This window comes from Lithobates pipiens, unplaced genomic scaffold (assembly GCF_037356315.1).
Source record: "Lithobates pipiens isolate NorthernLeopardFrog02 unplaced genomic scaffold, aLitPip1_a1.2 Scaffold_22, whole genome shotgun sequence".
Classification (NCBI taxonomy): Eukaryota; Metazoa; Chordata; class Amphibia; order Anura; family Ranidae; genus Lithobates; species Lithobates pipiens.
The window spans coordinates 80939707-81213734 of record NW_027507784.1 but is presented as its reverse complement, the minus strand read 5'-3'; the positions used below and the strand labels follow the sequence as shown (position 1 = coordinate 81213734).

The following is a 274028-nucleotide window of genomic DNA, read 5'->3' as shown; positions in this document are numbered from 1 at the left end:
TTTTCTGTTTGAAAAATTGAGAACCCGCTCAATCTTTTGCTGGTTCAAAATTCAGATGGAGCATACACACGTAACATTTTCCAACAAAAAGCTCTCATCGGTCTTTTGCTGGCTGAAAATTCCGACCGTGTGTACACGGCATAACACTTATAACAGTCACAAAATGACACTAATGCAGTGATCAGTAAGAAAATGAAAACTGCTATTGGTGTCACTGTGACAGGGGGTGACAGGAGGTGCAGGGGGGTGATCGGGGGGTAATTTGTGTGCCTATGTGTTGTTGGTGTAACTCACTCTGATGTCTTCTCTCCCAAGTAGAGATTACATCAATTCCACTGCTTCTGTCACGTACCTGGATTGTGAGCCTGACGTGTAGAGGAGAGCCTCTCTTGCCGCACCGGCTTGTGGGCCGTTTGGGACAGTAGCCACAGAAGCACGGTGATGCAGAAGTGCCTGGGTTCAGTCCAGTATTGGTATGGCTGGGTGCGCGAGGCTGGAGATGCAGCACGCGGACTGGCAGAGCTGGGTAGACCAAGACTGTGGTGGACTGTAATGCAGTGGAAACAGGAACTGGAGCGACCCGGAGAAGTAGGCTGGAGAAGTAGATGCAGAGTCAGGCAGGCCAGGTCGGTAATGTTCTGGCGGATCAGGCAGAGCAGCAGGCAGAAGAGAAGTCCAAGAAGACAGCCAAGGTCAGGGTATTAAGCACACAAGGTTAGTAAGAGCAAGCCGGGTCAGAGATCAGAAGTCAGCACAGATAATGGTTTTCAGAAGCTGCAGACCGAACAGCAAGAAGTCTTGGGTGCATTCACTTTAAATAGCCCCTTTGGTGACAACATTAGTGACAGGCGGGCGTGCGCGCACTGGCACAAGTGTGTGCGCGCGTGTGCGTGTGCTTGCGGGCGCGCACCGACGTGCCGTTACTGTGTGCTTCTGCTGAGCAATTCCTGCTGCATGGCCATGCCTTTCCTGACAGCTTCTGTTTACAGTTTCAGAAGCAGAGGAAGCTTCTTATTTGTCAGGAGCGATCATGAGGGAGAGGCCATGAATCAGTGGCCTCCCCCTCAGGACGGATCGCTCCTGGAATAATGCCTACCACCTCGTGCCCTCCGCCCACGGATAGGTACGTTACTCTGCCTGCCAGTGCCATTGTGCTGACATATATCGCCAAGTGGTTAATATTTGTAGTTGGCCCATATACTGTAACTGAAGGTCTCCAGCCCTCTTATTCATTTTGTCGCCTTTCTCTGGACTCTTTCCAGCACAAGCACATTCTTCTTGAGGATTGGTGGCCAGAACTGGATGGCACACTCAAGATGTGCCCAAAACAGAGTTTTGTAAAGCGGTAGAATTAACGCTTTATTTCTCGAGTAGATATCCTTTGTAATGCATGATAGGCTTGCTTGCTGCAGCATTGCATGCTATTGTTGAGTTTGTCATCTACTAAGATCCCCAGATCCTTTTCCATCCTCAATTCTCCTAGAGGTTTTAGTCCTTTAGTGAGTAGCTTGGATTCATATTTTTAAATTCCAAGTGCATTACTTACTTATCGACATTGAACCAATCACCCTCCTTCTATTTTATCTAGGTCTTCTTGTAAAGTTTCTATATTCTGTTGTGAAGTTATTGCCCTGATTAGTTTTGTATCATGAGCAAACACTGGGATTGAGCTTTTCATTCCAACTTCTTTTTTTTATTTTTTTTATTCTTTATTTACATTTTTTTTTTCCCTTAAGGAAGAGTATAAAATACATTCTACCACAAACACCATCTTTTCTTAATAACTTTTACAACAAAATAAGCTTAACATTTAATATCCCTCCTCCAACCCTCCCCCTCCCCCCCCCCTTTCCAACTTCTATACCTTTTATGAACAAGTTAAACCGCGCAAAGGGGAACGCAAGCATCAGTGTTGTGTCGTATGTAAACAGCAATTGCACCATGCATATCACCACGAAACTCAGATTGAGGACAGCAATTCTAGCAGTAGACCTCCTCTGTAAATCTAAAGTGTTAACCTGTAAATGCTTTTAAAAGGTTTTTAAAATGTATGTAATTTGTCGCTGCTGCACGGGCGAGGGCAATTTTAAAGCATGTCATGTTTGGTATCTATGTACTCGGCATAAGATCATATTTTATATTATATATATATATATATATATATATATATATATATATATATATATATATATATATATATATATATATATATATATATATATATATATATTTATATTTTACTGTACCAAACATTTGGGCAATACATTGTGTTTTTGTAAATTGTTTCCCAAAAAATTGCGTTTGAAAAATCGCTGCGCAAATATTGTATATAAAAAAAAAAAATTGCAACACCCACAATTTTAATTTATAGGGACTTTGCTTTTAAAAAATATATAATGTTTGGGGGTTCAAAGTAATTTTCTAGCAAAAAATAATATTTTTTTCATGTAAACAAAATGTGTCAGAAAGGGCTTTGTCTTCAAGTGGTTAGAAGAGTGGGTGATGTGTGGCATAAGCTTCTAATGTTGGGCATAAAATGCCAGGACAGTTAACCCCCCCCCCCCCAATGACCCCTTTTTGTAAAGTATACACCCCAAGCTATTTGCTAAGAGGCATGAGGCATGTTGAGTCCATGGAATATTTTATATTTTGCCACAAGTTTCGGGAAAACTCTTATTTGCTAAGAGGCATGGTGAGTATGAAGATTCCATCACTCTTTGGAGGATCGCTTACGTTATTCTGGAATCTTTATGCACTGTTCATGTGACTGTTTATGGACTTTCATTCACTGATTTTCCATACACCTTCGTTTTTTGCAATTTATATGTATATATTTTTTGCATTTGGTTTATTCAGCGCTGCTGTTCACTTTCAGCTTTTCAAGTGATTTTTAATAAATATACACTTATAGACATGTATAGACATGTGGCTGAATATATTTTGGCCTAAATGTATGACAAGAGTTGAGTTTATTAGATTTTTTTATAACAAAAAGTAGAAAATATCATTTTTTTCTAAAATTTCGGTCTATATACTTTCGTTTATATCGCAAAAAAATAAAAATCCCAGGAGGTGATCAAATACCACGAGAAGGGAAAAAAAAGGACGCAAATTTCCTTTGGGTACAGCATTGTACGACCACGCAATTACCAGTTAAAACAGCACAGTACCAATTTGTAAAAAGTGCTCTGCTCATTAAGGGGGTAAAACCTTCTGGGGCTGAAGTGGTTAAAAAAAATATTTGTTTACTTCCGCCCTAGACCGGAAGTGACATCATGACGTCGCTCCAGTCCTCCTTGATCATAGAGGCAATCAGAGACAATCTGGTCTCAGTTCATCTCTATGGCCAGCTGGGCAAACCGTCAGATGGTTCCCTGGTCTCGCCTGTAAGAAGGGTAAGCCTGAGAAACACCAGGGAGCGGCAGGAAGAAGGAGACAACCCCACCCGCTGCTTCTAAAAGCAATCCAGTGCACTGTAAAAAATGTTGTGCTGGGTCTTCTCAATAAAATTAAGGCAACTATTTGCATCAGCTTTTTAAGTACTGTCCACTAAACTTATTTTTGTCTGACTCATTAGACTTTTCATGTTTTTAACTTTGTTGTTTTAAGTAAAGCCAACTCAATTTTTTCAGTTTATAGACCATAGTGTTTTAAGCTAGGAATATATACCTTAACTTCTCTGGAACTATAGTTTTAAGTAAAGCCAACTCAATTTTTCCAGTTTCTAGACCATAGGTTTAAGTAAAGCCTACTAAATTTTTCAGTTTATAGACCATAGTGTTTTAAGCTAGGAATACATACCTTAACTTGTCTGGAAACTATAGTTTTAAGTAAAGCCAACTCAATTTCTCCAGTTTCTAGACCATAGGTTTAAGTAAAGCCTACTCAATATATCCAGCTTATAGACCATAGGTTTACATAAAGCCTACTCAATTTTTTCAGTTTATAGACCATAGGCCTAAGTTAGGAATACATACATTAACTTGTGTCAATAACTATCCCTAAGGTGATACTGGCTACTGTTTTCATCAGTAACTTTCTAGATAACAAAAATATTCAGGATCAAGGTAGATAGGTCTTCTTGGATAGTGCATAAGTAGGTAAGGATCAAACAGCAGCGTGGTAAGAAAACAAGCCAAAAGGTCAGTAACGAGCAGCTGCAGTCAAGGAACAAGTCAAGGGTTCGATAACGAGTGCGTCACAAGAGCCACATACCTAATGTGGGACTGAAGTGCACCTTGAGTTCTTGAAGCCTCTGGAGATGAAGACAGAGACTTGGTGGACACCGAGTGGCACGGGTGCCAGGGGTGTGGATCACCTTGCAAGTCTTAGTCTGAGATCCGAGCCGAGGTCAAGTCCAGTTTGGCAATGAAGTATAAAAGAGTTAATCAGAGGAAGAATGGTTGAGCTCCAAGCCAGGGTCGCTTCCAATCTGGCAGCTGAGTACATAAGGGATAATAAGTAGAATGGTCAGGGTACAAATCTGAGGTCAAATGGCAAGCAGCAAACAAGAGTAGTCAAATAGGTTTCCAGGTCACAACAAGTCCAGATAGATCACACACTAGCACAGGAACAATGGGGGACTGAAGATAATCCAGCAATATGGCAGTGTCTGGGCTGGGCTTATATAGGGAAGTTTGAGGTCACTTCCTGTGCGCCTCCTGGGGATTTTCTCGCCTTTTTCCATCAGGCTGAGGTCACTTCTCGCCTTTTTCCATCAGGCTGAGGTCACTTCCTGTGCACCCCCTGGGAATATTCCCACCTTTTTCCATCAAGTTTGAGGTCACTTCCTGTGCGCTTTCCTGCCTTTTTCCATCATGTCTTCTGTGTAGGTGCTGGTTGGCGTACTGAAGCGTCTTTGGCGAATGCTCAATTGGCACAGATTTCCTCTTGCGGCAACGTGCCATTGGAGCATGCGTAGTAAGCCCTGGACTCTTACAGAGTGGTAGCAAAATGTGGACAGCAGCAGGGAAGACAAGAGCGAGTGACTGGCTAAAAGGCACAATAATCTGGAAGTTCATGGGAGGAACAAAGAGTTCAAAGTTCAGCAGAAGTCAAGGCACAAGTCACATCGGACACAGTGCTGTCCAGCATCTCAGTTTGCTCAGTGAGAAGAGTCATTGCCAGACCCAGCTAAGGTCCCAGGTTCAAGTCCAGGCCTTCACACTGCCATTGCATGGTTTTGTAGTGACTTGGAAAAATTCTTGACACTAGTAGTGCTCTTTTGCCCTGATGGGCCTCAAACGTATGGGAACTGCCTTGTGGAGGCTTTAAAATTTCCAACAGACATCAAACGCTTTAAAATGACAGCATCAAAAATCGTGCGGTTGCCCGTTTAGCAAACATACACCGATAAAAATGATTCAATTGGCTTGTAATTTTCAACAAATAAAGAAATGTTAATTCATTTACTTTGATATTTTAAAGAGGAGGTCCACCTAAAAAAAAAAAAAAAAAAATATTAAAAGCCAGCAGCTACAAATACTGCAGCTGCTGACCTTTAATAAATGGACACTTACATGTCCCAGGGTCCAGCGATGTCGGCAGCTGAAGCCGATCAATCGCTCTGCTCTCGGCACCATCCTCGGTGAGGGAATCAGGAAGTGAAGCATTGCGGCTTCACTTCCCGGTTCCCTACTGCGCATGCGCAAGCCGTGCTGCACGTCCTAACTGGTCCCCACTATCTTCTGGGACCTGTTTGTTTCCCAGGAGACAGCGTGGCCGAAGGGAAGGGGCAAATACAGGTATCTGCACCCCCCGCCCCCCCGAAAGGTGCCAAATGTGACACCGGAGGGGGGGGGTTCCGAAAAGGGGAGGTTCCATTTTTGTGTGAACCTCTGCTTTAAGTACCTAAATTCATTTTCATTCGTTCTTAAAACTCACATTTACAAAAATAATGTATAATATTGAGTAATCTAGACAAAACTTTTAAGGTATGTGCATTTCCATATTCAAATTGAGTTTCATTTACTTTCCTTTCATTTGATTGAAATTGTGGAAAGCGTATATGTCCCTGTACAGCAGCACTCAGACTAGGACAAGGTGTGGCAGCATTGGGTGCCAATCAGGTGTGCTGAAATATAATATGCTGATAGGGGGAGAAAGCATTATGAGTAGAGAGATGACCTGATCAGTCTCCTTCTGCTCTTTTACTGTACATCAACTAGACATATGCGATTAGTTTCATACGAAACGAAAATTCGTACGAATTTCCAGAAATTCATACAAATCCGAAATACCAATTTTTATGCATATGAATTCCATACAAAATACTAAATTTTGTTTATGAATTTCGGATCCAAATTCATAACGAAAATTCATAATTAATGAAAAGTTAACAAGCCTAAAAGTTAAAAACCCAGGAAGTCAGCACAGCACAGGGATGGTGGGAGCCCCTCATAATGATAAATTCATCATAACGAAATTTCGGAATTATTACGAAAAGTTAAAACCCCAGGAACTCAGCACAGGGATGGTGGGAACCCTATGGGAATTTCTATGCTTATGAATTTCATACGAAATTTCGTTAACGAATTTCGGATCCAAATTAACAGACACATAACTGGTGTTTTGTTCAACAATCAGAGGAAGTCAGCACAGCAAGGGAATCGTGGGAACCCCTCATAATGGGCACAGCGGGTGTACACTCAGACCCGGGAACTCAGCACAGGGATGGTGGGAACCCCTCATATTGGGCACAGTGGGTGTACACTCAGACCCGGGAACTCAGCAAAGGGATGGTGGGAACCTCTCATAATGGGCACAGCGGGTGTACACTCAGACCCGGGAACTCAGCACAGGGATGGTGGGAACCCCTCATAATGGGCACAGCAGGTGTACACTCAGACCCGGGAACTCAGCACAGGGATGGTGGGGACCCCTCATAATGGGCACAGCGGGTGTACACTAAGACCTGGGAACTCAGCACAGGGATGGTGGGGACCCCTCATAATGGGCACAGCGGGTGTACACTCAGACCCGGGAACTCAGCACAGGGATGGTGGGGACCCCTCATAATGGGCACAGCGGGTGTACACTCAGACCCGGGAACTCAGCACAGGGTTGGTGGGAACCCCTCATAATGGACACAACAGGTGTACACTCAGACCCGGGAACTTAGCACAGGGGTGGTGGGAACCCTCATAATGGGCACAGCGGGTGTACAGACCTGGGAACTCAGCACAGGGATGGTGGGAACCCCTCATAATGGGCACAGCAGGTGTACAGACCCGGGAACTCAGCACAGGGATGGTGGGAACCTTATGGGAATTTCTATGCTTACGGACTTCATACAAGTTCCAAATTAACAGAAACATGACTGGTGTTTTGTTCACCAATCAGAAGAAGTCAGCACAGCACAGGGATGGTGGGAACCCCTCATAATGATAAATTCATCATAACCAACTTACATTATTTTAACAAAAAGTTTACGAATCTAACGAAAATTCATATTTCGTACGAATCCGAATTGAATTTTGTACACAAATTCTGAAATACGTTTTTTTTTTCGTACGGAACGAAACAAAACAAATTTTTTGACGGCGCCCATGTCTACCATCAACAGGTTCGAGGTTGAGAGATGACAACACTGTATCCCTTCTACACCTGTAGCAGAGGAGGTGGTGTCATCAGAGCTTTGTAAACCTCTGCACTGGATGGACAGAAATAGAAATACTGTGGCAGGTAAAGCAATTCCCTTATTTGTATTTCATATGTGAATGTAATTGTTTGCCTGGAGTTCAGCTTTATCCTGCCAGCATGCTAATTGGTAAGGAAACCCACACTGATGTGGGAGAACATGTAAAGAGTGTCCCTGGTGGGAGCAGAGCCCAACATCCCTGTGCTGCAAATCCGAAGAGCTGAGCATACAGTTAAGCGCCCAATCACTAGAGGGGTTATAATACGAGTCTTCTGATGAGCTGGCCCCCTCCTATGGATACATCTACAATGCAGAAAATATTGCTTCTGTTATATTGACCACGCTGTACATTAGTCAGCAGAAAATAGGTCACAATTCCATAGTGGCATGGAGGATTGTACAGCGTGTGGATGTCAGCTCTGACATATGCTTGTTTAGTTTTAGTTTACTATGTGATTTCCTTGTGGTGATCCTTCCTGGAACAGCTGATCAGGACTCAAGTTTTGCTTTAGATAATGTTTGTGAATAAATGATACTGAGCACCCAAGGAGGATCCTATATTCTAATATATCCCACTGATCTGATCCCACCTATTATCTGGGCCACACAAGTGTTAGCGTATGATAATGGGATGAATTCCCCTCATATTGGTGGTCAGTGCCAAGCAGCGCAGCGCCTAGAGGCGATTCAGTTCGCATTGTGCGCTATATAAGTATTTCATTCATTCATTCATATCACTTATATTGGTGCTCAGTGGAAAGAAATACAGCCACCTTTGGTTATAAGTTGAATTCATGTTCACTTACGTTGGTGGTCACTCAGTGGGAAGAATGTTCTTTACTTTGGTGGTCAGTGGGAAGAATAGTCCTTCCATTGGTGGTCAGTGGGAAGAATGCTCCTTCCATTGGTGGTCAGTGAGAAGAATGTTCTTTACATTGGTAGTCAGTGGGAAGAATATTCCTTCCTGTCGGGGCTGGGCTCAGCTCTTCCTTCTCAGAGCTGGCTGCTCAGCTGTTGGCTACTTGCCAGCTCCTATCTCTCCACAGTTACTCAGCTGTTGATGATATCCTGCTTGTCAGTCCAGCCCAGTGGATCTCTGCCTTCGCTTTGGTCAACATCACAAGAGACTATCTCCTGCGCTCCTGTTTAAAGAATTGCTTTGCTGACATCCCTTCTGGCCCCAGATCCTGCTTGCTCTTCCACTACATTGATCCCTGACTTCTGGCTTAGCTGACTATCCGTTCCGGTTACTGAATTTTGGCTATGTTTTGACTACGCTTGTTCTTTTTACTTTTATTATTAAACAAGTGTGATTTAACTGTACTTCTGTCTCGGTCTGATTTCATGATTTCTGACACTTACATTGGTGGTCAGTTAGAAGAATGCTCCTTACATTGAAGGTTAGTGGGAAGGATGCTCCTTAAATTCGTGGTCAGTGGGAAGAATGCTCCTTACATTGGTGGTCAGTGCGAAGAATGCTCCTTACATTGGTGGTCAGTGGGAAGAATGCTCCTTAAATTCGTGGTCAGTGGGAAGAATGCTCCTTAAATTTGTAGTCAGTGGGAAGAATGCTCCTTACATTGGTGGTCAGTGGGAAGAATGCTCCTTACATTGCTTGTCAGTGGGAAGAAAGTGACTTTACATTAGTGGTTAGGGGGAAGAATGCCCCTTGCATTGATGGTCGGGGGGAAGTATACCACTTAGTGGAAAAATGTCCAAAATGTTGGTTTTTAGTAGGAATAATGTCACTTAATGTGTTGGTCAATGGGACTCATGTTCAGTAATGTTGGTGATTGGTGGAAGAATGTCCCCTTACATGGTCAGTGGGAAGAGGCGAGCAGAGAGACTTCAATGGGCCTCCACCAAGTGTAGTTGCCCCAAGCACCCTCTGCAGGACAGTGGCTGAAAGGGACCTCTCTAGGGTGAAGGTCTATGTCGCAGAGTCTGCCAACTCTCTGTTATAAATCTGTTGCAAAAACAAGTGCTAAATTTCCCCAGAGCGGCTTTACACAAGGTCGAGACGGTCAGGATTAGGATTTCCCATGGAAAAAAAAAACAGCAAATATTTCATAAACAGGTCCCAAACTTTACGAAATGGAGAAAAAACAGGTTTCCCTAATGATGGTGGTAGGAGGGTGAACTCAAATCTCTTCTTTGGCCTTCCATTATCGCTCCCCCAGGTTTCTCAACCCGCCTTAACCTCCCCCCATCAGCAATCCTGGTGGAGATATTTCAGGGGGATCAAGGAAAGGAAGATTGATTTTTAAGAGTGCCCAGGGAAGGTTTGGTTTCTCGGTAACACAATCCAGGAATTCGGCTCACGCAAACATCGAGAACAAAGGAATATTTTTAGAACTTAAAAGAAAGTTCTGTGGGATTTTTGTCTTTACGGGAGCTGTAAAATAAATGGATTTGTTACATAAAGTTGGGCTGATACTGTGACACCCGAATTGTCGCCCTCACCCATATCCCGAAGTGTATACTTCATTGTCCCCCTAGCAGGTATCGCCTTACAATGAGTCCATTGTCTGCAGACTGGAGGGAAACTTACACGCCGTGTTCCAATTTTAAGAGCTCGAACAACAGACATTTCCCTGTTATCATGGGCCAAAGACTATATGATACTCCTTGTTGAGACATTAAGTATCTCGGAGGTGAGGGATGGCGGGACAATGGTGCTTTTGTTTAGGCACGTCTCAGGTGTTTTATTTTTTTGCAATGTTGATTTGTAGTGAAATTGGTAACATAACTTTTCCTGATATATATACAAAGTTCTGAGTGTTGAGTCTCAGCCATACAAACAGAAACAATCTGGTACTGGCTGCAAGGGGCATTCCACTTGATAGGGAGGAGGGAGACAGTTCACTGAAAATGGTTTCGGCAAATATTAACACATTTTTTTTTAATGTTGTTAAAGTTAGCCTAAACAAATGTCCGCGCTGGTTGGTAAGTAAACTCGGATTTTGATATTTTTTTTTTTTTTACTATTTTTTGACATGTTTCACCCCTTCCATGTGCTCCTTGCTGCAAAGTCATAGGTTGGGGTGGTGTCAGGGCTGGGCTCAGTCCTTCCTTCTCTGAGCTGGACGCTCAGCTGTCGGCTAATTGCCAGTTCTTATCTCTCCACAGTTACTCAGCTGTTGATGATATCCTGCTCGTCAGTCCTGCCTACTTAAAGCGGGATTCTGCCCACCTATATATTTTTTTTTCCAGGTTCATTTATATACTTTATTAATGTAATGATAGTACTCACTTTTTGTGGTTTTAAGTTCCCTCGCTTGCCGATTTCGTCAACAACAATAACTTATAAAAATGTATCCTGGCCGTTGTCATTTTACTTGTGGGCATTTGAAGCCCAAAAGCATTTATTTCTGGGAGGCAGTGAATGCTGTGCTCCCAGCATTCACCGATCGATCCCACGCATGCTCAACGATAACAGCGAGCAGCGCCGTCAAAATCTGGGTTGCCATCGCAACGTGACCGGCGTCACTTGGTTCTGAGATCTTTTTAATGGGCATTTGAGCATCTATGGCTCTAACAGATTTCATTAAGATGAACTTGCAAATTTGAGTACAACACCGCTTTAAGCCGTCTAGTCCAGAGGAGCTCTGCCTTCGCCTTGGTCAACATCACAGAAACTATCTCCTGCGATCCTGTTCAAGACTTGCTTTGCTGACATCCCTTCTGGCTCCAGATCCTGCTTGCTGTTCCACTACATTGATCCCTGACTTCTGGCTTGGCTGACTATCTTTCCAATTACTGAACTTTGTCTATGTTTTGACCACGTTTGTTCTTTTTACTTTTATTATTAAACAAGTGTGATTTACCCGTTCTTCTGATTTCATGGTTTCTGACAGGTGGTCCGTCAGAGAAAGCACTGGATACTTTCATTGCCATTGTGCTATTGCTGGGTGTCCAGTGTGTTCCTATACCTGTAAGGAGGGGATGGGCTTCCTCCAAGCACACCTGCCCTCAATATATCCATTATTATATATGTGCTCCAACTTTGGAGGCTCTCGAAATTTATAGAGTTTGGAGTGCAGATAATACTGGGCTGCCGTAATGTGGCCACTGCAGCTTACACATGTATTTGTAAATGTGTGCAAACTAAACCCCTTAGACCCAGTCTGTCTGGACAGTATGGTCACCTACTGACTTGACACCATCCATAGGCAGCTTAACTCTGACACAGAAGTTGAATCCAACGCAGTTTGACTTTGATTGTTTGCTGTACAGAAGATGTTTTCCCAGTCTTTCGAAGAAGGCAATGGGTGTTAATTTACTAAAACTGGAGAGTGCAAAATCTGGTGCAACTCTGCATAGAAACCAATCAACTTCCAGGTTTTCTTTTTGTCAAAGCTTAAAGAGGAGTTTCCATAAAAAATTAAAGTAAAAGTCAGCAGCTACAAATACTGCAGCTGCTGACTTTTAATAATCGGATACTTACCTGTTCCAGGGTCCAGCGATATGGGGGGATCGAAGCCCCGCTCGCCCCCCCCCCTCCGCTCGGCAGTGCCGGCATTGCAACTGTGGGCACCCGGCTGTGGCTTCACAGCTGGGCACCCACTGCGCATGCGCGATCGGTGCCGTGCGCCATGATTGGCCATGCAGTCATCTGGCACCTGTCACATGTCCCAGATGACTGACAGGAGGGAGGGGGCAGAGCTGAGCCCTTCCTGTGCTGAGGGGAAGTGATGTCACCAGCCCAGGCACTGAAGGAGGCAGACTACGAGGGACCCCCTAGCAACAGGCATTTAGAGGTGAGTTAAAAAAAAATTCCAAATGTTTTTTTTTTTTTCCTTTTTTTTTTTTTTTAGGAATTTTAATTGATTTTTTTTTCTGTGGAACACCACTTTAATTGAACAAGCTAAAGTTAGAAGCTGATTGGCTACCATGCACAGCTGCACCAGATTTTGCACGCTCCAGTTTGAGTAAGAGTCAGTTCACACCACATGCTGTCCAGTGTGTTTTTTTTTCTGCATCAAAAACGCATGGAAAGTAGGTTATATTTTTTTCCAATGGCAAAGTTCACACCAGTGCAATCTGTCCCAGGGCGTTCCAGAAAAAAAGTAGAACATGCTACATTTTTAGTGCACTTGACTGTACTGGAATGCAGTAAAACGCATACAAAAATACACCTGAACGCATAAAAAAATGCATAAAAATGCACAGGAATGCGCCAAAAACACATTAAAAATGTGTATGCAGAAAGACACCCAGAACAGATCTGGAGTGTGTTTTTGTGGTGTGAACCAGCCCTTAGGAAAGCTGGAAGAAATGGGGAAGGTCTAGCTAGTACTAACCTAACTATCACTATACAGGAGGGGAGGATAAAGTGAGACACCAAATCAAATAACTAAACAATTTGTAGTGGCCCAAAACCTCCACTAGATGTCAGAATACTACTGAACAAGAATAGCTTGATGCAGTTCTATACAACCCACAAAATTGATGTACCTTGGATGGTACATCAGTACTGACAGGGTTATCAATGGCTTTGTTAATAAACAAGGCCATGACACTGAGAGCTGTCAATGTGTTTCTTTGGAGGTGTATGTCAAGTCTTAACTCGCCTAATGTAGATTTAAATCCTAATTGAAGACCTGCTATAGCGCTGTGCATCATTTGCCTTTATTTATTTTTTTCATAAAAAACAGTTTTTACATTTGATGCTGATCTCCTGATGCCATTTTACAGCCACTTTCTGTCTGCATGCACCCCAGCAATGGCTGCATGACATTTCTCAGGGTGGATTTTTTGATCTCTGTGACAACAGTGGACCATGCCTGTATAATGTGTCTTGAAACGGCCAGTCTCCCTAGGAAGCCCGTGTGACACCAGAGCACAGTTGGGAGATTGGGACAGAGTATTGTAACAGAAAATGCATGAACAAGGACCAATGAGGATGGAAGAACGGTTTCCATCTTGCTGACTAGCTGCACTGGATCCAGGGACTCCACACTCCCACATTTCAGATTGACCTCACAAGGGCCAGACAAGGACAGCAAAGGGCTGGCTGTGGCCCTGGAGGGCCCATAAAATGTCCTGTTCTGGCTTGGTTCATAGTCATGTCATGAGGTTGCATATGTATGTATGTCTGTTTGATAACCTACATAATTGCAACTTAGGAGAACATGCTCTCTGATTTTTTTTTTTTTTTTACATCTGTTTTTCATTCCTTATTTCTTTTTTAGAAGCAGGGGGAAAAAAAAAAAACAGCAGCAACCTGTTCTTTTTTTTTTTTTTGGCAGATGCCCAAATCATCACTAGAATTGCAACATTCCCTTGCTTTTTTATTATTGCGTTAGAACTGTAACATTTTTCAGCTTTAACCCAGCTGTTAATTTCTATTCCACCATGACTAAGCCCCATGGGTGGGGCGAAACATGTTGGGTGGGGTGGCCTGGATGGAGTTAGGCTGAGGCTGCTATTACCTATTACACGCTGGACTTGTATGGTTTGCAGTGGCTGAGATTTTCTTTACACCTTTTATTAGTTTGAAATCCTATTAACAGTTCTATAGTAAGTAGTAAAAAAAAAAAAGTTAACTTGGTGCTGATTCCATAATTTTTTGTACACACCATCATACCTGTTCTGTTTCAAATGCTACTTTATGCATTGACATATCTTCTTAGACCCAGTCTGTACAAACAGTAAGATCACTTGCTGACCTGGTACCAACCACAGGCAGAACTGTAACATTTTTCAGCTTTAACCCAGCTGTTAAGATGAGTGGATCACACGGGTGAATTTCTATTCCACCATGACTAAGCCCCATGGGTGGGGCGAAACATGTTGGGTGGTGTGACCTGGATGGAGTTAGGCTGAGGCTGCTATTACCTATTACATGCTGGACTTGTATGGTGTGCGGGGGCTGAGATTTTTCTTTACACCTTTTATTAGTTTGAAGTCCTATTAACAGTTCTATAGTAAGCAGTAAAAAAAAAAGTAAACTTAGTGCCGATTCCATAATTTTTTGCACACACCATCGTACCTGTTCTGTTTCAAATGCTGCTTTATGCATTGTCATATCTTCTTTCTTCTTAGACCCAGTCTGTACAAACATTAAGATCACTTGCTGACCTGGTACCATCCACAGGCAGCTCAACTCTTCAATAAGTCACAGAAGTTGAATCCAACACAATTTTACTTCTGCTAATTTCAGTACAAAGGATGTTTTCTACACTTTTTTGAAGTGTGAGACAATTATGTTTTCCTGAGCTCTGTCCCTGTTTAGAACTAAGGCTGCTAGGACAACTTAAGATGAAACAAACTAGTACAAAACAGGAGGGGAGGACAGAGGAAGATCAAAATCACATTAGTAAACACATTGTTGTGGCCAAAAACCACCACTAGATGTCAGCATACTACAAAAAAATATATAAACGAATGCAGTTCAACACAGGACATAAAAATAAACATGAAAGTGGGGAAGAACAGGACCACCTCCTCAGAAAAACATCAGTGTTTGCAAACCCCTACTATTGATGGCAACGAACATACAGACTTTGCATCCATATAATTTTCTTTTTTGTAATCTTATTGGCTCGGTTGTCCAACGGGAGAAGATTAGGGATACAGTGTAGCGCCGGGCTCCTGAAGAGCACGCGCTATGTTTTGTACATTTAGATTTTTCCTAAGACCATATTTGGGTTTTGGGGTTGATTTCAGTAAATTATGGTTTTGGAATCGGTTTGGCTGGACTGTACTATGTTCTGCCTGGTCATAGGTGTAGGTGTCACCTTTGACAGGCATTGGAACGCAGTCTGGTTGGATGCATTGGGTACCAATCTCTCTCTGAGCCAATCAGTGGGTGCGTTGTCTCGCTGTGTATTCCAGGAGAGGGTACTTAAGGTGCTGAGATCACATGGGTCTGGGTTTCCGGTCCAGAAGTATGTTCTGACTCCCTGGTCCTGGTCCTCCCGACCAGCCCCCAAAGGCCCTCATGGCCTGGGATGCGGATACATCCATTTCCGAGTTTTGGGGCTGGCTAGTCCGAGGAACAGTAACTGGAAGGACGGTTCCGAGGTGGTCCGGTGGCGTTTCGGGTTTGGAGAGGCCCAGTAACTGGAAACGCAACCAGGGGAGGACTCTTCAGAAGAGGGCCACGCACGAGGCTGGCTGCTCGGTAAGAGCCTGGAAGCTAAGCTGAAAGGACACCAAGTGAATCCGCATTCTTACGGTATCGCCGGACCGGCTGCAAGATACTGGTACTGTAAGAGAGTTCCTAATTTCATCCTTCAGTTACAACTAAGTTATGTGAGAGACTTTCTGATCTGCTTTAAAGTTCTACAACCAAGTCTGTGGCAGAGACTTTGCTAGACTTAAATCACCTGCCGGCTGCTAAATTCACTAAAACGGGATTTATCCGATAGATGTAACATCCAGTTGCGAGTGGCTATTCCCTGGATCGCCTAGAGAGAGACATTTCAAGTGTCAGCAGTTCCAAGAGTACCTGAGCTTTCCTACCCATACCCTCTATTCCCTACTGAGAGACTGAGTTCTGCTTAAAGGTTTTTGCAAATAAAAATTCCTAAAGGGATTGAAGTGTCGCTCTCTACAGTTTATTGGGCCATCAACCTCGAGTATACCCCTAGACGAGCACCGAGGTGGAGAAGGCAGCGGTAAGCCCAACAAAACCAGCCGCTCTGACAAGGGCCAGACAAGGACAGCAAAGGGCTGGCTGTGGCCCCGTAGGGCCCATAAAATGTCCAGGTCTGGCTTTGTTCATGGTCATGTCATGAGGTTGCATGTTGTATGTTTGATAAACCTACATAATTGTAACTCTCTCTCTTTAACATGTTTTTTTATTACATCTGTTTTTCATTCTTTATTTCGTTTTTAGTAGCAGGAAAGAAAAAAAAAACAGCACCAACCTGTTCTTTTTTTTTTTTTTTTTTTTATTGGCAGATGCCCAAATCATCACTAGAATTGCATCATTCCCTTGCTTTTTTATTATTGCGTTAGAACTGTAACATTTTTCAGCTTTAACCCAGCTGTTAAGATGAGTGGATCACATGGGTGAATTTCTATTCCACCATGACTAAGCCCCATGGGTGGGGCGAAACATGTTGAGTTGCATGGTCTGCATGGAGTTAGGCTGAGCCTGCTATTACCTATTACATGCTGGACTTGTATGGTGTGCGGGGGCTGAGATTTTTCTTTACACCTTTTATTAGTTTGAAATCCTATTAACAGTTCTATTGTAAGTAGTAAAAAAAAAAAGTAAACTTTGCGCTGATTCCATAATTTTTTGTACACACCATCGTACCTGTTCTGTTTCAAATGCTGCTTTATGCATTGTCATATCTTCTTTCTTCTTAGACCCAGTCTGTACAAACATTAAGATCACTTGCTGACCTGGTACCATCCACAGGCAGAACTGTAACATTTTTCAGCTTTAACCCAACTGTTAAGATGAGTGGATCACACAGGTGAATTTCTATTCCACCATGACTAAGCCCCATGGGTGGGGCGAAACATGTTGGGCGGCGTGACCTGGATGGAGTTAGGCTGAGGCTGCTATTACCCATTACATGCTGGACTTGTATGGTGTGCGGTAGCTGAGATTTTTCTTTACACCTTTTATTAGTTTGAAATCCTATTAACAGTTCTATAGTAAGTAGTAAAAAAAAAAAAGTAAACTTGGCGCTGATTCCATAATTTTTTGTACACACCATCGTACCTGTTCTGTTTCAAATGCTGCTTTATGCATTGACATATCTTCTAAGACCCAGTCTGTACAAACAGTACTATCACTTGCTGACCTGGTACCATCCACAGGCAGCTCAACTCTTCAATAAGTCACAGAAGTTGAATCCAACACAATTTTACTTCTGCTAATTTCAGGACAAAGGATGTTTTCTACTCTTTTTTTGAAGTGTGAGACAATGACGTTTTCCTGAGCTCTGTCCCTGTGAAGAACTAAGACTGCTAGAACAACTTAAGATGAAACAAACTAGTACAAAACAGGAGGGGAGGACAGAGGAAGATCAAAATCACATTAGTAAACACATTGTTGTGGCCAAAAACTACCACTAGATGTCAGCATACTACAAAAAAATATATAAACGAATGCCATTCAACACAGGACATAAAAAGATACATGGAAGTGGGGCAGAACAGGACCACCTCCTCAGAAAAACATCAGTGTTTGCAAACCCCTACTATTGATGGCAACGAACATGCAGAATTTGCATCCATTAATTTTCTTTTTTGTGATCTTATTGGCTCGGTTGTCCAACGGGAGAAGATTAGGGATACAGAATAGCCAAAAACAGCAGAGAAAGAATTCGCTCTGCTCTGCAGTATCTTTTAACCTCAACAGGGCAGGTGGGAACTTTTTATGTCTCTGCTACAAGCCAATGTAAATTCTGTAGGCCCAAATGGGTGGCTACTGTATCTTGGGCCTTGAACTGAACCCCTCATAGCTATACCCTCCCCAGACAGCCGGCCTGGGAGGCAAGGGCCTGGAGACTCCCCATCCTTAGCAGGCATGGGGGGGGGGGCACCTTCCTTCTTCTACATCCTCCCCAGGCATACGGGGAGGGAAAAGGACCTTTCTAGAAGGTGCCAGGATGTAATACATATTTCTAACCCAATACATTGTATCTGCTTGATCTTTGTACTGGACAACATTCAACAGTAGCAGGCAGAAGCAAACAATGACCTTGGGCTTAGGGGAAACCCAACGAATACAGATAATGTAGAAAAAAACAAAGCTCAAGCTGGCTACAGCCTAGCTGCAAACACCAAATTTGGACTGGGGACATTCCAGCTTATGCAAGACCCCTACACTATGTTATGTATATGTATATCCTGAGGACCAAACATGTTGTTGTCCTAGCTTGAAAAACGCTAGTCTAAAGAAGACCAGCCCTAGGACACTTTCCGGACTATCAGATGCCTGGCCCCCCCTCTGCACTCTATGGTTTGTTCTGCCTGCCCCCCCCCCCCCCCGCACTCTATGGTTTGTTCTGCCATCTCATAGGCCACTATAGTATACAGTAGTGAGTTAGGGGAAGGGAAGGAACTATAGTGTGCAGCAGGAGGGGTAGGGAGGTAAATGAGGTCAGGCATCAGAAACACCCAGAAGACTGACAAATAAACCTACCCTGTAAGGCCCCTTTCACACATGCGGATGGTATGTCCGTATTTCATCCATCCGTTTGCGGATGAAATACAGGCATACATTCATCCCTATGGGATAGCTAGATATCGTCCGCCTCCGCTACTGTCCGATTCTGCAGACGGAGGAAAATCCTATTTTTCTATCCGTCTGCAGAGCGGATCGGATGAACACGGACAGACGGTCCGTGCTCATCCGATCCCCATAGAGGAGAGCGGAGAGCTGACAGGGCGGTCCCTGCACAGTGTGCGGAGACCGCCCTGTCCGCCGCCGGCTCAGCGGGGACAACGGAGCGATCCCCGCTGAGCGAGCGGATCATCACGGGGCGGATCATTACTGATCCGCCCCGTGTGAAAGAGGCCTTAGGTGGGTTGTTCAGCATGTCATATCTTTCCCCTGTTCCAGTGGATGCTTGTGTGTCCCCTAATGAGGTATCATCCTCATTAGGAGATATATATATATATATATATATATATATATATATAAATAGCTCAGTCCCATAGTGACATAGGGGTTGGAAGAAGCAACCATGGTGGGGGACACATGCATCTGTCTGTCGGATGCTGAAAAATCTGATGGAGGCTTCAGTGCAGGTATTGAGCAGATATAGAAGAAGCAGCCACTGGAGAGGTAAGTATAATTTATCTTCTAATATAGGAAGCTTTTAGCTTGATGTTTTTCATTACTTGGTAGGGTTACTTTGAATTAGATGCCAAATTTGTGCACAGAAGCGCAGGGACCAGTACAGCTAGAACAGCCCTTTTCAGCAACCAAATATGTTTAAAAATCTTTTTTTTTTTTTTAAATCTGCCTCCAAACATTTTTGTAATTGCTTTTGTTGTGGCAATCACTTCACCATCAATACCATAATCGGCCTTCATCCTCTTTGGGGTAGTGGGTGGGGTCTACTAACAGAGGAAGATGTAAGCACTAATACCGTGAAGGTATCTATCTCCAGGCCAACTATGCCTCTAGAGTGGCGAATGCTCTTCTCCATGGCCAACAATGCCTCTAGAGTGGCGAATGCCCATTTCCAGACCAACAATGCCTCTAGAGTGGTGAATGCCCATCTCCAGGCCAACAAAACCTCTAGAGTGGCGAATTGCTATCTCCAGGCCAACAATACCTCTAGAGTGGCGATTGCCTATCTCCAGACCAACAACGCCTCTAGGGCCAACTACCTCTCTGGGGGGGTGAGAACTTATCTTTGGGCCAACTAATTCTCTAGGGGGGTGAAAAACCTATCTTCATGGCAACAACACCTCTGGGGGGGGGGGGGGGGGGGGGAGTGCCTATCTCCAGACCAAAAATAACTCTAGGGTGGTGAATGCCTAATTGCAGGCCAACAACGCCTCTAGGGTGCTAAATGCTGATCTCCAGGACAACTAATCCTCTAGGGTGGTGAATACCTATCTTCGGGCCAACTACTCCTGTAGGGGGGTGAATATCTGTCTTCAGGCCAACAACGCCTTGGGGGAGGGGGGGGGGAATGCCTATCTCTAGGTCAACAACACCTCTAGAGTGCTGAAAGCTGATCTCCAGGCCAACTACCCCTCTAGGGGGGTGACTTTCTATCTTCTGGCCAACAATGCCTCCAGGAGGGGAGAATGCCTATCTTCAGACTGACAATACCTCTAGGGTGGAGAATGCCAACAACACCTTTAGGGTGCTAAATGACGATCTCCAGGCCAACTACCCCTCTAGGATGGTGAATACCTATCTTTGGGCCAACTACTCCTCTTAGGGGGTGAATACCTATCTCCAGGCCAACAACATCTCTAGGGTGGAGAATGCCTCTCTCCAGGCCAACAGTGCCTCTAGGATGGAGAATGCGAGTGAGATGACCTCAACACCTACGGTGCTGACAGTGCTACTGCAAATTCTTATTGTGAACAGCCCACCATAAGAAATAAAGAATTCACACCTGCACTGGCAGGATCAATGGGTACAGTATATATTCCAAACTCAAGGGGAACTTTAACAATTTATAATCAATTGTAATAAGCAGTTTACTTGAAAAAAAATTGTAACCATAGGTAAAGTTCCATTTTAAGCAGGCTGAGGTTTTTCAAGACAGAGAAGTTTAGGTAAATGGAGGGCATATTATTTTTTTTCTTCCCATGTAAATCTTGTTAAATTAATTTTTATCTACTAACATAATCACATAAAAAAAATGCTTATTAAACGATTGCTGGAGCTAATGCTCTTTAGATTAATGTTCACAATCTTCAGACCAATCATGCTCCCATGTTTGAAACCAAAAAAGAAAAAACAAAAACCCCTTGATGTGACAGTTATCTAATCATCACCAAGTTTGACTTCTTCTCCTCTTACGGGAAGTCAAGGTTTAGACATTGATTAGACTCTGATTAGAATTCTAGTTATCAACTGCAACATGTTTCCTATTTGTCATCAGCCCGTAACCCAAAACCCAAGTCACCGATCAAATGTTATCACCCACTGACCTTCCTTCTATAACAAGAATCTGATACCTAATCCCTTTTAGCCTCCTCCCAACCACACAAGCACACAGGCATTTAACCCAATCACTAAAATATCATATGAGCTTTAAAATGTTAACGTCATTATAAAGGCTGCCTTTATTTATTTATTTTTAATAAAAAAACATGTTATTCTTACCTGCTCTTCACAATGGTGGTATTGCACAGAGCGCCCCGATCCTTCACCATTAATAGTATATAAAAAAAAAAAAATATATATATATATATATATTTTTTTTTTTATACTATTAATGGTGAAAGATCGGAGCGCTCTGTGCAATACCATTGTGAAGAGCAGGTAAGAATAACATGTTTTTTATTAAAAAAAAAAAAAAAAAAAAAAAAAAAAAGGTTATTCTTACCTGCTCTTCACAATGGTATTGCACAGAGCGGCCCCGATCCTTCACCATTAATAGTATAAAAAAAAATATATATATATTTTTTTGTATATATTCCAACAACTTTCAAGCATACCAATCAATATACACGTATCTAGATTTTTTTTTTTTTTTGCAAAAACAGAATACATTTTACCCCAAAATTATGAAGACATTTCATTTTTTTTAAAACATTTTATTGGACAATTTATAGCAGAAAGTAAAATATATTGTTGTTTTTTTTCCCCCTCTAAAGTCCTTTTTTTTCCCTGTTTAAAGTGCAAAAAAAAAAAAAATATATATATATATATATATATATATATATATATATATTTTTTTTTTTTTTTTTTCATACTATTAATGGTGAAAGATCGGGGCGCTCTGTGCAATACCATTGTGAAGAGCAGGTAAGAATAACAGAAAATTGTATCATACTTACCGTAATTTTCTTTTCCTGGTGCCTATCCATGGCAGCATACCTGTGACAAGCTCCGCCTTGGCTCCTCCCTCAGGACTAGTGAATATTATAAAAGAAAAGGTTAGTACAGCCCCCGCATTCTCGTTAATATAGAATACCGAGGGTGGGAATGTATGCTGCCATGGATAGGCACCAGGAAAAGAAAATTACGGTAAGTATGATACAATTTTCTGTTTTCCTGGTGCCTCCATGGCAGCATACCTGTGACAAATAACTAGCTGAGACGGGTGGGATAATGCTTAGAGGTTTATTTAAAGAATTTATTATTTAGAAGAGGCGAAGGCCGAAGTGATTGCCTGTCTGCCAAACTCCACTGAGGAGAGAGCTCCTGGGTCCACCCTGTAATGTTTCAGGAATGTGTGTTGGGATGACCAGGTTGCTGCCCGACAAATAGTTTCGATCGACACATTCGCTCTTGCCGTCCAAGAGGCAGAAACCGCTCTTGTGGAGTGCGCCCTGACCGCTGAAGGGGTCTCTAGTCCCTTTGTCCTGTACACCTTGTGGATGAGTTTGACGATCCATGAAGCGATCGTTCTGGCTGATGCCTCCTTTCCTTTATGTTTTCCCCAGGGAATTATGAACAGTCTGATGGAAGCCCGGAATGGAGCTGTGGCTTGGAGATAGCATTTCAGAGTGGAGGCGATGTCTAATTCATGAAGAGTGACAGAGTCCTGTTCAGAAAATGTTGGGAGTGCCCAGGGTTCTGACATGCTCAAGGATGAAGCGACCTTGGGAATGAACCCTCGTATTGTTCTAAGTTCCACTCTATCTGGGTAAAAAATAATGTGATCCTGATCTGCTCCCAAAGCTTGAAGCTCTGACACCCGCCTGCCGGAGGTTATGGCTATCAGAAAGGCTAATTTTAAAGTTAGGTTCCAGAGTGATATTGAGTCCGAAGGGGCAAAGGGTGGATTGGCTAAGGACTCCAGGATGACCGTAAGGTCCCAAGTGGGAAAAGATTGTTTAGACGGTGGTCTGATCTTCCTGACGGCCTTAAAAAAAATTGGATTAACAATGGATCCTCCGCCCATCTTCTACTGGTTGCTGCTGAGATCGCTGACACCTGTACCTTCAAAGTACTCAATGCAAGACCCAGGCCCAGGCCTGCCTGCAGGAACTCAAGAATTTGAGATGACGAAGGGGAACCTGGATCACAGTTTCTATCAAGCATGAAGGTCTTGAAGTTGTTCCATACTTTATCATATATGTTGTTTGTGGATGGTTTTCTTGCCTTGAGCAGGGTTGCGATCACCTTGTCGGAGCACCCTAGGGATTGGAACCTTTCCCTTTCAGTTGCCAGATGTGAAGGTCCAGCCTGCGGGGATCTGGGTGGGTGTGACATCCTTGCGACAGGAGGAGGGGTACTATTGGAACTTTGACTGGAGGACTGGTGCTCAGATCCATTGCCGTAGGGAACCAAGGCCTTCTTGGCCAGTATGGCAGAACCGCTATCACCGTCGATGTCTCCCTCACGAGTCTTGACAGGAACCTCGGTATGAGGGGCCGTGGGGGAAAAGCGTAGGCCCGATCGCATGCCCACGGGGCTGATAGGGCATCTGTTGCCTCCGCCTGGGGGTGCGGAAATCTCGAGATAAACCTTGGAAGTTTGGTGTTGGATGCTGTCGCAAAGAGATCTAGCTCGAGGGGCCCCCACTGGATCATTATCCAGTTGAAGATTTCCGGGTGTAAGGACCACTCGTTGGTGTCTGCGAACCTGCGGGAAAGGCTGTCTGCCCTTGAGTTGAGATGGCCGGGCAGATAGACTGCCCTCAGGTCCTTCAGATTCCTTTCGGCCCAGAGGAATATGGGCTCCACCTCGTTCAGGAGGGATCTGCTGCGCGTTCCCCCTTGACGGTGCACATAGGATACCGCGGCCCTGTTGTCCATCCTGAGGAGAACTGGTTTGCCCGAAATCTCGAACTCCAGGGCTAGCAGTGCAAGATAGGCCGCTCTGAGCTCCAGGACATTGGACACCACGCCTGCTGCATTGAAGGACCATCTCCCTTGTACTGAGGTCTTGTTGGAATGTGCTCCCCAACCAGCTGCGCTGGCATCGGTAGTAATTATGATCCAGTCGACATGCCCTAGCGGGCGAGACTTCAGAAGCGACTGTCTCTTCATCCACCAATGTAGACTCCTGAGCATCCGAGTCGTCAGGTGTATGGGTTGGGATAGATATCGTTTGTTCCACATTCTTAAGAACTCCAGCTGAAAATGTCTCAAATGCCAGTGGGCCCAGGGGACCATAGGGATGCATGATGACATCCGACCTATCAGGCTCAAACAATTTGAGGCTGTCAGGTAGGATCTCAAGCTCACCTTCTTCATCTGTTGGATAATGGAAGATACCTTCTGAGGAGGGAGAGACACTGATCCTTTTATTGTATTGAACAGGGCTCCCAGATAGACCATCTCTTGGGTCGGAGAGAGAAGACTTTTCTCGTAGTTTATCTTCCAACCGAAATCCACTAGTGTTGTTAACAGGATATCCCTGTGTTCTAATAACTGGGTTGGGTTCTTCGCCAGGAGTAGAAGGTCGTCCAGATAGTGATACACCCGGAGCCCCAATTCTCTCAGAGGTGCTATGATGGCAATCAGGGTTTTTGTAAAGACTCTGGGTGACGTGCAGAGGCCAAACGGAAGGCTCCGAAATTGGAGATGTACTTGCCCCACCGCAAATCTCAGGTATTTCTGGAACGTAGGGAGTATAGGTATGTGTAAGTAGGCGTCTTGCAGGTCTATTGACAACATCCAATCCCCTGGTTGGACTACGCGAATGATCGTCTGAAGAGACTCCATCTTGAACTTTTCCAGAAAAATGTAGCGATTTAGCCTCTTTAGGTCTATCACAGGTCTCCACCCTCCGTTTCTTTTGGGGACTAGAAACAGGGTGGAATAGAAACCTGAAAATCTCTCGGATGGAGGCACTGGAACTACTGCCCGTTGTTCCTGTAGGGAAAGAAGAAATCGCTTCAGAGCTTCCGCCTTTTGAGGAGATCTTGACACCCTTGTCGGAGAAAAATAGTCCTTGGGGGGTTGGTTTAGGAAGGACCAGGAATGACCGTGTTTGACTGTTGCAACTACCCAGGGATCCCTGCATTTTTGTTCCCAAATCTTTGAGAACTATTTCAACCTGGCCCCCACAGGGATCACTTGGGCTGGCCTGGCGTCAAAAAGATTTTGATGGCTCCTGTGGGGTAGGTACCGGCCTCTGCCTCCTGGACTTGAGAAACGTCGACTGTGTGCTCTTCCAGTTGTGCCTGAAGCCTTTCCCTTGTCTTGATTGTCGGTAGTCCCTATTTTTGGAATATTGGAACCTTGGTGCAGAGGATCTGAAACGCCTAGATCGCCTGTCTTGAGGAAGTAGGCCTGACTTTCCGCCGGTGACCCGAGAGATGGCTTTGTCGAGTTTTTCCCCGAACAAGGCTTTACCGTCAAAAGGTATCTTGCACCAATTTTGCTTCGAGGCAACGTCCGCTGCCCATGGTTTTAGCCACAGTGCCCTTTTGGCCATTACTGTGTGAAGCATTGCCCTTGCGGAGCAACGAATGGAATCGATGGCGGCTTCTCCAATGAAGTCGGCTGAGAGCTTCAGCTCATCCAATGCCCTTATTATCTCTTCTTTAGGGATATCCTGTTGGATTGCCGACTCTATATTATCTGTCCAGACACGTAGTGCGTTGGACACTGATGTCAGAGCTATTGCAGGTTTACAGGCATATCCTGCCATCTGATAGGCCTTCTTAAGGTCAAGGTCCATCCTTCTATCCAGAGGGTCCTTGAAGGAGGTTAAATCATCTAGGGGTAAAGTGACGTTCTTGGCCAGCCTTACCACTGCGGCATCTACCACCGGCGGGCCGTCCAGCATTTTGGAATCTGCCTCGGAGAGAGGGTATAATTTTCCCAATCGATTGGTGGAAAGTCTTTTGTCTGTCCTCCCCCATTCTTCCTCGATCACCTCCCTGATTTCCTCCATAAGAGGGAAGAAGGAGATCTGGCGCTTAAGGAAGGGGAAGTATGATTTGGACTTCCTGACCTCCACGTTGGAATCCTCCCAACCGATTGCTTGTTTAACGGCCTGCACATAGGGCTGGACCATGGCAAAGGCAAAGCCAGAGGCATCTGTGTCATCTGAGGAATCCTCTGAAATGGCCATTTCGTCCTGATGCTTAGAGGAGGAGGGAGGGAACAGACGACCACTTCCACTGGTGGATGGACCAGGAATGGAGGCCTCAGCCATCAGCTCCTGAGGAGGAGATGCCGGTTGTTGTGTCGGCCTTGTAGCGACCAATTCCGTAAGGGAGTCTTTTACTGCCTTTTTAAGGAGATCTGCCACCTGTAGGCTCTCAGACTCCCTGTCTGCTGCATAGTCTCTAAGGCAGTCTCGACAAATTAGTTTGTCCGGAAGTGGGGAGCCTCCGCAGGCCTGACATCTGGTAGGTCTAGGTCTCGGGGAGCGCGAATGACGGCGCCTCTTAGCTGAAGCTTTCCTGCCGCTTCTGTAATGCCCATGTCTGGGTGACCTGTCTCTGCTGTGACAGGAATCATCATCGTCATCTCCATATCGCCTTGAGGTCTTCTTAGACGTCTTCTGGCGTACAGGACTGAAATACAAAAGTATCGTCCTTAGTGCACTCTTTTTTTTTTTTTTTTAAAACTTACCTGGGCGTAGGTCCTTACCTTGGGAGTAGAGTAGGATCTTGAGCGGGCGGCGAAAGGCTCATGTTAGGCGGCTTAGCAGAGGTAACGGCTAGGAAAGAGTCAGAGGAAAAAGGCGTCAACCAGTCGTGCGCTGATTCACGGAAAAGAAGGGAATTTGCCTACAAAAGTGACGATTCCCACCCCCCGTTACTGTGTGTTGTGTTTTTGTGTTTTTTTTTTTTTTTTAAATCCATTTTTTATATATATTTTTTTTTTTTTTTTTTTTGGAGGCTCCGATTTAAATAATTTAATATATTAATAAATTAATTATTTTTAAGTGAAAAGAGACATTCCATCAGAGCTATACCAATATATTCGGATGATCACATGTACAAAAACAAATGCATTAAAACATGCCTTACCTTAACAGGGGTGGGAATAGCCTGGAACTCTAGAGTGTAATTCTCTTGTTGACCACCGGCATTTCACTTGTGCTGCTGGGGAAATAAATAGGAGGAGGGGAAGTGATGTCGTGCTAAAGCTCCTCCTCTGACACTCTGAGGGCAAAAAGAACCATTCGCCCTCAAAAAAGATGGCCGCCGAAGCTTCCGACGCTACCGCGCACGCGCCGAACGTCAAAACTGACCGTCGAAACATACGACCCGCCGGCGCATGCGCAGACGACGGCGGGAACGCTAGACTATTATAAAATGACACAGACTCGCCGCGCGCGGCCCCTAGTGAGTCTGGGAGTGACAAACACACATGGGAAAGGAAAGGGGGGCCTGCTAGGACTATGGGGACCGCGGAAACAGAGCGCAGGAGAGAGGAAGGACAGATGAGACTGGAGGGAAAAAAAACAAACCTCAGGGACAGAGCAAAGCTGCTACCTCTGCTGCCATAGACTGGAGCCTGAACGCCCATACTGCAGGTAAAGCTCTTACTTAAGAGACAAACTGCTTGTCCCAAAAGATCCTACAGAAGGGACTTCCAACCTTATAAGCGCGTTTAGCTGCCCAAGAGAAGGAACTGCGTCCGGGAGAGGCTTGAACCCGGACGGACGCTGCCGAATGCAGAAGGTAAGGACGCCGACCAGGATTCACTGCCATGAGGTATGAGGAAAAAAAGGAGAATGCGGGGGCTGTACTAACCTTTTCTTTTATAATATTCACTAGTCCTGAGGGAGGAGCCAAGGCGGAGCTTGTCACAGGTATGCTGCCATGGAGGCACCAGGAAAACATGTTTTTTATTTTAAAAAAAATAAAATAAAAATATTGGTATTGCACAGAGCGGCCCTGATCCTTCACCATTAATAGTTAAAATAGTTAAAAAAAAAAATATATATATATATATATTTTTTTTTTCACTTTAAACGGGGAAAAAAAAGGACTTTTTGTTTTTGCAAAAACATGTAGCAGAATACATTTTACCCCAAAATTATGAAAACATTTGATTTTTTAAAACATTTTATTGGACAATTTATAGCAGAAAGTAAAATATATTGTTGTTTTTTTCCCCTCAAAAGTCAATTTTTTCCCCCGTTTAAAGTGCAAAAAAATAAAACACCCAGCGGTGATCAAAAACCACCAAAAGAAATCTCCATTTGTGTGAAAAAAAATGATCTCAATTTTGTTTGGGTACAGCATTACATGACCAGCGCAATTACCAGTTAACCACTTCAGCCCCGGAAGGATTTACCCCCTTCCTTACCAGAGCACTTTTACGATTCGGCACTGCAACGCTTTAACTGACAATTGCAGGGTCTTGCGAGGTTGCACCCAAACAAAATTGATTTTTTCCCCCAGAAATAGAGCTTTCTTTTGGTGGTATTTGATTGCCTCTGCGGTTTTTATTTTTTGTGCTATAAACCAAAAAAAACGTCAATTTTGAGAAAAAAAGCAATATTTTTTAATTTTTTGCTATAATAAATATCCCCCAAAAATATAAAAAAACAACACATTTCTTTTTTCTTTATGTTAAAAAAAATCGCAATAAGCGTATATTGATTGGTTTGTGCAAAAGTTATAGTGTCTACAAATTAGGAGATAGATTTATGGCATTTTTATTATTCATTTATTATTAATTATTGTTTATTGTTGTATTCTTCCGCTCCGTGACACAATCGTGGGCACCCAGCTGACATCGAGTCCATGGGACCTATGGTCACAGAGCATGCGGTGGGTGTGTGCCCACAATGCCGCATCTTAATGGGGACGTTCCTGTACGCCCATTTGCCCAGCTGTGCCATTATGCTGACGTATATTGATGTGCGCTGGTTGGTATGTGGTTAAAGTAGCGCAGTGCTAATTAGCAAAAAAAAAAAAAAAAACATGGTCATGAAGGGGGGTGAAATCTTCCGAAGCTGAAGTAGGTTAAAACAAAGCTCAAATGGTCTTAATGGGGACGTTCCTGTACGCCCATTTGCCCAGCTGTGCCATTATGCTGACGTATGTCGATGTGCGCTGGTTGGTATGTGGTTAATGTAGCGCAGTGCCGAATAGCAAAAAAAAAAAAGCCTGGTCATGAAGGGGGTGAAATCTTCCGAAGCTGAAGTGGTTAAAACAAAGCTCAAATGGTCTTAATGGGGACGACGTACCTGTACACCCATTTGCCCAGCTGTGCCATTATGCTGACGTATATATCAATGTTCGCTGGTTGGCATGTGGTTAAAGTAGCACAGTGGTTAAAGTAGCGCAGTGCCGAGTAGCAAAAAAAAAATGCCTGGTCATGAAGGGGGTGAAATCTTCTGAAGCTGAAGTGGTTAAAAAAAAGGGCAAATGGTCTTAATGGGGACGTAACTGTACACCCATTTGCCCAGCTGTGCCATTATGCTGACGTATATTGATGTGCGCTGGTTGGCATGTGGTTAAAGTAGCACAGTGCCGAATAGCAAAAAAAAATGCCCGGCCATGAAGGGGGGTGAAATCTTCCGAAGCTGAAGTGGTTAAAAAAAAAGCGCAATGGTTAATAACACATAGTACTTTATCAAATTTACTGTAAATATCCGTCAGTTGGGGATTTGTATCAACTTTATAAATTCAGCACTAAATAGGATTTTTAATAAGGAGTTGAAATGCTAAAATGAAATAAAAACACCGGGAATATATTGAAGCAAAGCCTAAAATAGTTTGCAGTGTATAGTAGGCCTGCAGATGTCCTCCCCATTAATGATTGTTGATGTTTCATCTCCAAAATTGTAGAAGTAATGAGCGCACTGTTTACTGGTCCGGACCACCCGTCGGGGGTAATGGAAGCTGGATGTCCATTTGGTGAGGATCATTAATAGCCGTCACTGATCTGTAAACAATTTTCTTTTCAAAGACAGGAAACTGAGTTTTGTTTCACATGATTAAAGTACTAGTATATATACAGTATATATATATATATATATATATATATATATATATATATATATATACACAAACACACAGTGGGTACAGAAAAGAATCAACCACCTTCAAAATAATCAAATTTTGTTGCTTTGCAGCCTGGCATGAAGACAGACACAGTTTTTGTTTTATCCAGCTGTATTTACTCAGTGCAACCTATAACATCCAAGTGAAAGATATAATACCAACATGTCAAGATTTTTTTATTTTTTTATTATTATTTTGTTGAACCACCTTTTGCTTTAACAGCAGCCTTTAGTGGAATTTGTCTCTACTAACTTTGCACATCTAGACTTTGCAATATTTGCGCGCTCTTCTTTGCAGAACTGCCCAAGATCAGTTAAATTTGATGCTGGATAAAACAAAAACTGTGTCTGCCTTCAATTTCAGGCTGCAAAGCAGCAAAATGTGATTATTTTAAAAGGGTGGAGTGATTCTTTTCTATACCCACTGTAAATACCATATATAAACACATACACACATAGGGGGTTATTTACGAAAGGCAAATCCACTTTGCACTGCAAGCACACTTGGAAGTTCAGTCGCTGTAGATCTTAAATGCGGGGAAGCTCTGCTGATTTTATCATCCAATCATGTGCAAGCTAAAATGCAGTTTTTTTTCCTTGCATGTCCCCCTCGGATCTACAGCGACTTTACTTCCAAGTGTACTTTCAGTGCAAAGTGGATTTTCCTTTAGTAAATAACCCCCATAGTACTTTGCAAAAGTTTTAGGCAGGTGTGAAAAAATGCTGTAAATAAAGAATTCTTTCAGAACTAGAAGTGTTAACGACTTAAGGACCCCGAAGATTCCCCTCCACCCCCCCCCCCTAATGATCAGGCCACTTTTTGCGATACGGCACTGCGTCACTTTAACTGACAATTGCGCGGTCGTGCGACAGTGTACCCAAACAAAACTGATGTCCTTTTTTTCCCCCCACAAATAGAGCTTTCTTTTGGTGGTATTTGATCACCTCTGCGGGGTTTTTTTTTGCGCTATAAACAAAAAAAGAGTGACAATTTTGAAAAAAAATATATATATTTTTTACTTTTTGCTATAATTAATATCCCCAAAAAAAGTCTTCATCAGTTTAGGCCAATATGTATTCTGCTACATATTTTTGGTAAAAAAAAATAAAAAATAGATTGGTTTGCGCAAAAGTTATAGCATCTACAAAATAGGGAATATATTTATGGCATTTTTATTATTATAATTTTACTAGTAATGGCAGCAGATCGGACACTTTTTTGGGACCATTGACATTTATCCAGCGATCAGTGCTATAAAAATGCATGGATAACTGTATAAATGACACTGGCAGGGAAGGGGTTAACACTAGGGGGTGATCAAGGCATTAAGCGTTCCCTGGGAGGTGTTTCTAACTGTGGGGGGGGGGGGGATGCGTCTGACTGGAGGAGGAGAAAGATCGCTTTTCCTGATCACTAGGAAGAGACAATCTCACTCGACTCCCCTGACAGAACAGGGATCTGTTTGTTTACATTGACAGATCCCCGTTCCGCCTCTCTATGGAGTGATCGCACATGGCCCGCGGACATCGTGGCCGCATGCCACGAGCATCAGTTTCCCCAACGTGCAGAGGGCACGCCTGCTATAGCTGTTTAAAGGGCCCACGTACTGCTACGGCGATTCGCGGGAACGAGCCAACCTGCCGCAGTATGACGGCGGCTGGTTGGCAAGTGGTAATAGTTTATTTTTATCAATTGACAAAATGGAAAATAAATTAACAGAAGAGAAATCCAAATCCAATCAATATTTGCTGTGACCACCATTTGCCTTCAAGCCAGCATCAGTTCTTCTAGGTACACTTGTACACAGTCTTTGAAGGAACTCGGCAGGTAGGTTGTTCCAAACATCTTGGAGAACTAAGCACAGGTCTCCTGTGGATGTAGACTGCCCAAAGCCCTTCTGCCTCTCCTTGTAATCCCAGACAGGCCAGATAATGTTGAGATCAGGGCTCTGTGGAGGCCAAACCCTCATTCCAGGACTCCTTGTTCTTCTTTACGCTGAAGATATTTCTTAATGACATACTTTCTGTATGTTTGGGGTCGTTGTCCTGCTGCAGAATAAATTTGGGGCATATCACGCACCTCCCTGATGGTGTGGCCTGATGGATAAATATCTGCCTGTATTTCTCAGCATTGAGGACACCATGGATCCTGACCAAATCTCCAACTTTGCAGAAATGCAACCCCAAACTTGCAAGGAACCTCCAGCATGCTTCAAGTAGTGGGTTGAACAAAAAAAAACAAAAACAAAAAAAAAACGGATTCGATTCCCCAATCCACGCATTCGATGTGGGTGGTGGAATCCCTCCCACTGTGGTATTATATTATAACCACGGGGAGCCTTTCTCACCATCAAAATATAATGATCAATGCCAATGATTAACTACATTACAAATTACATTTATTTTCCCCATGCTTCCACTTTAACACCTTCCTGCCCGGCCTATAGCAGTCTGACGACGGGGCGGGTGTTCCATTGTTCTGACTTAACGCCATAGTTCACTCAGAGAGAGCGCTCCCCAGACGGGGGGGGGGGGGGCTGCACTGATAATCAATGCATTGATTATCAGTGCAGCCTCATTAGCAATGTCTGCCAGTGCCCACCAGTGATGCCCACCTGTGCCCAGCAGCTATGCTAATCAGTGCTGCCTTTCAATACCTATCAGTGCCATCTATCAGTGCTGCCTATTAGTGCCCATCAGTTTCAGTGCCATCATTGGTTACATTGGGAGGTATTGTGCCCCAGCTTTGTTGTCATTGGGAAGTATTGTGCCCCATCATTGGTTACATTGGGAGGTATTGTGTCCCCTCTTTGTTGTCATTGGGAAGTATTGTGTCCCATCATTGTTGTCATTGGGAGGTATTGTGCCCCGTCTTTGGGTTACATTGTGAGGTATTGTGCCCCATCTTTGTTGTCATTGGGAAGTATTGTGCCCCATCATTGTTGTCATTGGGAGGTATTGTGCCCCGTCAGTTACATTGGGAGGTATTGTGCCCCATCTTTATTGTAATTGGGAAGTATTGTGCCCCATCATTGTTGTCATTGGGAGGTATTGAGCCCCATCTTTGTTGTCATTGGGAGGTATTGTGCCCCGTCGTTGGGTTACATTGGGAGGTATGGTGCCCTATCTTTGTTGTCGTTGGGAGGTATTTTGCCCTATCATTGGTTACATTGGGAGGTATTGTGCCCCATCTTTGTTGTCATTGGGAGGTATTGTGCCCCATCTTTGTTGTCATTGGGAGGTATTGTGCCCCGTCGTTGGGTTACATTGGGAGGTATGGTGTCCCATCTTTGTTGTCATTGGGAGGTATTGTGCCCCATCATTAGTTACATTGGGAGGTATTGTGCCCAATCATTGATTACATTGGGAGGTATTGTGTCCCATCTTTGGTGTCATTGGGAAGTATTGTGCCACACTGTTGGTTAAATTTGGAGCATTTGTGCCCCTTTATTAGTGTCAGTGAGAATTATGTCCCATTTTTGGTATCAAAATAGTTTCCCAAGGGCTGGAAAAGGGAGCAAAGGGCTGCACCTGGCCCCCGGGGCCACAGTTTGGAGAGCCCTGGTCTATGGAATATCTCGAGATGACATTACAGGAGATTGAAGGCACAGAGGAGCCCAGGAACAGGTTAACCCGCTCAGGAAATTGCTTCTTTCAGAAGAGCACACAGAGGCGGCTCCCTGGATAAAGAAAACATCCTGGACACGCCACACGTGAAGGAAGCGTGTGTCCCTTCCAACGCCGCTTATTGTTTTAGGCAGTGCAGCACAAATGATCAAGGAGGACCTGTCTTTAAAACACCACGTAGGCACTTTGTGTCTTCAATACATTCGAATCCGATCGCTCATATCAGCAGAAACAAACTTCCCTTTATTCGCCCGCATTCCACCCGCTAACACTAAACTTGTAGTTCCTAAATGACTTTTGAGGTGTTTGGGACATTGGAGTTCTCAGTAACTTTACAAGTCTGAATGAGTCAACCCGACATGTCATAAAATTTACAACAGGACATACTTTTATCAGTAAAAAGCCGTCCTCGTGTTGCAGTCAGTGACTCTGCCTAGGCTAAAAGGAGGTCATCAGTCTGCTGCAGGCAGGAGGAAGCATTTCCTCAGTCTCTTCTTCCCCAGCGATCCGACGAGAACGTTGTAACATTTGTGAGCACAGCTAAGAACTGCACAGGCACCAGGAGCTCCCCCAAGCTTCCCTTCCTCATGTCCAGTGGCAAAATCAGTGGCAGGATCACGTGTATATGTATGTATGTATATATATATATATATATATATATATATATATATATATATATGTGTGATTCTGCACTTCCGGGTGGTGGGGGGGGGGGGGGGCACAAACGCATGCCGCCATCAGCTCGCTCCCACTGTGATTATACACAGCAGGAGCCGATCGGCTGGTACAGCAGATTCGATGTCTGCCTGCATCCACCGATCCATCCTGCAGAGAGGTAGAACGGCGGTCTGTCTATGTAAACAAGGCAGATCACTGTTCTGACAGGAGGGAACGCATGGATCCTGTGTTCCTGCAAAACAGGGACAAGGATCCATGCCTTCTAGTAAAAGCACCTCCCCCACAGTACATAAAAGCACAGGCTAGGCACACAGTTAACCCCTTTCCAGTCATTGTCATTAGTACAGTGACAGTGCATATTTTTAGCACTGACTGTATTAGTGTCGCTGGTTCCCAAAAAGTGTCAGTTAAGCCTCGTACACACGATCAGATTTTCCACAGGCAAAACCTTTGATTTTTGTCTAAAGGCCGTTGGCCAGGAACTTGTCTTGCATACAAACGTAGTGATGTGCTACGTGATTTTTCAGCTCTTTAGCGCCACCCTTTGGGCTCCTTCTGCTAATTTAGTGTTAGTAGAAGTTTGGCGAGGGTTGATTTGCGCTTTTCAGTTTGTTTCTGAACAGCCGCCAACCAGCCATGTTGTGGAATCGGAGGAGATAACGTGTTATTTATTATTGGCCTTGGAGTTATTGCTTTCACCCAAGTCCAGTCCAGGAACAGGAGGAGGAGGATTTCTTGGACCAAAAATTGGTTGCTTTATTAAACATGACCAATTATGTCATATGCCTTTGCTGCGGGAGCTCCAGGAGAATAATCCGGATGATTTTCAGAATTATCTCCGGATGACAGACCCCTGCTTTCACCACCTCCTGGCATTGGTGACCCCCTATATTAAAGGAGCAGGACACGTGCATGAGGCTTTTATTTTATTTTTTAGTTGAATAATAATGATATGATTTTGTATATTTTCTATTTTTGGATGCATAGAATGCACTTTTTGGTTAAGTTCTATTGGCAGATAGCACGTCTAATATTATTTGTTTTCTTTTTTTAATGCACAATAAAAAAAAAAAAGTGTAGAATAATACTTGGCTATGTGTTTTACTTCAAATGACAGTTTGGGAGTAGGCCTTAATTTTACTGTATTTTTTTAAAATGTAACAAGGGACACCAACATAGTTCTATCTTTGATGTTAAAAACTACAGGATAATGGTGCTGTGGTAACTGCCCAAATAAAAAATAAAAAAGCATAATTATATTATTTTTGATATCACTGGGAAAAAAAAAAAGCCTTTGAAAATTAGTTTGCAATAACTCCATCAGTGTCACCAGCAAAGCAGCTTCATTATTATCCCATTAAAGAAGAAGAGAATTGTGCGCTGCATTTCGAGATTTCATAATTTGCTGAGTCACGAATGTTAATTCTCCATTACGAGCGCTAGTTTACAAGACCGACCGTTTCCGGCTCGTCCTTGCTTCTGAGCATGCGTGTTTATACTTTGGACTTTTATCCAATGGACTTGTGTACACACGCTTGGAAAATCCGACAACAGACATTTGTCCGCAGAAAATTTTAAAACCTGTCATCCAACATTTGTCAGCGGAAAATCCAACAATAATTGTCCTGTGGAGCGTACAAACGGTCGGATTTTCCGCCAACAGTCTGTGATCACACATATCCCATCAGAAAATCCGATCGTGTGTACGAGGCTTTAATGTCTGAACGTCCACCGTGATATCGCAGTCCCGCTATAAGTTGCTGATCGCCGGTGTTCTGTCAGATCAGGTAACAGAAGTGATATTCCGTCAGCTGACTGACCAAAAATAGTCACTGCGCATGCCTTCTACTGCTAATAGGTTTCCAAATCTGACAGAACAGGAAGGAAGCAGCGGACATCTTGTTACACCCAGTGAAGTCTTGAACTTCACACGTATTTTAGCAGTAAACTGAGCTTATATACTGAAATAGAGTATTTAGAAATCTGTGAAACATTCTTGATGTTGAATTTTAGAACCAGCAGGCAAGGCTGCAGTCAGATCGCGAGCGCCATCTTGGTACACCCCAGCACTGCACAAAACTTATAGTCATAAGGCACTGACAAGACATTTTTGGACACGCTCACTCGGTCACGGTGAATTACTGCATTTCAGTATATAAGCTCAGTATACTGCTAAAATAAGTGTGAAATTCAAGACTTTGCTGGGTGTAACAAGATGTCCGCTGCCTCCTTCCTGTTCTGTCAGATTAGGAAGCGGTAGAACGCGTGCGCAGTAAGTATTTTTGGTCAGTCAGCTGACGAAAACGTCACTTCAATTACCTAATCTGATGGGTTTCCCAATGTGACAGAACACCGCCATTACTAGTAAAAAAATAAAATAAAAAATCACATAAAAATATCCCATAGTTTTTAGATGCTATAACCTTTGCACAAACCAATCAATATACGCTTATTGACATTTGAAAATATGTAGCAGAATACATATTGGGCTAAATTTTAAAAAAAATTAGATTTTTAAAATTTTTTTTTTTGGATATGTTTTATAGCAGAAAGTAAAAAAAAAAAAAAAAAAAAAAATTATATATATATATATTTATTTTTATTTTTTCAAAATTGTTGTTTTTTTTGTTTATAGTGCAAGAAATAGAAAAACGCAGAGGTGATTAAATACCACCAAAAGAAAGCTCCATTTGTGGGTAAAAAAGGACATACATTTTTTTCCATACAGTGTCGCACGACCGCGCAATAGTCAGTTAAAGAAACAAAGGGCCGTATTGCAAAGAATAGCCTGGTCATGAAGGGGGGTAAATCTTCCAGGAGGTCAAGTGGTTAAAGTGGGCACTGGTCTGCAGCATATACATGACATCTTAGTACACAGCAGTGGAGTTTTCGCTTGAAGTGCACGACAAGCCCTTACACCAAATATTTTAAAGAAACCTGACAGTAGAACAAACCGGGAGGGCTGCCATTGATGAACATTCTTTCTGCATTCCTTTGGAAGTACCAGGGTCTCACACTCCTCCATGCCAGCGCTGGGTATTTCCTGCAACCCCAGCAGCTTAATAGACAGCAGGAGACTGAAAAGAAGAAAATGCCTTCAACTTGCTGACAGGAGGAGAGAGTAAAGTGACAAGAAGGAGCTGTTTGTTGTACTTCCCCTTTCACTGTCTAATCACAGGGTGGGGGGCAGGTCCGGGGCAACCCGGGCTCAGAGGAAGTGGGTTGAATGAGGCTTGTCATCAGGCCGAGGACATCTAGCAGCATGAAATGTACTGCAGGGAAAATCTCTGCATTGAATATTGCAGCAAAAGCTGCTTTTTGTCATTTACAGTAGAACTATAGGCAAAACATATTTTTTTACATTTTGGATAGAGTAAAGGAGGGTATAACCCCAGTCAGTTTATTTTTTACCATCTATGTCCCATTGGGGAGATTTTCCTTCACTTCCTTTCCCATAGCCAAATATGAAGTGAGGAAACCCCTGTAAATTAAGAAAATCCCTTTTTGATTGAATCTATGGCCTTGGAGGACTGGAGCAACGTTAAAATAAATAAATAAATAAAAAAGGAGAAAAAAAAAAATGAAGGGAAAAGAAAAAAATAAAGAAATTAAAGCTTTTAAAAAGGTAAAAAGATTTGGGGTCTTTCTGACCGCAGATCTCTCCATAAAGAGGGCGTGTCATGCTTATTTCTATATTAAGGAAATAAAAGTGGCAGCCGATAATTTTGTATTTTTTTTTTAAACGGACAGTGTAAAAATGAAAAAGTAAAATAGATAATTAAAATAAATATATATTTTTTTAAAGTGCTCCATCCCTCTGCGGTCGCGCACAGAAGCAGACGCACACTTAAGGCGCGTACGTTTATGTGAACGGCGTTCAAAGCACCCATGTGAGGTATTGCCGCAGACGTTTGAGCGAGAGCAATAATTCTAGCACTAGACCTCCCCTCTGTAACTCTAAAGTTAAAGGCGTATAAAGCCTTCACCTATGGAGATTTTTAAGTACTGTAGTGTGTCGTCACTTCACTTTTTTTTTTTATTCAGCCCCAGAGAATTGGCTGCTGAATGACCAGGCCATTTATTGTGATTCAGTGTCACTTTTACTAACAATTGCATGGTCATGCGACGTTGCACCCAAACAAAAATTACGTCCTTTTTCCCTGACAAATATAGCTTTCTTTTGGTGGTATTTGATCACCTCTGTGTTTTTTTTGCTCTATTGACAAAAAATTTAAAAAAATAAAGAGCGTCAATTTTGAAAAACAAAAACAAAACAAAAAAAAAAACCGCACAATTTTGTACTTTTTGCTATAATAAATATCCCCAAAAATAGAGGATAGATTTATAGCATTTGTATTATTTTTTACTAGTAATGGCAGTGATCTGCAATTTTTATCGGGACTGCAACATTATGGCGGACACATCATACACTTTTGACTATTTTGGGACCATTGTCATTTATACAGAAATCAGTGCTATAAAAATGCACTGATTACTGTAATGTAAAAAAATGTTACTGGCAGGGAAGGGGTAAACACTAGGGGGCGATCAAGGGGTTAACTGTGTTCCCCCTCTGTGCTCTAACTGAAGGGGGAGGGGACAGGTTGCTGTTCATACTCTGCATGAACAAAGATCAGTCTCTTCTCCCCTCATAGAACTGGAAACTGTTTACACACACAGATCTTGGTTCTCGGTGTGTCACCAGTGATTGCGAGAGTCTGGCGGTGATCGTGACCGCTGGGCACTCGCATCAGCTCCAGGGGAGAGCAGCAGCCCTAGTGGCCACAGGGCAAAACAACATTATATAACGTCATTTCGCCCAGCCGTGTCATTCTGTGGCAGTAAGACTGCGGCTGCTGTTGGCAAGTGGTTAAAGGATGTATTTTTTCCCAAAAAATTGCGTTTGGAAAACCTCTGCGTAAATACCATGTGACATAAAAAATTGCAACAATAGCCATTTTATTCCCTAGGGCCTCTGCTAAAAAATGTATATACATTATGTATGTATATATATATATATATATATATGTTTGGGGGTTAAGTAATTTTCTAGCAAAAAATACCAATTTAAACGTGAAAACAAAAAGTGTCAGAAAAAGCCTGGTCTTCAAGTAGTGAATCTTTTAATGTGTTGTTTAATTTTTAGCTTGTTGGAGCTCTACTTTAAATTTACTTTTTTTTTTTTTATGCAAGCAGTGGAAGTAACATGAGGCGAAAAGGAAGTTCTGGACAGCCGTACTCCAGAATATAGCCTTTATTTGTAAAAAGTCCAACAGATACAAGCCACAGCAAAAAATGGGACAAACGAGCTGACGCGTTTCACACTTAACAGTGATTTGTTGCGCTGTGGCTTGTATCTGTTGGACTTTTTACAAATAAAGGCTATATTCCGGAGTGCGGCTGTCCGGAACTTCCTTTTCGCCTCATGTTGCTATATGCTTAGCCGGCACCTGGTGTTCCAGTTCCGAGGAGAGTTCTATATCCACATTTCCACCTGGAGAGGTGATCCCCTTCCCTTCCCCAAGCAGTGGAAGTACCCGAATTTGACTTGGTATTGGCCTCTTGCAATCCCTGAACAGCAGAGCTCTGATTGGGAGAGGGAGAAGCAGCATAAGAAATCAGCTTTGTGCCAACATGGGACTTGCTGATAGGAAAAGAGAGCAGAGTGACGAGCTCATCAGTCTGCTGATTCTCCTTTCACTGTCCAGTCACAGTGTGGTGGACGAAACCTGAAGGTGCTGCTCATCTGCTGCAGAGAAAACCAGGCGCTCCTACCATTCCAGACAGGGCTGTGCGGCAGAGTTTTGCAAATATCAGGACTGGATGGACAGAAATACAAAGAGAAACTTGGTGCAGAGATAAAGAGTCCAGAAGGAATCCTGTAAAATGGGGTAGAAACTTTATTACAATACAACATTAAAATGGGAAATTCTGAAATTTCAGAAATTAGAAAAAAACAAAAAAAAAAACACAACAATAGTGCAAAGTCTGCCGTATCTCCATCAACGCTCTCCTAGCACAGTTTGGATGGGGTCAGCGTGCAGATCAGCACTCCCCTCTCTCACAGGGTAACCCGATAGGAGTCGGGACCCCCAGCCTGCCCCTGAACACCCCATACTGGACACAATCCTGCTGTGACTCAGTAATCCTGGAAGGAACACTCCTCTATAGTGCGGTGCACATCAGTCCAGGGTCTCATGGATAACCGGATTGAAGTGTATGTGATATTCGGCCTCCCAGGGAACTCGCAGCCACTCTGCTATCTCCTTGGGAAGATCCGGGTTCTCCGTCCACAAAAGCCAAGAACTTTCCTTCTGCTGCGTCTGCAAACAGAAAACAAAGAACGTCATTGGATGGTCACAAAGACAGATCGCAAAGAGCTGCTCTAAAAAGGATAATTGACAATTTTTATTAGGTTTTAGTATTTTCAATACAAAAAAAGTGTAAAAAACACAGCTGTGGGAGGAAAGAAAGAGACGTGGCAATAACAAAACTCCGGAGAGGGCATAGGCAGCCTTCATATATCAGGATTGACACAAAGGAAATAACCCCCTATGATTTCAAGTAAAAAAATTTTTTTTTTTTTGCTAGAAAATTACTTAGAACCCCCAAGCATTTATATTTATATATATATATATATATATATATATATATATATATATATATATACATATACATACATATACACACATACACACATATATATATATATATATATATATATATACACATACATACATATACATATACATATACACACACTTTTTACTTGAGACACTGGAGAATAAAATGGTGGTTGTTGCAATATTTTATGTCACACTGTATTTGCACAGCAGTCGTTCAAATGCATTTTTTTTTTGGGGGGGGGGGGGGGGGAATACACTTTAACGAATTAAAAAAAAAAATAAAAAATAACTAACTAGTTAGCCTAAGTTTTTTTTTGTATAAATGTGGAAGATTTTGCGCCGTGAGAATTGTGATCTTTTTATTATAAGCAAAAAAATCGTGATTCTCACTTTGACCATGGATAACCCTCCACCTTCAGGATTCTGGCATCAGATAATTGTCGGGGGGTTTTGTGGTTTCCATTGACAGGCTACTAGACATCTAGCCGCTGTTAATATATGTAGAAAAAAAGAAAGGAAGGCGTGTGGTCTGATGCATGAATAATAGTAAAGAGTTTATTCCAATAAACAAATGAGTTAATACAGGGGTGGATACTACGTATTCAAAATAGTAATACTATATAACGACTATGTTGTCACTAGATGGACTGACATAAAATAATACCCATACAAAGGGTTAAAATTAGATGACTACGTGGCCAACGTGTTTCGAGGGTTTTCCTCTTCATCAGAGCCTTGGTCTGCGTGTTATAACAGAGAGACAACTGGATGGGTGGTATAACTCTAGTTGAGTTGGTGCAACCATATGAGAGAAATATCCTTCACTTTTGGGATTTATCCTTCCACATCACAGTGTTTTATATTAAACAGACACCAAATAGACATAGGTAGAAAATTGCAGACGATAATACAAATATTAGAATCGTAATATATATTTCTATGGAGAACAGTATAAGATCTACATTGGGTTGTTTTAGACAAAGTCCACTTACTGTGTGATGTAATACCCATAGGTCTTCCTGGCCAATAAAAACAAACTACAGACAACTGTATTTGAGTTTATTCCCCCAGACTCGCCTCTAACCCCTTCTGCATTATTTTCATACTGCCTCATCATGAAAGTTTATACGGAGTCAGCTGTGTTGATAAGTGATATTTTGTTTCTCCTGCCTGCATTAATATCAGTGACTTTGCGTCACCACCACTTCATGTAGACAGTCAGGATCACATGGTTTCCAACACCATCATTTCCAGTATCACTGCTCAACTCTCCCACACGCCCATTCTCATTCATCAAGAATTCTTTAAATAGTGCTAAATAGTCACAAAACAAAAGCTGCAATCACCCACATCCCTAAAATTGGATAAATAAAGCAACACATTTCCTCTAAATGAGACTTTGAAAGGGCAGTGAGCAACTATGAGGTCACAAGGGAGTAAAAAAATATAAAGTTTTAATGGATCAAGGTTAAAATAGGCGATTACATGTACACTATATAAAATGTATACTGGAGGCAGATACAAATATATGCAATTTGATAAAAACAGTTGACGACCACCATTGATCTGTTGAAAAAATGATGAAGACAACTGACATGCCCAACGCATTTTGAGTCTAAGCCCTTGTACACATGGTCGGAGATTGCGACAACCAAATCCGTCGGATTTTGTCCGAAACTGTTGCATACACACGGTCGGACAAAGTTGTCGGAAAATCCGACGTGATGACGTTATTTCGTTACGACTACGTTCAGGCTAGTAGCCAATAGCTTTGGTCTAGGAATTTGATCTGAGCATGCGTGGCACTTTGGCCGATCGGAATTCTCTACACATGATCGGAGTATGTCCGATCGAACCAGTTGGTCGGAAAATATTTCCAACAAGTTGGAAAATTGGGTCCGACGGAATCAGTCCGATGCATACCACACACAGTCGGATTATCCGACAACACGGTCCGATAGGACACATTCCGACGGATTCTCCTACCGTGTGTACAAGGGCTTAGTGTTAAAGTCAGATTTGCTGACTTTGCTTACTTTGACTGCATCCAGAGAATAGCCATTCACAGATGATCGGAGTATGTCTGAGCATTTTGTCTGAAAATTTTACCAACAAGTTGGAAAACTTGGTCCGTCGGATATTCCGACGGAAACAGTCCGATGGAGACCACACACAGTCGGAATATCCAACAAAACGGTCCGATCGGACACATTCCATCGGAATCTCCGACTGTGTGTACAAGGGCTAAGATATTGGTTCTCTTCTTCAGGGGTAGGATGTTACAACGGGACGTGAATACGTCTATAATTGGTAGAGGAGAATGTGTAAAGGGTATATATGCATGGCAACATCATGTTAACAAGCATAGAACTTACATTTCACAATTGTATGTATACTAACCATATACATTGCATATATATTCAGAATATCTTGCATCCGATTTAAAAACGCTAACAACAAACTACGGCCAGAAGTCCACCCAAATTGCAGTCCACAAAGATAGGGCTGCAACTCAAGGCGCATCAATGCCCAAAAGGGGGGGTCACCCTCTAGTTTTCCCTTAGTATGCATTGAAGTGACATTAATCGCTGTAGGGACAAGGGAGAAAGGCAAATAGTCCAATACATAAGCCAAATTAATGGAGAAATCTACCCAACGTTAGGCTGTATCTAGATTTCCATATATGTACATACAGATCTGGCTTCTATTCAAACAACCTTTTGTTTGTGCTATACCCCTATAGGGGATACCTAAGATCTTTATAGGAGGTGATTTGACTTTTCAACTCCTATCTTTTCAAAGAAAACAAATGGAGAGGCGCCTCTGGGTGCAATAGTTTTATACAACAAGTTTAATAAGCATCAAGATGTGCACTCGCATGTAAACGTAGGTAAACATGCATGGTATGTAAGTCTCGAGTGACGTTTTCCCCAAAAACGTCTATTCAGTCCATCTATCCAGGCTTTTAATCCATATGCTTCCGTATGATGGTAACGCCGGTTTCGGAAGACGGCCTCAGAACGAGGCTTGGAGCACAGGATACAGGTGGCTCAAGGGGATGTTGTCATCGGTAATGGACGCGTTTCGTGAGCATGCGCACTTGGATCTTCTCTCAAATCACACTCCTTTCTCAGCAGTATAACCTCCTATCTTTTGTATATACCCCCTTTCTATTTCATTTTAGGTTCTCTGCTCCCTGGCAATATCTAGGAACTTTCCTGGATTTTGTTTCTAACCTGGAATGGGTTCCTAATAGTTTCCAGTATCCATGTGAATGGCTGGGCAGGTATATATTCCATGTTTTACTCCATGTGTGCTTTTATACATACAGATATATACATATATATCTGTATGTACTGTACATATATGGAAATCTAGATACAGCCTAACGTTGGGTAGATTTCTCCATTCATTTGGCTTATGTATTGGACTATTTGCCTTTCTCTCTTGTCCCCACAGCGATTACCATCACTTCAATACATACCGAGGGAAAACTAGAGGGTTCCCCCAGGACGCCCTTTGTGAGTGACCCCCCTTTTGGGCATTGATGCGCCTTAAGTTGCAGCCCTATCTTTGTGGACTGGAATTTGGGTGGACTTCTGGCCGTAGTTTGTTCTTAGCGTTTTTAAATCGGATGCAAGATATTCTGAATGTTTATGTAATGTATATGGTTAGTAAACATACAATTGTGAAATGTAAGTTCTATGCTTGTTAACATGATGTTGTCATGCATATATACCTTTTACACGTCCTGCTCTACTAATTATAGACGTATTCACGTCCTTTTGTAATCTCCTACCCCTGAAGAAGAGAACCAATATCTTAGACTCGAAACGCGTTGGTTATCTCTGTTCTCTTCGTAATTTTTTCAACAGATGAATGGTGGTTGTCAACTGTTATCAAATTTGGGTGTATACACATGTGTATGTACACACACATACATATATATATATATACACATTGACAAACACTTTTTTTTTTACACTCTGGATTGGTTTTTATACTGTTCTCCATTATATATATATATATATATATATATATATATATATATATATATATATATATATATATATATATATATATATATATATATATATACACACATACACACACATACACACACACACATATAATCCTGATTTTTTTTAAAATATATATTACAATTCTAATATTTATATTATCGTCTGCAATTCTGTACATATGTCTATTTAATATAGAACACTGCGATGTGGAAGAATAAATCCCAAAAGTAAAGAATAGTTCACTCATATGGTTACACCAACTCAACTAGAGTTATACCACCCATCCAGTTGTCTCTCTATTATAACATGCAGACCAAGGCTCTGATGAAAAGGAAAACCTTCGAAACACGTTAGCCAAGTATACATCTCATTTTAACCCTTGTATAGGTATTATTTTATGTCCATCCATCTAGTGACAACATTGTCGTTAGATAGTACTATTTTAATTTATAAATACGTAGTATCCAGCCCTGTATTAACTCATGTTTGTTGGAATTGAAACTCTTTACTATGATTCATGCATCAGACCACCCGCCTTTCTTTCTTTTTTCTACATAGCATTTCGGACTTCTCCTAGTCGGCCTAGGCAGCGGGGTATGCATGATCACTTCACTACCAGGAAATACTACCATTTGTACTAAGGCACTCCGTACTAGCGCAGGAGAATCTCTTTTCTACTTATACCTTCATCGTTAATATATGTGTGGACAATTTTTTGGCTAAACTGAGTAATTTAGCAGGGGGAAGACCCAGTTAAAAAAAAAAAAAAAATTTAAAAAAGGGAGAGAGAGGGATATCCACCTCAAACAGCCAGTGGAGCAGTCCCTGGCCCGAAGCCAGTAAGACTGGAGAGATGGACAATTCCAGTAGATGTGGAATAACATGCCCCGGTCCTGGAGACATCCGGCATCCGAGGCCGATGTATACATAGCGTGTAGGCAAGACTGTGTCTGGTACCAGTAGGAGAGCCCCTTGTATGCGTTCTCTTTATAGGAGCGTGCACATAGCGCTCTTGGCCACCCAAGACCAAGACCATATAGCGGCCCATTGTTCAAGGGATAATTCCTCTCCGAGATGTGCCTCCCATTTGCACATTTGTATCTATGTTTCCCCTGAAAGACCATATCCTAGGACAGTAATGGCTCACCTTGGCACTCCAGATGTTTTGGAACTACATTTCCCATGATGCTCACCTACACTGCAGAGTGCATGAGCATCATGGGAAATGTAGTTCCAAAACATCTGGGGTTCCAAGGTTCACCATCACTGTCCTAGGAGTTTAAGAGTTTATACATGTCTGAAGTCAGTCCTTTCTGTGTGGGGCCTGATTAAGCATTCGAATGGGGATGGCTTAGCGAATTGGAGGGTTGGGGTGATGGTAAGTGCGAATTTGGAGGTAGCCAAAGAAGGTGCTACGGGGGGAGCTCATGCTTTGTTCTGAGTTTGTCCAAAGGTAATAGGACCCTAGACATTGGATTCACCAAGTGTCCATAGTGAAAGAGCTTCCTCTGCAACCATGGAGATATCATCTGGGAGGTTAAGCTGTTGGGTAGTTTAGGGTTGTAGAGGAGGCCGTAACTAAGGAGGCCGTAGGGCCTGGGGAGCCGAGGTATGGGTATGTTCCCGGAGTTTATGTGCCAATAAAGTGTGGTCTTTGTTGCCTTTATCATAGTATAGCCGACGTAGTCTCTGTAGGGCTAAAGTCTAAATTCTAAGTCCCATAGCTGTGCTGTCTGCGGTCTCGGTAGCCTGGTATTTTTCTATACATTGTCCGCGTATCGCTGTCTTGTGTGCCTCCCGGACAGTTCCCACAGAAATCTCTGGGGCATTATTCTCTACAAAGTAAAAGTTTTAATTTTTTTTTTCTTACTGCGTCCTGCTTGCGAGATCCTTCAAGAGGAAGTCATTAAGCCGCCAGTGGCCCCGTTTGACCTTGGAAGGCTCTAGCTTGAGTCTCAGAAGGATCGGAGCGTGCTCTGACCAGGATGTCTACTTTAAAGAGGGTTGTAGGTAAATCCGAGCACAGAAAGGAAGTACAGATAGGCTTGAAAGAGAACTGCTGCTCCTACAAATACACTATCACCTGAATAGAGTATACTTGAATTAATTGGGAGAGAATGTAGGTGGGGCGCTATTCTGTAGGTAAGTTTAGGCCTGTTATAGTGATGCTTCTGTGTTGCACCCTCTGCAGGGTGCAAACGATAGCAAGAAAGAAAAAAGAAAGGATTGACAAAAATTGAATATATACTGGCTAAATGGGCCGATAATCAGTATGTACACCCTCCACAAGGTGTAATACCTTATAATTTTGTGCCGTTATTCAGATGTGTTATAGCCTCTGCTAATTGCAACAAAGCAGGGCAGAAGTGTTCGGAAGGGTGATTGATCATTTCACTTGATGGAGTAAGTTAAGGTGATGGAAGCCAAGATAAGAGAATGCAGCACCTATGATATGCTAATTGTGCTACACCCCCTGCACAAAAGGCAGTGCCCCCCGATAGTAAAACCCCACGGTTTGCTGGCGATATCAAAACGGGAAGCGTAAACCAACCTTGATATCAACTAGTGTTAATGTTGTACCCTCAGACAATTTGGGGTACACCGTGAAAATAAAAAAATTATCCCAATAGTGCTATCAACTATGGCTCTTTCAGAATAAAAAAAAAAAAGATATAAAGTGAAATAAAATGCTAAAGTGAACTGAATATATGCTGGTTCAAAAAAATATATAAAATTAAAAATTGTTATTTCATGTGTTACACCCTCTGGCAGGTGCTCTCACATTATTGATGTTTGCAGCTGAAAAAATATATTTGACCCAGAGGAGTTAAATACTTGTGATGTAGTGATTAGCATAAATACCATTAAAGTAAATAAATTCCGTGTGACAATAACTCAATATAAAACAATGTGAAAATATAGAAAAAAAAGTGACCAGTGCCAACTTCTCCCTACACGTTTCGCCAGACGTCAACAGGAGCACCCCCGTTGGCCCTCTGAATGACGAAACGCGTAGGGAAGTCACGAACGTCTTTGCGTCACTTCCAGTCAGCCAAGATGAGGATTGTGACGGCATGCATCTTTTTTTTCCCTCCCATGCATTGTGTAGCTGAACTGCCCAAGACACGGGATGCTGCACCTCTTCCTCCCATGCATGCTGTAGCTGAACTGCCCAAGACATTGGACATTTCGTCAGGGCACTCGCAAGTTTGCCGTTTGATGTATGGGCATGCAAATCACATAACAGAGCATCAATACTCCCACCCATTACGCACACACACGTGGCTAGACTGCTTTTTCACAAACACCCCCTCCCTGCGGGTACTTGCTAAAGTAGACATCATGAATTAATTGGGAGAGAATGTAGGTGTGGCGCTGTTCTGATTGAAAGGTAAGTTTAGGCCTGTTTATAGTGATGCTTCTGTGTTGCACCCTCTGCAGGGTGCAAACGATAGAAAGAAAAAAGAAAGAAAGGTTTACAAAAATGTAATATATACTGGCTAAATGTGCCGATAATCAGTGGAGCCTTAATCTGAACTCTGAGAATTAGACAAAATCTACCTGCTGAACCCGTGGCAATGAAAGACGGGGTCTCCCAGACAGGCAGGGCTATGCCATGTGGCAGAGCTGTATAAATATCAGGATAGAGTGGACAGGAAAAAATCCTCTGCCAGGTAAAATAACACTTATCACTTTCAGTCCTGTTACAATAATCATCAGGAACACAAAAGTTCATATCAAGTGTGCTGCAATGCAAGTATCATGCGGATAGGAGGAGAAAGCAGAGAGATGAGCTCATCAGTGGGCGGGTAGGAGACTTGTAAGAGAAAGTGAAACTGCAGCAGATAAAAAAGGCCAGGTATCCACACTTTCCAGACAGGACTGTGCTATGGGGCAGAGCTGGATAAATCTCAGGAGAGGGTGGACAAAAAAAAAATTCTTTGGCAGGTAATACAGCTCCCCTATGTGTATTTAATGGTTCGGCTTCAATGCAGACAATGAACATTTAGGTATGGGTCCGCTTAAATTAGCAGCTGTGCGATTTTAGAAATACAGCTCTATTCAGGTGTCGGGTTCCTGCTAATGTTTTCCACTGCCAGGAATGTGTTAGTTCAACATCCAAGACTTCCCACTAACCCTGTGCTAATCACCAATCACAACATCCTTCATCCCCCTGAATCCTCTACTCCAGCTTATCTCTACATCCAAATTTCTCAGACTGGTCACTCAGACAGAGACTTGCCCTGGAATTTAAAGCTGTGGAAAATCTGTCTTCACAGCTTTCTGAATGTCAAAATATTCTCCATGTGTTTTTTATGTCTACAGATAAGATGAGGCATTGCTGAATTACTCAGAAATAAAAACTTCTATCATACACCACGATCGGTAACCAGCAGAAATCCAATACGCAGAACCTAAAGTAATTGTAAACACTTTTTTTTTTTTTTTTTTTTTTAATAAAAACTTGTCCTACTTACCTGCTCTGTCAAATGGTTTTGCATAGAGCAGCCCTGATCCTCCTCTTCTGGGGTCCCCTGTCAATGCTCCTGGCTTCTCGAAGTGCCCACCATAGCGAGTTGCTTGCTATGGGGGCACTCGTGCGGGTTCACTTCCATGCTAGCACTGTGTCCATACACACACACAAATACATAAGGTTAAAGGGGGGGGGGGCACACAGCAGCAGGAATGGGTGCAATTACTGGAACCAATCCCCCCTTGGGCCCTCCCTGTGTTTCAGTTTGAGAACGAAAGGAAGCCTCTGCATAGAGAGGAAAAGATTGAGGAAATTGTGTCCTCAATCTCTTTCTCTGTCTCAAAAAGTGAGATGTTGGGTGTCCATTTAGACAACTGATATTTCACCAACCCTCACAGGGCTGTTAAAAAGCTAAAATTGTAAAAAAAAAAAAATATATTATATATATATATATATATATATATAGGGGCGGGGCTTGAGTGACATCACTATATTCATGCGGACCAGGAAGTAACTGTGCTGAAGGTATGCCAGAGGTAGATCAGTGCTGTATCGAGATGCTTTATTCTTTTGTGCACAGTTCTGTTTGTAGAGCACAAGACACAGGGAGAAGTGTTTACTTATGAAGATCTTGAGAAAAACAATTTACTGTATATCCAAAAGAGTCCATCTATGTGGGGTGATACACTGAAAGGGGACATAGTGTTTTATTGAACGTTGGATATCGTCAATGACATATTGTATATGTGGATATACTTGTTTATAGGAATTGGCACTTTGACCAGCGCTGCCCATTTTTTTTGTACAAGAGTGTGAGCACATGTTATAATTATTATAAATATTTAGGTGGAGGTAAGGACATAGCGGTACAAGGGTTTAATCTGGGTGTTGGGTTGTGTCCCCATTAGAAAGATTCCCCTATTTGTCCTGTTTACCATTATCACGAAGAGTGAAAATTCAAAATTTTGGGTTGTCTCAGGAATTGAGGGGAAATCCTCCAATGGGGACCTCAATTCTGATGACAAAAGGGGAACTCCCCCACTCTGAAGCAGCCATTCTCAGCTGGGGTTGCATGGAATCCTAGGGTTCCTCCAAAGGTTGTTAGAGGTTCCCTGAGCTGTGGCCAATTGACCTCCCATTTGATTGTGCCTGCATAGTTCCAAGGCCATCGCCATTAAGTAACTTCAGCGGCAGGACACCAACAATCTTTTTTACCCAGAGTCAGAGCCTTCTGACTACAATGTAAGGGGGCATTATTTCCACTAACCCCCAAGGAAATGGTTTCAGCAGGGGTCCCCAAGACCTGAAAATTATCTCAAGGGTACCTCTAAGGCAGGGGTCTTCAAACTTTCCATACAATGGGCCAGTTTACGGTCCTTCGGGACTATAGGAGGGCTGGACTGTGGCCAGTGGGGTGTGTCCCAGGCCGGCATCAATAAGAGTAAACAATGTCCCAGGTGTGGCATTCAGTAGCATCGTGCCTGTGGTCAGTAGGGGGAGGCATAGTGCCCCATTGTTGGCGTCAGGGGGAGGCATAGTGCCCCATCGTTGGTGTCGGGCGTATCAGGCGTCATATCATTGGGATGTCTCTTCTGGGTCCCCAATGATGCCCTACCAATGCTGGCATCCAGCTGCTTATGTACCAGGGATATCCTAGGAGTAGGGATGAGCTTCGTGTTCGAGTCGAACAAGACTGCTGATGCTGAGTGCCAGCCTACAGCTAACCTACGCTGCATGGCCTCCCTGATCCTGCAAAGCCTGCGGAAGGATCCTCGTATTCTTCGGATCAAGGAGAGGGACCATTACTGGCTGGCCACTCTCCTTGATCCACGGTACAAGGGTAAGGTTGCCGACCTTATCTTGCCATCGCAGAGGGAGCAGAGGATGAGACATCTCCGGGAGGCCTTGCAGAAAGGTCTGTGCAACGCGTTCCCAGAGACTGGGAGGTTACAAACTCCTGGTCCTGGACAACGTGTTGCTGAGGCATCGGTCAGAAGGAGCGGTGGAGAAGGTGGCCGTCTGACTGATGCTTTCAGACAATTTTTTAGTCCGCAGCCCCAAGGTATGATCGGTTCCAGCACCCATCGCCAGCGTCTGATTTACATGGTGCAGGAATACCTAGGGGCAAGGTCAGATTTGGACACCTTTCCCACCGAAAATCCTCTGGCTTACTGGGTCTTGAGGATGGATCACTGGCCAGAGCTTGCACAGTATGCAATTGAGCTACTGGCCTGTCCTGCATCCAGCATTCTTTCGGAACGCACCTTCAGTGCTGCTGGTGGCTTTGTTACCGATCACAGGGTGCGCCTGTCCACCGAATCAGTTGATCGACTGACCTTCATCAAGATGAATCAGTCTTGGATCACCCACAGCTACCAAGCACCTGAAGCTGATGTAACCGAATATTTTTTTTTTTAAATACCACATCCCTTCAAGACTGCCTATGCTGATGCTGAGTGACTGTCCTGTTATGTTGACTGTCTATCCTCTTCCTCCTCCGCTGATATGTTGGAAGAACATTTCTGGTTCTGGTTGATGCCATCAGCCCAATTTTTCTGCCCCTGTTTAACAGGGGCGTTTAAGTACAATTTTTGATGCAATGCTTTGCAGCAGGGCTAATTCCTGCAATCAAACAAGAGTATATGGGAGAGGTTGCAGTGTGGTGGCACCAGCAGCAGTGCCTAAGGCCCAATTTTTCTGCCCCTGTTTAACAGGGGCGTTTAATTACAATTTTTGATGCAATGCTTTACAGCAGGGCTAATTCCTGCATTAAAACTAGAGTATATGGCAGAGGTTGCAGTGTCGTGGCACCAGCACCAGTGCCTAAGGCCCAATTTTTCTGCCCCTGTTTAACAGGGACATGTAATTACAATTCTTGATATAATATTTCACAGGAGGGCCCCTTCCTGTGCCCACCCAGAGTAACGGTGAGGACTTATAGTGTTGTGGCACCAGCACCACAACCACCAAAGGTCAATTTTTCTACCACTGTTCAACAATGGCATGTAATTACAATTCTTGATATAATCGTTCACAGCAGGACGCTCCAGCGCCCACCAAGAGTCACTTTCAGGGCTTACAATGTTGTGGCAAAACCAACACCTTGTTCCGCCATTTCTGCAGAGCATATAGGGCAGGCCCCTACTTTCAAACATCCAATTTACAAACATCTCCTACTTGCAAACGGAAGGAGACAACAGCAAGTGAGATGAAAAAAGATGGACGAGAAAAATTATACAGGGGTGATAACCCTTCCCTATGTTTTCCAAAAAGCTTAAAAATAGTTTTTTTGACTGGAGCTACACTTTAAAAATGTACCAGTTGAAAATGACAAACAGATTCAACTTAACACAACAAACCTACACAGTCCCTGTCTTGTTTGCACCACCTGTATACTGCTGTTCTGAGTATATAGGGCCTGGGGGCCACACGCATTTCCTTTTTTTAATATGGGTACGGGGTTCCCCTTAATATGCGTACAAGACCCAAATAGGCTGGTAATGGGCAGGGAGGGCTACCCATGCCATTTTTATCAATGATTTTCAACCATATTGCAGGAACCAGATATAACATTAAAACCGCAAGCAGTTTTAAATGGTGTTATTTCCGTTTAATGTCATTTTGTGCAGAGACTGTTTTAAACACGGGAAACACGTGGCACTTCACAGGCATACTACAGACACCCCCCAGGCACCATATTTAAAGGAATATTTCACTTTTTTTTTTCACTTTAATCGTCATTAAAATCAGTGCTCCCGCCAAAACGGCCGTTTTTAAAAACATTTTAGGCATTGACCCATGTCCCCTGGGGCAGGAGCCAGGTCCCCAAACCCTTTTTAGGACAGTATCTTGCATATTAGCCGTTAAAATTAGCACTTTTCATTTCGAACGTTCGAGTCCCATAGACTTCAATGGGGTTCTAACGTTCGTTCGAATTTGGGGTCCATTCGAAAGTTCTGGTGCGAACCGAACCGGGGGGTGTTCGGCTCATCCCTACCTAGGAGGCTGTTCAAGCAAGTATACATCATTCTCACCTAGGCAAGAATGGAGGCATGTGCAAGGGGGGCCAACTGGAGTATTTATAAAAAAAATAAAAAACAGAAGGAGGCGAGGTTGCAAGTCTATCTTGGGAGTGAAGTCCCCTTTAAACACTCCGGACACCAGACCCCTCAGCTAGCTGTAAATTCTGTCAGCATATCATACAGCGATGCTCATTCCAATCCACTTCTTATCAAATGCCTCGCACATGGAAACCACGGTCTAATGGCATAAATTAGGCAAACAATTTACCAATGTGACAAAAAGTCATCACCCCCCTGAGGACTTGTAAATCAAAGTGTTCAATCCACAAAGCTCATTATTAATAATTTATTTAAAGTGCAAAAACAGGCAAGCAGCGGAAAGGTAAAGTGCATAATCCTCCATAAAAAATTACAACCTTTCAAGACGCTAATCAGGCGTGGAGTACGAAGAACGTGGCGATTTAATACGGAGGATTACGCACTTTAACTTTCTGCTGCTTGCCCGCTTTGTACCTTAATAAAAAGCTTTGTAACTTTTGTCAGCTTGCTCAGGAATATCCTAGAGAGCATGCCGGATTACATCAAGACCCTCTGGATTACAGTTAACCTTTATTATAAAATACAGTTGCATTACTTGGAAATACTGGGGCTAGGCCGTTGTGTTCACCCAGCCGCTGTGCCCCAACTGACATCAATGAGACTGTCTGCATGGGGATTGCACAGAAAAAACTGTTCATCCCTGTGTGGGTAAACACAAGCTCCCATGGGCATACACTTTAGTACGCCCCGTATGAACGGGGACTATGACCCAAAGTGAAAATGCCAAAATCGCCCATCATCACATGAGTTTTCAACTATGTCCGCAGTATAAATTGCTGGCCCTGCCCTTTTTGGTCACCCCCCACTGCTTAACCACTTCAATACCAGACACTCCCCCTTCCTGCCCAGGCCAATTTTCAGCCTTCAGTGCTGTCACTTTTTAAATGACAATTGCGTGGTCATGCTACACTGTACCCAAACAAAATTTCCTTTTTGTGGTATTTGATCACCTGTTTCCATTATAACATTTAAACAAGTGAGTTTTCTCCTTCACTGATGGGCGCTGATAAGGCTGCACTGATGGGCATTGATAGGCGCCACTGATGGGCACATATGGGTGGCACCAATGAACACTGATGGGTGGCACTCATATGCATCACTGATTGGCATCTGTCTGGGCACTGACTGGTGGTCCAGGGTGGCATATCTGGTGGCCATCCCTGGTGGTCCCATGTGGGCATCCTCAGGGGGTGGGGTGATCCCCGATCAGGAGAGCTCCCGATCAGCTCTCCTCTATTCGCGTATGTCAGACGCGAGTGAGGAAAAGCAGATAAACGGTGATTGGACCCAGCTGATCGTGTGATAAAGAGCCTCCATCAGATATCGGTGTTGCAGTGTGTCAGACTGATCACATTGGAGATATATAATAAATTTTGCATTTTTTCACGAATTCATGGACTTTTTTTTAATATTTATTCACCATTTTCTGTGGATTAATTTTGTGCATTTTGTTTGCAGTATCACATCTTATACTATAATCTTATGCATCTTTTCTGCATTTTCTACATCTATATTATTACATACAAGAGATTTTATTTTTATTTTTCACAAGCTATATCTCTATATCACTATTTAATCTATTTAAATAAGCACACCTACCTCTATTTTTTTCTCATCTTTCTATCCCACTTAGGTGGGAGTAATCAGTAGGGGCAGCAGTTCTTTATATATATGTATTTGATTTCACACATTTATTTAAATTTTTTTTTTTTTTGCAGGTACTTAATAAATCTTCCACTGTGTGGAATCAAACAATTATCATTCAGACTGGCATGCCGCACCACCGATCACTGCATTTCCCCACAGCTACGCGCCAGTTTTTATCCTGAAAGACGTCATATGATAACTGAACCACCGCCGGCCGTCATTCTGCTATAGGCCAGGCAGGAAGTGTTAAGGACCCAAGGCAGTTGCCTTTTCTGCCTACCCCTCAGCCTGGCCCTGTTCCCTAAATCTGAATGCTTGTTTAAGAGAGAAGTATGGGTTTGGGTTTTTTTCCTTCATCATACTTGCCTAGGTGGATGCAGCATGGGTCTGATGCTGCATCTGTCCCCCGGCGCCTCTAACACTGAGAACCGATCGATCAAACACCGCCAATGGCTCGATTCTCACAGCTCCCCGAACAGAGAGCTGCTGACTGTCAATCAGCAGTTCTCTGCTCTCTCCTCGCTCACTGGGGCGCTGAGCTGTGGAGGGGCGGGGAGCTGCCATCTCAGCCTCTCGGTGGCTTGCTGAGAGCCTGAGATAGGTATCAGACCAGGCACCTGGCGGATCCAGACTCCCATTGTCGGGATGAGGCGGTGTCTGGACTGAATTCAGTGACGTCAGCAGAGAGCGGACTTCAACAAACAGGTCACAGGAGTGCAAAACGAATTGCACGCCTGTGACCCTTAGGAGAAGCCCAGACTAACGAGGTCAGGCTGAACTTCTCCTTTAATGATCATTCACAATGAAAGGGTTTCTGTAGATGCAGTCTTTAAAATAAGTGTCTCTGATGTTCCATTGTAACATTGTCAAGATGGAAATGGTTGCCAACTAAAGTTTTTGGCCATTATCTACAACCTGTTCGTCAAATCTCTTGTAATGTGTAAGGCCATATACAAGGATGGAATTAAACAATTGTCTCAGGGGACATGTCCCCTCCTGCCTTACCCTTCATAGATGAAAGTTTGTTCAGGAAGAGACAGCCTTCCCACTGATGATGCACAATGGAGTACCCCAAATCTTCCAAGGATACATGCCACAAGTGTCCCAGGAGCGGCAGGTACATCATCCTTGCCTAGGTGAAAACCCCAGAAGTACAAGGAGGGTTCCCCAAAAAAACATAATTAAATGAAAAATGGTAAGAGAAGGGGGCGGGGGGGATTAAGAGTGGAATGCAGGGAAGGGATGAGAAGATGAAGGTCTGCTTTAAGAACTGAAAGGACCTTCTCCACAACTGCTACCATAAGGCTTGAAGAGAAAAGATAGTTTTGTAACAAAAGTGGCTCTAAAGCCAAAAGTTTTTTTACCCTTATGCATTCTCTGTAAAAAAAATAAAAAAAATAAAGCCTCACTACTGGTCCTACCCATCCCCCTCCCTAATCACTTACCTGACACCTGTCACCGCTGCAGCACCACTCCTCTCACATTCTGCCTTCTTAGGAGAAACTCAGGGCAGCAAAGCCAGATGCTCCTGCTGCTGTCAGCCAAACTCCTGCTAGGATGGAGTGGGGGCATGTTTTACTGGTGCCTTGCGTGTCTATGGACGCACAAAGCCCGACATGGGAGCACATGTGCATGGATACCTCTTGAGCCCTTTGCTTGCTAAAGAGGTGCCCAGAGGAGGCAGAAGCTGAGAGCCCTCGTGGGGAGCTCCAGAAGAAAAGGTAAGGGACCTTTCTGTACAATATTGTACAGACCAGGTAAGTATAACATCTTCTATTTAAAGTGGTTGTAAACCCTTACAACACACTTTGACCTACAGGTAAGCCTAGATTAAGGCTTACCTGTAGGTCCAAGAAATATCTCCTAAACCTACACGGTTTAGGAGATATTTGCCGAAAGACAAGCACCGCTGTCTACGGCGCATGCACCGTAGAGAGCGGCGCGCAGGCGCACTGAGAACGGCACCCGTCAACGGTGATATGCCGCGCGTGGCGGCTCCCGTGCGCATGCGCGGGAATTACATCATCACGGCTTCGCCGTATGACAGCGGCGGAGCAGCGAGGCCCACCAAGAAGATGGATGCGCCGGACTACAAGGGACAGCGGTGACATAGTAGTCCATTATGCGTTACCTTTGCAGGGAATGAAAGAGGAAGTAAACCCATCAGGGTTTACTTCCTCTTTAATGGACCAAAAAAAAAAAACATTCAGCATTTAGTACTACTTTAACAGTACCGTTCGCTTGAAAACAATTGAACTGGACTTTTGGTCATCTAAAAGGCATATTAATAAAGCAAACGTAACTTTCACTGCTGGTGAATTATGGTCCTTTCACACGGGGCTGTCCGTTTTCACAGACTCCGCTTGCTCAGCAGGGATTGATCCACTCATCCTCGCTGAGCAGGCGGGTGACAGGTCCGTCTCTGCTCACTGTGCAGAGACGAGACCTATCAGAGCCCCACTCTCCTCTACGGGGAGATTGAAAACGGATGGGTAGATCCATTTTCATCCATTCTATTGACGGATGGAAAAATGGGGTTTCCAGCCATCTGGATTTAGCAGAGAAAATCGGATGTCAGTGGATATGTCACCACTGACATCTGTCTCTCCATAGAGGTACATGGAGGAGCGTTTGTTCAGGTCCACCTGAAAAAATGACAGGCGGACCTCAATGGTCCACATGTGTGAAAGAGCCCTTACTCATTCTCATTTAAAAACACATGCACCTGGAAGATTTGCTTGCACTGAATGTTTAGGGAACGTCAGATGGACTACTTTAGACATTACATGTATGTGTGTGTGTGCGTGTGTACGTACGTACGTACACACACACACACACACACACACAACTGTCTATATTTTTATACCATAACAAAGACAGATGCCAGTGCTAAGGTAATCGTACCTTTGTGCATTACTGATAAAGGATCTTTGTGCATACTGATGATATTTTTTTTTTTAACAGAGATGTTCCGCTTATTAAGTTTAATGGCTACAGAAGCTCCTCATGGCTCAAAATAATTGGGAATTCTTCACTCCTCCTCCACCTTATAACAGCACTTGTAATCAAGCACAGTTCTCCTCCGCTCTGTTGTGCTGCCCTTATCTCCCCTTAATGAGGAGCTGAGCTGTGAGCTGCACTTATCAGTAGGGAGGTGACCCTCTCCACTAACCTATAACTGGAGGTCCAGCTGTGAAGATAAAATATATATAATCGACTAGATAAAGACTCTTATGTTATTCAGAGAGGAGCTGAGGATCAGAAGGAGGACAGAAAGCAGAGAGGGAGGGAAAGTGACAGAGAACATAGAAAAGGAGAGCAGGAGTGCATACAAGAGTCTGGAGTGCTAAAAGTCCTTTAAATCTGGACTCTGGCCTTCCTATCACTCTTGCTCTCTTGTAGAGGTTCCTCTCCTGAACTGAAATTCCTTAAAGTGGAGGTCCGCCAAAAAAAAATTAAAAAATTAAAAGCCAGCAGCTACACATACTGCAGCTGCTGGCTTTTAACAATAGGACACATACCTGTCCTGGAGTCCCGCGATGTCAGCACCGCAGCTGATGTTTCCACCAGCTGTCGGGTGCTGCTGCTGCCGCCATTGCGGGTAAGGGTACCCAGCAGTGTAGCCCCCGACGGCTTCACGCCGGGAACCCTATTGCACATGCTCGAGGCCCCACTACTTTCTCCTATTCGCCCGTCGACAGGGAGAGGAGGAGGGAGCCCCACGGTGGAATCACAAGCCGCAGCCCGGACTCCCAGAACTGGGAACAGGATACCCGCCTGTCCCTCCTCCCCCCGAAAGGTGTCAATTGTGGCACCGGAGGGAGAGATGAGAAAAATGAGCAGAGGTTCCACTTTTGGGTGGAACTCTGCTTTAAGCCTGGTACACACTAGGAGTCTTTTTCTGTGCAACCTAGCAAGCTGAACGAGAAAAAACAAAAAACAAAACAGTTGGCTCCGGTCAGAGCCACTGTACTAACAATCCGATGTTAGTACAGCGATTTCCCCTGCTGAGCTATTGTGTTCTGACAGGGGGGCGGCCTCCCCGACAGAACACTGCAATCAGCACTCTTAGCCATTGGCTGAAAGCGTTGATCGGGAGCCGGTTGGCTGCTGGTTTCCCAGCATGCTCGGCTGGCTTCTGTCGGACAGACTGCCATACACAAAAGCCAAACATAGCATGGCATTTGGCCCGTGTGTATGGGGCTTTACTCGGAGCTCCTCACAAGGTCAGCAGCAACACCTACCATAATTTCAGCACAGGTTTCCTTTAGAACTATGTGATAGAATGAGGACATACGAATGTTTTTTTTGTTTTCAGGAGCAAATGCTGAGCTCTCCAGATCTCAATTAGTGTCTGTAGGCCCCATACCTCATTATAAAGCTTGATCCGTAGATGCAGTGTTGCGGAGCTGTACAGGTGCACAGAGCTGATGCTGCTAATAGGCTGCTTCTCCTTAACCTGCACTTTGTCCGCAGGCTCCTGACCGCTGTCTTCTCCAGCAGGCGAAGGACTGTGAAGCCATTGATGGGTCTCCTCCAGGATGTACATATGAGTATGGGTGAGCAGCAAAGTGACTGCTGTGGCATTAGCAGCGCCTTGGGCCAGTGCTGCAGGGGATGCCGTGTTCTGCGGAACTACGGTGTCATTCGCACACAAATTTTCTGGTTTATCAGCTGAAACATCTGAAAGAGAGAGCGCAGCTGGTTAGATATAAAAGATGATTTCATAGTGCGAAAAGCAATGTGCAAAGTGTTAACAATGCAATATTTTTTACTGTTATGTTCCTAACTAATGAACAGGGAAATCTGATTGGTTCAAACTGGGCAGTGCAGTATGCATATCACCATTGTGTCTTGTGCATCAGCACAAAATAAGGAAAACAAAATAAGCTACCATGAATAGGATCTATTACAAAAATGACCAATTTTTTAAAATTATGTTAAATTTAGCATCTAAAAGCTACGTCTCTGTGGTGTGAACTCCAGGTGCGCTTTATCTGTGTTGCAGTCAGGGGCAGACTGACCATTGGGCCACTCGGGCACTGCCCGAGGGCCCTGAGCCACTAGGGGGCACCATCAGGGTTGCCAGCCTCAATAAAACCAGGGACAGTATGTAAAAATCTGTGGGTTTTTTTTTTTACATCTGTCTCAGAACTGTCCCTTACCGACATCCTTTTGGTCTAAAAATCCTGAGATTATAGCTGCCCCACCTCTCCAGTACCTTCTCAGTCAATATAAATATGTCTGTTTATACTGCGTGTACCTGTATGTGTATACTGTGTGATTGTATACTGTGTGGCCCCATAATCTCGGATTGCCTGGGGGCCCCATAATATCGGATTGCCTGGGGGCCCCATGAGTTGTCAGTCCACCCCTGGTTGCAGTGCATCTTCCTGATGCCACTATCCCCAGATATGTGGGACGCCATATTCTTGCTTAAAGAAGAATTTCTGTTTTTTTGTTTTTTTTTACTGTAGCTGCTGACTTTTAAAAACCAGTGCCTGGGGTCCAGCGCTGTCGTCCCTCAACTGGTTCTTCTTACTATAAATACTCACGCTATGTTGTGAATGTGAAAAACGTGTGATAAAGGACCTACAGCTGCTGTCCACAAGGTGCTAAAACCCCAAAAACAAATCAATACAGTGCTTACAGTTGTGATATATTAGTGATAAACAGCAATAAAAAAATAATATCAATATGTAACACAGGGGGTTATTTACTAAAGGCAAATCCACTTTGCACTACTAGTGCAAAGTGCACTTGAAATTGCACTGAAAGTGCACTTGGAAGTAAAGTCGCTGTAGATCCAAGGGGGACATGCAAGGAAAATAAAAAACAGCATTTTAGCTTGCACATGATTGGATAATAAAATCAACAGAGCTTCCCCTCATTTGAGATCTACCCCTCAGATTTACAGCGACTGCACTTCCAGTGCAATTTCAAGTGCACTTTTACTTGTAGTGCAAAGTGGATTTGCCTTACGTAAATAGCCCCAACAGTCACTTGCAATGAGCCAATGTGCTCCAAATAAGTAGAAAGTGCTTCATGTGAAATTGTTGTGCCATGTACCACCCTCCCATCTTGTGTCCCCACTCAACCAGAAACAATGGACCCTCAGCTTTGCAGTCTGGGGGGTCAAACACGCTGTGACCTGGTGTTGGTACAGTGGAACTCTAGGACTCCTCAGCAGGATCTCCAAACAGAGGGTCTTAGGGGTGACCAAAAAGCCCACCGGGCTCAATAAGAAATAGAGACTGATAGTGAAGTACTGTTAAAAATCAGGATTTATTGCACAATCATAAGTATTATTCATGAGATTGATGGCAATAACAGGCGTAGGACAGAACAAGCTCATCCAGGTTCGCCATGGATCACTGTGCGTTCCGTGGAGGGCAGAAGTGGTGCCAGTGGTTAGAAAACCGGAAATGTGTCAACATGTTTCGCCCCTCCTCCAGGGCGTCATCAAGGATGATGCCCTGAAAGAGGGGCAAAACACGTTGATGCATTTACAGTTTTGTAATCACTGACACCACATCCGCCCTCCATGAAATGCGCAGCAAACCCAGATGAGCTCATTCTCTGTCCTCTGCCTGTTATTACCAGCAATCTCATGAGTAATACTTATGATTGCGCAATAAATCTGATTTCTATTTAGCCTGGTGGACTTTTTGGTAACCCTTAAGACCCTCTGTTTGATGATATGGCTGAGTAGTCCTAGAGTTCCACCCTACCAACAGAAGATCACAGCGTGTTTGACCCCCCAGACTGCAAAGCTGAGGGTCCATTGTTTCTGGTGAGTGGGGACACAAGATGGGAGGGTGGTACATGGCACAACAATTTCACACAAAGCACTTTCTACTTATTTGGAGCACCTTAGAAAGTTGCAAGGACTGTTACAAATGAATACTTTTTTGTTGTTATTTATCACTATAATATCACAACTGTAAGCGCTGTATTAATTATTGTTTGACAGTTCTGCTTACTGCTGTGGGTTCCTAGTACCGCAATTTTGGATACGAGAGTCAGCTGTGGCTTCCTAAAGAACCACAGTCGGCTATTGCACATGCACGAGCTTGCGTAGCTCTTTAAGAATGGTCCTGCAACCTCCTGGGATATGTGATGCATCCCTGGAGACTTTGAGATGGAAGAGGGGGCAAGGAATACCATCCTCACCTAGGCGAGAACTGTGGACGTGGAAGCGTGTACTGACAAGGATTGAAACTCAAACTCACAGTACCTTTTTGGCCGATTATCAAGCTATGTTGGCAGCCGACACTTGAATCGGTTGCTAGGATCACGTGTTCATGCCAAATCTAGGAACCATGGTGCTCCATGACCCTTCTCCCCACCCTCCTCCTTAGTGCTACCCATCCCCCCACTCAACCCTAGATTTTTTTTTTCCTCTTCCCTTTTACTTTATCTCTGCATATATCCCATCTTCTTGGATCGTTTAGAATTCCTCTCCTGCAAGAGGAAGATACAATGCATCATTCTCTTCATTCAGAAGAGGAAGCAAACCCAGGGGCGGGGCTCACAGCGACTGATCACCTGATCATTGTGATAGCCAATCAGAGGCCATCACAGCGATCAGTTGACCCAGAAACCGACAGTCCCGTATACCTGGTTTCTGCGCTGGATGGCACGCCCCCAACACAAAGGGAGGTATGCATATCTGCGCCCCCGCAGGAAAAAAATCCCACTTCTGTGAAGCCGCATATATGTGTGCAGTTGGCGTTAAGGGGTTAATTTTACACTTTACACTCGGCTTTAAACTAAAAATTGTTTTAAAGAGGGAAACGAGTTTTAACAGCCAAAGCTTATTATTACAAAACAGAAAGCTTTATTTGTAGAAGTGACCATGAAGATGTTATGGATGGAACCTCACAGGTGTAGAGACCTTGAATGATAAAATTCTTACCTTGCATAAAATACGCCAGAACATAGCGATATTCACCCGGGCTGTGGTCGCCTTCTTCAAGGTTATCATGTAGGAGATGCCTGCAGCAGAGACAAGATACGAGGAAAGGGCTGTAAGGCAGGTGCAATTCAGATAACAAATAGAGGGGACAATACAAGGAGCCAACTCCGCTATCACACCAATCCACAGTTAAAGGCCAACTATAGTCCTATTCATTAACCACTTGCTTACTGGGCACTTAAACCCCCCTCAGTCCCAGACCAATTTTCAGCTTTCAGCGCTGATGCACTTTGAATGACAATTGCGCGGGCATACAACACTGTACCCAAATTAAATTTTTATAATTTTTTTCCCACAAATAGAGCTTTCTTTTGGTGGTATTTAGTTACAGCTTGGAGTTTATTTTTTGCTAAACAAACAAAAAAAGATGCAAAAAAAAAAAAAATCATGTTTTAATAGTTTGTTCTAAAATTTTGCAAACGGGTCATTTTTCTCCTTCATTGAAGTGCGCTGATTAGGCGGCACTGATGGGCTGCATTGGTGGGCACTGATGGGCTGCATTGGTGGGCACTGATGGGCTGCATTGGTGGGCACTGATGGGCTGCACTGGTGGGCACTGATAGGCATAGTTAAGGCGGCACTAATAGGCACAGATAAGGCGGCACCGATGGGCACAGATAAGGCGGCACAGATAAGATGGCCACGGATGGGTGGCACGGATGGGTGGCACTGCTGGGCACTGATGGGCGGCACTGGGGTGCAGCACCTTTGAGGCAGATTGTGGGCACTGTGGGTGGCACTGCTGGGTGGCACTGTGGGCACTGCTGGGTGGCACTGACGGGGGGCACCAACTTTTATTAAATTGGCACTGCAGGGGCAGGTGGGCACTGGCAGGGGGCAGGTGAGCGCTTACATTACTGGCCGTGATCGGGACTGATGTCCCGATCACGGCCGCCGGTGATCAGCTTTTTTTTTTCTCCTCCCGCTGTCAGCGCGAGGAGGAATAATAGCCGATTACCGGCTCCGTTCTATCACATGATCAGCTGTCATTGGCTGACAGCTGATCAGGTGATAAGGGGTCGGGATTGACCCCTTGCACGGATCGGTGATCAGGCGAGTCTCATGGACTCGCCGATCACAGAGCGCGCCGCGCGCGCCCCTCAGGGGGCGCGCAGGCCGCTCGTACACGGGACGACGTCAATAGACGTAGTCCCGGAAATGTAGGTCCGCGCTAATGCCGTCATTTGGCAATAGCGCGGTACCGAAGTGGTTAAAAGGGGTTGTAAAGATTCGTGTTTTTTCACCTTATCCTATGCATTAAGGTGAAAAAGCACCTGGCATTGACCGGCCCACCCAGCACCCCCGTTTTACTTACCTGACCTATCGAACTTGACTCATGGGGACGCGCTGCCTTTCTGCTCGGGGTTCTCGGCTGTTGATTGGATGGACTGATAGCAGTGCAGCCATTGGCTCCTGCTGCTGTCAATCAAATCCAATGATGCAAGCGGCGGGTGCCGAGCCCTGCATTCGGCCTCAATATATTCTCCACTGTATTATATATAGTACAATGACTGCACTATATATTCTCCACTGTATTATATATAGTACAATGACTGAACTATATACTCTGAAATGTATTATATATACTATACTGACTGCACTGTACACTATCTGCCTAATCTCTTTTCATTCACTATATATGGCCGCCCTTGTAAGCAGCAGCCTTATATAGTGTGGGCGTGGACTTAAGCCCCTGAGCCCTGATTGGCCAAAGGCACCCTGCCTTTGGCCAATCATGGCTCTCGCAGCACAGGTCATATGCATGCTTCAGCCAATCAGCAACCGTCAATGCATTGCAATCTCACAGTGCATTATGGGGCGCTCCGTGGTGGGTGAGCTTGCTGTGAGCCCCCCCACATATGTTCATTTGTTCTACGAACAAACAGCTGATGTTCCAGCCCATCCCTACTGGTGAGGCGCAATATAGCATTTTTTTTTTGTTTTTTGGGCTAGGATATCCTTCAAAAAATACGTGTGGTTGTCTATAGACAATAGAAGTTTAGAAAATATAAAAAGTTTACTTACCAAAGATGATGACCCGGTGTGACTTCCTCCTCGACGCTGTAGTCCAGAGCGTTGCGATAACGTGGGGGAAGCTCACACATAGAATCTGCAATTCAGAAACCAATTCATATTTCTGGTGTTTAGAAGGAATGTTTAGTCATTTGTGTGTGTATTTTAGACATGCATATAAAAAGAGATCTAGTTGATAACCTTGTCAATGTGGTAGTATTTACTGAAAACTGGAGAGTGCAAAATCTGGTGCAGCTCTGCATAGAAACCAATCAGCTTCCAGCTTTTATTGTCAAAGCTTAACTGAACAAGCTGAAGTTAGAAGCTGATTGGCTACCATGCACAGCTGCACCAGATTTTGCACTCTCAAGTTTTAGTACATCAACCGTGGGTATTAGAGAGACCCTGTCACCAACTTAAAACATTGCAGATAAAAGCACATAAAAATCAAGTATTTTACATGCTTACTCTCAGCGTTTTTCCTCTCCATAAATTATTTTTATGCACTTACGTATCTCTGAGGTTACTAGAGAATTTAACTAGTCCAGAAAGAGTCAATTCCCAGCACAGCCCCCCCCACTTGCATTTTATAGCCCCCTTCCTCCTCTGGGAGTCTCCAATTAATTCCAATTAATGTCTGTGCTGGCCCAGCTCCTCCACCTCTATAGGTAACCCTTTATGTTGCGTGGGGGTGCAGGAGAAAAAAGGAATACTAGAGTGTCACTTGAGTGACAAGTCTGAGTTTGCTGGCATCACATCAAAGATGATGGCACCCAAAAGCAGTCCCAGACTTTTGAATGTCTACACATGTGAGGCTTTTACAAGTAAATAACATGGATAAAATACATGAAATATTTTTACCTTTAATAAGAAGAAGTATGGCCAAAGCTCTTTTGACCATACTTCTATGGATGACAGAAGTGCACTTAGATTTGCACTCATTTGAAATAAATTCAGCAAACAGCGAGCTAAAGCCCGCTGTCAGCTGACGTCACATCCACCCAGATGACTAATGCCCCGTACACACGAGAGGACTTATGTCCGACAGACTTCCAAAGGAGTTCCGCCGGAGTTCCGACGGAGTTCTGACAGACTTTTCGGCCGAACGGACTTGGCCACACACGATCACACTAAACTCCGACGGATTCGAACGTGATGACGTACGACCTGACTCGAATAAGGAAGTTCATAGCCAGTAGCCAATAGCTGCCCTAGCGTCGGTTTTAGTCCGTCGGAGTAGCATACACACGAGCGGAGTTTTCGAAGGGGACCGGGTCCGGCGGAGTTCCTTCGGGAAAATTTGAAGCATGCTTCATTTCTAAAGTCCGTCAGACTTTGGCGAATCAAAAGGCCGTTGCAGCCCACACACGATCGGATAGTCTGACGGACTCGGTCCTTCGGACTTTGGATGTTGAAAAGTCCGCTCGTGTGTACGGGGCATTAAGGCTACTTTCACACTGGGGGGGGCGGTTGGGCATCAGTGGTAAAGCACCGCAAATTTTAGCAGCGCTGTACTGCTGTAATTGCGGTTAAAAGTGTCCCGCTAGCGGCCCAATAAAGGGTTAAAAGCACTCGCAAAGAGCCACTGCCAAGGCAGCGGTGCCCATTGATTCCAATGGCAGGGGTGGTGGAGGAGCAGCGTATACAGAGCTCCCACACTGCCCAAAAGATGCTGCTTGCAGGACCTTTTCTAACGTCCTGCAAGTGCACCACCCCAGTGAAGGCACTCGGGCTCTCACACTGGGGCTGCAGGGGAATCGTTTTTCAAGTGCTTTACAGGCGCTATTTTTAGCCCAAAAGCGCCTGAAAAACGCCTCCAGTGTGAAAGGGGTCTAACTGGCAGTTGGTTTAGGCTCCTAGCAGCAACCTGAGAGACTGAACCAGCTGCTGGTCGGGCATCTGGGCGGATCCCAACATTATTGGAATATGTGCAGAACCTGGACCGTATCTGTGAGGTCAGTTGCTCCTGCCCTCCCCCCCCCATCCACAGCCCAGCACTCCAGTGAGCACTGGAGGGGAACAGCAGAGAGCAGGTGACCAACAGTCACTGGGTCACTGCACACTGAAGACCAAGAACTGAGCAATCTTTGATCGCTCAGTTCTTGGTGTAAAGTCTCTGGGGGACAGATTCGGCATCCACTAAGTATGAATGTCTTTTTTTTGGAATCCTGCACTTCTCTTTTAATAGGGACTCTGTTGTCAGAAGATTATTTGCAACTAAAAATCCTCCCACAAGAATGTACACTGAGCTACGCATGTGCAGCTTGGTGCAGGGATGGATGAACTTCTGCGCATGCATGGAAGGGATGTCATCCTACACTCGCGCTGTCAGCGCGAGGAGAAAAAATAGCCGATTACCGGCTGTGTTCACATCACATGATCAGCTGTCATTGGCTGACAGCTGATCACATGGTAAGGGGTCGGGATTGACCTCTTACTCCAATCTGTGATCCAGCGAGTCTCAGACTCGCTGATAACAGAACGCGGGGGCGCGCAGGCCACTCGTGTACGCGGCAACGTCAATAGACATAGTCCCGGCAATGCAGGTCCGCGCTGTAGCCGTCATTCGGCTATAGCGCGGATCTCTAGTGGTTAAAGCAGAAGTAGTATTTGTAAACTTCAGTTTCGCTTTAATACCAGTTCACACTGTCACATCGTATGTGATCCGCACAGGAATTGCGCTGCATTCCTGTGCAAATCACATGCGATTCTGTGCGGCTCATTTTGTATGGCTCCAATTGCACCGTATCAACACAAAAAAAGTGCAGGCACGGGAATCGGATCACATGGGTGTTCATACCCATGCAACCCGACTCAAAACGCACTGCATTCTGCCACCTATTTTTGGGCTGTTGCTAACTTTTAATGGACACCTGCAGTGGATTGCATGAACACAGTGCGATTGCTATGCGGAGAACGCATCGATTTCTGTACGTTTCCCACATCGAATCAGTGTGAACCAAGCCGCCAGCATCTTATTTTTTTTTGCTGCACTGGAGACGGATCGCATGGGTGTTCATACCCATGCGATCCGATTCAGACCAACACACTGAGTTCTGCAACCTACTTTTGGGGTGTGAACTGAAACCTGCAGCGGATCGCAAGTGTGATGGTTATTGTTGGGCACACAAAGAGAAATAGTTCCTTTTCTCCTTTGGATCCTCACTTGGGCCTAAGTCTCATGGCTATGGCCCTCTATTGGTCATCTGAGCCCAGCTGAAAGAAACAAGTCTCACGGAGAGCCTTGTGATAAGTATCTTGTATTCTGATGTGATGTATTTTGTTGGTATATGTTTGTAATATCCATTTAGTATTTTGTGTTAGCGTAGTCCTATTTTCTTGGGAAATTAATAAGGCTTTGTTATTAAGCCGTGTGCTTAGTTTCATAGCTAACTTTGTATTATTGCGATATCTATAATAACATGCTTTCAGAGTTTTAATTGACTAGCCAACTAGGGGAATAGACAAATGAATTAATCAATAAATATTATTGTACCAATTACTTCAGTTATGCAGTGTGATGCGGGAAGCACAGTGATTCCTGTGCATTTCCTGCATCGCATCAGTGTGAACAGTTACTGGCATTCCAAAAACAGATCGCAGAACGTATTGCGTTTGCCTGAATTGGATTGCATTGGGTATGAAGGCCCATGCGACCTGATTCCAGTGCGGCAAAAAAAAAGAGAAAAAAGGCGCCTGCAACTTTTTTGTGCAGATTCGATGCGACTCGAGCCACAGAAAATGCTGCTCTCAGATTGCACCACACAATTGCATTCGGTGCGACAGTGTGAATAGGGGCTTAACCGCAGCAGATTCCATGAACACAGTTAGATTGCTATGTGGTGCGATGTGGGCAACCCATCAATGTCTTTCCTGCATTGCATCAGTGTGAACTGGGGATCCTTTCTGGCCAGTGCAAGGTCTGTTTTAATAAGGGTGCCGCTAAATTTGCTCTGTGCGTCTCGGCCTCCATTATCATCACTTTTTTTAAAGGATTTAAGCTAAATACATAAAAACAAAAATGATTTCCTGGCTATTCTTACCTAGAATGTTCTGTGCGAATGCTGTGCTGAAATGGCAGTTCCTGGTCAGCAGGGTGTAAGCTGCCTCCGGGGTGCCAAATCCTAGATGTAAGGTCTGTTTCTGCAGTCCGATGTGCAGGTGGGTGAAAGAAGTCAGGCTCTGTTCCTCTGCGGGACGCAGCCAATCACAGGGAGGGCCGCTGTTGCAATACACAGAAATGTCAACCCATTAGATGATCGGCACCATAAATAGGGGCAATATCCCACCATGACGACTCGGTAAGGTACCTGGTTTCTCCAGTTATCTCCAGAAAGTATATTTTTCGGTTGGAAACCACTACAAGAGCCCAAAACGCCCCCTCTTTCCCAAAACGAACAACAGGTACCTAAGCCAGACAGGAAGATTAATGATGATGGGTTAAATGAAAAAAAGAGAAAAACCACAACTGATCACCCAGTAGTATAAAGAGAAAATTTGATTAAAACGGGTATGATCAGAAGAATGTCGATTGGCCAGATTATACATAAAACATGTACACCTAGCTTATTCCCAGCGTACATGTTCAAGCAAAGAGATAGTGAAGAGAAATTGAAGAGAAGTGCAGTCAGACAACTCCAAATGCCAACTTAAAGTGTTACTAAACCCACAACTGTAAAACTAGTCTGTATATGCAGTAAAGCGTGCTTGTTATACTCAGTATGAATGGGTTATGGCTAAGAAGGAAGGGGTTAATCCTCTGCATTGTTTATTAAAAGGCTGTTTGATCCTGTCTTCTCTGATCCTCCCCTTATTCCACTGTCCCCAATCCATCTCCTGATATTACAGAGTCCTAGGAGGCACTCTGCACATTCTCAGTTTGGTGTGTATTGCTAGAGTTTTTTTTTTTTCTTGGGAGGGTGCATGTGATCAACAGAGGGCCAAATCAGCACTGTCCAGACAAGGGGTCAGGGGTCATGCAGCCTCATAGGACAGTCAGGAGAATGAAAACTCCTACAAGCATTAACCAGACACTCATAGAAGTCACAAGACCGCTATATACTGCTGATGAGAAAAGGTATTTAGCAGTTTATATTTACTAAAATTATTGCATTTCCATGTTGTGTACTGTGGAGACCAGATATAGTGAATGCAGGGTCCTGGGTTTAGTAACATTTTAAGAGTAGAAAGATGGGAAAGGTTTTCAAACCTGTAATATTAATCTGACCAGTTGAACTCTTTATTGAATACTTACATTGGTCCAGCGTGGCAATCGCACACCTGAGGGTCCGCTGGGGGAAGCGGACAATAACTGCAGTCAGCACTACTACAGCGATAGCTGCAATCTTCCAAGTCCTGTTCCAAAGATGTAACACAATGTGCCCCTCCTCTCCACCACATCCAATCAGAGAATGCCTGTATTCATTTTTTTTTTAAATGTAAGGCGTTTTATAAATGGTGATGGTGTCAAGAGATCAACCCTTTGTGGTCAGTGGGGCAACTGCTCAGAACAGGACCCAGACAATTGCTGCGATCACTGTAGTAGCATAGAGTACAGTTATTGTCAGCTTCTTCATCGGCCCGTCGGGTATGAAGCATACAATGCGCCAAGCTAGATGAATGCAAGTATGCAATAAGGATCATACCCGGAGTTCTTAAGGCTGCTGGATAGGCATTTTTGCGGTTAGTTCCTGGAGGCCCATAAGCAGTCGACAACTTATTTAGCACAGTTGGTTGTAAAGCTGGCCATAGACAGATTGAAATTCAGCAGGAACCGGACAAATTTTGATCCATCTATGGGCAGGCTGGTTGTCCTGAAGTTGATCTAAATAGTCCGTTTCCCATTCGATCACTGCTGGTGGATTTACCTGCCAGCAGTGTTCATTGTATTCAGATGCTTGGGAACCTTCCGCTGTCAGAAAACAACAGCACTGCAGGAAAGATTCCCCCATCAACAATGAATGTGTTTGATGGGGAATCAATCGATTATCTTTCCTTCAACCAGGGCCATCTTTAATATTGATTGGACCCTGGGCAGTCATTCTTTTAGGCCCTCCCGAATCCTCTTAAAGCATTTGTTAACCACAAAAAATTTAAATAAAGATCCTGTTCCTTTAAAGCATGCTATACAGCACAGTGCTTGTGCTGTGCATTTTGGCCCCCTCCAATAAGTATTGCCTGAAATACCTGGGTGATCCTGCCAGTTTCTACCCTCCCCTGGGTACACTGACTCTGATATATTAGGGCTGCTGAGCCCCGACATTGTTGTCAGCGTACCCGCCTCTGTCATACACCGATATCTGCAGCTCTCCAATCTCCCTCTGTCCTCCTCCTCCTACCCCCCCTTCTTGCCTATCATCATCTCTCACTATGGCAGATCTGATCCTCTCTCCACTGCTTCAAAACTAACTGATCATTATATCCTCACATGACTCCAGGCTCTCTTCTCTTCTCCTCTCCTCTCTAGCTGACATCAGCAGGGGAATCTCAGCCCCGCCCACTGAAGATATCACACGGGGAGAGCCTGGATTCATCTCATCGTTGGGAGATGCTGTTAAAAGGAGGTAGAATATTTTTTTTTTTTTTTTTTTTTTAATAAAGCACAGGCGCTAGGATGCAGCTTTTTATCTGACAGGATGATATAAAGATCAGATAGTGGCTTAACAGCCACTTTTACTACTTGTAGGCAGTACAGGCTCAAAGGGCAGCTGCTTCGGGCCCCAAAACAATAACTGGGCCCGGGGCAGCTGCACCCATTTTGCTCTGTATTAAAGACGGCCCTGATCGTCAGTATATGGCGGCACTTTGAAAAGGAATATCGTTGTTAGGCAGCAGCTGGCTACCATAACCCCGGTATCTATCCTCTTCTTCAGTGTGTGGTCCGCTTTAAGATAAAAGTGGTCTCTGCGGCGGAATCGTAGCCAGATCACTTTCATGGATGGTGGGAGTGGGGGGCCCCCCTCCCGCACACTCCGATGCGGTGGAGGCGATCAGATCCTGTCCCCTGCTTGGCATGAAGCTGAATGAGGGGAAGATGGCCCCCACCTAGCTCCATACCATCACTTCCGCCCAAAGCTCTTTTTTTTTTTTCAAATGACAATTTATTTTTTATTGCATTTTAGTGTAAATGTGAGATCTGAGGACTTTTTGACCCCAGGTCTCATATTGAAGAGGTCCTATCATGCTTTTTTTCTATTACAAGGGATGTTTATATACCTTGTAATGGGAATAAAAGTGACACAATTTTTATTTTTTTCAAGAACAGTGTAAAAATAAAAATTTTAATAAATAAGAACAAAATAATTTTTTTTTAACGTGCCGCACCGAGCTCGCGTGCAGAAGCGAACGCTTACACGAGTAGTGCCGGCATATGTGAACGGTGTTCAAACCACACGTGTGAGGTATCACTGTTATCGTTGGAGCGAGAGCAATAATGTAAAAGTTTGTCGCCATTCCACGAGCGGGTGCAATTTTGAACATGTTAGGTATCAATTTACTCAGCGTATCATCATCTTTCACATTATATAAAAAAAAAAAAAGAAAAATTAAAAATTGGACTAACTTTACCGTCGTCTTATTTTTTAAGTCAAAAAAGTGTCTTTTTTCCCCCCAAAAAAGTGTGTTTGTAAGACCGCTGCGCAAATGAGGTGTGACGGAAAGTATTGCAAACAACTGCCATTTTACTCTCTAGGGCAGTGATGGTGAACTTTGGCACCCCAGATGTTTTGGAAGTACATTTCCCATGATGCTCATGCACTCTGCAGTGTAGTTGAGCATCATGGGAAATGTAGTTCCAAAACATCTGGGGTGCCAAGGTTCAATATCACTGCTTTAGGGTGTTAGAAAAAAAAATTATATAATGTTAGGGGGTTTGAAGTAACTTTCTAGCAAAAAAAAATAAAAAATAAAAAAATAAAAAGATTTTAACTTGTAAACAGTGTCTGAAAAATAGGCCCGGTCCTTAAAGAGGAGGGCCGGTTTAAAAAAAATTTACATTAAAAGTCAGCAGCTGCAAACACTGTAGCTGCTGACTTTTAATAAGCACACTTACCTGTCCAGGGCGCCCGAGGCTGACCCGTCCCTTGGTCTCGGGTGCCGGAGCCTTGCGGCTTCACTGCCCGTTTCCTACTGCGCATGCGCGAGTCATGCAGCGTTTTGTGAATGGGGCGTGCTGTGTTCTGGGACACACAGTTCCCAGAACACAGCGCGACCCATTACCCAGAAGACGTCGCAAGGAGAAGACAGAAGATCTCCGCGGAGGAGGAAGAGGCAGATTAGGATGATGTGCCTAGCAACAGGCATTTCTGGTAAGTTAAAAAAAAAATAAAAACTATTTTCATTTTTTTTTTCAGATTTTTTTCTCATTTTTAATGTATTTTTTTTTTTTCAGGGTGGCCCTCCACTTTAAGTGGTTAAACAAAAGAAAAATTGCATACTGTATGGCCAGCCTAAAGCTGTGCAGAACCCGACCTTACCGCCCCAAAACAAGGTCTCACCTTCATATAACATTGGAATTCCTCCATATCCCCACCTAAGATCTCCATATCAAGATACAACTTTAGACGGTGATCCACTAGCCGGAAATCCAGAATCTGATGTGGGCTGACAGAGGCTGCAGAGTACATAGGGAAGTGAGAAAGTATCGGGCACAGCAATAAATACAATATCACCATCTTCCCAAGCAAGCAAGACACACCAGATTAGCAATAATGACATTAAAACAGAAACAAAAATATACACTCACAGTGGATCTAAAAAGTATACAGACCCCTGTAAAAATGTCAGGTTTCTGTGATGTAAAAAAAAAAAAAAAAAAATAACGAGACAATCATTTCAGAACTTTTTCCATCTTTAATGTGATTTATAAACTGTACAACTCGATTGAAAAACAAACTGAAATCTTTTAGGGGGAGTTAAAATAAAAACTAAAATAATTGTGGTTGCATAAGTGTGAACTATAACTGGGGATGTAGCCGTGTTCAGAATTAAGCAATCACATTCAAACTGATGTTAAATAGGAGTCAGTTCACACCCATCATTTAAAGTGCCTCTGATTAACCCCAAATAAAGTTCAGCTGTTCTTGTAGGTCTTTCCTGACATTTTCTTAGTCCCATCCTAAAGCAAAAGCCAAGGTCCGCAGAGAGCTTCCAAAGCTTGTTAAAAGGTTTCAGGAGAAGGGTACAAAAGAATTTCCAAAGCATTAGATATACCATGGAACACAGTGAAGACAGTCATCTCCAAGTGGAGAAAATATGGCACAATAGTGACATTACCAAGAACTGGATGTACCTCCAAAATTGATGAAAAGACGAGAAGAAAACTGGTCAGGGAGGCTGCAAAGAGGCCTAAAATAAAGGAGCTGCAAGAATATCTGGCAAGTACTGGCTGTGTGGTACACGTGACAATCTCCCGTATTCTTCATATGTCTTGGTGATTAGGGGTAGATTGGGGTAGAGTGGCAAGATGGAACTTGCCAAGAAAAACATCCAAGCCTATCCAAATTTTGTAAAAACACATCTGAAGTCACCCAAAATGCATGTGGGAAAATGTGTTCTAGTCTGATGAACCCAAAAGGTTGAATATTTTGGCCATAAATTCCAAAAGATATGTTTGGCACAAAAACAACACTGCACATCACCAAAAGAACACCATACCGACTGTGAAGCATGGTGGTGGCAGCATCATGCTTTTTGTGGATTGTTTTTTTCAGCTGAATCAGGGGTCTTAGTCAAGGTAGAAGGAAATATGAACAGTTCAAAAATACCAGTCAATATTGGCACAAAACCTTCAGGCTTCTGCTAGAAAGCTGAACATGAAGAGGAACTTCATCTTTCAGCATGACAACGACCCAAAGCATTCATCCAAATCAACAAAGGATTTGGAGTGTTTTTGAAAAGAAGAGCGGGCAAATATTGCCAAGTCAAGATGTGCCATGCTGAGAGACTCGTACCCAAAAAGACTGAGTGCTGTAATGAAATCAAAAGGTACGCACACTTATGCAACCATATTTTATTTTTACTTCCCTCCACCTAAAAGATTTCAGTTTGTTGTTCAAACGGATTGTACAGTTTATAGGTCACATTAAAAGGTGGAAAAAGTTTTGAAATGATTTATCTTTGTCAAATTTTTTTTAGATTGCAACATTGCAGAAACCTGACCATTTTAACAGGGGTGTGTAGTGTAGACTATTAATATACACTGTGTATATATATATATATATATATATATATATATATATTATTTTTTTCCAAACTCTGGGTGGGTTACTGCCTTTTCTTTATCCTACAGGAGCAGTGTCAAGGCCAATAATAATAAAATATATATACATAATATATTATATTATATTATATATATATATACACACATACATACACATATATATATATATATATATATATATATATACACATACATATACATACATATACACACACATATATATATATATATATATAATACAAAATACATAAAACCACCACAACCAATTAAAAAGCTCTTCTTGCCTAGTTAACTATAATACGCTGAAATATGTTTGGACAAGAGATATTACCTGGCAGAAACCCAAACACACTAGACTGGTATACATGAACTGTTCCAGTTTCAGCAGCCACTAAAATAAATGTATGATTAGCTGCAGAGTCCTCAGTCTGTCCTGGATTTAAAACTTAAAGTGGTAATGTGATGAAACTTGATTTAGCAAGAAACATCAATTTCCCATTAAGAATTATGCTACTAAAAATAGTGTGTGCTGTAAAACTGCATTCTTCTTGTTGCTTCTTGCTGGAGGCTGCCATTTTTCTGCAGCCTAGAGCCCCTGAGCAGCAGTAAATCTTTAGGCTGCCAGCAGATCAGCCTCTACATTTTCAGCACAGTGTGCAGAGCAGGGTGTGACAGTGCATTAGTGGCTTTTAAACAGTATAGACCAGTGATGGTGAACCTTGGCACCCCAGATGTTTTGAAACGACATTTCCCATGACACTCACCTACACTGCAGAGTGCATGAGCATCATGGAAAACTTAGTTCCAAAAACATCTGGGGTGCCGAGGTTCACCAACACTTATTTCTATGCATTAAGGTGAAAAACCTTCTGTAATGCAGCAGCACCCCACAGCCCTCCTTTTACTTACCTGAACTTGATCGTTCCAGCGATGGGGACGAGCACAGCAGCTCCAGCCACTGTCTCGGGTCCTCATTGGATAGACTGATATCAGCAGGAGCCAGTGTCTCCCGCTGAGGTCAATCAAATCCAGGGACATGGACATGGGGGGGATGGGGGGCGGGGCCGAGTTCTGTCGTCTGTTAATAGAAGACACAGCAGCAGGACTTGGAAGCGCGCCTGCACGGCAGGGCCGGGACAAGGGGTGGGCAGGAGGGGAGGCTGCCTCTGGCGCAATGGTCTATTGCAGGGGTAGGGGCACCCTGACCCTAAGGGAAAGGGGGGCGCAGTTTGGCATCTTTGCCCTGGGCGCTGGATGACATTGTCCCGGCACTGCCGCACGGGTAGCCCCACGGAAAGCATCACTCTGGGGGCACTCAAGAAGAGGAGGAGCCAGGAGCACCATGGGGGAACCTCAGAAGAGGAGGATGGGGGCTGCTCTGTTTGTTATTTTAAAAAAAAAAAAGAAAAAAAAGAAGACCTTTACAACCCCTTTAAAGGTTATATTGACTGGGTTCAGCTCACAAACTGCTGTCTTCTTTTTTAGTAATCGCTTAGGCTGCATTCACACCTGAGTGTTTTGTTTTCAGGCAGAAAGACGAGCGTTTCTAACCGCGATTTTGCAGCGTTTTTGTACAGGTTAAAAGGTCACCAATGTAAAAAGCAGAAAAACGCCTGCAATCTGCCCAAAAAGAAGCTCATGTACTTTTTTTGGGGGGTTTCAGGCGTATTGCTATAGGTGACAAAACGCTCAGATGTGAACAGGTGCCATTGAAACGAATAGGATTTCTCTTGTTGGGCGTTTTACGAGCTTAGGTGCCTATGCTTCCCACGCCTGCTCTAGTAGATCCTGCGAGCACCAAATATGTAAAAGATAGTTGTGCCGGATCAGAGACAGGAGTACGACTTATTACAATTACTTTGTGTGTGCGATGGCATACTACACTATCCACATCCATCCTGCCCCAGCATTGCTTTACAAGCCCACAATAATATACAAACCCCTATAAAGTGTTTTTTTTTTTTTTTTTTTTTTTTAACTTACTTGGACTAACTTGCCAGTTGTCCTGGAGCACCATGCTATTGTGTCTAACCGGAGGGGTTGCAGTGGAAGATCTAAAACTTTCATTCAGGCCGGTAACGTTGGCATCCGAGGTGGTTGTGCCGTTCAGTATGCTGTCGCTGCCACCCAGACAGCTGCTGATTTCTGAGCCGTCTCTTTCATCCCCAGCCAGATAGAACTTTTGCCCCCTGTTCTCAGCACCCTCTGGTGGTAGGTCACTGGGAGAGGATTGTGTTGGCGTGCTGGAGTAGCTGGTGTGGTCTACCGGTGCCAGGATGACGTGGAAACTCCCGCATGACGGGCAGCCTGTATGATCTGTAGAGACAGAGAGAACAATGCAGCCAGTCTCATACAAACCTGTAATTTCCAAGCCTGTAGATAAATAGATTATGTTGCTTTTCACAAAAGGTGGATCCATAGTCACATGTGATAGAAAGCCGGAACCATCGCAATTATACGACGCAGGGATAGAAGATAAGAAATGTAAAGATCACAGAGTACAGTATTATTTAGTGGATCATTGCTATTAATTATAATTGCTGGTTCACCAGATGAACTCAGAAAGGAACAAACTTTCCTTGTACAATGAAGCAGCAATGAATAACATTTGTTAAAGCTGAACTCCAGGATCCAAACCTCGGTGTAATCTTATCTTCCTGTCCCCATGTACATTTTTTTAAATGAAAGGCTAAGTTCACTTTTGGCAACACGCTACAACCAAAATTTAGGGTGTAACAGATTACAAAAGATCACCTGCCTGCGGCCCTGTGACAGCGGGTGGGGGAAAAGTCTCCTACACCCATTGTCACAAAAAAAAAAAAAAAACGGGACTCCGTCCACACGGCTGTGTCATTCATTCACAACAAATCTGTGAATGAACGAACGAATTAACGAACAAACTACAACTATGGTTTGCCACTGTGGCAGACAGCTTGCAGTTCTCAATGAATTGCGAGGGCGCTGGTGAGCACTCTTGTTGATCTGCCTGCTCTCTGATAACGGTCTGCCCATATAGGTTAAAGGCAGAAAGCTATACTGAGATTCTGCAGGAGCCTAATGCCGCGTACACACGGTCGGACTTTCCAATGGGAAATGTTGGATATGAGCTTGTTGTCGGAAAGTCTGACCGTGTGTATGCTCCATCGAACATTTGCTGCCGGACTTTCCGCCAACAAATGTTTCTTAGCAGGTTCTCAAATCTACCGCCAACAAAACTTTGTTGTCAGAAAGTCCGATTGTGTGTACACAAGTCCGTCGCACAAAAGTTCACGCATGCTCGGAATCAAGCAGAAGGAGCCGCACTGGCTATTGAACTTCTTTTCTCGGCTCGTCTGAAGTCTTGTATGTCACCGCGTTCTCACGTTCGGAATTGTTGGCCAACATTTGTGTGACCGTGTGTGTATGCAAGACAAGTTTGAGCCAACACCCTTCAAACAAACATCCACGGTTTTGTTGGCGGAAAGTGGGATCGTGTGAACGGGGCATTACATTGCACTTATGATCTGCTGATTGCAGGTGCAATGCTCTGTAGGTCCAGAGAATTTTTTTTTAAATACCTGCACATTTTACTAGCAAAAATATGTGCATTTATTATAAAGGTGAGCTTATCCTTTCAGCCTTAATTTGAAATTATTCTGCATTTTCTGCCTCATAACGAAGAGTCTACTACACCGATCAGCCATAACAATACCACTAAAAGGTAAAGTAAATAACTGATTATCTCATTACAATGGTATCTGAAGGAGGGTGGGATATTTTAGGCAACAAATGAGCATGTAGTTCTTGACCCTGATGTGTTGAAAGCAGGAAAAATGGGCAAGTGTAAGGATTTGGGACACTTTGACAAGGGACAAATTTTAATATCTAGACAACTGGATCAGTGCAACTCCAGTTCTTATGGGATGTTCCTGGCCTGCAGTGGTTTAGGACCTACCAAAACCGGTCCAAGGGAAGAAAAACATGTAAACCGGTGACAGGGTCATAGGTGGCCAAGGTTTCTTGATGCCCATGGGGAGCGAAGACCGGACCATGTAGTCTGATCCAATAAAAAAGCTACTGTAGCTCATATTGCTTAAAGGGGTTGTAAACCCTCAGGGATTTTCACCTTAATACATTAAGGGGAAAAAACTTCTGTGCTGCAGCTGTGCCCTTTTTACTTACCCAAACCCGTTCTTTCTAGCAGCGAGGACAAGCCCAGCAGCTCCAGCTGGTGTCTCGGGTCCTCATTGGATAGCTTGATAGCAGCAGAAGCCATTGGCTCCCACTGCTGTCAATCAAAGCCAACGACCGGGTCCTGCTGTCTGCGTTTATTGACACAGACAGCAGGACCCGGAGGGGGGGACGGGACGGGTCCGGGTCCTGCTGTCTGTGTCAATAAACACAGAAGCAGGAAAAAGGAGCACGCCTGCACGAGTGCCCCCAAGGAAAGTGCTTCTCTGTCGGGGACTAAAAAAAATAGGAGGTGCTAGGAGTGCCGCGGAGGGACCCGGCCCACTCTATGCAAAACCCTTGCACAGAGGAGGAAAGGATGACAGGTTTATTAAAAAAGATTTTAAAACCCCTTTAAAAGGATAAGTTCACTCTTTTACAAAAAATAAAATAATAAATGCACTTTTTTTGCTGGTAAAAAAAATGTGCATTTATAATGTTTTGCTGTAGAGGATTGCAGTAGCAATCAGCAGATCGCTGATGACATGCAGGACTCCTGCAGACCTGTCAGTTCACCCGCTTGCTCGTACCTCATATGGTACACTCTGACAGGAATGAATGTACTATCACGGCGCTCAACAGCACCATGGTAGGTCATTGAAACTACAAGCTGACAGCCACAAAGGCTGCCGGGACTTGTAGTTTCCCCATTCAGAGGGCTGTGAATGAATGACGTGGCCTATACAGCCCAAAGATGATACAGTGTTTTCAGTTTAACCAGCGGGTTGAATGATGTGAGCAGATGCATAGCGGTCCTATCATTACCTGGTTGATTATTGTCCTGCGTTTGCCCCTCTCCTTCAGCACTTAAGACAACGCCGCTGTCGTCTTGGTGGATGAATTCAGTTTTGCACTTGAGGCACTTCAGTTTGGGAGGACCTTCTTCCCTCTCAGCAATCAGTCTCAGATTCTCTTCCAGAATGGGATTCAACACATCCAGCAGTGTCTAGGTGAACAAAGCACAATATGGCATTTAAAGTGGTTGTAAACTTCAGATATGAAATATGAACAAAGCATATTCCTCTATAGTGTGTACTAGTCTTAATAAAGAGCACATAGTTGATTTACTAAAACTGGGCAGTGTAAAATCTGGTACTTGTTCAGTTAAGCTTTGACAATAAAACCTGGAAGCTAATTTGTTTCTATGCACAGCTGCACTAGATGTTGTGCTCTCCAATTTAAGTAAATCAACTGGCAATCAAGTGTCATTTCTACTGCTTTGTTCCTCGGCTATCAACAGTAATCATTTTTGACAAGTTTTCTGGACACCAAGAAAAAAAGGTGAATATCCAATTTTGCAAGAAAATTTGCAAAAGTGTGAGTGAAACTTTAGCTTATGGTGAACATTGCATGAAGAAATTTTTGAATGGCGTAGGCATAGACACTTTAACCATTTGCCGACTGTACTATAACAGAATGACGGCTACAGCGTGGGGCTGGCCAGTTCTGGCCGATGTGCTCTGATCACTGTGTCCTCTGGACCAAAAATGCCAATCAGAGGCTCTTTACCATGTAATCAGCTGTGTCCATTCACAGCAGAGCACGATGTAAACACAAGCTAGTGATAAGCATTCTTTTTGTCAAGCCGACAACGTGAGGAGAGGGGAGCTGATAACTGGCTTGTGTGAAAGGGACATGTATACGGATTATCAGTGCAGTCCCAACAGTGCTGCCAATCAGTGCCCATCAATGTCACCTATTCGTGCAGCCTCATCACTGCCCACAAGTGCTGCCAATCAGTGCCCATCAGTGCTGCCCATTAGGGCAGCCTATGAGAGCCCACCAGTACCACCTCATCAATGTCACCTATCAGTGTAGCCTCATCACTGCCCACCAGTGCCGCCCACCAGTGCCGCCCATCAGTGAAGGAGAAAAAATTACCGTTTTGCTAAATTTTATAATAAACTATAAAAAAAACTTTATTTTTTTATTTTTTTTATTTTTATTTTTTTGGATCTTTTTTTCCCATTCACTGAAAAAAAACCCCCACAAGTGGTGATTAAATACCACCAAAAGAAAGCTCTAATCATGTGAAAAAAAAATAAAAAAAATTTAGTTTGGTTAAAGTGTTGCATGACCGCGCAATTGTCATTCAAATTGTGACAGTTCTGAAAGCTTAAAATTGCCCTGGGCAGGAAGGGTGTCAAAGTGCCCAGTAGGCAAGTGGTTAAAGGAGGTCAGGAAAGGACAAAGTGTGAACCTTTGTATGCTCATGCTGGTGTTTTTTGTCATCACAAAGGGATAGTTCACAATGAGTTCATAGAACAGGGTACAAGGGTCAACCAACATCCTTGCTTGTAAATTCTGAAAGGGTGGAATCTGGAGGAAAAGACCACAACTCTGGCCTGACAAGTGACTTCTCCACCATGACGATACTCCTGTACAAACATTTTTTGCCTAAAAGTCCAGTCTGGGCATTAAATTGTCACACTCCGCATGTACTTCACCTATGTATTTAGTTTGCCTGGAGTTCAGCTTTCAGAAACGAATGCCGTGTACACACGATCGGAAATTCGGCCAGTAAAAGACCGATGAGAGCTTTTCATCGGAAAATGCGACCGTGTGTATGCTCCATCGGAATTTAGCTGGACGCCAGCAAAAATTTGATAGCGTGTTCTCAATTTTCCCGATGGAAAAACTTTCTATCGGAAATTCCGATCGTGTGTATGCAATTCCGACACGCAAAAACTCACGCATGCTCAGCTTCAAATATGAGATGGAAGCTATTGGCTACTAGGTATTGAACTTGCTTTTTCTAGTTCCGTCGTATGCGTTGTACGTCACCACGTTCTTGGCGGTCGGAATTTGGTGCGACCGTGTGTGGGCAAGACAGTTTGAGTGGAATTCCGTCGGGAAAACCATCAGAGCTTTTTCCAACGAGAATTCCGATCGCGTGTACGCGGCATTAGAGAAAGGCTAGATACAGCAAGAAAATCAACCCACTGCCTTTAGAAAACGTTCTAAAAATTTAGATATTTTCAGAACAGAGTTGAAAGGTCAGGGTTCAGGAATATAAAGTCTGCACAGGATGACGTGTTCGGACCGGTCATTGGGATTGAAGAATGTATGCCAGCAAAGAGGCGCGTGCAGCGTTGAACTTCGCATACTACTACATGTATTCCTCCAGCAGTGGAGGACGGACGTGTAGCTGCTTGTGCGGCATAGCTCGGTGCCTTCACATCACAACATACAAAGGTCAACATCTTTCTTCTGCCAGCTAAACACGGCTTCACACTTCACAGATTTATTGAGTGATATCATCAAGTTTTAACAGGACTTATCTGGAGATCTTCATTGCCTGGCCCAGATGGTTTATGGTGGATTGGAGTGTAAGGAAGCATGAAAATAACAACTGACAAAGTAAGACTCAGCCAGGTTGTTGTAGAAGGTTATGTTTGCACAGAATGTGATTTTATTTTCATCTGAAAAAAATCCAAGTTTTAGTGAACATGATAAAGAGCATGACAGCCCACAACTCCTATAAACAGACAGTATGACTGCACAGCACTTTAGAGAAGTATTAAGAAGAGAAACCTTAGTCAATGCTTCCCGGGAAACGCAGACCAGTCTCTATACAAGAAGCAATGTCTTCTGGGTAAATTTCAGTTTTATAGGGCAGTCCCATTGCCTTCAGAAAAGATAGACACACTTTTAAAAAAAACCTCAGCTTAAAAAAAGAGAAAAGTTCACCTCTGTACAAAAAAAAATAAATGGACCTGGATCTTTTTGCAGGTAAAAAATGTGCATTTATTATTTTTTGTATTAGGAGCCTGGAAAGCATTGCACCCGCGATCTGCAGATCTCCTGCACACAGTGTATTGGCTCACCCGTACATCTCGGGTAAGACGATACGCCAACAGGAGGACTCAATGAACTACCACGGCGCTCCATATGGTTAGGGGCTGGTGGGACTTGTAGTTAATTCATACCCAGAGCTTGGTGTGTGAAGGTTAGTACAGGAAACTTCTCCCTGTACTGCTGCCACAGTGGGACAGTGGCTGCAGCACCTAGCAACATGATAGATGTTCCACCCCAAAATTGGGTGGAATATCTAACATGTTTTCAAAGGTGAACTTATCCTTTAAATTAGAAATACACAATTTTATTCAAGTACTGCACTTGCACCACATGTTAAAAAAAATAAATAGAAGATTAACACAATAAATATATATATATATATATATATATATATATATATATATATATATATATACACACACATATACATATACATACACACACACACACACACATAGATTATATAATATATCTATATCTATCTATACATATACACAGTGCCTTGCGAAAGTATTCGGCCCCCTTGAACTTTTCAACCTTTTGCCACATTTCAGGCTTCAAACATAAAGATATAAAATTTTAATTTTTTGTGAAGAATCACCAACAAGTGGGACACAATTGTGAAGTGGAACGAAATCTATTGGATATTTTAAACTTTTTTAGCAAATAAAAAACTGAAAAGTGGTGCGTGCAAAATTATTCGGCCCCTTTACTTTCAGTGCAGCAAACTCACTCCAGAAGTTCAGCGAGGATCTCTGAATGATCCAATGTTGTCCTAAATGACTGATGGTGATAAATAGAATCCACCTGTGTGTAATCAAGTCTCTGTATAAATGCACCTTGCTCTGTGATAGTCTCAGGGTTCTGTTGAAAGCGCAGAGAGCATCATGAAGACCAAGGAACACACCAGGCAGGTCCGTAATACTGTTGTGGAGAAGTTTAAAGCCGGATTTGGAAACAAAAAGATTTCCCAAGCTTTAAACACCCCAAGGAGCACTGTGCAAGCGATCATTTTGAAATGGAAGGGGTAACAGACCACTGCAAATCTACCAAGACCTGGCCGTCCCTCTAAACTTTCAGCTCAGACAAGGAGAAGACTGATCAGAGATGCAGCCAAGAGGCCCATGATCACTCTGGATGAACTGTAGAGAACTACAGCTGAGGTGGGAGAGTCTGTCCATAGGACAACAATCAGTCGTACAGTGCACAAATCTGGCCTTAATGGAAGAGTGGCAAGAAGAAAGCCATTTCTCAAAGATATCCATAAAAAGTCTCGTCTAAAGTTTGCCACAAGCCACCTGGGAGACACACCAAACATGTGGAAGAAGGTGCTCTGGTCAGATGAAACCAAAATCCAATTTTTTGCCCACAATGCAAAACTATATGTTTGGCGTAAAAGCAACACAGCTCATCACCCTCAACACACCATCCCCACTGTCAAACATGGTGGTGGCAGCATCATGGTTTGGGCCTGCTTTTCTTCAGCAGGGACAGGGAAGATGGTTAAAATTGAGGGGAAGATGGATGCAGCCAAATACAGGACCATTCTGGATGAAAACCTGTTGGAGTCTGCAAAAGACCTGAAACTGGAACGGAGATTTATCTTCCAACAAGACAATGATCCCAAACATACAGCAAAATCTACAAAGGAATGGCTAACAAATAAACGTATCCAGGTGTTAGAATGGCCAAGTCAAAGTCCAGACCTGAATCCAATCGAGAATCTGTGGAAAGAGCTGAAAACTGCTGTTCACAAACGCTCTCCATCCAACCTCACTGAGCTCGAGCTGTTTTGCAAGGAAGAATGGGCAAGAATTTCAGTCTCTCGATGTGCAAAACTGATAGAGACATACCCCAAGCGACTTGCAGCTGTAATCGCAGCAAAAGGTGGCTCTACAAAGTATTAATGCAAGGGGGCTGAATAATTTTGCACGCCCCACTTTTCATTTTTTATTAGTTAAAAAAGTTTAAAAAATCCAATAGATTTCGTTCCACTTCACAATTGTGTCCCACTTGTTGGTGATTCTTCACAAAAAATAAAAATGTTATATCTTTATGTTTGAAGCCTGAAATGTGGCAAAAGGTTGAAAAGTTCAAGGGGGCCGAATACTTTCGCAAGGCACTGTATATTATATATATATATATATATATTATTATTTTTTACATTGACAGATCCTCTTTCCGGCACTGAGGAGCGTTTGGTACCGCCGGCCACACACATTGGCTCCGGGATCATTTGTGCCCCCTGTGTGTGTGTATATATATATAGACAGATATCTATATCTATCTATCTCTATCTATCTATATACACACACACACACACACACACGGGTGGGGGGCGTGAGCGACGCCGGAGCCGATGCGTGTGTCAAGCGGCTACAATGTCCGCCAGTAACCCGCGATCGCTCCTCAGAGAGCCAGAAAGAGGATCCGTCAATGTAAACAGACAGATCCCGTTCTGTCAGGAAATGGAGAGAGATCTGCTGTTCCTAGTGATCAGGAACAGCGATCTCTCTCTCACCTCCCTGTCAGTACACTCCCCCCACAGTTAGAAACACCTCCCAGGGAACACCGTTAACCCCTTGATTGCCCCCTAGTGTTAACCCCTTCCCTGCCAGTGACATTTATACAGTAATCAGTGGCTATTTTTAGCTCTGATCACTGTATAAATGTCAATGGTCCCAAAAAATGTGTCAAAAGTGTCCAATCTGTTCACCGCAATGTCTCAGTCCCGCTAAAAATTGCTGATCCCCACCATTACTAGTTAAAAAAAAGAAATTGCCATAAATATAACCTCTATTTTGTAGCACTGTAACTTTTGCGTAAACCAAACAACATACACAATCTGATTTTTTTTTTTACCAAAAATATGTAGAAGAATACATATTGGCCTAAACTGATGAAGACATTTTTTTTTTTTTGGATATTTATTATAGCAAAAAGAAAAAAAACATTTTTACTTTCAGAACTGTCGCCTTCTTTTGTTTATAGCGCAAAAAACTAAAACCACAGAGGTGATCAAATACCACCAAAAGAAAGCTCTATTTGTGGGGGAAAAAGGACATCAAATTTGTTTGGGTACAACATCGCACGACCGCGCAATTGTCAGTTAAAGCGTCGCAGTGTCATATCGCAAAAAATGGCCTGGTCAGGAAGTGGCTAAATCCTTCTGGGGCTAAAGTGGTTAATAGCTGTGATGTGATATGATGTCCAACCTTGCAAATGGTAAAGTCGGTTAATATTTTTGCATCGTCTTGCCACTGGCTCACCTTTATGGAGATCTCAGACGTGTTGTCCAGTACTACGTAGCGGGCACACTGCTTTTCCTCGCACACCGAATGGAAGAACAGCGTCAGCACAGGAAATTCTTGCTCCTCTTCCTAAAAGAGATAAAAAAGTTTTTAAAGTACAACTACATTGGAAAATCATAACCACAAAAAACTCAGTTATATGCCCTACACATCCAAGCATGTCAGCTTTCACCCACAAATAATCTCGGTTACCTGCCTATTTGATGGGTGACACACACACACACACACACACACACACACACATATATATATATATATATATATATACACACACACACACACACACACACACACACAAAATTTCTACACATCTAGATTTTCATAATAAAGCACATACATACGTGTGTGTGTGTGTGTGTTATATGTGGAACCTCTGGGACTTGTAGTTCACCAGTTTCCTTTTTGATTTCATAAAAGTGATACCGTAATACAGTGGTAATACCTGACAGATTACAATACCTGAAATGCCTGATAGACAGGGCCCCAGCATGGCTCCAGCAAAGAAAAGGAAACATGAAGCCAGTTTCAAGCTCAAAGTTATAAACTTTGCCAAGGAACATAATAACTGCGCTGCTGCGAGACAATATGGAGTAACAGAAAAAATGGCACGAGACTGGAGAGAAGAAGAGGCACCCCACATTCGCCACAACTGGAGAAGCATGTAGAAGACATGGTGCATGAGCATTGTCACAATGGTTTTGTAGTGACACGAAACATACATATTTTTGCACTTCAGTGGGCCAAATCTAACCCAGATCACAGCAAAGGATTTAAGTAGGGCTAATCGATTAGTTAGCCGATTATTGTTTCGATTAACCACTTAACAACCGGCCCATAGCCGAATGACAGCTACAGGGCGGTTGTTTATCTCTGGGAGGACGTCATATGACGTCCTCCCAGAATTCCGCTCTCGCGCGCACTCGAGAGCATCCGTAACCGCCGGGTCTACAGGACCCGGCGCATCACGGATCACGGTAAACGGCCGCTCATCGTCAAATGACGGAGTGATCACTTGTTCCTCCCTCCCCCTCTCTGTACCGATCGGTACAGCGGAGGGGGAAAAGATCGGTGTCAGCTGCATCTGCCGTGCCCACATCGCTGGTCACCGAAATGTAACCCCTCAATTCCCTGCCAATACTCTGCAATGCCCGCCAGTACTCTGCAGTACCCGCCAGTACTCTGTAATACTCTGCAGTACAATTCCAGCCAATACTCTGCAATAACCTGCCATAAATTGCCGTACCCCGAGACACCCAGCCATACCCAGCCATAGACATCCCCTCCCGCTGCCCTCCGGTGCTTCTACCAACTCGCCAATACGATCAAAGCCAGAATTTTTATTATTTTTTTTTTTTCAGGCTTCCCAGCTTAGAGGTGAGATGCGGGGTCTTATTGACCCCATATCTCACTGTAAAGAGGACCTGTCATGCCATATTCCTATTACAAGGGATGTTTACATTCCTTGTAATAGGAATAAAAGTGATCAAATAAATTTTTGGGGGGGAAAAAAATTTTTCAAACTAAAATAAAGTTAAATGAACAATAAAAATTATTTTTTTTTTTTAAACCGCCCCTGTCCCTATGTGCTCGCATGCAGAAGCGAACCACACATGTGAGGTATCGCTGCGAACGTTAGAGCGAGAGCAATAATTCTAGCCCCAGAACTCCTCTGTAACTCAAAACGTATAACCAGTAAAAAAATTTAAAGCGTCGCCTATGGGGATTTTTAAGTAGCGACATTTGGCGCCATTCCACGAGCGTGTGCAATTTTGAAGAGTGACATGTTAGGTATCTATTTACTCAGCGTAACTTCATCTTTCACATTATGCAAAAATTGGGCTAACTTTACTGTGATTTTTTTTTTTAAGCACAAAACAGTTTTTTTTCCAAAAAAAAAGCATTCGAAAAATTGCTGCGCAAATACTGTGCGAGATAAAAAGTTGCAACAACCACCATTGTATTCTCCAGGGTGTTTGCTAAAAAAACATATATAATGTTTTGGGATTCTATGTAATTTTCTAGCAAATAAATGAGGATTTTTACATGTAGGAGAGAAATGTCAGAATTGGCCTGGGTGCTCCAGAACGCCTGATGGCGCTCCCGGCATGTTGGGCCTCTGTATGTGGCCAGGCTGTGTAAAAGTCTCACACATGTGGTATCGCCGTACACGGGAGTAATAGCAGAATGGGTTTTGGGGTGTAATTTGTGGTATGCATATGCTGTGTGTGAGAAATAAACTGATAATATGACAATTTTGTGAAAAAAAAAAATAAAGTAAAAAAAATCTTGATTTTGCAAAGAATTGTGGGAAAAAATGACAACTTCAAAAAGTTCATCATGCCTCTTACTAAATACATTGGAATGTCTTCTTTCCAAAAAGGGGTCATTTGGGGGGGTATTTGTACTTTTCTGGCATGTTAGGGTCTCAAGAATTGAAATAGGCCGTCAGTACTTCAGGTGTGATCAATTTTCAGATATATTTCACAAAGACCAAATAATATCCACCAATTTGTACTTATTTTTACCAAAGATATGTAGTGGTATAAATTTTGGCGAAAATGTATGAAGAAAAATTACTAATCTGCTAAATTTTATAACAGAAAGGAAGAAAAAAAATTATTTTTTTTTACAGAATTTTCGGTCTTTTTTTCTTTTATAGCACAAAAAATAAAAAACCGAGTGGTGATTAAATACCACCAAAAGAAAGCTCCATTTGTGTGAAAAAAAAGGACAAAAATTTCATATAGGTCCAGTGCTGCATGACTGAGTAATTGCCATTCAAAATGTGAGAGCACCGAAAGCTGAAAATTGGTCTGGTTATTAAGGGTGTTTAAGTGCCCAGGGGTCAAATGGTTAATAACCTTTAAAAAAAAAAAAAAAAAGTAATTTTGCTGCGATTTGCATTTTTACATTATTTTTTTTGCCCAATTTGTTGTTGGGCAGATTAAAAAAAAAAATTGTGTTATTACATGCTTTTCTGCAGCTTCTCCATTGAAGTATAGACCAAAAAACCAAAATAGCACCATTTTGCGTTAAAAAAAGTCCTTGTCTTTTGCAAATACGCAGCAGCTGAAAAAATCATGGATGTGAACGTGTCCCATAGGAAACCATGTAAATGAACTGTGGTCCTTTTTGCAGAAACACACTAAAAAACACATAGATGTGACCCAGGCCTGAGATGTTTAGTAACATAATGGGGTTAAAAAAACTAAAACTAGTACAAAAAGAGCAAATAATCGCTACTGTAAGGGGTTCATTTTTTTTGTATGGGACAGTGAAGGTAATATTTACAGTAGCGATTTGCTCTTTTTGTACTATAAAGGGCTAATTTTCCTTTTTTTTTTAACCCCATTATGTTAGTGGCCGATTAATCGATTATGAAAATAGTAATCGATTAATTTCATAATCGATTAGTTGTTTTGGCCCTAGATTTAAGGCCACTATAGCCTGGTGTTCTAGGTTCTTGGAAAGGCATGACCTGGTACTGAGGCAAAAGACCAAAATTGCACAAAAATTACCTGCAGATCGACGGCAAAGTCATTTCCATCGATATGTAATAAAACAGCGCAAGAAACATGGCTATGCGTTAAGTCCGATCGGAAATATGGATGAAAATCCTATGAATTTCGATATGGTTGGAAATAAAATAGTCAATTCAAAAGGTGCCAAAACTGTTACCACAACAGGACATGAGAAGTCCAGTTTTAAAGTGGTACTAGAATGTCCAGCTGATGGTGCCAAACTAAGACCCATGATTATTTTCAAAAGAAAAACAATGCCGAAAATCAAGTTCCCTGTTGGGAGCTTTTGTACATGTGAATGAAAAAGGCTGGATGGATGAAGAAGGGGTTAAGCTATGGCTTGAAAATGTATGGAGTAGACGGCCAGGTGGACTTCGTCGAGAACGTAGCCTACTGGTGTGGGATATGTTCAGGGCTCATAACTCACAGCACAAAGGAAAGGCTGAAAAGAATGAACACAGATGCAGCGGTTATTCCTGGAGGATTGGCATCATTGGTACAGCCACTGGATGTGCGCCTAAACAAGCCATTTAAAGACCGCATTCGAGAACAGTGGAATGATTGGATGATTAGTGGCGAAAAGTCATTCACAAGAGGAGGAAACATGTGTGCGCCACAGTTGGATGTTTTGTGTAACTTTGTCATAAAAGCCTGGAATGATATCGATGCAGAAAAAGTAATCAAGTCTTTCAAGAAGTGTGGCACATCAAATTCATTGGATGGTATGGAGGATGATGACTTGTGGCAAGATGAAGGGGAAGCCGAAGCTACACCATCTGATGTGGCATTAGATCCATATGATGACGGTCTTACAAATGTACCACAAGATGTCATTGATGAACTTGTGATGTCAGAGGATGAACATGAAGAGGATTTTTAAGGATTTTAAGTACCAGAAAGTCAACCATTTTCATGAAAATTACCGTGTTTAAATCAAATCTGATGTTAAGTCTGATTTTTTTTTTTTTTTAAATGTTGTTGCCTCGGAAGCGAGTAGTCTTATACGGCGAGTATAGCCAAAAACCTACGTTTTCACTGGAAAAATAGGGGGTCGTCTTATATGCCGGCAAATATGGTACAAAATGAATTGCACTCCTGTGACCCACAGGAGAAGCCCAGCCTAAAAAGCTCAGGCTGGACTTCTACTTTAACCACCATGAGGTCTACTCCGCATACCTCCCCATAGTCTCCTGTTCTTAAAAACAGAGCTGGTGTCTTGTGGTTACATTATGTTCCTGTAGGGTGGCTGCTAAACCATTCTGGGTTTTACATGGCTGCGTCATTACCCATAATTCCTGGTTATTAGTATGACAGAATAGGTGCCAAGCTGCCATGGAACACACAACTCTACCTGCAGACTGAGCCCAACCTGAAGCAACCCGACTCCGCTTACATTCCAGTCCCACTGGGTGACGGAGGTCTGAATATCCCGCAAACTTTGAAGCTCCCTCCGGCGCAGAATCCTTCCACGTTCCAGATCGATCTCCAGGAGGTGCTGGTGAGTCACACGCACGAAGACCCATGGCCATTCAGGGTTAAGTGGCCGCCCATCCAAAATAGGGCACACGGTTACTGGCAAGCACAGGGCATCTAGGGAAGTACATATGAAAGCCATGAGAAGAAAAATATTTTTATGTATCAATACATGTATTTTTTTAAATATATAATAAAATACACACACACAGAAGAAAAATGTAGCAGCGCTAGAAACAAAAAAAATATATAAAATATGAAAAATACAAATACAAAAATATATACTTGTGCTAAAAATTGACCTGTAACTAAAAACAACAATTAATCAAACCCTATAATATGAAATTATAAATGAGTGTTCTACAATCGAAAAAATAAAAATCATGAATTATATGTGTCCTTTATCCCAAACTGCACAAAATATCAGCAATCTGGGCCTGTATCCTGGAGCCAGGCTAAAACCATCACAGGGGGAATGACTCCTAATACTCCGAAGTGCCCTCTTAATCTGGGAACGCAAATACAATATTCATATGGAACCCAAAAGAGAAAGCCTCAACATAGCATAATTCGGTATGAACGTTTATTAAAAGGTGAAAAGTACACCTAGTGTTGAAATTATTAACAGCAAAAATAGCCGGCCGGCTAAAACATGGACGCCCGTCCACGCGAACACTGGTACGCGGCGACGTCAGAACATCAACTCCTCCCGACGTACGTTTCGTCAAACCACTGACATCGTCTGGGGAACGGCCACAATCGGGATATAGGTCACAAGCTGGCTGAGATTGCCATTTGGTAAACTTGTATTTCACATGGTGGTCACAGTTTTGGTTGCGGTGGTGGTTTTGTCATGGTATCAACGATAATCCAATCCATTATTTTTGAACACTGTTTTATGAACTTGGACTGTGTCCAAGTGGAAGGATTCAGTCTTTACTTTTCAATTAATATTTTTTTTTTCACGTTTTTTGTCACATATAATTATTCAAAATTTTTATTTTTTCAATTGTATAACACTCATTTATAATTTCATATTATTGGGTTTGATAAATTGTTCTGGCGATCTTCATTGCTATTTTTAGTTACAGGTCAATTTTCTAGCACAAGTATACACATACACACATAGATTATTTTTTATTTCTAGCTCTGCTACATTTTTCTTCTATTTGCTTGAGTGAGTGAGTGTGTCTTAGTAGCTGCTTTTTACATTTATCTTTATACATAGAGCAGTATTTCGCCTCTCTTTATAATATATATATATATATATATATATATATATATATATACACACACACATACATATATACACACATACATATATACACACACACGCGCACATATAATTCTGCACTTCCTGGTAGGGGCGCACATAAGTGCTGCTTCTGCTGTGATTAGTCACAATAGAAGCCGATCTGCGGGTGCCGGCCAATGGAACTCCGGGAACTCAAATACAATTTCACCATTCCAATATATGTTTTTTGGGATTTTATGTAGGAGAATACATATTGGCCTAAACGGATGACAAAATGTGTATATATATTTTTTTTTTTGTATGTGTTTTTTTTTTTATAGCAGAAGCCTGATGATCGGCCGATGCCGGAGGACATCAGGTACCCTAAACCCGCCGATCGGCTTCCGCTGTGTGAAATCTCAGAAGCGAGCTGCCGGTGGTGGGCATGCGTGCCCCCTACCCGTAGGTGTCGGATTACTTATACACACAAGCACACACACACACACACACACGAGCCGGTGCACATGTGCCGCCCTGTAGCAGTAAAACTGCTATAGGGTGGACCTAAAGTGGTTAATGAGCTTGCACACCTTACCTTCTATAGTCTCCTCCTCCTCCTCCTCTTTATTATCAATGTCTGGCTGCCACAATCTATCCTCCAGGACATCCTCTATCTTTTCTATCAGCAGATCTGCGGCTGCAGTGACTGTACCGACCTCCGGGGTGGGAGGTCTAGCTGGACCCGGGTTTGCAGGGACAGGTGACAGGCTGTCCGTTCTGCCAGCTGTCTGCAGTATTATGGGGGATGACTTGCTCTTCGTGAAAGGCTGGGAAAACACAGGTCTTCTGGGACTCTCATTTCCATTTTTGTCCTTGTTGAGCTCCTCCTCCAGGTGAGAGCGGTACTGCAGCCAATCGTCACCAAACTGATCACGGAAGCTATCTGTGCGCTCGATGTCTTTTTGGTGTTGCAGAACTGTACAGGGAGATAAAGAGCATTGATGAGTGGATGGAATAGCAGGTAAAGTAGTACAACTCTGATATGGCCAAAGGTTTGTGGAGACTTGACTGTTAAAACTCTGAGCTTGTTGGACACCATTAATCCAAAACTATAGCCCTTGAAATGCCCCGCCGGGTCTACAACAGCCCTTCTAGGAAGGCTTGCCACAATTTGAAGTGTGGCTGTGGGAATTTTTATTGATGTTGGATGAGAAGACCTGGCTCTCAATCGGTGGGTCAATTCATCCCACAGGTGTTCAGTAGGGTTGAGGTCAGGGCTCTGTGCAGGACACTCAAGGTCCTCCACCCCAATCTGGTCTAACCTTGTCTTTATGGAGCTGGCTTGGTACACGGGGGCACAGTCATGCTGGAACAGAAAAGGGCCTTCACCAAACTGCTGTCACAAAGGTTGGAAGAGCACAATTGTCTAAAATGTCTTTGTATGCTGCAGCATTAATAGTATCCTTCACCGGAAACACCTTAAAGTGGTTGTAAAGCCTGAAGATGCATGAAGGTAATAAACCTTGTGTGTTGCTTCCCCCCAACTCCCCAATACTCACCTATCCCCCCCTCTCGATTCAGTGATCTGCACGGGAGCCTCAGCTGTCCTGGGTCTTTCTCTCCTCATTTTCAGAGACACAGCAGCGGGAGCCATTGGCTCCCACTGCTGTCAATCACAGCCAGTGAGCCAATGAGAAGAGAGCAGGAGTCGGGGCCAAGCCACGGCTCTGTGTGTCTTATGGACGCATAGAGCAGAGCTCAGGACCAAGCACACACCAGTGCCCCCATAGCAAGGGGCTTGCTATTGTGACCATGGGTCAAGGGGGAGAAGCCAGGACTGCCAGAGGGGAACCCAAGAAGAAGAGGATCAACGCTGCCCTGTGCAAAACCATTACACAGAGCAGGTAAGCATAATGTTTATTTATTCATTTTTTTAAACTGTTGCTTTAATATCACATTAATTCAAAATTTGCAGGCCATATAGTAAGTGTGAGGGTCAGGTGTCCATGTAGTGTATATAAAATTTTACAAACAAAAAGGTATGAACAATATTTATTAAAAAACAGAACTTCGATACCATCACTAACTTTTTTTAATGAAAATGCTAACTGCCGTCCTGATCTAAGTACTAATAAGTACTTTTAGAATCAAAGACTTAAAGTGTTGGGAAACCCAACACAGTAAAATCAGTCTGTATATGCAAATTTGTGCGCAACTGCGCATATTTGCGCACACGAGGTGTAAATTACTGACCAAAAATGCAGATTTTTATTTATTTTTTACCGAAGAGTGCACGTCGCTTGTTTACGTGCCTGTGTGCAAGAGCACATTACAATTAATGGGCTGTACTGAGCTTTTTCAAGCTGCAGTGAGCCTAAGCCTAAGATGCCTACGATGGCAGCAGTCTACCAACCTAGAAGATGGAGGACATCTAGTGGTGAAAAGAGATTACTACATGAAGCAGCATCATAGCCGTAAGTCAATATTGCAGCAAGAGTACTCCAATGTTAGGCTTAAAAGCAAACATGTTTATCTTCAATGCACAAGCATTTCTCTGCTCAGTAAATTGGTTTAAGCTACAAAAGGTGCTTTTCACTGCAGCACGACACTAGTCATTCTGATAGGTGAACTACAGCAGGTATAATATTTAGGCCCCTTTCACGCTGAGGCGTTTTTCAGGCGCTACAGCACAAAAAAAAAAAAAATAGCGCCTGTATAGCTCCTTTCACTCCAGTGTGAAAGCTGGAGGGCTTTCACACTGGAGCGGTGCACTAGCAGGACGGAAAAAAAAAGTCCTGCTAGCAGCATCTTTGGAGCGGTGCAGGAGTGGTGTATTCACCGCTCATTCACCACTCCTACCCATTGAAATCAATGAGGCAACGCTGCTATACCACCAGCAAAGCGCCGCTGAAATGTCGCTTTGCGGGTGGTTTTAACCCTTTTAAAACCGCCCCGCTATCAGACGAATACTGCCACTAAAACGACGGTAAAGCTGCGCTAAAAATATTGCCGCTTTACTGCAGACGCTAGCACCGCCCCAGTGTGAAAGGGGCTTAAAGGTTGTAAAGGTTTGTGTTTTTTCACCTTAATGCATTAAGGTGAAAAAACACCTGGCGGTGACCAGCCCCCCCGTTTTACTTGACCCACAGGGAAGCGCAGTCTCTCTGCCTGGGCTTCTCAGCCCTTGATTAGATAGATTGATAGCAGCACAGCCATTGGCTCCCGCTGCTGTCAATCAAATCCAATGATGAGGACGCTGGAGGGAGTGGTCGAGTCCTGCATTTGGCCTCTATGGACGCCGAATGATGGACTCGGGAGCGTGCCCGCAAGGCAGCCCCCCAACCCCCCCCCCGGGAGAACACTTCTGATGTGGGGAGGAGCCGCCGAGGGACCCCAGAAGATGAACTTCGGGGCCACTCTGTGCAAAATGAGTTGCACAGTGGAGGCAAGTATAGGTTTATTATTTAAAAAGAAAAGAACCCTTACAGTCACTTTAACCACTGTTTATACAGAGCCTTCTGACACACACAAGAAATAAAAATGGAATCAGCCAGCACATTTATTGTCTATAGACAGACGCTATACACCTCAGCCACAAGAGGGAGCACTGTCACAAGTATATAGAAAGAGTATTGTGAGCTGCACATACCCACTACTGGCTGACTCCGCGGCTCCCGCTCACACTCGCTGTCACTGGGCTCCGAGATGCTGGCTCTGCGCACTTTAATCTGAGTTAAATAAGAAGAAGAATGAAGTCAGCTGGAGTAAATATAAAACAGATCAAATACATTTATGGAAACGTTGACAGTAATATGTCCTCGTTGCTGCTTTGTCGTCATCACCACTGCAACGCCTCACCTTGGATTTTTTGCGGGAGATCCGGGTAGCGATCCTCTCCGGGGCAGAACCGCTTTCGCTCAGTTCCCCGGTACAGGAACTCTCTATGGCTGAATTGAAGCATTGTGGCAGAATTATCCGCTCTCTATACACATGATCAGTCTGTGGGAAAAACAGGAGTGATTTTGGAGCGAAAAGAAGAAGCCACCAAAAGGACTGATTGTAGAAACTGGTCTGATCCTCCCAAAAAAAAAAAAAAAGAGGATTTTGATGTTCAGAGACAAGTGAACACATACGAATCAGGACATCAGGAGTAATGAGGTTCCACACTTGCTGTGGTACTACAGTAGGGATACAGGATGACCCTGTGTTTAACCGCTTGCCGACCGCCTCACACCGATATACGTCAGCAGAAGGGCTCATACAAGCAAACTAACATACCTGTACGCTGCCCTTTAAGAGGTGGTCAGCGGATACCCCCGATCGCCCCACAGAGAGGAAGAACGGGGAGATACTAATGTAAACAAATTTCTCCCCGTTCTGCCTAGTGACAGTGTCACTGATCCCTGCTCCCTGTGATCGGGAGCAGAGATCAGTCACGTGTCACACACAGCCCCGCCCACCCACAGTTAGAATCACTCCCCAGGACACACTTAACCCCTACATTGCTCCCTAGTGGTTAACTCCTTCACTGACAGTGTCATTTACACTGGAATCAATGCATTTGTATAGCACTCATTGCTGTATAAATGAAAATTGGTCCCAAAAATGTCCAATGTGTCCATCATAATGTCGAAGTCATGATAAAAATCGCTAATCGCCACCATTACGTGAAAAAAAAAATGCTATAAAGCTATCCCCTATTTTGTAGACGCTCTATCTTTTGCACAAACCAATCAATAAATGCTAATTGCGATTTTTTTTTTTTATACCAAAAATACGTAGAAGAATACTTATCTGCCTAAACTGAGTGGGGGATATTTATTATAACAAAATGTAAAAAAAAAATTAGTTTTTTTTTCAAAATTGTCGCTTTTTTGTATATAGAGCAAAAAATAAAAACTGCAGAGGCGATCAATTACCACCAAAAGAAAGCTCTATTTGAGTGAAAAAAAGATGTCAATTTTGTTTGGGAGCCACGTCGCATGACCGCGCAATTGTCAGTTAAAGAGACGCAGTGCCGAAAAAGTGCTCTGGTCAGGAAGGGGGTAAATTCTTCTGGGGCTGAAGTGGTTAATTACATATTATAACAAAATGTTCAAGACTCACCATTGCTATCTCCAATGTGGTTATCTGCTCCCCATCCAGAAAAACCTGACAACACCAAAAAAAATGTTTAAGTACAAGACGTTTTCTAGCCACAATACCACTAACAGCGTTCTCCATCACTCACCTTGTCAAAGGCTTTATGGGACAGCTGTTGGGCGGTCAGCGCTCGATGCTCCGGGACGTAGCACAGAGGGTTTCCCTTCAGGAAGAGCTGGAAAGCAAAGGAGGTTAACAAAAGACAGTTAGCGAGGAGTTGTGAGCTGTTATCCATCACTGGTTGTACTATCACTGCAGTGCTTGTGGATAAAATAAATTTTCAATCAGATTGTACATTGCCTTGAAAAAGTATTCATACCTCTTGAAATTTTCCACATTTTGTCATGTTACAACCGAAAACGTAAATGTATTTTATTGGGATTTTATGTGATAAACCAACACAAAGTGGCACATAATTGTGAAGTGGAAGGAAAATAATAAAATGGTTTTACATTTTTTTTTTTTTACAAAGAAATATGTTAAAAGAGTGTAGTGAGCTTTTGTATTCAGCCCCCTTTACTCCGATACCCCGAACTAAAATCTAGTGGCGCCAATTGGCTTCAGAAGTCACCTAATTAGTAAATAGTATGGCACAACTGCAAGCCTACCAAGACATAGCCATCCACCTAAGCTGCAGAGTGACAAGAAGAAAGCCATTGTTGAACGAAAGTCATAAGAATTACCATTTGCAGTTTGTGAGAAGCCATGTGGGGGACACAGGAAACGTGGAAGAAGGTGCTCTGGTCAGATGAGACCAAAATTGAACTTCTTGGCCTAAAAACAAAACACTATGTGTGGCGGAAAACTAACACTGCACATCACCCTGAACACACCATCCCCACTGTGAAACCTGGTGGTGGTAGCATCATGTTTTGGGGATGCTTTTCTTCAGCAGGAACAGGGAAATTGGTCAGAATTGATGGGAAGATGGATGGAGCCAAATACAGGGCAATCTTAGAAGAAAACCTGTTCGATGCTGCAAAAGACTTGAGACTGCGGTAGAGGTTCACCTTTCAGTAAGACAACGACCCTAAACATACAGGCAGAGCTACAATGGAATGGTTTGGTTTAGATCAAAGCATGTTCATGTGTTAGAATGGCCCAGTCAAAGTCCAGACCTAAATCCAATTGAGAATCTGTGGCAAGACTTGTAAATTGCTGTTCACAGACGCTCTCCATCCAATCTGACAGAGCTTGAGATAGTTTGTAAAGAAGAATGGGCAAAAATGTCCCTCTCTAGATGTGCAAAGCTGGTAGAGACATCCCCAAAAAGACTTGCAGCTGGAATTGCAGTGAAAGGTGATTCTACAAAAGTATTGATGAGGATTGTAATGCACGGCACACTTTTCATATTGCTTTGTAAAAAATGTTGAAAACCATTTATAATTTTCCTTCCACTTCACAATTATGTGCCACTTTGTGTTGGTGTCTATCACATAAAATCAATTTACATTTTTGGCTGTAACATGACAAAATGTGGAAAGTTTCAAGGGGTATGAATACTTTTTCAAGCCACTGTATTTACTGTATAAATGAAGCCACAGCTATTCATTCACATCGGCTGGGGAGCAAGAAGCCTGCAGCCAGTGAACCACATCATGGCAGCATTAAGTGCAATATTACATACCTGTATGTCATCGCTGTTGTCAGCTCTGGGGCGTGCGTGCCACTGGAGCTGCATTCCCGCTGTGACTGGACACAGCAGGAGCAAATTAGCGGGTCCAGTGGCCGCCCACTATCTTTCGGAGGAGAGACAGAATGGTGGTCTTCATATGTAACCAAGGCAGATCGCCGTTCTGTGAGGGAGGAAAATGGGAGATCTTGTGTTTCTGCTAAATTCAGAAACACGGATCTCCGTTTTCCTCCAGTGTCACCCCCCCCCCCCCCAATGTTAGAAAGCACTAGCGAGCACACCTAACCCTTTGATCACCCCTGTTAACACCTTCCCTGCCAGTGTCAGTTATACAGTAACAGTGCATTATTTATTTTTAGCACTGATCACTGTATTGGTGTCACTGGTCCCCAAAACGTGCCACTTTGTGTCAGATATGTCTGCTGTAATGTCTCACTAAGGTAAAAAAAAAAAAAAAAAGTCAATAAAAACATCCCATAGTTTGTAGACGCTATAACTTTTGCACAAACCAATCAATATACGCTTATTGGGATTTTATTTACCAAAAATACATTGCAGAATACATGTTGGCCTAAATTGATAAAGAAATTAATTTTTTTTTACATTTTTTTTTTTATTGGATGCGTTTTATAGCAGACAGTAAAACATAATATTTTTGTCGGTCTTTTTTTGTCTATAGCACAAAAAATAAAAACCGCAGAGGTGATCAAATACCACCAAAAGAAAGCTCCATTTGTGGGGGGGGGGACACAGCAAATATGTAAAATGGCCTAGTCAGGAAGGGGGTAAAACCTTTCCGGAGCTGAAGTGGTTAATGTGTAAATCAAACAAGTTATATTCAAAAACAACCCGCTCAAAGCAAGCCTTTCCACCTTACCTCTTTTAGGTTATGGAGCCGAGATAAACACGTGAGCTGTAATGGATGGGCCAGCATGTTATAGGACAGATTTAAATGCTGAAGGTTTGAGAGATGTTCCAGTCCTGTGTATAGAAAACTCAATCAGAGAACTTGAATGTGCCTTTATTAAACACACACACAGTTCACACATGCATATACATAGAGACTGACCTCTGACGCTGGACAGCCTGTTGTGACTTAGGATAAGGGTGTGGAGCTGTACGCTGGACTGTAAGCTGAGTTCCGGGATGGACTCCAGTAAATTATACCCCAGATTCAGGTCCTGGAGCTCAGACAGAATCTAGAACCCAAGAAGATGTGTTAAAATGTTCTAGCCATCCAAAAGAGATATTGCTAAAGAAAGGCACGTTAAATCATTAGCTTGGCTTGTTCTAGATCTCTTGGGGATTTTGGTGGCAACATCACTTTCATAAGAACTCTAATTCCCCATACACACGGTCAGACATTCCAACCACAAAATCCATCGCATTTTTCCGACGGATTTTGTCCGAAACTTGTGTTGCATACACACGGTCGCACAAAGTTGTCAGAAAATCCGATTGATCTGAACGAGGCGACGTCAAACACGTACGTCGGAACTATAAACGGGCCACTAGACAATAGCTTTCCTCTCAGTTTATTCTGAGCATGCGTGGCACTTTGTCCGTCGGAATTGTCTACACACGGTCGGAATTTATGCGATCGGACTTTGCTGTCGGAAAATTTTAGATCCTGCTCTCAAACTTTGAGCGTCGGAAAATCCGACGGAAAAAGTCCGATGGAGCCCACACATCATGACGGATTTTCCGTCATGATCCAATCGCACATTTTCCGTCTGAAAATCCAACCCTGTGTATGGGGGCATAATGCCCCCTTACACACGATCAGAAATTCTGCCAGCAAAAGATGTGAGCTTTTGGTCAGAAATTCCAACCGTGTGTATGCTCCATCGGACTTTTGCAGAATTCCAGCCAGCAAAAGATTGAGAGCAGGTTCTCTATTTTTTCGTTGGAAAAAGTTGCTATCCAAAAATGCATTCATCTGTATGCAATTCGAACACGCAAAAAAAACACGCATGCTCAGAAACAATTTGACGTATGCTCAGAAGCATTGAACTTCAGTTTCTCGGCTCGTCGTAGTGTTGTACGTCCCCGCGTTCTTGGCAGTCGAAAGTTCAGAGAACTATTGTGCGACCGTGTGTATGCAAGCCAAGCTTGAGCGGAATTCCATTGGAAAAACCATCCAAGTTTTTTCTGACGGAATTTCTGATCGTGTGTACGGGACATAAGGGCTCTATCAAACGGGCGGACTCCGCCAGCATATTCGTCCCCCAATCCCCGCTGAGCAGGTGGATGAGAGGTCTGTGTCCGCTTTGCTTATGCAGAGCAGACACGGACACAGCCTGCTTTCCTCTATGAGTGGTTGGCTGTAAACGGACTGGCTGTCTGTTTACATCTGACTGTCATCCGATCCACCAAAGGCGTGAGGAACGGATCCCCCATACGCCTGTTTTTAGGGGATAGGATCATTTCTTATTTCTAGATGATTGCTATTCAGAGTAAGCAACCTCTCAAAAAAAACAAAAAAAATAGAAAAATAAACTTTGCAGAAAAGGGGTGAAATGCCGTACCTTTAAATGCGGGCCGCAGTCTTTGATGAAATTGCGACTTAAGTTTAAAGACCTCAGACTGTTCAACAATTCCTAAACAAAAGAACATAGTGTTATAAGAAATCGATTACATGAAGGATAGACAAAAATTAGAGTTAAAGCCCAACTACAGATTTTCAATTTTAAGCGTAGATTTAGACATGTGCCTAACTCGCTCGTTCCTCTGAAACCCAAGCCGCATTCAGATCGCAAACCAGAGGCTACTGACCGGCGGGGAGGAAGTGATACGACGCCTTCCCCCAACCCAATTAACCCCAGATTTTCAGACAAACTCAGTACAGCCACGTGCACTGCATGCAGCTGCCAGGCATTTGCGTTGTGTTTCTCCCTTTACTTGAATGTTTAGCAGTCGGTGGGCTTGCCACCTGTCGATCGCTACAAATAAGGTGAACCTCGAAGCATCGTGGCTACGGCATGTAAACACCCCCGTCCACTGTCTATTGTGGTTTAAAGGGGGCAGGTGTAAAAAAATAAAAATAAAAATCACAGGTCAACCGGGCATTTTTGCCGCCCCTCGACCGCAAGTCTTAACGAGGCCCTACAGAAATTCTGCCCACTTCCAGGTTGAGTCTGCATCTCACACTGGGGCGTTTTTTTTTTTTTAATTCTTTTATTCAATTTTCAATGCAGGACAGATACAGTAAACAGAACAATCACAGATAAACCTGGTCATGCACATCATGACCATAAACATACACTAGATAGAAGTAAGCATGTTCAAAAACAGTCTCATATATAAGAGGTATTTGTAGTTGTTAACCTGTGAGGACAGACAATACCATCCTACGTGCTTAGAGTAACAAGCCGAGGAAGGTGTACGTGCACCACGCGACACCCCTCTCGTAAACATCCACAGACCTTCGCCATTGTAACGTCTATATTGGCACTATGGGTCCGCAAGACACACCACGGACCCACTCAGGTCAACGTTGGGCAGGTCAGAAAAAATAGACAGAGAAAGAAGCGAAAAGGTGAAGAAGAGAAAGAGAAAAAAAAGAAAAGGGGAACAGGTATTGGGGGGCCCCACGAGAGCCCGTCAATACCTACAGGGCTAGGGCAGCACACCCATCTCAGCATGCACTTACAATTGCAGGGGCCTCTAATCGGCCCCCGAGTCGGCAGCAGATACCCTCTCCCGCAGGTAGTCCGTGGTACCAGTAAAGTACCTCCATTTCTCGCGAAAATTTTCTTCCGTATTGTGGAGAGTAGCGGTCAATTCCTCCATACGGAGGATATAATTAATTTTGGAAAACCACAGGGGCCCTAGACGGGGGCTGAGATTGCCTCCACATCGCAGGGATGCATACCCGCGCTGCGTTCAAGAGTTGCATTGTCAAAGTCTGTTTATATTTTAGCACAGGTCTATTCGTCAGATGGAGTAGGCACGCCGCTGGGTCTCCCCGTGAGTCCACCGACGTTAGTTTCTTAATTGTCGCCGCCACATCATTCCAGAATGCGCCTAAGGCAGGGCATGACCAGAAGATATGGACCATGGACCCCGTCGCGGATTGGCATCTCCAACACTTGTTGGGGATTGAGTTATTCATCTTGTTCAGGAGATATGGGACACACTTGGGCGCTTTGAATCATGGGCAGATTTGCCAAGATTCTACCCACAATTTCAAAACATCCAAGTGTGAATAACAAAATTGCACAACACATTTCAAATGCCGCTCATTTAACTGGCACCTAAAAACGTGGTGTGGTTCTGCCGCGAATGTCGCACAATAATTTGCGCTGCAATCGCAGCAAATAGCATCACGTGAAGATTGTTGCCCCAAAAGAAGCTCCTGAACTTTTTTTGGGTGACAAGCTTCACATGATGTGGTTTGCCACAATTCATCGCTCGGCAATTGTGACAGAACCGCACCATATTTTTAGGTGCCATTCAAATGCATGGCATCTGAAATGTGCGTTGTGCGATTCGTCATTCATACCTGGGCAGAATCGCGACAACTCTGCGGTGTGAATGCAGCCTGGGAGACACCAAGAATCACTCAAGCGTTGCTCTCTGCCCAGGAGTCATGGTCTCATGGCCCAGGTAGAAAATCATGAAGACGTTAAAAAAGGTCTAAAAAAAAAAGAAAAAAAAAAAAAGGAAGGTGTCCAGGATTGGGCTTTCAGGAAAATGAATGCCACTGTGCTGGTGTTCCTATGCATCTTCTCCACCAATGGGTTACTAATACCAATGCAACCAAATTAAAACCTTGAGCTGCCCAAGACCCTAATATGTACCTTCCCTTCCTCACCATAGGCTTTCACAGTAGGCACTCAGACTGCAAGCATGATTTCAACCTGTCCCAAGCAATTCAATCAATCTATAGATCTCTCTAGAGCTGGTAAACCGCATACTGTGGCACTGCGGGTACAAACATCCATTCATCTGCATCTCCACAACACTTCTCCAGCTCATACATTTTGATGGAACACTCTTAATAGCCATGCCCAGTATTAGGGTACTCACCAGGGACTGGTCCAGGCTATGGATGTTGTTGTTGCTGAAGTTGAGCGTGTGCAGTTCCAACCAGGGTAGGGCTGAACTCAGATCCCCACCACAGGAAGAGATTACCTCCTGCCAAGTCATACAAAAGATGCACAATATGTATTAAAAAGAGTAAATTCTGGGAACAGAGGAAAGCAACTGTTGATGTAAAAATGCCATCAGGGAAACACTGCATCAGTGCTAAAAACAGAAAGTCCATTTAGCTTATTCTAATCTATTGCTGCAAGATTTCACAGGCCATCTAACTGGGTCAGTGAGCATGTACGGAAACCTGTGCTATGTAACTCTCTCTGTCTCAGGGTTTTGCCCACAGCAAATGTCTGCACTACTCAGTAGCACACAAGGGGGGGGGGGGGGGGGCATGCACATCTAAAGGGATGCCAGGGATGCGTTCTTTCACATAATGCTCAGAGCAGAGCTGGCCTTTCTATCCAGGGAAAAACTGAAGCATGTGCAGAGAGAGTGGCAATGCTAAAGATGGAGAATTGGCTGGAACAGCATTGCCACTCTGAATAAGTAGAAAGAAATTACAGGATCAACCAGGTATTCACTATTTAAGAATGTGGTATGGAAAGAAATGTTGAGCACATAGCGAGAGCAAGTGATTGGAGCCAATGACAAAAAAAAAAAAAAAAGAAAAGAAAAGAGAGAGCATGGTTTCCAGACATCTTAAAGGACGGACCACTAGTGGGACAAATGTATTTTGGTAAATGTATGGGGTTAATCCTTACAATGATAGTATTCAGTATGTGAATTCATTCATTTCACAGGCTTTAAACTGATATTTTACTATATTTACATGTGGATCTATAGGACTGCCAATAGAATGGCAAAATCAGACTTGCACGTATATATCAATTTATCCCAGTGACAGTGTGCCCCCCACTTACCTCTATGCTGGTGACACATTCTGAGCAGGTGAGTACCTCCAGCTGTGAGTAAACCCCTCGCAGCCCCCTCAGGCAGTGTGGGGGGAGATGTCTTACCTGCAATAGGAGATGATAATCAGAACTCACAGAATCAGAAATCAGGCTCCCAACAATCGAGCTCAGAAGCACCTACATTTTTTATCTTTTCTGCCATGTTCAGGATTGGGATTCTGACCATTCTCCCCCCATGGACCACCAATGTAAAAAGCAACCCCCCCCCCCCCCCCATTGGACCACCAATGTAAAAAGCATTCTCCCCCCCCCCCCCATTGGACCACCAATGTAAAAAGCATTCTCCCCCCCCCCCATTGGACCACCAATGTAAAAAGCATTCTCCCCCTCCCCCCCCCATTTGGACCACCAATGTAAAAAGCATTCTCCCCCTCCCCCCCCCATTTGGACCACCAATGTAAAAAGCATTCTCCCCCTCCCCCCCCCCATTTGGACCACCAATGTAAAAAGCATTCTCCCCCTCCCCCCCCCCATTTGGACCACCAATGTAAAAAGCATTCTCCCCCTCCCCCCCCCCATTTGGACCACCAATGTAAAAAGCATTCCCCCCCCCCCCCCCCCATTTGGACCACCAATGTAAAAAGCATTCTCCCCCCCCCCCCCCCCCATTTGGACCACCAATGTAAAAAGCATTCTCCCCCTCCCCCCCCCCATTTGGACCACCAATGTAAAAAGCATTCTCCCCCTCCCCCCCCCCATTTGGACCACCAATGTAAAAAGCATTCCCCCCCCCCCCCCCCATTTGGACCACCAATGTAAAAAGCATTCTCCCCCCCCCCCCCCCCCCATTTGGACCACCAATGTAAAAAGCATTCTCCCCCCCCCCCCCCCCCCCATTTGGACCACCAATGTAAAAAGCATTCTCCCCCCCCCCCCCCCCCCCATTTGGACCACCAATGTAAAAAGCATTCTCCCCCCCCCCCCCCCCCCATTTGGACCACCAATGTAAAAAGCATTCTCCCCCCCCCCCCCCCCCATTTGGACCACCAATGTAAAAAGCATTCTCCCCCCCCCCCCCCCCCCATTTGGACCACCAATGTAAAAAGCATTCTCCCCCCCCCCCCCCCCCCATTTGGACCACCAATGTAAAAAGCATTCTCCCCCCCCCCCCCCCCCCATTTGGACCACCAATGTAAAAAGCATTCTCCCCCCCCCCCCCCCCATTTGGACCACCAATGTAAAAAGCATTCTCCCCCCCCCCCCCCCCCATTTGGACCACCAATGTAAAAAGCATTCTCCCCCCCCCCCCCCCCCATTTGGACCACCAATGTAAAAAGCATTCTCCCCCCCCCCCCATTTGGACCACCAATGTAAAAAGCATTCTCCCCCCCCCCCCATTTGGACCACCAATGTAAAAAGCATTCTCCCCCCCCCCCCCCCATTTGGACCACCAATGTAAAAAGCATTCTCCCCCCCCCCCCCCCCATTTGGACCACCAATGTAAAAAGCATTCTCCCCCCCCCCCCCCATTTGGACCACCAATGTAAAAAGCATTCTCCCCCCCCCCCCCCCCCATTTGGACCACCAATGTAAAAAGCATTCTCCCCCCCCCCCCCCCCCATTTGGACCACCAATGTAAAAAGCATTCTCCCCCCCCCCCCATTTGGACCACCAATGTAAAAAGCATTCTCCCCCCCCCCCCATTTGGACCACCAATGTAAAAAGCATTCTCCCCCCCCCCCCATTTGGACCACCAATGTAAAAAGCATTCTCCCCCCCCCCCCATTTGGACCACCAATGTAAAAAGCATTCTCCCCCCCCCCCCCATTTGGACTACCAATGTAAAAAGCATTCTCCCCCCCCATTTGGACCACCAATGTAAAAAGCATTCCCCCCCCCCCCATTTGGACCACCAATGTAAAAATCATTCCCCCCCCCCCCCCCATTTGGACTACCAATGTAAGAAGCATTCTCCCCCCATGGACCACCAATGTAAGAAGCATTCTCCCCCCATGGACCACCAATGTAAGAAGCATTCTCCCCCCATGGACCACCAATGTAAGAAGCATTCTCCCCCCTCACCACCAGTTTAAAAAGCATTCTCTCCACTGACCACCAATGTAGGGGCATTCTCCCCACTGTCCCGTTAACTTGGTTGTATCAGCAGTATCCCAAGATTTTTTTTGGGGGGGGAGGGGGGATTCTTTAGGGTAAAAAGTCAGATTTAGGTAATGTTACCTTTACCTGGGAGGGAGGGATTCTACGAAAGGTTGGAGCTGTCTAGATCTCCAACCATCCCATGGTGTCGCGCCGTATTTTTCTCGTAGCTCCACTAGTGAGCACAAGGTGTTTGCTTTCAGCACATCTCTTAGTCTCAGTCGATCCGTATGGGTCCATTTTAAATACAGTTTATTTTCTTTCCCTGGGGGAAAAGAATTATTTCCTGTCAAGGGCATTAGAGGGCTATTATATTGCCCTTTTGTATCCTTAAATACCATATCCCAAACTCTTAATGTTTCAGTTGTAATTGGAGCCATTTCTCTGGGAAGACCTCTATATTCCATTGGAATCCAGATGATCTGACCCAGAACAACTTTACTCATTTTATCTTCCAGTGATAACCATTTTTTTTATATGAGGCATTATGAACCCAGTCCAGAATTCTCCTCCATACTGCTGCTGTGTGGTATTTCTGAAGATCAAGGAGGAAAACCCCCATTTGTCATATTGTAAAACGGGATACTTTGTGGCATTTGTGTAGTAATGGCTTTCTTCTGGCGACTCGACCATGCAGTCCATCTTTCTTCAAGTGCCTCCTTATTGTGCATCTTGAAAACGGCCACACCACATATTTTCAGAGAGTTCTGTATTTCACCTGTTATTTGTGGGTTTTTCTTTGCATCCCAAACAATTTTCCTGGCAGTTGTGGCTGAAATTTTAGTTGGTCTACCTGACCGTGGTTTGGTTTCAACAGAACCCTTCATTTTCCACTTCTTAATTAGAGTTTGAACACTGCCGATTGGCATTCTCAATTCCTTGGATATATTTTTATATCCCTTTTCTGTTTTATACAGTTCAACTACCTTTTTCCACAGATCCCTTGACAATTCTTTCGCTTTCCCCATGACTCTGAATCCAGAAACGTCAGTGCAGCACTGGATGAAAGATGCAAGGGTCTGTCAGGAGTCCAGAAACTCATTGACTTTTATACACACACTCACTAATGACAAAGGCCGCGTACACACGGGTGGATTGTCTGCCCAACTAAGTTCGTCAGACAATCCGACAGACAGTCCGTTCAAAATTTGCATGAACGGACTTGACCACACACGATGAGCAGACAGTCCGCTGAAAGCGTGTGTGATGACGTGTACAGCACGTACGACGGGACTAGAAAAACGACGTCCTATACACTGCAATGCAACCTTCGGCCGTGTAAATCCTTTCTGAGCATGCGCCATACTTAGTCCGTCCAACTTGCCTACACACGAGCGGACTGTCCGCTGAAACCAAGTTTGGACGGACAAAACCAAGTTTGAACGGACTGTCTTACGGAAATTCCGTAAGACTTTGTTCGTCAGATTGTCCGCTGAAAAAGTCCACTGAAGCCCACACACGAGCGGATTGTCCGCTGAAACACGGTTCAGCGGACTAAGTTGGACAGACAATCCGCCCGTGTGTACGCGGCCAAACAGATCACAAGTGAGGATGGTTACCTTTAATAGCCATGCAAACCCCTTTGTGTCAACTTGTGTGCATGTTATCAGGCCAAAATCACCAGGGTATGTAAACTTTTGATCAGGGTCATTTGGGTAGTTTCTGTTGGGATTATGAGTAAACGTAGTTGATCGATAATAAATGGTTTCAGCCAAACACTAACCATGAGTGAAAAAAATGTTTTTGTGTTATCATTCATATTCTCTGAAAAACGGCCAAAAATGAAATCTGCCAGGGTATGTAAACTTATGAGCACAACTGTATTATAGTAGAATTCCAGCCTCAACCCAAGTAGACTTAAATATACTCCCTACACCCTCCTCCTAACACCTTGGCTGACAACCCAGAGTTAAAAAAAAGAAAAAAGAAAAGGGGAATACACTTACCTATTTTATGCCCACTTCGGTCTGGTGACATGATCCTGTACCAGCTGCAGGGAGAGGACAGAGCTCTCAGCAATGGCTGCATTGCCCAATTCGTGGTGATATAGGCTTTCTATGGCCCATCTGTTGTCAGTGATCCTTCCTTTCCCCTGCAGCTGCTGCTGGCTGACACAAGGGAGCCAGATCACGTCACCGGAGCGTATTGAAAATAGGTACATACATCTTTTTTGGTTAGTCAGCATAGGTGACATTTTTAAGGCTAGTTAGGTGGAGGCTGGAATTCTGCTTTAACAGATATTGGTCATTCTGTATTCAGCTATTTCAGAGAAATGTATACATTTTACCAACGTGAGTGGATTGCAAAATCCTGCAAATTGAAATATTTTTTTTTTTCTGATTTTCTGTGGAAGGCATGATAATTGAAAACACTCACCTCTAAATGTTTTAAGGACTTAAAAGGAAAAATATTTACATCACACTGGCGGGGACATTCTTCAGGGTGAATAAGCTGGAAATAAAAAATAAATAAATAAACTATTCACAAAATATTTTACACTGGCATGCAACACATAATAGTTGTTAGCCCACGTTCATATCAGGGAGATTTGGCATGCAATTTGACATGTCCAATCGCATGTCAAATCAGCGGTTATTGCCAGCAGTGGCACAGTCCGTATCAGTGGGGCACCGTACCTATTCCTAAACGTAGTTCCTGTACTACTTTTGGCGACTTTGGAGGGGCAATTTGTGTAGGAACCCACGCACGTCTCTGAAATCGCTCCGGAAGTCAGACTGACATGCAGGGATTTCTAACCCGCAGTCAGTGTGAAACTGCTCAAGTTCGCCAAGAAGAAAAAAAAAAAAAAACCCCTGATCTTTAAAGTGCCAATTCATCTACAGCCCTGATTCACACTTATGCGATGCCGGAATGCTGTGCGTTTCCTGCATTGCATTTACAAGGCGTCCATGCAATGTGCTGCGTGGAGAGCGGACGGCGGGAGACACTGACAGACTGCGTGAGGCAATCACAGTCTGCCGAACCTCCCCGACAGTTCAAATTGAGGCGCTAATGATGGACATCTCCCTCATCAAGCAGGATTTCCAGAAGCTCCGCGATCAAGTCAAGGTAACAGAGAATAGGCTGAGCACAGTGGAGGAAGCCATTACACCCCTACAGACATCCTCAGACCACATGCATCAGCAGATACACCAACTCCGCACTAAACAAGACGATAAGGAGAACAGGCTAAGGAGATGTAATCTGCGCTTTTTATAGGTCTCCCTGAGAGTGCTGAAGGTAAGGACCCGACCACATTTTTGGAACAACTGCTTGTTTCTACATATGGAAGGGAAGCCTTCTCCCCCATACTCACGGTTGAGCGGGCACATCGCATGCCAACCAGACCCCCCCCCCCCCCCCGCAGGGTGCTCCCCCCCGCACATTCATAGCTTATCTCCTTAATTATAAAGACTGGGATTCAGCCCTGAGAATGCAAGAGAAAAAGGCAACATCCCAGTGGGAAATAAAGTAGCCAACTTCCCAGACAACTCAGCAGAGGTGCAGCGCCGCCGCCAGAGCTTCATGGAGGTTAAATGCAGGCTGCGGAATCAACACTTTAAATACTCCATGCTTTTTCCCGCCCGCCTTAGAATAGAACACGATGGCTGCCCTGTCTTCTTTGAAGATCCTGAAGAGGAAATTTCTGGGCTGGACGCTGAGCTACCCCCAAAAGAGCCGACTGATTGTGTCCCAGGTATGAACTACTGACTTTTTATGCTCACAAACTTGCATAGCACTTTTCCCCGCCAGAATCATATAGATGCCCTGAATCCGGAAGTTGCACGGAACTTAATTTAGACTTACCCTTCTCAGGGCGAGGAACACATTGGGTCACACATGACAAGTTAATCTAAGCGATATGATACAGGCTATGCACTGACGTGAGTACATACCAGAACTTTAGACACCTTATCTACAAGAGCCAAGTTACCCCTGTTTACTACCCCTTTGGAGCCTTACACACTTTCTCAAATCATATTAACCACAGGAGCTGCGGAGATGCAGAGGTCCTACAAGCCACATGCACCGTGACTTTGCCCCACGCACCACTGGGAATCACTACCATGACTGCTGGAGCTGTTTCTGGAACTCGATTGTTCTCAGCAAAAAACAAAAGGGATCATATAAAACTTTCTATCACCTGGGTTTCCTGTTATGGCAGATATCCCTCGGCCTATTTAGGCCTCAAAGACTCCATCAGCTCCATTTACTTTTTCTCACACTATGGATGATGGAGTTTCCCAGTTGGCAAGCATAACAAGTTAAGGGATTACTCCCGAGTTTCCCAGTTGGCAAGCATAACAAGTTAAGGGATTACTCCCGCAGCAGTTGGGAAGAGTGTAGGGCAGGGTGGGGTGGGGGTTAATTTGTTTACATTTTTATTGAACTTAAAATGTGCATAATGAACTCCGGATATAGGTAAAACACCACGTCCATACCTATGTGGGTCTTTATATATTTTACCTAAGACAATATTACTAATGACATGTTGGACATGACCTAAGCGCTTCATACACAAGGATAAGATTGTTTACTATGACTGGGTTATGTTATTCCGAGATATTCTCCCTATGGCATCTCTAAAATTTCTCACGTGAAATGTGAGAAAGTTAAATGCGCGGCAGTCTTCACATTCCTCAAAAAACAACATGCAGATGTAGTGGTCTTGGTTGAAACGCATGTTGACCGGAGCCTTCAGATGTCACTCTGCCGCCCATGGGTTGGGTGTTCACTTCATTCTACCCACACATCCCATGCCAGGGCAGTCTCAATCTTGATAGACAAGTCAGTACATTTTGAATTATGTGAGCTATCCACCGACCCCCAGGTTAACTTATCTCGGCTTTCTATAGTATGCTCTCCACCCGTTTCGACCAAACTAGCGTATAACCTGAAGCCCCGATGGGAGAGAGAGGTGGGATCAATAGAGGGTGAGGAATGGGGGGGAGGCACTAGAGTCTTGTAAGGCTGTATCCCCTAAACTCTCCAATCGATTATCGTAGATCTACATTATTCACAGGGCATACCTCACACCCCTTAGAATAGCTAGATATAATCGCACTCAGTCCACAATGTGTTTGATGTGCGGACAAGAAGCAGGCACGTTCTTCCACCTGATTTGGGCATGCCCCAAAATACAAGGCTTATGGATGCAAAGCATAACCTTTCTGCATGATACCATGGGCTCGCCCTTAGCGCTAGACCCGAAACAATGCTTTCTGGGGATATTTCCCGACACAAGAGATAAATTTATGAACACATTTCTCGATGAGGCGTTGGTCTCGGCTAGGAAAATTATAGCTAAAAAATGGATGGGGCTTCACCTCCCAGAATTGTGGAGTGGAAGACAGAAGTAAATAAATACCTTACTATACAAGAAATATTATATATATATATATATATATATATATATATATATATATATATATATATATATATATATATATATATATATATATATATATATATATATATATATATATATATATATATATATATATATATATATAAAAATATAAATATAAATATAGAGGATGCCCAGCCAAATACAATAAAAGTATAGTACCGCTGGCTGCAAGAATCTGAAACCTGCATATGAAAACAACACAACGGCTTGAAATAAACACCCAGAAGTATTTCTTATTGAATATTCTTTATTGTAATGTATATACCCTCAGTATGTACCCGCATAGCAAAACATCTTGTAATCTCCATTATACCCACAAGAATGTATAGCCTTGAATGTAATAGTTGCCAAGTACATATGGAATGTGAACGTAGAGTGTATGCACTATTTTATTAATAAAAACCTTTGTTTAATGTTAAAAAAAAAAAAAAAAAAGTGAACCATGTTTGTACCTTCAGTCCTGGAGTTTTCTGCACAAGATCGAGCACAAACTGTGAGCCCAGAACAGCACCGCTATCTGTAGGGTGGGCCGGAAGGGCCTGGAACCCGGATCCTGGCCCCCGTGGGAAGAGCTGCTCGAACAGGCGGGTGACAACTTGTAGGTTTGGGGTGAGAAGGGTCAGGCTGTGGCTGCCGTCCAGCACACCGTCCCCTGAAACAAAAACAGACAGATGTCAGATCTTCAGCACCGCACTGCACCATGTATCCAACAATCAGTGTAAGAGGAAGTAACCCAAATCAACCTACAAGAATTATTCTCCTAAACACAACCTCAGTCCTTCCCTTCAGTCTTGGCACAGTTGTTCAGGCTTTTCTCCTGTATGGACATTTAACTGCACACTGTGAGCTTTTCATAATGTGCATTAGAAGTTACAACAAGTCAATAAAAACCTGCCTTATTTCCTGGCTGGAGGATACCCAGTATTATCTAGTCACAGGAGTCCCCAAACTTTCTAAACAAAGGGACAGTTTACTGTCCTTCAGACTTTAGTGGGGCCCGACTGTGGCTTTTGGGAGTAGAAAGGGTCCAGACATCAGTGGGGTGGGGGGGGGGGGGGGGGGGATAATGCCCCATCCCCATCGTTTGTTTAGTTGGGAGTAGGAGTTGTGCCCCATCATTGGAGTCAGTGGGAGGAATTGCGTCCCATTGTTGGTGTCATTAGGAAGAATTATGCTCCATCATTGGTGTAATTGGGACCCATTTCTGGTGTCATTGGGAGAAATTGTGCCCCACTGTTGGTGTCATTGGGAGGAAAAGTTCCCCAAAGGCCAGATAAAGGCAAACAAAGGACCACAGTTTGGAGACCACTGATCTAGCCAATTCCTCCCCAGCTTGAATGTCCCTAGCCCACTCCTTTCATTTCTTTCAATCAGTGTCACATGTGGGCATTACCTAAGGCAGCCTGCATGTAAATGTAGCCTGCCTAGGAATGCCCCTGACTCCAGACTGATATCCATGCATCAAGGCATTTCTGATATCTCCCAGGTGTCATTACACTACTTGCATTAGAGCTGAGGGCTCCTGACATGAGTCAGGAGGACAGGCAAGGTGCTGTGATGTTTTCAGAAAGCTATCAACAGTACCCTGCTGGCCTCTCCCACCAGCCATGACTTGCCAGCATTGTATACACAATCACATCATCTAAAATAAAGTATGTAATGAAATAGAAAGGCTTTATTAAAATAAAAAAATATTGCATTAGCGTGTTGATGAGGAACAAGAGAATGCAAACTCTTTACAGATTCAGCTTTAAAGTGTTTTTTAACCCCATAAAAATTGATTTTCTGGTCCCTTAAAGCAGATTAAACAGCACAGTGCCTGTGCTGTGTAACGTGTCCCCCTCTAAACTGTAAAAAAAAAAAAAAAAAAAACCTGCCTGAACCTGCCACTTCCTGTATCCCCCCTCAGTACTGACCATCGTGGTCAGAGCGCATCCCTCCGTCATACGCAGCCCTGCTCTCACCTCTCCTCCTCCTCCTCCTCTCTGCCTGTCAGCTCTGTGTGTCTCACCCCCCCCCCCTCCCCCCGGTTGCTATTAGTAAAATAAAAGATTCTAAATGGTCCCTGCCAACCCCCTTATCATAGCCTGGTTTTAGTACACTGCATCAGTCTTTTATAAAAACGAGTGTTGTAAATACCGATTTAGTGCAATCTTCAGGCCGGTCATGTGATTCTCAGTCGGTTTCCAGGGCCACTGCAGGAGAGGCTTAGCAGCCATGTGATCTCCCCGGGCTGAGGTCAGAGGGAGATATCGGCCCCTCCGGGAGAAGCCATGTATCGAAGGTATAAAGCGGCTGCGAGTCATGTGACCGGCCTGAAGATCGTTCTATATCGGCATTTACAAGACTCGTTTTTATAAAAGGCAATGTGCTATGCCAGACTCTAATAGAGGATCTGGCAGTGTTTGTGTTATATGGGTTCCACTTCAAAGTGCTGCCGTATAATGAAGGTGGGTGGTCTGTAAATGGTTAACTTTGTTTTATCTTTTAGATTTAGCAGGGATTCTGTGAGTTATGTCGTATTTGTGTCTGCTAATAGTTTTATTGTATTTTTTGCAAAATATAGTTTTAATATATATATTTTTTTTTTGGGGGGGGGGGGGGGGCCTGTCAGGTAGTCTGTACAGGGCCCTGCGATTTCTATCAGCAGCTCTGTATGGTCCTCTTGATTTACACCGCAGTGAGCAGTCCTCAGTGATGCACAGAGTGTCTCATATCATTGGGAGGAAGAGCGCTCCAAGGGCCAGATAAAAGGCAATCAAAGGGCCCATCTAGCCAACGGGCCGCAGTTTGTTTTGCATTACATTCTAAGTGCTCTTTCATATGGTCCACCTGAGCCCATTCAGCATAACTACAGCTATATTTCCTTTGCCTAGGCAGCCCATGCATAGCATACAGTCCGTCATTCACATGAAATGCTGTACGCTGCTGGACTCGTGTATGCAGCAGTACCATCTTTTTTTTTTTTTTTTTTTTTAAACACTTGTATGTGTGCTGCAGTATACAGTACATAAGGAAATGAATGACAGGCTGCATGTTGCACCTGGGCCACCTTGGTTGGGGCACATATAGTTAATGGGCTCAAGCCTCTGCTGATGAAGAGAGCAGTGCTGATGCAAGGATGCCAGCACCACTTTTCATTATTACATTGGGAATGCAGGGCACCAGGTTCATGGTACCGTGCACTCTTGGTATGTAGGCCTTGTCATTCAACCCAGAAGACCGAGGACTTCTAGTGGCAGAAAGGGTAAATTGCAGTGGGCAGCAGTGTAGTGGAGGTTAGTTTTGCAGCCTGATTGTGTGTGTAAGAATCCTAGAGGAGCTTAGCAGGAAAAACACGTTAGCCTGGCACTGGGCTTTAAAACCACCCCCCTTCATAATGCTCTGCTTCTTCCCCCATCTCAATACCATGGGATCAGTGCTTAGTGGGAGCTGTGATGTCACCCTTCAGTCATGTCATAGTGCTTGATCATAGTGACTGGTGACTAGACACAAGTACCATCATAGAAGGAGGCTGTGTGCTCCCTTTCACTCTGAAGTACCAGGTATTTGATGCCAGAAACTATGGAAGAAAGATTGATCCAAGAGCAGAAGTACTTTTGTTGATGGTCCGGAACTGGAATCCTCTACTAGTCTAATGTGCGTCTAGATTCCATACTGGGTCCTTAGGTGCAGGGAACACTGCTACTCACCATGGTCCTGCAAAATATGAGCAAGAGCTTGAACCATTGACTCTAAATCCTCAGTCCTCATTTAGCGGAAGCTGGAAATGAGCAAAGAACAGAATTAGGATTCACAATGGAAAACACTTTCTTCATATACTCATCTATGCATTTAAAAGCTTCATATAAAAGTGTTTTTTTCTGATTTTATTGGGCAGTGAGACCATTTTAGATGTAACTGACAATTGTTACATGTCTCTGCCAAGCAAAGCTGGTCCACAGCATCAAAGCAAGGATGGTATACCGAGATCCAGTTTTTTTTTTAGCAGAGACCCCAGAGAATAAAACGGCGGTTTGCAATTTTTTATGTCAGAGGTTTTCAAACGTAATTATTAAAAAAATAAAAAATGCATAATAATGAATTAAAAACAAAACATATACCACGATTTTTTGTATAATATGAAAGTATGAATGATGTTCTACACAGAGTAAATAAATACATTACTCGTCATGCTTGAAAATTGTTCACGCTCGTGATATGGAGACAAACTACAGTACTTAAAAATCTCCAAAGGCGGCGCTTTAACATTTTTTGCAGGTTACCTGTTTAGAGTTGCAGAGGAGATTTAGCTCTCACTCTGACATTCGTGGCAATACGTCACATGTGTGCTCTCATTTTCCACTGACATATCCTCCGGCTTTCAAACAGAAAGCCCATCCAGAGGTACAGTACATGTCTGCAGGAGCCCACATTACACCTGTGATCTACTGATCATTCTGTGCCTCCTTATTGTGCATCTTGAAACGTCCACACCACATGTTTTCAGAGAGTTCTGTATTTCATCTGAAGTTATTTGTGGGTTTTTCTTTGCATCCCGAACAATTTTCTTGGCAGTTGTGGCTGAAATTTTAGTTGGTCTACCTGACCGTAGTTTGGTTTCAACAGAGCCCCTCATTTTCCGCTTCTTAATTAGAGTTTGAACACTGCTGATTGGCATTATCAATTCCTTGGATATCTTTTTATACCCCTTTCCTGTCTTATACAGTTCAACTACCTTTTCCTGTAGATCCTTTGGCAATTATTTTGCTTTCCCCATGACTCAGAATCCAGAAACGTCAGTGCAGCACTGGATGAAAGATGCAAGGGTTTGTCAGGAGTCTAGAAACTCATTGACCTTTTATAAACACACACACTAATTACAAGCAAACAGATCACAGGTGAGGATGGTTACCTTTAACCACTTCCAGACCGCCGCATGCCAATATACATCCTAAATTGGAGAGGAATATTGTTGTTGTGGCAGCTGCTAGCTGCCATAACTCCGGTATCCTCTTCTTCGGCCAGTGGTCCAGTTTCTGATCATGGTGGTCCCTGTGGTGGATTCACCGCAAGCTCACTTTTATCAGTGATGGGAGAGGGGGGGATCCCCCTCCCGCCACCGCTTACAGGAGCCGTCAGTAGCAGCGGAGTCGATTGGATCCTCTCTCAGGTTGGGTATGGAGACGAGTGAGGGGAAGATGGTCCCCACCTGTCTCCATACCATTGCAGGGTGGAAGCGACGTCAAAACGTCACTTCTGCCCATAGCTCTTAAAGTGCCATTTATTTTTAAATGACAATATTTTTTAATTTTATTTTTATTGCATTTTAGTGTAAATATGAGATCTGAGGTCTTTTAGACCGCAGATCTCATATCTAAGAGGTCCTGTCGTGCTTTTTTTTCTATTACAAAGGATGTTTACATTCCTTATAATAGGAATAAAAGCGACAATTTTTTTTTTTTTTTAAAGAACAGTGAAAAAATAAATAAGTAAAAAAAAATGAGAAAAAAAAAATAAAACACATTTTTAAACACGTCCCATCCAGCTCACGTGCAGAAGCGAACGCAAATGTGAACAGCACCCGCATATGAAAACCCGTGTTCAAACCACACATGTGAGGTACCACTGCGATTGCTAGAGCGAGAGCAATAATTCTAGCCCTAGACCTCCTCTGTAACTCAAAACATGCAACCTGTAGAATTTTTTAAACATCGCCTATGGAGATTTCTAAGGGTAAAAGTTTGTCAGCATTCCACAAGTGGGCGCAATTTTGAAACGTGACATGTTGGGTATCAATTTACTCAGCGTAACATTATCTTTCCCAATATAAAAAAATTGGGCTAACTTTACTGTTGTCTTGTTTTTTTAATTAAAAAAATATTGTAATTTTTTTCCAAAAAAAAGTGCGCTTGTAAGACCGCTGCGCAAATACGGTGTGACAGAAAGTATTGCAATATCCGCTGTTTTATTCTCTAGGGTGTCAGTAAAAAAAAAAAAAAAAAAAAAAAAATGTATAATGTCTGGGGGTTCTAAGTAATTTTCTAGCAAAAAAAACAAAACGTTTTTTAACTTGTAAACAACAAATCTCAAAAAGCGGCTCGGCTCTTAAGTGGTTAATAGCCATTCAAACCCCTTTGTGTCAACTTGTGTGCATGTTATCAGGCCAAAATCACCGGGGTATGTAAACTTTTTGATCAGGGTCATTTGGGTAGTTTCTTTTGTCATTATGATTTAAAAAGAGTAAACACAGTTGATTGATAATAAATGTCTTCAGCCAAATACTAACCATGAGTCAAAGAAAAGTTGTCTTATTCATATTCTCTGAAAAATGGCCAAGAAATCAAAGTTTGCCAGGGTATGTAAACTTATGAGCACAACTGTACATGGTTCAAATCTCAGACAGTTCATGCTGAACCAGCTGAGATCTGAACCGTCTATGGCCGGTGTTCTGCCAAAAACTGTCCGGCCATCGGATAGTGTCCGCCCTGTACTGCGCAGGAGCAGTGCTTGTGCAGTACGGAGGACAAGGAGACTCTGAAAGTCTCCGGAGAAGATCGGCGCCTGCGCACTGAGTCTGGGTGCAAGCCCCACCATCCAAGTGGACATAAGGTAGCACATAGTAACAGGGCCCCTCGAGGGCTCGATTCGCTCGCCACGCTTCGGGCACGGCCTCACTTCGCTCGGCTATTTTTTATTCTAACTCCACTTGGATGGTGGGGCTTGAACCTGGACTCACTACGCAGGCGCCGTTCATCTTTCGGAGACTTTCGGCTTCTCCTTGTCCTCCGTACTGCACAAGTACACTACAGGGCGGACACTATCCGATGGGGGACAGTTTTCGACACATCGCTTTAGAGAAGAGGAGGTCACTGGGTACAGACGGCGGCTAGGCAATCTCTCCAACACTATCCTGCCAATCCTCCTTCCATATCCCATAGACATCAATGGTCAGGGGTCAGCTTACTTCTAGGAATGTCACGGAGTTTGTTGATCAAGAAGCACACAAAGCTTTATCACACAGATAACAATGGGCTCTATTTTGTTAACACCAACTCAGTTACAAAACAAATGCAGAAAAATAGAACTTTGCCTCCCTTAGCAAACACCTCATTTATCCAAGGAAGTGCGGAAGGATCAACCAGCTTTAGAAAGAAGACGAGCTTCTCTGACAATGACCTGAACACGCTCGGATCCCCTCGGATCCCCTGCACAACCTGCTTAAAAGTTTAAGGATCAAAACTTTTTATGGGCCCATCACAAACTTAGGAAAACCCAATACAATTCTGCCATACTTCTTTAGAGCTTGCTCTCTTAACTTGGACATTCTTATAGCTGTCCACATAGTGTGTGCCTGTAAAATGTGTCGTATTTCTCCACTTGGTATTCTGTCCATTGCAGAAATGGGCATCAGAAGCCGCTCCTATGCATTTTCGGGATTTCAGTGCAGCTGGCTACCCAGCATGCACCTCTCGGTCTCATGCATGTGCGGTAATGACACTGCGTGGCGCTCATTGTAGAGAAATTCAACTGCTTCAGACTTTTCGGCCATCATTAGTGCGGTGTCTTGGAACCATGGCTTCTATGAAGTTGGGCTTGCGAGCCAACAAGACAATGGGGGTTATTTACAAAAGGCAAATCCTTTGCACTGCAAGTGCACTTGGAAGAGCAGTCGCTCTAAGGCTATGTTTCCACTATTGCGTCCCCAAAGTCGCACGATTTTGCCGTAATTTTTTTACCACGACTTTAAGCAATGCCTGTGTATTCTTGAGGTCTATGGACCTCAAGTTGCATCAAAGTAGGAGAACGAGGTGTCGGCAGGTGATCTCGGTCCACGCCGAGGAAAAACGTCAACTCCCTCGGCGTGAACCGAGATCACCCGCCGACGCACCGTTCTCCCACTTTGATGCGACTTGAGGTCCATAGACCAAGAATACACAGGCATTGCTTCAAGTCGTGGTAAAAAAAATTACAGCAAAATCGTGCGACTTTGGGGACGCAATAGTGGAAATATAGTCTTAGAGCAACTGCGCTCCCAAGTGCGCTTGCAGTGCAAAGTGTATTTGCCTTTTGTAAATAACCCCCATTGTCTTGTTGGCTCCCAAGCCCAACTTAATAGAAGCCATTGTTCCAAGACACCGCACTAATGATGGCCAAAAAGTCTGAAGCAGTTGAATTTATCTACAATAGCCTTAGAACGACTGCACTTCTGGGTATGGCGGCTCCGGCGCTGTGAGAGTGGCCAGAGCCAGGAAGTGTCTCTTCCGCACATGCGCGCGGGAGTCTTCTTTTCGGCAAGGTATGGCAGCATTGCTAAAGTGGGACCAAAGTAGTGCAGGGACTACTTTGAAGTCGCTGCGTCTTGAAGTCGTACAGATATGAAAGAGACTCATTGGAAATCATGGGGCACGACCTGTCATGGGACTTTTCAGTCCCAAATCGCATGAAAAGTCGCACTAGTGGAAACCTAGCCTAAATCTAAGGGGTAGATCTGAAATGAGGGGAAGCTCTGCTGATTTTATCATCCAACCATGTGCAAGCTAAAATGCCGTTTTTTTTTTCCTTGCATGTCCCCCTTGGATCTATAGCGACTTTACTTCCAAGTGCACTTGCAGTGCAAAGTGGATTTTCCTTTAGTAAATAACCCCCTATATATCATACAGGTTATAATAAGAAGGGACAAAAAGGAAGGAATCAAAAAGCCCCCCAACCCAATCAGTACATAGCACAGTGAAGCCTTCTTAGAATAGAAGCTATTCCCATCTCGTTTCATCGCATGTCTCATAAGTAATAATAAGTATTCTTTATTTCAGGACACCTGTAAGGTTATACTGTCTTGTTGGCTCCAAAGCCCTACTCCATATGTGGATTACAGCTATGCACTGATTCAGGTGGGGTCTTTTTGTTTCCTATAAGCACTTCCCACCATAACCTGTATGGTTATTCTGTCTCACAATGATGGGAAAATAACATATTACAGGGGACACTTGTTCAGCGCAAGTTAAAAGGCAATTCTCCCTAGTTTGGGAGAGATTATCTCTTATTTCCTGTTGTGTAGGAATTTCAGAGAAATCAACTTAAAAATTAAACAGTTCTAACTATTCCCTAGTATAGTGCCCCCAACGCTGGCACCAGAAGCCATAGTGCCCCCACCGCTGGCACCAGAAGCCATATTACCCCCACCGCTGGCACCAGAAACCATAGTGCCCCCACCGCTGGTGCCAGCGGCAGAAGGAACAGTGCCCCCATCGCTGGCGTCAGTGGCAGAAGGAATAGTGCCCACATCGCTGGCGTCAGAAGGAATAGTGCCCCATCATTGGGGTCAGTGAGGGGGAAATAATGCCCCAAGGGCCAGTTGAAGGCAAAGGGCCTCATCTCAACTGTGGGCCGCACCTTGAAGTCTTCAACAGATTTGGTAGTTACGTTGTGTGCAGACACAACAATAGTTCTCCAGACTCTGCGCTCATAGGGCGTGTCCCTTCTCCTTGTTATGGGAAAATATATATGACCCCAGTGCTTACATATTACTCAGCACTATAGAGGTGACTGCAAAATAAAAATAATACAAACTTTGCACATGTTAATAAGGAATGCGAGGCTTGTTCAGGTGATCCAGGAGCATCCCTCATACCTCCCACCCGATTCCAGCGCCCCTCATCCTCTCGCCCGATCCCAGCGCCCCACATCTCGCCCGATCCCAGCGCCCCTCATCTCGCCCGATCCCAGCGCCCCTCATCTCGCCCGATCCCAGCGCCCCTCATCTCGCCCGATCCCAGCGCCCCTCATCTCGCCCGATCCCAGCGCCCCTCATCTCGCCCGATCCCAGCGCCCCTCATCTCGCCCGATCCCAGCGCCCCTCATCTCGCCCGATCCCAGCGCCCCCTCATCTCGCCCGATCCCAGCGCCCCCTCATCTCGCCCGATCCCAGCGCCCCCTCATCTCGCCCGATCCCAGCGCCCCCTCATCTCGCCCGATCCCAGCGCCCCCTCATCTCGCCCGATCCCAGCGCCCCTCATCTCGCCCGATCCCAGCGCCCCTCATCTCGCCCGATCCCAGCTCCCCTCATCTCGCCCGATCCCAGCTCCCCCTCATCTCGCCCGATCCCAGCTCCCCCTCATCTCACCCGATCCCAGCGCCCCCTCATCTCACCCGATCCCAGCGCCCCCTCATCTCACCCGATCCCAGCGCCCCCTCATCTCACCCGATCCCAGCGCCCCCTCATCTCACCCGATCCCAGCTCCCCTCACCCGATCCCAGCTCCCCTCATCTCACCCGATCTCAGCGCCCCTCATCTCACCCGATCCCAGCTCATCTCACCCGATCCCAGCTGCCCTCATCTCACCCGATCCCAGCTGCCCTCATCTCACCCGATCCCAGCTCCCCTCATCTCACCCGATCCCAGCTCCCCTCATCTCACCCGATCCCAGCTCCCCTCATCTCACCCGATCCCAGCTCCCCTGATCCCAGCTCCCCTCATCTCACCCGATCCCAGCTCCCCACATCTCACCCGATCCCAGCTCCCCACATCTCACCCGATCCCAGCTCCCCACATCTCACCCGATCCCAGCTCCCCACATCTCACCCGATCCCAGCGCCCCACATCTCACCCGATCCCAGCGCCCCACATCTCACCCGATCCCAGCGCCCCACATCTCACCCGATCCCAGCGCCCCTCATCTCACCCGATCCCAGCGCCCCACATCTCACCCGATCCCAGCGCCCCACATCTCACCCGATCCCAGCGCCCCTCATCTCACCCGATCCCAGCGCCCCTCATCTCACCCGATCCCAGCGCCCCTCATCTCACCCGATCCCAGCGCCCCTCATCTCACCCGATCCCAGCTCCCCACATCTCACCCGATCCCAGCTCCCCACATCTCACCCGATCCCAGCTCCCCACATCTCACCCGATCCCAGCTCCCCACATCTCACCCGATCCCAGCTCCCCACATCTCACCCGATCCCAGCTCCCCACATCTCACCCGATCCCAGCTCCCCACATCTCACCCGATCCCAGCTCCCCTCACTCTCCTTGTTTCTGGATCTATGGACAAAGGAGGATTTCTTTCTGTGATGCCATTAGACTCTCAGCTCAGGCCAGGAATATGTGAACAAAGCCATGCAGATCAATGCCATGCCATGAACCCTCCTGAGCAGCCCTATGATGGATCACATGACAAAACAGACCTCCACTTTCAGTTTCAGTAACACAGACAGACCATAGAGCACAGAAATACACAGACATGGAGCTTACAATACCTTACCCAGAGCCACACGTTGTCGAGCTCCCACTTGGGTCACCTGCCGTTTCCTGTGTCTCGAATTGCTTTCCCTTCCCCCCCAGCTACTGGGCAGCCCACGGGGTCAGTGTATGTTTGCCAACACTCCCCACTTCCGGGTCCCAAGTCTAGTGGAGGGGAGTGAAGCCACAAGGCATTACTTCCGCCTCTCGGTTACCATAGAGCGAGAGGAGGAGACAGAGAGGCACAGAAAAATACCAAAGAGACGACTGTGAGGTAGCAATGGATAGGAGGTCTGGAGGCTGATTTGTATCCTGCAACCATTAGGCTGGCCATACATTTTTCTTGTACAATTTTCCTTTAGATTTACCAATACTATATAACACGACGTCACAGCTAAACAATTTCAATTGTATAATGTATGGCCAGGTCTAGTCTGAAATAAGTCACATATATATATATATATATATATATATATATATATATATATATATATATATATATATATATATATATATAAAATTGTATTTAAGCCAAAAGAGAAAAAATAAGCATATTGCTGCTTTCTTTGAGTTGGCTGCATTTCTCTTCTTTTTTTTTTTTCAGGCTTTTACTATTACCTGGTGGTCCTGCGAAACACGCCTGACATCACCCGAAGTTGTCACCCTAGGACAGAAAGTGTCTTACTGGTAGGACCACCGAACACACCTGAGCTTATCCCAAGTAACAATGCCTACGTACTGGCATCACTGTACTGCCAAAAGTACCAATACCTGGCTTAACCACTTGCCGACCAGCTGCCGTCATTATACTGTGGCGGGCCGGCACGATCCCGTGAGCCGCCATAGCTATGCGTCGGTCCGCAGGATCGGGATAGCAGGCACGCGCGTGCTCGCTGCACTGTGGGGGTGCCGATGCTCATGGCTGGCGGTCATTGTGATCGCAGGCACAAGTGTAATTTGTTCACTCCCTGTTCTGTTCTGTGAGGAGTGACAGAGCATGAGTTCCTAATAGCTAGGAATCACGATCTGTCATTTACTCTAGGTTAGTCCCCTCCCCCTACAGTTAGAAACACACACAGAGACCACAGTTAACCCCTTGATTGCCCCCTAGTATTAACCCCTTCCCTGCCAGTGACATTTTTACAGTAATCATTGCATTTTCATAGCACTGATCGATGTATAAATGCCAATGGTCCCAAAAATATGTCAAAAGTGTCCGATCTGTCCGCCATAATGTTCCAGTCCTGATAAAAATCACAGATCACCTCCATTACTAGTGAAAAAAAAAAATTATAATAAAAATGCTATAAATCTATCCCCTAATTTGTAGATGCTATAACTTTAGCACAAACCAATCTATATACGCTTATTGCGTTTTTTTTTTGTTTTTTTTTTACCATAAATATGTAGAAGAATACATATCAGCCTAAACTAAGAAATAAATGTTTTATTTTTTTTAAAATGTGGATATTTATTATAGCAAAAAGTACAAAATATTGTGTTTTTTCAAAATTGCTTTTTTTTGTTAATAGCGCAATAAATAAAAACCGCAGAGGCGATCAAACACCACCAAAAGAAAGCTCTATTTGTGGGGAAAAAAAAGGACGTCAATTTTGTTTGGGTGCAGTGTCACTCTACTCCGCAATTGTCAGTTAACCACTTGCCGACCAGCGCACGCCGATGTACGTCGGCAGAATGGCACGGGCAGGCAAATGGGCGTACCTGTACATCCCTTTAAATTTGCCACCCTGTCATCGGGAGCGCGCCGCCGGCGGCGTGCTCCCGCGCTGGTCGGGACCCCCGTGAGTCCGGTCGCGGGACCCGCGGACTCGATCGCCGCGGGCATACCTGCGATCGCCTCACAGAGCGGCCGAATGAAGAAATGCCATTGTAAACAGCATTTCTCCATTCTGCCTAGCAACTAGTGACGCTGATCTCTGCTCCATGTGATTGGAGCAGAGATCAGTGTTCACTAAATGAAAGCCCAGCCCCCCAACAGTTAGTAACACACCCCTAGGAACATTTAACCCCTACACTGCCACCCACTGGTTAACCCTTTCACTGCCAGTGTCATTTACACAGGAATCACTGCATTTATATAGCAGTGATTACTGTATAAATGACAATGGTCCCAAAAATGTGTCAAAAATGTCTGATGTGTCCGCCACAATGTCGCAGTCACAATAAAAATCGCTGATCGCCGCCATTACTAGTAAAAAAAAAATAATAATAAAAAATTATTAATAAAAATGCCATAAAACTATCCCTATTTTGTAAACGCTATAACTTTTGCGCAAAGCAATCAATAATCGCTTATTGCTATTTTTTTACCAAAAATATGTAGAAGAATACGTATCGGCCTAAACTGAGGGAAATTTTTTTTTTATATATATTTTTGGGGGATATTTATTACAACAAAAAAGTAAAAAATAATGCGTTTTTTTCAAAATTGTCGCTCTATTTTTGTTTATAGCGCAAAAAATAAAAACCGCAGAGGTGATCAAATACCACCAAAAGAAAGCTCTATTTGTGGGAAAAAAAGAACGTCAATTTTGTTTGGGAGCCACGTCGCACGACCGCGCAATTGTCAGTTAAAGCGACGCAGTGCCGAATCGCAAAAAGTGGTCTGGTCTTTGACCAGCAAAATGGTCCGGTCTTTAAGTGGTTAAAGTGACACAGTGCCGAATCGCAAAGAATGGCCCGGTCATTCAGCAGCCAAATCTTCCGAGACTCAAGTGGTTAATGATCATGGTATCACTGTGCTTGATTTGCGAGAAAACTCGCCGGACCTAAACCCCAGACCCAACAATGAAGATGAGCTGAAAGCTGCTATCAAAGCAAACTGGGCTTCCATAAAACCTCAGCAGTGCCCCAGGCTGATCACCTCCATGCCACACCACATTGATGCAGTAATTCATGCAAAAGGAGCCCCAACCAAGTATTGAGTGCTTACTATACTGTACATGGACATACTTTTCAGTAAGCCACCATTTCTGTATTAAAAATCCTTTATTTTTATTGGTCTTATGTAATATTCACATTTTCTGAGATACTGAATTTTGGGTTTTCATTAGCTGTAAGTGCCATAATCATCAAAATTTTAAAGAAAAGTATGTTTTTTCTTTTTTTCCAGATTCATACTTACCTAGTCCAATGCTGCATCTGTCCCCCGCCACCTCTGCACTGAGAACAAAGCGAACACCACCGATTTCTCGGTTATCACAGATTCCCGAGCTGGGAGCTGCTGACTGTCAGCAGCTCTCCACTCTGCCCCCCCCCCCCCGCACTCACTGGAGCGCTGAGCTGTGGAGGGGGGCGGGTAGCGGCCATCTCAGGCTCTCAATGGCTCGCCAAGAAGCTGAGACAGGCATCAGTAGAGGCACCTGGCGGATCCAGACTTTATTGTCATGTTATTGCGGTGCCTGGACTGATTTCTTTGACGTCAGCAGAGAGTGGACTTCAGACCACTCTCTGCTGAAAACGAGTCACAGGAGTGCAATACGAATTGCACTCCTGTGACCCGTAGGAGAAGCCCAGCCAACCGAGCTCAGGCTGGACTTCTCCTTAAAAGAAAGAAATGCCTGAAATATATCATGCTGTGTGTAACGCATCTATATCAAATATGAGTTTCACTTTTATTGAATTGAATTACTGAAATAAATTAACATTTTGATGATATTCCAATTTGATGAGATGCACCTGTAGATTGGGGGATCTCCAACTTTTTTTTTTTATTATTTATTTGTTCAGAAAAGACAAGACCCATAGGGCCAACACGAGAAAGAAAAATGCAGAGAACATAACATAACATAGAGTATAACCATGTCATAATATTTAGCATGTGTCCATGGGTGGAGAGGTCCGAGGAGCACAAATAAGTACCACCCCGGAGGACTCCCTTCGGCAGAGCCGTTCCTGGTTTCAACTTCCATTAGGTTTGGTACAACAATTGCTTCGCTTTCCCGTGGCATTCTAGTCCTGTATACAACTGTGGAGTAAGGCTTTTTCCACGGACCCTGCCTCTCCCACTTTTTTTTGGTAATATTTATTTGGTAGAGAGTGGAGGGGGGATAAGAGGGAAATGGGAATATCTGTAGATTACAGATTATAGATGTTAGAGGGGAAAAAAGGACAAAGGTGAGTAAAGGGGGAGGTTGAGAAGGGAGGGTGGGGGTGTGTGGGGGGGGGAAATCATGAACATGGACCCCCAGAGTATCCAAGATTTCACCTGTTGAAAATCTAGATTGTTCTAGTCATTGTGTTGTGGAAAAACAGGGTGCAGAGGTGTCCTGAAATTCAGGCTGCCATTTCCTTACCCATAAGGGCCTGACCGTCGTCCGAGAAAACAAATAGATTCCATAAGGTCCGGGGTTTAGAGTAGCGGTCTTGTTGGTGTCTGGCTGTGAGTATGAGATCTTCCATTTTGTTAATGTCTGTGACTTTCCTAAGCCATGGGTCAATGGTCGGTGATTATGGGCATTTACATAAAAGTGGTCAAGAAGGTGGCGAATCACCGAATCACCGATTTCTTATAGACTTTCGCCAGGGTCTCTGAAGCATGCAGTAGGAAGAAAGCCAGATCGTCTGGAATGGGGCGTTCCATACATTTTTGCGCTATTTGACGTATTTTGCCCAAAAGCTTTTGAGTTTGGTTAGGACCAGAAGACCTGTAGGATAGTTCCTCGATGTTTCTGGCATCTCCAGCACAGGTCATATGTTTGCAGGGAAGTATTTGTGTAGTTGTGATGGGGTTCTGTACCATCTGGACAGAATTTTAAAATGAGTCTCCTGTGCTTTTGTACAAATGTAAGATTTGTGCATAAAATGGAGAATGTGGAGTTGCTGTTTTGGGGTGAAATTGCGGTTTAAATCTTGCTCCCTACTGGCTATGAACTTCCTTATTCTGGTCCGGTCGTACGTCATCACGTTAGAATCCGTTGGACTTTGGTGTGCTTGTGTGTGGCCAAGTCTGTTCGTCCGGAAAGTCCATCGGAACTCCTCCGAAAGTCCGTCGGGAAGACCGTTGGACCTAGTCCGTCGAAAAGTCTGGTCGTGCATACGCGGCATTAGGAAATCTAACCGAAAGGGGCCCATAGGGTCTGTAAGTTCCGATGTGGATATCCATCTACCCATGGTTTGAAAGTGTGAGGCTTGAAAATAACCTGCTTTAATCCGATTTTTAATCAGATTTGGAAGATGCCATCTACAAGCCCTGGCTGAAATCGTGGGTTGATCTCCAAACTTTTCAGTACAAGGGCCAATTAGTATATTTTCCAAGTTTTTGTGGGTTAAAAAAAAGTTTTTATAAATGATTTAATCAAATTTAAATGAATAGGTATCACTTTGAGTTTTTTTTTCAACTCATAAGAATGGTTGGCTTATTTTGATGGCTAACTCTCTTTAATACCAATAAAGTCCTAAATAAGAAAAGTTGTTTTTTTTTGTAATCAACATGATATTCTTTTGAAACAAAAAGGGGAAACAAAGCAAAGAAATTCCAAATAAACTTGAAGCCATGAAAACACCCTTATTTCAAAGTTCCTATCAAAGTCTCCCTTACATCAGTGTCCCCTTTACATCAGAGACCCCCTTTCCATCAATGTCCCCATCAAAGTCCTCTCTTACATCATCAGTGGGTGGATAAAATCCTGCAGTGGGCCGGTTTTGAGACCCCTGATATTGATAATTTTTAGAGAAAAAGGATATTGTTTAATGCCACTTTAATCAGATTTAAAAAGAAAAACCACCAAAGCCAGGAAAACTGTAATGTATTTAACCTTTACTTGCACATTTCTGCACATTTATTGTGGATCTTCCAAATACACTATGTAGATTTATGTATTGCTCTTGTCCAGAAATTAAAAGGGGATGAAACAAGTTTTCCTCAATTTCAAAATATTTATACCACGTTTTCTAGAAGTCTAACCCACTATGCTGTACGAACCATTCTGAGCATCTCCTAATTTGCACTTTTTGTATAGGTTTTCCATGATGCTTACGTTAGCTGTACGGGAATAGATCTGAAGAACTAACTTGGACATCCCAAAACCCCATATCCATTTATCATCACTGTTCTGTGACATTGAATGAAGTACAGAAATAGCTAGAGGCCCCACAGAGCGATCAATCCCTAGCCAATCAATAATTACACCAGGGGATAATATTGATCTATTGTAGTTCAGCTACAGTTACATCAGTGCCAAAAATATTATGTATCTGAAACAAGATAAATTGGTGGCGTTTTTTTATTATTAGTAAAGATACAGTTAACTCATATACTGTAGCTAATAATCTAGCCTGGGCTGGTCTCCTCCATCTTGTGTTCAATGGCTTGTACAAAATGATAGGGAATCTTCTCACATGCTACTCGACAGTCTACAAAAAAGAGCCCGTGCCATTGACTTTCACCACTCACTCCCGACATGGTTGAGGTACGTCATGGAAATCCATCTACCTTTCCTCGGGGCATGGAGAACTCAATAGGACAGACGGGTACTGACACACAGATAAGATACAGACAGCAAACTGAGAGGTTGGAGAGAGACAGGACATTCAGAGCATCAGGATAATTTAGGACAGGAGAGTAGGCCAAATGATGGATTTAATGAGTTGAAGAAGGTAGAGTAGGTAGGCCAGGTATGATAATCTCCTAGCTTTTGTTAGTTTAACTTCAAGCAATCATTCCAATTCAACTAGGGAGAAACAGAGAGGGAATTGGGTAAATTTTGAGATCAGTTAATCTGGGGTTTTCATTGTCTACTGACTGCAAGTAATATGTCTTGCACCATCATTTGGCTTCAGGTCAGGTGAAGAGGTCCAACTGTGATATGTGGAATTTGTTGGAACGGTCCAAATTTTGCTTTGGCATCTCCACTTTGGGTTTGAGTAGTTGACCCTTTAACGAGCTTTACCAGAACCTATAGATTGCAAAAAAAGAGACAGATAAGAACGAATTGTATAGTTTGATTTCAGAAGTTTATAGTTAAGGTAAGATGAGAACAATACAAGAAAGTGATGAGAGTGAAGTGAAGGAGGAACTGACCAGAAAAGAAAGCTCTAACCGAAACATGAGAGATTCGGTGGGTCACGAAGACTTTGAAGAGTTTGTTTTGAACTTTGAAGATTACGACCTTTGGGAATCTATCAAGAACCATCTTACCCACCCTGATGGAGACAGTATTGGTAAGTAGAAGAGACTATTTTGTTATGGTGAAATAATGCTGAATTTTAGCAACAAATCTTTTTTAATGTAGACTCATCATTGCAGAAGTATGTGTATTGTGGTATTGCTTATCTCTATACCTGTTCCTTGTCAATAACTACTTATTTGCTCATGATAGGTGCATTTTAAAGGTAACATATCAGGATAGGAAATAGCCAATTGCCGACTTCTTTTTGAAAAAAAGCTTTGGCTCCATAATCCCCATGTTTGCTTCACTACTTTATAAGCCACTAGCATGGGATAGATCATGTTTTTGCGAGTTCATAGGGTGCATATTTGTTTTAGGTGACTGAATCACTGAGTAGCAAAACAAAATAAAGAATTACAACTCCAGAGTTTGAACCTTGAAACAACTGATTGAGCAGATTATGAATTCCACTATATTTACATGTTTAGGAAATAGGTTTATTTTTTAAGGGTTTCCACTTTCGTCCTGAAGGTGGAAAGCCTCTTTTACAATACCAATCTTGCGTTTGCTTTAGCAGGTCCTCCAAAATGACACACTCTATAATGTAGAGAATACTCCTGGTGTTCTCCTTACCTTAGTAAATAGGCATAGGTAAAATTGCCCCAGCGTCAGTAGAATGAAAAAAATGCCCTAATGTTCATGGAAGTACAAAATGCTCCAAGGTGGAGGAAAAAAAGACCCCAGCACTGGTGGCCAGTAGAGGAAAAAATGCCTCAGCATATATGTTTAGTAGAAGGTGAAATGTACCAGCATTGGAAGGCAATAGGAGCAAAATGCACCTGCGTTGGTTCTCAGTAGGAGGAAATATGCCTCAATTTTGGTAGTCAGTAGGAGGAAAAACACCACAGCATCAGTGTTAAACAAGAGAAAAAAATGCACCAGCGTCAGTAGTAAATGAGAGAACAAGTGCCTCAGCATCGGGGGTCAGACTCAGTAGGAGGAAAAATGCCTTGTGTTAGTATTTTAAGTGCAAGATTCTTTTGATGGGCAGCTTCTGATGGCAGGCAACTTGACCTAGGGGATTACTTTTATGGTAGGACATATATTGGACATGAAGGACTGCGGGACAGTTGAGGGGCATAAGCAACTACATGCACGCTAGATTTCTGCCCAGATGTTTTGGGGAGAAATTCTAGTCGAAGACCTGGGTGAGGAGATACTCTTCTCATCCCAGTGCAGCAATTCTATACATTTAGCAGTGAGTTATTAGGCTTCAAGATTCGAGATTAAGCATAAAACAAAGTAGGCTTTCTAAACTTGTGTTTTGTTGAACCCTAGAGTTCCTCCAGAGGTTATCAGGGATCCTTGAGAAAAATAAACAATGGCAGAGTGATCTCCCACCTACAATAACTACCAATGTAATTTCCCACTGACATCCAACGTAAGAGGTCACTTCTGCACTGATTGTTATAGACATTCTTGAGACCTCACAATTATTTCAAAAGTTCCTTCACTATTTCAAAAGTTCCTTCAGACTAAAACGGTTGAAGAAGCTGGGTTAGAGGATACAGCATCATGCCCCTCCATTATTTTGCTGCCTTTTTTTATTGTCTACAGGCTACAATAGAACATTGCTGGTAGTGTTGTTTGCTTCAAGCCATCCTTATTGGTCACTCTTGTTATCTAGACCAAATTTCGATTCACATGAAAGCGCAGTCATCATTGAATACAAAATGGCTTCCTCACTGCTGTGATGTCATTTACTTTTAGGGTATCCCTAGAATATTGACTCTGCTCAGAAAATGGCTGCTCTTAACATATGTTGCAAGTATGGATCCAGATAAACCAAACATGGAAGCTATTAAAATATTTCTTAGGAAGGTATGTAGCACAGTTTTAGAAATCATAAACATTGTATTCTTTCAGGTTTTTTTTTTTTATATAAAAATAGTTAACTTAAAAAAAATATATATACAAATAATACTTAGAAGAAGGTAGAGTAGGCATAGCCCAAGTTTGACCATCTCCTAATGTTTGTTCCAATAGCCAAAATTGAGCTATAGGTACGTACTTTGTTTTGCATTTATCTATAGTTAGCAAACTTGTTTATTTTGAGGGCATTGTGAGCTGGCTGTATCCGCCCAGATATCGCATTGTTTTAATTCTTTCACACTGATGAAAGGTGACCTGATGTGCTTGCTGTGGATTATGGCACCCCATCTCTCTTTGCTCTGCTTGGTTAGATAAGCCCGGTAGGCTTTATACTGATCTTTATGGGTTATTTATAACTATACTTATTTTGATTGTCTACTTTGTGTAGTTCTGAACCTGGAGGAACCTCCGGCATTGCGCAGACAGCTGGTGACAAAGTGTCGGGGAAGCAGGAAAGATGCCACTGTAGTCCTCCCACCAATGAACTGGACCAAGAAAAAACCCGAACGGAAAGGACCCCATGAGGTGATATTCATAGCTCCCAACTGTCCCTGATTTCGAGGGACTGTCCCTGATTTAGAGCAATGTCCCTCTGTCCCTCTTTCCTCCTCATTTGTCCCTCATTTTGGTCTGATCTATATAGTTGTATATAAAATGCACTTTTTATCTTTCATGAAGTGTTTCCCAGTGCTAAACCTTTCATCCAATTTCTAAATTGCTGCATCTGTAAATTTGAAAAGCTAGTATAAAGGTATAATAGTGGTAAAAAAAAACACTAGAGGGTTTAACTAATGTTTTTTTAGATTTTTTTTGGTAGGGGGTGTGTCCTATACCATGGGACATTATTACAATTTTTATAAGTTGGAAGCAGGCTTGCCTAGTAGAACCATGTGCCTTCCTATTGTGCATGCACATGAAAAACCCAGACCAAAAAAATGGTGGTAGATGGGCAGTCATCACATACAGTACATATGAGATGTATTGATTTGTCTCTTTGCAGGCATAATATGCCATATAACAGACCATTTGGTGACTATAAACAGAACCTTATGCCCACAGTTGATCCAGATGAATCATGTACATGTACCAAAGCCAAAAAAAATAAAAATACAATGTTAAGGACACATGACCTGGTACGCTTCAGAAAAGAAGAGGGGCATGAGCTTGTTTCATCCCCACACCCTTCCTGGCCTGCCAGGCATGTATGCTCAGATACATGTCTGGTATGGATTTTTGGGGGGACTTCACACTTTTATCCCCTTGATTTTTGCATTGGGTTCCCTCTTATACAATTTGGGGGGGGAAACTCATGCATTTTTTAGCATTTGGTCTTTAAAGATCTTACCAGACCTGAAAGGCTTGATATAAATTATGGGGACCCCAATGCCAATTTTTTGGCTGGTGATGTCCCTGGTTTTTAAGGGCTCAGAGGTGCCTGCATCCAATGGTTTCCTTAACAACCATTGACAGCAGGAAGCCATTGTGTATAACAGCGATAGTAATACTGCTATTATATATGGCGTTCCGCTCCCGTGGAATGGGTAAGTGTTTGGACCGAACCTTAAACTCATCCCAATTCATGAGAGGTAAACTATAAAAGACTTTGCATGACTAGTTGTTAAAACATGTTTAGGGTGATCCTATCCTGTGGAAGACTTCTGCCACCTCTGCTCACAGCTGGTTCATTTTCTTCTTTTTTTGTGTTCAGGTGTTTGTGGAGCTGAATGAGCTGGTCACTGATGGGGTGCAGGAGATGCAGTGGAAGGAGACTGCTCGCTGGATAAAATTTGAGGAGGATGTTGAACAAGAGACCTCCCGATGGGGCAAACCTCACGTGGCTTCCCTTTCCTTCCGTAGCTTGCTGGAACTCAGGAAGACGATTGCACATGGTGGGTTTTAAAGATCAACCCAGATAGCAAGCAAATGAGCTCCAAGTTTGAAAATGACTTGCTAAGCTATTGATAGACTTGCCAGGCTTCACAAGTTTGTTGCACAATTGCAACAAGTCAATTGTGCAACAAACTGTCTCAGGTTAACGTTTTTTGGTTGTAGCAGCCTTCCTCATAGCTCTGAGGAAGGCTACTACAGTCGAAACATGTTAGCCTGATAGAGTTTTTTTTAAGTAGCCAATAAAGATTTGAATTTGAGTGGCCAGCTTAAGTTTTCTACAAGTTTGCTATGTGAGTGCAGAGACACTCTAGCCAGATCACTGGTTCCCAGCCACAAGAAGCAGAATTTACGGTTGAGCATGGCTAATGTTTACAGCACTCTGTAAACCTGCAGGCAAAGCTTCTTGGGAAGCAGAATGGACTTTTGGGTAATATATTTTTACATAAGTGAAGTTTAAGTGAACGCACCACCATACAAACAGAGCCTGCCTAGTAACACCCTCTCCTCCAGGCTCTTAAATCATGTCTGGAGGCTGTTGTACTGAGGCAGAGTGCTGTAATCATTTCAGAAAGCTCTGTACAGTGCCCTGCCAGACCCTCCCGCAAACCATGCTCTGCATAGAGAGGCATGGAGACCCAGTGATGACATCATTGGGTCTAAAATAAGGTATGTAATTAAAATAGAAATGTTTTATTTAAAAGATGTTTTTTTTTTAAGCACATTTATGATGGGAGAACAGGGGGGGGGGGGGTTGGGGCAAAATATGTAAATATAATTTCAACTTCAAAGTGTATGTAAGCCCTAAATAAATACAAATCCTGAAAAGGGAAATGAAAGCAACCACCACATCTAAGGACTGGTAAGCTGCTTTATATACAAATGTTGTTTTTGGGTTTAGTTTAGTTTTTTTTTACCTCATTCTACAGCGTATATGTCTTTAAATCTTCCTTCCTTCTTCCACTGAAGAGTTGCAGGCTTAGCATGTGCCCTTTAGACAAGGCCATTGGCTGATAGATGTCTATAGTGCAGGGTATACAGTGCATGGAAAGGGCAAGGGGAGCAGTTGGGCCTACATAATATATATAAATACAGTAAGAGGCGTTGCTAGGTCTACAAAAGATCTGTGGCTAGAGCCCATAGCAACAAAATAAAGAAAGTCATATGCTTGGGCGGGCATACGCATGTATATAATATACATGTATGTGTGTGTATATGTATATATATATATATATATATATATATATATATATATACAATATCGTTACATAGCTGAGTGTGGATCCCCATTTACATCAGGGTTCCCAGAGCCCTGCTCATTACATCAGGGTCCCCAGAGAGCCTCCCCTTATATCGGGGTCCCCAGAGAGCACCTTCCTTACATCAGGGTCCCCTGAGAGCTTCCCCTTACATCAGGGTCCCCAGAGAGCCCCTTCCTTACATCAGGGTCCCCAAAAAGCCTCCCCATTACATCAGGGTCCCCAGAGAGCTCCCCTTCCTTACATTAGGGTCCCCAGAGAGCTCCTTCCTTAAATCAGGGTCCCCAGAGAGCTTCCCCTTACATCAGGGTCGCCAAAGAGCCTCTCCATTACATCAGGGTCCCCAGAGAGCCTCCCCTTACATGAGGGTCCTCAGAGAGCCTCCCCTTACATCAGAGTCCTCAGAGAGCCTCCCCTTACATCAGAGTCCTCAGAGAGCCCCCCCATTTACAACAGGGTCCCCAGAGCCCTCCTCATTACATCAGGGTCCCCAGAGAGCCCTTGCTTATATCAGGGTCTCCAGAGAGCACCTGCCTTACATCAGGGTTCCCTGAGAGCCTCCCCTTACATCAGGGTCCCCAGAGAGCCCCTTCCTTACATCTGGGTCCCCAAAGAGCCTCCCCATTACATCAGGGTCCCCAGAGAGCTCCCCTTCCTTACATTAGGGTCCCCAGAGAGCCCCTTCCTTACATGAGGGTCCCAGAGGCCCTATCTTTACATCAGGATCCCCAGAGTGCCCCCCCTTACATCAGGGTCCCCAGAGAGCTTCTCCTTACATCAGGGTCCCCAGAGAGCCACTTTCTTACATCAGGGTCGCCAAAGAGCCTCCCCATTACATCAGGGTCTGCAGAGAGCCTCCCTTTACATCAGGGTCCCCAGAGAGCCTCTCCTTAGATCAGGGTCCCCAGAGAGCCTCCCCCCACTTACATCAGGGTCCCCAGAGCCCCCTCATTACATCAGGGTCCCCAGAGAGCCCCCCTTACATCAGGGTCCCCAGAGAGCCTCCCCTTATATCAGGGTCCCCAGAGAGCCCCTTCCTTACATCAGGGTCCCTTGAGAGCCTTCCCTTACATCAGGGTCCACAGAGAGCCCCTTCCTTACGTCAGGGTCCCCAAAGAGCATCCCCATTACATCAGAGTCCCCAAAGAGCTCCCCTTTCTTACATCAGGGTCCACTGAGAGCCTCCCTTTACATCAGGATCCCCAGAGAGCTCCCCCTCCTAACATCAGGATTCCCAGAGAGCCCCTTTCTTACATCAGGGTGCCCAGAGAGCCTCCCTTTACATCAGGATCCCCAGAGAGTCCCCCCCTTACATCAGGGTCACCAGAAAGGAGCCCCTTCCTTACATCAGGGTCCCCAGAGAGCCCCCTCCATACATCAGGGTCCCCAGAGAGCCCCTTCCTTACATCAGGGTCCCCAGAGAGCCTCCCTTTACATCAGGGCCCCAGAGAGCATCCCTTACATCAGGGTCCCCAGAGAGCCCCCCTTACATCAGGGTCCCAGGGAGCCTCCCCTTACATCAGGGTCCTCAGAGAGCCTCCCCTTACATCAGGGTCCTCAGAGAGCCTCCTCTTACATCAAGGTCCCCAGAGATCCCCCCCTTACATCAGGGTCCCCAGAGAGCCCCCCTTTACACCAGGGTCCCCAGAGAGCACCCCTTACATCAGGGTCCCCAGAGAGCCCCCCTTAAATCAGGGTGCCCAGAGAGCACCCCCTTACATCAGGGTCCCTCTTACATCAGAGCCCCCTCTTCTTGTTTGCAGCAATTTTTAAAAAAAACTTCCGCTCAGCTGGTGGCCAGGGGAAGCAGCAGGACTGTTTAACCCCTTAGCTCAAGTGCTTACTGCTTTTGGTGACCCAGGCCATACTGGACTCTGGGCTCCATCTGCTCAGCTGGTGGCTGGGGAAGGAACATGTCTAGTTAATGTTATCAGGCACAAGTTCTTATCTATATTCAGCAGTTCCAACAATTTAATCATTTTACCAACCTCCACTTCTATACCAATCTGCCAGGCAATGTAATTGTCAGAACCACAGGCTTGGCCTGAGCCTGAAAATCATCAAATAGTCCCGGCGGAGTAATCCTTGTGCTGGCGTTCCCAACAATTGCATTGCCTGGCAGATTGGTATAGAAGTGGACATCGGGACAAGGATTAAATTGTCGGAACTGCTAAATATAGATATATAGAACTTGTGCCTGATAACATTAACTAGTCATGTTCCTCCTCTGGATACCAGCTGAGCAGATGGGACCAAGGGCCAACTCTAGGTAAGAGACTCGGGGCAAGATTCTGGGCTATAGCCCCAGTAACTGCCCCCTAGCGACGCCACTGAATACAGTTATTTACTTTATAAGTCTAAATAAATGCATATCTGACAGAAGAACAGCAGAAAAGCTCCACCTTCTAAAAACCTGCATGTGAAACACACAAAACAAGTGCACTTAAGAGTGTGTTTTAGTCCACCCCCTGAAGGGGCAGAATCTCTCCCTGATCCCCTTGGAGCGCAAGGCTCCTGATAGGGACATAGGGCCTGGCAGTCCCCGTTCTTCTAGGTCAGCCAAAGCCAACCATCGAATACTGCGTCGAGGGGCTCTCCGAAGGAGACACCCCCCCAAGAGCAGGGGAGGAAGGAACCAGAAGGCCACACATCCTCCCCCTAGACATCGGGTCAAGCCCGAGAACTCACACCCTTCATCCTAGTGTGAAAAAAAAAAACACACAAAAACGAAAGTGACAAACACTAGAGTGAAAATAAATTAAAATAAATAAGTGGCTGTGCATGTGCACTGGCTGGGCCCTGAGGCCTGAAAGACAAAAATTGCCCAGCCCTAAAAGGCGCAGTACATAAAAAAGTTTTAGGGACTGTTTTAGGGGGTAACACCCATGTGTTACTAAGAGTACCCCTAGGGCGACCACTCCCAGGGGTCACAGACACTGTGGATGCTCCCTCTGCCTTCCCAGCCCATGGCCAGACAAGGTAGATCCACTCAAATCAGTAGGAACTGGACTCTTCCAGTTTTCCCGAATTACTCTCAAGCCCCGACAGCCTGCAGGTGCCTCGATTTCTGTTCTGACCGATACTAGCCTTCCAAGTCCCCCATCACTCAGAAGTACATAGTTAACCATTCCAGCTCCCGGTCAAGCCAGAGTGACAGCAAAGCACCCCATAGTGAGAGACAGCAGCTGGGGCTGAACTGTGTCAGATATTTGCAAATACAGCCAGGACCTCCATGGGCACCAGCTTTTACATGCATATGTTATCTCTGAGCCAGTAACTCAATTAACAGGTGCTGACTGTTACCTGAATAAAAATGTCTCTGTCCTAGGCATAGCAGATAAAGGCATTGCCAGGGTTAGTATTGTGATATCTGAGAGAGGTAATAAATACCTGCAAGTGATAAAATGACACATATCTTAGCATGCGTGCACTTATCATGAAAACATACTGTATATTTTTGGTGCTAGTCCCCCTATAAGTTCATAGAAAATCGAAAAAGCTTCTTTTTTTTTTTTCTCCCTACAGGAGCAATCCTTCTAGACTTGGAGCAGACTACTATGTTGGGAATAGTTCAGATGATTGTGGATTCAATGGTTGTTTCAGATCAGATCAGAGCGATAGATCGCTCAAATGTCCTGCGCTCTCTGCTGCTGAAGCACAGGTAATGTGTGCTTCATCCATCACTAGCTGAACTAGCATGAGTGGGCTCAATTACGATAATTGGTTGGTGGCCTCTAAGTACTTCATTGCATGCTGGTATGTATTACTGGCTAATCAGGCAATATTGTAGCTAGAGGCATATTATATGATCAGATGTGCCATTTCACTTGAAGCTATTGCTTGAGGAGATGGGTGTAAAACAAATCATTGGATGGGGGTACATTAAAGAAGGCAAAGAAGAGATGCTGGTATCTGATTCATCTTTTTGTAGAAATATTACTTTGCTGAATTTCTATGACAGTCTTAAAATATTTTTGCTCTTTGCCAGCCACCCCAATGATGGAAGAGACTCCCATCATCCACGGACTAGCACCACATCCGCAGTGGGAAACTATGTACCAACCAATAGTCCTCAGAAAGAGACCAACACCAACAATGCCCACGCTGACCCGGACAACAAGCAGGTGAGTGAGGGATGGCTGCAGATCAAGAACCATTATACAGATTTTTCCATTTGTCTGTGAGGCTGTCCATTATGCAACCAATATAACTAACATAGGAAGGTGGTAGGGATCCCAAATTCGTATAGGAACTTTGGTGCAAAATATGATATACTGTGACTCTAGTTAGGCAGTTCTCATAGACAAAAGGGCTTCTAGAAGATGAAGACAAAGAAGTTTTGGAAGTAGAGATTACAAGGTAAGGTGGTTGGACTCAAAAATTCCAAAGTCACTTGAAAATAGTAATGGTAAGTGTTGTGAAGTAGGCCAAAATCAGCAAGGAAACCCTGCTTAATAACAAGTATAATTACTCTTTCCAAACGATCTGAACAGCTTTAAGTCCAGCATGTCAACCAGCACATTAAGCCCTGAAGAGGGACCCCCAACACATCAACTAAGACATTACCTGAATTGGGAGTGGGAGTTATGGTGCAGAAGTGTATATGACCTATGCCCTGGGGGGTAATAGTATGGGTGATCCAAGCAAGACTCTTTAAGAATTCCAAGACACTTAAGTGCAGTACCTCTTGAGAGATTGAAGATTCCATGGAGTAATAGATAAGCAAATTGGATCATGCATTGCTTTTTTTTTTTAGGATTGTATAATTTTTTCCTCCCTTGTATTGGTTGAACTAGATGGACTTGTATCTTTTTTGAACAGAATAAATATATACTCAGAATATGTAATATATACTGTAGCTAAAAGTACAATATTTTATTGAAGCAACATTAAAAATAGCCCCTGTACTTTTGCTAAAACCTGGTAAGAAGGCCCAATCCCTAGATTCCTATATGCCCATTTAGTTACTAACAACAGATGTGAAATTGCTGGCCAGGGTGCTAGCTACTTGACTGGCCAAAGTTATCCACAAAATTGTTCATAAAGATCAGTTGGGGTTTATCCCACTAGGTCCACAGCCCTTAACATTAGAAGATTGTTTCTCAACCTCCAGCTACCTGTCGATAATCCTGGCCAGAGTGTAATTCTATCATTAGATGCAGCTAAGGCTTTCGACAGTGTCGAGTGGCCTTACCTGTGGGAAGTGCTGAAATGCTTTGTACTAGAAGATACATTTATTGCCTGGGTGAGGCTGTTGTATGCGGCTTTCCCCTCTTTAGGGGTACGAGACAGGGGTGTCCATTGTCACCCCTGTTATTCGCTGTTGGCCCTGGAGCCGCTGGCAGCTACCATATGGTTGTCCTTGACTATTGCAGAATTTAACAGAACGTCGGGTGTCGAGAAGATCTCCCTTTATGTGGATGACACTCAATGGTGGTGATTCAGCACTTCGGGTCTTTGTCGGGATTCTCTATCAATTGGAGCAAATCGGTTCTTCTGCCTTCAGCTGGTCCACTGATTATGTTGCCAATTGATGCAGAGTACCTCAAATTTGTCTCTTTTTTTTATATACTTAGGAGTACAGGTCTCTGCGAACCCCCTGACCTATTTAGAAGAAAATCTACTACCCCTATTGAAAAGATTCCAAATGACCTGTAACACCTGGTATAAATTACCACTGACGGTAATAGGAAGGATAAATGTAATCAAAATGGTCTGGGGCCCCCATCTGTTATACATTATGCACAGTTCCCCTCAGCAGATACCTCGTAGATGGTTCATGAGTATATACACCCTGTTCAGATCTCTGATATGGAAAAAGCAGGTAGCTAGGATCAGCCTTTTCACACTGCAGTACGTCAAAGATCGGGGAGGAGCAGCAGAACCTAATCCTAGGCTTTATTTTTATGCATCTCAACTACAACACCTGAGTGGTCTTGGTTCACCGGGTGAATCCAACCCGGTTGATGGCCTACTGCAGACTGGAACGTGTATCACCTCTGTTTTGGCTGGTTTGGAGGCGGGACTATCTCATCTGCCACAAATGGCGCCTACTGTTATTCTCCTAAAAAAGCTCTGAACTACTGTTAAGCATAGCTTGGGTGTGATGGGATTTCTTGTAGAAACCCTGCTGTGGTGCCCCCCTAATTTTGCGGAGATATGCAAACTAGAAAGTTTCCAAATATGGAGATTGGCTGGTATTTGTAATATCTCCCAACTATATAACCAAAATGTGTTGAAATCCTTAATGGACCTCCAAACAGAATTGAATCTACCCAGACATCAATTCTATAAATACCTCCAATTAAGACATGCTCTCCAAGCCCAGGGCTGTGTATCTACACTAAAACTATCTGGTCACTCTCCGATGAGGGACATTTTCTATGGAAGAAGAAAAAGGGCCTGAAATCTCACATCTTTTCGAGCTTATTGGAATCCATACAGGACCCTGTAGCCCTATCATGTAGAAGGGACAGAGGACCTGGGGGGGATAAGTGACGAAACATGGGAATTATGCTTGCAATCTGGGCCAATCACATCAGTCTCACAATCACGTAGGCTATCTCAGCTATTCTTGTTACATAGGGCTTACCGTACGTCCATTCAATTGCATCAATGGGGAAGAAGGGATTCTCCTCTGTGTCCCAAACAGGGCCGGATTAACGTAGGGGCTATTGGAGCTGCAGCTCCAGGCCCCTACCTTAATATAGGCCCAGCAGGGACGGACTGACCATTTGAATACTGCACTGCATAAGACGATCCTTGTACCTCCTGCAGCAGGGGGAATCTGAAAGTCGGGGTGATCGGTGCGGCGGGCAATCACAAGCACCATCACCATGGCAGACTCCCTCTATGGCTCTCCATGAAGCAGCTGAAAGCCACGTCACCTCCTCTAGAGGGAGATCGGTGCTTGTAATTGCACCTCCCCCCATACTGATCACCCCAGACTGTCCATTATATTCCCCCTGCTCTGGGCCCCCCATGTGTATGCAGTACCGACACCTTCCAGTGCTCCATTCTCCCAAAAAAGTATTGTGAAAAAAAATAAAGAAACTCCAACAAATAATAATAAATTAAGAAAATAATTCAAAAATGTAATAAATAATTTAAAAAAATAAGGGCTCATTCACATGGGTTCTCTTGTGCATACGGTGTGAATGAGTGGTTTGTTTAAAATATTTAATTTACTTTAACAAAAAAAAATGTTTTCATTTTATTTATTTCCATAAAAAGGCCCATCAAAATCGTCAGCACCAGACCCATGATACTCTTAATCCGGCCCTGGTCCCAAATGCAATAGGGAGAAGGGATCTCTAATCCATTTAATCTGGCACTACACCAAACTACACCTCTACTGGACTGAAATAACCGATACTATCTCCACAGTCTACCAGGTTAGGGTCCCTTTGGACCCCATGGCCATTGTTTTAGGAGCTATTGATGAAGAAATATATCCCTTACCCTCCAATGTAGCAGTGATCATATTATTATACAGTATCTTGCTAGAAAGCTAGTGGCCAGATTCTGGCTCTCACCACATGCTCCCACAAAAAAACAATGGGTGGAACAGGTTACTTACATGCTTATCAGGGACCCCCTAACATATCAGCATAGGAATGCAACTCGCATATTTTTTACTCCATTTGGCAAGCCTGGTTGGAAACTCCAGGGCTAGCACCTCCGCAACTGGTTTTGCATTGGCTGCTACAGGTATGAAAAATAATCATCAGGTGTAAAGCTGACTCGAACCCTTTGCATGAAGTCTGCTGCTGTTTAACCTTATCAGGTACACTCAACCTCTGGACTCATTATATGATAGAAGAGGGGGAAATCCCACGAGAGCAGGTAGATTATGAGCGCTCATGCCACTTGGCACAGATTCAGTTTCCTTTCTCTAAAAGATATGTCATTGTACTTTACGTTGTGTCATGGTTTCACTTTATTGATTTACATTTTGCATAACCGTTGGATATGTGAATTGCTTATTATTTCTTATTTCTTTTTTGCTTTTTTTATGCAACATGTAATTTACCATACATTTACACATAAATGACAAAATAAACTTAAAATAGCCCCTGAAACAGCTTGGACATAATAGTACATTGTAAAATAATTAAATACAAAAGTGTGATAGCTGAGACTGTATATAGTACAGGCTTCACTGGGGGTACAAATACAAATGGAAAAAGATGCACAGAGAGAAAAATCCCAACGTGTTTCAACTTTATAAGTCTTCTTCAGGGGGTTGATTGTCTAAAAAGATCTAACAAAAGCGAGTACATAAAGCCATAAATTCAAAGTATGTTAGGGTGTCTCCATCAAGGGGTGGCACATGTACCTTCAATTGTCCAAAACAAGCACAAAGGATAAAAGAAAAGGTAGGTCCCCAGGGGCCTATAGGGGTTCTTGGGCATGTGTGCTGTCACCTGGACTCTGGGTTTAGTAAGGTGGCTGGCTCCCTTCATTTTGGAAAAAGTTAGGTGGTACACAGATCCAAAAAGATTGAGTGCGGATGACCCCTCATGTGTTTAGAGCAGAAAAAACAAATAATGGCGACCAGCCAGTGTGCTCCTTCCTCCACCACCAACACCAAGGTAGGGTAGAGAAACACGCAAATGCAATCCTTTCACTATGTCTGTTGGCTCAGCTACAGCCATTAACAGAAATACGTGGTTTCCATAAGTGTTCCTGTTTAGACAGTGAAGGAGAAGATGATCTTGGGGCTGTTTTATTTAGTGGCTTTAAAACAACAATAGTCAAAGTTTTTTGAACTGTCCAATTGCTTTGGTTGAGTAGGACTTTGGGAAATTGCCTCACATAGATTGACACCCATATGAGACTCTTGAACATGGGCTGATTTATAGTAATGTTTCAAAATGTGCCAGGACACATTTGGGTTGGTTTTCCATTGGCCTATTACCTTGTTCTTTGCTGTCCTGTTCTGGTGTAGAAAACACTGAATGGTCCGGATGGTCATCGTATAAAGCACTGGAAGTTAATGGAGAAGATCCCGGAGAATGCAGAAGCTACCGTTGTGCTTGTGGGTTAGTAGATCAGATTATTATTCCCTTAATATTGAATGCAAAACAAGTGATGTTCTGTGTTTGCAAGGAATAAAGGCATTATTACAACAATTATTGTCTAGGTGATGCAGTTAGAGTATAACCGAAAGTATTTAAAAAACAAGGTTTTGGGAACCCTAGGCTCCTTGTTTAGTAGTATTGGCAGATGAAAGCTGAAATGTGTAAAAATATATACAGATTCTGAACAAAAGCACAGTAAAATCTAAATATTAATAATGATAATAAAAAAAATGACAAGGAACTTGCATGTTTTAATATTTTTAGTTTTAATTTTATACTAACATCACTTTGATAATACTTTTTGCCATCTCCACCTGTGTCTTTAAGATAAAACATTAATGTGCATATACATAGGAAAATATAGAAAAAGCAGGGGGTTTCATAGAGGATTAAAAACTACACAACATCCCAAAAATGATATATATATATATATATATACATATATATATATATATATATATATATATATATATATAAAAATATATATATATATTGTGAGGGGGTTCGCTCGGTAGCGGGTGTGTGTGACCCCCTGGATGGGTTCACAACACAAAGTCAGGCACAGCAGACAGCGGTGTAGGTGCAAAAAACAAAAGATCCGGTTTATTTAGGCTACATGCAGTGATACATATAACAGCCAAACAAAATAAAACAAGAAAATAAATCCTGGTCAGCTTGACCTCTAACTACACACGTAGACTCCCTGTCTAACAACTGGGTGCAGCCTTGTGCTGCCCCAGTCCCTGTCTCTATTGTAGGGGTTTGCCACACAGGCGTTAACTCACCGCACAGAACAGATCTCAGACTCCCCAGTCTATACACACAAAACTGGTTCCAGGATGGAGCATCTCCCTATGCATGCTGGGGTTTTTTGTAGAGGCCTTAATGAGCCCACTTACTACAGCTGGGCTCATTAACTCTTCCCCTCTAATTGTAAAAGTCTGCATAAAGCCTGAATCTAGGACACACATATTTCCCATCCTGAATACAACCAGGTGATTTTACCTGCGTGCTGCCACATACCCCCCCCCTCTTGTTTCAACCTTGGGGTTGTAACACAAGCAGCCAGACACGCATGTATCCGAGACAAAGCATCCACATTCCCCATTTTAACACCAGGGCATAGCTTAACTGTAAAGTTAAATTCCTGTAGGGCTAGGAACCACCTATTTACCCTTCTATTGGTCTCCTTGTTCTGAGCCATCCACTTTAAAGGAGCGTAATCAGTCACCAGGTCAAAGTGCCTACCTAGCAGATAGTACCGAAGGGAATCTAGAGCCCACTTCACTGCTAAACATTCCTTCTCAATCGTGGAGTAATTTACCTCATGGGACTTTAACTTCCTGCTGAGGTAAATGACTGGGTGCTCTTCCCCGTTCCAGACCTGGGATAACACTGCTCCTAACCCAACGTCTGATGCATCAGTTTGTACAACAAAATCCTTAGAGAAGTCTGGTGAGTACAACACTGGCTGGCTACATAAGGCTGTTTTTAAGGACTGAAATGCTTCCTCAGCCTCTGGGGACCATTTAACCATAACCGACTCTTTCCCTTTTGTCAGGTTGGTGAGGGGCACAGCCTGAGAAGCAAAATGGGGAATGAATCGTCGATAATAGCCAGCGATTCCCAGAAAGGCTCGTACCTGTTTCTTGCTGTTGGGACGTGGCCAACTCTGTATGGCCTCGACTTTATTGACTTGGGGTTTTATCACCCCCCTCCCAATAGTGTACCCAAGATATTTGGCCTCCTCCTGTCCAATGGTACACTTCTTTGAGTTGGCCGTAAACCCAGCTTCCCGGATAGAGTCTAGGACTGCTTGTACTTTTGGCAAATGTGAGACCCAGTCTGTGCTATGGATAATCACATCATCCAGGTAAGCTGCAGCATATTTCTGATGGGGCCTCAGAATCTTATCCATGCATTCTGTAACCCAAACGGCATTCTCTTATATTGGAATGCCCCATCTGGGGTTACAAACGCAGTTTTCTCCTTGGCCAACTCGGCCAGGGGAATTTGCCAATACCCTTTGGTGAGATCAAGAGTTGTCATATATCGGGCTGTTCCCAGCCGGTCTATCAACTCATCTATACGTGGCATGGGGTAGGTGTCAAATTTTGTAACTTTATTTAATTGTCTAAAATCGTTACAAAACCGCCAGCTCCCATCAGGTTTGGGCACTAGTACAATAGGACTGGACCAGTCACTCTGGGACTCCTCTATCACACCCAATTCCAGCATCCTTTGAACCTCCCCACGTATTGCCTCCCGTCGGGCCTCTGGTATTCTATAAGGTTTTAGTTTTACCCTTTCTCCTGGCGGGGTGATAATGTCATGCTCTACGCCAGATGTTTGTCCCGGAAGCTCAGAGAAAATCTCTTTGTTACGAAGTACAAACTCTTTAACCTCCTGTTGTTGGGGTTTCGATAAGGTGTCTGCTATCCCAACCTCAGGAACTAAGCAATTAGGCTGTACTTGTGACAAAGTCTCTGCGACTAGGGATTCCCTATCCCTCCAGGCTTTCAGCAGATTGACGTGATAGATCTGCTCCGGCTTTCGCCTTCCTGGCTGTCTAACCCTGTAGTTCACCTCACTAATTTTTTCAATTACTTCATATGGACCTTGCCATTTGGCCAGAAATTTGCTTTCAACCGTAGGGACTAGCACCAAGACCCTATCCCCCGGGGAAAAAGTACGTGTCTTGGCCCCACGGTTGTACACTCTCTGTTGTGCTAACTGCGCTTGGGTTAAATGTTCCTTTACAATTGGCATTACCTGTGCAATTCTATCTTGCATCAGGGCGACATGCTCAATCACACTCCTGTGAGGAGAACTCTCATTTTCCCAAGTTTCCTTGGCGATATCCAGCAGCCCTCTTGGGTGTCTCCCATAGAGCAACTCGAAGGGTGAGAAACCCGTAGAGGATTGGGGTACCTCCCTAATGGCAAACATCAGATAGGGTATTAGACAATCCCAATTCTTTCCATCTCTATCCACCACCTTCTTTAACATTTGTTTTAGGGTTTTGTTGAATCTTTCAACCAACCCATCTGTTTGGGGGTGATACACAGATGTACGCAATTGCTTCACTTTGTACAACTTGCATAATTCTTTCATAACCCGGGACATAAAGGGTGTACCTTGGTCCGTAAGCAGTTCCTTACAAATACCCACGCGGCTAAAAACAAGGGATAGCTCTTTGGCTATGGTTTTGGCCGAGGTATTTTGGAGAGGAATTGCTTCCGGATAACGGGTGGCATAGTCCAATATAACCAAAATGTACTGGTGCCCCCTAGCAGACTTCATTATCGGACCTACCAAATCCATTGCGATCCTCTCAAAGGGGACCTCAATGATAGGAAGAGGTACCAGTGGGTTACGGAAATATGGCATAGGTGCCGACTTCTGACACACAGGGCAGGAGGAACAATACTTTTCTATTTCCTTCATGACCCCAGGCCAATAGAATCTCTGCAATACCCTCTCTCTGGTTTTCTCTGTCCCCAGATGACCTCCCAGAATGTGTCCATGAGCCAATTCTAACACCAACTTCCTGTAAGGTTTGGGCACTACAAGTTGCTCAATGGTTTCTTCTGCCCTTTGAGCCACTCGATATAGCAGGTCCCTTTCCATAGTGAAGTAAGGATAAGGGCAAGTCTTATCTGGGTTCACTAACTCGCCATCTACTTTCACCACATTTTCCCGTGCCTTTATTAGGGTGGGGTCTTTTAACTGTTCTGTGGCAAAATTTTCCCTGTGAACCTCAAGATCCGAAAACTCCACAGACGGCATGTTTTCACCTGAGGATGTTGGCTCCTCCCCAGTTTCTCGAGTTTCCCCCGCCAATACCGACAAGGGAAATTCAGGAGAGTCCTCACCACTCCCAGAGGAATTCTGGTCATCTTCCTGGTTTATAGGGGCACCAATGGGGGCCTCAGGACAATCCCAGAGTTCCCAGAATTTTGGAAAATCCCTTCCCACAATAGCATCATGTGGTAACTGAGACACTAACCCCACCTGATGAGAGAGGTTATCTTTGGGGGTCTCAAAAAACACTGAAGTTACAGGATACTCTCGGGTGTCCCCATGCACACAAATAACAGCCACCCTGTTCTTCCCAGAGACCTCTGTAGTAAATAATTCAGCTTTTATCAATGTTACCAGGCTACCTGAATCTAGCAACACATCAACATGTCTACCATTAATACACATTTTACATAAATGTTTCTCAGGTCCCCGAATGGCAGTGCATGCAACTGTCGCAAACAGCGACTGACGTCTCTCCCTTATAAAGTCACATTGCATAGGCTCATCCACAACTGGGCAATTGGCTGCAATATGTCCCTCTTGCCAGCAGCGGTAGCAAATCATTTTTTTCGCTGCCTCTTGCAGCATGGGCTTCCTGGGCTGCTCCCGCCAGACCTTAGGTAGAACTCCCACCCTCTCACTCTCTCCACCCTCACCCCTTGGAGTCATCTTACCCGCCACTGGGGATGATCTGGTCTTAGGGGGGAAAGTCCGTGAGTCCCTGGAAGAGGTGGTCAGGTTCTCTGTAGCCAAGTACCTCTCAACCAGATCCACAAGTTTATCTGCATTTTCTGGGTCTCCATGGCTTACCCATTTTTGGATGGCAGTAGGAAGAGCTCTCAGGAAACGATCCATAACCACACGTTCCACAATGTTTGGTGCGGTCAAAATCTCTGGCTGCAGCCACTTCCTGCTCAGGTGAATGAGATCATACATTTGAGACCTGGGAGGTTTTCCAACCTGAAAAGTCCAGTTATGCACACGCTGAGCCCGGACTGCCAGGGTGACACCCAGCCGTGCCAATATTTCTGCTTTTAGCACCACATAGTCTTTTGCTTGGTCAGGCTCTAGGTCATAATAAGCTTTCTGCGATTCCCCAGTTAACAGAGGGGCCACCAGTCCAGCCCATTGCTCCTTAGGCCACTTTTCCCTTTCAGCAGTCCTTTCAAATGTGGTCAAAAACACCTCCGGATCATCCTCTCCAGTCATTTTTGTCAGTAAACGGCTCACACCAAAGGATGCGGTATTATTGTACCCACTTGCTTCATTGGTCTGCGGACGTTGCTGTATCAATGTCTCTATTTGCTGTTGAAAATTCTGCTCTTGCTTCTGCAACAGGTCTATGAAGCGGGCTTCAGATCGCTGCTGGGCTTGTTGCTGAGCTTCCAAACTCTGCTGCAAAGTTGCATTTGTCTGCTGCTGATTTGCATTTGCCTGCTGCTGGGCTTCCAAACTCTGCTGCAAAGTTGCATTTGTCTGCTGCTGATTTGCATTTGCCTGCTGCTGGGCTTGTTGTTGAGCTGCAAGGCTCTTTTGTAAACCTGCATTTATTTGCTGCTGGTTTGCATTTGCTTGCTGCTGGTTTGCATTTGCTTGTTGCTGGTTTGCATTTGCTAGAGCCAGCTGTCTCAGTATCTCCTCCATGCTGGCCTTAACAAAAAAAAAAAAAACTGCCAAAATTCTCCACCAACTGTGAGGGGGTTCGCTCGGTAGCGGGTGTGTGTGACCCCCTGGATGGGTTCACAACACAAAGTCAGGCACAGCAGACAGCGGTGTAGGTGCAAAAAACAAAAGATCCGGTTTATTTAGGCTACATGCAGTGATACATATAACAGCCAAACTCAATAAAACAAGAAAATAAATCCTGGTCAGCTTGACCTCTAACTACACACGTAGACTCCCTGTCTAACAACTGGGTGCAGCCTTGTGCTGCCCCAGTCCCTGTCTCTATTGTAGGGGTTTGCCACACAGGCGTTAACTCACCGCACAGAACAGATCTCAGACTCCCCAGTCTATACACACAAAACTGGTTCCAGGATGGAGCATCTCCCTATGCATGCTGGGGTTTTTTGTAGAGGCCTTAATGAGCCCACTTACTACAGCTGGGCTCATTAACTCTTCCCCTCTAATTGTAAAAGTCTGCATAAAGCCTGAATCTAGGACACACATATTTCCCACCCTGAATACAACCAGGTGATTTTACCTGGGTGCTGCCACAATATATATATATATAAATATATATATATATATATTAATAGATTAAAAAGGTTTCTTTATTAATATCAGTGGTCTAATACCCATAAAATTGAATGTTTTTTGTATAAAAACCCACAGTGATATATAGCACCAAAAATAAGCCATTGTGACACCCTAAGGTTGCATTTACACCTGAGCAGCAAGTTTTTGAGCTTTTTTTGGCCATTCTGCACCTTTTATGTGCGTTTTGTAGTGTTTTTGTGCTTTTTTATTCAGTGTTTTTGAAGTGTTTGAGCTTTGCCATTTTTTTATTAGCCAATAGATGAAAAAAAAAATCATCCGTTTCATCATTTGTTGCTATGCTTTTCAGCTTTTTTCAGCAATTTCATTATTTATTATTTAGTTATTCATTGGTACTTATTTATTAATTGTATTCTTTTTTGGTTTAGGATTAATGGGTTAGGAGTTAATTTATTTATATATTTTATACTTTTTTTTTTAAATGTATTATTATATATTTATTTATTGCATTTATTTTTATTTTTTTATGTTTATTAATTCATTTATTTATTCTTTTTTTTTTTTATTTATTGTTATTATTTATTTTATTGTATTTCTGCATTTGAGCAGAAAAAAGCTCAAAAACATGCAAAGGGCACATTTCTCCTAAGGGGAAAGAACTTTTAAAAAATGCATCAATGTGCTCAAATCAAGCTACAAAAGTAGCACCAAAAACGTTTTTGAGCTTTAGGTTAAGTATTTGGGTTTGTAGCCCCACAAGGTGAGGATGTTGTTAACATTGTTGTATAACACATTAACATTGTTGTTTAACAGAGGGTGAGGATGTTATCCTTTGGAAGTCTGGTTCCTCATTGGGAGTGTCTAAAGTGTGATAGAATCAGCTGATGCACTTCTACTGAGAAAGTTGCAGTGTCTGCATCCCTGCAAAAGTAATAAATTCTTAGGGAGTATCTCACCAAATATTATACTTGCTACTGCCTAAAATTTGGCTTTTAACTTAGTGCAGACTTCTGGCAGGAAACGATATACAGTATGAACCGGTAATGAAAAATTTGTGCCGCTCACCAAATTTGTACCAATGGGTCTTGATGTGCCTCATAGTAAGTTACATATACATTACTACATAATTTTTTATTTTTTTTTGCTATATTTTTTTTTTCCATAAATGGGGAGATACCAGTTTAAAGGGATAAAACGCCAGTAAATGTACATATATTGCAGAGATATATGAAAAGATTGAATAGGTTAAAAAAACTGCTATCAAAACAAGGAGGACTTTGTGGGCATATCATGAGGCGTTAATTTAAAAAAATATATAATATCTTTATCACAACAAATTATTAAAATAACATTGGACAGACAAAGACACCCAAATAACTGACAAGGTCAACAAGTACCCAATAGAATGAACATGGAAGTATGGATCTAAAAATCTATGTTAAACCTTGGATTGTGAGCATGATTCGTTCCAGAAACATGTTTGTAATCCAAAGCACTCTTATATCAAAGCAAATTTCCCCATAAGAAATAATGGAAACTCAGATGATTCGTCCCACAACCATTTATTCATAAGTCCTTCAGTTTATAGTCTATATAAAAAGAATATAGCAATGTGACCAGGTTGTGTAACCATAAAATGTCCATCCACAAATGGAAGCCTCCACAATCAGATTAGAAGCAAAATCCATCAGGAGCTACAGAGTAAAAGAGAAGAGAGGTGCCTCAGTGTAGCAATATGTTGCTAAATGTTGTACCTTCTTTAAATGTAACCACATTGCTTCACTTAGAGGCGCCTCTCTTCTATATTATACTCAGTTGTGACATGACACTACTTGTATATCAAGACATCGCTTGTATGTCAAAATTTATTAAAAAATGTTGCTTGTCTTGCAAAACGCTCTCAAACCAAGTTACTCTCAAACCAAAGTTTTACTGTACATATAATCCATAGTGGATACAAACATTTTGTATAAGGTATGAAAGAGTTGGATCCATAAACTTCTCCATGCTTTCTTGTCAACGTGTTTTGCAATTTTAATAGCTTCCTCAGGACATACTGGGTAGGTGCACTGCTGATAAACCTTAAGACCAGATATGGGGTAACACCAAATAAGACCCCTGCCCTTTCTGTGTCAATAGAGGCAGGAGGGTGGTTTAGGAGTGAGCTTGCACAAGTGCCCCTGGGGTTACTCAACAGGGGGGAGGAGCCAGGAGTGCTAGTCGGGGACCTGAGAAGAGGAGGATCTGAGCTGCTCTGTGAAAAACCATTACACAGAGCAGGTAAGTATGACAAGTTTGTTTTTCTAAGGCCCCTTCGACACGAGGCGGATCCGCACCGTTGATCTCCACTGAGCCGGCGGATTACAGGTCCGTCTCTGCTCACTGAGCGGGGAGGGGCCTGTCAGAGCCCCGCTGATTTTATGGAGGGATCAGACGAAAACGGACAGCATGTCCGTTTTCATCAGATCTCGTCCGATCTGATCCACCAGGACGTATCGCCATACGTCTGATTTTAGCGGATCAGAGCAGATCGGATGTCAGCGGACATGGTCACCGCTGACATCCGTTACTTCACAGACCTGCATGGAGCGTCCGTTCAGGTCTGCCTAAAAAACGGACAAGCGGACCTGAGCGATCCGTCCGTGTGAAAGGGAAAATATTTTTTTAGACGGTTTACAATCACTTTAATGTTTTACAGCATCATGCTCATGGGACTAGGAGCCCAAACTAGCGTTGGCGTTTAATTCCAAGACCACGCTGTCTCAGACAGCTTCTGGACTCTACTAATGATCAGGAACCATTTAGAGTGGTTCCTGATCATGTGATCACCATGTCAGCTGTGACTGCAATCACATTATTAGTTAACAAACCTTGCAGGCTGCAGCTTTCAGTGTATTTCTTTCTTTGAGCACTTGCGGTTCAAACAGAAAGAAATAAATTTTTAAAAGAGGAAGCAGAATGTTGCAAAAATAATGAATTCATAGGAAAAAAAATGTGTAAAAAAAATAAAAAACATTTTTTTTTTACATTTTTGTGCATTTATAATCCTATAATGATAAATCTAAACAGGGAAATTAGTAAAACATTATACCAGAAGCACTCCTCAACCTACAACCTGAAGGTATTACCAAGCATCACTCTGATGATCAATTTACTCTGATGACTCTTTAAAGTGGTTGTAAACCCTTACAACACACTTTGACCTACAGGTAAGCCTAGATTAAGGCTTACCTGTAGGTTCAAGAAATATCTCCTAAACCTATACGGTTTAGGAGATATTTGCCTGAAGACAGGCACCGCTGTCTACGGCGCATGCGCCGTAGACAGCGGCACGCAGGCGCACTAAGCGTGGCATTTTCAGCGACGGAGCTGCCGCGCGTGTCGTCTCCCGTGCGCATGCGCGGGAGTGACGTCATCGCGGCTTCGCCGAATGACAGCGGCAGAGCTGCAAGACCCCACCAAGAAGATGGATGCGCCGGACTACAGGGGACAGCGGTGACTTCGCTGGCTCCTGTGTCAGGTAAGTGACACATAATGGACTACTATGCGATGCATTGTAGTCCATTATGCTTTGCCTTTGCAGGGAATGAAAGAGGAAGTAAACTCATCAGGGTTTACTTCCTCTTTAACCGTAACATACTGACACTTCTACATTTGGTCTGGGCATTGACACGGCAATGACCTCTGCTCATGATGTAGTTAAATGACTGCATGTGATATTCAATGAACAAGGGAAATTTGTGATCCACCCAACTCTGAAAGGCTTAAATGGCCATAAAGTAAGTAACTTAAAGAGAAGTTCCCTTTAAAAAAATAAAAATAAAAGTCAGCAGCTACAAATACTGCAGCTGCTGACTTTTAATAATCGGACACTTACCTGTCCCAGGGTCCTGCGATGCGGGGGAACGAAGCCCCGCTCATTCCCCCCTCCGCTCGGCAGTGCCGGCATTCTAACTGTGGGCACCCACTGCACATGCATGAGCGGCTCCGCACGCAGTGATTGTCCGCGCAGTCATCTGGGACCTGTCGCATGTCCCAGATGACTGACAGGAGGGAGGGGGCAGAGATGAGCCCTTCCTGTGCTGAGGGGAAGTGATGTCACCAGTCCAGGCACTGAAGGAGGCAGACTACGAGGGACCCCCTAGAAACAGGCATTTAGAGGCGAGTTAAAAAAAAAATTCCAATTTTTTTTTTTACATTTTTTTTTTACATTTTGATGAATTTTAATGAATTGTAACACCACTTTAAAGTAGTAGTAAACTCTGGTTGCAGATTTTTACCTACAGGTAAGCTTAGAATGTTATCTGTAAGTTAAATTAATATCTCCTAAGCGTGCACTGTTTAGGAAATATTCGCTTGGTTGGCATACCCGTGCCATTCCTTTAGAGCTCTGTGCCATGGGCGAGAGTGACATCATCAGAGCTCCGCTATTCAAGCAGTTGCTGCCGTGAGCCCGGAAGGAAGACCAGGGGAAGATGGAAGCCTCTGCAGTAGTGGCAGCACATCGCTAGAGGGCTTCATTTCAAGGGAAGTCTTTCATATTGTGCTAGTATGCGATGCATACTAGCACATTATGGCTTTACCTTGCAGGAAGAAACATTTTTTGTTTTTGTTTTTTAAAGTTAACTACCGCTTCAAAGTATAAAAAAAGGCAACATTTTTTTTGTTTGTTTTGAAGAGACAGAATAGAACACCTGACAGTTTTTATTGATGGGAAAGAACAAAAATGCAGATGGCCGCACTCCAATGAAATATAAATTCTTTATTAATATCAATCCATACAGCAAGGATAAAAGAAAAACATCTAACGTGTTTCACACCGCCAAGCCAGGTGCTTACTCAGAGCTATGAGCAAGCACCTGGCTTGACGGTGTGAAACGTGTATCTTTTATCCTTGCTGTATGGATTGATATTAATAAACAATTTACATTTCATTGGAGTGCGGCCATCTGCATTTTTGTTCTTTCCCTGCATATGGTTGCATTTTGAGCCTCACTCACACCTGAAGAGGCAGGAGACCCTTTGGAATAGGAACCTGGACCGGGTCTTTCTTTGCAGTTTTTATTGATGTCTATGGCCCTGTTCTGGAGGTTCTCTCTCTCTCTGTTTGTCCTGATTACCGTTATCATTGAAAGTGAAAGTAAAATAGAATCCCAAATTTTGGGTTGCCACCAGAACATGAATATAAGGGAAATCTTCCAATGGGGAAACTTCTGGCCACAACCAGGGATTCCCTCACTTTGGAGGGATTTCCTCTCACTTTCTTTTTTGACTATGGGACAGATGACGAAAAACCCTCCTTTACTCTATGCAAAATGAAAAATATAACTTTTTTCCTTTAGTTCTAATGTAAAGCTCAATATTAGGGCAAAGAAGACATAAATGCATCCCTTATGCCGCGTACACAGGACCGGACTTTTCAACGGACTTGGTCCGGCGGACAATCCGACGGACTTTGCAGCTGAGGTCCGCAGGACTTTCAAACAAACGGACTTGGTGACACAAGATCACTCCAAAAGTCAGACGGATTCGAACGTGATGACGTAGAATAAGCAAGTTCCTAGCCAGTAGCCAATAGCTGTCCCAGCGTCGATTTTAGTCCGTTGGACTAGCACACAGACGACCGGATTTTTCGACCAGACTAGAGTACGTCGGAAAGATTTGAAGTTAGTTTTATTTCTAGGTCCGCCGGACTTTTGGGAAGAAAAAGTCTGCTGGAGCCCACACATGATCGAATTGTCCGATGAATTCCAGTCCACCGGACCAAGTCCGTCGAAAAGTCCGGTTGTGTGTACGTGGCATTACAGTTTGTAAATCGAAAAAAGCACCTCCGGCTCTGGTGCCATTCAACATTTTGGTGCTGCTGATCTTCCAGGTTAAATGATGCCTGGTTTAATACAGCCCATTTCCTGTGAGCCCAGGGCATGCAGTCTTCTCCCTGAGCTCACAGGAGAATCTCTGCTGCATTTATGATCTTCCCACTTCCGGAGGATAAACATGGTAAAAAGCAAAAAAGGTATGTACATGGATTTTTTTTTTGTGTTGGGGGATGCTCCAGGGGTGGAGGGAGAATACCCAAGCTTGCAGTTGGACTTTAAGTATGCAAAAGTAATTCAGCCAAACAGCAGTGATGAATGATGCAGTTGTCTTGGCGTTCTATTGGTGGTCATTGGTACAATGTTTATAAAGGTATTATAATGTCTATTGTATACCGCAGGTTGCGTGGAATTCTTGGCTAACCCTGCCACAGCTTTTGTGCGTCTCAATGAGGCTGTCCTGCTGGAGTCGGTCCTGGAGGTTCCCATTCCTGTCCGATTCCTCTTTATCTTGCTCGGACCCACACAATCTAATATGGATTACCATGAGATGGGGCGTTCCATCTCCACCCTCATGTCAGATAAGGTCAGTTCTTCCAGCCCTGGTTGAGTCACTCTATATATACTGTCAGGTGTGAAGACACAAAAACTCAAAACATTTTTGTTCTTCCATTTAAAATGATTGTAAATCCTGTACTACCACTTTTACCTACAGGTATGCCTATAATACGGTTTATCTGTAGGTACAGTGAATATCTCCTAAACGTGAACCATTTAGGAGATATTCACTGTATCTGCATGTGTCAACATCATCCGCACTTGCGCACTGAAGAAACAGCTCGCTTGTGCCATTTGTTCAGTGGCTGCACCGTGACCGACGCCTCCCGCGTGCATGCATGCGAGTAATGTCATTGCAGCTCTGGCCAATCACAGCGCCCAAGCTTGTGAACCCAGGAATAACTTCGGGAGACATGTCGCCGGTCACATCGGTGTACGGGGACCGCTGCAAAAGCTTTGATCTAAGGTAAGTATTTCATAATGAGTTAGTATGCGATGCATATTAACTCATTATGCCTTTGTCTTGCAGCTGTTTCTTTTTTCTTTTTTTGGTTTGTTTTGTTTGTTTGAGAGTTTACAACCACTTTAAGCCACAGTTATGAAAACAAACCAGAAAGTGGTTGTGTATAAAGTAGACAAATAGGCACAGTGATATGAAGAGGGGATGCAAACACTGTTTGTGAGTATCATAGGTTGTCGATTTCCCCCACCGCTCCGGTGTGTATATAGAAAGGGAAAAGCACCATCTAATGGGCAGTTTATTAAAAATGTTAGAACTCACATTAATGTTTATCTGATCAAATGCAACATCTACATAGCCATCTTTAAGCGGGCCACTTTGCAAAGCCTGTCTATGGAATATCTCCAGTGCAGAAGGCAGCCATCTTAGCTGGATATGATTCAGTCCAAATAATTAGGTGATGCAAAAGAACAAGGATAAAAGGTCTGTAAGTTGCTGAGGAAAAATGGTAGGACTGTCTGGAAGCCAGCAGGTGTGTGGGGAAAAGACTGGGCTGCTGCTGGCTAAGCAGAACCCTGCCATAGTTAACCACAATTGGGAGACACAAAGAGACTACTCACTTTGCCAGTAGTCTCTACTAGGGGTAACCATTAGTAGTCTAAACTGGTATTCACCAGAGTTCCTGATGTTGGAGATGGGTTTTGCTGTGTGTTAGTACCAGGTTGCAGCCCTCAGGATTGCCCCACCAGGAGGTGAGGAGGTTCTGTAGCAGATATAGCAGGTAGGGATCAAGCATAAGCATAGCCAGTAAACAAGCCAAAGGTTGGTAACAAGTGGTTGCTGGTTGGGATCAAGCGAAAGTGTAGTTGAGGAACAAGCCAAAGGTCGGTAACAAGTGATAGTGGAGAGCAGGACAGCTGCAGGTGCACAAAGGGGCAAGATATCGGCTAGAGATAGCACAATAATCTGGCAAAGCGGAAGCGCAAGGCATCAGTAAAATAGGAAGTTCATAGGAGGAGTAAGGAGTTCAAGTTTCACCATAAAAAAGATACAAGGCAAGATTTTCCAAGGGTTCAGACAGCAAGCTGTCTAGCATCTCAGGTGGCTTTTCCGAGGGTTCAGACAGTAAGGAGAGCTACAGCTGGATGCAGTTAAGTTAAGGGTTCAGATCCTGGTCCCGACACATAATATTCCTGTCCCCCCTGTACATATATATTTAAAAACAATATACTAAATTAAGGTGGATTTCCAGCCAAATATTTTGGGATGGGGTGGAGAAGGATGAGAACTCCTATTGGGTTTAGACACTTACCTAGAGCTTAACTAAGAAGATTTATCCTAATTTCCTCTTCACTGACAGTGTTTTACCTGACAGAAAGTGACTTCATGTGCTGACAAGAAGCATGCTAGGGGAAGAAGTAGCATGATAGAGAGATGAGCTCATCACTGTGCTGCTTCTCCTTTCACTGTCCAGTCACAGGCTGGGAGCTTGTCCGGGGTGGCCTAGGCTCAGAAGGTAGAGTGATGCTGCCCATCAGACTGAGGGCATCTTGTGGCTGAAAAAAAAAGTACTGCATATTACAATTAAATATTGTAACAAAAGCTGCTTTTTTATTTTATCTTTTAATCATCTATTGATTTTTATCTTTTTATTTTGGCAAGAATTTTGCTTTAAGGTTTTTAATATATTAACATACAATGCTGAGACAATCTGACCACTTTCCTATCTGTAAAAAAAAAAAATAGAGTTCCCTTTAACAGCTCTTTTTACAGTTCCATCCTACCTTTCATTTACTCTTCTAAAATATTCTAGAAATTATGTAGCTACTGAGCTGAATAACTTCCCTGTGATGATCCGTATCAGAAAGAATACCTTCCCATCAATATAATGATCTCTCTCACTGACTATAATATTATTTCACTGAATGCGGAGGGAGCCTTTAGAGAGCTACAAATTATCAGAGAGAACAGTGAAATTACTGCCTTGTGTAAAGGAACGCATTAAACGATTCTGCCGACTTGTTACAATAAAGTTAATTTTATATTATTAACAGTCTGACTCAATGGCAAAAGGTGAATGTGACTAAATGGGGGGATCACGCCCTGAGCTATCTAGAGGATTATGGGAGATCTTTAACTTGGTGCCTAAGAGCACAATGATGCCATGCGATCATTATTCCACGCTGGCATTTATTTTCTTTCATTTAATTGGTTTAATTACAGTTATTTTACCAGCGCAGGAAATATATATGTTTTCCAGAAAATCAATGGAGCTACCAGTAATTGTTAGGTAATTATAAGGCTCCGGTGACTGATATAGTTCTGTGGGAATAAGCTCAGTAATGGTTACCATATGGTCATGGTGTACCACAGCAGGCTCTTCACATTGAGGCTCCTAAGTGGTTTTATAAAGCTTGAAGGATCACTTCATTTATTTATTTGTCACCAGCAAATTCAATGGCGAGGCCTAGAGCATTGCTTCTCAACCTTTTTTGAGACCGTTTGCCTAAAACAGGATAACAGCGTAAAATAAAGTTTATACTCACACACTAAATGGGTTTCAAATGCCGCTTTATGTGTTGACATACCTTTTTAGACCCAATCTGTCAATATGGTAATTTGCTAACTTGGCACCATCCATAGCGTAACTCTTCAATGAGACACAGAAGTTGAATCCAACCCAGTTTTTTACGTCAGTAAATTGCAATACAGGGGATGTTTTTCCCGCCTTTTGAAATGTAAAAAGACAATGGGGATAATTTACTAAAACTGGAGCAGCTGTGCACGGTAGCCAATCAGCTTCTAACCTCAGCTTGTTCAATTAAGGTTTGACAATAAGACCCGGAAGCTGACTGGTTTCTAGGCAGAGCTGTACTAGATTTTTCACTTCTTAAATGCTGTCTCTGCAAAGTACTAACCAGTGGTGGACGCTCCATTAGGGGCGCAGGGGTGCTGCCCCCCTAATCCATGCACCGGCCCCTAACCTACATGCAGGGTGTCGGACGCATGGATTTCCAGAGGGTTTTTTTTTTAAGCACATGATTAGAGCCTGAGGCTCTACAGGCATACCCTGCATTATGTACCCTCACTTTATGTACACTCGCAAGTATGGACATACTCGTCAGTGTACGTAAAGTGCCTCGCAAGTACGGACACATTGGTGTCTATGGGAAATCTTGGTCAGCTTGACATGGCACTGCTCCCAAACAGTAAGTGACAGGGACACCAAACTTGGGGAGCACTGAGAAGGGACCCAACATTACATACAACATATCAAATTTTTGGGTTGGCCAGCTTGCCTAGGTATGTCATAGTCCTGGGTCCCCAAGTTTAGTGTCTCTGTAACTTATAGTTCGGGAGAAGTTCCATGTCAAGCTGACCAAAATTTACCATAGAACTACTGTATTTACATGCATTAATAAATGAAAAAAGGCATACTTTAAGTATATTTTCATTTTACCTACATGCTCTGGTCCCATTGTGTACATAAAGTGGGATATGCCTGTAATTGGCTTCAAAAATGGGTGGGCTCGAGGTTGTAGAACACTGCGCCCTGAGCCCACCCAGTTGTGTGACAATAGCAAATTATTATTCGCTATTATCGTCCTGCTTCTCCTCCCGGCCAATCAGGAAGAGAGTTTTAAGACCCATTTGGCCGAGAGGAGATGCAACTGTATTGGCTGCCGAGGAGAGAAAACAGGGGAAGCCACAAAAGCTACCAGCGACCTAGATGGGGTAAGTGCAGGGCTGGTGGGTGGATGCGCGAGCGAGGGGGGGTATTTTGACTGACCGACCAACGGGGAGGGGGTGTTTTCACTGTCGAACTGACCGAAATGGGAAAGAGGGGTATCAGGTGGTTTGTTTGCTTGCTGCCCCCTCCTCCAATAAAAATGGAGCCAATAACTTTGGGAACCTTTGAGGAAAGCAGGGATGGCCAAGCTAGGACACAACTAACTAGCCCAATACAGAAAGGGAGGACAGTGGGAGATACCACATCACATAAGTAAACAGGTATAGGGGCTCATAACCAGGAATAGGTGTCAGCATTCTACAGACTTAATTCCGCAAGCAAAAGTCCGATGTGAGCTTTTGGTCGGAAAATCCGACCGTGTGTATGCTCCAGCGGACTTTTGCTGGCGGAATTCCCGCCAGAAAAAGATTGAGAGCAGGTTCTCAATTTTTTGGTCGGAAAAAGTTCAGAGCGGAAATTCCGATCGTCTGCACCAATTCTGATGCGCAAAATTCCTGTGCGTGCGCAGAAACAATTTGACGCATGCTCTGAAGCATTGAACTTAATTTTCTCGGCTTGTTGTAGTGTTGTACATCACTGCGTTCTTGACAGTCGACAGTTCAGAGAACTTTTGTGTGACCTTGTGTAAGCAAGCCAAGCTTGAGCGGAACTCCGTCTGAAATACCATCCAAGTTTTTTCAGACGGAAAATATGCTTGTGTGTATGGGGCATTATAATAACATGCAGAATATGGCATCACCATTTCATCTGTCCACCTCATCCAATCAGAAAACACTTTGAAATCACTAAGAAAGTACATAGTGTTGCCTGAATGGCGCCTGGGCCAAGTAAGTGACCTACTGTTTTTAAAGTGCAGCCGGGTAAATGCTTGGAAACTACAAGCTAGTGGAACCTGTATTCCAGCTTTAAGTATACATTTATATTCTGCAGGTATTACACTTTTAAAGACACTTGGAGTAAGATTCTTTGAAAATAGTGACTATTCTATCCAACTTATCCCAACAACATTATAAGAACGTCTATGAACTATTAAATCTGACATAACAATGAAGGTTCTCCCTGCCTCTTCCAGGTTTTCCATGAAGCTGCATACATGGCCGCAGAACGTCAAGACCTCCTGAATTCTATTAATGAGTTTCTGGATTGTAGTATGGTGCTCCCTCCATGCGAGGTTCAGGGGAAGGATCTGCTGCGCACCATCGCCACCTTCCAGAAAGACTTACTGAGGAAGAGGAGGGAGCGTGAACAGCGACGTTCCGCGAGGGAGAATACAACACCCAAAGCAAAAGGTCAGCATGCAGCGATATATACAATCATTGTGGAGGGAATCTGCGGATGGTTTCACACTTTAAAGCTCATGGCAGCCACTCACCCTGTGTCCAGTTTTATACAGATTTCAGGGTATGCTGGAAATATTTTATTTGCAATAAAAAGTTCACCATTATTAAATATTAAAGCCCCGTCCCAGCCATGTTTTTATTTTAGCTTTTGATAGAGTAGGAATGTGTTAGAACTTCTATCAGGTTTTCAGGTTTGTAAGACTGTCTATTTCCATTATGGAGAATTTTATTTTGCATTCTTTATTTATGAAATCTTTTACCATCGTTTAACAACAACAGCAGATCTTATAGACCAAAGAAAACAAAAGAAAAGCAGGAAACAATTTTGCATCAATCCACCCAAAATCGGGTGCGACAAAAAAAATCAAACTAAATCTTGTCCTGTGCTCCAGAGCCTTCAAAAGTGTGATAGGTAGTCAAGAAATTAAATGTGTTATTTATGCTCCTAGAACACCTGATGGTGCTCCTTGCATGTTGGGCCTCTATGTGACCAGGTTGTGTAAAAGTCTCACGCGTATGGTATTACCATACTCGGGAGGAGTAGGAGATTGTATTTTAGGGTGTAGTTGCAAGCATGCCTATGCCATGTAAGAGAAATAACTTGTTAATATGACTTTTGAATTTAGAATTTTGTGGAAAAATATAAAAATGTTTAACTTTGCAAAAAATCGTGGGAAAAATTTTCAAAACAATTTAAAACAACTCACAATGCCTCTTACTAAATACCTTGGAATGTCTTCTTTCCAAAAAGGGGTCATTTGGGGAATATTTGTACTGTCCTTGTTTGTAAGGCTCCTGTCACACCTTTGCGTGTTTCAGGCGGATCCGCGTGGGCCACCCATTGACTTCTATGGACAGGCGGATGTCAGCGGAGATGTATCCGCTGACACCCGCCTGTCATCCGACATTATCTGCTCAAAAAAGACAGATGGCTATACGTTTGCCATCCGTCCAGCGGATCAGGAAGGGGTTGGATGACAGGACAGCAATACACACCTACCTTAGCATGTGCAACCTGACTCCATAGATTCTGTGTTATCAGGAAATTATTAGGAGACACTGGAAAAAGGGGAGGATCAGAAAAGACAGGATCAAACAGCCCTTTTTACACAAAGCAGAGGATTAACCCCTTAGGTTCCACAGTGAGTATAACAAGGATGCTTTAGTGCATGACTGGTTTCACTGTTGTGGGTTTAGTAACACTTTAACAGCAGCAGATTAAAACCACATCACCAACTTAGCTCTGTTGTCTTGAAATCTCAGGACTAGATGAACACAGCTACAAATCCCTTTGCAGATAACACCATTCTCATACAGTTGTGCTCATAAGTTTACATACCCTGGCGGAATTTATGATTTCTTGGCCATTTTTCAGAGAATATGAATGATAATACAAAAATTTTTCTTTCACTCATGGTTACTCTTTTTAAATCATAATGACAACAGAAACAACCCAAATGACTCTGATCAAAAGTTTACATACCCCAATTCTTAATACCGTGTATTGCCCCCTTTAACATCAATGACAGCTTGAAGTCTTTTGTGGTATTTGTGGGATGAGGCTCTTTATCTTCTCAGATGGTAAAGCTGCCCATTCCTCTTGACAAAAAGCCTCCAGTTCCTGTAAATTCTTGGGCTGTCTTGCATGAATTGCACGTTTGAGATCTCCTCAGAGTGGCTCAATGATATTTAGCTCAGGAGACTGAGATGGCCACTCCAGAACCTTCACTTTATTTTGCTGTAGCCAATGACAGGTCAGTTTGGCTTTGTGTTTTGGATCATTGTCATGTTCAAATGTCCAAGTACGTCCCATGCACAGCTTCCTGGCTGATGAATGAGGCCTGGCCCCAAGCTATCTCTGCTCTCGTTTTCATATGTCAGATCACTCAGATCTACCAGCAGAGATCTCCTCTACATCTCGGTGCCTAAGAAGATCTGGCATGGTGGTCGGGCCTTCTCCCACCAGGGTGCCATACTATGGAATAGCCTCCCTGTTGAGCTCCAGGAGGCCCCCACTATTCCGGTCTTCCGCAGGTTACTGAAGACTTGGCTCTTCACGCAGGTGTCTCCTGCGTAGTCTCTTTTTTCTACCCTTCTGCTGCTCTGTGCTGCTTCAGGTCCCTGGGCCCTCTCATTCCAGGATCTTTGCTCTGCGCGTCGGAACCCTTCGGGGTAAGACTGCGCTATATTAAGATTCCTCTCGACTCTCAACTCAACTCATGAATGCAAATGTTCCTCCAGTATTTTTTGATAACATACTGCACTTATCTTGCCATAAATTTTGACCAAATTTCCTGTGCCTTTGTAGCTCATGCATCCCCTAAATATCAGAAATCCACCTCCGGGCTTCACAGTAGGAATGGTGTACCTTTCATCATAGGCCTTGTTGACTCTCTCCAAATGTAGCGTTGATGGTTATGGCCAAAAAGCTAAATTTTGGTCTCAACACTCCAAATGACTTTGTGCCAGAAGATTTAAGGGTTGTCTCTGTGCTGTTTGGTGTATTGTGGGATACTTTGTGGCATTTGCGTAGTAATGGCTTTCTTCTGGCGACTCAACCATGCAGCCCATCTTTCTTCAAATGCTTCCTTATTGTGCATCTTGAAATGGCCACACCACATGTTTTCAGAGAGTCCTGAAAACTGTGGGTTTTTCCTGAACAATTTTCCTGGCAGTTGTGGCTGAAATTTTGGCTGGTTTACCCGACCGTAGTTTGGTTTCAACAGAACCCCTTATTTTTAATTTCTTGATTAGTTGATTAGAGTTTGAACACTGCTGATTGGCATTCTCAATTCCTTGGATATCTTTTTATACCCCTTTCCTTATACAGTTCAACCACCTTTTCCCGCAGATCCTATGACAATTCTTTTTCTTTCCCCATGACTCAGAATCCAGAAACGTTAGTGCCGCACTGGATGAAAGATGCAAGGGTCTGTCAGGAGTCCAGAAACGCATTTACCTTTTATACACACACACTAATTACAAGCAAATACATCACAGGTGGAGGATGGTTACCTTTAATAGCCATTCAAATCCCTTTGTGTCAACTTGTGTGCATGTTATCAGACCAAAATCACCAGGGTATATCATCTTTTTATCAGGGTCATTTGGGTATTTTCTGTTGCCATTATAATTTAAAAAAAGTAAACACAGTTGGTTGATAATAAATGGTTTCTGCCAAACAATAACCATGAGTGAAAGAAAAGTTTTTGTATTATCATTCATATTCTCTGAAAAATGGCCAAGAAACCATAAATTCTGCCAGGGTATGTAAACTTATGTGTTAAGGTTGTTTGCGTTCTCTGTTTTTAAGTTGCCTGGAGTTCAGTTCGGCAGTCAAACATATCCTCCGCTGTGTTTCGAAAGGGTTCCTGTGATTACGCATATTGCACAGCTATTCCAATATACTGTTAAATTTTGCAAGATTTCTGAAAGATGGCCTGTCTGTCTTACCCATGACACCAAAATGACATTGCATTGACCATAGTTCTTTCAAACACTTTTTTTAAGGTGTTGTCTTTTTTCCAGACATAGAAAGGGATGTAACGAAGCCAGAGGATGATGATGATGATCAGGAAAGTGAATTAGACCCTCTGGAACGCTCAGGGTTTTTGTTTGGCGGTTTGGTGCATGATATTCGCCGACGGTATGTGAAGTACTGGAGCGACATCAAGGACGGTCTCAATAGCCAATGTCTGGCAGCGGCTCTCTTTATCTACTTTGCCGCTCTGTCTCCAGCCATCACCTTTGGAGGTCTTCTAGGTAACTACAAGAGACGTAACAGAGATCTAAACACACTTTCTTTTTTTAGATTTTTCCTAGTTCTTATTATGGGGGAGGGGGGGGGATTAGAACCTTTGTACGGTTTTAAATAATATCTGTGTCCTGTTAAAGTATATGTGAACCCAATCACCAGTATTTCATAAAAGCTTTAATATGGTAATGTATTTTAAAAGTAATTTTTTTTATATTTTCAATAAAAAAAATAAAAAAGTTCCTGCCATGAAGTTTCTTGGATCTGCAGTTCCCTTCAACAATCTGACTCTGTATTTCAACTGTGTTGTCGCTCTGTCACATGAGCTTCAGGTGAAGGCTACAATTGGTTGTTTCAACACATAAAATGCAGGTATGACCCACTGTTGCAACCAATGGTAAACTTATCCTAGGAAATGCCATGCAGCCATTGCTGGAGTGCATGTGCAACAGTGGCTACAAAAAGCCTTCCTGAGATAACAAAGGATTAAAAAAAAAAAAAAAAAGCTGAAAAAATATATATACAGTATCCCACAAAAGTGAGTACACCCCTCACATTTTTGTAAATATTTTATTGTATGTTTTCATGTGACAACACTGAAGAAATGACACTTTTCTACAATGTAAAGTAGTGAGTGTACAGCTTGTATAACACTGTAAATTTGTTGTCCCATCAAAATAACTCAACGCACAAGCATTAATGTCTAAACCGCTGGCAACAAAAGTGAGTACACCCCTAAGAGAAAATGGCCACCATTATTTTCCAGCACTGCCTTAACCCTCTTGGGCAATGTAGTTCACCAGAGCTTCACAGGTTGCCACTGGAGTCCTCTTCCCCTCCTCCATGACGACATCACGGAGCTGGTGGATGTTAGAGACCTTGCGCTCCTCCACCTTCCGTTTGAGGATGCCCCACAGATGCTCAATAGGGTTTAGGTCTGGAGACAAGCTTGGTCAGTCCATCACCTTTACCCCCAGCTTCTTTAGCAAGGCAGTGGTCGACTTGGAGGTGTGTTTGGGGTCGTTATCATGTTGGAATACTGCCCTGCAGCCCAGTCTCCGAAGGAAGGGGAACATGCTCTGCTTCAGTATGTCACAGTACATGTTGGCATTCATGGTTCCCTCAATGAACTGTAGCTCCCCAATGCTGGCAGCACTCATGCAGCCTCAGACCATGACACTCCCACCACCATGCTTTACTGTAGCAAGACACACTTGTCTTTGTACTCCTTACCTGGTTGCTGCCACACACACTTGACACCATCTGAACCAAATAAGTTTATCTTGGAATCATGAAACCACAGGACATGGTTCCAGTAATCCGTGTCCTTAGTATGCTTGTCTTCAGCAAACTGTTTGCAGGATTTTTTGTGCATCATCTTTAGCAGAGGCTTCCTTCTGAGACAACAGCCATGCAGACCAATTTGATGCAGTGTGCGGTGTATGGTCTGAGCACTGACAGGCTGACCTGCCCCCACGCCTTCAACCTCTGCAGCAATGCAGGCAGCAGTCAACTTCTTTGGTCGACCATGGTGAGGCCTGTTCTGAGTGGAACCTGTGCTTTTAAACCACTGTATGATCTTGGCCACCGTGCTGCAGCTCAGTTTCAGAGTCTTGGCAATCTTCTTATAGCCTAGGCCATCTTTATGTAGAGCAACAATTCTTTTTTTCAGATCCTCTAATGCCGCATATACACAATTGGACTATCCGGCGGACTTAGCCCGGCGGGGACTTTGCAGCGGAGGTCCACCGGACTTTCCCGAACAGACCTGCCCACACACGACTGGACTTTTGAAATGAATAGACGGAATTAGCGCAGGAAGTCAATGTCGCCGTCTCCATTGGCAAGATTGACACCTCGCTAGCCCCGTCACCTGGTATGGATTTAAAGGGGAACCCCTATGCCGAAAAAATGGCGTGGGGGTCCCCCCCAAAGTCCATAGCAGACCCTTATCCGAGCGCATAGCCCGGCCGGTCAGGAAAAGGGGTGGGGACGAGCGAGAGGTCCCCCCTCCTGAACTGTACCAGGCTGCGTGCCCTCAACATGGGAGGGTGCTTTGGGGAAGGGGGATTTTCTTCGTGTGTGGGCAAGTCCATTAATTTCAAAAGTCCGGCAGACTAGCACACAGACGGCAGTCTGGTGGACAATTTTGAGTCAAAACTTCTTTCTAAGTCCGCCACACACGGGCGGATTGTCCGGTGGACTCTTGTCCGCCGGACCAAGTCCGCCGGATAATTCGATTATGTGTACGCAGCATGAGAGTTATTTGTCATGCTGAACTTCCAGTGACCAGTATGAGTGTGTGAGAGCGATAACACCAAATTTAACACACCTGCTCCCCATTCACACCTAAGACCTTGTAACACTAATGAGTCACATAACACCGGGGAGGGAAAATGGCTAATTGGGCACAATTTGGACATTTTCACTTAGGGGTGTACTCACTTTTGTTGCCAGCGGTTTAGACATTGATGGCTGTGTGTTGAGTTATTTTGAGGGGACAGCAAATTTACACTGTTATACAAGCTGTACACTCACTACTTTACATTGTAGCAAAGTGTCATTTCTTCAGTGTTGTCACATGAAAAGATAGAATAAAATATTTACAAAAATGTGAGGGGCGTACTCACTTTTGTGGGATACTTTATATATATATTTTTAAATTTAGATTTATAACACAATGCTTTAGCAAACTAAATCATCCAGTTAGGTTTTACAATTTCTGCCAAGACTCCATCAACTCATATAGCAAGTTTACAGTCTCTGGTCATCTAATGTAGCATTTCTGCTGTATCTGATCATCTCCTATAACGGGTCTGTTGTCTCTGATTATCTCCTGTAGCATGTCTGTTGTTTTTGTTCATCTCCCATTGTCGGTCTGTTGTCTTTGACCATCTCCTGTATCATATCTGTTGTCTTTAACCATCTCCTGTATCATATCTGTTGTCTTTAACCATCTCCTGTATCAAGTCTGTTGTCTTTGACCATCTCCTGCAGCATGCCTGTTATCTCTAACCATCTTCTGTAGCATGTCTGTTATCTCTGACCATCTCCTGTAGCATGTCTGTTGTCTCTGACCATCTCCTGTAGCATGTCTGTTGTCTCTGACCATCTCCTGTAGCGGGTCTGTTGTCTCTGACCATCTCCTGTAGCGGGTCTGTTGTCTTTGACCATCTCCTGTAGCATGTCTGTTGTCTCTGACCGTCTCCTGTAGTATGTCTGTTGTCTCTGACCATCTCCTGTATCATGTATGTTGTCTCTGACCATCTCCTGTAGCATGTCTGTTGTCTCTGACCATCTTCTGTAGCATGTCTGTTGTCTCTGACCATCTCCTGTGTTTACAATGCAGCAGGGCAGCTACTCAGGACAGGAGCCAGAAACTAGTTAAGATCACTGTAGTGGTGGTGCCTATTACAGTGATTTCCAGCTTCTGGAGGGATCCCACAGGTATGGAACATACTTATTTACATTGTTCCAAGCTGGATCAACTCAACTACGTAACTACTGTTGTACCTGGAATTTCAACTGTAACATGTTAAAGCATTTATGAATTTTTGAGTGATTGGATTTAGCTCTATGTTTGTATAGAAAGACACAGCTGCTTACATCACAAGCAGATCACAGGGGGAATACTTGTTTATCTTTATCATTGTAGTTATTTCTCCAAATTGACTTTTACCTGGAAAAGGCTGGTGACTACATATTCTTTCTTGTCATTCTTAGGGGAGAAGACACAAGGACTGATGGGGGTGTCGGAGCTTATAGTCTGTACCTCGGTGCTGGGTGTACTTTTCTCTCTCCTCGCTGCTCAACCGCTGCTCATCATTGGATTTTCTGGCCCACTTCTTGTGTTTGAAGAGGCGTTTTTTAAGGTGTGAATAAAACATACTCCTCAAGTAAAGCCATTATTTTTTTTAGAATCTCAAGATTGGAGCCTTGCCATATCATTCTGGAAAGCAGACTGATAGAAGAGCTAGAGTATGAGAGAAGGTCCAAAAGTTTGGTGACCTTGACAGTAAAATAGGTTTATTCAAGACTTCTCCCTATCATCAATATCAAACTGAAATAAGGTTGTGGACAACACATTTTTTCCTAAAGCACTTATGAAAACTATGTTTTTTTTTTAGCCTATGGCAGTGGTGGCCCAACCAGTAAACCTTGCTTTGTTGCTTGGTTTTAGGCCTCATTTTAAAGAGTCAAGCAAGTGACAAGAATTGTAAATTGTGCTAGATGTCAGTCTATAAAGCCCTGGAGAACTTTCTGGTAAAGTCTACATGAGTTGCTTTCTATTCTGGCTTCTTCCATTCCTTGGTTTATCTTGGACACCATATTCTCTTGTTGGAAAGTGTAGCAAATATACATATTCCAGAGTGCTTTTTGTACAATGTGATTGTTTTTCACTCATCAGCAGGTACCAGCACCCCACTTTCTCCATGACAGCAAATCAAATTGTCTACAAACAGGATTTGTCTGACATATTGTACATGCTACAGTAGTAACTACAAATGAAACTAGGAAAGACTAAATTAATCTAACATTTGGACCCTCCTTCGTACATATCGCTAATAATAGTTAGTCACATTCAGCTGGACTAGTTCTGTAATGTTGAAGTCATTTTGTAGCTTATCTAAGTCATTTCTTCATACCAAAGGGTGGCTCCACAACTTCCACATTTCCCATTTTGTTCTTGGACAATCCACACCTGCTTTGACACATTCCATTGTAATTGGATTAAAGTGTCTATACAACTGTCTGGATATATATGCCAGTGTATTTTCCTGACACTCACTAGAACGGGAGAAGTGGCATGGAAAAGCTCCAAAATATCTTCAACATTATAAAACAAGTCCAGTTGAATGTGGCCAACTACTACCAGTATACCATGCATTGGATAAGTGAGAACCTACACAGACCTTTGTATCTATCATATCAGAGGTTTCAATATTTAGCTTGCTGCATTATAGGTAACAATCTGTTAAGACTAAAGCTAGACTAGGGATGGTAACCCTGGCTGTTTAAGGTTCTTGTTAGATCTGCTTATCTGTGTACATATTTTTCTAATATGTTTCTTGTGGTGACAAGGTATTAATTCTATAGAAAGTTGCAGTGAAAAATTAGATATTATTCCACAGGATTTATACATAGTTACATAGTAGGTGAGGTTGAAAAAAGACACATCAAGTCCAACCTATGTGTGTGATTATATGTCAGTATTACATTGTATATCCTTGTATGTTGTGGTCGTTCAGGTGCTTATCTAATAGTTTCTTGAAATTATCGATGCCCCCCACTGAGACCACCGCCTGTGGAAGGGAATTCCACATCCTTGCCGCTCTTACAGTAAAGAACCCTCTACCTAGTTTAAGGTTAAACCTCTTTTCTTCTAATCTTAATGAGTGGCCAAGAGTCTTGTTAAACTCCCTTTTGCAAAAAAGTTTTACCCCTATTGTGGGGTCACCAGTAAGGATGAGCTCGGTGTTCGACTCGAACACCGGCCGTTCGTCTGTTCGGCGAATTCAAAACTTTGTGGACCGTTCGCACCAAATTCGTGGCAGGAATTCGTGGCACGAACGGCCCACAATGTACTACACCATCGCAGTGCATTGCTGGCTCATGATTGGCCAAGCATGCACTGTGACCCCGCATGCTTGGCCAATCACAGCGCCGGCAGTGAGGAGAGCCATAATTGGCCACAGGCAGGATGAGCAAGATAGGCAGGGACAGTGTGTTCTTTTCTCAGGCATCTGCAGGAGTTAAAGTGGGTGTTGTGTGCCTCCAGCACAGTATACACCTGTAGCTACCCTTTTTTGCTGGTGTTCTCTAATATAGGCATCTGCAGGAGTTAGTGGGTGTTGTGGGCCTCCAGCATAATATACACCTGTATCTACCCTTTTTTGCTGGTGTTCTCTAATACAGGCATCTGCAGGAGTTAGTGGGTGTTGTGTGCCTCCAGCACAGTATACACCTGCATCTACCCTTTTTTACTGGTGTTCTCTAATACAGGCATCTGCAGGAGTTAGTGGGTGTTGTGTGCCTCCAGCAGGGCCGCTGATAGAAATCATGGGGCCCCGTACAGCCTACCTGACGGGGCCCCCTTCAGTTCCACCCTGGTCCCTCCTCCAGCCCCACCCCTCGCCCCTCCCCAGATGGTCAGAGACTGCAGATATAGTACAGGAGATGGTCAGGGACTGCAGACATTCCACAGGAGATGGTCAGAGACTGCAGACATACTACGGGAGATGGTCAGAGACTGCAGACATACTACGGGAGATGATCAGAGACTGCAGACATACCACAGGAGATGGTCAGAGACTGCAGACATAACACAGGAGATGATCAGAGACTGCAGACATAACACAGGAGATGATCAGAGACTGCAGACATACTACAGGAGATGATCAGAGACTGCAGACATACTACAGGAGATGGTCAGAGACTGCAGACATACCACAGGAGATGGTCAGAGACTGCAGACATACTACAGGAGATGGTCAGAGACTGCAGACATACCACAGGAGATGGTCAGAGACTGCAGACATAACACAGGAGATGATCAGAGACTGCAGACATACCACAGGAGATGGTCAGAGACTGCAGACATACTACAGGAGATGGTCAGAGACTGCAGACATACCACAGGAGATGGTCAGAGACTGCAGACATAACACAGGAGATGATCAGAGACTGCAGACATACTACAGGAGATGGTCAGAGACTGCATACATACCACAGGAGATGGTCAGAGACTGCAGACATACCACAGGAGATGGTCAGAGACTGCATACATAGTACAGGAGATGGTCAGAGACTGCAGACATACTACAGGAGATGGTCAGAGACTGCAGACATACTACAGGAGATGATCAGAGACTGCATACATAGTACAGGAGATGATCAGAGACTGTATACATAGTACAGGAGATGATCAGAGACTGCAGACATAATACAGGAGACGATCAGAGACTGCATACATAGTACAGGAGATGATCAGATACTGTATACATAGTACAGGAGATGATCAGAGACTGCATACATAGTACAGGAGATGATCAGAGACTGCAGACATAATACAGGAGACGATCAGAGACTGCAGACATAATACAGGAGACGATCAGAGACTGCATACATAGTACAGGAGATGATCAGATACTGTATACATAGTACAGGAGATGATCAGAGACTGCATACATAGTACAGGAGATGATCAGAGACTGTATACATAGTACAGGAGATGATCAGAGACTGCATACATAGTACAGGAGATGATCAGAGACTGCATACATAGTACAGGAGATGATCAGAGACTGCATACATAGTACAGGAGATGATCAGAGACTGCATACATAGTACAGGAGATGATCAGAGACTGCATACATAGTACAGGAGATGATCAGAGACTGCATACATAGTACAGGAGATGGTTAGGGATCGCAGACATGATTGATTCAGGAGATGGTCAGAGACTCCGTTTATGGCTGAACCCAGTGTACAAGTATATAGTATCACAGGGCTGATCCACTCTATTTAAACCACCTCTGCAAAATAAAGTCAGTGATTTTTCTTTGAAAGTACAACCAAGTGACAGAAGACAGCTTCACATCCAATTTCCAAAATACAAATTTTCTTCCAAACAGTGAACTGGTCAGGATTACTGAGGACAGTAACCAGTTAATGGGTCTGTGAAGCTTCTAGCCTGATTCAGAAGTAAATCCTTCTCCAAAAAATAATTAAAATATCAAAAAATCTGTGCAGCACACACAGAGCTCTGGCTAAATAGTTGATTATAAGCTGAAATGGTTAAAAGCTGCTGCAGAGTCTTCCAGGAATCTTATCAGTGTGATCAGGCAATGTGCAGGTCAGGTTAGGCAGATAAAAAAAAAGTAACCAGCAAGACAAGAGGGAGGGGAGGCTGAACGATAACCTGTACACTGGCTGATCACATAGATATCTGGAAGACACTGCAGCCGGCCAGTTACATGTAACTGTGCTCCAGATCCTGTTACCTGCAGAACTTGTATAGCTCTAGTCATATGTCCTTGTGTCTCCCTCCTGGCTCTCCCCCATTCAGCCCCACTCCAGCATTGTTTACAGTTAAAGGTGAGGCTGAAGAAGGGGAGGGCTACACTTTTTTTTTTTTCGTTTTTTTTTTTTTAATTAGTTACTATGCATTCTTTCATCCCTGTTTATATTGCCTGGGCCCCCCCTGGTGGCTGGGCCCGGTACAACAGGGCCAGTCTTACTGGCTTATCAGCGGCCCTGGCCTCCAGCACAGCACAGTATACACCTGTATCTACCCTTTTTTTGCTGGTGTTCTCTAATATAGGCATCTGCAAGAGTTAAAGTGGGTGTTGTGTGCCTCCAGCACAGTATACACCTGAAGATACCCCTTATTGCTGGTGTTGTCTGTTGCATATCTTACATATTAGCCTTTAAAATTAGCACTTTTGATTTTGAACGTTCGAGTCCCATAGACTTTAATAGGGTTCTAACGTTCGTACGAATTTTCGGCCCGTTCGAAGGTTCTGGTGCGAACCGAACTGGGAGGTGTTCGGCTCATCCCTAGTCACCAGTATGGTATTTGTATATTGAAATCATATCCCCTCTCAAGCGTCTCTTCTCCAGAGAGAATAAGTTCAGTGCTCACAACCTTTCCTCATAACTAATATCCTCCAGACCCTTTATTAGCTTTGTTGCCCTTCTTTGTACTCGCTCTATTTCCAGTACATCCTTTCTGAGGACTGGTGCCCAGAACTGGACAGCATACTCTAGGTGCGGCCGGACCAGAGTCTTGTAGAGTGGGAGAATTATCGCTTTATTTCTGGTGTGGATCCCCTTTTTAATGCATGCCAATATTCTGTTTGCTTTGTTAGAAATAGCTTGGCATTGCATGCCATTCCTGAGCCTATCAATTACTAGGACCCCCAGGTCCTTTTCCATCCTAGATTCCCCCAGAGGTTCTCCCCCCAGTGTTTAGATTACCTCCATATTTTTGCCACCCAAATGCATTATTTTAAATTTTTCTACATCATTTGCCATGTAGTTGCAACACTTTGCACAGCGCTTTACAACATAAAGGGAGACAGTACAGTTACGATACAAATCAATACAGGAGGAAGCAGAAGACTCTTCTCATTAGAACTTACAATCTGGGGACACAATAGGCTGGGAGAGGCTCAGGAAAAGTCCTGGAGGCCAGCATAGGAGGAGGTGACAAGGGAGCTAAAGAGAAGGAGGTCTTTGGGAGGAATTAGAGTTAGATTGGTATTTTGAGATCAGGTTAGTGATTTTAACGAAACGTCCCACACTCCGTTCGAGTGCTTTCATCATATACCGCTTCCACCAGGTCTGAATCTAGATATCAGATATTCCAACGGCTGATAACAACAAACAAGACAATACTCGTTTGGTTGCTGAACATGGACTGTTTATTGAAAACACATGTACACAGGTAATACTCTGGACAATCCCTCCCTTTGCATTCTGGGCGGGGTAGACTGTCCATTCAGCAGTGAGAGCTGTTGGAGGAATTCGACCCCACCAATCTCACAGCTAATCTACATACACATCCCATAATATCCAAGGCAGACAGACACAATAGAACATTGGAATACAGCCACAACCCAGACGACTCAGTAAAGAGTACACAACAAATTGAGACAATATACAAACCACCCCAAGCTGGCAGAGACCACCATGGCCTCCTTAATAATGTCCTTTTGCATTACATAACAGAATATCTTCCTAAATGCTTGTAGCTCCCTCAAATGCCAGGGCCCATAGTCGGTAGCATTCAGTCCCCTCCAAAAGCCTCTGTCACAGTGATGTACCTGGGGGCTGAGTTGTGGATGGCTTTGTAAGTTTTTGTTAGTATTTTGAATTAAATTTGTTGGGTGAGCGGAAGCCAGTGGAGGGATTGGCAGAGAGGAGTAGCAGACACTGAATGGTTGGTAAGGTCTGGCAGCAACATTCATGATGGACTGAAGATGAGCCTATGTAAAGGTAATCCAATGAGGAGAGAGTTCCTGTAGTCGAAGTGAGAGATGACCAGGGAGTGAATTATAAACTTAGTGGTGTCATTGATTGGGAAGGGGCATAGATAATAGAATGAATAATAGAATGAATATTATTCAAAACCTCCAAAACAGGCCTCCAAACCACTTACCCATTTGGAGTCCCAAGTAAGAAAACAATACTGGTGTTAGAATTATTTTTATACATGTTGTATGTCCTTAGCAATTGGGTAAACCCTAGGCCTCCATTTAGATAATCTGTATTCTCTCTGCCAGTTCTGCCAGGTGCAGGACATCGAGTACCTGACGGGAAGGGTCTGGATTGGCTTCTGGCTGGTCCTGTTTGTCCTGGTTATGGTGGCCGCAGAGGGGAGCTTCTTGGTGCGCTACATCTCACCCTTCACCCAGGAGATCTTCGCCTTTCTCATCTCCCTCATCTTCATCAATGAGACCTTCTACAAGCTGTATAGGGTAAGTATTCAGTATTTTTTTTTTATCTAGGATATATGTAAAATGTTATTTAGTGAAAAAAATGGCTTATCCAGGAGATTATCTCAGTGATCCCAGAAATAATCAGAGGGTCTGGATGCCCTGTGGTATTAAAATGACTGGTCTTTAAATGGCCTGATCCCACAGTGAGGCTGATTCACTAAAGAAGTTGAGAATGCTTACTGAAAAAAAAAAAAGAAGTGAAAATTCAGTTTGATTATCCAATTTTATACAGATGAGAAAATAGAAATTTTCTTTTCACATAATTGGATAATCGAAAATAATTTTCACTCTTTTTTGAGTGACCATTTTAAACTCCTTTAGTGAATCATTCTCACTGTTCCAAACTTTTAATGTGCAGTATTAGGCCTGTTGCACACAGGAGTAAAAAATGCTGAGTTTTTTTTACTGATCTGAAATGAGATGCATTGTTGTCTATGGGACATTGCACACAGCTGAATAAAGGTCAGTAATACAGCGTTGACAGAGCAGTAAACCAAAAATAGAAAATGTCACATTTACTCGCCTATACTCAACATTACTCAGGTCTTAACACACGGTTTTTGGTCCCTTGCACACCGGTGTCACAAGTTATTGAGTAAACATCAGTAAATTATGACACCCGTGTGCAAGGGGGTCTAAGGTCAAGCAGTTGACAGGCAGCAAAAGTCAAACTTGAGATGACCTCTGACCCCCAACATTCTTTTTGAAGTGTCAGGCACTGGCAAAGCAACTAAAGCTAAATAAGGGGATATAAGATCTTTATTAAGTAAGACCGCACTGTTATAATAATTAAAGTAGAAGTCTAAATTAAAAATGTTTTTTACGTTTCGGTTAAATTGGGGAATAGGTATAATCGTGGGTATAATTTAGAAGATTTCCCGAGACATTCACTTGTGGTTACTGGTGCCACCTGTTCCAGGAAGCAAGAACAGAGGTCCCCAGCAGGAACCCATATAGCACCTTTCTTAGGGTAGTGGATAAGGTAAAGGGTAGGTATGGCTGCTTTTGGGTAAATTTCTTTACACTTTCCCTGTGATTACTGGGATTAAAGCGATAGTAAACCACAGTTAATGGGAAAAAAATATGCCCTGCAAGGCAATGCCATAATATGCTAGTAAGCATCACGTACTAGCACATTATGAGAGATTTACTTTAGAATGAAGCCCTCCAGCAATGCACTGTCACCGCTGAGAGGGCTGACAACTTCCCCCGGTCTTCCTTTCCGGGTTCGCATCCTCAGGTTACATGAGTGGCCGGGGGCACGATGATGTCACTCCTCCGCATGTGCTGTTAATGGCACAGGCTCTGAAGGTCTGGCACTGTATGCTGGACCTTCAGAGTGCATGGTAACATCACCGGCTGCATGCACTCTGAATATCTCCTAAACAGTGCAAGTTTAGGAGAGATTCACAGTATCTACAGGTAAGCCTTATGCTGCGTACACACGACCAGACTTTTCGAGGGACTAGGCCCGACGGTCTTTCCGACGGACTTTCGGCGGAGTTCCGACTGACTTTCCGAATGAACGGACTTGGCCACACACAATCACACCAAAGTCAGACGGATTCGAACGTGATGACGTATGACCGGACTAGAATAAGGAAGTTCATAGCCAGTAGCCAATAGCTTCCCTAGCGTTGGTTTTTGTCCGTCAGACTAGCATACACACGAACGGATTTCTCGGTCCGGCGGAGTTCAAGTGGAAAAATTTAAAACATGTACTTTAAATTTAAAACATGATTTTTGGCAAGCAAAGGTCCGATGGAGCCCACACAAGATCGAATTGTCCGACGGACTCGTTCCGTCGGACCTTTGCTGTCCAAAAAGTCTGGTCGTGTGTATGCGGCATTAGTGGTAGAATAGAGTTTATTACCACTTTAACAGTGAAGGAGAGACATTTGTAAAAAAACAGACAGAAGCTCTAATCCTTTATACTCAGGGGGAAACCATTTTGCTGGAATTCTTCTTTAACTACTTGAACCAAAGCAATTTGTTTTTTGTTTTTTTTTCAATTTTTGCATTTTCTTTTTATACAACACTGAAATAAGTAACAAACAAAATAAATACAAAGGCAAAATAAATATTAAAGGGGTTGTAAACCCTCGTGTTTTTTTCACCTTAATGCATAGGAAGCATTAAGGTGAAAAAAACACGAGGGTTTACAACACCTTTAATATTTATTTTGCCTTTGTATTTATTTTGTTTGTTACTTTGGGAAAGGGGTGACGTGATTGAAACCTTTATACATATAATACATCAAGGAGGTGAATAAGGTTCAGAAGGGAAGTATTTTCAATATGAAACCAAAATCAAGAACACACGGACTCTACCTCAAACTGGAGGAAAGTTCAAAATCTTAGAGAATTATTTAATACTGAAAGGGTTGTTGCTTGCAATAAACTACCAGCAGAGCTAGTCAACAGTAAATGGCTTTAAACATGCTTGGGACAAACATAGATCTATAAAAAACAAAAAACAAAATACAAAACATGTATAACAAAAAAATAAAAAAACAGGAAAACGGGAAGACCCGATGGACCACTCAATCTTTTTTTTTTTTTGCTGTCACTTTTCTATGTTTCTATAATAGGAGGTTAAAGTTTAATTCTCCTGGCTCCTTGGTGGTTTTTTTAATCCCCACTTATTTGCTATCCAAGTGTGTCCTCAATTCAGATACTCAACTGGCCAGTGGATCCAGTTTTGCCTTGCTGTAATCCGCTGATCAGGTGCAGCAGGGTCACGTGCCACCATCTTGGTACTCCTCAGTCATCAGAAGCCGCTGTCTCTTCCGCATTCAGGCAGTTGGCCTCCAATGACATGTGGAGCTCCGCCCACTGGGTGCTGTCATTCCCTACTCCTGCAGCCTTCTGGGATAAGTGACGTGGAATCCCAAGAGGTTGTGACAGCAGGGACACATCATTCTCATATAGGTGAGAATGGCAGCAGGGAGCAGGGCCAGGAATAAACTGTGGGGAAAAAAGAGCAATCAAACAAAAAAATGTAAAAAGGCACAGATTCATACTGTGTGTATGAAAGTAAATACAAGGAAACAATCCATTATCTCACTGTATTTACTCAATGACACTCGCAGACTATCTGCAAGTTTCATTTCACACAGGAACAGCTGCATTTTGACAGCCGCTCCTGCTGTGTAATACAAAGCAATTCCAGGCTGTCATTTTGACAGCCGGCAATAGCGGAAGGGAGAGTGGAGGCAGTATATAAGGGATACATCCTAGAAACTTTGTTTTTTAGGGCATAGTCTTACATTCAAAATCTTCAAGGTTAAAACATTTTGACTCCTGCATAAATCAAGTCCTGACTGATTCTCCTTAAACTACCACTCTAATATTTAATAAATGATAGAGCAACCTGTAGCAGTTAGTAGTATCATAGCATCTTGTTAATGAATATAGGAGGCATTTGATATTTTAGACATATTTCTGCAGGAAAGGACAGGAAATTTTCATGTTTAGAGCTAACTGTGTTGCTCTAGGTGTTTGCAGACCACCCATTGCTCAGGACGTACCCTTCTGGTGGGTCTGGAGGTCGAGCAGCGCTGGGACCCCGGATGCAACCGAACACCGCTTTACTCTCCCTTATTCTAATGTCAGGAACTTTCCTCATCGCCTTTTTCTTGCGCAAATTCAAAAACAGCCGGTTCCTTGGAGGAAAGGTGAGATAGAGGGTTGGTGACAGTGCGGTATACAGGTCCTCTTCATATCCCAGCTGTCTCGCTCTCTCTTTTTTCTTTGCTCAGGCTCGACGAGTGATTGGAGATTTTGGGATTCCAATATCTATCCTAGTTATGGTCCTAATTGATTACACAATAACTGACACCTACACACAGGTATGTGCTTTTAAATTCTTTAGAACCCATTTACAATTTTGTGGTGAGTTAATATGCGTTATTTTGCGCATTAATGTGCGTCGCATTAAGGCAAACCATTGCAATGAAAGAGCTGCCCATGCACCTCAACATGCCAAAATTTGGGCATGCACCATTTTTGCCAACACAACACATTAACAATCAAAATGAATGCCCTTGCAATGCAGCAATAGATGTTACATCTTGCAGTATAGGTACCACGTGTAAATGGGCCTAGAGAGAGTCTTCATTTGTTCGGCCAAGAAAATGAAAAAAAAAAAAGAATATATGTTTCCAAAAATTATTTATTTTTTGCAATTTTTGCCTAATTTTGATGTGTTGTGGGAAGGGCTATACATGAAAAAAAAAGCAATTTTCCCTGCATGCACTTCTCTACTGAGGTTTCTATGAGCTGGGCTGTGCATAAGGTGCAGTTAAGGTTGACTTTATCATGATTACAGCAGGCATTCAGCTCTACACATGGGGCATATTTATGAAAAGTGGTGACCACTTACAGCAGACAACTAAATTCAGGTTTCTGCTTAGAGAAGGAACGTTAAACCTCAGTTGGTTGATGAGGGTTACGCCAATGTATTTGCCTCTCTTTTTTATGTGGAAAGAAACTATTTCCATTCTCTTGTTCTAGAAATTGAATGTTCCTTCAGGCCTGTCCGTCACCTCTCCTGGAAAACGCGGGTGGTTTATCCATCCCATGGGGACATCTGGTCCGTTTCCACTCTGGATGATGTTTGCATCAGCTATCCCGGCTCTTCTGGTGTTCATTCTTATCTTCATGGAGACTCAGATCACTACGTGAGTAGGATGGTGCTGAAGATTTATATACTCCACAAACCTGTGCTCACTTTTCCTAAAGGCAAACTCCAGGATAATCAAATATTGTCTAAATACAAGAGTGTGTATTCTTCTTGAATCTTGGTGAGCTTTGTGTATTTCTTACAGATCTGTGCAGGAATCCAGTGTGAATCTTTAACTTCCTGTAATAAAGAGCACTCACTGCTGCTCTCTCTCCTTGTGCAGGGTGACTGGTCTTGTCTCCGCCCCCCTCCTGTAGTTTTCTGCAGGCACCCTGTAGTGGGAAGGACCTGCTGGGCACCTCACTAACTTTTTTTGAAAACTCGCTGAGTTCTCCAACAGCTGCATGTGCACTGGCAGCTGTTGGAGAACTCGGCGCTCCAGGCCCCTCCTCTTCGGCAAGTGCCGCCACTGATATGGGGGCACTCGTGCACGCTCACTACCGAGCTGCCCTGTCAGCATCTATTGACACAGAACGGGCGGCTCGGCCCAGCCCCCCGCTCCCTTGTTACAGCATTTAATTGACAGCAGTGGAAGCCAATCAATCTGCTCAATAAGGAGAGAGACAGTAGCGAGAGCCAATGCTTTTGTGCACATCACTTAATTGTAACAGGCTCAAGTAAGAAAAAGGGGGTGAGGGCTGGAAGGATCCTGCAACACAGAAGGTTTTTTACCTTAAAGCATAGAATACATTAAGGTAAAAAAAACTTGAGGCTTTAGAACCACTTTAATATAAGTTTTTATGCCAAAAGTTCAGCTTTAAAGTGATTATTGGGCTCCATTTAGACCTTACTGTTCTGAATCACAGATGGAATCAACACGATTCTGCCTGTGATTCTAGAATCGTGGCAAAACATGGAATGCATTTGCCATGCCAATATTTCTTAATGGCACCTCAAACATGGGGAGATTTTGCCAAGATTTAGACCAACATGTTAGGCTTTCCTGCTCTGGGCAATGGTTTTGCACAGAGCAGCCCCAATCCTTCTCTTCTGGGTACCCCGACAGTGCTCTTGGCTATTCCCTCCTTCCTAGTGCCCCCATAGCAAGCCACTTGCTATGGGGGCACTCGTGCGGTCCGATCACGATCTGGGCTCTGTGTGTCTATTGATACACACAGCGCAGCACAGCTCAGCCCCGCCCCCTCCTCACAGGGTTTGATTGACAGCAGCAGGAGCCAATGGTTCCCTCTGCTGTCTCTATGTCCAGCAAAGAGGGAGAGAGAGGAGAGCCGCTGCTCTGGGCACAGCGTTGGATTGAGATCGGGCTTAGATAAGTATTTAGGGGGAGCTGAACGCAGAAGGTTTTTTACTCTAATGCAGAGAATGCAAAAAGGTAAAATACCTTCTGCCTTTTCAACCACTTTAATCAGCCATGTTTGGGGGAAAATTCTCATTTGGAAATTCCCCAGTGTGTCGGACTGTGAAGGATAACTTAGGACACTTACCTAATTAAAAATAAATCACTTAAAATAAAAATAAATCACTTTTTAGGGATTAGTACTGTAGAAAAGTACCCCTGTATTGTTTTGCACCCCTTGTATCTTGCCAATTAGGAGACCGCACACTAAACGCACCACCATATTCTCCTCTTTTTCTGGAAATTTCTGACAAATATTGATTAATATGCCTGTTATAAAATAGATATTTAGTTAAAAAAATTCTTCCCTCCCAAAACAGGTATTTTGGTGTTTAGTAGATGCTGGGAAGTTAAACCACACTGCTGAGTATATGTGATCACATGGGTTTTGTTTATCAACCAAGCCATGTGATCATCAGGTCAGCAAGGGCATGCCAAAGATGTCATAAGGATTAGACATATGCACTGCTAAAAATTTATTTCGTTATCGATTTTGTTTTATATATCTTTTTTTTGGGGGGGTTTTTCGGGTCATTCGTTATGATCAAAATCCTTAATTTTGTAGATTTGAAAAATCCGAAGCCCGGAAATGTGAAAATTTGTACATTCGTAAATTCAAACACTCAAAAATCCGAAATCCGGAAAATTCGAAAATCCGAAAATCCGAAACCAGGGAAGTTGAAAATTCAGAGATTTGGAAATTTGAAAATTCGAAAATCCGAAATCCGGAAGTTCAAAATAATAACTAACTAATAATAACTATTAAATTATAGTTATTGGAATTTCCTTTCAATTTTGGCTAAATGTATCTGAAGTTACGAATTATCCAAAATAATGAATGTCGCATCTAAACAAATGGAATGGAACAAATTAATAATTAATAATAATAATAAAAAGGTTTTATTATTATTGTTATTTATTATTATTAATTCATTATGTTCCATTCGTTCAGATATGGCATTCGTTATTTCAGAAAATTCTAAACTTATTTCAGATTTTTACATTTTCGTTCTTCTTTTTAATATCCTTTTATTTTCGAAATTTAAAATTTCCAAATTTGTGAATTTTCACATTTTGTAAATTTGTAATTTCATAAATTCGAAAGCTCGAAATTTGAAAAATTTTAATTTTCGAATATCCAAATTTACAAATATTCGGAAATATTTGTTAAATGGGCATATCGTCAATTTGGAAATTTACAAATTTAAGAATTTGTCGAAATTCGTTAAAAAACTAATTTGGAACAAAACGAATTTCACATGTCTAATAATGATGGTGTTATTAGTATGGTACCCACTACTACTACTGCTAATGATAATTAAAATAACAATGGAATCTGTTCCACATAAGCTGAAATGTACCATGAATTCTAACCCCACTACTATTATTTCTGTCCTGCTACCACTTCTACTGCTAGTGCTAATAATTATGATACTTTTTTATTTTCTTGATTCTATCGCAGCCTGATTGTCAGTCGGAAGGAAAGGTGCCTACAGAAAGGCAGCGGCTTTCATTTGGATTTGCTCCTCATTGGCACTCTGGGTGGTCTTTGCGCCCTTTTCGGACTTCCTTGGCTGACGGCGACCACGGTGCGGTCCGTCACTCATGTCAACGCCTTAACCCTGATGAGTAAAACAGCACCGGGAGAAAGACCACGAATCTCTGAGGTTAAAGAGCAAAGGGTGACCGGAGTGCTGATCTCCATTCTCGTGGGTGAGGGCACAGTGCATGAATGACAGTTCTGGGTGCTGAGTAGACAAAAATGATTTTTTATTTTTAAAATGTTTTATTTTGGAAAGTAGGAAGGAAAGGTGCCTACATAAAGGTGGTGGCTTTCACTTGGGTTTGTTCCTCAGTGGCTCAATAGAAAAACATAGCATGTTCTGGTAACTGTGGCTATGTGGGAATATTGCAATGATAATATTCAAAATAATGTATGAATCTCTTTCTTTTTGTTCCACATGCTTTTATTCACATTTTCCTCCACATTTAAATGCAGACCAAACTGTCCAGTAAAAGTGACAGATACAGGGGTTGGGCCAAACCATATAACACTGCCAGGGGTGCTTCCAACAGTCTGCTTTGATCTACTGGGTTTTCCAAAGAAAGGAAAAAAAAAAAACTGTTGCTGTAGCTGCCTGTAACGTTTCAGTTTGAGTTGAGTTGATTTACTTAAAGAGGAGCTCCAGTCCCCCCATCAAAAAATGTAAAGTCAGCAGCTACAAATACCGTAGCTGCTGACTTTTAATATTAGGACACTTACCTGTCCAGAGATTCCACAATGTTGACACCCCAGACGATTTTTCAATCGGCTCTCTGGTGCTGCTGCCGCCATTTCATTCAGCGCCCCCCAGGCTGGACTGATCATCTGCAGGAATAGACCCAGAAGCTCAGTGTCTCAGAGTATTTATGCAGACTCCTAGCAGCCTTCAGGGACACCCTTCCTAGGATTGGCCAGGGCTATATAAATATTCATACTGCCATCTGCATAGCTCCACACCTATGTTCCAGAGAATTCTACAGCTCTCTGGAACGCAGAGGAGACAGTAAGACTAACAGCAGCTGAAACCACTGAACCAACCTAATTAGAGACAAGTGCACTGGTTATGGTGAGGCAAACCCATGGTATGTATGTGAGCTGCTCAGACTGCTAGGAAGGGTAGTCCTGTGCCTGCTGCTTTGAGTGTTGGCTGGGAAGCAGCCCACCTACGCTCCAGACAAAGACAGATAAGAGCAGAAGATCCCGGGATCACATCAGACACGCTGTGTGTAGACAAGTGGCAGTGTCAGCCTGGACCCATGCCAGGCCACGCTCCAACGAGTTTCCCTCTTCCCACTGGAGCTTACTTATGGGCATAGAATGGATAAAATGGAAGTGAAACTGTTGGGAGCATGGCCTGGCAGGGATCCAGGCGGAGACTGCCACTTGCCTACACACAGCAGGTCTTGTTCTGATATGTGGCTCCTGGGATCTTCTGCTCTTACCTACAGTGAGGCAAACTAAATGTACCTAACAAAAACACACCCAGTTCCACTCAACACAGTGAGTCAGCACCTATCTAGGAGGGTGCGACACATGTTAGGGGGGACCTTAGAAAAACAAAAACTGTTGTGCTAACATTAACGACAGACTGCATCATAGATGCCATTTTTTATTTTGTCCATAGTTCCACTTTAAAACAGAAATTGCATGTCCTATAAATCCCAAAAATATGAGATTCATTAATATTGTTAGGATAGTAGGCAGAGCCATGCAAATAATTCCTATATGCCCCTTATTGGAGGGCTTTTTTTGGTTTTAATTGGTTGATATCAGCATATCCTGTCTTCTCTTACTTAAAAACAGCTTTTCTCAATCTCTTTTATCCCCTAAGGCAGTGGTCATCAAGCCCATCCTCAGGGCCCACTAACAGGCCAGGTTTGCAAGATAACTGAAATAAATCACAGGTGATATAATTTGCTGCTCAGTGATTGCAGTATTCTAGTCTGCATCTCCCAAAGGTAATACATAAAACCTGGCCTGTTAGTGGGTCCTGAGGACTGGGTTGATAACCACTGCCCTAAGGAATCCAGGAAATAATTTTTATGTCTCGAGGTACCCTTGCTAAAAATCACTATACCTGCAGCCCATGTAAAATAGCGAGCTCAGTAAGTTGTTGAGAATAAGGAATGTGTTGTCCTACAGCAGTGATTCTCAGCCACCAGGCCATAGTGGCTCCACAGCCAGCTACAGCTCCCCTAACCTCTTACAATGCCACCTAACCTCCCATAGAGAACAGCAGCCAGTGCCCCTTAACCTTCTACAGTGTCCCCAGGCCCCACAGTGCCCTCTTCCCTCCCCTAGCTTGCTGCACAGGTTTCCAGAATTCCATAATGCTCCCAACCTCCAACAGTGTCCCACAGTGCCCCTCAACCTCCTATAGTGCACCCCAGCCCCCTTCATTCCCCACAATGCCCCCAAAAAACCTCAAGCCCCTCGGAGAGACCCTCAGCCCGCTCCAAACACCCTAGTCACCATATTTGCTACCATCTTCCTCCAGAAACCTACAGGTAATCAAGTCAGCTGCAGAGTCCCCTCACCCCCTCCAGAGTGCTCTTCCCCCCACAGTGACCCTCAACCCTATCCAGAGCCTTCCAGGATTTCAATACATAGTTTTTACTTTGTGAGGCTTAGAAGGCTTTTGGAAGAATTTAACATCATGCCCTTGTCTCACTAAGATTGGGAACCACTGTCCTAGAATATCTGACCCCAGGACTAGGGTGACCACATTACACCCCCCCCCCCCCAGCATGCATCGTCAGTGACAAGGGGGTGGCCCCGCCCTTTACCTATTTAGAAAATGCCACTTGGCTTACAATGCAATCAGCAGGTGGCCATGCTGAGAGCAGAGCGGGGTTGATATGCAAGTGCCTTACATAGAAAAAGCATTTGTTTAATGTATGTTAGGGTTGCTAGTAAATTTACCTGCCAGGTATAGTTGCCTTGGCCAATTGATAGGGGATCAATTGATTCCACCCTAATTCTGGAATTGCTGCACTTCTCTCTTCTGTCACTAGATGGCTGGGTATCTGGTGGCATTAGATAAGACAAGGGCATTGCAAGGACAGATTAGGAATAGATTGGGTATCTCAGCCAATGGGCAGGGATCTTCTTGGGTCCCTTGGCCTGCTGGTAGAGCCTATTTATTTGTGTGAGGTCAGGTGATCGGGGTTTTGTGCCACCTGGTTGGCTGTCTAGGTGAACGTGTGCTGTGCTGCCCCGAGCTGCTAGGCCAGAGCCTGAGGCATATCCCAGGGACATCTGGCTGCTAGGCTGTCTAAGGGCCTATCCAGAAACAGGAGAGCAGAGCAGGTCTGGGATTGCGGGTTGCAGTCCAACCAAAAGTGACAGTTCTGCCGGCTGGCGAACCAGCTGTGGTTGGAGGTAGAGGGGAAGCGGTCGCCACTAAGGGACCATCCACCTTGTTACCAGGGACCACTGTATCTGAAGCAAGTACCAGAGCAGTATTCTCACCAACCAGGGACGGTGAAGAAATGGAAAACTTCAGCAAGTGTCAAGCCAGGGACCCAGCCAGCGGAGGTGACGCTTGCAGAGCAACCTTGTGTGTCAAGCCAGGGACCGAGCAGGCCAGTGGAGTGACGCTTGAGAAGTATCTTGGATGCCAAGCTAGGGACCAAGCAGGGATGCGGGGGTGACGCTTGAGGAAGATACTGGGTGAGAAGATTGGAAGAGCTCAGGAGATCCAGTGGCAGTGGATCAGCAAGTCTAGTGAGAGAGACTGGAAGGTCAGTTGAGTGAAGATCTACAATAGGAGATTGTAGAGGAAGTGAAAGAGTTAATTGTAACCTTTGTTAGGAACTGTTCAAGATTGTCGCCATAGGAGACGGCATGTATTCACATGCAAATGTGGTATCCAGCTGGGTGCCTTTCCCTGCATGGCTGTCTACCTATAGAAGTCTCGTAGTCTGCCAATTAACATTGTAACTACTAAAGGGTGTCCTGGCCCTAAACCCTCTCTCCCACAGTTCTGTTTAAGAGAAAATAAATCTCTTTGCATTCAAGAAGTGTCTGGTGCCCATGAATATACATTGCATTACACCCACCATTCCTTGTAACCCACTCTACATAGAAGGATGTCAGCTATCCCTAACTCTGGAGGTTCTCATTAGGGGACCTGGGACTTGGCTACACTAACATTGCAGTTGCAGGCAGCCACTTAGATTCAAAGAGTGTAATTGTTCTTTCAATGTTGGGCTAACATACATTAAACAATTCTCTTTTTAGCTAAGGTACTAAAGTTGCATATTAAAAAAAAAAAAAAAAAAAACATACTTTAGACTGCTAAAAGGATAAAAAATGACCTGAGGGATCTGTAGTAAAAATTGAAGTTGAAGCCAAACGACAAATCAATGTGTACAAATCCATGCACAATGCAGTGAATGCACAGGCACAAACCTTAATTCAGCCATATTGAATTTCTAGTACTTAATGTACCAGATGTCTGTTAGCCCTTGTACACACGGTCAGACATTCCGACGGAAAATGTCCGATCGGACTGTGTTGTCGGATAATCCGACCATGTGTGGGCTACATCGGACTGTTTCCATCGGAATATCCGACCGACAAAGTTTTAGAGCTGGGCTATAAAATTTTCCGACGTCATGATCCGATCGGACTTTGTCCGATCATTTGTAGAGAATTCCGATCGGGCAAAGTGCCACGCATGCCCAGGTCAAATTCCTAGACCAAAGCTATTGGCTACTAGCCTGAACGTAGTCCCGTCGTAACGAAATAACGTCATCACGTTACGAACGATCGGATTTTCCGACAACTTTGTCCGACCGTGTGTATGCAACACCAGTTTTGGACAAAAAGATCTGATGGATTTTGTTGTCGGAATGTCCAACCGTGTGTACAAGGGCTTAGACTGTAACACACTGAGGAAGAGGACTGAGCACGGCAGCGTCCGGTCTTCCATCCTGGGAGTCGGGACACTCTGGGCCCCGCGGCTGTAAGACACGCCAAACTTCGGCGGCTGGGGGTGATGCCAGCAGCGGGAGGCGGGAAAACAAGGCCCTGATGATGTCATCGCGAATGGCTGCATCGGATGTGTCAGTTTCATTCCAGAACACTGTATTGTACCACAATGAAGGTGCCCGGTACCTGGGATAGACCTGCTAAATACGGGACTGTCCCGGGCAATCCGGGACATGTGGTCATCCTACGAGGGGTCAGAGCAGATTGTTAATTACCTACCTGAAAAATTGCTTTTATTATCTAATCTTCAAGTGAAATGAATATCATTAACAACAGAAAATAAAGCAGTTAAAAATGTAGTGTCTGCTAACATAAGGGGTTAGTGTTGAAGCGGCCCATTATAATGCTGGCCGGTGGAAAATTGCCCCCTTGTATTGGAGGTCAGTGTAGGCAGGAGATCAATTAGCCACATCTTGGGGAATCCCTAGCAACTTTAGGAGGAACCCTGGCGTTCCACAGAACCCAGGTTTACAGTGATATGCAACAGCAGTAAACCTAAACAGCAATTTTTTTTTTAAGATGCCACTATGAAAATACTTAGCTTTTTCTTTGAACATTGTTTGCGGATCAGCCTGGATCACTGGTGGAAAGTTTTTTTATGGTATATAGTCAGTTTTTCGTGGACGTCTATTGTTTTGCCTACGTTTTTTTAAACAGAGTGTATTATGTAATGTCACCTATAGTTGGCACTGTTGTATTTGTTGTATAGTTTTAGCCCATGGCTAGAGATCTTCATGTATCCCATGGCAATGGAAACAGTGACATCTAGAGGCTATAACACAGGGGGGTTTAATGTTAGTGGTAGCATATCATTAATTCAAAACTTGACAGCCATGGCACCATCTCCAATCTCTCCTGTCCCTTGAGGCAAAACTGCCACTGTGTGCATTGATTTTTTTTTTTTTTACCAGCGCATGTTGTTTTATGTCACTTATGTGCCATTGCTTTTATTGACCTTTATAAGCACATTGATGTATGTTTTATGAGCAGCATTTGATATTTATTAGTTCTGATGAGTAATTCTATCAATACCATGCACTCGGCCTCAGTGACAAACATGGGTGGTCAGGCACTTAAAGGTATAGGTCAGTCAACACTAAAAAATTATGTTGTGAAATATATCAGCCAACCTGCTCTAGGGGGCAGAGAATACGAGCGAATAATAGAACACACAATTACCTCTGAGAGTGAAAGTTCACATTTTTTTATAAATGGCCATTCCAGACTGGTTCTGTTTAAAGCGATTATAAAGTTTAAACATAAAAAACAAACAAAAAACAAACAAACAAACATGTCTATACTATACAAGGAAAGCTGTACATTTGCAGTGTGAGACCTATGGCACTGCTGCCTTTGACTGTTAAGATGTGGAATTCAGTGGAGCCACTATTGTTCTGCTTAGGCTTCTCTTTGCTGGAGTTTCTGACATGAGGAAGTAAAACTCTGCCTCTACATAGATGGTCGCCTCCATGCAGAGACCCAGCTGCTGGGAGACCACAGGCAATACTGGTGACTAGTCCTTTGCCCTCTGCCTGGCTTCTATGTTTAGTTCCTTTTTTACCTACTGGGATTAAGACAGGAGTTAAAAAGACATTTTGGCCATTCAGGGCAGAGTGACGGTGCCTCCTGATAACTCCCCACTTTAGCAAGGTATAGCCACCCATCTACATTCTCTTACTGCCTTCCCACTTGGAAGCCTTGCTTCAAGGTAAAGGGGAGCATGTGGTCCAAACACTGTGGGGGCAGCATCCACTTGGGTAAGTTCCAACACCATCCACCATGGGAGCTTACTCATGGAGTATTCCTGGGGAAGGAAAGCTACAAGGGAGGAAATGGTGAGTATTACTTGCTGGTGTTGTAGCTATCATATGTATTTAGAGAAAATAAGTACCCCCCCAGTACTATGGAACTTTAAGGGCAAATTTTTGAAGACACAGTATTTTAGAAACATAGAAAAATTTATTATTTCATAAAACAGTATGACGGTCTGAAACAACACCATACATAAAATAGTAAATGATATCCGTATATAATATGAGAAAAATCACTTCTCCTATAGTCCGACGCGTTTCAGGCTTCATCCCAACAACCTTTCGATTTCATGAATAGAATACTGGTATGTGCATGTGTTTTTCAGCTGCTGCTTCCATATTTAACCCAATGTTTGCCCTGTTGTATTCTAGAAGTCTAGACTTTGTTTTCTCTATTCCAGAGTATCTACAACTATAATCTCCTCCATACCCCTGAAGAAGGGATTTACCAGAATTTCCCGAAATGCGTCAGCCTATAGGAGAAGTGCTTTTTCTCATATTATATATGGATATCCTGTACTATGTTATGTATGGTGTTGTTTCAGACCCTCACACTGTTTTATGAAATAATATATTTTTCTATGTTTCTAAAATACTGTGTCTTCAGAAGTTTGCCCTTAAAGTCCCATAGTACCAGGGGGTACTTATTTTCTATAAATACATAACATATTTGGGATAGTGGCAACAACAAATGGAGTTTTTCTTTCTCCGTAATGGTTCTCTCACTATAATTGTGTTGTAGCTATCAGGAGTCACTCTACCCTCAATGGGCAGGTGACTGTATTGCTTTAAGGGTTAAAGTGTTAAGCTAGCCCAGCTGAAAAATCTAAGGCACAGAAAATTTGTCAGCTGAACAGTGGCTGCATGCAATCTAATGCAGCTGCTGTCAGGGTGTTCTGACAGCCAACGCCAACGGCTGTCAGACAACAATACCACAATACCGTCAGTGGCAGCTGGTGGTATATTTTTGGGGGGCTGTCAGTCAGGTCACCCCCACCCCCCCTGGTTGGTCACCAGCCCTGCACTTACCCCATCTAGGTTGCGGGCAGCGCATCCTCTGGGCGATGGGCGGCAGCTTCCCTACATCTCCTCCTTAGCATCACGGCGGCTTCCACCATACGTCTCCTGCCTCCTCCTCCTAGGGGTCAATAGGATTGCTTCTCCTCTCGGCCAATCTGGTGATGGGTCTCAGGACCAGACCCACTTCCTGATCGTCTGGGAGGAGAATCAGGAAGACAGTAGTAAATATCAATTCGCTATTGTCACACAACTGGGTGGGCTCAGGGTGCAGAGCCCCCCTTTTTTGGAGCCTATTAGAGCCTCTGGTTCTAATCTTGCCCCGCATATATATGAGGAGGCTGGACGCATGTATAGAGGGGGCGGCCCCCTGCATTGCGGGCCATCACTGGGATTCGTCCATCTGCACCATGTGCGTGAATGGAGGAATGTTAGATCCAATAGTGCATGGACTGTTATAGGGTTCAGGTTAAGGGCCACTTATAAGTGTTTTTGTAGGTTATGTATTAGTGTGAAGGCTAGGTAAACTGTTGTTGCCCTGTACACACGGTTGGACTTTCCAACGACAAAATCCATCTGATTTTTTCTGACGGATTTTGGCCCTAACTTCTCTTGCATACACACGGTCGCACAAAGTTGTCAGAAAATCCGATTGTTCTGAACGCGGTGACGTACACCACGTACGACGGGAGTATAAACAGGCCAGTAGCCAATAGCTTTCGTCTCGTAATTTATTCTGTGCATGCGTGACACTTTGTCCGTCAGAATTGTCTACACACGATCAGAAATTAAACGATTGGATTTTGTTGTTGGAAAATTTTAGATTCAGCTTTCAAACTTTCTGTGTCGGAAATTCCGACAAAAAAATTCAGATGGAGCCCGCACACGATCGGATTTTCCGATAACAAGATCCGATCGCACATTTTCCGTCGGAAAGTCCGACCATGTGTATAGGGCATTAGAGTCACTGTGAGGGTTAGAGTGAGTTTTCAGATAACTTTTTCCACGTATTTGGTGCCAAAATTCAACATATTTTTATTAGGATGATATTGCAATTTATTATGCAAATATTTTGTATACGGTAGTCGTTCTTTAAAAATGTATGTTATCTGTCCTCCCGCAGGGCTCTCCATAGTAATGGGAGAAATGTTGCGTCAGATCCCACTGGCAGTTCTATTTGGCATCTTCCTGTATATGGGGGTGACATCCCTCACTGGGATCCAACTGTTCGAGAGACTTCTGCTGATCCTCATGCACCCCAAGCATCACCCGGAGCACCCCTACGTGGTGAAGGTGAGTGTGCATGCCATACAAGAACCAATATATTATTAGTTACATTGAGAGGAATTTATCAAACTTGGAGCAGACAGAAGCTGGGGCAGCTGTACATGGTGACCAGTGAAAGCTCTTAGCTTTTATTTTCCATGTTAAACTGAACAAGCTGAAGATAGAAGCTGGCAGTGGTGGCTGGTGCTCCAAATTTTTGGGGGGGCACAAGCAAACTGAAAATAAACCCATCAATTGCAGCCACTGTGCCCATCAACCGCAGCCACTGTGCCCATCAAGTGCAGCCACTGTGCCCATCAAACACAGCCACTGTGCACATCAAGCGCAGCCACTGTACCAATAAATTGCCACCAGTGTGCCCATCAATTGCTGCCACTGTGTCCATCAAGCGCAGCCACTGTGCCATCAAAAGCAGCTACTGTACCCATCAATTGCTGCCAGTGTGCCCCATCAATTGATGCTAGTGTGCCCATCAATTGCCGCTGCTTTGCCCCATCAATTGCCATTACTTTGCCCCATAAAATGCTGCCAGTGTGCCCTTCAATTGCCGCTACTGTGCCCCATAAAATGCTGCCAGTGTGCATCGCCCAGGAGTCAGGACTTACCTGTCTCGCAGCGGGTCATGGTGGTGTCCTCCATGTCCACACTCCTTGATGTCTCCGGTCCTCTCTATCAGGTGTCCAATCACAGCGCCTGTTGTTTCAGCCAATCAGGTGACAGGTATCCAGACCCGAGCACCTGATTGGCTGGGAGGCAGGTCAGTGTTAGGATTTATTCCTAACACAACACTGAGTAAACAGCGAACGCACAGCATTGCGTGCACTGTTTAACATTTTGGAAGCCTACTAGAGCCTACGGCTCTAATCAGGAGCTTAAAAAAAAAAACACTGCTGTAATTCAGGTGCCTGGTGCCCATCACCATTGACACCAATGATGGATCACTATTCCTCCCACTGACACAAATGATGGGGCACTATTCCTCCAACTGACACCAATGATGGGGCACTATTCCTCTCACTGACACTAATGATTGATCACTAGTCCTCCCACAGATACCAATGATGGGGCACTATTCCTCTCACTGACACTAATGATTGATCACTAGTACTCCCACAGATACCAATGATGGGGGCTCTATTTTTCCCAATGACACCAATGATTGATTACTAGTCCTCCCACTGATACCAATGATGGGGCACTATTCCTCCCACTGATACCAATGATGGATCACTATTCCTTCCACTGATACCAATGATGGGGCACTATTCCTCCCACTGATACCAATGATGGATCACTATTCCTTCCACTGATACCAATGATGGATCACTATCCTCCCACTGATACCAATGATGGGGCACTATTCCTCCCACTGATGCCAATGATGGGGCACTATTCCTCCCACTGATACCAATGATGGGGCACTATTCCTTCCACTGATACCAATGATGGATCACTATCCTCCCACGGATACCAATGATGGGGCACTATTCCTCCCACTGATGCCAATGATGGGGCACTATTCCTCCCACTGATACCAATGATGGATCACTATCCTCCCACTGATACCAATGATGGGGCACTATTCCTCCCACTGATGCCAATGATGGATCACTATCCTCCCACTGATACCAATGATGGGGCACTATTCCTCCCACTGATGCCAATGATGGGGCACTATTCCTCCCACTGATACCAATGATGGGGCACTATTCCTCCCACTGATACCAATGATGGGGCACTATTCCTCCCACTGATACCAATGATGGGGCACTATTCCTCCCACTGATACCAATGATGGATCACTATCCTCCCACTGATACCAATGATGGGGCACTATTCCTTCCACTGATACCAATGATGGATCACTATCCTCCCACTGATACCAATGATGGGGCACTATTCCTCCCACTGATGCCAATGATGGGGCACTATTCCTCCCACTGATACCAATGATGGGGCACTATTCCTCACACTGTTACAAATTATGGGGCACTATTCCTCCCAGTGACACCAATGACCAGGGGCAATTCTTCCCACTGATACCAACAATCAGCCGCTATGCTTCCCACTAACACCAAAGACAGGGCACTATTCCTCCAACTGACACAATTTTCTTCTCCCACTGGTCACAGTCCGCCCCCCCCCCCCCTAAAGTCTGAGGAGCAGTAAACTAGCCCTTTGTTTCCAAAGTTTGGAGCCCCCTACCCTAATGAAACAAAAAACTTAAGGTGGGAGTTCTACTTTACATAGTATGACTTTGTAATCTTTCTGCTCCTCTACACTTGGCCATATCCTTGTCCTGTCCCTCTAGGTGTGCACATGGAGGATGCATCTGTTCACCTGCGTCCAGCTCTCTTGTATTGTGCTGCTCTGGGTGGTGAAATCGTCTCCGGCTTCGCTGGCCTTCCCGTTCCTCCTCATCCTCACCGTTCCGCTCAGACGGTTCATCCTGCCCAAGTTTTTCCACGAGAGAGAACTAAAAGCTGTAAGTTATACTTTATACATTTTACATTGAATTATGTTAAAATTATTATATTTTACAAACGTTCACTCTATTTTATAAATGGCTTGTTTCCATCTTGTGTGCCTCACAGTGCATTGTGCATTTTTTGCGTTGGGTAGTTTTGAAAGGACTGTCAATTGGAAGTCCACATACCCTAATTGTTAATGCATGTTTAAAAAAATGATTCTCAAAAATGACCACTGGCCAGATTAATGTTAGGTTCTGTAAAGCTCACCATACACTATACAATCTAATCGTACAATCTCCTTTAGATCTACCATCAACTATGTAGTGCAAGGTTCTGCCTGACTGGATAGAAAGTGGATTGGATAGATGGTGTGTTCTCCTATTATATTGTTTTGTTAAATCTAAAGGAGATCGTACAGAGTTTGTACAATTAAGTTGTATAGTGTATGGCCACCTTCATACAGTGGTGTGAAAAAGTGTTTGCCCCCTTCCTCATTTCCTGTTCCTTTGCATGTTTGTCACACTTAAGTGTTTCGGAACATCAAACCAATTTAAACAATAGTCAAGGACAACACAAGTAAACACAAAATGCAATTTGTAAATGAAGGTGTTTATTATTAAAGGTGAAAAAAAATCCAAACCATCATGGCCCTGTGTGAAAAAGTGATTGCCCCCCCTTGTTAAAACATACTATAACTGTGGTTGTCCACACCTGAGTTCAATTTCTCTAGCCACACCCAGGCCTGATTATTGCCACACCTGTTCACAATCAAGGCATCACTTAAATAGGAGCTGCTTGACACAGTAAGGTCCACCAGAAGATCCTTAAAAGCTACACATCATGCCGAGACCCAAAGAAATTCAGGAACAATTGAGAAAGAAAGTAATTGAGATCTATCAGTCTGGAAAGGGTTATAAAGCCATTTCCAAAGCTTTGGGAATCCAGCGAACCACAGTGAGAGCCATTATCCACAAATGGCGAAGACATGGAACAGTGGTGAACCTTCCCAGGAGTGGCCGGCCGCCCAAAATTACCCCAAGAGCGCAGCGACGACTCATCCAAGAGGTCACAAAAGACCCCACAACAACGTCCAAGGAACTGCAGGCCTCACTTGCCTCAGTTAAGGTCAGCGTTCATGCCTCCACCATCAGGAAAAGACTGGGCAAAAATGGCCTGCATGGCAGAGTTCCAAGGAGAAAACCACTGCTGAGCAAAAAGAACATCAAAGCTCGTCTCAATTTCTCCACAACACATCTTGATGATCCCCAAGACTTTTGGGACAACATTCTGTGGAGCGATGAGACAAAAGTGGAACTCTTTGGAAGGTGTGTGTCCAAGTATATCTGGCGTAGAAGGAACACTGCATTTCATAAAAAGAACATTATACCAACAGTAAAATATGGTGGTGGTAGTGTGATGGTCTGGGGCTGTTTTGCTGCTTCAGGACCTGGAAGACTTGCCGTGATAAAAGGAACTATGAATTCTGCTGTCTACCAAGAGATCCTGAAGGACAATGTCCGACCATCTGTTCGTGTACTCAAGCTGAAACGAACTTGGGTTCTGCAGCAGGACAATGATCCTAAACACACCAGCAAGTCCACCACCGAATGGCTGAAGAAAAACAAAATGAAGACTTTGGAGTGGCCTAGCCAAAGTCCTGACCTGAATCCTATTGAGATGTTGTGGTATGACCTTAAAAAGGCCGTTCATGCTCGAAAACCCTCTAATGTAACTGAATTAGGACAATTCTGCAAAGATGAGTGGGCCAAAATTCCTCCAGGACGCTGTAAAAGCCTCATTGCATGTTATCGCAAACGCTTGGTTGCAGTTGTTGCTGCTAAGGGTGGCCCAACCAGTTATTAGGTTTAGGGGGCAATCACTTTTTCACACAGGGCCATGATGGTTTGGATTTTTTTTCACCTTTAATAATAAACACCTTCATTTACAAATTGCATTTTGTGTTTACTTGTGTTGTCCTTGACTATTGTTTAAATTGGTTTGATGTTCCGAAACACTTAAGTGTGACAAACATGCAAAGGAACAGGAAATGAGGAAGGGGGCAAACACTTTTTCACACCACTGTACACCTTAAATTAACTGGTTGCGCTTTCGGTAAGGGGCGTGTAAGATATATAGAACATTTTTTTATCTCTGCAAAATAAGTACATTAACCACTTCAGCTCTAGAAAATGTTACCATCTTCCTGACCAGAGCACTTTTTACAATTTGCCACTGTGTCGCTTTAACTGACAATTGCACGGTCATGAACTGCTGTACCCAAACAAAATTTGCATCCTTTTTTTCCCACAAATAGAGCTTTCTTTTGGTGGTATTTGATCACCTCTGCGTTTTTTTTTTTTTTGTTATAAACAAAAATTGCATCAATTTAGAAAAAAAAAACAATATTGTTTACTTTTTGCCATAATAAATATCCTCAGAAATGTTTTTAAAAAACAAAATTTCTTCATCAGTTTAGGCCGATATATATTCTTCTACATATTTTTGGTAAAAAAAAAAAAAAATCGCAATAAGCGTATATTGATTGGTTTACGCAAAAGATATATAGTCTACAAACTATGGAAAAGATTTATGGCATTTTTCTGGCATTTTTATTATTTATTTATTCTTTTACTAGTAATGCCAATGATCTGCGATTTTTAGCGGTACTGCGATATTGCGATGGACAGATCAGACACTTTTCACACATTTTTGGGATCACTGACATTTATACAGTGAACAGTGCTATAAATATGCACTGATTACTGTGTAAAATTCACTGGCAGGGAAGGGTTAACACTAGGGGGCGATCAAGGGGTTAAATGTGTGTTTCATCAGTGTGTTCCAACTGTATAGGACTGACTAGAGGAGGAGACATATTGTTGTTCCTACTTAATAAGAACAAACAATATGTCTCCTCTCCCCTGACAGCACAGAGATTTGTGTGTTTACACACACAAATCCCTGTGCCTGGCTCTCGTGCACACGATCGCATGTGGCCGGCGGTGATCGTGACCGCATGCCACGAGCATTGGGTCCCCCACTGTGCAGTGCACACGCCCTCTGGTGGCTCTTAAAGGGAACCCCGTATATGTATGGGATTTCATGCAGTGGTGCCAGTGTGCCGCAGTAAATGTGCGTGAGCCGGTCGGGAACCGGTTAAAGTGTTATTAAAATTTATACTTACATGCTCTGTGCAGTGGTTTTGCACAGAGCAGCCCTGATCCTCTTCTTCTCAGGTCCCCCACTGGAGCTCCTGGCTCCTCCCCCTGGCCGAGTGCCCCCACAGCAAACAGCTTGCAATGGGGGCATCCAAGCAGGCTCACTTCCAAGCCGCTGCTCTGCATTTCCATTTACACACAGAGCCACGGCTCAGCCCTGCCCTCTCTCTCCTCATTGGCTAAGTGGCTGTGATTGCCAATGACTCCCACTGCTGTCTCAGCCAATGAGGAGGCAGGGACCCTGAAGAGTTGGGGCACTTGTGCACATGGCTGGATTGAGATGGGGCTCCGGTAAGTATTGGGGGGGGGGGACAGCACACAGAAGTTTTTTTTACCTTCATGCATAGAATGCATGAAGGTAAAAAACCTTGAGTCTTTAGAAACCCTTTAATGCTATGTGAATTTAGCCTTTAAACTTCGGCTATATTGTTATGTTAGTGTCCTCTGCTACAAGTCTCTTTCCTTCATCAATCTGTAACTAAGCGAAAAAGATAAACGCAGAATGATAGTCGCTGCCAAGCTGATCGGATTCGCTGCCTGAAACATTACTCGATCTCAAAGCTACAAAATCGCTGTAAAGTTAACAAGTTGACAACTCCATCCAAAATAAAATATATACATTTTAACATAATTTTAATATAATATTTAAAATGAATGAATGAAAATGAAAAACAAATTTCCTTAGTCAAAAAGCAACACAAAACAAAGTATCACTTTGTATAAATCACCTGTATGACATGACCCTAACAGAAGCCTGGATTTTTGGTTGACAAACTTTTTTGGTTGTCATACTTTAACTTTTAACGTGAACTAGAAACCCATTTTAGTGGGATGACACCTTAACTGCCAATCTCATTGCTCATATCTGCTTGGTCTTTTTAGTTGGATGCTGAAGATGTTGAACCAAACTTTGATGAAGACGGCCAGGATGAATACAATGAGCTTCATATGCCTGTGTGATCCTGCTCCACTATGCCAAAATCAGTATGGATCCTGTCACCAGAACTCTTCCGTAGGGATCTTTTCTCCAGAACTCCTCTGTACGGATCTTTTCTCCAGAACTCCTCCGTATGGATCCTTTCACCAGAACTCCTCCGCATGGATCCTTTCACCAGAACTCCTCCGCATGGATCCTTTCACCAGAACTTCTCCGCATGGATCCTTTCACCAGAACTCCTCCGCATGGATCCTTTCTCCAGAACTCCTCCATATGGATCCTTTCACCAGAACTCCTCCGCATGGATCCTTCCTCCAGAACTCCTCCATATGGATCCTTTCTCCACAGAACTCCTCCGTATGGATCCTTTCTTCAGAACTTTTCCGTATGGATCCTTTCTCCAGAACTCTTCCGTATAGATCCTTTCGCCACAGAACTCCTCCGTATGGATCCTTTCACCAGAATTCCTCCGTATGGATCCTTTCATCAGAACCCCTCCTTGCAGTGTCTGGTTTTAGTTCTGCTGGGGCCCGGAACTGGTTTACCCCAAACCTATTTCGACCTCTCACACGCATTATTTCATATTCTGCTCCCAGAACCCACAATCACATGAATTTGAGTTCCATGCTTAAAGAAGCATTATAATTTTTATTTTTCAGTTCTTTCCCCTATGGTACAGAGTGCATGTAGTACTTTGTCCCATGTTTATAAGCACTTTCTAACCCTAGTTATGAGATTTGATCTGCTCCCTTCCTGCTGTGGTCGCTACAACAACAGTTATGAATCAACTGTCTCCTTCATAAGTGCAACTTGTCTCGGCTCTTCAACAACAGCTATGAAGGAGATGGCTGGTCCATAATTGTAGCTTGTCCCAGCTCTGCAAAATCTATGAAGCAGATGGCTGATTCATAAGTGTAGCTTCTCTCGGCTCTTCAACAACAGCTATGAAGGAGATGGCTGATTCATAAATGTAGCTTGTCTCAGCTCTTCAACAACAGCTATTAAGGAGATGGCTGATTTGTAAGCCACCGGGCACTTGCCCGGTGGGCCGGGGCTGCCAGTTCTTGCAGGGCCAAGGCAGCTTTCTGCTCTTTGAGCCTGCGCCGCTCACCCTACCTCTACGCGGCTGCCAGTTCAGTTCAGCCGTCTGCGACGGGGATGCAGAAACATGACGGGGGGATCAGACACTTTTTGCCTCTCCACGATCACCAGTATAGTTTAGCCATCAACGATGGGGGGCATGACCAAAAAGGGGGGAGGAGCTAGAGGAGACACCTGCAGCAGACACTATGGAGCCGTATCAGAGAGAATGTGAGTGGGAACCCCTGTAACCTGGATAGGAGGAGCAGAGGGGGTGGCTGCATATAGAAGAATAATTTTCTCCATTCCTTCTGCAGCTTCTGAATGCCTGCGAGAGGGAGAGGAGGAAATGCGGGCATTCAGAGGCTGCAGGAGGAATGGAGAGAATGATTCTTCTATATTCAGCCACCCCTACCACTCCTCCTATCCTGCTTTTTTCTGTTGCCCCCGCATGCTCCCCCATGCTCTCTGCCTCCCTCTCAATGCGCTGCAGCCCCCCAACTGCTCTCCAGCCCCCCCAGTTCTCTCAAGCCCCTCCTGTGCTCTCTGCCTCCCCCCATGTTCTCCAGCCCCCCAGTGGTCTCCGGTGCTCTCCACCTCCCCTTAGTGCTCTCTGCCTCCACCCATGCTCTCCATCTCCCCCCCAGTATTCTCCAGTCCCCCAGTGCTCTTGAGCCAAACTGTGCTCTCTGCCTCCCCCTGTGCTCTCTGCTTCCTTCCATGCTCTCCGCCTCCCTCAGTGCTCTCTACCGCCCCAGTGCTCTCCACCTTGCCCTGTGCTCTCAGCCTCCCTCCAGGCTCTCTGCCTCCCCCCTCAGTGTTTACCACCTCCCCCAGTGCTCTTCAGCCCCCCCCAGTGCTCTTCACCCCCCCCCCTGTGCTCTCCACCTCCCTCCGTGCTTTCTGGCCTCCCCCTCATGCTCTCCAGCCCCTCATGCTCTCCTGCCCCCCTGTGCTCTCCACCCCACCCCATGTTCTGGTTTCCCTGTGTGCTCTCTGACCCCCCCAGTGCTCTCCAGACCCCCGGGTTCTCCAGCCCCCCTGTGCTCTCCTCTTCTCCCGTGTTTTCTGCCTCTCCCCTGTGCTCTCTGCCCCCCTATGCACTCCACCCCCCGTATGCTCTGCCCCACCCCGTAATCTCTGGCTTTCTCCCTGTGCTCTCTGCCCCCCCCTATTTTTTTACTGGCCCCCCTCGCACCTCTGCTGGGTTCCCCCCCACCCCTCTCCAGGGGTATCCGTCATGATGGAGAGTGGGGAAGGAGCCGGTTAACATGTCATGGGCTGCTCAGTCCAAAATGCCTGAACATAATTTTTGTCCCAGTCTGGGCCTGTTCATAAGTGCAGCTTGTCTCAGCTCTTCAACAACAGCTATGTAGGAGACGGCTGGCTCATAAATGTAGCTTGTCTTGGCTCTTCAACAACAGCTATGAAGGAGATGGTTGCTTCATAAGTGTAAGTTGTCTTGACTCTGCCATAACAGCTATGAAGGAGGCATTATTTTACATATACTGTAGTTCTGTACTTGCCAGATATGCTGCAGAATTCTCCGTCCACTAAGTCTGGCTGCATCCATTTTAACTGTGGGCAGCTGAAGCTGCTGACTGTTCACTTCCTGGATTTACACATACACACAGAGGCATACCTCCAGCTTTGCAGCTCTCATTGGCCCTCTTATGACCCATCCTCCTCCCTTTTTGGCAAACTCTCACGAAAGTGAGAGAGAGCCGTGCATGATGTCATAGGCCTAGGCTAATGACCAGACAAGAAACAGAAAGTGGGCTGTATAAGGTATTTACTGGCATTGGATTACTATCCAAAGGTAAAACAACAAGGCAGAAGATTTAATAAATGGAAAGATGAAAAAATGACTGAAGGTCCGCTTTCAGCTTGTACTGGCTCTGGGCACTTTACCGAGACAAGCATGCAGTGAGAGGTGGGACTTGTCAGCCTCTGCATTTCTCTTGCTTCTGCTTGTCTCAGGAAACTGGTAATGGCTGAGACAAGCTACACATATGAATCAGCCGTCTCCCTCATAGCTGTTGTCAGATCGACTGTTGCAGGTGGGGAAGGAACCTCCCAACTAGGATCAGACCTCATAACTAGGGTTAGAAAGTGCTTAGAAATATGGAACAAAGTGCTCCATGCACATTGTTCCATAGGGGACAGAACTGTAAAAAAAATATAATGATGGATCTTCTTTTAAAAAATAAAAATGAAATAATAAAAAAAAACAAATATTTATTAAATTTAAAATTAAACACCTTTCTTGTTACAGAGTTTTCTTTTGCAACTGAACTATAGGCAAACAGCTTAATACAGATGCAATACATTCATGGGAGATGTTTTTTATGGCTGTCCAGTTCTGCAATGTGCATATCTATAATCTGCTATTAGTGAGCTCAGGTGAGGTAGGAAGAATCAGCTTCTGAGGCTGCCGATAAGAATAACAGATGGGTCCCTAGTGTGTTAGTGTGTAAGGTTACGCTTGCATTTTTTTTGTTTGCTGCATTTTAAGTGCCAATCTTCTCTGTGGAAGATGAACTTGCTGGAAACCACACCAAAAATGCCGCAAGAAGCTTTTTTTAAAAAAAAATAGTGCACTAAGGGCTTATTTATTGAGCAGCCAGTGGGTGGTAAAAGCAGGCAGTTGAACTGCAGTCTTACTATGAACAAGAGCATGTAGCTGCTCAGGACTGTATATGATAATTAAACAGCAAGTCGCTTTTGGCCAGCAGTACTGCTGCTACAGGTGACCCATTCAAGTGAATGGGGCTGTGCTACAACTGTGTGCAATGCACACGGCTGCAGCATGGTGGGTTGGCTTTTGAGAGTTGCAAAGAATACCCAATCACATGCAAGGAAATAAAAAAAAATGAATTTGTGCTTTTATGTGATTGGATGATGGAAGTCAGCCAGCAGCTTCCTCCTCATTTACTTAGATCTGGCACAACTGCACTTTGCATAGTGCAGTCTATTGGCCTTTAGTCCCAACCCCTCTGTCTTTATTACCAAAATAAGTTAAAACACTCACAAAAACTCTTCTTCGTAATGCCCATTTAACAAACATGTAGTGTCACTCTTGTGCAAGCCAGGATAGCAGCGGGTGACGTCACATAAAAAATCCAACCCCCGTACGCGTTACGTCCAATGGGACTTCGTCGGCAGGGTGGAGTTAGTGAGTCACCCGATGATAGATAAAGCTATCCAGTGTCATTAAAAACACAGACACCATACCGCAACAGTGCACACTTGCGGTATTACATATCATGTCACCCCACATAGTGACAAGAGAAAAACGTCCTGCTGAAACTGGTCGGCCCACTAAGGCCACCAACGATAAACGAAGGAGGGGATAAAAAAAAAAAGAACTCTATTAAATAATGTCCATAAGAGGTAATAATAATACCTAAAATAAAAAATAAACATTTCATAAAAATATATATATTAAAATATATACAGTATATAATAAAATGGTATAAGAAAAATATGTGTACCAGTATCCTTCACAAAAATATAAACCTGTATAAACAATCATTCATCTTTAAAATAAGTTCAGAAGACTAAAACTCTTAAACTAAACACTACTATCCGTCACAAAAATATAAACCTGTATAAACAATCACCTCTAAAATAAGTTCAAAAAAATAAAACTCTTAAACTAAACAAAATTTTCAAAATTTACAGATTACCTATCAGAAATAAAGCAGGTGGAGGTCGAAAACTCTCCACTTGGTAATGCCCCTGTAACAGACATGTAGTGTCACTTCTCGTGCGAGCCAGGATAGCAGCGGTTGGCGTCACATACAAACTCCACCTCCTGTACGCGTTACGTCCAATGGGACTTCGTCAGCGGGGTGGAGTTAGTGAGTCACCTGATGATAGATAAAGCTATCTAGTGTCATTAAAAACACAGACACCATACCCCAACAGCGCACACTTCCGGTATTACATATATCATGTCACCCCACATAGTAACAAGAGAAAAATGTCCCACTGAAACTGGTCGGCCCATTAAGGCCACCAATGATAAACAAAGGAGGAGATAAAAAAAAAAACAAGAACGCTATTAAATAATGTCCATAAGAGATAATAATACCTAAAATAAAAAATAAAAAACATTTAATAAAAATATATATATTAAAATATATACAGTATATAATAAAATGGTATAAGAAAAATATGTGTACCAGTATCCTTCACAAAAATATAAACCTGTATAAACAATCATTCATCTTTAAAATAAGTTCAGAAGACTAAAACTCTTAAACGAAACAAAATTTACAGATTACCTATCAGAAATAAAGAAATTGAGGTCGAACTCTACATTCAACCCTTCAGGAGCTTTGGTCTTTGGTCTCAAAAATCCAAAAATGTCTCTCTCTGGCTGAGATACCTAACCTCTTTGTATGTATTGTATGTATCTAAAAACCAGGGTACAAATAACTGGAATTCACTTGTGTACAATAAGAGCATAACGGAGGCTTTACAGGAAAGGGTTAATCCAGATAACGCTGAGTGGCACTTCACCTTTTATCCACAGGAAAGCAGAAAAGAAAAAGTGGACTCATCTGATTTTACTGCTGCTATCAACTGTGTGCAACAAAGAGGGGCAGCAGACTGTTGCAGAGAATAGTCTAGAGCACAACTGCATTATAGGGCCCCTGCACATGCGTAGGTGAAAAAAAATGAACTGCAGGCAATCGGATGAATACACCGACAGATATACTGTATATAGGGCAACAGTCTAACATGGCAAAGGATTTTGTATTTGTGGCCATCCAGTTCTGAGATTTGCACAACTCTGCCACACAGCACAGCCCTGTTTGGCAAGACAGCAGACCCGATTTTTATCTGCTGCAGTTCACTGACAATTACAGGTAATATCCCTCCCCATCCTGTGATTGGACAGTAAAAGAAAACCAATGAGCCTGATCTCTCCTCCAGTCAGCATTACGCTTGTTAGCATATGACCACTAAACACAACTAATAGGCTTCTTCTCACTTACCCAGTGTAATTCCTGCTGTACAGGGGCTGCAAGTGACTGATAAAATCAAAAGCAGTTTGCATTAAAAAAATAGATTTTATGGTGTATTAACCACTTATGTACCGCTGTACATTTTTGAATGGTGAAGTGGTGCAGTTTATATACGGCACTGCAGAAATCACCCTTTGTCAACCAGTGCCCCCATAAATGGTTGTGATCTTAGCCATCATTGGGCGAGTCAGTTCATAGGCACCGTGTGCAGAGCCGATCTGAGCGACTCTGTACCATGTGATTGGTCATCGCAGCAATCACAGCAAACGCAGATGTAAACAGTGTAATGTTTACATTGGAGAGCCCTCCCCTTCCTCTTGCAGTGAAGAAAGGAGAAACTAATGAATGAATGCAGGGGTGTCCAACCCACAGACAGCATGCGGCCCAGGAGAGTTCTGAATGTGGCCTGGGCATGTCTGGAGGAATGCCTTGCAAGAATAGAAGCCACAGTATCCAGCATGTATGGAGGGACTCAGGGGATGCCCTACACAGGAATTGGTACAGCATTGACAATAGCGAGTTCAGGGACTCCATCCCAGGCAAGTAAATGCCACTTGGCTGTATAGTGGAGGGGGGGGGGGTTGTGTTGGGGTGGACTGCATCCCCCAAGATTTAATGATGATTAACCCCTTTATCTCCATCCTTCTACTTTACGTGACCTGTACATTAACCCCTTCATCTCCACCCTTTTACTTTATGTGACCAATAAAGTAGCCCCATAATTGCCTCTGTGTATGACCTGTACATTTGATGTATTCAGTGTGCCATTACCAAGCTCCATGCTTTAATCCCCTTAGTGCCAAGATTTTTTTTTTTTATTTCCAACAATTTATGTAAAAATAACCCCCCCCCCCCCCCCCAACCCTTTGTTTGCTTGTTCCTGTTGGAAATACTACACCAAAAATGAATTTTTTTTGCAGGGGATGCCTGATATATGACTTGTATCTTAGTGCAGATTTCTGGGAAAATCAGTGAGCCAATCAGACAAGCTGGAAATTACATTACTGGGGGGCATTCTATACATCATCTGTCTACAGAACGCCTTCAGGTTGCCATATTGAATTTTACTGAAAATTACAGAGGTGCAGAAAAGGAAAGGTAATTTTTAATAACATTAAATTACAATATGACTTGTATTGCATTTGTATACACTCTTATCATTTTTTTTTCTTTTCCACGAAAGTGGAGTTCAGCTTTAAATGTTGTCAGTCCGATGCCACTGCCTAGTCCTGGTTAGATAATCATGACTGAAGCATGAACTGTATAATGAGTGGAGGAGCCCAGCTCCTCCATCAACAAGGGACCTTCTTCTTCTTCTTCTCTGTCCTCGCCAAGGCTTAAAATAGCCCAAATCGTGCCTTCATCCTCTGAGATCTGGCCTACAGCCAGGCCCGGGATTTCAGCTCACACGTTCTGGTTGGAGCGAAATGAATGAAATCTTCTCTAATTGTACTTAATGAGCCGGGAAGATTCCTGCCAATCCGACACAAAGAGAGCACATCAAAGCAGACACAAAACAAAATGCTGCATTAGTGCTAATGGACTCTTCAAAGTGCAGTCAGGGCTTTCCTACATCCAATACAAGTCAAGGAGACAATAGGAGAATGGACAAGACACCGACCTCTCGTTATTCAGGGACAGACCTCAAGTGACCTGCATGGAAAGACATTCTCCTATATGGCACTAAAGGAGGGTTGGGTGACCGGTTGGTTGCACAGCTGTAGGGACAAGTCAGTAATGACCACCTAAAGATCCCAACACTTTAACATACCTAGGGACACCTATTAGCAAAAGTATATTTCACACCGGGGCACTTTGCAGGTGCTACAGTGCTAAAAATAGCACCTGCAAAGCGCCCTGTTACAGCCGCTGCTATCTCCTCAATGTGAAAGCCCCAAGGGCTTTCACACTGGAGCGGTGCGCTGGCAGGATGCTCAAAAAAATCTGTTCTTTAAGGCAATGATGACTTTGCTAAAAAGATTAGCAAATAAAAAACAATAATAATATAGCGCATACAATTCCGTCACAAGTCATATTGTAATTGAATGTTATTAAAAATGACCTTTTCTTTTCAATCTGCTGCGCTGTCATTTTCTGTAAAATGCAATATGGCCACCTGGAGGAGTTCTGTACACAGCAATTTATAGGTAGAAGGCGCAAAAACTAAAACAATTATTATCCCTAAAATACTATATCGATGTGCTTGGTGAGCATAGTAATATATGCATACAATAAGAGGCCTCAAGCCCACAATCTATATGATTGTATTAACCACTTGACCTCTGGGCACTTAAACCCCCTTCCTAACTAGACCAATTTTCACCTTTCGGTGCTCTCACATTTTGAATGACAATTACTCAGTCATGCAACACTGTACTTGTATGAAATTTTTGTCCTTTTTTCAAACAAATAGAGCTTTCTTTTGGTGGTATTTAATCACCGCTGGGTTTTTTTTTTGTGCTATAAATCTAATAAGTCTGAGAATTTGGTAAAAAAAAAAAAAATGTATTCTTTGTTTCTGTTAAAATTTATTGGCGAGTATTGGCAGAGTATTGGCGAGTACCGGCAACTATTGGCGAGTACTGGCAGAGTATTGGCGAGTATTGGCAAGTATTTTCAGAGTATTGCTCAGTGTTGCACAGTGTTGCAGAGTATTGGCAGAGTATTGCACAGTATGGGCAGAGTATTGCACACTGTTGCAGAGTATTGGCAGATTATTGCACAGTATGGGCAGAGTACTGCAGATTATTGTCACTGAGCAGTGCTGTGAGCACTACACATCCAGCCCACAGCGCTGCTGCAATCTCTCCCCCTCTCCCCTCACTCTGTACCGATCGGTACAGAGAGGGGAGGGAGGAAACGGCGTCATGACATGACACCGGTTTGTTTACAAGTGATCGCTGCGTCATTTGATGGAGCGATCACGTGGTGCTACCAGCAGCCGTTTACCGCGATCTGTGATGAGCCGGGTCTTCTGGACCCGGCGGTCACGGATGTTTACAGGAGCGCGCCCCAGGGGGGCGCGCCAGAGCAATATTCTGGGAGGATGTCCATGGACGTCCACCCAGAAAAACCCGACCGCTCTGTAGCCATCTTTCGGCTATGGCCTGGTCGGCAAGTGGTTAAAGAAGGTCCACAATTTGAAAGGAATAATGATAAGTGGGGAAGGGAGATTATCCACACTCACGGCAGCCATCCAGGGGGAACAGAAACCACGTTTCTGCACAATAAAAACAAGAAGGGAAGAAGAGGCACCTCTGGGTGCAGATTTTTTTAAACAGGTTTAATATACAATAGGTAATCAAATGGCAACTCACATTTTAATAGTTAAAAACAAGCATTAATGTAGTCCCAACAACAGGGGATCATCAGTGTGGTCAGTCCCTCATTCTTCCAGTGGAGGTGCGTTGTGTTATCTTCTCCTACACTGGTAGATGGTTCTCTGATGGCCACGGTGGAGTGTGTATCAGCATGAGGCTTGAAGCGCAAGCTGGTATCCATGCGAAAGGGGATGACGTCACTGGGGTGCGACACGTTTCCTGAGCGTACGGGCCGTGAATGGACGTGATGGCCACGCTCCTTCTTCAAAGTTGATTTCATCTCAAGTGAGGCACGCACATACTTCAAGTATTATGTATTCATTGTATAAGAATGTATACCCTCTTTCTCCCCTCCCCCTCTTAAATTCTATATTTTGTGATAAAATCAATAAAGGATTGTATTTCTCTTTGGATGTATTAGGCCAATTCCTCCTGAGGAAGCAAATTTATTTGCAAAACATGTAGAGGATTCGGAACTCAAATTGGACCTACATCTTCAGAAGCTGTATATGATGTCAGTTAAAGCAACCTCACAATAAAAAAAAAGATTGCATTTTTTTGTTATTTGAAAAATTTGTTCGTATTTAATCCCTTATTATTCATTAGTTTACCAAAAAACAGCCCGAATTAATCTCTTCTTCTCCTTCTCCCTGTTAGCTATTATTTACTTACCAATTTAATTCTCTATTCATTTTTCTAACCCATAATATTGACACTTTTTTGTTTTTGTTCATTTTGTTTATTTTTTAGTGTTGCATCAAACAAGGGCAACATTGAAAAACAAAACTTTATTTGTAATTTTGTAAACAACTCTGCAACGCTTTGTGCAAGAATCATAGTTTCATTTTAAATAGGAGAAATTATATAATAAAAGGTATACTTTTATCTACTATAACATTCTTTAAAACTAACACTGATCAAAGTAGAAAAAAGTGAATTTTTTGGGGGTTTTGGCTATTGATTGCATAAATAAAATTCAAATAATTTTGCAAGACAACATCACAAATAGAAAGATAATGTATTACTGTGTTATCTTAACTTATGACAAAGCTATTGCTGAATAAACAGGCTCAAAGTATACAGTATATGCATGAAAAAATTGTGAAAAAATGTAAAACTTGCGCTGGTCCATAGGGGGTGTGCACGTGCGAGAGCAGTGGTTAAAATGGAATAAGATTCAGTCATATTAATTGCATGAACTCATCAATGGGTGGAAAAAACAGAGGAATATGTTGAACTGTGGGAGATGGTGGAGCTATTATCCCATTCCCCATCACTCAATGTTCCCACCGACTCCTGGGATGGTTCCTTGTGGAGCTCCTTATGGGTATTCATTGAGCTTTCAAGTTCTGTACAGCGCTCGCGAACCTGGGGACAACAACAGATCAATTTGAATTACTGTGATAGTTTATAACCTTAAAGATGCAAGGACAACTTGCTCGTGTAGGGTATAGATCAGCGATTCTCAACCAGGGTTTCTCCAGAGGTTGCTAGGGGTTCCTTCAGCATTGAGCAATTTCCGCCTCTCAGATAAGTTCCCAATGACACCATTGATCTTTTTAGATATCTGTAAGGAGGTAATTCTTCCCATTGACCACAAGTGTAAGGACCATTTTTCCCACTGACCATCACACTAATGTATCATAAGTTGTACATTTCTAATTTTTAGCAGGGGTTCCCAGAGACTGGAGAACTATTTCAAGGGTTCCTCTGTGTTGAAAAGGTTGAGAAAGGCTGGTATAGATAGTGGTAGTGCCATCCCTTGATCCCAATATAATACCTTGCTTGCACTCCCTTAATCGCTCCTTCCTCCTTTGTATGAAATTGGTTGAGTGGGTGACATGGAAGAGCAGTGATTTCACCCCCTAGGTCATATGGTAGCACTCAAGCCTAGAAATTAGCTGATATGCCTGGGCAACATCACAGGGGAGTAGGTCACATGCTACCCTGTATCCAGAGGTTTAGGGTTTTCTCAAAGGAAGAAGAAGTAGTGGGGGAGTGCAAGTAGGGTGAATGTAAAGGGGTTGGGCAATGCCCTTTGCAGAGACACTGTCATTGCACAAGACATCCCCACAGTTTGATCACTGTTATACAGTTTGATCACTGTTATACAGTTTGATCACTATTATAAACATATGCAAAGTTACTGGAGCTGCCTGGAGTTTTCTGAGGGCTCTGACCAATCCCTAACTTGCATTGGCAGGGGGCAGCCCCCCTTAAATACTCAGGGTCAGCCCAGCGGAGGAGAAGCTGTACAAGCAGCCTGGGGTGGGTAATGAGGACTATAGTGACATGGGCAGTGGAAAGAGGCAGCTGTGGCCAGGGGGGCTGACAGGGCCTGAAGAGGTGGCATTGGGATCAGTAGCCATGTGGGATAGATAGAACGAGGACTACTATATTTTTCTACATGATAGGGACCCGTGGTCCCTGCCTGCAAAGGGCATTTTGCTTTGGGCCTGGCTGAGCCAGTGTCAGGCCTTAAATTCAGTCCTAGCTGGTCCTGGGAATTGTAGTTCTACAAGCAAGTTTGTGCTGGAAGTAGAAGAGGAGAAGTGTGTATATAACGGATGTATATTGTAGAATCCCGTAGAATTCCTATTGATCAAGTGGACATCCCATATGTACCCTATCCCAATCCAAGTTATAATCCCCTCAATAAAAACAACAAAATCAAGTACAAGAACTATTTCTTGACTGCTGTATGTTTGAAAATTTGTGTGCCTGGTTGTGCAGGGTGAGAGATGGACCACAATTATCAGCAGCCCCTGCAGGGGGGCACTGCTACAGATAAATTAGAGCTTTTGGTAAATTGTACTGTTACTATATATTTTGACATGTCAGCAATTGATGGGCACAGTGTTGGCAATTGATGGGCACAGTGGAGGCAATTGATGGGCACACTGGCAGCAATTGATGGGTACAGTAGCTGTGCTTGATGGCACAGTGGCGGCAACTTATGGGTACAGTGGCTGTGTTTTTGATGTGCACAGGGGCTGCACTTGATGTTTTTTTTTTTTTCAGTTTGTTTGCGCCCACCCCACCCCCAAAAAAAAAATTTGAGCACCAGCCGCCACTGCAGCCGACTATTCACAACATGCTGGAAAACATCTGTAATGTTGGACTACATTGTTTCTTTGTGCCTAAACAGGTTGTACCCCTCACACATACTGGATCACATACTGGACTATGCAAGTGCTAAGATCAGCCTTTCTCAACCCAAGAGAAACCCTTAAAATAATTTTCAGGTCTTGGGGAACCCCTGCTAAATTTCAGGTCTTTACCCCTGCTAAAATCAATTAATTGGTCACCAATGGGAAGAATGCCCCTTTTTAAGACAGATAAAAAGACCATTGGTCTCATGCAGCTGGCTCTGCCAAGTGGTGTTGCCCACACAGCAGTCAGTGTCAATGGTAGAATAATCAGCCACAGTTCTGGTAACCCCTAGCAAACTCATGAAGAACCTTAGGGTTCCATGGAACCCTGGTTTAGAATGGCTGGCTAGGATAAGGAACAGGTTGATAGAACTTACTGCATTTATTTGTCGAATGAGTGATGGTCGAACTTCCAGCTCTAGTTGCCAGTCACAGTTTACGATCTGCTGGTGAAACTTTTCTAAGTTCAGCTGCCTCTGAAGTTTCTCCAGCCTCTTATTATTCTCCAGGCTGATAGTGCTCTGTACATCAGATGTTCCCTGTCCATCTTTCTGCATTAACTGCTTCAGTTCATCAATGTCTTGTTGCAAAGTCCGAACCTTCTGTTTGGCATCTTTCATTTGGTGCTCCAGAACCTCAGCCCGCCCTGCTCTCCATAAGAGAAACATCATATGCTCCCTTGTGTCCTTTAGATGGGACTGAGCTTCTATGTCAGCTGAGTGTTTAAAGGCCCCAAAAAGTTGTCTGTCATCTCCTATCCTAAGATATTCTATGCCCAACTCAGGTTGGGTTTCAAAGATGGGTGAAGGTTTCTTGGATTGAGTTTCATGGAGCAGAATCCAGTTTTGTGCCAGGTTAGCTGTCACTAGACTCTCTTCAAATATATCTGGGATACAATGTAGAAGAGCCATGGAACGTGGAGTTCCATTATAATTCTGTTGTCCTGGACTCCCTGTGCTCAGAAGAAGGGCCCAATTACGACGGTGGTGGAAGAGTTGTCGCGCACTGCCTGAGATATTTGAAGGGGACAGCGGGATCGGAGTTAGTGTGGTCTCATCCTCGTCATTGACATAGAGGTTATCACACAAAGGAAAAACAACATGGTCGTCAAAAGCATCCTTCATTGTCCGCAGATACTTCACATAGGACAGAAGCCAGGATAAGTATTTATGAAGTTGCACCCCTTGTTCCCTGGTGGTGGAAGAAGATTGGACATACTGCTCTATATGCTTCCAGTTATGAACTTCTACCTTGTGGTCTTCTGATAGCAGTGCCAGGGCCCTCTGCAATGTCTGCAGGTCAAAGTTCACACGACACTTCTGAACTTGTTCTTCAAAGACCCGAAGTTCTTCCCGTAAGGATTTGTATAACTTATCCATCCCAGTGGCAGCACAAAGCTCTATACTAAGATAATAATTTAGTTCCTCTGTAGAATATACTTTTCACCTCTAGTGTTTGTCCAAGCTTAGGAACGTTCCATTAGCTCTTGAAGGATCTCAGAGTTGGGTTGCCACCAACATTCTCCAAACTTTTCAAAGTTTTTGCTTTTAGCTTGTCTGTTAGCTACCTGTAAATCTCAGGTATGTGCGGCTTTCTTATTTATTCTATTGTCCCTTCCCCTTTGCTGGACTCGTTTTAAAGATTACGCAGAGCTGGTCGGTCTCCCAGCAACCCCAGGCAGGTTTAGACCTGCACCTGCTGATAAGACTAGTGTTTAATTTCTGCCAATTACCGGCGGTCTCCAGTGCTGACTAGGATTCCAGTAAATGACTGAAGACATAAATATTTCATGTAGATCTGTCGCAGGTGAAGACTGATTTTGCTTTTTAAATCTCTACTGCCATGTTCAGGTATTCAGCAGTAGAAAATCAGTGCCTCTTACCTAAGTTGAGTATACACTAGTTCGAATTTTTTTCTTTTTAAGAATGTTCATCCATTTTTCTATTCATTAGTGTGATCATTTTTGACCACAGAAAGAAGAAAATTTGAAGAAGCAGGATGGAAAAGTTTTCTTGAATATTTAGTTTCCTAAAAGTGAATGTGGTTTTCATTAGGTAAATTCCATTTCTTGCAAAATCGAATTTTAAAAGTAAACAAAATTTTGAAATACTTTGTAATGGCATTTGTCAAGTCATCGAATGCATTAAAATTTTTGTACAAACATTCATACCAACGTTCGTACATCTACTAGTGTATTGCTAACTTTAAAGTGTGTCTCCAGCCAAAACGTTTCCTTTTTTTAAGTAGGGAACATTTACCCTCTTCATGACCAGGCCATTTTTTGCTATTTAACACTGTGCTATTTTAACTGGTAATTGCGTGGTCATGTAACACTGTACCCCAAAATAAATTCTTTTCACACAAATAGAACTTTCTTTTGGTGGTATTTGACCACTGTTTTTTTTAATTATTATATAAAGGAAAAAGACAGAAAATTTTGAAAAAAAAAAAAACAATATTTTTTACTTTCTGCTATAAAAAATATCCAATAAAAAATTTTTTAAAAACATCTAATATCTTCATAAATTTAGGCCAAAATGTATTCTGCTACATGCTCTTGGTAAAAAAAAAATACAATAAGTGTATATTACTGTATTTATCGGCGTATAACATGAGGCGGCGTATAACACCCACCCCAAGTTTAGGAGGGAAATTTAAGGAAAAAAAACTTACATTTAAATGCCCATCAATGCAGCCTCATCAGTGTCCATCTGAAGCCTTGTCAGTGTCATTTGCAGCCTTGTCATGCAGCCTGAACTCATTGTAGCCTGTCCATCATTGCAGCCTTGTCATGCAGCTTGTCCGTCATGCAGCCTTGTCATGCAGCCTGTCCGTCATGCAGCCTTGTCATGCAGCCTGTCCGTCATGCAGCCTTGTCATGCAGCCTGTCCGTCATGCAGCCTTGTCATGCAGCCTTGTCATGCAGTTTGTCCGTCATTGTAGCCTTGTGTATGAGTGATGTCAGCTTATGTTTTTAAAAATGGCGCCGCTGAGATGTCCTGTGTATCTCGGCGGCGCCCGGAAGTTCTCGGCGGTTTCGGCCGCTCTCGGACATTCTCGGCGGCTTTCGGCCGCCTCAGCCATACTTGTGGCTTTCAGCTGCTCTCGCCCCTTCTCGGCGGTTTTCGGCCGCAGAGAAGGGCCGAAGGCGGCCGAAAGCCGCGAGAAGGGCCGAAGGCGGCTGAAAGCCGCCCAGAGCGCAAAAATCATGCGGAAATCGCTGATTTTAAGGGGAAAAAAGTGTGTGTTATACGCCGATAAATACAGTAATTGGTTTGCATGAAACCTATAGGGTCTACAAACTATAGTGTACTACTAATGGCGGTCATCAGTGATTTATAATGGCAATGGGCAATCTGACACTAAGGCTCTGTTTCCACTATTGTGAGTTGTTATGTGACTTGACACGTGAAAAGCCATGACAAGTCAAAACCCATGTATTTCAATGGTCCCCGTTCTAATTGTGTGACTCAAGTCACGGCGACTCCAAAAAAGTTTTTTGTACTACTCTGTTCCGACCTCGGTGCGATTTGTTCTCGCATGGTTTTCACCGGTCGCATAACATCGCACCAAAAATCGCATTACAAAGTCGCACTGTAAATCATGCGACTTTGGGGTCACAATAGTGGAAGCCTAGCCTAAGACCTTTTGTACACGATACTCCTGTTGGAGCATCTACTTTTTCAGACTTTTTTTTTGTATGTATTTTCGCGCACATTTTCACGCATGTGTGGAAGCTTGTTCATGGATTGACAATGTAAATGGACAAATCTGTGTGCATTTGCGCACATGAGGCATACATTTCTTACCAAAAATTACGATTTTCTATTTTTTTTTACTGAAGAATACACGGCACTTGTTTACACGCCTGTGTGCATAGGCACATTACAATTAACGGGCTGTATTTTAGCTCAGCAAAAAATTCCATTTGCATGCCTTAAACCCAGAAAAAGGCAACGACGTTCCAGTACATCACTATACCTGTGCAGATTGCCCATCGGCATGTGGTTAACATAGACAACTGTGGCAGAACTGAACAGATATCAGTTTTGTGACATCCGTGTTCCGGTTTTTCCTGGGGCCCATAACTGGAGCTTAAAGTAGAACTCCGAAACTACTTCTAGAAGTGCCAGTTCACACTAGCGCGATGTGGGAACCAGCGCAATTGCAGTGCCAGTTCCCGCATCGCATAGGACTCGCAGACAGTTCACACTGCCCTATGTAATCCTCTGCGGGTGCCACTAGAAAATTAATGACACCCCCAGATTGGCTCACATATCACAGTGTGAACTGTCAAATGGTGCAGGAATCGGATCGCATTGGGTGTGAACTCCCAAGCAATCTGATTTAAGTGCGGATCACAAAAAGGGTCCTGCACCATTTTGGTGCGAATGTGATGGGCCTTTGCTGAACTGGCAATATCCCGTTAGTTCTAACCGGAGTGAGCAGCAGGTGCTGTACAGTGGAAACCAAGTTTATGCAGGTGGAAGGAAGACGAAGACTTTTTGTAAATAGGGAGGAAGTTGTCCCTGGTTCAGTGTTTTGGACATTCTCAAGTTGGGCATACCTTAATTCCTTACCCCATCCAAGTTATAGCTCCTAATAAAATATTAAAAAAACAAGCCAAGAACTGTTTTCTTCGTTGGAATGTATGAAATGGAAATGCTGTGTGACTGGCTGTGCAGCAGTGGGGAGCCGGGACATTAGCGACTCCTAAGGGGGGGGGGGGGGTAGTGCTACATTAGTAAGGGGAGAGAAGGCTACAAAGGCAATGTTGTCACCGGCGCAGGAAGTGAAATCTCCGCAATGGGACGGTGGAAAGCAATAAAAAGTCAAATAAAAAAAATTGGACATAGGAGTTAGGCCTTCTCTACTATTTCCAAAATATAAAGAATACTGTTTTGAATAACTTTAGTTTGCCATGGAAAATCTCAATGGAAAGCATCACAAAACCGAAATACCATCAGGAAGCTGCGATTAGTAACCGTAGCTATGTAATCAAAATGGCAGCCGGGTAAAGTAAGCTGTTAAAAGCCAATTTCTTACTATACGGTGTGTCTGATTTAAGTTCAGATAAGTATAGTGATTAACACGATTCTCATGTGAAACCTGTACACACAGAGACACACCAATATACACATAACACACAGTTAGGACGCAGAGATAAGCTCCCTATTATACTGCACGTTAGGTACACCTAAACACATTGGAGGGATGGGAACAATTTATGGGTTTTATTTACAGCTAAATGGTGGCAGTGATGTCACAATGTGCATTATATATAATATTTATGAATAAATGGATACTAACAATAATAACTAAATCTCTCTCTCTCTCTCTCTCTCTCTCTCTATATATATATATATATATATATAGAGAGAGAGATAGATATACTGTATATATACAGTTGTGCTCATAGATTTACATACCCTGGCAGGCTTTATTATTTCTTGCCCATTTTTTCTGAGAATATGAATGAGAACACAACCTGAAATAAATATAATAATATATATAATATAATTGTAAATAAAAAATATATATGCAATAAGGATCATACCTTGAGGGAGCTTAACCTTAATTATAAGACTCAATAGATGAAAAAAAAAAGTTTTTATTGTCAGTCTCATACTAAGAAGAGCGCCTTTGATTTTCACCATTTAGAAAAAATACATACTTTTATATTTATATGTTATTTATTTGCCCCAAAATATTAAAATTTTGTAGTCATTTCTGATATTATGTTTGCATGAGATAATGATGATATTGATGTTTATTTATAAAACAATTATATACTTCTTGCACAAAATCTTTGGGACCATTTTTTAATTCTTCAGTTCCTGCACTTCCAAAAAAATAATCCGGTCTGTAATATGCAGGTGGAAAATAACAGGATTGTTTCTGAGGTGTGGAATGCGGGGAGGTGAAATAGATAAAAGAGGCCGTGTAGGTGTGCATGCACATTAAGTAATTCCATCTTTTGGTACTCCATCATTGACTAGACAACTGCCAATTGGTAAAAGTTTATAACCTACACATTCTGTTTTCAAAGGGACAATATAATACACAGGGTAACAGAAGGGATCATTTGCAGTTTCTTCATCCAAACCTGTCAGAACGGTTCATTTGCTAGTTGAATGTTTGGTAGCCTTTAGTCATTAAAGTAAATTAAAGTGATTAAAGTGCATTGGGGTAATACATCATTACCACAATTGGACAGCAGAGGGCAGTGTGGCAATGACAGTATTATGAATAAAGCCATTAGACGAAGGATGTGAGCCTTGCATATACTTGTTTAGTTTATTGATTTTTCCTTTTTTATATATTGCTGACAAAAATCTATAGAACATAATTTTTTTAAATTTCTCTTGTCAGAGCCAAATTTAAGACATTTCACTGCCCTAGGCATACCTAAATGGAGGCGCATTGTACAAACTCCAATTCTTGCGTAATGCGACTATTGTAATAAACACAAACGTTAGAATGCCCCTTAAGGGAAAGCATGCTGCTTTATAGGTAGAACAACATACTAACTATGAAACATTAAATTATTTTCTGTTTCCTGAAATATAAAGTGTCTTCTGACTCCTCTCATCACACTCTGCTGCCCCCCTCCTTCATTCCCTTACAGTTCCACTACAGAATCTGCCACCATGTCCAGAGGAGGACAGAAGAGGGAAATCAAAAAAATGAAAACATCATCATATTTTGTAAATTATGTAGCCTGACACCCCCCCCCCCCAAAGACTGGCCATACATTATACAATGTGATTGTACAAATATATATATTTCAATATAATATAATAATTATAATAATATATTATATTATATTAATATATTATATTATAATATAATATAATTATATTATATCACAAAAGTGAGTACACCCCTTCATTTTTTTGTAATTATCTTATTATATGTTTTCATGTGACAACGCTGAAGAAATGACACTTTGCTACAATGTAAAGTAGTGAGTGTGCAGCTTGTATAACAATGTAAATTTGCTGTCCCCTCAAAATAACTCAACACACAGCCATTAATGTCTTAACCGCTGACATGAAAATGTCCAAATTGGGCCCAAAGTGTAAATATTTTGTGTGGCCACAATTATTTTCCAGCACTGCCTTAACCCTCTTGGGCACTGAGTTCCCCAGAGCTTCACAGGTTTCCACTGGAGTCCTCTTCCACTTCTCCATGAAGAGCTGGTGGATGTTAGTGACCTTGAGCTCCACCTTCCCTTTGAGGATGTCCCACAGATGCTCAATAGGGTTTAGGTCTGGAGACATGCTCGGCCAGTCCATCATATCATATTTCCTGTTTGCGGTCCATGCTGGTTGTCGTCCAATAAAGACATTATCTGCCTGGTCCTGACATTCTGAGAGCCCTTGACATGCGTTTTATTTGGCCAGTCCATCACCTTTACCCTCATCTTCTTTAGCAAAGCAGTGGTCTTCTTGGAGGTGTGTTTTGGGTTGTTATGTTGAAATACTGCCCTGCGGCCCAGTCTCCGAAGTGAAAGGATCATTCTCTGCTTCAGTATGTCACATTACATGTTGGCATTCATGGTTCCCTCAATGAACTGTAGCTCCCCAGTGCCGGCAGCACTCATACGGCCCCAGACCATGACACTCCCACCACCATGCTTGACTGTAGGCAAGACACACTTGTCTTTGTACTCCTCACCTGGTTACCACCACACCATCTGAACCAAATAAGTTTATCTTGGTCTCATCAGACCACAGGACATGGTTCCAGTAATCCACATCCTTAGTCTGCTTGTCTTCAGCAAACTGTTTGTGGGCTTTCTTGTGCATCATATTTAGAAGAGGCTTCCTTCTGGGACAACAGCCATGCAGACCAATTTAATGCGGTGTGCGGCGTATGGTCTGGGAACTGACAGGCTGACCCTCCTTCAACCTCTGCAGCAGTGCTGGCAGCACTCACATGTCTATTTCCCAAAGACAACCTCTGGATATGACGCTGAGCATGTGCACTCAACTTCTTTGGTCGACCATGACATGGCCTGTTCTGAGTGGAACCTGTCCTTTTAAACCACTGTATGGTCTTGGCCACCATGCTGTAGCTCAGTTGCAGGGTCTTGGCAATCTTCTTAGCCTTAGCCTTTGCCCATAGCCTAGGCCATCTTTATGTAGGGAACAATTCTTTTTTTCAGATCCTCAGAGAGTTATTTGCCATGAGGTGCCATGTTGAACTTCCAGTGACCAGTATGAGAGAGTGAGAGCGAAATTTAACGCACCTTCTCCCCATTCACACCTGAGACCTTGTAACACTAACGAATCACAGTGGGGAGGGAAAATGGCTAATTGGCCCCAATTTGGACATTTTCACTTAAGGGTGTACTCACTTTTGTTGCTAGTGGTTTAGACGTTAATGGGTGTGTGTTGAGTTATTTTGAGGGGACAGCAAATTTACTCTGTAAGGCCCCTTTCACATCCGATCCGGATCCGTTCAGAATACACGGAATGAGCACACAAAAAGCACAAACTACTAATGTGAACTCCAAGCAATCGGGGTTAAGTATCAAAAATGTTGGTTGCACTTCTCCATTTTTTTTATATCATTATTGCAACCCTGAAATCTCCTGATCAGGAATCTCACTTCCTCCTACACTAACCTGGGGTCACGCAAAAGACTCCACATTATCTTCTGCACAGATCAGCCTCTTGGGTTTCATTACTTATACTGATGTCAGACAAAAAAAAAACTTTGTGGGCCACTCTTAAGTACTATTAACCACTTGCTTACTGGGCACTTAAACCCCCCTCAGTCCCAGACCAATTTTCAGCTTTCAGCGCTGATGCACTTTGAATGACAATTGCGCGGGCATACAACACTGTACCCAAATGAAATTTCTATCATTTTTTTCCCACAAATAGAGCTTTCTTTTGGTGGTATTTAGTTACAGCTCGGAGTTTTATTTTTTGCTAAACAAACAAAAAAAGATGCAAAAAAAAAAAAAAAAAAAAAATCATGTTTTAATAGTTTGTTATAAAATTTTGCAAACGGGTCATTTTTCTCCTTCATTGAAGTGCGCTGATAAGGCGGCACTGATAGGCTGCATTGGTGGGCACTGATGGGCTGCATTGGTGGGCACTGATAGGCTGCATTGGTGGGCACTGATAGGCTGCACTTGTGGGCACTGATAGGCATAGTTAAGGCGGCACTAATAGGCACAGATAAGGCGGCACCGATGGGCACAGATAAGGCGGCACTGATGGGCAAAGATGGGCACAGATAAGATGGCACGGATGGGTGGCACGGATAAGTGGCACGGATGGGTGGCACGGATGGGCACTGATAGGTACCACAGATAGATGGGACTGATGGGCACTGATAGGTGGCACTGATAGGTGGCTCTGATAGGTGGCACTGCTGGGCACTGATGGGCGGCACTGCTGGGCACTGATGGGCGGCACTGCTGGGCACTGATGGGCGGCACTGGGGTGCAGCACCTTTGAGGCAGATTGGGTGGCACTGTGGGTGGCACTGTGGGTGGCACTGTGGGTGGCACTGTGGGGTGGCACTGTGGGGTGGCACTGTGGGTGGCACTGTGGGGTGGCACTGTGGGCATTATGGGCACAGACGGGGGGCACTTACTTTTACTTTGTTATTTTTCAGGATGGCACTGCGGGAGGCAGGTGGGCACTGGCAGGTGGCATGTGGTGCCTTTCATTGCTGGCCGTGATCGGGACTGATGTCCCGATCACGGCCGCCGGTGATCGGCTTTTTTTTTTTCTCCTCGCGCTGTCAGCGCGAGGAGGAATAATAGCCGATTACCGGCTCCGTTCTATCACATGATCAGCTGTCATTGGCTGACAGCTGATCACGTGATAAGGGGTCGGGATCGACCCCTTACACGGATCGGTGATCAGGCGAGTCTCACGGACTCGCCGATCACAGAGCGCGCCGCGCGCGCCCCGCAGGGGGCGCGCAGGCCGCTCGTAACCAGGACGACGTCAATAGACGTAGTCCTGGAAATCTAGGTCCGCGCTAATGCCGTCATTCGGCAATAGCGCGGTACCTAAGTGGTTAACCACTTGCCAACCACAATACATATATATATATATATATATATATATATATACATTGCAGTTTCCAGGTGGTTCACTGGGGTTATGACTAAAGCTATCAGCTATAACCTCGACAGGCTTTTTCATGAAAGCGGTCCGAGTGGCTAATGAGCTGCTGGAACACTTTCAAAAGTGGCGGGAGGGGACGTCACCACTTGCCGGTTTTCTGGGGCTTACAGTTCTCACCTGAGAAACGATCCGATGCTGCTTCTGGCTGGTCATGGAGGCGATAAAAGACTATATCATCTATGATCGCCTCTATGGCCTGGGAGGACTCGGAGTGACGTCATGACGTCACTTCCGGTCCAGGCTGGAAGTAAGCAATTTTTTTATTTTATTTTTTTAAGCAAAAGATCCAGATTTTTTTTTTTTTTTTACTTTTGCTTTTAAAGGTAAAGAGGAGATTTGGGGTCTTTTTTTTACCCCAGATCTCTCCAGAAAGAGGACCTGCCATCCTGATTTCTATTACAAGGGATGTTCTCGTTCCCTGTAATAGGAATAAAAGTGATAAAAGAAAAAAAAATTAAAGGGACAGTATAAAAACAAAAAATTAAATAAATAAGAAAAAAACTGTAAAGCACCCCTTGTAAAGCAAGCAGGGACACAGTGGAGCACACTTCAGTACTTGTATAGCGATACCCTCACTTAAGAGAGCCGCAAGTTTGGTTTGGGCCCTGAGCACAGCTCCACCAACCCGCCGGCAATCTGCTCTACCCACTCTGGCACAGTTAGTATCTAGCAATACACATTAAATCGCTTATACTCTAAATATGTATGTGCGTGGGTGGATAACTCAAGCTCATAGACAATCTTTGAAAGTATATAACTGACTTTACTTGTTGTTTTATAAAAGGAATAACATGAATCGAACATTTGGTTTGCAACACATAAGCAGGTCCCTGCAGTAACCAGTAATAAAGATAAACAGAGTAATCAGCATAATAAAGTATTGCTATGCAACTCTAGCGCTGCCCTTTTTCAGCTACTTCCCCGCATGGGTAAACTAACACCCAGCACTATCTACCTATGCAGTCAGGCCTGACTGATCTAGATGGAAGTCCAGTGAAACAATATTCGCTAGCAATCTTTCGGTGGTGCACTTGAAGAACAACTTTGTAATCCAAATGAATAATAAAGATAAAGTATCTGTCTTTAAACAGCTCTCACCACCCGGACAAGTCCAAGTCCGTTTCCTCCGCCGATTCGTCTAGGAACAGGAATCCACCGACCTCCGAGTCTTCAATCCTTCTGGTGTACTGCAGCAAGGATGAGAAAATGTCTCTCAGGTGCAGCTAGGCTGGCAGAGAGCTCTTTGAAAAAGAGCACAAGGCCCAGGCTTCAGGCCTTGTGTCTCCAGCAGTTCAGCACAAACCTCCTCTTGCTAGGAGAGGGGGGGGGGTGTCCAAAAAAAGAGACCGAACTAGGCCTCTCCCCCTCCTTATATGCCCTCCCCCATGAGTCTCTGGGGCATAACTCCAAACATCCTGGGAACCAGCGGGGTTCTGGGAACAGTAGTTTTATAGTCCTTAAAGAGACCCCGCTACACTTGCTTTCTTCAGAGCTCGTTTCATATCTTCTCTAGTGTTCCCTCTCGGCCCCTCCTCCTCCTCCTCCTCCTATCCTGTCCACCCCAGATGATGTCACTTACAAGCACTCAGGAAGGACAGGAGGGGAGGAGGGGCCTGCGGGGAACAGCACGTTACAGCCAATAGGATGCCAGTCGCTTCCCTGCCTATCTCTGCCTGTGTCTGCAATCTCCCTGTCAGCTGCCTGTGACTGACAGTCAGATTGCCGCGGAACCCTAGGGTTCCGCTGAACCTCGGTTGAGAACCACTGCATTAGTGTGATGGTCAGTGGGAAGAATGTTCCTTACATTTGTGGTCTTTGAGAAGTATTACCCTCCCTTACAGACAGCAAAAGATATCAATGAGGTCAGTTGGAACTTATCTGAGAAACAGAAATTGCTCACGGAACCCCTAGCAACCTCTGAAGGAACCCTAGGGTTCTATTAAACTTTGGTTGAAAAACCATGCTTGAAACCTTGGGGTTGGCAAAGAATTCAAAGACTATGTTGGACAGCAAGGAAAACAAATGGATCCTTCAACAAATCCATCTCAATATTTCACAAGAAGCCTAGATGACTACAGAAGTTGTCTTCTTCTGGACATATTATGAGAAAAACCAACTCGTCGGAATAGATAATAATGCCTGGAAAAGTTGAGGGGAAAAGAACAAGAGGATGATTAGCAATCAGATGGATGACCACGAAGACCCAATTACAAGACAAATCCTTCTGCAGAAACGCTATCCATGTGGTCGCCAAAAGTCAACATTAACTTAGCCAGCACTTAAAGCAGATGTAAACTCAAAAAGTTAAAGCGGAGGTCCACCCTAAAATGGACCTTCCGCTCATCGGATTCCTCCCCCCCCTCCGGCGCCACAATTGGCAGCTTTCAGGGGGGAGGGGGGTGCAGTTACCTGGATAATCCAGGTAACTGCACCCACTTCCGGGCTAGCTCTCTGCGGAAAGGGGCGTACATTACGCCCCTTTCCGCAAGTGCCCGCCCCCTTCCGCAAGTGCCCCGCTGCCTGCTGGGAAACACACAGATCCCAGAGGCAGCGGGGACCATCCTCATTGCGCAGCGCGGCTCGCGCATGCGCAGTAGGGAACCGGGAAATGAAGCCGAAAGGCTCCATTTCCTGATTCCCATATCCAAGATGGCGGCGGCAGCACTCGAGTGTCGATCTAGAGATCGGCTTCGGGTGCCGACATCGCGGGCGCGCTGGACAGGTAAGTGTCACTATTTTAAAAGTCAGCAGCTGCAGTATTTGTAGCTGCTGACTTTAAAAAAAAAAAAAAAACCCGGAGTCCCGGCGGACTCCCGCTTTAAAGTTTGATATGTTACACAAAGCACATGAAAATGTTAACTGCACCTAAACAGTCCTAAAAATTAGCAAAGTACTTCCTGGATTGTGAGGGTGCCTAGGCTCTCCTGCATACCTCCCAACTATCTGAGCATAAGGTACTCAGGCCCCCATTATGCACACCGTGAACATTTTATAAACCAAAGATGACTGATTAAACCCAAAAGTGCTTATTACTAAAGTTAAATATGTTTACTACTACTTGTCCTTTGTACAGGAATTTCAATGTTATATATGCAATGATATGGAGGCTGTATGAATGGTTTAGTGTTATTTAACCACTTCAGCCCCGGACCATTTTGCTGGTCAAAGACCAGACCACTTTTTGGGATTCGGCACTGCGTCGCTTTAACTGAAAATTGCGCGGTCATGCAACGTGGCTCCCAAACAAAATTGACGTCCTTTTTTTTCCCACAAATAGAGCTTTCTTTTGGTGGTATTTGATCATCTCTGCAGACATTTTTTGCGCTATAAACAAAAATAGAGCGACAATTTTGAAAAAAACGCATTATTTTTTACTTTTTGTTATAATAAATATCCCCCAAAAATATATATAAAAAAAATTTTTTCCCTCAGTTTGGGCCGATACGTATTCTTCTACATATTTTTGGTAAAAAAAATAAAAAAATCTCAATAAGCGATCATTGATTGGTTTGCGCAAAAGTTATAGCGTTTACAAAATAGGGGATAGTTTTATGGCATTTTTATTACTAATTACTAATTATTTTACTAGTAATGGCGGCGATCAGCGATTTTTATTGTGACTGCGACATTATGGCGGACACATTGGACATTTTTGACACATTTTTCGGACCATTGTCATTTATACAGCAATCACTGCTATATAAATGCACTGATTCCTGTGTAAATGACACTGGCAGTGAAGAGGTTAACCAGTGGGTGGCAGTGTAGGGGTTAAGTGTTCCTAGGGGTGTGTTAGTAACTGTGGGGGGGTTGGGCTTTCATTTAGTGAACACTGATCTCTGCTCCAATCACATGGAGCAGAGATCAGCATCACTAGTTGCTAGGCAGAACGGTGAGATGCTGTTTACAATGGCATCTCTCCATTCAGCCGCCCCATGAGACGATCGCGGCGATCGAGTCCGCGGGACCCGCGACCGGACTCACGAGAGTCCCGACCAGCCGGCGGCGCGCTCGCGATGGCAGGGTAGCATTATAGATTGGACGTACCTGTACGCCAATATGCCTGCCCGTGCCATTCTGCCGACATACATCGGCGTGCGCTGGTCGGGAACCGGTTAATATGCTTAAAAAGAGAGTCAGAGGTATTTGGTTCTAAAAGAGTGGAAGCCCCTCCAAATGAAGGACAATCAGGAGATGTTTTGCTGTTTAATCTACAAATGTTAATAATGCCTAAGCAATACCAAAGAAAAGCTACCTCTTGTCTTGGATTCATACCAAAAAATAGCAGTACACTTTCTGGTATGTGAGGATGCCTACAGCCTCATAGTCAAATACTGTATCCTCAGCATGAGACCTAAGACACAGCCTCTAACTGCTCATCTTAGAAGATTTGGAGTGATATTGTCAGGACCTGGGTCTGAACCTGCAACTTCTGCTGTGTCTGGCGGTGTCTCATCTTTCTGAATCACCTAGTATGCTGGACAGCAGCCTGAACAATTCCTTGAACAACCTTACCTTGAACTTTGTTTCTCTTGAACTTTGAACCCCTTGCTCCTCCTTGGTCAGGTGATACAAAAGGGTAATAGCTGTGGGGGATGAGCTGATGGAGAAAATAAAAGTACAGTTGTTAGGTGGAGGAAGGATAGGCTTCTCTGAATAGAAGGGTATTCAGGCATGTCTAAAAGGGGACAAACTAGAAGATAGTCAGACAGATTGGGGTATGGAGTTCCAGAGGATGGGAGAGGCTCGGGAGAAGTCTTGGAGGTGAACATGGAAGGAGGTGACAAGGGAGCTAGAGAGCAGGAGGTACGAAGAGAACACTTAATTGGTTGTAACTGCTTGCTGTGGGGGCAACCGGCAGGAGGAAGGGGCTAGGAGCAGCCAAGAGGGACCTGAGAAGTGGAGGATCTGGGCTGCTCTGTGCACAGCCACTACACAGAGCAGGTAAGTATAACATATTTGTTATTTAAAAAAAAAAAAAAAAAACAAGGCTTGAATATCGCTTTAGGTTGGTATAGTGATGTAGTTGGGGGCCGAGTTGTGGGTGGTTTTGTAAGTTGTTAGTATTTTGAATGTAATTTGTTGGGTGAGTGGAAACCAGTGGAGGTATTGGCAGAGATCTTACTGAATGTAAGGTGAATAAGGCAGACAGCAGCATTCATGATGGCCATGCCTTTGTACTTCCTGTTTGCCAGATTACTGTGACCTCTCCTGCCAAAACCTCACTCTTCTCACACCTACTGCCATTCCAATCTTCGCTACTACAACCTTAGGCCGCGTACACACGGGCGGATTGTCTGTCCAACTTAGTCCGCTGAACAGTGTTTCAGCGGACAATCCGCTCGTGTGTGGGCTTCAGCTGACTTTTTCAGCGGACAGTCTGACGAACAAAGTCTTACGGAATTTCCGTAAGACAGTCCGTTCAAACTTGGTTTTGTCCGTCCAAACTTGGTTTCAGCGGACAGTCCGCTCGTGTGTAGGCAAGTTGGACGGACTAAGTATGGCGCATGCTCAGAAAGGGTTTACACGGCCGAAGGTTGCATTGCAGTGTATAGGACGTCGTTTTTCTAGTCCCGTCGTACGTGCTGTACACATCATCACACACGCTTTTTAGCGGACTGTCTGCTCATCGTGTGTGGTCAAGTCCGTTCATGCAAATTTTGAACGGACTGTCTGTCGGATTGTCTGCCGAACTTAGTTGGGCAGACAATCCGCCCGTGTGTACGCGGCCTTTGTCTTGTTCCTCAACTACGCCCCTGTCTGTTCCCATCCTGCAACCACTCGTTACTGACTTTTGGCTTGTTACTGACTACGCTTCTGCTTGATCCCTACCTGCTTTATAAGCAATTGGACCCCGGCTTGCTCACCTCCTAGTGGGGTGATCCTGAAGACCACAACTTGGTACTAAGATGCAGCAAATCCCAACTCCACCATCAGGAGCTAACACTGGTTAGTGTTTAAACTCTGATCCTTGGGTGAGCCCGTATCACCCGCCAGGATGAAGCTCATTGTTCTCTTGGCTGGAGGCTCTAACATAGGAAAGCAAAGCCCTGCCTTTACCAAGATGGCATTGTAGGTCAGTAATAGGGAAATAGCAGCTGCTGGGAGACCACGGGTAATACTAGTGACTAATCCTTTGCCTCCTGTTGGTGTTTTTTGGGCAACAGCCTCCAGAGTTCAGTTCTTTTCTATTAATAATAATCTGTGCTTCACTAATAATGATGAACTATACTAATAAAAATGATACAGAACATAGAGCTACAGTCTGACATCATCCTACCTGGCGTTAAGAGGCAGCTTGCCATCAGGGGATACTCTTATAATGTGCTCTTTTTTTTTCCTGTTGCCGGTTAGAATTTTAAGCTCTCGGGTAATTAACAAACCAAGGGGCTGATTTCATCCTAATTAGATTTCTGCAAATTGAGAACATGCTTATTGTGTCTCACAGAGTCAGACTAACGTGTCTATCTGGGGGATGTATCATCACTCCGGCTAAATTAATTTGCTTGCCATCATTGGATTAAATATAAAGCAGCAGCGAAACCATGGCGGGAGACTACAGAGAGATGCACTGAGAAGCCTCATTGGTTCTTTGAGATTGAAAGGCCGCATGTAGACACAGATGTCTCCATCTCAGACGCAGACATCCTGCAAATTACCTGTAGAGACGAGCGAGATGTCTAAAAAAACTCGTGATCCCGGATTTGCATATGTCTGTGATCGAGCAGGATTATCCGAACCGAGATTTGTGTTATCTGACACTATTTGCGCAATTCTGTGTGAACATATGCCAGTGATTAAATAGGATAATGATCTGAGCACATTTGGATTTGCATGATCCCATTTAATCAGTGACTTATGCAGATTTCAGTTTACAGCTGAACTTCAGGCAGGTATTTAAAAAATAGCATTAAATCTGTTTGTGTATTCAGTCATCATATTTTTAGATAAAGGGATGTTAAGCACCTGAATATGTCTTGATTAGGGATGAGCGGAGTGATGTCAACAAAACTGATTTCCCGCAAGATTACCGATTTGACTGTCACTATAAAAAATTTGCATAGTAACTCACCCAGTGAAAGTTCATATACATTCCCTCTGTGTGAACAAATGATCTAATTCTATTTTCCTTCACTTGGTGAATGTTTTTCGTGGATTTAAAACAGGAAATACTGCATTTTGGGACTAGATGGCGCTAAACACTATAGGGTTTTGTTATGTTACTTAGAGCCATCTAATGGCAGGATGCAGTATTTTCTGTTTCAAATCAAGTGCTTTCACTGGGCAAATTGCTATACAAATAGTTATAACTACACCCCTCAGTGTTTTGTGTATTGCATTTTTTTCCTTTTTTATGTATTTGATCGTTATTTGTGCACTGTTAAATTCTTTACTTTTTATTTCAATCTTTTTTTTATGTCTGTGAAAACCTTTAAGGGCCATTTACATCTTTACATTGCGGGAAATGCTTGCAATACTAAAACATGCGGCAAACCATGTTACATGCTTTAGACCCCTTTCACACTGAAGATGTTTTTCAGGGGTTAAAGGGCTAAAAATAGCGCCTGTAAAGCGCTTGAACAGAACGCCTCCCCTGCAGGCCCAGTGTGAAAGCCTGAGTGCTGTCTCACTGGGGCAGTGCGCTTGCAGGACATTAGAAAAAGTCCAGCAAGCAGCATCTTTGGGGCGGTTCGAGGAGCCATAAAGACATGGATGATCGAGTTTGGGGTGGATGAACTTGACTGGCCTGCACAGAGTCCTGACCTCAACCCGATAGAACACCTTTGGGATAAATGAAAGCGGACACTGCAAGCCAGGCCTTCTCGTCCAACATCAGTGCCTGACTTTACAAATGCACTTCTGGAAGAATGATCAAACATTCCCATAGGCACACTCCTAAACCTTGTGGACAGCATTCCCAGAAGAGCTGAAGCTGTTATAGCTGCAAAGGGTGGGCCAACTTAATATTGGAACCTACGGACTAAGACTGGGATGCCGTTAAAGGTCATGTGCATTTAAAGCAGTGGTTTCAAACTGCTGGCCCTCCAGCTGTTGCAAAACTACAAGTCCCATCATGCCTCTGCCTGTGGGAGCCATGCTTGTAACTGTCAGCCTTGCAATGCCTCATGGGACTTGTAGTTTTGTAACAGCTGGATGGCCGTCAGTTTGAGACCCCTGGTGTAAAGGTAGGCACCCCAGTACTTTGACAATATAATGTATGTTACGCTGTGCATGTTTAAAGTGTTAGTTCACTTTTACAGAAAATCTGTAAGGTGACCTAACTTTGGACCCCCTTCCACTCTCCCCCCCCCCATCCCCCCGTACTGAAGTCCCGTGATCCTCTGTTGTCAGACGCCGGCATGCACTTCACCAGTCTGGGAATTTGAAATTTAGGAACCCCCAACCTTTCACAATGCCCTCCAGGCTTAAAATGTACCTAAACCCAGAAAAAAACATGTAATATATTGCAGCTTACCAGTCCTTAGTTTTTTTTTTTTGTTTTTTTTTGTGATGCTAAGGATATTTTTCAGCAAGTACAGAAAAATACCAGTTGATCCTGCCAGAAATCCAGTGTCCTTGTCAATTCCCGAGGGAAGAAAAGAAACAAAAACATCCTTTTTTATATAGTGATAAGGCCCTTGTACCTTTTTGTGGTGTGCTGATTCACGTTATATTGCACATAATGTGATTTTTTATTAAAACAGCCCTGACAGACAGTCAGCATTGCACGAAGGCCTTTTATTAAAATGAATGGGCTGTCCTCGCACCTTCATGGTATGACTATGTGATACTGCTTTCCTCTTTCCAGTCCTTTCATCCTTGTGATACGTACAATTGAGATTTTTGCTAATGCTATGTGTAGCGCTCACCCCCCCCCCCCCCCTCCGAAGGAGCCGCTTGGTAATTGGGTTTCCTACTCCTGCACAGCCAGGCAACAAGTATTCTCCACACTATCTCCAGACACAAGAAACAGGCTTTAAGCTTGATTTCTATTTATTATTAGGGGTAATAACTAGTGGCGGCTGGTGCTCAAAATTTCTGGGGGGGCCCAAACAAACTGAAAAATTCTGAAAAAAACCCCATCAATTGCAGGCTCACTGTACCATCAGTTGCCACCACTGTGCTATCAAACGCAGCCACTGTGCCCATCAAACACAGCCACTGTGACATATCAAAAGCTGCCACTGTGCCATCAAATGCTGCCACTGTGCACCATCAAATACAGTTACTGTGGCCCATCTTATGCAGCCACTATGCAGCATCGAATGCAGCCACTGTGCCCATCAAATGCAGCCTCACTGTGCACATCAAATGCAGCCTTACTGTGCCCCATCGAATGCAGTCCCACTGTGCCCCATCAAATGCAGTCTCAGATTGAGACACTTTGCCAATTGCCAGTATGTAGAACTGATACCCCTGTAGAGCTGCCGGAGGGAGAAAGCTGGCAGCGCTGCAAGGGGATCCACGAGTGTCAGAAGGCAGTTCACTTACCGGGCTGTGGTGTCCAGTTGCGGTGCCTGTGTGCCCCCATATGGACGGGCCACCACTGGAATAACTTGGATAGGTAATTGGAATTATGGGATGCCCAGCTTGATAATAACAGAACCAGGGACAACTTCCTCCCTATATACAACTCTGATATGTCTCTTGTTCTCTATGTATAACTCTGATTCATCTCACTCCCGGCAGCTGACAGTCTCTGATAGAAAAGCAAACGCCTTTTAACCATTTCAGCTCAAGGTTTATCCACCTTCATGACCAGCCCATTTATTGTGATACAGCTGTAATCGGAGGAGCAGGGTTTGATTGTTTAGGGCTGCTCAGTCTCACACCGGCAGCTGCTGCTCTGTTAATTTCCCTTGTCTTCTAGAGGATTCTAGAATCACACTGGGAGGAAGAACAGAGCATGCAGCCTGAATTTTTATGGGACTCCAGCCAGTCCCTGGGGGTATACCCAGTAGGTAGTAGGAAAGCCTTTAAATAGTCTGAGGCCTGAGGTAGCACGTTCCTGGGTCCAGTTCCACTTGAAGAGACCTCTGTACAAGGGCTTGTTCCCTGGAGCAGTATATCAGAAGGAGCCTTTAGGAAGACACCGAGGTCCAGGATAGGTTTAGCTGGGGGTCTATTCCCTAACTTAAGTCTGGGGATCAAGTTGGGTCTGGATAAGCTCACTGGAGAGAGCAGGGAGAAAGGTCTGGGAGAGAGCCCCAGCTAACCTATGGTGGAGTTTACATCTCCCTCACTGGGAAGAGCCTGGTGAAAATTGGCAAGAGGCAACCGATGATCCACGTAAGTAGGTGACCCCAGTGCTAAAGAGTTAGTGACCGTGTGAAGCTTTTAATCTCTGGAAGGAGTACTAGTCACTGTCAGCATAGAGATCCTGAGGGTCATTTACTTATGTACAGTACAGCATGAAAGCTAAAGGGGTCCTCAAGTTATTCGGTTCTGCAGTTTATCCAGACATCCCATACTCCCTCACCCTATCCAAGTTCAGCATTCCCAATAAAAATCCAAAACATAAAACCCTAGGCCAGTGATGGTGAACCTTGGCACCCCAGATGTTTTGGAACTACATTTCCCATGATGCTCAGCTATACTGCAGAGTGCCAGAGCATCATGGGAAATGTAGTTCAAAAACATCTGGGGTGCCAAGGTTCACCATCACTGCCCTAGACTGTTCCTTGGAGCCAGAGGAAGAGTGAAGAAAATCCTGTGTGTGCTCTAAGTGGGGAAATAGGACTAAGTCCACCAGCTGCTCGAAGCCCTTGTACACACGGTCGGACATTCCGCCAACAAAATCTGTCGGATTTTATCAGACGGATTTTGTCCGAAACTGGTGTTGCATACACATGGTCGGACAAAGTTGTCTGAAAATCTGATCGTTCGTAACGTGATGACGTTATTTAGTTACGACGGGACTACGTTCATGCTAGTAGCCAATAGCTTTGGTCTAGGAATTTGATCTGAGCATGCGTGGCACTTTGTGCGATCGGAATTCTCTACAAACGATCGGACAAAGTCCGATCGGATCACGTCGTCGGAAATATTTATAGCCCAGCTCTAAAACCTTGTCGGTCGGATATTCAGACGGAAACAGTCCGATGGAGCCCACACACAGTCGGATTATCCGACAACACGGTCCGATCGGACATTTTCCATCGGAATTTCCGACCGTGTGTACAAGGGCTTACAGGGGTGTGTTACAAAACTATTTAAAGTTCCCAATCCATCCCCTACCACCAAGTTCTGAGCAGGAACAGCATCCAGGACATTCAATTACCTTTCTGCTTAATACAATTTATCTGTGTGGTTGTAATTAGCAAGTAACCATTCTGTTAATTGCTCTATAGATCATTTATCATTGCATCATCCTCTACTTCGGTCTGCAGTTGTTGATGCTTGTCAGCCAACTCTGCAATAAATGCCAATCTGCCAAGTAAGCAAAAAACAAAAAAGACAAAGACAAACCTAAAAGCTTTTAGGAGAAATCTTTATTTCTCACTGTCATATTATTTAGGATCTTTAGTTATAGAACAACTCATTGCATGGAAACTGACCACACAGCATAAACTCGATTTAAATTTAGGGACGTGGCAGCAGCAGGTGAGTGGATGCCCGCTAACAGGCGCTGCCATGATGGATCTGATCTGATCTCCAGTAGGAGGGCAATATAATGTACAAATCTGTCTAGGCAAATGTTATACTAGGGGTGTTTTTTTTTCTTTCCCTTTTCTGTGCCTTTTGTGGCCGTTTCTGCTATATGCGGGTTATTGTTGTATGTATTTCATGAAACTTAATAAAAATTAATTTACAAAAAAAAAAAAAAAAGGCTCATACACACTACAAGAAAAACGTTTCCGATCACATGATTTTTTGATAGTGTGTACACAACTTTCGACAGCTGATGCAAACCTTTCCAATGAAAATTTCCAAGGGGACAAATCAATCATATAATCTGATTGCGTGAATCAGAAACAAAAGACTGCGCATGATCAGAAACAATGAACAAAAAAAAAAGCCTTTGTTCTCGGTTCCGACTTGCTGTGAAACAATGAGGAAAACTGGACGATCGTTCGCCCGATTTTCTTATAGTGTGTACCCCACTTTAGAACAGGGATGTCCAAATCCGTAGGGACTTTTTTTTTTACCACTCCTATTCCTTATATTGGCTTTTAAGTTTACAAATGCGGCAATTTAGAAATTGGATGAAAGGTTTAGCACTGGGAAACAATTCTGAAAGATAAAAAGGACATTTTAGATACAACTATATGGATCAGACCAGAATGAGGGACAAATGAGGGGCAAAGAGGGGCAGAGGGACATTGCTCCAAATCAGGGACAGTTGGGAGCTATAGTCATATGCCCTATCAAAGTGCAATGGCAGGCTCCCCTCTCCGAGCTCTAACTGCCACTCTAAAGTCAGGTGTAGATGGATCAAAATTCAGTCCATTCATAGTTGTCCCAATTGACAGTTTATCTTTAGATCGACATTTTACAAATAGGAATGTTGGACAATTGTTCTCAATAAGTGGCCGCAGTCAATTGCCTGCAGCCGCTGGTCAATGTATGCTGATAGTGGAGCATCCCCGCTGTCAGAATGCAATAGGGTTAGACTTACTAAAGGCAAATAGACTGTGTACTCTACAAGAGCAGTTGCTCCAGAGCTTAGTAAATGAGTCTATTGACTTCCATCATCCAATCACGTGCAAGCAAAAATGCTGTTTTTTTTTTTTATGTTTTTCTTGCATGTGATTGGGTATTCTTTGCAGAGTGCACTGTCTATTTGTCTTTAGTAAATCAACCCCAATGTCTCAGTGAGAGCAGTCTTCTATCCACCTCACTTAGCCAGCTGCGGCCTCCTTAACAAGTCTTGTTAAATATATTAGACAGGGAATATTTTCATGATCCCAGTGACTGACACAAGGGCATACATTCTCAGTGTTTCTCGCTTGCTATCTTATATACACTATCTGATGATCTCTAGAGATGGTGACTGTCCATCCAATGTACTGACAGGAGCATGCCGCTAGTGTCAGTCTACCTGTAATACCAGTGATAGCCAAAAGGGGAGCTAGTTTATAACTAGCTGGGTAGTGGTGCACTCTGTAATTTGGCATTTTGTCATGACTCATGACACCTAGGAATATCCTATAAAAATCCACTAGTAACCCAACCACTGATTCATGGAAATGTATTCCATGATAAAAAATGTATTGCAGAAATCCGACCCACTCGTGTCAAATACTAATCCAAAAAAGGAAACCACATCTATCTGCCTTAAAGGAAGTCAGATTCCACGTCATCCGGGAAAAATGTAGGGAGCTTCTGGTTGCGGCTCAGTTATGTAAGCTACATGGGAACCCCGAGCCTCCTGCTCCTTTCCCCTCTATGAATAAATCACAGCATCATCCATGTTATGCGGCTGATTCATGAAGGCACCACATTGGCCTTCCTCTCCTAATAGCAGGGAAAGAAGATAAGGTCAGATGGGTGAGCCATCATTCAGTACCAGCACACATTACTAATTACTGTTACAATATGCTGATGTCATAGAACCGGAGAGGAGAATGTACCCGTCAGCAAGAAAGGCGTTTGTCAGAAGGGAAGCACAGGGCAGGAACATAAGGCTAGCAGATGCGCCGCCGGTTCCTGTAAATACAGCCTTTGTGGTTCTGTAGGATCCGAGGAAAGGCCTGCACATTTTATTGTATGATCTCCATAGGGCTGACTAGTACTATTAGCACTGATGGATTTATGAAGTGGACCTAACATCAGAGTTATATTTTCATGTTAAGTGCATGCTAAGTGATGTATCTGTGTAGCAAGCACAGCTATTTATTACCTAAGACAAAGGGAGAAATATCCTGGACAGCCGTGCTCCAAAGGAAATTTTTACTTCTATTGAAAAATCAGGATCACAGCATACAAGCCACAGCAAAGCGATACAAAGAACTGACGCGTTTCACACTACAAACAGTGCATACTCATAGCTTATCCTGGACAGCCGCACTCCAAAGGAAATTTTGCCTTTTTAAGCTAAGCCATGAGTAAGCACTGTTTGTAGTGTGAAACGCATCAGTCTTTGGTTTGCTTTGCTGTAGCTTGTATGCTGTGATCCTGATTTTTCAATAAAAGGCAAAATTTCCTTTGGAGCGCGGCTGTCCAGGATATTTCTCCCTTTGTCTTTGTTTCTACATGCATTGCCAGCACCTGGGGCTCCTGATAACTAGAGGAGAAGTCTCTAGTTTGGCCGACCTACCTGGAGCGGTGGTATCCTTTCTCTTAGCTATTTAGACGTAGAAGGGTGCCACAGCTATAGTAGGGTTGCCACCTTTTCTTCAAGCCAAACTCAAACACTTTAGCGGCACAAGGCCAGCTTTTTTTTCCAATAGTATACTCTATATAATTATAAAAGACCCGTTACACCTTTGGGTGCCCCAAGGAGAGTATTAATGTAGTGCACCATATGCACTGTGGCAAACAGCGGGTGTTGCCAAATTGCTCTTGCTGATATCATCGTCCCACCCCCCGCCCCCCTAGTGATGCCAAACCTGCAGCTCCCGGACGGCAACAGATTTGTGTGTGTCACTATCTCGGTTACTTGGGGAGCCACAGCCAAGTCTCAATAATGTGTCCGGGTTTTAGGCAAACAGAAACCCGGACTGTCCAGGTGAATCCTGGACAGGTGGCAACCCTACGCTATAGTTAGGATTCCCTTTTTTACTGATAGGCTCCGCGCTTCACCAGGTGAGGGGCACCTAGTATTATAAAGTGGCTTAGTGGTTAGTGCAATTGCCTTAGAATACTAGAGTCATTGGTTGAAATCCCAAACAGGGCACTATCTGCATGGAGTTTGCATGTGCTCGCAGTGCTTGCGTGAGTTCCCCCCACACTCCAAAGACATGATGGTAGGTTAAAGTATAACTAAAGGCAACATTTTTTTTTAGTTTTGGATAGAGTTGAGAGAGATTGAAGTGATTGTAAGCGTTTTTAAAAAAAAATAACAAACAGATCATACTTACCTCCACTGTGCAGCTCATTTTGGCCCTGAACCTCTTCTTCTGTGGTCCCCCAGCGGCTCCTCCCCAATCAAATAACCCCCTAGAAGTAGCTCTCCCGGGGGGGTTACCTTGTGGGCGCGCTCCCGAGTCCATCATTCGGCGTCCATAGCCGCCGAATGTATGACTCAGCCCTGCCCCCCAGCGCCCGCGTGATTGGATTTAATTGTCAGCAGCGGGAGCCAATGGCTGCACTGCTATCAATCTATCCAATCAGGACGAGACACCAGCCGGAGCTGGTGTGCTCGTTCCCGTCACGCAAATTTTGGGGCTCAGGGGCGCTGCTGCATTAAAAAAGAAATTTCACCTTAATGCTTAGAATGCATTAAGGTGAAAAATGGCGAGGGTTTACAACCCCTTTAACCACTTCCGGACCGCCCACCGCACATATACTGCGACAGGGAAGCCCGGCTGCACAAAACAACATACATGTAGGTTGTCTTTTCTTTCGGGTCTGGGGCACACGCACCACCAGCGCCCCGCTCCCACTGTTATTGGACACAGTGGGAACCAGTCAGCGGGTCCGGCAGAAAAAATCCCATGGATTTTGTTGTCGGAATGTCCGATCGTGTGTATGCGGCATAAGAGTGCATTTTATTTTAGCACTGATCACTGTATTAGTGTCACTGATTCCCAAAAAGTGTCACTCAGTGTCAGATTTGTCTGCCGCAATGTCGCAAGCCCCGCTAAAAATTGCTGATCGCCACCATTACTAGTAAAAATAAAAAATAAAATGCTATACAATTGTCCCATAGATTGTAGACATGATCATTTTTGCGCAAACGAATCAATATACGCTAATTGGGATTTTCTTTTTTTTTTTACCAAAATATTGTAGCAGAATACATATTGGTGTAAATTGATGAAGAAATTACATTTTCTTGATTTTTTATTGGATATGTTTTATAGTAGTAAAAAATATTGTTCGTTGGTCTTTTTTTTGTTTATAGCACAAAAAATAAAAAACGCACAGGTGATAAAATACCAGCAAAAGAAAGCTCTATTCTGGGGAAAAAAAGGGCATACATTTTGTTTCGGTACAGCGTTTCACGACTGCGCAATTGTCAGTTAGCCTAGGTTCACATTGCTGCGGGTTAGACATCTGTGCTGGTTCATACACAGATGTCTATACAAATCGCCCCCCCCCCCCCCCCCATGAAGTCGTCAAAAGTAGTACAGGGACTACTTTTAGGAATCGTTGCGGCTCTGCAATGTCGGCGTCACACCGATTCGGATGGTGCCATTGCCGGCAATAGCCGTTGACATGTCAAATCCCATGCCAAATCGGAACAATGTGAACCTAGGCTTAAAGCAAAGCAGTGCCATATTGCAAAAAATGGCAATTGAAGCCAATTAGAGCCTCAGGCTCTAATCATGTGCTTAAAAAAATAAATAAAAACCCTATTGAAGTCCATGCATCCTGCACCCTTGCATGTAGATTAGGGGCCAGACACATGGATTGGGGGGGGGGGGGGGGCGGTGCTCGTGCGCTCCCTATGGACGGGCCACCACTGGTGATAGTGGGGAAATATTCCAATGGAGACACTAGTTCTGGTGACTTGGGGGTTCCCAAAGGAGTCCCTTAACCACTACAATGCTGGGAACGTTCACCCTCTTCCTGCCCAGGCCAATTATTAGCTTTAAATTACAATTGCACGGTCATGCAACACTGTACCTATATCCATATGAAATTTTTGTCTAATTTTTTTGAGACAGAGCTTTCTTTTGGTGATATTTAATCACTAATGGGTTTTTTTTTTTTTTTGTTAAACAAATGAAAAAAAAGATTGAAAATATTTCTTCGCTCTTTTATAACATTTTGCAGAAAGGAATTTTTCTTCTTCATTGATGTGCACTGATGAGGCTGCACTGATGAGGCAGCACTGATGTGACTCCCCCCCAAAAAAAATGTAAGGACTGCAAGTCCCAGCATGAACCCCTCAGAGCTAGGGATGTGACTCCTTGCTGGGACCTGTAGTCCTTCACTTTTGTGGGGTCAATATTCTGTCCTGAAGTGGAGGTTTTGAAATTTATATGAATTCTCTATTCCCCCCTACATTTTGTTGCCATCTGGAGTGACATCTGGCTATCTAGCCACGCCTTGCTATTTCCAGTAGTGAATCGGGGGCCGCTCCCCCAGAGTCTCCTCCTGCTTCAGGAAGCCCCGTGGAAACAGAGGGGTTGGCTATGCTGCATCGACACACACACACACCTGGGTGGATGGCACCGGAGCCTGGCGGGCCAGGGATGAGAGCGGCGGACTGTGATGTGTCATACAGTTGGACAGCGGCTCTGCTACAGCCAGAGAGGGGGGATCAGACGGTGTGTCCTAGGTGGGCTGTGCGGCTACTTGGTGTAAGTTACATGCATTGTGTAGGGAAATAATAGTTCCACCGCAGGCTGACAGCCTCAACTCCAGTGACAGCTCAGATCCTGAGAATTAAAAATAAGGATCCCTCAAAGGTGCATATCCCTGCTAATGCCAGCTATGAATACATCTATAAATATATAAATAAGCCCCTTTACACTTGAAACTGCAAAAAAAGAGAGAGAGAGGGAGATTGGAATGGGAGCTCTCGGTATCATATCATCAAAAACTCATAATAAAAACCCTGTATGGGCTCAACCGACTCCAATAACATAAAAGGGATAAAGAAAAGAGAAGGAAATGCACAGCCCACTGTGCAAGTACAAAAGGTAAAAATGTATTATATCAAAAACACATAAATGGAATAGCCAATGATAAAAACGGAATCATTCACAACGTTTTCAATCTACTACAGGTAGACATTCCATCCAGGGAAAGGCATCCGGCAAGACACCACATCTGCATGTGTAGGAGCGCTGTCTTGGCAACAGTCTTAAAACAGTTCTTAAAGTGTAAGTAAACCCTCCTATCAGTTTCAGACAAGGAAGCTGCCATCTTGGCCTCTGTTTAATCTACAACTGCCATGATGCTGCACATGTGATCAGTTATGACACCAGCCATTGGATGGTTTGACAGTTTGGTTGAGAGCACAACCAGTGGGAGTGTTACATTTCTGGCACGTGCCGAAAATGAAACCATTTTTTATGGATGAGTTTACTTCCACTTTAACACAAGTTGGAACGAACTCCTTTACTCTTGTACAGTCCCTTATTGTAGGTTCTCAACCCACTGAGCTCCCATTCTCTCTCACTAGACTTGCTGATTCACTGCCACCCAATCCTTTGAGCTCTTCCATTCTTCACTTAGGTATCTCCCTGAAGTGTCACCCCCGTGTCCCTGCTGGGTCCCCAGCTTGGCACTCTAGAATAGATACTTCTCAAGCTTCAGCCCATTGGCCTGCTCGATCCCGGCTTGACACACAAGGCTGCTCTGCAAGCATCACCTCCACTGGCTGGGTCCCTGGCTTGATACCTGCTGAAGTTTCCAGATTTTTCACGGTCTCCGGTTGGTGAGAATACTGCTCCGGTACTTGCTTCAGCTACTCACCGTGGTCCCTGGTAATATGGTGGTTAGTCCCTTAGTGGCGACAGCTTCCCCTCTACACTCGACCACAACAGTATTCAGGAACACTGTATTGCCCTGGAATGAAGGTGCCCGTGACCCAGGACAGACCTGCAAAATGTGGGACTGTCCGGGACATGTGGTAACCCTAGCTCATGAGGGTCTTGCGCAGCCTTCAAATGTTGCACTCTTCCGCTGTGATGTGATCACTTTGAATAAAAACTTTTGTTATTTACTTGAAGATCTTGAAGAGTGTGCTGGCAAATATGTTGACTTGTGATATAGAAACCACACAATAATAGAGGAAGTACAGCAATTTTCATTCTTATTGCGTGGATGTTTGTCACATCTGCACAAGGAACGTTTTATACATAGGCCCTGTTGAGTCCCCAGGGTGAAAAGCACTATAGAAATACAAATTAAATTAAAGAGGGGTAAGTGGGGTCAGGGGTAGCGGAGCTGGAGAGAATTGCATGTACTATATAGAGGACATGTAGCATACAAACGCTTTCCCCTTAGGGAAAAACTGAATTTGGTTGGACTCCCAGTTGGAGAGCAAATGGGAAATGACGGCAGAGGAGTTTCATGAGTACCACGGCACCCATCAATAGGACAGACAATGTTTGACTAAAAATAACCTTCTGGAACAGTATTGTATTTTTGGAACATTACCATGGAAATAACTGACTTTTTTATTATTATTATTATTATACAGGATTTATATAGCGCAGTGCTTTACAATATAAGGGAGACAATATAGCAACAATTCAATCCAAGAGGGTTAGGAGGGCCCTTCTATGTAGAATAATTTATTAAAAGCTTTAAACCGACTCCTTGGATGGTTGCCTCCTTGGTTTGTGGTGGGGATTATCAACTCATACAATAGAGAAATGGTACTGCTAGAAGTGCTGGGCCAGGCAAATATTTTTTTTAAGAAGATCTGGAACTGCTAATATCTGGAGACTGTGAGAATAGACCTCTGGTTGGAGTCATGAGTAAATGGTGGCCTGATGGGGGAAGGTCCTTCCACCTGGTTCTTCTGTAGTCATGCCCCTATAGATCTGGATCCCCAAGTTGAGAGCCCAGCAGGGCCACTCTCAAACCTAGTCTGAAACTATTGGAGTCAAAGGGGGGGGGGGGGGGGGAATTTGCGTGATGCTCCAGTAATGGCCTTGGGTCAGATTAAACATAATCCTTAATGAAATCGAGGACCAGAGAGTTGGCTATTTGAGTCATTGACCCTCCATCGCTAGAAAAAAAAACTTCACTTGTGTGGGCCCCAGCATGGGAACTGGCTGAACAACCCACCACCAGAGGGGACTCACAGAGACATCACAGTACTTACCGCTAACAATGCCAACATCTGCATTTCTTTCCAGAGAAAAGTTGCCATCTTTGCTCAGACATCATCTAGGGGGTGAGCACAAGTAGAATGGCTATGACTTTACATAACAATTGCGTCACAAGGACAGTGTGTGAGACAAAATTTCTTTCAAATGTGTCAAGAACAAAAAACAAGAATATATTGTAGATTACTGGTCCTTAGTTGTAGTGGCTGCATCAATTAATTTTTTGGCCTTTTTTTCATCTGGGGATCCTGCCATTACCACACTTCCTGTCCCAGAGAGACACTCAGTGTATCTGTAATGAAAGAGTAATGTTGACACCCTAAGGCTGGGTTCACACCATTGCCGCATGTGGCTCACACAGGGTTCCTGGTTCACCATTTCAGGTCCGATTTCAGCACACATTTTTGGCTGAATTCGGACCTGAGACGGACCAGCCTGGATGTCAAACCACTTCCTCAAACTGAATCTAAATCTAAAACCGAGCTCTTGATATTTACTCCCCCAAGTGCCCCTTCCCCTGACTTCTCTGTCAAGATCAATGGAACATCTATCAGTCCATCCCCACATGCCACGGTGCTAGGACTCTGAACTGTCCTTTCAGGCCCACATACAATCCCTGTCCAAATCATGCTGCCTTAGCCTCCGTAACATTTCCAGAATATGCCCCTTTTTAACTAATGGTACCACCAAGCTTCTAATTCACTCCCTGGTCATCTCTCGCCTCGATTACTGCATCTCCCTCCTTATTGGATTACCTTTACATAGACTATCCCCCCTTCAGTCCATAATGAATGCTGCTGCAAGACTCATCCACCTTACCAACCATTCAGTGTCCTCCACCTCTCTCTGCCAATCCATCCATTGGCTTCCACTCACCCAACAAATAAAATTCAAAGTACTAACAATAATTTACAAAGCCATCCATAACTCTGCCCCCAGCTACATCACTAACCTAGTCCCAAAATACCAACCAAGCCGCTCTCTTCAGTCATCCCAAGACCTCCTGATCTCTAGTTCCCTTGTCACCTCCTCCCATGCTCGCCTCCAGGATTTCTCCAGAGCTTCTCCCATTCTTTGGAACTCCCTACCCCAATCTGTCCGACTGTCCCCTAATCTATCCATCTTTAGATGATCCCTGAAAATCCTTCTATTCAAAGAAGCCTATCCTGCTTCTAACTAACGCAGTTTTACTTCCTCCATCAGCTCATCCCCCCACAGCTATTACATTTTGTATCAATTGACCCTTCCTTTTTAGATTGTAAGCTCTAACGAGCAGGGCCTTCTGATTCCTCTTGTCCAAAATTGTAATGTAACTGTAATGCCTGCCCTCATGTTGTAAAGCACTGCGCAAACTGTTGGCGCTATATAAAACCTGTATGATAATAATAATAATTATTAATAAGGTGGAGGACAACTAGAATCTCTGTTAGCTATTTTTATTTTCTTTTTCTTCTGCTGTGTCCAGTACTAACAAAAACCATGTCTGGCTAGTGATACACTTTAAATACTTGATCTCTTCCTTTATAGAATTCCCATTATTTGAACAATGTGGAAAATTTTGATATTGTCCTCATCCGATGTGACAACTCTGAAAATCCCCAGGAGAAAAGAGGGCGTATGGTTTGCGATTTCCTGTTTAAAGCTGATTAAGCAAAATCAATTGCAACATATTCAGGAATTCAGCAGTTATTGCGCCATAGCCGTGTGGTATGAAGTCAGGACTTGTCAGATTTATTGCATGCGTGTATTATTAATGTAAATAAAAAATTCTTGTGAACTTCCCAGACTAGTATGGAATCCTAAAGGGAAAATATACATCTGACAATAGGACAGCTTGGTTTTATTGGCAGTAATTAAAGTGATACTGAAGGCTGTTTTTTTTTCATTAAAATAAATTAAGAGTAGGGATGGCCGAACTGTTCGCCCGGCGGTCGGTTCGCGGCGAAATTTCGGCTGTTCGCGGTCCGCCCGATCGGCGGACTATTGCCGCTGTTCGCCCGGCGGACTTACGTGTTTACTGTGTAAAAGAACTTTGACCTATGATGACACATCCATCATGGGGTACAGGACAGCCAATTGAGACATTACAGCACATGGACATTCCCCCTAACTTATAAATAGACCCAATCCGGCGGCCATTTTACATTCTTTCTACTGTCACTATAGGGAGAGGTTGCTGTGTGGAGCAGGGAGAGACTGCAGTGACCCAAATCGCTAGCTATTAGGTCCACAAAAGTCCTTTTAAGGACTGGTATGGTATAGGAGTAGTACAGTATATAGGGTTGAGTGAACTGCTGTGCTTGTAAATCCAGCAGCCTGTCTTTAGTGAGTGCAGGGAGGGACAGGATGCTGTGTGTAGCAGGGACAGTCAGTTTACTCATTAGCTGTTACTATTAGGTCCACAAAAGTCCTTTTCAGGACTGGTATGGTGTAGTAGTACAGGATATAGTTTTGAGTGCAGTGCTATTCAAGTTATTGTTGCAGCAGCCTGTGTTTTGTCAGTTTAACCACTTAACAACCGGCCCATAGCCGAATGACGGCTACAGGGCGGTTGTTTAACTCTGGGAGGCCGTCATATGACGTCCTCCCAGAATTCCGCTCTCGCGCGCCCCCTGGGGCGCGCACTCGAGAGCATCCGTGACCGCCCGGTCCACAGGACCCGGCGCATCACGGATCACGGTAAACGGCCGCTCATCGTGGTCGTTTACCACGTGATCGCTCCGTCAAATGACGGAGTGATCACTTGTAAACAAACCGGCGTCATGTTATGACGCCGGTTCCTCCCTCCCCCTCTCTGTACCGATCGGTACAGCGGAGGGGGAAGAGATCGGTGTCAGCAGCGATGTGGGCTGCATCTGCAGTCCCCACATCGCTGCTCACCGAAATGTAACCCCTCAATTCCCTGCCATTACTCTGCATCACTCTGCAATACCCTGCATTACTCTGCAATACCCTGCATTACTCTGCAATACTCTGCAATACCCTGCATTACTCTGCAATACCCTGCATTACTCTGCAATACTCTGCAATACTCTGCAATACCCTGCAACACTCTGCAATACTCTGCAATGCTCTGCAACACCCGCCAATACCCTGCAACACTCTGCAACACCCACCAATACCCTGCAACACTCTGCAATGCTCTGCAACACCTGCCAATACTCTGCAACACTCTTCAATGCTCTGCAACACCCGCCAATACCCTGCAACACTCTGCAATGCTCTGCAACACCCGCCAACACCCTGCAACACTCTGCAACACCCGCCAATACCCTGCAACACTCTGCAACGCTCTGCAACATCCGCCAATACCCTGCAACACTCTGCAATGCTCTGCAACACCCGCCAATACCCTGCAACACTCTGCAACACCCGCCAATACCCTGCAACACTCTGCAATGCTCTGCAACACCCGCCGATACCCTGCAACACTCTGCAACACCCGCCAATACCCTGCAACACTCTGCAACACCCGCCAATACCCTGCAACAGTCTGCAATGCTCTGCAACACCCGCCAATATCCTGCAACACTCTGCAATGCTCTGCAACACCCGCCAATACTCTGCAACACTCTGAAATGCTCTGCAACACCCGCCAATATCCTGCAATGCTCTGCAACGCAATACTCTGCAACGCCATACTTGGAGATACCCAGCCATACTCGGAGATACCCAGCCATACCCAGCCATAGTCGGTGATACCCTGCAATACCCAGCCATAGACACCCCCCCCCCCCTCCCGCCGCCCTCCGGTGCTTCTACCGACTCGCCAATACGATCAAAGCCAGAATCTTTTCTTTTTTTTTTTTCAGGCTTCCCAGCTTAGAGGTGAGATGCGGGGTCTTATCAGCCATATCTCACTGTAAAGAGGACCTGTCATGCCATATTCCTATTACAAGGGATGTTTACTTGTAATAGGAATAAAAGTGACCAAAAAAATTATTTTTGGGGAAAAAAATGTCAAACTAAAATAAATAAAGTAATTTTTTTTTTTTTTTAAAGCGCCCCTGTCCCCATGTGTTCGCATGCAGAAGTGAACGCATACGTAAGTCCCGCCCACATATGAAAACGGTGTTAAAACCACACATGTGAGGTATCGCTGCGAACGTTAGAGCGAGAGCAATAATTCTAGCCCTAGACCTCCTCTGTAACTCAAAACATATAACCAGTAAAAAAAATTTTTATCATCTCCTATGGGGATTTTTAAGTAGCGACATTTGGCGCCATTCCACGAGCGTGTGCAATTTTAAAGAGTGACATGTTAGGTATCTATTTACTCGGTGTAACTTCATCTTTCACATTATGCAAAAATTGGGCTAACTTTACTGTGTTTTTTTTTTTTTTTAAGCACAAAACTGTTTTTTTTCCAAAAAAAAGCATTCGAAAAATTGCTGCGCAAATACCGTGCGAGATAAAAAGTTGCAACGACCACCATTGTATTCTCCAGGGTGTTTGCTAAAAAAAACATATATAATATTTTGGGATTCTATGTAATTTTCTAGCAAATAAATGATGATTTTTACATGTAGGAGAGAAATGTCAGAATTGGCCTGGATGCTCCAGAACACCTGATGGCGCTCCCTGCATGTTGGGCCTCTGTATGTGGCCACACTGTGTAAAAGTCTCACACATGTGGTATCGCCGTACTGGGGAGTAATAGCAGAATGTGTTTTGGGGTGTAATTTGTGGTATGCATATGCTGTGTGTGAGAAATAAACTGATAATATGACAATTTTGTGAAAAAAAAAAAAAAGTAAAAAAAATCTTGATTTTGCAAAAAATTGTGGGAAAAAATGAAAACTTCAAAAAACTCATCATGCCTCTTACTAAATACATTGGAATGTCTTCTTTCCAAAAAGGGGTCATTTGGGGGGTATTTGTACTTTTCTGGCATGTTAGGGTCTCAAGAATTGAAATAGGGCGTCAGTACTTCAGGTGTGATCAATTTTCAGATATTGGCACCATAGCTTGTGGACTCTATAACTTTCACAAAGACCAAATAATATCCACCAATTTGTACTTATTTTTACCGAAGATATGTAGTAGTATAAATTTTGGCGAAAATTTATGAAGAAAAAATTACTAATCTGCTAAATTTTATAACAGAAACAAAGAAAAATTCATTTTTTTACAGAATTTTCTGTATTTTTTCTTTTATAGCACAAAAAATAAAAAACTGAGCGGTGATTAAATACCACCAAAAGAAAGCTCCATTTGTGTGAAAAAAAGGACAAAAATTTCATATAGGTCCAGTGTTGCATGACTGAGTAATTGTCATTCAAAATGTGAGAGCACCGAAAGCTGAAAATTGGTCTGGTTATTAAGGGTGTTTAAGTGCCCAGTGGTCAAGTAGTTAAATAGGGACAGACAGGAAGCTGTGTGTAGCAGTGAGGGACAGTCAGTTTAATCATTAGCTGTTACTATTAGGTCCACAAAGGTCCTTTTCAGGACTGGTATGGTAATAGGGTTGTACACGTATAATATTCTTTCTTCCAAATATAGAAAGAATATTATACTTGACTGCTGCCCTTCTGCTGCAGTAGTCCTTTATGAGTATAGGGACTGAGGTACAGTCTGCTAATCACAACCTACTAGTTCCACAAAGGTCCTTCTAAGGACTGGTAAGGTATAGCGTACTACAGTATATAGGGTTGAGTGAGGTACAGTCTGCTAATCCTTAAGGACTGGTATAGGTCCACAATATATAGGGTTGAGGTGCACTACTGCTGACTGCTGCCCTTCTGCTGCAGTAGTCCTTTATCAGTATAGGGACTGAGGTACAGTCTGCTAATCACAACCTACTAGTTCCACAAAGGTCCTTCTAAGGACTGGTAAGGTATAGTGTACCTCAGTATATAGGGTTGAGTGAGGTACAGTCTGCTAATCACAACTAGGGATGAGCTTCGTGTTCGAGTCGAACGCATGTTTGACTCGAACATCGGTCGTTCGTGCGTTCGCCGAATTCCGAACGTTTGGGCCGTTCGCGGCAAAATTCGTGTGGCCCACAATGCACTGCGATGGCGCAATGCATTGCTGTCTCACGATTGGCCAAGCATGCACTGTGACCCCGCATGCTTGGCCAATCGCAGCGCCAGCAGCGAGGAGAGCCATGGTTGGCCACAGGCATCCTGCCTGTAGCCAATCATAGCTCAGGCTGTGTAGTGCACGCCCCACACTATATAAGGCCGCCATTAAGGCGGCCTCGTGCAGTGTGTTGGCGTCTGAAGCAGTGGGTGTTCTGTGTACCTTCAACACAGTTACACACCAATCGTTTTTGGCTGATTTACTATCTTGCTCTTGTGTAGTGGTTACTGTCTGTGCCCTGACCGCAGTATACACCACTATATTCACCTCACCTATATAGCTAGTGATCTAGCTTTAATAATAGAGCTTGCAGTCAGTAGTGTTAGTGCGTGCTGTCTGCGTGCTCTGTACCCAGTACATACCACTATATACACTTACATAGCTGTTCTCTATTTGAGCCCGATTGTCATCTGCAGGAGTTATTGGAAGTTGTGTGTGCTTCCAGCACAGCACAGTATACATCTGTATATAAATGAAAATGAAAATGCGGCGCTACCAAAAAAGTGCTAAATAAAAATGAGTGTATGGTAATCTCAAAATAAATGTGGATCAAAATGTTATTCACTAAATATAAATACAATGGAAAATAAATATATCAAAAATTCAAACAAATATGCGTGTATGCAAATATATGCAAAATTAGTGAATAAAAAATTGTGGAGAAATATTCAAACCCCTAAACAATCCACATAGACAATCCCAATCCAAACAAACATAATAAAATAACCATATGAAGAATAAAAAATAGTGAATATCGTGAAAAAATGAATATTTAGACATATGATGCAAACACGTGATAGTCCATAAATTTAAAGTGCATTAATGACTAATGCCATTGTAAAATTAATAAATAGAGTTCATGCAAAAGATGTGAAGAGGCGATTCCCACAAGTGATAGATCACTGCAAACTTCAGTGCTTAATGGGTGCACCACCTATTTCCCCCAGCCTCTCACCTCCAATATCTGGTATACAGGCATTGTGTACAAGGGGTAACTGCTGGCTTCTATTTCGTTCCCACTGCTTCACCGCTGATTAACTTTTCACTGTGAGGATAAATGTTACATGCCCTCCCAATAGCTCCAGGATATCCAGGCCATAAAGAGTGGAAAAACACAGAGGGCTCTCATGTGTAGTAACTTGGCTATTTTATTGAAAACAACAGTAAAATCCACACTTACATTTAAAATATCAGCAGAGTGTGCAGCAGACGCGGACTTCCGGTTTCGGCCGTAAACCGGAAGTGATGGGTCCGACACCGAATTCCTTCCCTGACGCGTTGCGTTACAGAACGTAACTTTTGTGATCACCCTTTGAAAAAGTTACGTTCTGTAACGCAACGCGTCAGGGAAGGAATTCGGTGTCGGACCCATCACTTCCGGTTTACGGCCGAAACCGGAAGTCCGCGTCTGCTGCACACTCTGCTGATATTTTAAATGTAAGTGTGGATTTTACTGTTGTTTTCAATAAAATAGCCAAGTTACTACACATGAGAGCCCTCTGTGTTTTTCCACTCTTTATGGCCTGGATATCCTGGAGCTATTGGGAGGGCATGTAACATTTATCCTCACAGTGAAAAGTTAATCAGCGGTGAAGCAGTGGGAACGAAATAGAAGCCAGCAGTTACCCCTTGTACACAGTGCCTGTATACCAGATATTGGAGGTGAGAGGCTGGGGGAAATAGGTGGTGCACCCATTAAGCACTGAAGTTTGCAGTGATCTATCACTTGTGGGAATCGCCTCTTCACATCTTTTGCATGAACTCTATTTATTAATTTTACAATGGCATTAGTCATTAATGCACTTTAAATTTATGGACTATCACGTGTTTGCATCATATGTCTAAATATTCATTTTTTCACGATATTCACTATTTTTTATTCTTCATATGGTTATTTTATTATGTTTGTTTGGATTGGGATTGTCTATGTGGATTGTTTAGGGGTTTGAATATTTCTCCACAATTTTTTATTCACTAATTTTGCATATATTTGCATACACGCATATTTGTTTGAATTTTTGATATATTTATTTTCCATTGTATTTATATTTAGTGAATAACATTTTGATCCACATTTATTTTGAGATTACCATACACTCATTTTTATTTAGCACTTTTTTGGTAGCGCCGCATTTTCATTTTCATTTATCTAATTTTGGTGCAGAGAACACTTTTTTATGCTGGCTGCTTCCTAGATACATTACTTCCTCTCTGTAAGTTATCTTAGGTTGAGCGCACTAGCTTTCCCTATTTTATACATCTGTATATACCCCTTTAACTCTGCTGTTTTCTGGTTATTGTCTGCGTGCCCTGACCGCAGTACACACCGTGATATTCACCTCACCTATATAGCTAGTGGTCCATCTTTAACAATAGAGCTTGCAGTCAGTAGTGTCACTCAGGAGATAGTGCGTGCTGTGTGCGTGCTCTGTACCCAGTACATACCGCTATAATCCACCTACATAGCTGTTCTCTATTTGGGCCCGATTGTCATCTGCAGGAGTTATTGGAAGTTGTGTGTGCTTCCAGCACAGCACAGTATACATCTGTATATACCCCTTTAACTCTGCTGTTTTCTGGTTATTGTCTGCGTGCCCTGACCGCAGTATACACCGTGATATTCACCTCACCTATATAGCTAGTGGTCCATCTTTAACAATAGAGCTTGCAGTCAGTAGTGTCACTCAGGAGATAGTGCGTGCTGTCTGCGTGCTCTGTACCCAGTACATACCGCTATAATCCACCTACATAGCTGTTCTCTATTTGGGCCCGATTGTCATCTGCAGGAGTTATTGGAAGTTGTGTGTGCTTCCAGCACAGCACAGTATACATCTGTATATACCCCTTTAACTCTGCTGTTTTCTGGTTATTGTCTGCGTGCCCTGACCGCAGTATACACCGTGATATTCACCTCACCTATATAGCTAGTGGTCCATCTTTAACAATAGAGCTTGCAGTCAGTAGTGTCACTCAGGAGATAGTGCGTGCTGTGTGCGTGCTCTGTACCCAGTACATACCGCTATAATCCACCTACATAGCTGTTCTCTATTTGGGCCCGATTGTCATCTGCAGGAGTTATTGGAAGTTGTGTGTGCTTCCAGCACAGCACAGTATACATCTGTATATACCCCTTTAACTCTGCTGTTCTATAAAAAAGGCATCTGCAGGAGTTAGTGGGTGTTGTGTGCCTCCAGCACAATATAAACTACCCAACTACTGTTTTACCCAACTCCCTTCAGGCCATTACCATGTCTGGAAGGCCAGCAAGGAGAGGCAGACAGGCGCGAGCCGATAAAAGAGGGCAAGCAGGCTCTGTGTCTAGAGACAACAGTGCTGGTCGTGGACGCGGTGCATTGTCATCAGCACGTGGCCATGGGACATGCTTGTCCTTCTTTTCTGCAGCTGGACATGTTGAACCGCAACATGCCAACGACTTGGTAGAGTGGATGACCAAGCCCTCTTCATCCTCCTCATCCTCTCTCACCCAGTCTCAGGGTAGTAGAAAAGCAGCTGCCAACACATCGTCTTCCCTCCTCTCAATGTCATCATCAGTGACTCCTTCCCTAGACCCACCACGTCCTCCTGAGGAGTCTCCTGAACTCTTTGAGCACAGTGTTGGGTACATGCTCCAGGAGGATGCCCAGTGTTTGGTGGGCTCTGATGATGACACTCAGCTAGAGGAAGGCAGTAGCGTGAGCGCAGAGAGAGAGGATGCTCAAGAAGCACAGCAATCTGGCAGTCATGTTCCACAAGCTGCAGCATACTGCCAGGTTTGCTACAGCGATGAAGAGGGAGGGGATGATGAGGGCACTGACTCCACGTGGGTGCCTGGAAGGAGGGAGGAGGAGGAGGAGGAGGAGGAGGCACATGTCCAACGAGGCAGGATGCCCTCCGGGGGCCAGCTTAGGGGCAGCAAACCGACTGAATCACACCGCAGAGCTCCGCCTGCGCAGAGCGCTTCCTCTGCGCGTTATTCTAAAAGTTCTTTGGTGTGGGCCTTTTTTGAGACGAGTGCATCAGATCGCACCGCTGCTATTTGCAACATATGTCTCAAGCGTATCTCACGTGGCCAAAACATCAGCCGCTTGGGCACCACATGCTTGACCAGACATATGTTGACCTGCCATGCAGCTCGTTGGCAAGCATACCTCAAAGACCCACACCAAAGAACAAAGCGGACCTCTCCTTGCTCCTCATCAGCTGGCATCTCCAACCCCACTAGACCTTCAGTCCTCTCTGAAACCTGCTCTGAGAGGAATGAAGGTGTAGAATTAGGTGTGTTACAGCCAAGTGCTTCCGGGAACTCTGCTAGTGGTACATCCACGTCCGATTATAGCAGGCAAATGTCCCTGCCCCAGCTGCTGGACCGGCGGAAGAAATTTACTCCCAGCCATCCACATGCCCAGCGGTTGAATGCTAGCTTGGCTAAATTGCTAGCACTTCAACTGCTGCCTTTTCAGTTGGTAGACTCGGCCCCCTTCCGTGAGTTTGTACAATGTGCGGTTCCTCAGTGGCAGGTCCCCAAACGCCACTTTTTCTCACGGAAGGTGATTCCGGCTCTCTACCGGCATGTGGAAGGCAATGTCCTTGCCTCGCTGGACAGGGCGGTCAGCGGTAAGGTGCATATTACCACTGACTCATGGTCCAGCAGGCATGGACAGGGACGTTACCTGTCTTTCACGGCCCATTGGGTCACTCTTTTGGCTGCTGGGAAGGATGCAGGACAAGGTGCAGTAGTGTTGGAGGTTGTTCCGCCACCACGCCTCCAAAATGCTACTATTGGTTGTGACACACCTCTCTCCTCCACCCCCTCCTCTTCTTCTTCCTCCATGGCCTCTTCCAGTGCTCTGTCCTCAGAACCAGCGGTGCTCCGTAGGCGTTGCAGGGGCTACGCAAGTACGCAGGCAAAACGATGCCATACCGTGCTTGCGCTGGTTTGTTTGGGGGACAGGAGCCACACTGGGGCGGATGTTTTGTCAGCTCTGCAGGGGCAGGCCGAGAGGTGGTTGACGCCACGCCAGCTTAAGCCAGGAATGGTGGTTTGCGACAATGGCACCAACCTCCTCTCCGCCCTCCGACAGGTACAACTGACCCATGTGCCCTGTGTAGCTCACGTCCTTAACCTGGTGGTGCAGCGGTTCTTGGGCAGGTACCCCGGCTTACAGGATGTCCTGAAACAGGCCAGGAGAGTCTGTGTGCATTTCCGCCGATCATTTAATGCCTGTGCTCGGCTGGCTGAGCTCCAAAAGGAGTTGAACCTGCCCAAGAACCGCCTTATATATGACATGCCCACCAGATGGAACTCAACATTGGCCATGCTGCAGCGGCTGCACACGCAGCAGAGGGCCATCAATGAGTACCTGTGCGACTACGGCACCAGGACAGGGTCAGGGGAGCTTGGTTTTTTCTCACCACGCCAGTGGGGCATGATCAGGGATGCATGCACTGTCCTGTCACCGTTTGAAGAGGCCACAAGGATGGTGAGCAGTGACAGTGCATGCATCAGTGACACTGTACCTCTTGTCCACCTCTTGGAGCATACGCTGCGTGGAATAATGGACAGGGCACTTGAGGCAGAACAGAGGCAGGAAGAGGAGGACTTCCTTGCCTCTCAAGGCCCCCTTTATCCAGACAGTGTTCCTGCTGTGCCACCCATCACACAGGAAGAGGGTGAGGAGGAGGAAGAGGAGGAGGAGGATGATTGTGTCAGCATGGAGGTGGAGGCTGGCACTCAGTATCAGCAGCAGCAGCAGCAGTCTTATAGGGAGGATTTACAGTCCCAAGAAACACGTGGACTTGTACGTGGCTGGGAGGAGGTAGCTGCGGATCATGTTGTCCTTAGTGACCCAGAGGACTCCGGACCGAATGCCTCAGCTAACCTACGCTGCATGGCCTCCCTGATCCTGCAAAGCCTGCGGAAGGATCCTCGTATTCTTCGGATCAAGGAGAGGGACCATTACTGGCTGGCCACTCTCCTTGATCCACGGTACAAGGGTAAGGTTGCCGACCTTATCTTGCCATCGCAGAGGGAGCAGAGGATGAGACATCTCCGGGAGGCCTTGCAGAAAGCTCTGTGCAACGCGTTCCCAGAGACTGGGAGGTCACAAACTCCTGGTCCTGGACAACGTGTTGCTGAGGCATCAGTCAGAAGGAGCGGTGGAGAAGGTGGCCGTCTGACTGATGCTTTCAGACAATTTTTTAGTCCGCAGCCCCAAGGTATGATTGGTTCCAGCACCCATCGCCAGCGTCTAATTTACATGGTGCTGGAATACCTAGGGGCAAGGTCAGACTTGGACACCTTTCCCACTGAAAATCCTCTGGCTTACTGGGTCTTGAGGATGGATCACTGGCCAGAGCTTGCACAGTATGCAATTGAGCTACTGGCCTATCCTGCATCCAGCGTTCTTTCGGAACGCACCTTCAGTGCTGCTGGTGGCTTCGTTACCGATCACAGGGTGCGCCTGTCCACCGAATCAGTTGATCGACTGACCTTCATCAAGATGAATCAGTCTTGGATCACCCACAGCTACCAAGCACCTGAAGCTGATGTAACCGAATAATTTTTTTTGAAATACCACATCCCTTCAAGACTGCCTATGCTGATGCTGAGTGACTGTCCTGTTATGTTGATTGTCTATCCTCTTCCTCCTCCGCTGATATGTTGGAAGAACATTTTTGGTTCTGGGTGATGCCAGCAGCCCAATTTTTCTGCCCCTGTTTAACAGGGGCGTTTAAGTACAATTTTTGATGCAATGCTTTGCAGCAGGGCTAATTCCTGCAATAAAACTAGAGTATATGGCAGAGGTTGCAGTGTGATGGCACCAGTGCCTAAGGCCCAATTTTTCTGCCCCTGTTTAACAGGGGCGTTTAAGTACAATTTTTGATGCAATGCTTTGCAGCAGGGCTAATTCCTGCAATAAAACTACAGTATATGGCAGAGGTTGCAGTGTGATGGCACCAGTGCCTAAGGCCCAATTTTTCTGCCCCTGTTTAACAGGGGCGTTTAAGTACAATTTTTGATGCAATGCTTTGCAGCAGGGCTAATTCCTGCAATAAAACTAGAGTATATGGCAGAGGTTGCAGTGTGATGGCACCAGTGCCTAAGGCCCAATTTTTCTGCCCCTGTTTAACAGGGGCGTTTAAGTACAATTTTTGATGCAATGCTTTGCAGCAGGGCTAATTCCTGCAATAAAACTAGAGTATATGGCAGAGGTTGCAGTGTGATGGCACCAGTGCCTAAGGCCCAATTTTCTGCCCCTGTTTAACAGGGGCGTTTAAGTACAATTTTTGATGCAATGCTTTGCAGCAGGGCTAATTCCTGCAATAAAACTACAGTATATGGCAGAGGTTGCAGTGTGATGGCACCAGTGCCTAAGGCCCAATTTTTCTGCCCCTGTTTAACAGGGGCGTTTAAGTACAATTTTTGATGCAATGCTTTGCAGCAGGGCTAATTCCTGCAATAAAACTAGAGTATATGGCAGAGGTTGCAGTGTGATGGCACCAGTGCCTAAGGCCCAATTTTTCTGCCCCTGTTTAACAGGGACATGTAATTGTGACGGACTGGGGTTTATATGGTCACAAAACAGACACCCCAAAGCAAAGTACATATTCATTTTTTTTATATTTCTAAACATGTCCCTTCTATTCTATTAATAACCAGTAGATGGCAGAGAAGGTACACAAACAGAGTCTATATAAGGCCACACACCATGTGACTGGAAATTAAACTACTTCCAGCCATAAAGTCAGTGGTCATATCTCATGCTGTTTGTGTGATTCTTTGCAGGTATGTACTCTAAATTGTTCCTAATCTGTATTAACCTGTGATAGAAAGATTTCTAAACATCTTGAGCAGATGCAGAAAAAGTCTCAGAAGATTTTATGCTATAGTTTTGCTGTAATTAGAAGTTTAGAACAGCATGTGTCAGAAACAAGTGAAAAGTGCATAAGAACATGAAAATACTGCATTAGTCAGAACAAATGTCTATGATAAACACTAAACCTTTCTAAATAGGTATATTTAAACCTGATTTATTGAAAATTGCATAGATTTATAGAAGCACATGTTTTCTGTTATTTAATATAGAAAAAACCTATTGTATGTAAAGCTTATGTATTGCATCATACAGACATGCAATGTGCACCATCTAGTGGTTAAAAAAGAGTACTACCATGAAAATATTTGTATTAAAGCAATGCATTGCTAGTATGATTATTGCACACTTAAAATGTACCAGAGAGATAAAGATAATTATCTATAACACTGAATAACAGGGATATATATGTTATTAAATTTAGTAATGTTCATTGTTGTAACTACGTTTTAGAATACTTTCGTTAAAATCGGTATTATATATATTGTTAATGGTTATAAACATGTGACTATAAAAATGTAAAAGATGTATTGTTATGTAAAAATTAAACTACTTCCAGCCATAAAGTCAGTGGTCATATCTCATGCTGTTTGTGTGATTCTTTGCAGTCCACGCCAAGCTGATCACCTTATCTCATCGCGTCTACAATCATCGGCTCTCTTAATTCACATTTTGAGGCCGGTAACATTTTGGGGGCTCGTGTGCCGGGATTCGTTGTGTTACCAGTAAAAGGGAAGTGTGAGACAAGCGTGAGCCTGCTACAGAGCTACAAGGAGAGTCGTGAGAGTCGTCTGCCTCGTGAGTGCAAGTCTTCAGATTGCAACAGAGATGGCGTCTCCTCGTCGTGCGCTGATGTGGGATATCCGGAAACAAATTCATCTGCTTAATGAAGAACAGCTGCATAGCCTCGCTATTACGCTGGAAGATGAAAGAGAAGTGGACGTTCCATCAGTGACTGGTACCAACGAAATGGAACTTGTTGAATTTATTAAAGGCTACTTGAGAAGTGATCAGCTGGAAAAGTTGGAAGATCAAGGTATGTCTTACCTACTCATTATCCAAGACAAGATCAATGAACTAAAACTTAACAAGGAAAGTACACCAACTGTGGACATTGCAACCGCTGCAAAAAAAATAAGTAGTGGGACTGCAAGGACTGAACAGGTATCGGAGGTGGTGAGATTAACTGATGTTGTTGCTTTATTGCCATGTAGAGAATTTAAAATGCACGGTGGTGTAATTTCAGATCATGGTTCGGACATGAGTTACAGTAGCGTGTGCAGACAAATTGACGAGGGTCTAACAGAAAAATTCCCTGAATCTGAAATTATACGCACAGTGCTGAGAATAATCAAACCTGGTAATTTTAAAGATATGTTGACTGACAAAGATGATCTTACTGTTGCTGAATTGAAAAGGTTTTTGAAGTCACATATGAGAGAACGAAGTGGTAATGAGTTATTTCAGGACCTTAGCAATGCTACCCAGCAAGAAAGAGAAACAGCACAACAATTTGTTTACAGGCTAGTGGGGTTAAAACAAAAAGTTCTGTCCACATCACAACATGATAGGCGAGAGCTTAGCTATGACAAAAAACTGGTGCAAGGCATATTCCTTGATACACTCTATCAGGGACTAAATGAGAAAAATTCTAATGTTAGACGAGATATCAAGCCTTATGTGTCTGATTTGACAGTAACGGATGACTTTATCATAGAGCAAGTCACCAGATCAGTTGATGAGGAAACAGAAAGGCAGAGACGCTTAAACAGTGCACCTAAACATAAACCTATTACTGTTCATTCATCACAGACACCAGGGAATAGTGAAAAAGACACCTTGCAAAAGAGAGTTGAGGGAGATGTTAAAGCAAATCACACTGCATTAATGGAACTAACAACACAGGTCTCTGCTCTCACAAAGAACCTGGAAAAGATGATGAAGCTAACTCCTATTGTTGGAAACCAAATGACTAAGCCACTAACCAATGTTCAAGTTCCAGATACAACTCACTGCAAGCCCAGGTGTGATGATTGCATTAAGCGAGAGAGTCAGAACTGCTACCATTGTTTCTACTGTGGTTGGACAGGACACAGAGCGGTTGATTGCTTGAAGAAAAGAAGGCAGTCGGGAAACGACAGACGGTCACTGGGAAAGGGACAACCAGTGACCACCTCAAATGATCTGTCCCATGCTAAGGTAAACAGGGTATTCACCCACCGGTCAACTAGAACACTCCCAAAAGAGAATGGATTCTCCAAACAACACGTAGCACAATTAATTGGAGGAAAATGCCTACTGTCATGTCGGATGAATGGTGTACCGGTTGACATGTTGATGGATACAGGAGCTCAGGTCAGCATTGTCGGGAAGGCATGGTTAGAAAAGTTTCTACCCAGTGTCTCCATTAGGCACATACAAGATTTACTTTGTGATGACAACTTATCCATTACAGCTGCAAATGGTTCTATCATTCCATTTATCGGGTGGATTGAAGTCTGCCTGGAATTCGAAAGTAGTGGACATGGAAACTCAGCCATTTATGTGCCAATTCTGGTGAGTGACTGCGGTAATGACAATCCAATCCTTGGGTTTAATGTTATCGAAGAATTGATCAGAGAAAACCGTGACCGACCAAACAGCACCCAAAACCTGACTATCTTGCTGAGTGAAGCTATGAAAGTAAGACAGAGTGTAGCGAATAACATTGTCAATGCTGTCAGTCAAGCAACTGACCCAGGAGAAATATTCGATAGTCGTATGGTCAAAGTGGGGAAGAAGGGACTCCAGATTAAAGGAGGCGAGCTCTGTGAAGTCAAATGCAGAATTAGAGCGTGGCCGAAAGGAGGAATCATGCCATTTGAACCACTTCCCGAATATCCAGTTGAGGAAGGACTTGAACTATTTCCTTCAGTGGTAGATGTGCCAAATGGGTACTCTAAACTGGTGAAGATACCTATACTGAACCGTGCTCAACATGACATCTACCTTCCACCCAGAACAGTATTGGGTACCATTTCTCCAGCAGCTGAGATTCTACCATTGTCTCCAAACAAAGACGATGGAAAGGGAATTGACCAGAAGAAAAGGGTGTTTCATGTAAACCAGTTGAATCAAGTGGACACTGGAAATCAGCTACCCACTAACAAATCTGTTAAGTGGCACCCACCTGTCAATTTGGAAGATCTCTCAGAAGAAGAACAGGAGATAGCGAGACAAATGTTATATGATGAATCAGATGTCTTTGCTCGAGATGAGGGAGACATAGGATGCATCCCTAACCTGAAATTGAGGATAAATCTGAAAGACGAAACTCCTGTCCAGAAACGCTACAATTCGATACCGAAACCCCTATACAAAGAAGTGAAAGAATATATCCAAAACCTTCTTGACCGAGGTTGGGTAACAAAATCTTCTTCCGCATACTCATCACCAGTTGTTTGTGTTCGAAAGAAGGACAGTAGCCTACGACTATGTGTTGACTTTAGGGAGTTAAATCGAAAGACTATCCCAGATAGACATCCACTACCCAGAATACAAGATCTGCTGGATAGCTTAGGAGGATTTACATGGTTCTCAATCCTGGACCAGGGTAGTGCGTATCATCAAGGCTTTGTGCATGAAGACTCCAGACATCTGACGGCTTTCAGCACCCCCTGGGGACTCCTGGAGTGGAACCGTATTCCATTTGGATTAACGAATGCCCCAGCAGCTTTTCAGAGATGCATGGAGAATGTATTAGAGGGCATCAGAGACAAATGTTGTTCTCCATACTTGGATGACGTACTTTGCTACTCCAAAACTTTTCAGGAGCATGTCAATGATATTAGGCAAGTGCTTAGTCGAATGCGTGAGCATGGTATCAAACTTAGACCGAAGAAGTGTGAACTCTTTAAACGACAGATTCGATACCTTGGACGAATGGTGTCAGAAGAAGGCATAAAAATTGACCCAAAAGATCTTGAAGCGGTATTACATTTGAAAAGGAAAGAACCAAAAACAGTGGGAGAAGTCAGATATTTGTTAGGATTCCTGAGCTACTACAGGTCCTTCATTCAAGATTTCTCTCGACTTGCTAAACCACTGTATGAACTTTTGCAGAACACTGAGAAAGAATCTGCTACATCCATCCCCAAAAACAATCGGAGGGAATCTACAAGGAAAAACGGGAACAAAGCACAAGTGCCATCTAAAACACTGATTCAATGGACACCCAAACATCAAGCTGTAGTATCCAGACTGGTGGACATGCTAACCAATCCACCAATTCTAGCATACCCTGATTTTGACTTACCCTTCGTCTTACACACTGATGCTTCCAATGAAGGCCTAGGTGCTGTACTATACCAACGACAAGGAGAAAAACTTCGTGTTATTGGGTTTGGCTCCAGAACATTGACTCCAGCAGAGCGCAATTACCATCTTCACTCTGGTAAACTTGAGTTTTTAGCTCTCAAGTGGGCAGTCTGTGACAAATTCAGAGATTACTTGTACTACGCTCCAACATTCACCGTTTACACAGACAACAACCCATTGACATATGTATTGAGTACTGCCAGACTGAATGCTGTGGGTCATCGCTGGGTTGGCGAGTTGGCTGATTTCCACTTCGATATCAAGTACAGGCCAGGTAAACAGAATGCAGACGCAGATACACTGTCACGATTTCCGGTGGAACTCACGAAGAATCTGAGTGAGTACACAGAGCTTGTACCATCTGAGGTTGTGTCAGCTATGTGGCAAGGGAGCAAAGCTGTTGACGAAGAAGAGGCATTATGGGTGGCTTCATTGACTCTTCACTCAGAAAGTGATGTGGCCGAAGAATTGCTGAAAGGACAGACAATCTGCCCAATGACTCAGGAGAACATCAGAGCATTACAACAAGACGATACCAACATTAGAGAAGTGGTCTGGCTTAAGGAGAACGACTGGATTCCAAACCACAAAGAAAAGGAGAGTATGACCAGCAAAACAAGACGTTTGATACATGAATGGAATAAACTCAGAGTCGATGAAGGAATCCTCTATCGACACTCTGGAACCCGAAAACAGCTAGTTCTACCAGAAAAGTTAAAACCATTGGTCTTAAGAAATCTTCATGATGACATGGGTCACATTGGTACTGACAAGGTAACCCACCTAGCACGTGAACGATTTTACTGGCCATTTATGCAAAAAGACATTGATGAATATGTGCTGAAGAAGTGCAGCTGCATCAAACAAAAGCGTCCAAATATCACCGAAAGAGCACCTATGGGTTCGATTACTACCAGTTCACCTTTGGAGTTAGTATCCATTGATTATCTTCACTTGGAGAAAAGCAAAGGAGGATATGAGTATATACTTGTAATAGTTGACCATTTCACACGCTTTGCACAAGCGTATCCAACTAAGAACAAATCTGGAAAAACGGCGGCAGAAAAGATCTTTCAAGATTTCATACCACGTTTTGGCTATCCAGAGAAACTCCATCATGACCAAGGAAGAGAATTTGAAAACAACTTATTTCAGACATTGCAACGATTGGCAGGGATTTCTCATTCAAGAACTACTCCATACCATCCACAGGGTAACCCAGTGGAGAGACTGAACCGTACTTTGTTACAGATGCTTCGCACCTTAGAGGAAGAGAAAAAGTCAGATTGGAAAGAACATCTTCCACATATGGTTCATGCATATAATTGCACCAGGCATGAAGCCACAGGATACTCGCCATTCTTTCTATTGTATGGAAGATCTCCTCGTTTACCAATTGACCTAATGCTCAACCTAAATTTGGAAAAGGAATCAGAAAGTCAACCAACATTTACTCAGAAATGGGCATCTAGAATGCAAGAAGCTTACAAAATCGCATCCGAGAATAGCAAAAAATCATCTGCTAAAGGGAAGAAGTACTATGACAAACAGATAAAAGGAGCACCTCTTCAACCGGGTGATCGGGTCTTAGTAAGAAATCTCTCTGAAAGAGGAGGACCTGGTAAACTTCGTTCATACTGGGAAGAATCAGTACACAAAGTGGTAGAAAGAATCAAAGATGGGCCTGTGTACAAAATTCAGCCTGAAAGTGGTAAAAAGACTATTCGAGTACTGCACAGAAATCTTTTACTACCAGTAAATGACCTACCAATTGAAGGACACATTCCAAGAGTACCGATGAAACAAAGACAATCAAGTAACAGAAAGGATACCAGAATGGATGTGGACCAGGAGGAGGAATGTTCAGATGAAGAAAGATGGTATTATCCTTATATACCAGAGACTACAGAAAGTCATGATTGTGTTGTGTCTCAACCAAACTCTCAAAACGTACAGAAAATCCCATTAAGAGTTTCTGCTGAGGAGTTCTATCCTACAACTACCACACCCAATCTTGAACAAGAACAAAATGATGGAACAGTAGTTGGCGACCAAATCTGGGCTACAGACATGGTGGGACTAGACACTGCAGAATTACCCTCATTAAGTCAAGACTTACCTGTGAACCAAGATATGCAAATGGAGAATGATGTTGATGGAGAAGACTCAACTCCTGTCAGAAGATCTACCAGACAAGCTAAGCCTAAAGAGATCTTTACATATGACACACTAGGTCAGCCAAGATACATACCAAGTCAGGTTCACACCATACAAACTCCTACAATGCTAGCTACTCCCAGGACATGCCAGGTAGTTAACGTAGCTCCTTGGTGGCAACAAGTACCTATTTGGGTTACTTAAATCACTAAATAGTGTTCAGATACCAATTGAGTTTAATGTCAGGAGCCATTAACTGAAGGAGGGGAGAGTGTGACGGACTGGGGTTTATATGGTCACAAAACAGACACCCCAAAGCAAAGTACATATTCATTTTTTTTATATTTCTAAACATGTCCCTTCTATTCTATTAATAACCAGTAGATGGCAGAGAAGGTACACAAACAGAGTCTATATAAGGCCACACACCATGTGACTGGAAATTAAACTACTTCCAGCCATAAAGTCAGTGGTCATATCTCATGCTGTTTGTGTGATTCTTTGCAGGTATGTACTCTAAATTGTTCCTAATCTGTATTAACCTGTGATAGAAAGATTCCTAAACATCTTGAGCAGATGCAGAAAAAGTCTCAGAAGATTTTATGCTATAGTTTTGCTGTAATTAGAAGTTTAGAACAGCATGTGTCAGAAACAAGTGAAAAGTGCATAAGAACATGAAAATACTGCATTAGTCAGAACAAATGTCTATGATAAACACTAAACCTTTCTAAATAGGTATATTTAAACCTGATTTATTGAAAATTGCATAGATTTATAGAAGCACATGTTTTCTGTTATTTAATATAGAAAAAACCTATTGTATGTAAAGCTTATGTATTGCATCATACAGACATGCAATGTGCACCATCTAGTGGTTAAAAAAGAGTACTACCATGAAAATATTTGTATTAAAGCAATGCATTGCTAGTATGATTATTGCACACTTAAAATGTACCAGAGAGATAAAGATAATTATCTATAACACTGAATAACAGGGATATATATGTTATTAAATTTAGTAATGTTCATTGTTGTAACTACGTTTTAGAATACTTTCGTTAAAATCGGTATTATATATATTGTTAATGGTTATAAACATGTGACTATAAAAATGTAAAAGATGTATTGTTATGTAAAAATTAAACTACTTCCAGCCATAAAGTCAGTGGTCATATCTCATGCTGTTTGTGTGATTCTTTGCAGTCCACGCCAAGCTGATCACCTTATCTCATCACGTCTACAATCATCGGCTCTCTTAATTCACATTTTGAGGCCGGTAACATAATTACAATTCTTGATATAATATTTCACAGGAGGGCCCCTTCCTGTGCCCACCCAGAGTAACGGTGAGGACTTATAGTGTTGTGGCACCAGCACCACAACCACCAAAGGTCAATTTTTCTACCACTGTTCAACAATGGCATGTAATTACAATTCTTGATATAATCGTTGACAGCAGGGCGCTCCAGCGCCCACCAAGAGTCACTTTGAGGGCTTACAATGTTGTGGCAAAACCAACACCTTGTTCCGCCATTTCTGCAGAGCATATAGGGCAGGCCCCTACTTTCAAACATCCAATTTACAAACATCTCCTACTTGCAAACGGAAGGAGACAACAGCAAGTGAGATGAAAAAAGATGGACGACAAAACAAATTATACAGGGGTGATAACCCTTCCCTATGTTTTCCAAAAAGCTTAAAAATATTTTTTTTGACTGGAGCTACACTTTAAAAATGTACCAGTTGAAAATTACAAACAGATTCAACTTAACACAACAAACCTACACAGTCCCTGTCTTGTTTGCACCACCTGTATACTGCTGTTCTGAGTATATAGGGCCTGGGGGCCACACACATTTCCTTTTTTTAATATGGGTACGGGGTTCCCCTTAATATGCGTACAAGACCCAAATAGGCTGGTAATGGGCAGGGAGGGCTACCCATGCCATTTTTCTGAATGATTTTCAACCATATTGCAGGAACCAGATATAACATTAAAACCGCAAGCAGTTTTAAATGGTGTTATTTCCGTTTAATGTCATTTTGTGCAGGGACTGTTCTAAACACGGGAAACACGTGGCACTTCACAGGCATACTACAGACACCCCCCAGGCACCATATTTAAAGGAATATTTCATTTTTTTTTTTCACTTTAATCGTCATTAAAATCAGTGTTCCCGCCAAAACGGCCGCTTTTAAAACTTTTTATTGCATTGACCCATGTCCCCTGAGGCAGGAGTCAGGTCCCCAAACCCTTTTTAGGACAGTATCTTGCATATCAGCCGTTAAAATTAGCACTTTCCATTTCGAACGTTCGAGTCCCATAGACTTCAATGGGGTTCTAACGTTCGTTACGAACGCGGGGTCCGTTCGAAAGTTCTGGTGCGAACCGAACCGGGGGGTGTTCGGCTCATCCCTAATCACAACCTACTAGTTCCACAAAGGTCCTTCTAAGGACTGGTAAGGTATAGCGTACTACAGTATATAGGGTTGAGTGAGGTACAGTCTGCTAATCCTTAAGGACTGGTATAGGTCCACAATATATAGGGTTGAGGTGCACTACTGCTGACTGCTGCCCTATTCTGCAGCAGTCCTTTATCAGTATAGGGACTGAGGTACAGTCTGCTAATCACAACCTACTAGTTCCACAAAGGTCCTTCTAAGGACTGGTAAGGTATAGCGTACTACAGTATATAGGGTTGAGGGAGGTACAGTCTGCTAATCCTTAAGGACTGGTATAGGTCCACAATATATAGGGTTGAGGTGCACTACTGCTGACTGCTGTCCTTCTGCTGCTGTAGTCCTTTATCAGTATAGGGACTGAGGTACAGTCTGCTAATCACAACCTACTAGTTCCACAAAGGTCCTTATAAGGACTGGTAAGGTATAGTGTACTACAGTATATAGGGTTGAGTGAGGTACAGTCTGCTAATCACAACCTACTAGTTCCACAAAGGTCCTTCTAAGGACTGGTAAGGTATAGCGTACTACAGTATATAGGGTTGAGTGAGGTACAGTCTGCTAATCCTTAAGGACTGGTATAGGTCCACAATATATAGGGTTGAGGTGCACTACTGCTGACTGCTGCCCTATTCTGCAGTAGTCCTTTATCAGTATAGGGACTGAGGTACAGTCTGCTAATCACAACCTACTAGTTCCACAAAGGTCCTTCTAAGGACTGGTAAGGTATAGTGTACTACAGTATATAGGGTTGAGTGAAGTACAGTCTGCTAATCACAACCTACTAGTTCCACAAAGGTCCTTAAGGACTGGTATAGGTGTACTATGTGGTGTGCAGTATATAGTTGTGTAATACACGTATAAAATACTTGCACATATAGAAAGCATAGTATAGTGCGTTTCCACTGTGCAGCATTGTGACTGCTGAGCGGTTCTGCAGCGATACTACAAAGAGTGACAAACGCAATTCAAAAAAAAAGTATTGTAACTGGTGTGATAGACCAGTGGCCCCCAAAAACAATAGATTGAAGCGGGGTGTTATATACCTTCTTCCACATACATACTGCACTTCTGTAGAGAGTTTTGTCACAGGGTCATTTAAAAAATGACAGGCAGAGGAAGAGGCAGGCCCTTCCGCAGGGGTGGTAGGGGTAGGGCAGGAGCAACAGGCTTGAGCCAAAGTGGGAAATTGCAGAAGGTGCGTGCGATTACGTCAAAGGAAGCACCAGAATTGGTTGAGTGGCTCACTCAGCCTTACTCTTCTGCACCCTCTGCTGTGCATATTATGAGGGGCTCCCACCATCCCTGTGCTATGCTCATTATGAGGGGCTCCCACCATCCCTGTGCTATGCTGACTTCCTCCTGGGGCTGCTTACGGTGCAGGTGTCAGTGCTGTATATCACGGTGCTGGTGTCAGTGCTTTATGTCACGCTGCTGATGTCAGTGCTCTCTATCACGGTGCTGGTGTCAGATCACTCTATCACGGTGCAGGTGTCAGTGCTCTATATCACGGTGCTGGTGATCATCTCCTGCACCCTCTTCTTTGCCTACCCTGACCTTCCCTCGCCTCCATTGTCTCAAGAGTCCTGAATTTTCAGAATTTCACATATAAAAAAAGAATGCTTGTAGTTGTCGATCCCAGATTCACCTCATACATGTGTTATGTCATTGGCCATGTGGTGGGACTATGTGTGCACAGCTAGTAATTATTTTGTGGCTGAAAATATGACCTGTAGGTTTGTAAAGTTCACCATCCCTGTGCTGTGCTGACTTCCTCCTGGGGCTGCTTATTATGAGGGGCTCCCACCATCCCTGTGCTGTGCTGACTTCCTCCTGGGGCTGTACCTCTGCTGTGCATATTATGAGGGGCTCCCACCATCCCTGTGCTATGCTCATTATGAGGGGCTCCCACCATCCCTGTGCTATGCTCATTATGAGGGGCTCCCACCATCCCTGTGCTATGTTCATTATGAGGGGCTCCCACCATCCCTGTGCTATGCTGACTTCCTCCTGGGGCTGCTTATTATGAGGGGCTCCCACCATCCCTGTGCTATGCTCATTATGAGGGGCTCCCACCATCCCTGTGCTATGCTCATTATGAGGGGCTCCCACCATCCCTGTGCTATGCTGACTTCCTCCTGGGGCTGCTTATTATGAGGAGCTCCCACCATCCCTGTGCTATGCTGACTTCCTCCTGGGGCTGCTTATTATGAGGGGCTCCCACCATCCCTGTGCTATGCTGACTTCCTCCTGGGGCTGCTTATTATGAGGGGCTCCCACCATCCCTGTGCTGTGCTGACTTCCTCCTGGGGCTGTACCTCTGCTGTGCATATTATGAGGGGCTCCCACCATCCCTGTGCTATGCTCATTATGAGGGGCTCCCACCATCCCTGTGCTATGCTCATTATGAGGGGCTCCCACCATCCCTGTGCTATGCTCATTATGAGGTGCTCCCACCATCCCTGTGCTATGCTGACTTCCTCCTGGGGCTGCTTATTATGAGGTGCTCCCACCATTCCCGTGCTATGCTGACTTTTTCCTGGGGCTGCTTATTATGAGGGGCTCCCACCATCCCTGTGCTGTGTTGACTTCCTACCGGGGCTGTACCTCTGCTGTGCATATTATGAGGGGCTCCCACCATCCCTGTGCTATGCTCATTATGAGGGGCTCCCACCATCCCTGTGCTATGCTGACTTCCTCCTGGGGCTGCTTATTATGAGGGACTCCCACCATCCCTGTGCTATGCTGACTTCCTCCTGGGGCTGTACCTCTGCTGTGCATATTATGAGGGGCTCCCACCATCCCTGTGCTATGGTCATTATGAGGGGCTCCCACCATCCCTGTGCTATGCTGACTTCCTCCTGGGGCTGCTTACGGTGCAGGTGTCAGTGCTGTATATCACGGTGCTGGTATCAGTGCTTTATGTCACGCTGCTGATGTCAGTGCTCTCTATCACGGTGCTGGTGTCAGATCACTCTATCACAGTGCAGGTGTCAGTGCTCTATATCATGGTGCTGATGTCAGTGTTTTATGTCACGGTGCTGATGTCAGTGCTCTCTCTCTATCACGGTGCTGGTGTCAGATGACTCTATCACGGTGCAGGTGTCAGTGCTCTATATCACGGTGCTGGTGATCATCTCCTGCACCCTCTTCTTTGCCTACCCTGACCTTCCCTCGCCTCCATTGCCTCATGAGTCCTGAATTGTCAGAATTTCACATATAAAAATAGAATGCTTGTAGTTGTCGATCCCAGATTCACCTCATACATGTGTTATGTCATTGGCCATGTGGTGGGACTATGTGTGCACAGCTAGTAATTATTTTGTGGCTGCAAATTTGACCTCTAGGTTTGTAAAGTTTGCCTCCCATTGAAGTCAATGGGGCCCGCCGCGAACATTACGGTTCGCGAACTATCGGCCGTGTTCGTGGTTCGCGTTCGCGAAATGTCCTGTCGGAAGTTCGTCCATCACTAATTAAGAGGTCATACTTACCCATAGCTCCTAACTGCCCCTGATTTCGAGGGACTGTCCCTGATTTGCAGCCTGCTCTCCCTCTTTTCCCCTCATTTGACCCTCATTTTGGTCTGATCTATATAGTTGTATATAAAATGCACGTTTTATCTTTCAAATCATGTTTCCCAGCGCTAAACCTTTCATCCAAGTTCTAAATTGCTGCATTTGTAAATTTTAAAAGCCAATATAAAGGAATTAAGTAGTGGTAAAAAAAAATCCCTTGTGGATTTAATTAAGCTTTTTTTGGTTAATTCTCCTTTAAGGGGGTGTGGCAGGGGCATGTCCTATGCCTACATAAGTTTGCTAGTAGGTGTCCCTCATTTCCATCTCAAAATGTTGGGAGGTATGCTTACCTGCTCTGTGCAACGATATTGCACAGAATGGTCCTTTACCTCCTCTTATGGAAGCCACCGGGGGCGCTGTTAATGTCTCCCTTCTCTGGGTGCCTCCTGAGCAAGCCAGGTGCTAAGGAGGTATCTGTGCCCTACTGACCTGGGCTGTGTGCATCGGGGGGGGGGGGGGGGGGGTCACGTTCTGACATCATCCGCGGCCATCTTTTGGGTTAGAAACAACCTGACAAGCTTGTATAATTAACACTCGTTCATGAGGCCAATCTTTGTGAGTACATTTTAATTATTTCGATTCATGAATAAATTAGTATATACAGAGAGCACTAGATTGTCCTCTTCCTTTTTTATATGATTGCACACTGTGAGAGACCAACGGCTCTATTGCTCTAGAATCATCACCCCAGCAGTGGGTATTAGGCTTTGTGACCCGTTTCAGGTCGAATACATGAGATGAGAGGCTTGAATATTTGGAGGGACCTGAATCACCACTATATTATTTTGTCTGTCAGACTCACCTGGGGAAGCTGTTCTTTGATTATACACATGTAGCGCCGGTACTCCAAATGAGCATGCGCTATGTTCGTAAATTTAGTTTTTGTCCAAAACTGTAGTTGAGTTTTGGGGTTAATTGTCCTAAATTATGCTTTGGCATCAGTTTGGCTGGGCTGTATTAAGGTTCTGCCTGATCATAGGTGGGGTTCGCATCTGTGAGAGGCCTTAGAACGCCGTCTGGTTGGACGCATTAGGTACCAATCTCTCTCTCGGAGCCAATCAGTGGGCATTTGTCTCGCTGTGTATTCCGGGAGAGGGTACTTAAGGTGCTGAAGTCACATGGTTCTGGGTTCCGGTCCAGAAGTTGTTGCTGACTCCGTGGTCCTGGTCCTCCTGACCAGCCCCCAGGGGCCCTTATGGCCTGGGGTGCGGACCCATCCGTTTCCGAGCCTCTGAACTGGCTAGTCCGAGGTGCAGTAACTGGAAGGAGGATTCTAAGGTGTTCCGGTGCCGTCTTGGGTTTGGCGAGGCCCAGCAACTCTACATGCGACCAGGGGAGGACTCTTCAGTAAGAGAGCCACGCACAAGGGTGGCTGCTCGGTAAGAGCCTGGAAGCTGAGCTGCCATGGACATTGATTGAATCCGCATTTCTTACGGTATCGCCGGACCGGCTGAAAGAATCTGGTACAGTAAGAAAAGTTCCTACTTCTATCCTACTGGTTACAACTAAGTTTTTCAACCAAGTCTGTGTGAGAGACTTTGCAAAGCTAGAATTACCTGTTGGCTGCTAAATCCAAGCTCAAGGATTCATCCAACAGTTTAAGAGTCCAGCTGTGAGTGGCTATTCCCTGGATTATGTACAGAGAGAGACTTTTATTGAAGTCAGCAGTTTGGAGCACCTGGGCTAAACTTTATCCTGATACCCTCTATTCCCAACTTAGAGACTGAGTTTGTGCAATTGTCTTATGCAAAATAAAAATCCTAACAAGGAATTTAAGTGTTGACCTCTACAATTACTGGGTTATCAACCCTGGGAACCCCTAGACAAGGAAAACGAGTACGAGCTGGAGTAGGTAATCGGTAAGCTCAGAAAAATTCAGCCGCTCATTCGGGGGTAAGTGCTACACGCGTAGGCTCGTCGTCCGGGATTTTGCCGTTACCTCTCGCAACGGAGAAAGACATACATGTGAGTTTATTGGAATAGAGGGTGAAGTTTTTGGACTGCGCCATCTTTACTAAGGCAAAGACTTTCACTGTGGTGCATAAGCGTGGGAGGAGCCCTGCAGAGAAGCCCACAACCGGAGGAACCAGTGGGAGGAGTCTACGCCTGTTTCGCCTTCCTACACAAGGCACCGCGTGAGTATGGCAGGAAGAGAGTGGAATTAGTCACACTTGTTGAGCTGCAGAAAAAGAAGTTCTGAGCAACCTTGTTCCGTGTCCCGGGTGTACCATCTGCTCCAGGACCTAGGATGCCATCAGTCAGAGGTCTTACCAGCATGCAGATAACTGGCACCGTACTGACTGACATGGGAATCCGCCTGCTGCTGCAGGGGCGGTTCATACTCTATACCGCTGAGGATGTTGAGGCCCTCGGTATACTCTGTGGAGGATGTGACGGTCTAATCGCAAGTCCTCGACCATTTGCTTGCTGTCGGAGGTGCGGAGACTATGCTTTTAAAGTGGAGCAGTCTACTGAATCCCATCAAAGTTCATGTGCGTGTAAAGCCAGGTGTCCCAATACTTTTGGTAATATAGTATATGTTGTAAAGAGTCAAATGCACCTTGGTATTGCTGGGACTTGTATTTCCTTTGGTCAATCACTCCTCCACTGCATCCCCAGGAACCAGAGGGCTGTTGGATTTTCATATAAAAGAAGGGATGGCAGGAGTGGCCCACATAGCGCAATTCCATTTTATTAAGAACATTTTTTAAATTGGTTACACACATTAAAAATACTCAGAAAAAAGCATTAATAATGTCAGACCACAAGTCATGCACTGGCGTGCATTCCACCGACTTGATATAACGTCACGGTTTGTCTCCTTCTAACGCGCTTCACCCCTTTCACAGGACGTCTTCAGAGGCTGGAGACATTTGCCATTGGGCCTTCTTATATGCCGATTGCTCCTCCTACTCCACCCAACATGAGCCGCGGGATAATTCCTCTCCCTCCTGCGGCCATGTTAGTTGTAAGTTGGGTATATGTGGCTTTTACTACACCCGTCATATAAGGTAGACAACATTGTACTCTCTATGACAAATGCAAAAAATTGTTTTGGATTCTATTAAAAATTGTCATGGAATACTTATTATAAATGCACCTTAAACCTGTTTAATTAATAGGTATATCATTTATTTCTGTATGCTGCTATTAGAATGTTTTTAATTGTAACCGCCATTAACTGGATGTCTTGCGTGAGACATTCTATTAGGTCGGGTTTTTCTCTGTGTTGATTATTCGTGCGCACGAAGTAGCGGCACGATGGAAATCAGAGAGTTAATTCCGATGGGACGTTGCATCGCTAGGCCACGCCCTTTGAGAAAGTCGTGATGACGAAACGCGTCAGCACATGACCTAGCAATGACCGGAAGTGACGCGCATGTTCCTTGCATTCCAGAGGTCTGAGTTGAGAAAGAGGTATCA

At 43.8% G+C, this 274028-nt stretch overlaps 3 protein-coding genes across 8 annotated transcripts; 1 reads left to right on the top strand and 2 right to left on the bottom strand.

The window, feature by feature from the left end:
* Positions 1–40366: 40366 nt before the first annotated feature.
* Positions 40367–124837, bottom strand: STK11IP (serine/threonine kinase 11 interacting protein). Of its 6 annotated transcripts, none has more exons than XM_077447783.1 (25): positions 124667–124837; positions 117116–117186; positions 113876–114075; positions 110390–110464; positions 105866–105961; positions 104937–105044; positions 102434–102505; positions 100975–101104; positions 100783–100886; positions 98361–98447; positions 98237–98281; positions 96989–97201; positions 96780–96858; positions 93726–94106; positions 91775–92013; positions 86861–86971; positions 80559–80739; positions 77568–77900; positions 73861–73976; positions 69676–69773; positions 69409–69587; positions 65378–65462; positions 63293–63372; positions 59744–60057; positions 40367–40807 (listed from the first exon to the last, which is right to left on the bottom strand). In XM_077447783.1, exons 2-25 carry the CDS (start codon positions 117174–117176, stop codon positions 40667–40669), a joined length of 3528 nt encoding a protein of 1175 aa, XP_077303909.1. In that variant the 5' UTR covers positions 117177–117186; positions 124667–124837; the 3' UTR covers positions 40367–40666. The 6 variants fall into 6 exon arrangements, with proteins under 6 accessions (XP_077303909.1, XP_077303911.1, XP_077303912.1 ...); XM_077447785.1 differs by having other exon boundaries at positions 91793–92013; XM_077447786.1 differs by having other exon boundaries at positions 91817–92013; positions 124667–124836.
* A 6181-nt stretch (positions 124838–131018) lies between these two features.
* On the top strand, positions 131019–204770 carry SLC4A3 (solute carrier family 4 member 3). The gene is made up of 18 exons (XM_077447782.1): positions 131019–131826; positions 134095–134231; positions 135415–135595; positions 140378–140513; positions 140841–140976; positions 145803–145896; positions 158174–158358; positions 163614–163830; positions 167410–167643; positions 171359–171507; positions 177922–178116; positions 181634–181813; positions 181898–181987; positions 182652–182818; positions 185640–185890; positions 194667–194836; positions 197142–197315; positions 201402–204770. Exons 1-18 carry the CDS (start codon positions 131637–131639, stop codon positions 201477–201479), a joined length of 2964 nt encoding a protein of 987 aa, XP_077303908.1. The 5' UTR covers positions 131019–131636; the 3' UTR covers positions 201480–204770.
* Positions 204771–210730: 5960 nt separating this feature from the next.
* Positions 210731–215662, bottom strand: LOC143923859 (uncharacterized). Its single transcript, XM_077447781.1, has 2 exons — positions 214422–215662; positions 210731–212260 (listed from the first exon to the last, which is right to left on the bottom strand). Exons 1-2 carry the CDS (start codon positions 215421–215423, stop codon positions 212096–212098), a joined length of 1167 nt encoding a protein of 388 aa, XP_077303907.1. The 5' UTR covers positions 215424–215662; the 3' UTR covers positions 210731–212095.
* Between the last annotated feature and the right edge of the window lie 58366 nt (positions 215663–274028).

Bases quoted from the DNA above. Each gene is read 5' to 3' on its own strand.
- STK11IP (XM_077447783.1), bottom strand. From the start codon at position 117,176: ATGAGGACTGAGGATTTAGAGTCAATGGTTCAAGCTCTTGCTCATATT. The intron at 105,045-105,865 runs GTAAGTGGGGGG...ATGACTTGGCAG, and splicing joins AATGTGTCACCAGCATAGAG to GAGGTAATCTCTTCCTGTGG. The intron at 97,202-98,236 runs GTGAGTCTTGAA...TGGGAGGATCAG, and splicing joins CCACATTGGAGATAGCAATG to ACCAGTTTCTACAATCAGTC.
- SLC4A3 (XM_077447782.1), top strand. From the start codon at position 131,637: ATGAGAACAATACAAGAAAGTGATGAGAGTGAAGTGAAGGAGGAACTG. The intron at 140,514-140,840 runs GTAATGTGTGCT...GCTCTTTGCCAG, and splicing joins TCTCTGCTGCTGAAGCACAG to CCACCCCAATGATGGAAGAG. The intron at 140,977-145,802 runs GTGAGTGAGGGA...GTTCTGGTGTAG, and splicing joins CTGACCCGGACAACAAGCAG to AAAACACTGAATGGTCCGGA.
- LOC143923859 (XM_077447781.1), bottom strand. From the start codon at position 215,423: ATGGATAAGTTATACAAATCCTTACGGGAAGAACTTCGGGTCTTTGAA. The intron at 212,261-214,421 runs GTAAGTTCTATC...TGTTGTCCCCAG, and splicing joins TCATTCGACAAATAAATGCA to GTTCGCGAGCGCTGTACAGA.